Below are 288,358 nucleotides of genomic sequence, written 5' to 3'. Positions count from 1 at the left end.
CGAATGTTTAAACTGGTGATAATAATACATTTAACTGAAAGAGACCTTTCAGCCTAAAATAAATTTTCAATTCCTATTCTTACTCGCATAACATCTTCCAAGTAAAACTGAATTGAGTTTGTAAGCTCCATAAAATGATACTTTAAACTACTAGGTACTTTGTTCCATTTATTGACAGTTCTCTCTGAAGAAATGTTTTCTAACTTTTTCTATGAAATGTACCATTATCCAGCATCAATCTATTCCTTTCTGCTCTCTTTGAAGATTGTAATTTGCAATTAGCACCTGGGGTCTACTATGCTAATTTGCTCACAGTAATAATTTAAAAAAACATATATAGTGTCTTCTTTATTGCTGCTTAACCTGAAATCAGTTAATTGAGTTTCTCTTCATTGCTTAAACTCTGTCATACTGGAGTAAATCCAGTAGATTTTATTGGGATAATTAATACCCACATTGCCTTCTCTCAACTAATTATGGTTTTTATAGTGTGAAGACCAACATAGTATACACTATTCTAGATATGCCCTCATAAGTGCATTATACATTTGAAGAAATCCTTCCTACACAACATGGAATGCTGTATAACCCAGCATTACTTTAGCCTTTTTCTTTGCTTGGTGACCCTTAATAAACACCAATGAGCCTTCAGCGATGCCAAAAAATCATTTAATAAGGTGTTGCATGGAGTACCTACACCCTACTATTTAATTATGTATATGTTTACTGTTACTTGCTACAATAAGAATTATTTTTAATTCAATTTTTTTTCACATGTAAATTATATATATTTTTGTCACACTGAATGTCCTGGGACAAAAGTCCAGACCAGGTTTTATTTTTTCTTTACTTTTCCTTCTTTCAGAAGAAAAGTTCTGCTGTGTTTTTGAATGGAAGTAAAAATTTGTAAACCACTTGAGCTTTGGTAATTGCTGTTAAAACTGAGACAATATCTGCTGAAGCTAGTACAACATAGAATACTGTTGTAAGAATTACATAAACAATAGGGTAATTAGTTCTTTGGTTTCTAATGTGAAGGTTCCCAGAATGAGAATTATGTTACGTTTAGTTTCCATTGTTAAATTTAGCATGTTTGATTAAAGTGTTTCTGCAGAGTTCATATGTATTCACATAGAGTCAAGAAGCAGTGAGAGTCATGTGAATATTTAATTCAGATCATAACTCTGAAAACGGTTGGCCATTTTGTGCTTTGGGGTGCTGTATTATTTATTAATAAGAGTAAAAATATCTTACTGTAAAACAGATTCAATTTACTGGCTATGTGTGTGTGGCTGTGGCTTTGAGCCCATCTTGGGAAATTTTATTGAAACTGAAAGTATACGTGACATTAATAAACTGCTGGGAGACGCAAGCAGCATTGTGACATTATTGGAAGTAGCTGGCTCATTAAGCTGTTCTGAGAAGTGGCAGGCTGGGTTGTTTTACATCTGCTGAGCAACCAATCACTTACCAGTGAAAATAAACATCAAAATGTTTCTGCTGCAGCCAAGGGTACTGCCTAGCTCTCTCCACTTTGCTCATCTACTTTTGGAGAATAAAACAGCCCCTAAATCCTTACAATATTAGAGTATAAATCCATTTTTTTAAAATCTGTGATTGCATAGTTTCCCACACTGTTTGATTAAACTGTTAAAATATAAGCAGTATATGCAATTAAAAACACTGCCAGATACAACTATCAGTATTTTTGGTTATCCTTTTTTGCATTTATTTTTCATTGAAGATTTTTTTTTTAAATACAACAATATACTATGCCATTAATACGTTTGTTTTTTGTTTGAATATTTACAACATTTCATTTTGCTGTTAGTATATAGTGAAACATAAGATGCAATTCAATGGGAAAAATTTGTGACCAGTCCTGTTGTACAGTGTAATGTCCTCAGGTGCTTTGTTCCTGTCAAGTATGACCCAGTACAGTATATACTGTAAATGGGTTACAATACATTAATGCATAAATAAGTAAAAACGGTCAGATTTGGTACTTGAAGTGCTGTAAATTATACTCGGTTTTCAAAGACTAAATGATCATAGAGCACATGGATTATAGTTATGGAAATACATGAGAAAGAATGTATGGCTATATTTAAAAAGACAGAAGTAATGAACCATATTTGAATCATTCTGAATGTTAGGTTTTTGTTAGAATGTTCATTCATGGGTGAGTGAAACCTTTGATTTGAAAATGTTCCATTTTGAGTAACCAAGATTATAACAAAGAGTTTCTACTTTATTATGTAGTACTAGGGTGTTGTACCGTGTTAGCCATTATGAATGTAGAGAAAAGCCAAGCAAAATGACACCTTTTATTGGCTAACTAAAAAGATTACAATATGCAAGCTTTCGAGGCAACTCAGGCCCCTTCTTCAGGCAAGATGTATGAAGAAGGGTCCTGAGTTGCCTCGAAAGCTTGCATATTGTAATCTATTTAGTTAGCCAATAAAAGGTGTCATTTTGCTTGGCTTTTCTCTACTTTATTATGTAAAATATTGCTGCAATGTTTAAAATCCTTGGATACACAAAAGAGCACATCATTATAAGAAATTATTATAGATCCTGCCATCTTACACTACATATTTAAAATGTCAGAATTTGTCAGAATCACCACAATTGTGCAGTGGTTAACCGCTGGTTATTATAGTGACTTAGTGATTTTTACTGTCTTCTCAGTCTTAGAAATAATTCTTCATGAAGACCCCTATCACTGTCTGTCTCCCAGTGTTTCTTCTGAATAACTGGGCTGCCAGTTGCATCACAAGGATGCTCAGCTTGTGGTGTTTGCCACCTTAAATCAGCTCCGTTATGAGTAGGTGTGTTAAGGAGTTTGTTTTTCAATGAACTGGTATTCCATCTAGAATTGCTTTTTAACTTGCATCTCAAGAATATGCAGGGTACAGAGGCTGCTGAATTGAAACTGGATCTGCATAAGTGAATATGGGTGCATATGGGAGTGTGGCTATTCTCTCTGCCTTTTACCCACTGGAGTTTGGATAGGCTCCGGGTCATCAAAATTGTTTAAAAACAAGCATCAGGTCTGGGTGATGAATTTAATAATGGGTAGCATCTATATTAACTACAAATAACCTTATCTTGCACACAGATTTCACAAGATAAAAACCGTTGCATCTTCTACTTGCCACAATTCATTTTATAGGTAGGTTCTAAGTTAACAGTATTTTTTTTTATTAATTTTATTTCAATATAATAACATAGTATACAATCAAGCAGATAACATTTGCAGAACCTATCGAGCAAATAAGTTCAAATTCAGTCTGAAAAGAACACGTTATATTTTAGAATTCCTACTTCAAAAATTTAGCATTTGGAGTTTTCTCTAATCTATTTGTTACTGTGCATTTTCCAACATTGTATGGTGATGGAAAACAAAATGCCAGGAAGGAATGCAGATATGTAAAGAAGAGATACTTAAAGGCCGAAATCCCTGGGCATATAACAATGGATCTGGAAATGTCAGAGGTAAACTGTTTGACCATTATTAAATCTTTTGATTTAAATATGCATATTTGAATATTTCAAAATAATAAATAAAGGGCACTCAGATTATTGCACTTTCCTGAATTTTATACTACACAGATTTTGATACAATGGCATCAGTTTGCTTCAAACATTAATTTCTAATTAGCCTTACCTGACACCAAAGTGAGATCAAAGTCACCTAAAATGAATCAAAAGCAGGAAAAGCAATCTAATCAGAATTCAAAGTTATTATGAACTACATCTGTGTAAGGATAGAGCTTGGGGCTTATTGTTCCTTTTTTAGGACTTTGTGAAATTTTGGCCCAAGCATTACAAAGACAAAAGAAGCCATTTCAGACAGCAGCATTTTCTTAGGTAATATACAGAGGTAAATGTTAGTAATTTACTGCCTATCAGATCTCATTAACTCTTTTTAATGAATATGGAAAAGAATTCTTCTGATTAAGCATTATCTATGTCTGATCAGCTCATACAACTTGATACTAACTCAGTTCTGTGAGTTGCTGATATTGGTAGCATTGTTACTCAACCCAGGCTTTAGTAGACTTCAGTACATCAGCCAGCCTGGCTTAATACTTCTTGACTACCAAAAGAACCTGAAAACCTGAAGCAAAAGTGTGTCTAAGAAAAAAAACAGATAAAAAGCTGTTGGTAAAAAAATAAAATACATTAAATAAATGTATGTTTTAATATGCTATCCTCATTTGTCATATGCTATATTTCTTTCACAGCCATACAATCAATCTGGTATTCCCAGTAGTTTTACAGTGCTTTTAGTGTTACGAATTCCATTAATATTAACATGTCCGATTTTCAATTACAGATGTATATTACGGGTAACACTAACAATAATACTAAGGACACAAAGCACAACATTAACAAAATGGACTTTCTTTGAAAATGGTTTTGTTAGGTTGCATGTTGGTGAGTGCATCCTGGAGACTAATACATTGAACTATATATTACAGGTGGTCCCAACCATCTATACAGTGTGTGACCTTTTTGCAAGTCACTTAATTAATTATTGCTACTATTTTAGAAACATTGTAGCTGTTGTACAGTATGCTTGTAATATTTGGATAAAAGGTTAAACAAACTAGTTATCGATTAAATTCTGTGTTTGTTCTAGTAACTATTCGGCAACAATTGACTGAAAATGAAGGTCAGTTTGAAAAGGGAACTTAGTAATATTAGTGAATATGAACAAAATATAAATTACTATTTGTTTTGCTTTTTAAAAAACTCCAGACCTGTACAAGTTTTCTTCAGGATTTGTGGCTGACTTTCTGTAAGTACTCAATATTAGCTGAAAATATTTCTAAATTCAATTATCTCTCACAATTCAATTTTCTTTTTTTTTTTAGTATGTACTGTAACTCTACCTTAAAAAACAAATATTGTACAACACGTTGGCCACTTTGTCACATTTGCTTCCTTTATTTTTTTTAAATCAAAATTGTTTCTATGGTAACTAATTCTGTTGAGGATGTGGCATACTTGCAGGATTATTCTGTTTATTTGTGCAGTGAATTTATCATTATTAGCATTAGCAAGGTCAGCAGAGTTGACAGAAGGCTACCTAAACAAGTATAGTTTTAAAAGTAATATTGCTTGTTTTGAGAGAGATATCTTAACTCTTCAAGTCTTTTAAAAAAAATACATACTTTTTTTTATACCAGTTTCAAATTGTGGAGAAACAGTAGTAAACCTAAAAAATGTGATTTGAAGTAAAATCAAAGCTGGATATAACCAAACTTGCATCGAAGGAATTGTTGTATATGGGTCTGGAGTGATTCTGTCCCTGTAGTGTATATCACAATTGATGCTACTTTCTTCATTCCTGGACAATGACTGTATTTAATCTAAGATAAATCCTAGGTAACACAGTTGAAATTAAGTAATTACTCTTTACAGTGTAACTCATAACATAATGTTATAAACTGTTTTCTTTAAACATTGCTTTTATGTTTACGAGACTTTCAAATCTCTATTATAAAAGAAAATCTTCAGACGAGATGCGACTATTGCCAAGAGATTTTTTCAAGTCTTGCGAGACCAGACTTTTGTAAATGACAATTAACAAATCACAGGGACAAACATTTTTGAAAAAGTCAGCTTATTTAATAGAGAGAAAGAAATGATATTCACTCATGGGCAGTTATACGTTGCGTTGTCACAATTTAAGCCCAAACACAGAATCAAAATTCAATACGATATTGACGAAAAGTTGATTCCAAATATTTTTTTCTGAAGTTTTACAGTAAAAGTGTAAGTTTAAAAAGTATTTGCGTGTTAATTTAAAAGTCAAACAGAACGAAAACATATAACGCAACAAATACCTCTAATGCAACATGAAACATAATTTTCTTTCAATTTATTACGTTTTACTATTTTTTACTATGGTTAATTACTCACTGTAATGTAAAATAGTTAGTTCTATTATGCATATGCAACAATTCCCATGAAAATAACAATCTGTTTAAATTGTACATCCGCTTCCCCATATGCGAGTGGCAGAGCCGTGGGGTTGGCAAGCAGGGGGCAGAGCCCCCTAGTTTTCATTAAAATAAATAAAACTTGAGTATTGTATGATTCTCTGTGTCCAGCCATTTTCTAATATTGTGTATTAATGGACAATACTGTATTCCATTTAGTGCTGGGCAATATGACCAAAATTCTATATAACGGTATTTTTCAAAATTATACTAGTTTCACGGTATTCAACGGTATTTTTTTCCCATGCATGAGTGGATGTGAACCACATTTTCCACTGCAATTACTGCAGTAGACTGGCTAAAAGTAACCTATTCCACTGTCATGAGAATTGTACAAAAAATACATTTTAATGTGCACACAAGTATTAATACAGGTTTGCATGGCCCCATAAAGTGATAGTTTTCAAGGGGATGGCACTAATGAAGAGAAGGAATCCCATTGCATGACAGTTGCAGTCAAAATATAGAACCTTTTTATTGAACAAATTTAGCAAACAACTTAAACTAAAATTTTGACAACATATTTTCAACCATCCAAAGAGGCATTTAAACTTAGTAAAATATTCAGAGATGCTTGTCAAAAGTTGTATTGCACTGAACATATCTTAGAAAAGGAATAAATAGTAAATATTTTTTGTAAACCAACTACACTTTCTGTTAATGTTAATCTCTGTCCACTGACACGTTAAAGTGACTTTTTAAACAACTTTACCATCGTTAAAACAGGTTTAACATAAATATTGTGTAAATGTTGTGTTTGTGATCTGGTGGTCGGAGACACAAACACAAATTCAATGGATGTTCTTCTGAGTGGGCTTTCCTTATTGCATGCGTGCTGTCTCTGTCTGACGTACCAAATCCTCATCACCTATCCTTCCTTTTTCTTTCTCCACCTAACCAATCACCACACGATAAACGTCTTTGTGAAATTAAAACTAGTTATAAACTTAGACCACGGAGTGGTCAGAACTTTAAAAAAATCTTCGTTATTCATGTTTAGTTATGCCGTCCCAGCAAGCATTATGTGTGAGGCAGGAGCAAATCCTTAATGCCAGCACATCGCAGGGTGAATACGAGCAAAACATACACTAGCAGGGTTAACATAGCGTAACAAAACCCCACATCCTACATGACTTTGAAAGGAAACTGAAGCACGGCGAGTAAACCCACCATGAATGTATTCTTTGCGGCGATCGCTGCTGGCGCCTCCTCAGTACAAGAGGAAGTCAGTTTTAAGAAGCATGTACCGATTTAACATGGCTCGGGGAACACTTAACACAAAACATTTAATGTGCTATATAACTTATGACGGGGTTTGAGAAAATGTGGTAAATTAAATATTCATTTTACGATGAAGTTTAGTTTACGATGTTCTACTTTAATGACAAATTACGAGAATAAAGTCAACATGTCAACTTTAATCTTGACATAAATGGCGAGAATCAAGTAGAAATATCGAGAATAAAGTCAACATGTTGTCACATTATTACACAGTACCCAGGTACATTACACTGTCTCTCTATTTATAAAAGAAAATCCTGGAATGGAAAGTAAATGCAAGGCTACGATAAGTGATAATCTCGAAAGACATTTTAACACTAGAATTACCAGAGCCTACGAAAAAACTCGTATATCCGGCCCACCTTAAATCGCTTCTTAAATCCGTTCACACCTCTCCGCCAGCATCCTTTGTCCTCTAAATGTGCTGATAAAAGACAAGCTGCCAGCAGCCGGCTATTCCATCCCCCCACCGACTTAGAACGTGAGCGAAGTTTTCCCAGCTCACGCCTTGATTGATTATGTGGGAGTGAAGTGGAGTTCTACAGTGGAAATAACAGATCATTATTCTAAAGTAATCTGTGTAAACACATTGTTAAAACAGAAACTTTTTCATATTTTAGTAATAAATGTTACAAAATGTAGTAGGCATAAACTATAGAATATATAAAGCCCGAGTTCCAAAGATCAAATAAACACTTTCACAAAAGCTTCAAGAATGATTCAACAGCTTCTGTCGCGTAGCGCGTTAAGATTTGCCTCTTAGCGCAGAGCAGCTTTTCCTTGCCTCACAGACCTGAGTTCGATTCCCCGCTGGGGATGAAGTGTTGCTTTTTTTTTCTTTTCTTTTAAACCTCAAACGGACATAAAATTTATACATTGGTATGCACTGTCAGTTACTGAGATCGTTATATTTTCATGTGGGAGGCTCCTTTTCAAATATTTTTTTAACAACTGAGACTGCAATTAACAGGAACAACTGTCCTTATAACTTATTTTTAAGATCCATAACACACAGACAGACAGAGCACTGCGTAATAGAGAGACAGACAGGCAGAGAAGTCACTAGATATAGAAATAAACAGGGAAGCCACGTGTACTGAAAGAAAAAAAGAACAACATGTGCGTTGTCCCTGACTCTCTAAGTAAGATCGGGGGAGGGGTGATGTTAGAGCGCCTGCGCTTATTCAGTGCAGCTGGGACAACGCACATGTTGTTCTTTTTTTCTTTCAGTACACGTGGCTTCCCTGTTTATTTCTATATCTAGTGACTTCTCTGCCTGTCTGTCTCTCTATTACGCAGTGCTCTGTCTGTCTGTGTGTTATGGATCTTAAAAATAAGTTATAAGGACAGTTGTTCCTGTTAATTGCAGTCTCAATTGTTAAAAAAAATATTTGAAAAGGAGCCTCCCACATGATAATATAACGATCTCAGTAACTGACAGTGCATACCAATGTATAAATTTTATGTCCGTTTGAGGTTTAAAAGAAAAGAAAAAAAAAAGCAACACTTCATCCCCAGGGGGGAATCGAACTCAGGTCTGTGAGGCAAGGAAAAGCTGCTCTGCGCTAAAAGGCAAATCTTAACGCGCTACGCCACAGAAGCTATTGAATCATTCTTCAAGCTTTTGTGAAAGTGTTTATTTGATCTTTGGAACTCGGGCTTTATATATTCTATAGTTTATGCCTACTACATTTTGTAACATTTATTACTAAAATATGAAAAAGTTTCTGTTTTAACAATGTGTTTACACAGATTACTTTAGAATAATGATCTGTTATTTCCACTGTAGAACTCCACTTCACTCCCACATAATCAATCAAGGCGTGAGCTGGGAAAACTTCGCTCACGTTCTAAGTCGGTGGGGGGGATGGAATAGCCGGCTGCTGGCAGCTTGTCTTTTATCAGCACATTTAGAGGACAAAAGGATGCTGGCGGAGAGGTGTGAACGGATTTAAGAAGCGATTTAAGGTGGGCCGGATATACGAGTTTTTTCGTAGGCTCTGGTAATTCTAGTGTTAAAGACCCGTGAGACCAAAGACACGCCCTACTTACAATCTATCAAATAGGACAATATGCAGCAAAACATTCAGTCTTGTGAAGGATTTGAGCACACACAGATCCAGGGCTCTCAGCACATATAAAGCGTTTAAGGTACGTTATAAATTAAATGTCGACATCTAAGCGAAGAAGAAAGCAGTGCGGAGAAAAGAGACTCAAATGCGTTGGACAGAAAAAAGAGAAAAAAAGAATAATTGAGGTTCAAATTTAGAAAATAAGGAAAGTAATTATCAGCCCGGAACAAGTGGAATTGAAAAAAAAGCACGTCCAATCCGGCTCAGAATTAAAAGACAATGAGTAACAATGAGTAAAAGAAAGTAGAACTTCATAAAGACGTTTACAAACATTGACGCTAAACACATGCAGAGCAGGTTAGACCCTATGAAACCTGTGAAATTAGAAAGGCTCAAAAAAAAAAATGGCGCTACAGTGATCCCTCGCTATATCGCGCTTCGCCTTTCGCAGCTTCACTCTATCGCGGATTTTATATGTAAGCATATTTAAATATATATCGCAGATTTTTTGCTGGTTCGCGGATTTCTGCGGACAGTGGGTCTTTTAATTTCTGGTACATGCTTCCTCAGTTGGTTTGCCCAGTTGATTTCATACAAGGGACGCTATTGGCAGATGGCTGAGAAGCTACCCAACTTACTTTTCTCTGTCTCTCTTGCGCTGACTTTCTCTGATCCTGACGTAGGCGGTGTGAGCAGGGGGGCTGTTCGCACACCTAGACGATACGGACGCTCGTCTAAAAAATGCTGAAAGATTATCTTCACGTTGGCTACCTTCTGTGCAGCTGCTTCGTGAAGCGACATGCTGCACGGTGCTTCGCATACTTAAAAGCTCGAAGGGCACGTATTGATTTTTTTTATCTGTCTCTCTCTCTCTCTCTGCTCCTGACGGAGGGGGTGTGAGCTGCCACCTTCAACAGCTTTGTGCCGCGGTGCTTCGCATACTTAAAAGCCAAACAGCCCTATTGATTTGTTTGCTCCTTTGAAGAGGAAGATATGTTTGCATTCTTTTAATTGTGAGACTGAACTGTCATCTCTGTCTTGTCATGGAGCACGGTTTAAACTTTTGAAAAAGAGACAAATGTTTGTTTGCAGTGTTTGAATAACGTTCCTGTCTCTCTACAACCTCCTGTGTTTCTGCGCAAATCTGTGACCCAAGCATGACAATATAAAAATAACCATATAAACATATGGTTTCTACTTCGCGGATTTTCTTATTTCGCGGGTGGCTCTGGAACGCAACCCCCGCGATGGAGGAGGGATTACTGTATACACATGTGGAGAAAGTTAAAGGATATGAAAGTAGGAAAATTAGAAAATATCTATATTACTAAACGACAGTTTAATTTATGCACGGACGGCGGATGTACCGCATGCACACTGCGCCTCAGAGTCAAACCCAGCGGCTTCCCAGAGTCAGTAGGTGGTGCCCAAACAACACAACCTGTGAACTAAACCTGCTCTAATCCACTGTGCCAGCAGTCAGTGTGTGTAAATTGGAGTATGCTTCCTAACAGTAAACGACTTCTACCTAACGACACAGCCACAGAACAAAGACGAGACCGCATAGAGAAAAACAATAAACGGAGGCTCCTACAACGTGCTTCAAAAACACCAGACGCAAAGAAGTCACGGCTCCACAATGAAAGAGCTCAACTAACAGAAATACAAACACGAGCCCATATGGATAGACACAATGAACGAAGACGCCCACAACGCGCTTCTGCAACAGCAGAGACAGTAATACAAAAACGAGCCCGTATTGCTACGACCTGTAAGCTAAACCTGAGATACAGCGTGCACGCCAGGTTGTACAGTATATATGCACAGATGCCAGAAGCAACAGGCAAGTCGTTCACACTACCACCACTGCCAAAAGCGAGACTGCATAGATAAAAACAATACACAAAGGCGCCTACAACGCGCTTCTGAAACACGCCTCATGACTAGCAGAATCGTACGTCAACGTCACCGCCATACTGTGAGTGGCAGTGCTGTGGAGTAAAGTGGACGCACCCATCCTCCATGATATTTCATCCCTCCAAATATCGGAGGGAACAGAAAGTGATTGCCATTCTTGGATTTGTGATTCTTTCGATATTCGCGGGTTTACTGGTAAAAAAAGAAAGTAAAGATTGCAGTAGCGCAAACAAACAAACTGCCTCATTTAACTATGCACCAGTCTAACTTTGGTTTTGCACAATAATTACTACACTATTGCACCTTAACACTTAATTCTACTTTATTCACATAATTGTACTTATTTATTATGTTCTACTATACTGTTACCTTTCGATCTATGACTTTTTGTTAACCTAACTGATATTCTTCTAACTTTGCACAGTTTTTGAAAAGCAGATCAGGATGCATTTCACTGCGTGTTGTCCTGTATAACTATGTATGTGACAAAGAATCTTGAGAATTTCAAAAACGGAGTTAACCGCACATGCATTTATTGGTTACTTTGTTCATGTATATATATTTATCTGTCTGCTTATTTAAAAAGCTACATTTACCCCAGGAATCAAAAACGTTCTGTCTAGCCCTTGTACAAAAACCTAGACAAAAGCTGGGGTATCACCTTGGTAACCCCATGTACTTTTGGAACTGTGAGAGGAAAATAGCACGACTTTACAGACAGGAGTCCAATGCAGAACTCTACTTACTTTTTTACTTTGTGAAAAAAAAATTATTAACTGCTGATGATGTAGATCGTTTTGTCTGTGCTGAAATTCCAAACAGAGAAACCTATCCTGACCTCATTAAAAAGATTCAGCATATTGGGACTCACAAGTTTACAAATATTGTTTTTACAGAAGTTCTGAAATAAAAGTGAAACTAATGAAATAGCAAAAATTCAAAGAAAAAAAAATCTTTAGTGTGTATCCGGAAAACCAAATACGGGGGTTGGTGAGCGAAGCGAGCAGGGGGGGAAGCCCCCTAGTATTGAAAAAAAATAAAACAAGTACAACTTGGCTTGCAGTATTATCCAGTAGTATAGAAACAGTATTCACAGATTTGAACATAATGGTCCACATCCGACCTTTTAAAACCAAAGTATCTCCAGGCAACGGACGTGACTTTTTGGCAAAAGTTTTTCTATATCATCATGTTCAACTTTATCGTCTGCTACAGCTTCAGTTTCAGAATGTTCTCTGTCCATTTTCACCGTACAATAAATCCACTTCAGCATGTACTCTGTTGCATGCCTATTTAGCGGTGTAGCAGTGAAAAAGAGCTCCCGCGCAACACCTCCACTATCGCACATACTCCATTGTATCTGTTGAGCGGTGTAGCAGTGTAAAAGGTCCCCCCTTAAACAGTTTCCCACTGCACCATGTTCTGAAAGTTGTTTAGGCAATTTAAACCGGTGTTGTGATATAAGAAAAATCCATATCATAACAAATTTAAAAAACGGTTTTCAGTATACTGCCCAGCACTAATCCATTCATTCATTGATTTTCTTTTTTCCACCACAACGTAACAGAGGGCTCAAGACCATCAGTACAAGGTAGGAACCAACCCTGGATGGGGCAATTGTACATCCAGGGAGCTGTCACTCACCCACCCACACTTACTCATAACCTGCCAGGTAAGAGATACAGTACCTGTACATGTATACAGTAATCCCTCACCTATCGCGGGGGTTACGTTCCAGAGCCCCCCGCGATAAGTGAAAATCCGCGAAGTAGCGACCTATATTTATTTTATTATTTATACATATTTTAAGGCTTTATAAACCCTTCCCACACTCTTATAAACCTTTCTCACTCTCTTGTTAACCTTTCCCACGCTCTTATAAACACTTCCTATGCTCTTAAACACTTTCTACATTCTTAAACACCTCAGACCAACACTGCACGCAGCGATCAGATGTCAATGTGTCTGCACTCGCTTTGTGAAGGGGGGCAGCTGAACTCACGCTGAGCAGAAATGGACTTTGTGCTGCTTCTGCCAAAATGCCTGCTTGTCGCTCTGCGTGTTTGGAAGGAGGAGTGTGTGTGTGGGGGTGTGTGAGAGCTGAACGCACCTTCGCTCAAACCCCCCCTTCCCGGAAGCGCAGTACGCTCCTGCCACTTCACATTGTCAAGGGGGTGGGGAGCTGAATGAACGCTAAGGAGAAGTGGACTTTGTGCTGGCTTTGTGCTGCTTGTCGCTCTGCGTGTCAATAATTTTAAGCCTGTACATCACCAATTTTCCTGTCTCACTGTCTTGTCTTGCGTGAAGTTAAAATGTTTTATAATAGTGAGATGTTACTCATATCCTTAGCCCGACATCCACATATCATATGTGTTAACAAAGTGTGTTTTATAAGTTTACATGTGTTTTAAAGCATGTGGGATGGGTATTTTAAGGCTTAAACTATAAAAATGTTTATTTATATGGTCTTTCTATATCGCGGATTTTCTCCTGTTACTGATGGGTCTGGAACATAACTTCCGCGATAGGCGGGCAATCACTTGTATTTAAAAACCCGCGAAGTCATGAATCCGCGAAAAGTGAACCGCGAAGTAGCGAGGGATTACTGTATCTGAAAGATGTGTGAGAAACCTGGAGTACACAAGTAAAACTCAGGCAAACGGGGAAAAACTGCAGATTCTACAAACACCAGGCTGGGATGCTAATCATTGTACAACCATTCACACTTTTTTCATTTTGTCATGAATTTCCAATAATTTGGGGCAGGAGAAAGTAGGGTGAAATTCTTTTGCTATCAATAATTTGGGGTACATGTAGAGTTCAGAATCGAACAAGCTGTCATTAGAGATCCATGAGTGGAAAAAATATTCTCGGAAGAAAAAGATGGCATTCTGAACATTTTAGCTTGGCTCCAAATTTGCCTATATGTTTATTGTCTGCTGGATCTAATATATATAAGTAATCAACGTTTCTGTGTATAGGTATGCCAAAATAGGACATCATGTAATTTACACTTTTAAACACATGTCCTCTGATTATGCATTGTGGTAAATGCTTGCTTATTTTGCTTATTATATATTTTGCAGAGATTAGCTTATCTCTATATTCCATAATGGATCACTGATCTCTTTAAAATTGCTCCTCTAAATACCCTGTATACTAAGAGGTATGTTGCTGAACAATCTAAAAAAAATAAAGTCTTCACTTTTTCAGAAGGCCTCTTTTGGATTATTAATGCGATAGTCCATTACAATTCTGTACATTACCATATTTTAAAGATAAATGGGCAATCATTAGTATTTAACTGTTGTTTTAACTGTTTGGGTTAAAGTGCAGAGAAACTCTGATACGTCATAATAGGTAAATGTAGCAGGTGCAGGAGTGTTAAACAACACCAAAAGTTTTTTTTTTCTTTATACAGGAATAAAACTGTATAGTTTAGGGTCAGAATGAACTTGTCCAGAACAACCAGTCTCAGAGTGCTGTAGTTTTTTTCTATGCCTTGCAGCCCTATATTGGTGCTGAGTCATTTTTGTTGGTAGGGAGGAGGATCCACTTCACAATCCATTGCAACATCTGTTTAATGTATTATTTGAAAAAAATGGATTGATATTTAATACAAAAATGAAATATATAAAAGCCAAATTTCCTCTTAAAATTTGATAATGAGTCAAGCACATTCTCAGATAATATTCTTTTTCAAGTTAAGGAAACAAGGGAAGCAATTCATTAAAGATCTGTACGGTACTAGAATAGATTGCTGCTTTTGTTTTGATTTCAAGTTCAGTTCTTTTACTTTTAATTTTAAAAAGTATCAGAGAAAGACTACTAATGTATAACTTCATGAACAACATTTTGGGGTTGTCATGACACTGACATAATTAAACAAAAATTAATGCTTAGATTCATCCACAATCACTTTACACGCAGTCATGAAACAGTTTATGAACATAAGAGTGTGCTTTCAGTAGTAAATATCTGGGAGTAACAGTTCATTCTTACATAATGTTTTAAAAATATGATAGACATTTATTGCTTTGCTTTGCCTTGTGGGAATTCAAGGGTCATCATGGTATTAAAAAAGGGGTCTTGCATAATATTAACAAGCCTCAAGTTTGATGATGCTGGTCATAAAATTAGAATATCATGACAAAGTTGATTTATTTCAGTAATTCCATTCAAAAAGTGAAACTTGTATATTAGATTCATTCATTACACACAGACTGATGTATTTCAAATGTTTATTTCTTTTAATGTTAATGATTACAACTGACAACTAATGAAAGTCCCAAATTCAGTATCTCGGAAAATTAGAATATCAATTAAGACCAATGCAAAAAAAGGATTTTTAGAAATGTTGGCCAACTGAAAGGTATGAACATGAAAAGTATGAGCATGTACGGCACTCGATATTTAGTTGAGGCTCCTTTGGCCTGGATTACTGCAGCAATGTGGCGTGGCATGGAGTCGATCAGTCTGTGGCACTGCTCAGGTGTTATGAGAGCCCATGTTGCTCTGATAGTGGCCTTCAGTTCTTCTGAATTGTTGTGTCTGGCGTATTGCATCTTCCTCTTCACATTACCCCATAGATTTTCTATGGGGTTAAGGTCAAGCGAGTTTGCTGGCCAATCAAGAACAGGGATACCATGGTCCTTAAACCAGGTACTGGTAGCTTTGGCACTGCGTGCAGGTGCCAGGTCCTGTTGGAAAATGAAATCTGCATCTCCATAAAGTTCGTCAGCAGCAGGATGCATGAAGTGCTCTAAAACTTCCTGGTAGACGGCTGCGTTGACCTTGGACCTCAGAAAACACAATGGACCAACACCAGCAGATGACATGGCACCCCAAACCATCACTGACTGTGGAAACTTTACACTGGACCTCACGCAACGTGGATTCTGTGCCTCTCCTTTCTTCCTCCAGACTCTGGGACCTTGATTTCCAAAGAAAATGCAAAATTTACTTTCATCAGAGAACATAACTTTGGACCACTCAGCAGCAGTCCAGTATTTTTTGTCTTTAGCCCAGGCGAGACGCTTCTGACGCTGTCTCTTTTTCAAGAGTGGCTTGACACAAGGAATGCGACAGCCAAAAACCCATGTCTTGCATACGTCTGTGCGTGGTGGTTCTTGAAGCACTGACTCCAGCTTCAGTCCACTCTTTGTGAATCTCCCCCACATTTTTGAATGGGTTTTGTTTCACAATCCTCTCCAGGGTGCGGTTATCCCTATTGCTTGTACACTTTTTTCTACCACATCTTGTCCTTCCCTTCGCCTCTCTATTAATGTGCTTGGACACAGAGCTCTGTGAACAGCCAGCCTCTTTAGCAATGACCTTTTGTGTCTTGCCCTCCTTGTGCAAGGTGTCAATGGTCGTCTTTTGGACAACTGTCAAGTCAGCAGTCTTCCCCATGATTGTGTAGCCTACAGAACTAGACTGAGAGACCATTTAAAGGCTTTTGAGGTGTTTTGAGTTAATTAGCTGATTAGAGTGTGGCACCTGGTGTCTTCAATATTGAACCTTTTCACAATATTCTAATTTTCCGAGATACTGAATTTGGGACTTTCATTAGTTGTCGGTTATAATCATCAACATTAAAAGAAATAAACATTTGAAATACATCAGTCTGTGTGTAATGAATGAATCTAATATACAAGTTTCACTTTTTGAATGGAATTACTGAAATAAATCAACTTTGTGATGATATTCTAAGTTTATGACCAGCACCTGTATTTGACTATTGGTAGAAAGACACATTATACTACCCCACTTGTATTAGCTACACAGAATTTATTAAAACAGCTAACACTAACAGAAATGGAAAACAGGTTTTAAAATAACTCTACCAAACCCAAGTACAGCTCTAGCCTAAATTATCTTTTGAATGTGTTTCTGTAATCATACTATAAAGTATGTATACTTGAAAGCCTATAAAGCTGTTACATAATCTAATAAATGAACAAGCAAGTGGGTAATCATGAAATAGTTCCATTCTTATTTTTCTGTTTCACGTGCAGAAAAATTTCCAGAATGCTTAACATGCATCATCTTTCCATATTTATTAAAAATAACATAACCTAATATTCTCAAAATTACATAATCTAATCATAATCTTGGTCACAGGAAGCTGGAATCTATCCTGGGAGCAATGTGGAGGCAGGAAGCAATCCAGTTCAGGGTGCCACTCCATCACAGGGCCCAATCAAGCTGACATCTACATTCACTCTCACACAGGATACAATCTGTAATTGCCAAGTAGCTTTTTTGAGAACACTGGGGGAAACACTAGAGTATCCTAAAGGAAACCCACATGGATATGGAGAGAATCTGTAAACTCCACATGGACAACATTTGAACATGGGACTTAGAGTCAGGCTGCTCAATCTATTAGTCAGCAGTACCACTCCTTACACAATCTTGGCACGCTCCATTAAAAATAACCAGTTGCATAATAAAATTAATTAAACATCTTTTTGCTTTTCTGTGAATGACGAACAGATGTGGTTGTATGAATTTACAGTGTGGGGGATTATATTTACTGTAGTATGCCAGTAATGTAGTCTCAAAAAACATTGAAAGGAGTAATTTTAATGATTTTGTTTTATATTAAGAAATGTATTTAATAAACTACAGTTGTGTTTAATGAATGCTGAAAAAAAAAATTAAGGGTCTAATTAGCTTTATTAATAATTCCGAACAGAAATAAATTTAATATAAACAAACAGTGATTAGTAACAAATACAGAACATGTACACAAATTGAAACCTCCAAAAATATGAATGTGGACCGTGATGAATAAATCAATCCTTAATATTTGTAAAATAAATGATATGGTGCCATTTCAGAAGAAAAATTACATTGTGACTTAAGCAGAAGACAGCATTATAAGCCATTGGGTAAAGAAATCAGGAGAAGTTTGGTTTTCTTCTCTGTTTAGATTATTTCACATGCACTGGTATCAAGACTTAATATGCATGAAAGCAACATACCTATTTTATAGGAGACACTATCATAAAAAGACTGTGCAAAGGTTCATGAAAAAGTTTACAATTGAATGATTATTTTATACAAAACCTTACCTAGAACTCTTGTAAAATGTTTAACAAATCAGTTATCAATTTACTATTAATATATTTGCACAAATAAACAAATGAAAAAATAAAGGACATATTCAGTGGATGCAAAAAGCATCCAGACCCATTTATTTTCTGCAGGCTTTATTGTGTGGAGATGTCATTTTTAAATGAATAAATTAACCATTTTTGCTCATCTATCTATGCCTAATAACCCATAGTGAGAAAGTGAAAAATGTTTTCTGAAAGGTTTGCAAATCTATTGAAAATGTGAAGATGGCAATTTACAGACACTTTCCATCCAATCTAACAGAGCTTGAGAGGATCTTCCAGGAAGAGTAGGATAAACTACCCAAACCTATCTGTGCAAAGTTTGTACAGACTTATCCATGAAGACTCAGATATAATTGCTGCTATAGGAGCTTCTATAAAGTGCTGAATTAATGTTCTGAATGTGTATATGAATAAGAGACTTCAGTTTTTGAATTTTAATAAATTTGCAAACTTTTCTGAAAGCATTTTTTCAATTTGTTATTATGGGTAATTGATGTAGATTGATTGAGTAAACATGGCCAGACAATCCGCTGAAAATTAAGTCTGCAACACAATAAAGTGTGCATAAAGTGAATGGGTCTGCATACTTTCTGAATGCACTATTTCTTTACATATCCCACTCCCAAAGTAGATTAAGGGAGTTTTAAAAAAGAAGGACGGATCTGTTTATATGTGGAAGAAATTAGTGCTGGGCGGTACACCGGTTCATACCAAAAACCGTTTTTTTATTTTTGTTATGATATGGATTTTTCTTATACCGGAACACCGGTTTAAATAGCCTAAACAATGTTCGGAACATGGCGCAGCGGGAAACTGTTTAAGAGGGGACCTTTTTCACTGCTGCACTGCTAAACAGGCATCCAATGGAGTACATGCGTTAGTGGAAGTATTGAGCATTGAAAATGGACAGAGAACATTCCTAAATGGAAGCTGTAGCAGACGATAAAGTTGAACATGACGACACAGAAGACCTTTTGACGAAAAAAGGTGCTGTGTCTGTTGTCTGAAGATACTTTGGTTTTAAAAGTTCGGATGTGGACCATTATGTTAAAATGAGTGAATACTGTTTTTATACTACTGGATAATACTGCAAGCCAAGTTGTACTTGTTTTATTTTTTTTTAATACTGTGTAATGTATCTGGTTACTGTGTAATAGTGTGACGATGCCAGTCCCCTACAAACTCCCTCTTCCCACATGGGAGTCTGTTGTAAAACCAACACTGTCGATAGTTATGACAGAGATGAGCTGAGAAATCTCATTGAAGCCAGGGGATGGTGGAAAGTGCTCAAGTGCTTTTGTTAAAAACAGTCAAAAGTAAAACCAAAAGTGTCCATTGTGTAGTGTTCAGAAAAATACAATACCCAAATAAATAGCAAATCCATAAAACCAGTGAAACGTGGAGATAAAATCCATAATATATAAATCCGTTAAAATAGAGGTTAAAATGCAGTCTCTCTCCTCGCCCGATTGCAGCACACCAACTTCTGTCTCCACAGCTCACCTTTTACTGGCTATGCTGGCGGAGCCTTTGCAGCACGAACTGCTTTCTGCCAACCCCTGTCTTGGTTGCCGCCACACTGCACAGCCAGACCGTCTGAGGTCGGCACACCTCCCATCTACCTTCGCGCTCACTCAGTCGCTCCTCAGATCCATTGAGGTCTTAAATTTCGCTCGCCCCACTCTACACGCTTAGTCAGTGGAGTGAACCTGCCCCTAGATCGCCTCAGCCTGCGCTCCCAAATGGAGCCCCAGCTCGTGCTGCCTTCACCTTCCTGGTATCTGGATCGTCTCCCATGACTGTCTTTTCCCTTCTTTAACCACCTTGTGTTCTATCTTTTCTTTTTTACTTCCCCCTATCCTGCCGGCCCATAAATATACATCTCCGTGGGCGCAGCACCTTATTCACACGGTGCAGTAAGCCGATCAAGTAATTGAGAACGATTGGGTGCGACTCGCCCCAATCACCTCATCAACTCCCCGCGGTCGTGCAATCACGCCCACGGAGACGGACACAGCAAGCTGGATTTATAAACTGACCTTTTTTTTTTTTTTTTGAAGCCGCGGACCCACTATACCACAAATAGTATTAATAAATGCAAGTTGCAGTTTATTATTTATGTATATGGCTTAGTTTGAAGCAAGGTCCATATTAATGCAATTTGCCTTAATGACAGTTCAGTTGGTAAAGATGTCCATCACCAAGTTGCACTTGTTTTATTTTATTTTATTTTGGTGAATACTGTGTAATGTACCTGGGCTTGAATTCTTGGAAGTAATAGTATTATTACTGGAAGTTGCACTATTATTTATTTTATTGTTATTGTTTATTAGTTTAAATATTATGCAGTTTAATGATGGTAAAGTTGTTTAAAAAGTCACTTTAACGTGTTAGTGGACAGAGATTGTTAACATTAACAGAAAGTCTAGTTGGTTTTCAAAAAATATTTACTATTTATTCCTTTTCTAAAACATGTTCAGTGCAATACAACTTTTGACATGCACCTCTGGATATTTGACTAAGTCTACATGCCTCTTTGGATGGTTGACAATATGTTGTCAAATTTTTAGTTTGTTGTTTGCAAAATCTGTTCAATAAAAAGGTTCTATATTTTGACTGCAATTGTCATGCAATGTGATTCCTTCTCTTCATTAGTGCCCCCCTCCTTGAAAACTATCACTTTATGGGGCCATGCAAACCTGTACAGTGATCCCTCGCTGTATCGCGCTTCGCCTTTCGCGGCTTCACTCTATCGCGGATTTTATATGTAAGCATATTTAAATATATATCGCAGATTTTTTGCTGGTTCGCGGATTTCTGAGGATAATGGGTCTTTTAATTTCTGGTACATGCTTCCTCAGTTGGTTTGCCCAGTTGATTTCATAAAAGGGACGCTATTGGCAGATGGCTGAGAAGCTGCCCAACTTACTTTTCTCTTTCTCTCTCTTGCGCTGACTCTCTCTGATCCTGACGTAGGGGGTGTGAGCAGGGAGGCTGTTCGCACACCTAGACGATACGGACACTCGTCTAAAAATGCTGAAAGATTATCTTCACGTTGCTACCTTCTGTGCAGCTGCTTAGTTAAGCGACATGCTGCAAAGTGCTTCGCATACTTAAAAGCTCAAAGGGCATGTATTGATTTTTGCTCTCTCTCTCTCTCTCTCTCTCTGCTCCTGACAGAGGGGGTGTGAGCTGCTGCCTTCAACAGCTTTGTGCCGGGGTGCTTCGCATACTTAAAATCCAAACAGTCCTATTGATTTGTTTGCTTTCTCTGTCTTTATGACAGTCTCTGCTCCTGACGCACTCTCCTTTGAAGAGGAAGATATGTTTGCATTCTTTTAATTGTGAGACAGAACTGTCATCTCTGTCTTGTCATGGAGCACAGTTTAAACTTTTGAAAAAGAGACAAATGTTTGTTTGCAGTGTTTGAATAACGTTCCTGTCTCTCTACAACCTCCTGTGTTTCTGTGCAAATCTGTGACCCAAGCATGACAATATAAAAATAACCATATAAACATATGGTTTCTACTTCGCGGATTTTCTTATTTCGCGGGTGGCTCTGGAACGCAACCCCCGCGATGGAGGAGGGATTACTCTATTAATACTTGTGTGCACATTAAAATGTTTTTTGTACAATATACAATTCTCATGACAGTGGAATAGGTTATTCTTAGCCAGTAATTGCAGTGGTTAACATCCACTCATGCATGGGAAAAAAATTCTGTTGAATACCGTGAAACCGGTACAATTTTGAAAAATACCGTGATATAGAATTTTGGTCATACCGCCCAGCACTAGAAGAAATACAGTACATGCAAAATATTTCAGTATTTATTGTCACATCTGAATAGACCTCAAACTTTACTTGTAGGTTAAAAAGCAGTGGCATCAGTAGACATTTCACCTATCTTCTGCCTCTTTTTAAAGCATACTAAAGGAATTGGGAGCACTTGACAGCTAGTTGTTCAAAGGAATGCCATTGACCAGTCCTTTAGAATTTTATGCTGACATGGACCTTTTCTTTCACATTGCAATAAGCACTTTGTTTCTCTCAGCATCTGTGCTGAAGCTTTTATTGTAATGCTCTAGGACTGAAAATGGGTTATGCATTTTCAACAACTGAATAAAAAAAGCAGAATGTTACAAGAATCAAATAAAAAATGACAAGGTTCAATATTAGGATTGTAGTATCCTAAAACTGCCTTTAAGTAATAGTGTAATTTGAAGGCAGTGACAAAAGGGGAATGAATTAGAAAAAAATATTCTTAAACCTGTTGGGAATATACATATTAATTAGTGTAATAACATCAGAGATATATCCTTATCTATTAATCTTGAAATAGTACAATTTGCAGTAGTATGGGACAGATCACTTGGTACATGGCCCTTATATTACATATAAAGTATTAATTAGATACAGTATAGTAACTTCTAAGAGGAGGAAAGGATGGCTAACAGGACAATGTGAAATCATCAACGATATATGAAATTAAAAAGACTTGTTTTTGTGGTAGGCAGATAACACTTTACTGAAGTGCAAACTGTATGCATTTGGGTATTAAATTGGGTATACTTATATAGAAAAAGAGATTTTTAGTGGGATTAACGGTTCTTATTTGATTGAGGAAATGCACATTATATACACAAGGGCTTCCCAACAAATAATACTTTCTGATTGTGAAGTGTAGGCCTAGGTAATATTGAAAGAGTTAAATTTAAGCTGCTCCCAATAAAACCATAATGTATGCATTGTAATTATAATCCAAAGATATAAAATTGAGGTGACTATAATGTAGTTATAAATTGAAACTGAAAGGAAGTACAGTTATGCTGGCTGTTTATATTTTATAAACTTAGGGAACCTGTGGCCATTCCTAAACTTAAACGTAAGACACAGAGAAGCCAATAAAAATACCAGACAACAAGAAACACAAAGGTTTATTTATAATAAAAAAAAATCTTGGGAAGAGAGACTAGACGTGACTTTCTCAGAGAGACACTTTCACGTCCCGTGAGACGAGACTTTGCACCAAGAGATTTAACCATGCTCGGGCTGGAAATAAAAGACAAAGAGTAGATGACAAAGTAGAACATTGTAAAGAATTCAAAAATGCTGTGATACACATGCAGAGCAGGTTAGAGATAAAGGATGTACAAAAATTTGAATGTCTCAAAAAATGATAGTAAAGATTGCATAAGCGCAAACAAACGGAAATTATTACTCGGTGAAATAACAGAACAGCAAAAAGAGATTGAATATATTAGTCGGATTTAAGCTTTAAGTCAGAGACTTGTAGATCATCTAATTCGTGTTGCCATCAGGAAAAAGTAGTGTTTCTTCCCAATGAAGAGGCGTATCCGCGAGAATTAAAAGATTGGTTGTTTGGTGAAAGTGAAATCCCGCAAGAGATAATTTCAAGCCCCGTGAGACAAGACTTTATGCAAAGAGATTTGTTAAAGTCCTGCCCACATCTAAAACATTTACAACCAAACACACTGTTCAATCATTTCTCATTTGTGTGGATGCTATTGTCCGATACAGTTCATGTAGAGAGAAAGAAACGATATTCACTCAAGGGCAGTTATACGTTGCATTGTCACAATGTAATTCCAAACACGGAATCAAAATTCAATGTGATATTGACGAAAAGGTAAAAGCAAAAAGAAATTGAATATATGGACATAGGTGATAAGACAGAAGTATGTAGATAATGTTTCTCTCTATTATAAAAAAAAATCCTGTGGGAGGGAATGACTAGGAGACGATACGTGATCTTCACGTTAAGATCACGGAAGATACTTAAAAGACCCACAAGGACCTTAAACATGAGACATTGTGCCAAGAGATTGACCCAAGACCATCTCGCAATGACGTAGAACATGAGATTCTTGCAAGACTCGCCCTACTTACAATCTATCAAATAAGACAACGGGGCAGCAAAACATTCAGTCTTGTGAAGGATTTGAGCACACAGATCCCGGGTCTCAGCGTATATAAAGCGTATAAGGACAATATGTCATAAATGAAACGTCGATGACTAAGCGAAGAAGAAAGCAGCGCAGAGAAAAGAGACTCAAAAGCGTTGGAGAGAAAAAAGAGCAAAAAAGAAAAAATAATCTAGGTGCAAATTCAGAAAATAAGGCAAGTAATTATCAGCTCGTAACAAGTGGAACTGAAACAAAGCACGTCCAATCAGGCTCAGAATTAAGACAAAGTAAAAGACAAAGTAGAACTTCATAAAGACGTTCACAAACGTTGGCGCTATACACATGCAGAGCAGATTATGAAAGCAGTGGAATTCGAAAGGCTCCCAAAAAAAAAAAAAACCGTATGCGCGATACAAATGTGGAGAAAGTTACAGAATATGAAAATAGGAAAATTAGAAAATATAAAAAGAAAGAAAGTAAAGATCGCAGTAGCGCAAACAAACGGAAATTATTACTCGAAAAAGGGAAAATAATCACCACCGACCAGGTGTCATTGAAAAAAAAGCAGGACAAAGCGAGGTCGGAAATAAAAGACAGAGTGGAAAACAAAGTAAAACATCATAAAGAGGTTACAAAACAAAAGGGCCAAACACATGCAGAGCAGGTTAGAGATGATTAAAACTGGAATTCAAAAGACTCAAAAAAAAAAAAAAAAAAAAAACATGTAGGCGCGAAACACATGCAGAGCAAGATACAGAATATGAAAGCAGAAAAAAACGACAGTGTCAAAAAAAGAAAGTAAACCGCATTAGTGCAAAAAAAAGAGAAATTATTACTTGAAGAAATAGCTAAAAGGCGAATAGAAATCAAATATATGGACACAGGTGATATGTCAGAAGTATGTAAATATTGTAAGGCTTTGAAGTTTAAGTCAGAGAATTTCAAAAAACGTGTTTTACCTCACATGCATTTATTGGTTACTTTGCAAAAAAAATTATTAACTGATGATGATGTAGATCGCTTTGTCTGTGCTGAAATTCCAAACAGAGAAACCTATCCCAAATTATGGTACAAAGTCATTAAACACATGTCTCACTGACCTCATTTAAAAGATTCAGCATATTGGGACTCGAAAGATTCCAAATATTGTTTTTACATAAGTTCTGAAATAAAAGTGAAACTAATGAAATAGCAACAATTCAAAGAAAAAAAAATCTTAGAAGTGTGTATCCGAAAAACCAAACACAGGGGTTGGCGAGCAAAGCCCCCTAGTAGCTTTAAACTTTAAGTCGGAGACTTGTATGTAGATCGTCTAATTTGTGTTGCCATCAGGGAAAAGTAGTGTTTCTTCCCAATGAAGAGGACTATCCATGAGAATTAAAAAGTTTTGTTGTTTGGTGAAAGTGAAATCCACTTACGCAAGCTGCAGAGATGCGAAGTTGCTGACACGTAGTGCAGGCAGGGGGGACGGTGAGTGAAGCGAGCAGGGGGCAGAGCCCCCTAGTACAAATAAAATAATAAACTCAAAATTTCCACTAATTCAGCAACTCACTTCATTCATCTCTACCATATAACCAAATACAACTACCCCGCTGCCATTTAGCCTTTGTCAATCTTTGTTCTCTCAGCTCCAAGCTTCAAAGCCCATGGCCAGAAATGCTTTCAGGTAAGCCTTCAAAAATAATTCTGGGGTACCCTGCAAGCATATGTACCTTGGTGGACCCCTTGAGGATAACCCTGTAGCAGCACCAGATGTGTCTGCATGTTCCCTATACAATAAGCTTTTAGTAGGGAATACCATATTGGTTGTCGTTCCCGGTACTCTTATGAGATCATTCCACCCTCCCTTCTAGCAGCATGGGAACTGCTGCACCATTATATCACATATACCACTACAACACAAACCTTTCATGCATTGTGCATAAGGCTATTAAAATTCTTCACACTAATAAAATGTTCAACTTCAGTCCCACCTTCTTGAACCAGAGGAATGAGCACCTAGTGAAACTGAATACTTAATTTCCCATTTCACTTGAGCTGTTTAGTTTTACAAAGAAAATACATATTATTGTTATCAAACTAATATTTTCAATCATTATTTTTGGCTAGAGACATCTCGGTGAGACAATGTGAAATGACTTTCATTAGTTAATTTAATCAGATATTTAAAGTTAAGATAACAAACTATGCAATGCAAACTAGTCTTTCTCAGTTAAGGATTAATCACCTCATTTGTAACCTACAAAAAAAGTAAACTCAAAGATGTTGAGGCTTCCTCTGACTATAGCATACTGCAACACTTCCTTTCATTTTCTGAAATTTTTATATATTTTTAAATATCTACAAAAAGAGAACCAAACATGATTGAACCTGAATGACTTTTTAACTGTTTCCTTTGAACTTGAGTGACTTTTTAAGTGTTTCCTTTCATTTTTCATTTCTTTTCCCACATGGCACTGCAGGATCAAATAGTAACATATTTGTAGTTTGTGAGGACATGTTTTAAATTGAGTTATAAAATGTCCTTCTCTGTATTTTACACTCTTTGCCACTGTCTGTAATAGAAAGGTTAGCTGTTTGTTGAATTAGTGAACTGTGATAGTAGAGCTGAATTCAGCCAGTGAACCTAAGTATCATTTAAAGTTAATAGTTAGCAAATTAAGGTTTTAGTATAAACTTACTGGGTTCCCCTAATCTTTTGATTTCAGAGTTATTTCTTTGCTACCATTATATTTAAAGTTGCTAGCTTAACTTTATATTTAATTGCTAGCTTAACTTCAAGTATCTGATAAAAGCCACTTGACATTTAAGTTGATAGTTTTTTGTTCTTTAGATTATATTTGATTAGATTCAATAAACTTTATTAATTCCATTGGGAAATTCAAATGCATACAGACCAGAAACATTAAAAACACGAATACAAACTCACAGAACAGATAATACATCCAAGCAAATAAATAAATAAACTTAACAAGTACATTGGGGTGGTTTAAGGAATTTATATTGTTATATGAAACATTCTTGTTGCTTCTCCTACTTTTGTTTCTTGTAATATATTATACCATGTTTGACAAAAGAGAATGGTTATAATGCTGTCTGACAAAACGTAAGGCTTTCAAAAAGTATTTTTCTTGAATTGTATAGAACAGTTTTAAAATAGTTACTGCATTTGTAAGATACCTATTGAAATATGTAATGCAGCAGCACACAAGATTTGTTCTGATTTCTGACTTAAGCATTGCATTTAACATTCTCAAAAGTAAATTGCAAGAAAATGAAAAGATTTCTTAACTCCCAGAACAATATTTTACAAAACTCATCACTATGAAAATTCCCCTGAAGCATTAATTTTTAAATCAGAAGAATTCAATTCATCTTACTTTGAATGGCATTTTAAAGGTAAGAATTAACTGTACATTCACCAAGCAGCTCAGGCATGGATTTCAGTTCAAATTAAGGCCTATTATGAGAAAGAATGAAACTGTTTGAAGTAAATTTCCCATTACTCTTTTTAGCAATGGCAGAAATTATTATTATTATTATTATTTAGGAAATTTAAAGGCCAGCCTTCAGAATATTCTAAAGCCATAGTATGGATTTATGTTTTTAACCTTATTTAGTGTTAATTCTGTTTCTATCAAAATTGCCTGTTTTTGTTTCAGTTGATTGATGGACAGAAATTTAATTACCACCCCTGGAAAATCTAACAGTTTTTAAAATAATATTAGAAAATATAAATGAACTTATTTTTTCTGCAAGTGTCATTTTCTTATTTGTTATGCCTTTTAATACAGTGATAAAAAGATTTATCTATCAGCATATTAAGTAATTTTATATTTGAACAATATTTTTAATTTACAGAAGCTTCAATAGTAGAATTACCACACTTATGTTTCATGCTACTACACACTGAATGGTGTTTCCACTCGACCACTAGTAATTTTTCTGTGGAGTTTCCATGCTCTGTCCACATTCATTTGTGTTAACATGTATAATCCTAGTTTCCATCCTATTTTCCTTCCACAGTCAAAGGTAATGCTGTGCAGAATGTGGATGTTTTTCCTCATGTGGGCTTCTCCTGCGTGTTCCACATTTCAAAAATGCGTGACTTAGTTAACAGGTAACTTTAAATTGTCCCAGTGTGAGTGAATAGGTGTGTGCATGTATGAGTGTGCCCTGCGATGGACTGTTTTCCCATTCAGAGATGATACTATATGCACTGGATCCACGTGACCCTGAAATGAATGGTGGTAGAATTGATGTATTTGTAATGTCATGCATAAAAAATAATGGGCAGATGCATTTATTCGTTATGTTTGCTTCTTTGTCCTGAAATCTGATAGATTGGTACATGTTTGACAGGCGCTTATGTGGCAAAACTGCTCAGTTGACTCGTGTTTCTTGGGGAATAGTGGCTAAGATGAGGTTGTCATTGAAATCAGAGGAAATGTATCATGAGATTAGGTTAAATGTGGACTAAAGTACAAAGTTCATGTATGAATTATTACTCACTCTTATGTTCAAAGTAGAAATTTCCGTCAAAGTTCATATAAAAGATCTAGAATTTTCAGTCTTTCAATATACTTTGCCAGAAGATTGTTGCAAATAAAACAGTGTTGTAATGAACAGTGGAAAAAATCATAAACAAATTTGTACCACATGCCTAAACAGGTCTATAGCAAAAGGTTTCTTGAAGCTCTATTACATTATATGGTCTTCTTCTTGTTGATTCGGCTGCTCCCGTTAGGGGTCGCCACAGCGGATCTTCTTCTTCCATATCTTTCTGTCCTCTGCATCTTGTTCTGTTATACCCATCACCTGCATGTCTTCTCTCACCACATCCATAAACCTTCTCTTGGGCCTTCCTCTTTTTCTCTTGCCTGGCAGCTCTATCCTTAGCATCCTTCTCCCAATATACTCAGCATTAATCCTCTGTACATGTCCAAACCAATGCAATCTCGCCTCTCTGACTTTGTCTCCCAACCGTCAAACTTGAGCTGACCCTCTAATGTACTTGTTTCTAATCCTGTCCATCCTCGTCACCCCCCAATGCAAATCTTAGTATCTTTAACTCTGCCACCTCCAGCTCTGTCTCCTGCTTTCTGGTCAGTGCCACCGTCTCCAACCCATATAACATAGCCGGTATCACTACCGTCCTGTAGACCTTCCCTTTCACTCTTTCTGATATCCGTCTGTCACAAATCACTCCTGACACTCTTCTCCACCCATTCCACCCTGCCTGCACTCTTTTTCACCTCTCTTCCACAATCCCCATTACTCTGTACTGTTGATCCCAAGTATTTAAACTCATCCACCTTCGCCACCTCTACTTCTTGCATCCTCACAATTCCACTGACCTACCTCTCATTAACACACATGTATTCTGTCTTGTTCCTACTGACCTTCATTCCTCTCCTCTCTAGAGCATATCTCCACCTCTCCAGGGTCTCCTCAACCTGCTCACTACTATCGCTACAGATCACAGTGTCATCAGCAAACATCATAGTCCATGGAGACTCTTGTCTAATCTAGTCTGTCAACCTGTCCATCACCATTGCAAATAAGAAAGGGCTCAGAGATGATCCCTGATGTAATCCCACCTCCACCTTGAATGCATCCATCACTCCTACCGCAGACCTCACCACAGTCACACTTCCCTCGTATATATCCTGTACAACTCTTACATACATCTCTGCCACTCCCGACTTCCTCATACAATACCACAGCTCCTCTCGAGGCACCTATGCTTTCACCAGGTCCACAAAGACGCAATGCAACTCCTTCTGGCCTTCTCTATACTTCTTCATCAACACCCTCAGAGCAAACATCGCATCTGTGGTGCTCTTTCTTGGCATGAAACCATACTGCTGCTCACTAATCATCACCTCACTTCTTAACCTAGCTTCCACTATTCTTTACCATAACTTCATGCTGTGGCTCATCAATTTTTTCCTCCTGTAATTACTACAGTCCTGCACATCCCCCTTATTCTTAAATATCGGCACCAGTACACTTCTTCTCCACTCCTCAGGCATACTCTCACTTGCCAAGATTCCATTAAACAATCTGCTTAAAAACTGCACTGTCATCTCTCCTAAACACCTCCATGCTTCCACAGGTATGTCATCTGGACCAACGGCTTTTCCATTCTTCATCCTCTCCATAGCTGTCCTTACTACCTCCTTGGTAATCCGTTGCACTTCCTGATTCACTATCTCCACATCATCCAACCTCTTCTCTCTCTCGTTCTCTTCATTCATAAGCCTTTCAAAGTACTCTTTCCATCTGCTCAACACACTCTCTTCGCTTGTGAGTATAGTTCCATCTTTATCCTTTATCACCCTAACCTGCTGCACATCTTTCCCAGCTCTGTCTAGCCAATCGGTACAGGTCCTTTTTTCCCTCTTTAGTGTCCAACCTCTCATACAACTCAGCATACGCTTTTTCTTTAGCCTTCGCCACCTCTCTCTTCACCTTGCGCCTTATCTCATTGTACTCTTGTCTACTTTCTGCATCTCTCTGACTACCCCACTTCTTCTTTTCCATCCTCTTCCTCTGTATACTCTCCTGTATTTCTGTATTTCCTCATTCCACCACCAGGTTTCCTTTTCCTCCTTCCTCTGTCCAGATGTCACGCCAAGCACCCTTCTTGCTGTCACCCTTACTACATCTGCTGTGTTTTCCCAACTGTCTAGTAACTCTTCACTACCACCCAGTGCCTGTCTCACCTTGCAGTCTTCCTTTTTCAACTTCCACCATTTGATCCTTGCCTCTGCCCTCACTCTCTTCCTCTCCTTGATCTCCAACGTCATCCTACAGACCACCATCCTATGCTGCTTAACTACACTTTCTCCTTCCACTACTTTGCAGTCTTCAGTCTCCTTCAGATTGACTCTTCTGCATAGGATGTAATCTACCTGTGTGCATCTTCCTCCACTCTTGTACGTAACACTATGTTCCTCCCTCTTCTTAAAATACGTATTCACCACAGCCATGTTCATCCTTTTGGCAAAATTCACTATCCTCTGACCTTCTTCATTCCTCTCCTTGACACCATACCTACCCATCACCTCCTCGTCTCCACTGTTTCCTTCACCAACATGCCATTGAAATCCACTCCAATCACCACTTTCTGTCCCTTGGGTACACTGTTCATCACTTCATCCAACTCCAAAAATCTTCTTTCTCATCCATTGCACACCCAACTTGCAGTGCATATGCACTAACAACATTCATCATCACACCTCCAGTTTCCAGCTTCATAATCATTACTCTGTCTAACACTTTTTTCACTTCCAAAACACTCTTGACATACTGTTCCTTCAGAATAACCCCTACTCCATTTTTCCTCCTATCCATACCATGATAGAACAATTTGAATCCACCTCCGATCCACCTGGCCTTACTCCCTTTCCATTTAGTCTCGTGCACGCACAATATATCAAGCTAGGGTGTATTTTTGTGCCATGATTTGTTCCAGGGTTTAGTGCCATGGGTTATTTATGGATATTTGTTTGGTAATGCATCTTCATTTGGACTGTAGTAGAGTCATTCAGGATATCATTTTCCCCACCTATAGTACATGAGCAATCAGTGAATGATTTATGAAGACAGTGATATAAAGCATACATTGTAATTGTTCTAGTCATCAAATCCCAACCCAACTGAGCACTTGTAGAAGAATTCAAATTATGTAATTTCTCACGGAAGAATACTGTTGTATCCCTCCCATACACTCCCAGGCAGTGGTAGAATCTGTTTAGGTTTACAAAAAGTGCCCTTCAAGCACATGATAAATACATTTCTCTTTTAATACAATTTATATAGGAGTTTCTTCTATTTTGTCATACACCTGTGTGCTCAAAATTAGGAATATATCAAAGTTTTTCTTAGATTGAGGGTATAACAGGACTCAGTATTCTATATTTTTGTATAATGTGCACACTGAGGCTTGTTTAACTGTACAGTATAATACAAGAAATGATGTGATCAAGTAGTAAACTGTAGTATGACTCAAATGGCAAGATTTGGCCCATTCGTAATAATTTGACTGAAACAAGCAGTTGCTGGGATATGCCAAAAATATAAAGCTAATAATTACTTGTGTAATAATAATAATTATTATTATTATTGATGTTATTGTGGTTGTTGTTGTTGTTATTGAAAAGATTTGTGTTGCTGCTCAGCATTAGTTTTTTTACTCTTATTGACTTGTGTTCCATTGGTGAAATGCTGTATTTGAAGATGCAGAATTGGAAATGCCATAGATTAATAAGTTCCATTGAGTAATCAGTTACAAAGAATTTTTTGAGCACAGTGAAGTCAAAAGTAAAGATCAAGTGTGTTCACTTGCGTCCACCTTTAATTAATGTGAAACAGCTTGTTAACTGGGACAACTGTGAATGTAATCATCTGTATGAAAGACGGAAAAGTATGAACAGATGTTAATGGTATACTGTGTATGAGATGTATGCTTTCAGTTTGAATCAACATGTACTGGTTTCATTCATTCATTCAAGCTAAAAGAAATTAAAAAGCACAAATCTCATTTTTTGCTTGTAATGGAAGGATAAACTTCATAGGTGACTGTCTTTAGAGTCCAATTGGCCATCTAGCAGTTCTAGCAAATTTAATAATGGCTGGTAAACTTTTGAGTCTGGGAGTTGGTTGAAAGGATATAATAGATTTTTAGTGAAGTTAAAAAATATCCCAATAATAGAATGCGATTTCTAAAAAAACAAGTAAATTCAAAATAAGCAATTCAGAGTTATGTAAGCATATATAGCCACATCAACTTTCACTCCTCACAGATTTTGCACTTTAGTGGAGATAATAAAAATGTGTTGGCTGTAATCAAAAACTTAATTTTAATGGATTCTCAAGTAATATTTATTAAAGATCTAAGACATGCCTTTGTGAATATGCCTGTGAAACCCCAAAGTTCCGCTGAGAAGGGCAAATTTCTGCTTATGTTACAGTCAAGTCTTTTATTTTCACCATCATTAAAAATGCCTGCTTTAATAAATCCAGTCTCTCAGTTAATGTCTAGAAGTGTGACAACTATTGCATTCATTTTTATTTGCCCGTGGATTAGAAGACATACACAGGCTTCCATTATGTTTCTGTTGAGTTTGTGAATTCATGCCGGATGTGGAATTTTATGAAACTGCTTGCATTTCCCCATTTATGTTTATTGCACACTTCAGAGAGCCATATTTAATAAAGAATGTGTGCATTTCTTGGAGATTTACATTTTTGGCTTTCGTCATTCCAGGTTGTTCCTATATGAATGGTGCATTTGTGAAATATAGGAAAAAATAGATTTTTACAGAAATCACATGATGCATGGCTTTCTCAAATGTCTGGAACAAACTCTGATAGTAGTAAGGATGATCCACTAGTCAAATAAAGTAACAATTATTTTATTGTTTGTTAACACAGTTTATTATTATTATTTTGAAAGCTTCAGTCTCGCTAGTGATCAATAGAGATCAGTGATCTTCTTGTTACAGCGCTTTTTGATACGCTTTTACTAGAAGGAATGTTAGCTTTGTTGATTTGACCTCGATTCCCATCACATGCAAGAGTAGCGAAGAGCAAACAGCTTTTAAAATGGCATGTAGAGAGATACCAAAGTGAATACTCAAAGCAAAATAATCCGTGGATGACTTTTTTTGTATTATTGCTCAATCAGACTCTGATTTGTCAGACTCCGATTTTGATGCAAGTGATCTGGAGATGTAGATTAAAATAATAGAAACAATGTTAAAAATGATAAAAGAAAATATTTCTGCTGGTATCTATTCAGATAAAAAAAAAAACAGATTTAGAAACGTTAACTTGCTGTTGCTCGGAAGGTGCCTGTTATAATGTTGTGATCGCGGCTCTGGACTCTAAGGGTAACTTGTTTTTCTGTAACAAACTAGATGAAACGTTAATGCCCTGGCAGTGGCAAATAGCTTTGGTTTTATATTTCATTTGATTACATTAATGTTTAAGTTGAGATTTACAAGAAATATTTTAACTGCTACTATGTAAAGGGAATACTGCTGTTAAATAGCTCCTTATTTGTTTAAAGTGTTTGCAAACCAAATACATGCAATACACTACTTTGGAGTTCATTATTGAATTTTGCACATAATGTGATTGTTGTGATCATGTGATTAATCACACTTAAAAATTTTAATCGCTGCCCAGCACTTAGAGATATATATATATATATCTATCTCTATTATAATAAAAAGTCCTGGAAAGAAAAAAGCTGTGTGACGATACATGATCTTCTCGGAAGACATTTAAAAGACCCGCGAGACAAAAAAGACTGGCCACGGAGCGTCTTGCGGGGACCATAAACATGAGACTTGGTGCCAAGAGATTGTCCCAGGGCCGTCTTGCGGGGTCGTGGAACAGGAGATTCTTGCAAGACACGCCCTACTTTCAAACGATATCAAATAAAAGCACGGCCATCAAAACACTCAGTCGTGGAAAGGCACGTAGCACACACAGATCCTGTGCTCTGAGCACATATAAAGCGTATAAGGACAATGCGCTCTAGATGAAACATCAACGGCTAAAGGCAAAGAAGAAAGAGCAGCGCTGAGAAAAGAGACCCAAAAGTGTTGAAGAGAAAAAAAGGCAGATAAGAGATTATGAAAGCAGTTGAATTCGAAAGGCTCAAACAAACGATGGCGTGATACACATGCAGAGAAAGGTACAGAATATGAAAGCAGCAAAATTCGAAAGTATTGTAGCGTCCCAGCCAGGTTGAAGTATTTTTTGTTTTAAGTGACTGTTAGGTCCGATTGAGGGAGGGTGGAGTACAGCACGGAAGACTGATAGCAGGGTATTGGTTGATGCGGTAAGGGGGAGCGAGACCCGAGGGAGGAGGGATCGGAGAGGGTGCTAGAAAGTTGTTTTTGGGGTTACGAAGTCGGCGATTGTTCAAGTAGAACTTTTGCGACACTTTATTATGTCAGTATCTAAAGTATAAAAAATAAAAAAAAGATAGTAAAGATCGCATTAGCGCAAACAGAAGGTAATTAATCATCAGAACCAGGTGTGATTGAATAAATAGCAGGACAAATCGAGGTCAGAAATAAAAGGCAAGGAGTGGAAAACAAAGTCTTTTCGCCTTCGGAATTTTATAAACACGTTCACAAACGTTGCCGCTATACACATGCAGAGCAGATTATGAAAGCAGTGGAATTCGAAAGGCTCAAAGAAAAAAAAACGTATGCACGATACAAATGTGGAGAAAGTTAAAAAATATGAAAGTAGGAAAATTAGAAAGTAAAAAGAGCAGAGTAGAAAACAAAGTAAAACGTCATAAAGAGGTTAAAAAATAGGGGGCCAAACACATGCAGAGCAGGTTAGAGATAATGAAAACTGGAATTCAAAAGACTCAAAAAAAAAAAAAACCGTAGGTGCGAAACACATGCAGAGCAAGATACAGAATATGAAAGCACAAAAAAAAATGACTGTCAAAAAAAGAAAGTAAACATCGCATTAGCGCAAAGAAAGAGAAATTATTACTTGGAGAAATAACGAAAAGGCGAATAGAGATCGAATATATGGACACAGGTGATATGTCAGAAGTATGTAAATTTTGTAAGGCTTTGAAGTTTATGTCAGAGAATTTCAAACACGGGGTTTACCTCACATGCATTTATTGGTTACTTTGCAAAAAAAATTATTAACTGCTGATGATGTAGATCGCTTTGTCTGTGCTGAAATTCAAAACAGAGAAACCTATCCTGAATTATGGTATAAAGTCATTAAACACATATCTCATGGACCTCATTTAAAAGATTCAGCATATTGGGACTCGAAAGATTCCAAATATTGTTGTTACATAAGTTCTGAAATAAAAGTGAAACTAATGAAATAGCAACAATTCAAAGAAAAAAAAAATCTAAAAAATGTGTATCTGGAAAACCAAACACGGGGGTTGGCGAGCGAAGCCCCCTAGTGTGTGTATGTATATATTGTCACAAACTCGACAAGGTAATAGAAAGGTTTGGGGCAGCCACCCGTATAATTGGTTTCCTGGCTGCAAAAGTTGTTTAAATGAATTCGGCACTGATGTGCACATAACCAAGTCCAAAACAACTGAGGGAATAGGGAAAAGGTACAGGCTTTTAAAGGGGAAGACAGGAAGTGAGATCATAGAGGTCGGGCTCATGAAGGTCTTCAGCCATTGGTTCGAGCCCGGACGTGACATCACAGGGGCCGGAGCCGGCAAGGTCTCCTTCCATAGGCTCGGTCCCAGAAGTGACATCAAGAGAGCCAGGTGGAATTTCCCGGGAATGGTCTACAGGAAAGGGAGAAAAAGAGTCAGTGCACTCTGCCACATCCCAGTATGCCTCGGAACTGCCCTTACTCAAGCCCCCCATGCGCACGTGTGTGACATATATATATATATATATATATATATATATATATATATATTATATATATATACACTTTTTTTTTGGACATATATAACCTTACCACAGACATGCCACTGATGCACACACATACTACTGTAAATGTATTATTCATTTATTTTTTGAAACTTGGTTATTGTTCCACAACAGTTAGAATAATACTTTGTTTTGTCAGACAGAAGGAATGTGTGGCACATCAGTTATCAGTATACTCACAAGTATACACACACTCTCTCACTTAAGCCAGGACAAATTAGAGTCACCCTTCAATCTAATTTGCACATCTTTGTAATGAGGAAGGATACCATGACTTTCCTGAAAATACTTGGGTGGACGAGGAACAAAACACAGAAATATCACATGGACAGAATTTGTAACTAGGGCTTTAGAGCAGTAAACATCAGAACAAATCTGTTACAACATGTTACCTGGAGAATTTATCAGACTGACTGTATGATGTAGTTTTGATGCAAAGTATTAAATTTAGCATGAGGTTTTTTGATGATTTCCTGATTTACAGTAGTCTCAATAGAAATAACAATGCTACATTCAGTTATTTCTTGTATTTTATGAAAGTCTAGGTAAAAAAGGAAAAATAAATAACTTGAATAGGAAATATTTCCATGGGTAGGGGGCTGCCAGAAAAGGGCTAGTCTCTGTCAGTGGCAGTAATAATACCACCTCTGTGCGACAAACCATGTTAGGAAAAACAGTGAGACCATGTGAAAACAGGCCAGCCCTGACAGAGAATAACCCACATACTGTGCTCCAGCGCCTTCAGGAAGTTGTGTAGACTGTCAAAGCTTACCACACTGTAGACAGGCTTTAGTTTAACCTTGCACAAAGCAGTAATGTGGACATTTTCAGAATATTTGGTATAAATAATATTACATTCACTCCCTGTAGTCTAGTGTAGGTTTATAATATGAAACTCAATAAAGCAATGAAATAATCAGTCAAAATAAATAGAGCAGTATACTGATGAACGAATAAATGTTTCACAACAGGAAAAAGGAAACTGTGCAGGAAACAGGATGAGGCAAAGGAAACAGGAGTGAAGAGCAGACAGTAAATGTAACAAAGAAAAGGTCAATTACCAACCAGTTAATCTATTTGTAAGGATTTCCCCCTTCATCTGCCTTCATTGTGACTGGATAGATTTTTCCTTTAAAAACCAGCCTATATAAGACAGATAAAGCATTATTTGGAGTCTCATTTCTTTTACCCTTCCATCATTTATCAAGTTTCCATGTAAAATATTTCCCTGTTCTCAAAATTTTATATTCTCTTAACAACAAACTGTAGAATATGTGCCACTAAATCAGGAGGTAAAAACACACATCATCTGAAATGAATGTAAATCTTGTTAGAAAGTTGCCAGAAAATTTAGAATATTTATCTTACACACTTATGCATGGTTAACACTGCTTGTTTTTCAGCAATATGTGCCACTAAATCAGGAGGTAAAAACACACATCATCTGAAATGAATGTAAATCTTGTTAGAAAGTTGCCAGAAAATTTAGAATATTTATCTTACACACTTATGCATGGTTAACACTGCTTGTTTTTCAGCACAGGTTTTTGGGACTGTTGTCATCTATTTAAAAATTTAACAAAGCGGGACACTGAGACAAATTATTTTGCAAGTCCAGAAATAAAAACGCATGACATGTACATTCATTAAAAGCAAGACGATGTGAGCAAACAACTGTGAGTTGTAATCTTTTTAACACAGAGCACCTTGCAGTGGTCTGATGGTGGAATTAGCAAATATAGAGCAGTGTATCACTGGTTAATAAAACATAAATGAACTCGGTTCATCATTTGAATATAATAGACATAGTTGTCCTCCATCCATTTTCTGACCAATTTATCCAATTATTTGGATTTATTTGTCAATGGGAATATGGTGCCTTTCACAGTAGCAGGAGCCATCCCTAGCCTGGTCAGAATTCCCATTGTAGATCGCATTCACTCCCAAACCCAGAAGCACTTATGGTATGCAATGCAGAGATGTCAGCTAACCTAACCTGAAATTCATTGGGATGTAGGAGGAAAACCAACGAACTTGTGAGTAGAATGGCCAGACAATCATGCGGTTCAGTTCATAACCCCACCCTTATACACGATATTAGCAGTAGCGCAGAATCACAGAGACACACGGTTAGCAGGACTGCTAACAAAACACATACTTCACTGCTGAAAACAATGTTGCAAAATTGAAGGTTCAGTCCATTAGTACATCAATTAAAATGTGATGAACAGAACTAAAGTATATATGACTCATTTAAATGGCAGGGATGTACCTGAGATTCATTCTCCACTTAATACTGTTAAGGCCAGTCTTGTTCAGTGGCTAATTCTGGATGAGTCTACAGGGATAAGCAATAACTATCTTTGAGAAGCCTTGATAACAACACAACACAGATTGCTTTACAGGGATTACTACATAATGGATTAAAATTCATTTTAGAAGTTTGATTTTACAAAGGCAGCCTTGAAGTGAGGGATATGTAAAAAAGACAGATTTGGAAAACTAAGAGTCATTTGTTTATAAATTTTAAATGTTTCTTTCAATTGACTTGTCTGTTAAATATTGCTTTTAAGTAAATACTTTTAATCAGCTAATGATTCCTCCTGTACTGATTCAAATAAAAATCTCACCACAAATGCCATTAATCTGATTTGAAAAACTCTTTAGCGTTTTCAAGCGTTTTTATACATGACTAGCTGTGTAAGCCTGTGCTTTAAAAAGCACAGGGTCCTAGAAACTATTGAAATCGTCAGAAAAAAAATCGAAATGTAGAGATGTCAGGTAATTAATTGAAAGGAACTACTCTGGGCATCTCTCTCCTAGGAGGTTTTGTTTTGCCTAGCTGCTAAGCAACTGTCTGTCTTCTGAGATTTTGTTTTGCCAACGTGCTCACCTCGCTTGTGTATTAGCAGCAGGAGGAAAAGTAAAAGGGATACCGTTTTGCTAATGTGCTCGCCTCGCTTCTGTATTACCCTAAGTTCTTGTCTATAAGCCGCGGCTTATCTAAGGAAAAAAGTTGTGAAAATGAAAAAATAGAATATCGGCTTATACATAAGTCCGGCTTATACATCCATCGCGGGGGTTGCGTTCCAGAGCCACCCGCGAAATAAGAATATCCGCGAAGTAGAAACCATATGTTTATATGGTTATTTTTATATTGTCATGCTTGGGTCACAGATTTGCGCAGAAACACAGGAGGTTGTAGAGAGACAGGAACGTTATTCAAACACTGCAAACAAACATTTGTCTCTTTTTCAAAAGTTTAAACTGTGCTCCATGACAAGACAGAGATGACAGTTCCGTCTCACAATTAAAAGAATTCAAACATATCTTCCTCTTCAAAGGAGTGAAGCAAACAAATCAATATGTCTGTTTGGCTTTTAAGTATGCGAAGCACCGCGGCACAAAGCTGTTGAAGGCGGCAGCTCACACCCCCTCCGTCAGGAGCAGACAAAGAGAGAGAGAGGGAGAGTTTGTTTTTCAGTCAAAAATCAATACGTGCCCTTCGAGCTTTTAAGTATGCGAAGCACTGTGCAGCATGTCTTTTCAGGAATCAGCTTTACAAAAGATAGCAACGTGAAGATAATCTTTCAGCATTTTTAGACGAGCGTCCGTATCGTCTAGGTGTGCAAACAGCCCCCCTGCTCAATCCCCATACGTCAGGATCACAGATAGTCAGCGCAAGAGAGACAGAAAAGTAAGTCGGGTAGCTTCTCAGCCATCTGCCAATAGCGTCCCTTGTATGAAATCAACTGGGCAAACCAACTGAGGAAGCATGTACCCATTGTCCGCAGAAATCCGCGATATATATTTAAATATGCTTACATATAAAATCACAATTTAAATGACCGCTACGCGCTCGTGTTGACTTGGCGACGCCCAGAGCAGAAAGAACGCGCTCTGGCCGCTCCAACCGCACCATGCGGGGAGTGAGAGAGACGCCAATATCTCACACTCTCTCCCCACTTAAAGAAATTAAATGGGCGCGAGTGAGACCACTGACCTCCCTCCCTTCTATTAGTTATAGGTTATAGTACGTTCGGCTTATCCATGAGTCCGGCTTATCTATGATACGATTTTATTTTAAAAATTCGTATGATTTTTGGTCTCCGGCTAATACATGAGTCCGGCTTATAGACAAGAACTTAGGGTAGCCGCTAAGCGAGTGACTCCTTCTTAGGAGGTTTCGTTTTGCTGACGTGCTGGGCTCGCTTGTTTATCCTCAGAAGTAGAGCCCTTACCCCGATTCCACCTCTCACTTCCAGGATGGACAGACACAAACACTTCCACACGTAAACGTTTATATATAAGATATGCTGCACATGAAGTAACTTTCAAGCATTTTTATAAATGACGCGCTGCACATGAAGTAACCTTGGTAATCTTGATATTTACAAATTGTGGTGCTGGCATGACTGAGTTTGTTAATATTGATTTAGGAGTATGTATTTTTCGGTGTCTAAACATAAAATGTCAATGAATAAATCTGGAATACTTGAAAAGATAAATCAGTGTAGTCCATGATGGTCGTATCTCTTGTTATAAAACCCATACTAATACCTGCCCCATCCAAATGTGTTGCTATATGTAACAGTTAACAAAATAACTATCACTGAAAATTCCTCACAATGAAGAGGTAAATCCCCCAAGAAAATTAGTATTTAATACTAAGGGCAGAACCAAAAACTGGTGGAATAATATTGATATTCACAAAGCACCGTTAAGACAAAAATGTGTCCCTACATGAATTGCTTCATGTTGACTCTCTACATATATTTTTTATTGTACCAAAGAGTATCCCAAGAGTAATTGGGCAAAAATCAAGTAAACTATTTACCAATACAAATAATATATTTAACATAAACAAGCATTTATATCATTCTACCAAATCTAGGCACTGCATTATTGTACTGTAGTGTGTTGTACTGACATCTTTATATATAGAGAAGAAAAGTGCTTTTCTGCTTAATGAAAAATGTCACTAGTGTGATCCTCCTTAATATCTCCCTTGGGCTAATTACCAGCATTTATCACCTTGAATAAAAATCCACAGCTCATTTACACCCTGATGTGTTAATAGTACAAGTGTTTAATTATGAATTAAAAATAATATATGCCTCAATTGTGGATATACCAGTGATGTCTTTTTATATCTTAATAAATATACAATTCTTAGGCTGCTTTGCTGGGATGTCTGAATAGACTCGTACAGATTTAAAAATGCACAGCCAAGATTATTATGATGAAGTTTTGCTTTGCGTATTGTAGTGGTACATTTTCATGACATCAGGCGTGAAGCTAAAGCTAAACAGTGCTAAAGACGTGTTCATTATATCGTGTGTACATTAAGTGCCCGCAAGATGAGATTTAACCACGCCCGGGGCCAGAAATACAAGACAGAGTAGATGACAAAGTAGAACATTGTAGAGAGGTTCAAAAAAGTCGCGATACACATGCAGAGCAGGTTAGAGATAATGAAAGTACTAAAATTCGAAAGTCTCAAAAAAATGACAGTAAGATCACATTAGCGCAAACAAACAGAAATTATTACTCGATTAAATAATGAAACAGCAAAAAGCAATCAAATATATTGTTCGGATTTACACTTTTAAGTCGGAGACTTGTAGATCATCTATTTTGTGTTGCCATCAGGGAAAAGTAGTGTTTCTTCCCAATGAAGAAGCGTATCTGTGAGAATTAAAAAATGTGTTGTTTGGTGAAAGTGAAATCCACATACGCGAGCAGCAGAGACACGAAGTGGCTGGTGCATAACGCAGGCAGGGGGGTTGATGAGTGAAGTCCCCTAGTCTTAAAAAAACCTTTTTTTTCTGCTTATAGTGCCCTTTTCAGAATTGGTGCTATTTCAAAATTTTGTGTAATAGTAAAACAAAAGAAAGCCTTCAGAAGTGTACATGAGAAAGGATATGCACAACATGAATCCAGAAACTGAACATCATAGATTACAGCTAAGAATATTAGTGTCTGAGTGCTGTGCCAAAGGGATGCATTTTTAGTTTCTGAATGCTGAGATTAAAGGAGTCCTACACATACATCACTTCAGAGTGATATAAGCACTCACAAAGAGTAGTGTAGCAAGATACCCTGTATCAGAAGCTCTCAGTTGGTTACACTAGGTAAGGAGCAAAAGCAGGTGCTATGATTCCAGTCTTGTACAAGCTTCTGATTTTAATGTGAAGCTAGCATAGCATTCACAGTGAGGAAAAGAAATGATACAGTGCAGAGTAATCAGATAGGCAGAAGCTTAACTTTAGATTATGTTGGAATGGCTTTGAATGACTATCATCCTATCTAGTTGAGGTTCTTGACTTGTGTTTGGTGGTGAGAGGATGAGGCAACTCTGTACTGTAATAATTGGCTTTGAGCTTTTTAATGATTTGAAAGGGGAAAAAACCCAGAAGGATTATGCTGATAACACACAGACCATTGTTGATTTGTCTGTTCTCTGATGCTACTGGGGTGAGCTCCAGCTTCCTATTGCCCTGAAAGGAGGTCAGAAAATGTTTGGGTGGATTAATACATTAGTTTGTATTTGTTAACTTTGTATTTGTTAAAGGACGTAATCCCTATAGTACAAAATAGCTCAAGCATTCTATCATTTACATTTTTTGTGCATTGATGGTATTCTTTACAATTGTTTTAAACTGCTAATGCTGTATCCTTCCTTTTTATAATGCTTTGCTTCTCTTCTTTTCCATCATATTCGTCATATCGGTTAGGAAAAGTACTGTGTGTTTATGTTTAGGTGTATATATATATATATATGTATACTGTATGTGGTGGAATAGCTGGGGCCCTATAAAAGGGGCCACCTCACTCCATTCGAGGGGCCAGAGTCGGGAGGAGGTGGACGAAGCTTGCTGGGACAGGAGTGGTGGTGGCAGAGGAAGAAAAGGACTGTGTTGTACTACTGGTGTACTGTACTGTACTGTGCTGTGTAGTTTTGAGCAAAGGGAAGGAGCTTCCCCACGGGAATAACATGTGTGCTGTACTTGAACTTGTGTCTGCCTGTCTGTCGGGTAGGGTGGCTGGTACGCCCGCTTGGTGATGGGGTGTGATGTACCTGCTAATAAGCTTGGTGATTATGGTTTTTTGAAGGAGCAAATTGTTTTGTGTAAAACCACAACCTTTTTGTCTAAAGGTTTTGCACTTTACGACTGGAGATTGAATATGGACGGTTCCATCCATGCACAAATAAAAGATTTGATTCATAAAGTGCATTGCTTGTTCGAGGGAGATAAGATGGAGCGCATCGTGGAAAAGGTTGTTATGAACATAGTGCTATTCGGGATACCTGCACCTCTTCGAGATGAGTTTCTTCGTCACAATCTTGAATCACTGGCGGTTATATCTCAACGGTTGGAAGGCTCACAGACCGCTTGGAAAACAGGCAGTGGGTACGGTGCTCCGTATGCTGTGTTACAACCTCCGAGGGACCGCCCAGGACATCCTCATCAACATGACCATGGTCCGGAACGTCAGCAACTGATCATCGGATTTCGTTGGGAAGGCCTCCAGAGAACGCAGTTAGTACAGTTACGAATGAGATGCCTGCTTCTGGAGAAAGCAGCCGTGGTCGTGGACGTCGCTGAGGATATTTCGGCAGTGGCGCTGAACGAAGATGTTTCCGGTGCGACCAACCGGGTCACTTGATGAGAGATTGTCGCCTGTCTCCAGCTCAATCAATGGAAGTTGGCGCAGCGGAGGTTTGTTGCTCAAGTATTCCGGATCCGTCAAAAATGAAAGATGGCTTATTTTTCTCGGTGAAGTTCGGGGGCCGCGAGGTGACAGCGTTGTTGGACTCAGGCAGTGACCTTTGTGTTGTCAGACGCAACTGTCTTGACGACAGTTACCATAGTAATACTGAGACTGTAAAAATACTTTGTGTACATGGAGATGTTAAAGACTATGAGACATTGCTTCTTCCTTTAACTTATAAGGGTCGTCACTTTAAAGTTTGGTCTGCTGTTTCTGACTCATCCGCTTGGCCTTTGCTGATAGGCAGAAGGAATGCCCTTTTTCCTAGACCAGGGGTAGGCAACGTCGGTCCTGGTGAGCCGCAGTGGCTACAGGTTTTCATTCCAACCCAATTACTTAATTAGAAACCAATCATTGCCAATCTCAGACTTTATTTAATTTTATGGCTTGTTAGTCTGTGCAATGTAAGGCTCTTATATCGTAGATTTTTTTCCTTTCCAAGGATATCATCCAAATGATATGAAGCTTAAAACAGATCATTTTCAGTCTGTCACATTTTTCTATTAAGTGTTTTATTAAATCAAACAGTGCATGATGAACACACACAGATGTAATTGGAAAAAAGCTAGCTGGAGAACTGCTGGCTGCTTTGTCTTTTACATCTTATTGCTAATAAGGAGCAATTAAAACACTGAATGCAGCAGTTTAAGATTGAAATAAGCAATTAAGGTTGGAGAACCTTAACAAGCGAGACCACTAAAATGAAGCATCAAAATGTCACTTAAGCAATATGTGCTTCATCAGCAATAATTGAGTTCTCGTTAAGGAACTGGGTTGGAACAAAAACCTGCACATACTGCGGCTCACCAGTAAACGATTCGCCTGTTGAACTTAGTCCGGGCAAGGAAGATGGGGAACTGGTGGCGGTTGGGAAAAATCTAGAACCCCAATTAGATATTGAACCTGATCTCTCCAGTGAGTCTGAGGGTGACACCGCCCATAATATCTCAGAATGGCAAGGCCCTTCCACATCCTCTCTGATTGTGAATGCCTCCGAATCCAAACCGAGTACTAGCCAGCAGCCGGATTTTGTGTGCTTGCAGCGTGCTGAAGGCTCATTAGAATATGCATTTAAACAGGCTCACACTGCTAGTGACTCCTATTACCAACAGCACGATACCAGGAGCTTGAAAACACCACATTTTCTAGAGAAAGACGGTTGTCTTTTCAGAGTGATTACAGAGCATTTGATGGGGGAATTTATTGAGCAGCTAGTAGTACCTGAGGTGCATAGGGAAATTCTTTTACAGCTGGCCCACTCTCACATCTTGGGAGGGCGCCTGGGGGCTGATAAGACCAGAGAGCGGTTATCAAAACGATTTTATTGGCTGAATATGGGAAAAGATGTTGAACGATTCTGTACTTCATGTCCTGACTGTCAGATCATCTCCGCTTATAAGCCTCCTCGGGCTCCCCTTTGCCCTATGCCTATTTTGGATGTCCCCTTTCAGAGGGTGGGATTAGATATTGTAGACCCTTTGCCTAAGACTAAAAATGGTTTCCAATATATGCTGGTGTTAGTTGATTATGCAACGCGATATCCAGAAGTAGCTGCTTTGAAAAGGGCCAACTCCTCCGCAGTAGCCAAAACTCTGTGCGTGATTTTTACACGTATTGGCATTCCTAGGGAAATTTTGACTGACCAAGGCACACCTTTTATTTCTCGTGTGATGAAACAATTATGTTAAAGATTCGCTATTAAGAAATTGGGCACCACTGTTTACCATCCTCAGACTAATGGTTTGAACGGTTTAACAAAACCTTAAAACAAATGATCAGAAGAGTTGCTCATAATGATCCCACAACTTGAGACACTGTCCTGCCTTTTGTTTTGTTCGCGGTGCGGGAATCGCCGCAAGCATCCACTGGTTTGAGTCCGTTCGAGCTGTTATTTGGCAGGCGCCCAAGAGGTATCCTAGATGTTGTATGTGAAGAATGGATAGGACATGAAACAACATCTCTCGGATAGGGTTTTGCAGAGCGGGTAGTTTCCTTGCAAGGTAGAATTTCTAGACTTTCTTCTATTGCTGTGGAGCATCAACAACGAGAACAGGAAACACAAAAACGTCTTTACGATAGACGCAGTCAGCTTCGCGAATTCAAACCCGGCGATCGTGTTTTAGTACTGGTACCGTCTGACCTGCACAAATTCCTAGCTAAATGGCAGGGCCCGGCAGTTATCGAGGAGCGTATGGGACCAGTAAATTACAAGGTTAGAATACCAGGCCGGCGAAAACCATTCCAAATTTTACACATTAATCTCTTAAAGAAATGGCACGACCGACAAGGGGTTCACACATCCTTGGCTGCTGTTTCTCAGACTGATGTTACTATTGGTAACAATTTGACTGATTCACAAAAGACAGAGTTATTAACCTTGATAGAACAGAACACTGATGTTTTTTCAGACTTACCAGGCATCACTAGTTTAGCAGAGCATAAAATCACCACTGAACCCGGTGTTCGCGTGCAGATGCGGCCATTTCGAATCCCGGAAGCACGAAGAAATATTGTGCGCGAATAAGTCAAGAAGATGCTGGAGCTAGGTGTAATTCGAGAAAGTAAAAGTGACTGGTGTTGTCCGGTCGTGTTAGTTCCCAAGCCAGACGGTTCGGTTTGCTTCTGTATCGATTTTAGGCACTTGAATAAGGTTTCTGAATTTGATGCTTACCCAGTGCCCCGAGTAGACAAGCTGTTGGAAAAATTGGGTCAGGCGACTTATACCTCCACACTAGACCTCACAAAGGGATATTGGCAGGTGCCTCTAGAGGCTGACAGTTGTGAGAAAACGGCATTTGCGACTCCTTATGGACTTTATGAATTTACAAGACTCCCATTTGGTCTTCATGGGGCCCCTCTAACGTTTCAGCGAATGATGGATCAGATACTGCGTCCACATTCTGAATATTCTGGGGCGTATCTTGATGATGTGGTGATTTTCAGCAATGATTGGCATTCACATTTAAAACGTCTCCAGGCTGTCCTTGATAGCCTAAAACAAGCTGGATTGACTGCTAACCCTAAGAAATGTAAACTAGGTATGTCTGAGACTCATTATCTAGGTTACTCCATGGGCAGGGGTTTACTTCGTCCACAATTAAGGAAAATACAGGAGGTGCTCGCTTACCCACATCCTAAAACGCAGAAACAGGTGCGCGCTTTTCTGGGGCTAGCTGGTTACTACAGAAGATTCATCCCTGACTTCGCAAATAGGGCTGCTCCTCTCTCAGAGCTTACTAAAGGAAAAAAAATCGCCCTATTATTTGGACAGAACCTTGCGAACGTTCCTTCTCAGATTTAAAAAAAGCTTTGTCTTCTTATCCATTGCTGCGACATCCTGATTTCTCTAAAGATTTTATACTACAAACGGATGCTAGTGCATTCGGAGTAGGCGCGGTCCGGTCCCAGGTGTTTGATGGAGAAAAACACCCTATCACATACTTGAGTAGAAAATTACTCCCCAGAGAACGCAATTATTCAACTATTGAGAAAGAGTGTTTGGCGATTAAATGGGCTATAGAAGCGCTACGTTATTACTTATGGGGACGAAAGTTCACATTAGTAACTGATCATGCTCCACTTCAATGGTTATACCGTCAAAAAGATACAAACTCCCATCTCATGAGATGGTTCTTGGGATTGCAACCTTACAGTTTTGTAGTCAGGCATCGACCTGGCTCTGAGCATATTAATGCTGATGTCCTGTCACGTCTGTTTGAACCTGGTCTGGAAGTTCGCTTGATTCACGGAAACGTGAGTAAAGCTGAGGGAGGGGGTGTGAGCTGTGAAGCTGATCGCACCCCTAGAAGATACAGACCCCCCTGGGAAAACCCCTAAGAAACATAGACAGACTACCTTCACATTCCTCCTTTCCCTTCTGTCCGGCTCTGTCGCGTAATATGCCTCTCGCGTGGTGCTCCCCCTTCTTAAAAAGCCTGCACGGGCTTCTTTCAGTTTGTTAAATTGATCTCCTTATCGCTCTCTCAGACATTCTCTGCTCCTAGCGGAACTGTCATCTCTTACTTGTCATGGAGCATGTTTAAACTTTCGAAAAAAGACAAATGTTTGTTTGCAGTGCTTTGAATAAAGTTCCTTTTTTTCTACAACCTCCTGTGTCTCTGAGCAAATCTGTGACCCAAGCGTGACAATATATATATATATATATATATATATATATATATATATATATATATATATATATATATAGTATGCTGCATAGGTGAGCTCAATTAAGATTGTCTGAACTTGTGTTTATGTAATTGAACCATCAACTGTAATTTTAATTTTATCATTTAACTATCTGTATGGGGTAACATGCTAAATGGCATTTATCTGTTGTATGCTACAGTATGTTACAAACTTCATGCTGTTGCAGTCTGTGATGGTATTTCAGTCATTATATGAGAGAGGCAGATAATTCTTAATTAGTTTTACAGTACTAATTATTTTGCATAATGACATTATTTATGGAAAACATCATGGCACGATGGTTAGTGATGATGCCTCACAGGTCCTGGAAACAAGTTTTGCATCTTGGCCCAGTCACTGTCTTGTATGGAGTTTGCCCATTTATTCAGTGCCTACATAAGTTTTTCTTTGGGTACTACAGTTTTTCTTCTTGTATCCCAAAGAAATGTGTGTTAGGTTAACTGGCAACTCTAAACCTGCTTGGTACCTGTGAATAGGACTTGTTTTGGTGATATAGATTCTTGTGACATCAATGTGAAATAAGTGATTTTGAAAATGAACAGATGGAACATTATTCATGCTTTGTGATGAACTCTATCAGTGTAATGGGTTATACTCTAATTACCCATGATCACCTGAAAAAAATCAGATTCAGAAATGAAATGGATTAATAAATATTTGATTTCAGACAGCTGATCAGAGACAATGAATGTGTCTGTAGACTTGATTATTGTGGTATAGTCATGCCTCCATAGTCTAGTGTGTTTCTTAAGTACTTCCCTCCTTTGGTTATTGTTGTTGTGAGAAGTATCTTGTAATTGGTGCAGAGAGGCTGGTGTAGTTGCCTTTTTGTCATTTTTATGTTTTATACAGTTGAGGCCACCTTGGTGGTGGTAGAATGCGTCTGTATAGGACTGGCAAAATGAGTAATGCATATTATAGTATTACAAATCATAAACTATAAAGGAGAGTTCATAAATGTACCATGCAAGACAAATCTCGTGTTTGTTTCACATTATTGATCAAGTCTCAAGCTGCACCAGAACATGAGGATGTTTTTTGTCTGCCAGGTCCTTGTTATGTTTTAGAAGCTTATTTTTGCTCCATACCCTACTAAATAATATGTCCAGATTTACACACAATTCACCTATTCAGATATTTTTCATAATCATTAAATAATATATCATGAATCCAGAGCTATAGTAGGAATACTTGTCTCTTGTGTAATGTTGCACTGCTACATGTAGACACAAAGGCAAATGTCCACTGCCTTCCTTAACTTGTTGGTTATTGGTAGTCATTCAAACTTAAAAATATTATTATAAGTTTGTGTGTTTTTTATATCAAAGATAGGTACTGTAAATGCAAAATTGTATAATTGTCCTGCCATAACCTTTTATTTATATATCTGAAGTACTTTACAATACATTTTAAGTTATTAGGTGCTTTTATTAAAACCTGAATATATGCAGAGTATATGAGAATGAGCATGGCCCTGGCTCTCTGTTAACCTCTTCTCTTGTCAGAGATAATAACAGAAGGTTTGCCTGAACCATATTTAAGGTTTATGCATTTGGTTTGTCAACAGCTTAAAAGTGTTGAGACATGTAATTTCATTTATATACATAAAGCAAGTTCATCTTGTTTAACAAAGAAAAAAACGTTTCAAGTAAAGAAAAAGAAAAAACAAATTAGTTAAAATAGTCTGTTAAGAGAGAATGGAAGCGGCATAAGTATGCGTCAGTCCTAGTCCCCTTAGAAGTGTGAAATCCCCACCCCCCACCAGCACACATATTTCATTGATTGTAAACTCGCTCACGCCATCTCAGCCTGTGGTGGGCTACGTACATAACCAGCCCCTTTTCACTCTTTTGCCTTTCTTCCCCATTTCATACACATACCCTTCCTGTTTTGCATCAGTAATGTGCAGCTGCTTGCTTCATCACTCTCCCTCCTTTATGCTGTTCACAGACAATGTTACCCAAGCCTGATCTCATGGTAGACTCTCTGCAGAGCAAACAAAGATTGTCTGTGTACCAACCCTCCCCCAGCACACACACACACACACACACACACACACACAGGCTATGTCAGCTGTTTGAAATCCCACTGTAAAGCAGCAAACATTCCTCTTTCATTATTGTTGGTTCTTGCACAAGTGTAATGCCCTTTTCTTTATCAGCTATTATCATGTGCTACTTAAACCATCAAACAATGACAATAACATCACAATTTACAGTTAGTTTATAGAACTATAGAACTGCATCAAGGCTGCTATGGAAGCAGTAACCCCAGAGATGTATAAACGGACAGTTTTCTTATCACTTGGTGTAAAAAACAAATATTTTTAAATAGAAATCTACCAGGATTAAAGAACTGTAATTTTAAAACGGGTACATTCTTTTTGAGTAACTATGCATTTTATAGCTGACTAGTATTCTAAAAGACTAAATGGAATAAGTAAGTCAATTCTATCTTCTCACCCGTCTATCCAGTTCACAGCTGCAAGTAGTGCCAGTACCAGATAATATTTGGGTGCTAGGTAGTAACAAAGCCAGGATGGGGCAACAGTTTGTCACAAGATGCACTTGAACAAACCCCAACACTCACTAACCTAACACATACAGACAGCGACCAGGTATGGGATTCAAGCCCAGGACTCTTGAGCTTTAAGGAAGTAATGCTAACAATCATGCCAGTTTGCAAACCCCACAATAAGTAAATTTGTAAGTCGAGATTTTGCAGAGATAGTAATGGCAAGATGTAAATGTATGTGAGGCATGTCTTTGATATCGATTTCTAACTCATTCCCAGAATGGGATAAAACTTCAGGCACATTACCGAACAGCTCAACTTCACAAATGTGTAGTTTGGTTATCTTGTGATACGCTGACAGTGAAAATGATTTATTTTCATGCTAGAACAAGAAATTACTTAATATACTTATATCTGGTCCAGTTGTTCTTAATTTATTAATTTATTTGTGGCTATATGAAAGCTTCTGTTAATACAGAGTGGGTAATTAAACTGTAATAGAAACCTTTTACTTCAAGTATCCATATTACTAACCGAAGGTTATGGACGCAGGGCGCATCGAAGCGCACACGTACTGCAACGAGCCCGCCCATAGCTAACGACACAGCCACAGAAAGGTTAGTAATATGGACGAGAAGGTTGTAAACTGGATGTCACACGCACTGCAACGAGCCCGCCACCTGTAAACTGGACTTGCTCTAATCCACTGTGCCAGTAATGTAGATCACATAACGGTCATTCAATTTGGCGCCCGCCCCAGAGTTCTCAAACGTGGTGGCGTCCCAAAACGAGGTGGCGCCCGCCCCAGAGTCAAATGCAGCGGCTTCCTGGAGTCAGTAGGTGGCGCACAAATAACACAACATAATGAGCCGTGGCGCCCACCCCAGAGTCAAACGCAGCGGCTTCTCAAAACGCAGTGGCTTCCCAGAGTCGGTACGTGGCGCCCAAACAACACAACCTGTGAGCTACACTTGCTCTAATCCACTGTGCCAGTAATATAGATCACATAACGGTCACAGACTCTAACCCAGCGGCTTCCCAGACTCAGTGGCTGGCACACGAACACCACAACCTGTAAACTGAACTTGCTGTGCTCCACTCTGCCAGCAGTCGGTGTCGGCAAAGGCAACGGAATCACGTCTCCACAAAACGAGACCGCTTTACTACAGATATGCTTATGTAATTAAATGACATTTCCCCAGACTCACCCTCCCTCCATGATATGTCATCCATCCAGATATCGGACGGAACAGAAACTGATTGCCATTCTTGGATTTCCGATTCGCTAGCGAATCGCGGGCTTACTTGTATCGCAATGAAGCTGGGAAAATAGATTTTCATATACAGAGTAAATATCTAGAGAGACTAATTAGAAATCTTGGGATGCCATTTACCTGTAAACTAAAAGGTTGCAGGTTTATTGTCTCCTATTGACTATCTGTGGGAATCAGTTACTTTTTCTTCAAGTACACACATTGCCAGAATTTGGAAATTAAGAAACATATAAAGTAAATGAAAAAATGTACCCATCCTTCCATTTACTAGACCCTCTTGTTCCATTTTACTGGTGTGACAGACTGGCACCTATACAAACAGCCCTGGGCAATAGGCAGGGACAAACACTAAACAAAAGTCCAGCTCATCACAAGGAAAATTCCCTCCATCACACCACACCATTTTAGAATGACCAATTAGCCCACCGTGCATGTCTTTTGGCTATTGGAGTAAAGAGGGATACTATGAGAAAGGCAAACCAATACATATAGGGAAATATAAATAAACTCCACACACAATGTGAACCCAGAATTATTTAACTATGAGGCAACTGTACATAATATTTAAACATACTATCAAAGTAAAATTTGGAGTTTAATTGAAAGGATGAGAATGTATTTGGCAGTTGCTCGTTTTTACCTCTAAGTACTCTGCATTCTTTTGTATTTTTTTATTGCCTTTACTATTTTGTGGCCTGAAACAGTTTCACACTCATCAGTGGGGTCTCTCCCACACAACAAAAACCTGCCATTAATGACTGATCAAAAGATTGTAAATTTGTTTTTGTGTGGGGTTTTATATAGGAAGACTACTGCAACTGTACCCCAGATGTGCTGTTGCTTTAATTAGCTAAAATGACATTGCCATGTGAAAAGATGCACCACATTGGCCTGCAATTTCTGTCACCTCAGTTTTAGTAGATTCAAGTTAAAAGAAGAGGGTGAGAGAATCAATAATTTTTTTAATTAGAAACCAGCTGAGATTTGTCAGACAGAGTTGTGTGACATGACAGATCGAGAAGACTATGCTTTGGCTGCTGCACGCTGACCATCCTTCTCGTTTTCATTATCTGCATTGTACAAATCTTGTCTTTCACAACAGAGACCAAGCTGTAAAACTATGATTGCACTCTCAAGACATTTGGCATGCTTATGTATTCTACTGTACTACATTTATCACAAATCCCTATCATATCTGACTAGAACATTTGAAATGCTTTTATGTTTAATGATGGTTAATAAATAGATAAAAATTGCCTTTTCTATTTTAGGTATTCTTTTTATTCATAATGTGTTAGCACTGAATAGAAAACATTCCTAGAGTGGTACACACACTAACTTTGCTCCAGTGGAAAAATATGGTTCCGTAACTATGGGACTTTTAAAGAAAAGTAGGTAACATGCTTTTTGTGTTAAAAATAAATGAGATTAGGTGGATGGCCAAGCAATTGTTAGCTATGAGTTTTAACCTAAGCTTCCTATTTAAAGTGTAGTACCTCTTTTCATGAGTAATTACCATCAGGGATACTAGCGACACACAAATCTGACTCAAAAGACATAGCCAGTTTATTAGAGACATTGTACTTTGCTACTTAGGACCTGCATCAGATGCACACCTTTTCATAAAGTATTGTGGGATGTAAGTATATATTATAACATTTAAAAATCCTGTAGTATTAAATCATTATTATAGGAAAAATGGCTTAGCTTATTAACCTTTGTTTTTGAGTGAAACCAAAACTGGCATTGATTTCTGTCCCAGTCAGTTTCATTGTGTGGTTTGCACATTCTTCTCATGTCTGTGTAGTTTTCTCTAGATACTACAGATTGCCTACCACTTCCCCAAGAGGTGCATGTTGGACAAATTGGAGATTCTAAATGGTTCTGTGTGAGTGAGTGAGTGTGCCCTGTCATTGACAGCCCTCCGACTTCAAGCAATTAAATAGAGCAGATATGAAAATGGATGGATGGATTGGTTTTATATTGAAGAAAGGAGAGAAAAGAGATGGTTATTATCAAAACAGAGATGAAACAAACGTAGCATGGGACACCCGTTTCTTGTAGGTCACACAAATGCACTTCAGCACACATACACATATAATCACTCAGACAAGGTTAGTTTACCTTCACATTTAGCCACTTAGAAGACTGTTTTCTCCAAAGCAACTTACTAGAGATCAGAATTTTTCTAAACTCATCCTGAGGACTGTTTTGAATTTAGAACCTGCAGTTAACCTAATAATGCTTGTTTTGGAAATATGTATGTAAATGGAACTCCCCAGAGAAAACCCTACATGAACATGTCAAAAATGTACATAATCCACATAAAATATAATTGGATTGGTAACTGTACTTGGGCAAGGCAGCAGCACTAATTGTTGTGTCATGTATCACCAGTAAGGTAATATAAAGTGGTTTCTGTAGCACTTAAAATATAATAAATAATAAACATTGTCAGTAGTAGACCACAAGACATAATTCAAAAATGTTTTTTCAAGTAAGAAAGGCAAATATCCTATTTTGCCTCCTCCTTTATGTAGTTTATAAATCGCTGAAGATTTATTGCACTTTGTATTTTATATAAATTTATATAAGTTCATCACTGTTCAAAACTACCAGTATTCTTCTGTCTTCTGAGTGATAACATACACTTTTTTCCAAAAAAAATTACTTTATCTTCCAGCATCTGCCAGCTGCCAATCCTCTTCTGCCTTATTCATGCTGTGCTCTGGCAGTAGCACCATGTCACTGGGGCAGGCACTATGCCATACTGTCTAAGGCGTTGGATTTTAAACCACAAAGTTGTCTGGTCAGTTTGTGCCTTGAACTGACTGTGTCCCTGACTGAATCACTTCACCTTCCTGTAAGGCTGTAAAATTATTTGTTAACAACAATCCCACTGTTTCTTGCTCTTGTAGTCAGATATATTATTATAACTAGGGGGCTTCACTCGCCAACCCCCGTTTTTTGTTTTTCCAGATACACACTTTTAAGATTTTTTTTTTCTTTGAATTGTTGCTATTAGTTTAACTTTTTATTTCCAAACTTCTGTAAAAACAATATTTTGAGTCCCAGTGTGCTGAATCTTTTTAATGAGGTCAGTGAGATATGTGTTTAATGACTTTGTACCATAATTCAGGAAAGGTTTCTCTGTTTGGAATTTCAGCACAGACAAAACGATCTACATCATCAGCAGTTAATAATTATTTTTTGCAAAGTAGTCAATAAATGCATGTGAGGTAAACTCCGTTTTTGAAATTCTCTTGACTTAAACTTCAAAGCCTTACAATATTTACATACTTCTGACATATCACCTATGTCTATATATTCAATTTCTATTCGCCTTTTCGTTATTTCTCCGAGTAATAATTTTTTTTTCTTTTGCGCTAATGCGATGTTTACTTTCTTTGTTTTGCGCCTACGTTTTTTTTTGAGTCTTTTGAATTCCAGTTTTAATTATCTCTAACCTGCTCTGCATGTGTTTGGCCCGCTTGTTTTTTAACCTTTTTATGACGTTTTACTTTGTTTTCTACTCTGTCTTTTATTTCTGACCTCACTTTATCCTGCTTTTGTTTCAATGACACCTGGTCCGTGCTGATTATTTTCCCTTTTTCGAGTAATAATTTCCGTTTGTTTGCACTACCACGATCTTTACTTTCTTTTTTTTTTTATACTTCTAGTTTTCCAAGTTTCATATTCTTTAACTTTCTTCACATGTGTTAATTACTTATCATTACTTTCATAATCTCTAACCTGCTTTCCATGTGTATAGCGCCAACACATAGATTGTTCTTTTTCTTTTTTGTCTCTCCAACGCTTTTGAGTCTCTTTTCTTCATGCTGCTTTCTTCTTCACTTAGTCGTCTACATTTCATTTATAATGTATTGTCCTTGTACGCTTTATACGCGCTGAGAGCCCTGGATCTGTGTGTGCTCAAAGCCAAAACACGACTGAGTGTGTTGCTGCCCCGTGCTCTTATTTGGTTGTAAGTAGGGCGTGTCTTCCAAGAATCTCATGTTCTATGTCATTGCAAGACGGTCCTGGGTCAATCTCTTGGCACAAAGTCTCATGTTTAAGGTCCCCACAAGACGCTCCGTGGCCAATCTCTTTAGTCTCAGGGGTCTTTTAAGTGTCTTCCGTGATCTTAACGTGAAGATCACGTCTTGTCTCCCTACTGTTTCTCTGCAGGATTTTTTTTTTATAATAGAGAGATAATAATTAAGGTGATGTCCCACTATGAAAAAAACAAGACAGTGGACAGAGTCTTTCTTCTTAGATCCATAACCTATTGCAGGAAGCTGAACTTTATGCTGCAGAGTGTGATCATTATAAATTCACATTAATGGTTGTACCCTGTTTGATCTTAACAGTAGTGTGTGGAGGTCTCATGTATTTACAACATCTGCTTTTGAGATTTTTGGGTTATTTTCAGCCATTGGCAATGCTAAAATTCCTCTTTCTCATGGGTGGGGGTTGAATTGAATTTAGTTTTGTCAAGTTTGACTTGCTGGTATGGAATGTTACTTACTTACTTTTAATACATTGAATAAAAAGGAAAACAATGCCTATCTTATTTATGAGTGAATGCAGACACATGCCCAAATGTAGACTGGCACTTTGTCCGGGATTGTTTCCTGCCCTTTACCCAGTGTTTCCTGCATGGGCTGTGGCATCTCATTGTCCTGAACTTGACTAAGCAGGTTTGAAATGTGAACTGCTTTACTTTAAGATCTGATAGATATATGTGAGAAGTGAAGATATTTTTAGAAAGGTTCTTGTCTTGCAGCCTGTTGAATGTAATTTTTGCTGAAGTCCTAATGGTAATGCATCACTGTCAATAAACTGTTATTTGACTGCCAAGTGTTAGAATTATAATATTCCTAATGATAAGTTACTTTTTTCATGTTTGCAATTATTATAGATAATTGTTGGCACTCAATATCATTTTTTATAGGGACCCTGCTTTAATTAGTCCTTAATGACTCTCCTCTGTCTATTCTCTAATGTAAAAGTCATTTGGTCCTGTCTGTGTCATTTAGAAGACTAACATTTTTTAACAAGCATGAGACACTGCAATTTTTTTTAAACATGTAATCAGTAAAGTTAGTTTATTAAACAGTGTGGTTCATGTGGCAGAGTGGTACATTTACCCATTTGGCAAATGCAGTAAATGTAAGAGTAAAACTTGTTCTTGACAGCGAACTACACAGTCGTCACTATATCTATTCTAATGTGCCAGCCAAAGATTTAATTTCACATTTTTCTTCTGTATCTTAAAATTATTAATGGGTTTCTATAAAAAAGAAAACATCCTGTTTTTAAACCTATTACTTCACATCTCATCTTACAAACCACAAGAAACCAAACTTGACATGTACATCTCTTTATACTGGACTCACCAATATTAACTATGCTATACGTCATTGCCTTTAAAACCCTGAGGTGTATCTTGCTTCACTTGGCATTTGTGCATTCACTGGGCTTTGTTAAAATATTGTGCTTTGTGGGCAGACAGGAATTTGATCTTTTGCGGTTTACATGGACACACAACAATGACTGTTATTCTGACTGAAAGTCAACCTGCATTTTTGTGTAGAGAGTCACAGACCTCAGGCCAGACTTAACGAGAACAACCATGTATTACCCAGGAAAGAATTCTCAAGAGCTGACTGCATTTAAAATCTGGATATTGAGCAGGTATTGGAAACTGAGGCATTAGCATAGGACTTCTTAGAAGTAGCCTGCTATATTCTCGTTGAATGAATATTCTTCTAACACTTGCTTAATGTTTGCTGGGAAAATAAATAAAAAATCATCCATCCATCCATCCATTGTCTCCCGCTTATCCGAGTTCGGGTCGCGGGGGCGGCAGCTTGAGCAGAGATGCCCAGACTTCCCTCTCCCCGGCCACTTCTTCTAGCTCTTCCGGGAGAATCCTAAGGCGTTCCCAGGCCAGTCGAGAGACATAGTCCCTCCAACGTGTCCTGGGTCTTCCCCGGGGCCTCCTCCCGGTTAGACGTGCCCGGAACACCTCACCAGGGAGGCGTCCAGGAGGCATCCTGATCAGATGCCCGAGCCACCTCATCTGACTCCTCTCTATGCGGAGGAGCAGCGGCTCTACTCTGAGCCACTGCTCCTAAATAAAAAATCAATCATCCTCCAATTCTCACTAAATCCTTCAAAGTACAGCCATCTCTTTTGTGTGGGCCTGAACATGATGGGACTAAAACAGTTCACCTATCCAGGGTTGACAAGACAACAAGTCAAAACAACTGAGCATGATGAAACACTGATGCATAACCATCAATGGTATAAGTTTTGGATTCTCACACAACATTGACCTGTCCTCTTTTAATTATGTTATCTAGATTCTTTAACATTAAGAAGGCTTTTGGTACATGTAATTCTTTGGGTTAGCAGTGTTGTCCTAATGCCTCATCCAGGCAGTTCTTAGCTCCACTGTAACAGAAGTTTACTTCTTGAATACACCTCCTAAATATTTTCTACCTGTTTCGTCAAGGATGTAGCTGGCTTTATTTATTTATTTATTTTTTTTAAGAATTCCTACAGCATTACTACCATTTTTTAGTAAAAGATGCATTTAGTTTTTCTTGTACTTCTTCGCTGGGATTGTATTCAGTCCTACCCCCTAAAACCAGTTTGTCAGATGAATTGTACTTCTCTCAGTCAGCTAAGTAATCAATTCCGTCACTGAAAACACTAGCACCCTTTTAGGAAGATTAAACTGAGCTTTTGTTCTCAGTCTGAATAAATGAATACTAAAAGCGTGCTGAGTAGCACATGTGTTATAAGCAAGAAAATCTTTAAGTGGTAGCCCAGTTTGAAGGCTATTCTCAAACAGACTTGATTTTTGGATGATACAGGCTATAAGGGATGTTAAAATGATAAAATTGCTAGTTAATATAAAGCATGCTACAGTTATCACTTTAGTTTTTGACTCTTGTCTTTAACTCAGTTATGCTTGTATCTGCTGAATGGTCCTGCTAAAATGACAGTATCCATGGTGTACATTCCAGACTGTTTTTCTTACTTCTTTAACTAAAGTGCCCTGTTTGCCATGCCGTGGCCTTAAAGACATCTGCCTCACAGCTGTCAGATTTTCCAGACCTGAATGTTGCAGATGACCGAGAAATGGAAAACAATATTTGGTCAGTTGAATTCCCCACCTTGGCTTGACAGCCACTTGTAAACTTACACAAAGGAGTTTAAGCTATGAGGCTGTTGCTTTTTATGTTTTTAGGAATGTGCCTATTCCATCACTCCTAAAACACACACACACACCACATGTTGAAGTCGGGTTTTAAAAAGTTACAATTGCTCCCCTATGTCTTTAACTGGTTTCAAACATGCATTTCATTTGAAAGCAGTATGCACTTAGGATTCATTTTTTGCACCTGTAAATGTTGCTTTCTATTGTGTAGAATACATAACACAGCTTGGGCTCTAATAAAATAATTATAGGACTTAATTTTCATGCAAGCACAAGCAAGTCCTCCGGAGAGATCATATCTGCCATTTTATCGCACATTCCTGCCCCTCCACTGCAGGTTTGCTTGTTCAAGCAGATACAAAGATAAATGATGTCACTCACTATTTGTTTACTGCAGCAGGGTCTGTAAGTGATCACTTACCCCTTTTCTTCACAACTGTGCCATTATGGGATTCACAAGTTTTGTCTGATTTGAGGTCCATGTATAAGAGTTAAAACATCTGTTTCAAGGTTTACACAACTGACCCCTCCAAAATGAGAGGCCATTTTTTGTTTAATCATGATATAAAATAACAAAAGTAAGCTTCTCTTGACTTGGTCTTTTTGAAATGTGATGTTGTATTAAACATGTGTGGTTTATTACCAGATACCTGTATTCACTGGAACTGAATTGAGTAATGCTCTAATCTGCTTATCAGCCAAAGAGCAAAAGAGAATTTTATATTGATGACCTTGAATGTATAAACTATGATTTTTATGTGAATAAACTATAATTTTCCATGAAAACTATATATACAGTATGGCACATGTGTCTATATTTCAGGGATCCTGCAATTGTTTGGTTGGGTGGACCTTAGTAATTTCCTTTCCCAGTATTCCTCATAAAGAGTACTGTGTAAATGTATTTACAATATCAGATGAAGTAGAAATAACCTGTTTGACATTTGGTTGCCAGGTGTAAATATGGCATTTTTTTATGTGATTTTTCTTTTGTACACTCCAGTTGTAACGCTGCACACTGGTGATATACTGTCAGGTTAATTTGAGATGTTACTTTTCCATTTGTGTGTGTTGTAACAAAGGCGCTATATAGGCGCCTGACCCGACACAGATGGACACAGGGGCACGTATAAAACAAATAAAGACTTTTATTTTTCTTCACCCGTGGGCGCAAGGCTTCCCCGTGACCCACAGGCAATTCACAGTCCCAAACACCACAAAAGGCCCACAACACAGTTTTCTCTCTTTTACCACCACTTCTCCTCAAGCTTAGTCCTCCCGACTGCCGCCGCGTCCATGAAGCGCCACGGACCGACATGCGCCTGCCACCGACGCGGATCCAGGCAGCCCCTGCCTGCAATACACAAAACACACGTGGCCCCACAGGGCCGGTTGCCGGCAAGCAGGGAGCTTACCTCCCAGATCCCGTCTGTCCAGGGAAACATCCCCGGCATGGCCTTGCTAGGCAACATGCCATCCTGGGCACCTTCTGTGGCAACGTGCTCGTAGGAGCCCGCTACACTCCGGCTATGCCTGTCTTCCTCCCACACCAGGGAAAAACGGCCCTTCTGCGGACCGGCAGCAGTCCGTGGGGTTAATCGCTCCCGCGGGGTTGTGCATGTGCCGCTCCCGCAGCACGTGTGTGGGCCCCGCTGCTGTGCCGGGCCGTCCACAGAATGATTTTTTGAACCAGGTCCCCCGCCTTGAACCAGGCGGAGCATCCTGCCGGCTACACCACTGTGGAACAAGCCCCGGACACAGACAGATGGACATCGTGTTTGCACCCAACGCACGTTTATTTACATTATTTACGATTATTTAAGTTGCACAAACCCCAGTGCCACAGCACCAATCACCCCAGTCCAGACCAACACTACAGTATGCCTTTCTTCTTTAGACCACCTCCTTCTCTTTCCTGTCAGACCTTGTCCTCTTCCACCCGACTCTAGCCCTCGAGTGTTGGTGGCTGGCCCCTTTTATAGCCCACCCGGAAGTGTTCCAGGTGTTTGACCACCTGGTCCCAATTGCACTTCCGGGTGGGGCTGAAGACTCATCCAGCCCGGCTGTTGAATCCAGTTGGATGGGTCCCAACCAGGCTGTGGAGGACTCCATCTCCCATGGAGCCCAGCGGGAGGTTGGGGAATCACCGACCTCCAGGGAGGCTGCCACCAAGCATCTCGGGAGAGGTATTGAGCTGCCCATGGTTGCTCCCCCGGAACATAAGCAGCAGGGGTGTCCCAGCCACTCATCACAGTGTGTATAAATGCTTTAGCGCGAACTACTATTTACAAACTAATTTCAGGGCAGTTAAAGATCATTTCTTCAAAAATCAATTAGAGTGCCAAAATAAACAATGGATACTCTGTGTACTGAATAATATTTGATACAATGTTTATACAGTCAATATTGGTCAAAAGTTTTGAAGTAAACATCATGCTAGGATGAAACCCAGATCACTGAGCATTTATGTAGCAACATGTAAAAGGAGCTTATCTGAAATGTGTGTATGTTAAGTGAAAGGTGCTGTAAAACATCCAAACTTCCCGGGACCTCCCTGCGTAGAGTTTGCATGTTCTCCCCATGTCAGCATGGGTTTCCTCCGGGTACTCCGGTTTCCTCCCACAGTCCAAAGACATGCAGGTTAGGTGCATTGGCGATCCTAAATTGTCCCTAGTGTGTGCTCTGTGTGTGTGTGTGTGTGCGTGTATGTGTGTGTGTGTACGTGTGCGGTGGGCTGGCGCCCTGCCTGGGGAATTGTTCCTGCCTTGCGCCCTGTGTTGGCTGGGATTGGCCCCAGTAGACTCCCGTGACCCTGTGTTAGGGTATAGCAGGTTGGAAAATGATGACTGACTGACTGACCCTAAAAACAGCAAAATTATATATTTTTCTTTTTGTTCCCTTCTGTGTTGATTTAGCTCTCTCTCGATCCAAATTTGAAAATTAACGCACTTATTGAATAAAACAACCCCAACATTCCTCAGATTGGTCAACCTTTCACTCTATCATGAGCACTTTTTCTCAAAGATCTTAGTATCCCTGCGTCAATCAAATTTTCAGTGTCAAAGCAAAATGGAATAAACACAGTCAGCAGATGAAGTATTGAATAGATAAATCATTTCCTACTTGTTTTATTCTTTGCTGTCATATGATCTGGATATAAATGGGTATTTTACGCAATAGTTACTTTTCCTTCCCCCTTACCCATATTAAGCTGTTTCACAACTTGTGCATTATTCTGCAGATATCAGATATTTACAGAAGTAATTTGAATGGCAACGAAACAAACTGGATGGGCTGTATGTTTCACTATCTTATTGCAAAATCCTTCCTAAAACTATTTAAGTGGGGTGTAGTTTTGTGAATTGTGTCTGCAAAGGGTTAATGACCTCTTAAGCTAAGCTTACCTCTTTCTCTTTTTCTTAGTCAACTCTGGAGATGGCATTGACTATAGTCAGCAGAAGCGGGAGAATATCGGGGACCTCATCCAGGAGACACTGGAGGTCTTTGAGCGCTATGGAGGAGAGAACGCCTTCATCAATATCAAATACATGGTTCCAACATATGAGTCTTGTATGCTAAATTGAACAGAAGCGTAAAAAGACAGTGCTGCATTTGCTATTGTATATCTGGTAAAAACAGGATTGTTGTTCACTTTTGTACTCTGAAACTCCTCCTCCCTTTAAAGGCTGTCTTTTTTGGGATACATTTGTTGTTTTTTTTTATTTCCTGTCATTATTTGTATGTTTATTAATATTACTTTTTTGGCATGAGGGTGAATGGAAAGGAGATAAATAAGCCATCTTAATCTGTAAAATACAATTTTTAAGCAGAAGGAAAAAAAAGGTTGTTTTAGAAGCAGGGCTCATGCATTTTTAACTGAAATCAAAATATGAGAGTAGAATAAATCTTCCAATTATTATGTGCATTGAAGAGAGGATCCCTCTGAATCCAACTCGATCATTGTATTTTCAAATTAGTAACCTAAAAGCTGTTTGTTTGACTGTGCATGTGTGTGTAATACATTTCTTTTGTCTGATCACTACCTGCATCTTATTATCTACTAGCATGACAACATCTTCATTCACAATTTAAAATAACTTGCGTACATGTCTTATTGAGTATCTGAAGAATACCTTGGTTAAAAATAAATTAGCATGTTCCAACATACACATATTTAAGCTTTCTTTATAATCAAATAAACTAACAGAATGCTTCCACTGACGGGAAGGTACATTTTTGCTGTCCTCACTAGTAGTATTGCTTTCTGGAAAGTTCTTTAGAAAGATTTCAAATGAAAACCACTTAAAATATAAAGAATAATACCCCTGTGTATCAATCTCATTATATCCAAATTTGTCCTTAAAAATGGAAAAAGTTGTCCTTAACTTGAAATTTGTTAAATAAAACTGTTCCACCAGCTGTTTGTATATAACTTTAATTTTACTCAACACCCTTAAGCAGTACTAAGTAACTGTAAACAGTGTAATTTCTTAAAAACAATTACATGACGGTTTAATTCATTTATAGAAACAGACCTGAAGCTTGTTTGGGCCTGGCTTTGACCTTGCATCTGATGCTGCTGTTGTAGACCCCAGTCTCTTGCAGCACTTTAATTAGATTAAGCAAGTTCATAAAATGGGATCAATTTTAAAGTACTATTTGCTCACATCCTGTAATGACATGGAAAAATATGCCATTTTTGTCATATCTTAATGGTAAATTTAAAACTATGACATAATTTAAAACATGTAACTTTTGAAATTGAATCTAAGAATATTCAAATGCTGAGTCTCATTTGTGCTTATTAATAGTCAAAATGTAAAATTTAATTACTTTTTTTTTTACTATATATATATATATATATATATAATAGATGATACTGATGGTCAGAGGCCACTTATGTGTCTCCTTTAATAGTAAGGTCTGGCTGGAGATTTTATTCTGCACATGTATGAAGATCTCCAAGGATGACTATGTATGAAAGACTTGGAGAACAAAAATGACACAAAAAACAGCGTGTGACCTTGCTTTCCTTTAATCCATTTTAAGTTAGGTTTTTTATTTTTAACTCTAAATGACAGCTGTTAGGTTTTTTTATATTTAACTGTAAATGACATTTGTAAATGACAGCTAACTGTTAAATACATGTTTTCTACCTGATGGGCAGAAGGAAAGCTATAAACACATTTAATATTGTTGTTTTGGTTGACTGTAATAAATTGCTCTTGGCTGTTTTGTGCGAACTGCATAAAATTTAAACATACTTACTTGTTGGATAAATAATGCTGTCAGTTAGAATGGCTCATGTGGGATGTAGAGACAATATCTGCACATGGCAGAGTGCAGATGAGCAGCCAAGGCCACTGGAGAGGACATCACACTATTTTGTCATTTGATGTTTGTGTTTGTTTTTTTTTAAATAGCATCCCTTCGTGCTTTTGTGTTTATTTTACCTGATTTTAAATGAGGTACAAATGATCTGCAAATTTTTACTATTTTAACTGGAAGATTCTAGTCATATTCATGTGATTATATGAGGTAGTAATTGAGGGTAAAATCCAGCTTGGCCTTTAAGTGAACTTTTGAAGGGCTGAATATACTTTATTGTTTAATAATTAAGGATGGAGTAGTGAGGTTTTAATTGAAATGTGGATGTAGATAAATATAGCCAAAGGAGCTGATATGGATGTCATATGTGTAAATATCACATAAATATAAATACAGTAAGGGTGAGTGTCTTTTTTAGTACCAAAGGAAAAAAAAAACAGAAAGCTCACCCTTACTGCCCTCTCCCACTCAACTTCACCCACTTGGGCCTAGCTTCAGCTCCATGTATCAGCTAAAGAGGCCTACAACATGTTCACTTCCTTGTCACATTCAAGGGGTTCTCCCTCCCTTCTCATGTTCTACCTCATTTCTTTCTCTTTCATTCTCTTTCTCCCTGGACTCCTTCTTCCTGCCAGGAAGCCTTCACCTTAAATTATCCTTCCATCTTAAGACTCAACACACACAGCTTTGCCTTCAGGCAGATTTAAAGTCAATCCCACAGTTAGTCCTAGGCACAAAGGCAGACTGTAATTTGGCTTCAGAAACGCCAGGCTAGAACTCTTCTCTGATGGCTGTCACTATCTTTAAACCCCTTTACCCTACTTAGTACTTACTGCTGACTTCTTTCCCCTTTAGACAGCAGAGTTCTCCCTGTGCCATCATTCAGAAGTCTGCAGCCTCTCCTCATCCTGAAGGAACTGAACCGATCTCCTGCTCTGCATATGTTAGAGCCAAGGAGGAGGCCAAAACCTTGAAATCCTTCCCAAGCACTAGCACTACAAATTAATATTTATGTATTTATTTAGCAATAAATAATTAATCAACAACTATTATGAATGAAAAACAAATAAACTAAGGACCAAGCAGCAAAGTAACAGTAAATCATTTGATCAAAAAATATAATGAGATAGTAAAGAAAGCAAACTAACCAAAGGACTAAATTATCCAAAAGAAATTCTTAAATTAGCACAACAAAAAAGCATAACCTCAAAGCATATTTCTTCACATAAGACAGAAGGCAGAACCAGAAAAAACTAAATCCAATACCTAATTATTTCATAATCCATACCCAAAGACAGAAAAATCACAAAACCAAAGGGGCAGCTGAATAACAATAACCACTCAATCCAGCAAAAGTCCAAACCAGAAGTACCTAATAAACTAAGCATTAATAAGAAAGAACCTGTGGAGTGTTTCTTTTCTTAAATGTGGCCAAAGGCAAATGCCATTACATCAAGGGCTTTATATCCCCAGCAATGGCAATAACTAAGGGCCATAGACCAACTAATGCCACCTCCACCCTTTTTTTGGTTCAGACGTAAATTGAAAGTAATTAGCAAGAATGGGTAATGGGAACAGGGATAAAGCTTCAGTGAGAATGTAACATCTGCCAGTCCTCCACAATCTTAACCTCTTGGTTTAAAGTGCAGGCGACTTTATGCACTCTAGGGCTATGAATAGGTAATTTCCACCTTCCTTCCAAGATTCTACTCTTTGGCTGTCCTACTTTTATGCTTCTGGAGGTTACACGTTTGGGGGGCATCACACAGTCACACGCCATACTGTCTGTTGCACCCTTGTGACTCCTGTATTCCTATTTTACCAGTATCATAATTCTGTTTTTCCTTTACTGAGGTTTTCAGCAGGACTTGTGCTTTGTGTCATTTTGGTGGTACTCTTGACAGTTAAGCACACTATCTTAATTCCAGTGTTTATTTATCCAAACAAATTGAATATACACGTTACAGAAAAGGAAACCAGGGCACTATGAAAAGTTATAAAATTGTAGCTATATTTAATAGTAATATTAAGCGGGAAGCTTTATTAGATGTTTACAAATTTGGAAATGTATGAGTTGTGATCCCTTCCCATTCATTCAAGGTATTTCTTCTGGGTGCAATCTTATGCTATGTCATTGCAGGCCCATTCCACGTGGGCTGTTTGCAGAGGGATTGTAATTCCAGATAAAGAATATAATTAGGGAAAGATGTGGTGAACTTGCAGTCCATGTAATGATGTCAGTGGTCTTGAAGAGACAATATTGTGATGTTGGTGGTATATAAATGACATTTACCCTAATGGGACATCAGCATTTATCAAAAAAGAGTTTGTCCTTACTTGCTTGCCACTTTTTGCTGCACATTTGTACAAGTGTTAACCAATGCTACCCAAACATTTGATACAAAGAGGTGAGTGATTCCCTTATATACAGTCAGACCCTCATTCACAGTGAGAACATTTTCACAAATGAGAGGTTCACATACTTCATCCCCAGCCTTGATATGATTGTGATGGCCATAGCAGAAGTCTGAATGTGGGCACAGTGCCTGACCAGTTTAGCATTTTATGAGGTCCAGTCTTTGCTTTTTAACATCACCTATGCTTCTCACCAAATGTTGTGCAACTTTGTGAAATGACATTCTGCTGTATCGTATGCCAACTGTCCTAAATTAGTCTAGGAGTTCAATAAACATAACATTAAGTTCTTAACATTAAATTCATTTAAAAAAAATGTTTCCTCTTACTTGTAATGTGCTTGTCAACTTGCTTAAAATCTGATGACCTTCTGTGGTTTTGATTTCCATTTCCAATACTCCGAGGACAGATGATAGTCAAAATGCAATCTGTAGATTAGTAAGGTAGCTGAAAGGCAAAAACATTGAAACGTTCTATTGTTGTATGTAAAGAAAATTTTTTTAAGTATATGAGCTGAGAAGTGAGTAATGCTGGGTACAACCCATGGCGTTTGTACTCTCTCCCCCACAGTGAAGGGGTGAAGACATCTCCACATAGTGCATATTTATCTTTTAAATATTGAACTCCTTTTTTTAAGTAGAACTGTTCAATTATGTGTATTTTTCTTATATTTTTGAATCCATAAATCAAAAAAGGTATGCTTGTCAAATTTCAGTTTACATTCACACTATTAGAGAATTGTGCTGCCATATTAGTTTAAACAGAAGCCTGATTAACAACACCCTGAGACCTGAACAGGAGGGATGATGGCTAGGAGTGATGGGACTGGTTGGCATTCCCTGACATTAAATAAGAATGGATGTATATATATAGTGGAAAAGAAAGGGGCCTTGTTTAGAACTGCAATTAAACACTCCAACAACAGTGTCTAGAAAAAAAAATGTCATGGCAAAAAGAAACATTACACTACATAGAACTTCTTAATACAATGCACACGGCAAGACACTCCTCTATCTCTCTGCCAGTGTAATGGCTAGTTTCTGGACTCACCCAAAATTGTTTGCTGCCCTCAAATCTTAAAGGTATCGGAGAGGAAATATTTATGAAAACATACTCAAATGTGAACTTAAAATTTAATCATAAATATATCAGAAAGACTTCTTGCTCTGGAAACAATATCAGGAAGTGTTTTCATGCCTTTATTCCAAGGGTGCACAGCCCCTGTGCTTCCCTACTGTTGCTTCAGTTTTTCCTTTGCTTCCCATTCCCTAATCTAATTATATTCAGTGCATGTCTCGTTGTAAAATGTATAGTTGTTAATATACAAATATATATTCTTAATAGAAAAAAAGCTAATATTAAAGCCTGGCATCGCACACACTCGGGCAACAACATGCCTGAGCATGCCGAGTGCTGGTGGGCCTGCTACGTCTCTGTATGATCTGATCAAATGCCAGCTTAACAAAATCACCACTTATGTATGAAAGAGTCCAGACGAAAACGTCAAGAGATCAAGGTGAGCTAGCACAAGCTGTGATTAGCCTCCTCCAAATGATACTGTATATTCAAACGGTGTTTAAACAGGCAGACACTGCAGTCCCACACTTCTAAAGCATTAAAGAGATGAGTCACCTGAATTTTGAGAAGAGTCTTTTGACGTGTGTCATCATGAACTAGGCAAAGCTTGGATGTTCACTGATATGTTGTCGCATTGAGCATGCTGAGGAGCAAACCAGTCTATGGTTTGTTTAGTTCAAATTTCTCAGTCAATCCGTTTCAAACTTACTGTCAGATTTAATATTTGCTTAGATATGAAAAATCCAATTCAGTTTAATTTACTCTTATTGAATGGAATTGAAAATAAATGATTTTGCTTTTCAACTACAACATGTAAAATGACTTAGCGTTTCTGCTACATTGAAAAGCACTTATTGACAAGTACATTTTAACAAAGGAACAAAATGAAGCATTAGACAATGGAATTGTTAATGGTGGAAGTTATAGATAGAGAGGTTATATTTTCATGTGTGGATATGCAGTATACAGTATATACACACATACAACATTATAGATACTATATATATTTATACACTCATGTTACATATATTTTTTTACAAAAGCCGTTAAATTAAGTATTTGTGTCCACCTACTGGCATGCAGGTAGGCAACATGACTGCTATAGATGTAGAATTATGGAAGAACTGGCTTGTTTCACTTAAGTTGTAAATTGTTGTTTTTTTGAGTCATTTTAATTCTGGATTAAAAGAATTCCCCCAACGTGTCACTTTTGTCTTGAGTTTTTTTTTTTTTTTTTTTTTTTTTTTTTTTTTTAACCCGTCATCAGTTTTGAGCACACAATGTTTTGTGTATCATGTGAATCACTTGGGCAGTCCTCAAAATGAGCATCTATCAGAAGAAGCCACAAGGAGCTCGTCCATGGCAAAAATTTGCGCTTTGTATTGACTGATGTTTCACATGAGCTTTTAGTGTGTAATTCAATAAGCACGGGTTTATCTAAAGAAATGATTTGTGAAATGTGAACTTGCAGAATTGTGTTATTGTACAGCCCGACATGTTATTCTCTATGGTCACAGGGGCTAGCGGTGACACCGGTTGCAAGCCTGCACCCACTCAACACACACACTGGGCCAGTTTTAGAATGTCTTTTTGTGAGTAAAACCAGAGTATCCAATGAAAGACCCTCGCAGAATGATTTGAATTCTGTGTGGCCAAAAAAAAGTCTCTTTGAGCACTGCTGCCTCACAGCTCCTGACCCAGTCACTCATCTCTTCATGTTTGTGGGACTTTTCCTCCTATGATTCTGGTTTTCTTTCACATCCCTGCTTAACTCTTTGCTACAAGCTACAGGTGTGTGTGTCCAGCATGACATTTCATGTTGCCACAATAGGCTCCAGCTCTCTCTGACACTACAATGCAGAAAATGAGGATTGAAAAAGAATAAATGTGTCATATGAACTTCACATGTCATTGCTTTAAAGATCATGGTGCTGTAAATTGGGTGGCATGTGGAAATACCTTAATCTCAAAGTCTGGCTGCTGGGCTCTCTGCTTTCATCTTTAAATATGTCAATGTTTTGTTAATTGATTACTCTAAATGGCCAGTGTTCATGAGGGTTGATGAGCACCTGAATGTGCAGTTTAGTGGACTGGAATCCCACCAGATTTTCTTACCATATGTGAGATGCTGCTAGGGCAGGGTTCAGCTTCCCCACCATCCTTTAATTAAGCAGTCTCACCTTCATTTCAAAATAACTACAGTGCTTATAAAAAGTATGCACCTCTTGGACGTTTTCACATATTGTTGTTCTACAACACTGAATCCCAGGGGATTTGATTTGGCTTTGTTGACACTGATCAACGTTGGTCACTTTTATTTTTGTAATTAAACACTTTGCAGAGTTGTTTTCACATTGGCATTAAAAAGTATTTTTCTGTTTATCAAAAAGCCGAATTAAATCCCCTGGGATTCAGTGTTGTATAACAAGAACGTGAAAACTTCCAAAGGGTGAGTACTTTTATTGGCACTGGCGAAACCCCATCAAACAGAAATGTGGATGTTCCAAATTATAAGAATAAGGATGGTTTCTTTTATAATGAACTGTTACATAGGAAGGATGCATTGATGGATGAATAATGATCTGATCTGGTCTAACTGCTTTATGAACATTGCATGTCCAACATTTCTGTACCACACATAGTGAGCTTGTGCTGGCTATCTGTTACGGTCACCCAAGTTCGTACTAATAGCAGAGATGTGAGCACAATGAGGTGAAGCATTGAGACACTCCAGACTGACTATATACAGTATGTAGTATATAACTGCAGACTGACTAATGGAATGACTAGTCATACCTTAAATACAAAGGCAGGCACATTACCAAGGAATTCATATGTTGAAGTTACTGCCCTCCAGTTCACTTCGAAGGGACTGCTTAATTAGAAATCAAAATCCGAGGTAGGTGATATAAGCAGAGCAGACAAGTATCAAGGCAGAGGGCAGCGAGTCCCAAGAAAAGCAAATGAGGGGGCAGGAAAAATGTCATAAGAAAAGGCAGCCAGCTGGACACCACAGTCCATTTCAGTGTGTGTGACACCAGAAGACATTGGGCACCCAGACCAATCCCAGAACGTGTAGTATAGGACTTGACAAATGAGTGGGGTGGGCAGGGCAAGAAACTGCTACCCTGGCTGACAAACAAGGAAGGGCCGAGGAGTCAAGGACAGCCTAACAGCTATGACTTTGGGCTATGCACACCATTGGAATGATAGTTGAGAGTCCACTCTGGACTCCTCAAGTGTCACCTGTAAGTGCAGAAACACGATAATGAGGCCTGGACCACATATGTGTGAGATTAGAGTGTCCTACCTGGAGCTGGATCCTGAACCCTCCCTGAGGTCAATTAAACTGGTATCATAATGGATGTGGGGCTAATTAAAATAAAGATTTGGCTACTTGTGTGGCTTTTTGTGTAGTAGCCAATACTGCAGTCCAAAAACTCCAGCAGTAATTAAGTTCAAATTCTGGCTCAAAAAAAATGGTTATGTGGAGTTATGTTCTACCTGGGTTTCTGTTTTTGTTTTTTGTATTTCTCCAAAGTTCTCTGGGTTTTCTATCACATCCCACCCTCTCTAAACTGAGTGTTGGTGCCTGTCCTTTCATATCCTGACTCCCAATCCAGGGTTTTTCCTACCTTGTACCAGATGATTCTGGGATAGGTAGCATCCCTCCAAATTCCTGAATTGGATTAAATAGGTTTGATGAACCCCTCCTTTAACCGTCACCTTATCGTGGTGGAGGGGTTTGCGTGTCCCAGTGATCCTAGGAGCTCTGTTGTCTGGGGCTTTATGCCCCTGTTAGGGCCACCCAAGGCAAACTGGTCCTAGGTGAGGGATGAGACAAAGAGCGGTTAAACAAACCTCCTATGAAGAAAAACAATTTTGGACGGCGTTTTCCCTTGCCCGGACGCGGGTCACCGGGGCCCCACTCTGGAGCCAGGCCTGGAGGTGGGGCTCGATGGCGAGCGCCTGGTGGCCGGGCCTGCACCCATGGGGCTCGGCCGGGCACAGCCCGAAGAGGCAACGTGGGTCCCCCTTCCCATGGGCTCACCACCTATGGGAGGGGCCAAGGAGGTCGGGTGCAGTGTGAGTTGGGTGGTGGCCGAAGGCGGGGACCTTGGCGGTCCGATCCTCGGCTACAGAAACTGGCTCTTGGGACGTGGAATGTCACCTCTCTGAAGGGGAAGGAGCCTGAGCTAGTGCGCGAAGTTGAGAGGTTCCGGCTAGATATAGTCGGACTCACCTCGACGCACAGCTTGGACTCTGGAACCAATCTCCTTGAGAGGGGCTGGACTCTCTACCACTCTGGAGTTGCCCCCGGTGAGAGGCGCCGAGCAGGTGTGGGTATACTTATTGCCCCCCAACTTGGAGCCTGTACATTGGGGTTTACCCCGGTGGACGAGAGGGTAGCCTCCCTTCGCCTTCGGGTGGGGGGACGGGTCCTAACTGTTGTTTGTGCGTATGCACCGAACAGCAGTTCGGAGTACCCACCCTTTTTGGAGTCCCTGGAGGGGGTGCTAGAGGGCATACCTTCTGGGGACTCCCTCGTTCTGCTGGGAGACTTCAATGCTCACGTGGGCAATGACAGTGAGACCTGGAAGGGCGTGATTGGGAGGAATGGCCCCCCTGATCTGAACCCGAGCGGTGTTTTGTTATTGGACTTCTGTGCTCGTCACGGATTGTCCATAACGAACACCATGTTCAAGCATAGGGGTGTTCATATGTGCACTTGGCACCAGGACACCCTAGGCCTCAGTTCGATGATCGACTTTGTGGTCGTGTCGTCGGACTTGCGGCCACATGTCTTGGACACTCGGGTGAAGAGAGGGGCGGAGCTGTCAACTGATCACCACCTGGTGGTGAGTTGGCTTCGATGGTGGGGGAGGATGCCGGTCAGGCGTGGTAGGCCCAAACGTGTTGTGAGGGTCTGCTGGGAACGTCTGGCAGAGCCCCCTGTCAGAAGTAGCTTCAACTCCCACCTCCGGCAGAACTTCGACCACATCCCGAGGGAGGTGGGGGACATTGAGTCCGAATGGGCCATGTTCCGTGCCTCTATTGTTGAGGCAGCTGACCGGAGCTGTGGCCGTAAGGTGGTCGGTGCCTGTCGTGGCGGCAATCCCCGAACCCGCTGGTGGACACCGGCGGTGAAGGATGCCGTCAAGCTAAAGAAGGAGTCCTACGGGACCCTTTTGTCCTGTGGGACCCCGGAGGCAGCTGATAGGTACTGGCAGGCCAAGCGGAATGCGGCTTTGGTGGTTGCTGAGGCAAAAACTCGGGCGTGGGAGGAGTTTGGGGAGGCCATGGAGAATGACTTTCGGATGGCTTTGAGGAGATTCTGGTCCACCATCCGGCGTCTCAGGAAGGGGAAGCAGTGCAGTGTCAACACTGTATATGGTGGGGATGGTGCGCTGCTGACCTCGACTCTGGGACTGAGGTCACCGAGGTGGTCAAAAAACTCCTTGGTGGCAGGGCCCCGGGGGTGGATGAGATACGCCCGGAGTTCCTCAAGGCTCTGGATGTTGTAGGACTGTCTTGGCTGACACGCCTCTGCAACATCGCATGGACATCAGGGACAGTGCCTCTGGATTGGCAGACCGGGGTGGTGGTCCCCCTCTTTAAGAAGGGGGATCGGAGGGTGTGTTCCAACTACAGAGGGATCACACTCCTCAGCCTCCCTGGAAAAGTCTATTCAGGGGTCCTGGAGAGGAGGGTCCGTCGGATAGTCGAGCCTCGAATTCAGGAGGAACAGTGTGGTTTTCGTCCTGGTCGCGGAACAGTGGACCAGCTCTATACCCTTAGCAGGGTCCTGGAGGGTGCATGGGAGTTTGCCCAACCAGTCTACATGTGTTTTGTGGACTTAGAAAATGCATTCGACCGTGTCCCTCGGGGAATCCTGTGGGGGGTACTCCGAGAGTATGGGGTACCGGCCCCCCTGATAAGGGCTGTTCAGTCCCTGTACGATCGGTGCCAGAGCTTGGTCCGCATTGCCGGCAGTAAGTCGAACCCGTTTCCAGTGAGAGTTGGACTCCGCCAGGGCTGCCCTTTGTCACCGATTCTGTTCATAACTTTTATGGACAGAATTTCTAGGCGCAGCCAGGGTGTTGAGGGGGTCCGGTTTGGTGGGCTCAGGATTGGGTCACTGCTTTTTGCAGATGATGTTGTCCTGTTTGCTTCATCAGGCCGTGATCTTCAGCTCTCTCTGGATCGGTTCGCAGCCGAGTGTGAAGCGGCTGGGATGAGAATCAGCACCTCCAAATCCGAGACCATGGTCCTCAGCCGGAAAAGGGTGGAGTGCCCTCTCAGGGTTGGTAGCGAGATCCTGCCCCAGTGGAGGAGTTCAAGTATCTCGGGGTCTTGTTCACGAGTGAGGGAAGAATGGAGCGTGAGATCGACAGGCGGATCGGTGCGGCATCCGCAGTAATGCGGGCATTGCATCGGTCTGTCGTGGTGAAAAAGGAGCTGAGCCGCAAGGCGAAGCTCTCAATTTACCAGTCGATCTATGTTCCTACCCTCACCTATGGTCATGAGCTATGGGTAGTGACCGAAAGAACGAGATCGCGAATACAAGCGGCTGAAATGAGTTTCCTCCGCAGGGTGTCTGGGCTTTCCCTTAAAGATAGGGTGAGAAGCTCAGTCATCCGGGAGGGGCTCAGAGTAGAGCCGCTGCTCCTCCGCATCGAGAGGAGTCAGATGAGGTGGCTCGGGCATCTGATCAGGATGCCTCCTGGACGCCTCCCTGGTGAGGTGTTCCGGGCACGTCCAACCGGGAGGAGGCCCCGGGGAAGACCCAGGACACGCTGGAGGGACTATGTCTCTCGACTGGCCTGGGAACGCCTTGGGATTCTCCCGGAAGAGCTAGAAGAAGTGGCCGGGGAGAGGGAAGTCTGGGCATCTCTGCTCAAGCTGCTGCCCCCGCGACCCGACCTCGGATAAGCGGGAGACAATGGATGGATGGATGGATGAGGTTTGATGAAGGACGGGTGCCTGTGTGGCCTTTTAAGTTAAGGTCTCCATTTCAGTCTCCACCCTTGACCCCCTCAGTACTCGCTCTGGAGAATCAAAGGAATCATTCCTCTACTAATGAGTGCCAGTGGTGGTGGCCTCACAGCTTCACCAAGTGAGTCCTCAACACACTGAGCAAAAAGGAAACGAAGACGAGGTATCAGAGACATCCCACAAGGGTAGGACTCACAAAATGAAGAATTACTTACAATGACCTGAAACAAAACTGAACCCTATGACTGCTGCTGGGATCTTCCTCTGATATCCCAGCATTGTGCCTGGGATGTCTGACTTAATGCATGTAAATGGGCACAGCAATAGGCTGGAATCCCGTCTCGGGGGCATTCCCACAGTACAAGGCAGTGTCCTTACATGGAGGTTCTCTTCCTTCGCAACACTGTACCAGAAATGCACAAATTGGAGTCTTAAGAAAGATGTTATATAATAGACATACTGTAGCTATGAAAGGCACATAGAAACACAGGAAAGGCAGTATCTTTTAGAACGGCACTATATAACAGATTGACAGATAGATATGAAATGCATAGATACGTAGGAAAGGCACAATATAACAATAGTATAGGCACTGTATGATAAAACACTATGACAGATACATAGATAGTAAAGGAACTATGTACCATAAATATAAAAGGGACTATACTGTATGATAGAGAGGAAAGGCACTATTTGACATATGGAAACTAATTATAGTCTAGCGCTCTATCTACTATGTAACCGGTACATTGGAAATACTGTATACCGTAAGATACCATATAACAGCTTTGAAATGCACCCTGAGATTCTAAAATTTGTCTTAAATGTCACTTAAATCTGTCAAAGAAAAAGAAAATTATCTGAATTTCCATTGGGTGGTCTACAGATAACTAGGTTGATGCACACATATCTGACGACTGAACGGTCATATTCCAGTCGATTTAATTTTCAATGGAAGAAAAAAGGTCCATACAAGAAAATTTTTTAAAATCAGTAGAAATTTAGAGGTTAAGTGTCCATCTTGTCCATGTCCAGTTTACAAGTTCTTCTTGTCTTTGCATGAATCACCTCTGGGGAGGCGATGAAACTCGAGTGAATTCTAAAACGTGCGAATTCTCAGTCTAAAAGAACCCAAAAGACACGCCGGGGTGCCTCCTTTGTTCTGTCGTATTCTCCCGTCGGCGGCTGCTGCTTATCTTACGAGAGACAGGGGCCACTGCGGTGACAAATCACAGTCGGTCGTCGCCTTAGCATCTGATCCGCTGTAAAAATACTAAAGTCGTGTTTGTTCTCGAATTATCACAGCCGCCGTTAATAAGATTAATGGCTGAAATTGGCCTGCGCTGGTAACGTAAGGACCGCGCATAGCCCTGGGGATTACAGCTCGTGAGTCCCAGAGAAGAACAAATTAGCGCACCGACTGGAGGAACGTCTGTGTGAACGCGCGGCTTCGCGCCGTTGAACAACCTGCCTGGAGCCTTTTGTTTTTCTGAGAGGCGATCAAGATGAATGAACAAAGCACACATTCTTCTTCTTCTTCGTCTTCTTCAGCCTTCGGGCACAACGCACTGCCTTGTCTTTTGTGATTGTGAGCCTTGGTGTCTCCTCCTTCTCATTTAACGAACATTTCGGCCGCTTCATGTCCTCGCAAATTTAGACAGAAATCGGACACCCTGCTCGGACAAGAGGCCAGCCCGCTGTGAATACCTTCAGCCTAACGGAGGGCACGTCCACAATGACACCCATCTATCTATCAATTTTCTGAGCCCACATAGTCCATTACAGGCTTTCAGGGTCCTGGAACTCTAAGGTATGGAGTGTGATGTCAGGCGGGAGCAACTGCAGACAGGAGACCAGTCCACACACTGATATTGGGCATTGGCTGACATCAGACCCAGGTTCAGATGAAAATGGTAAGGGGGGCATCATGAGATAACAGTCCTCAAAATCCAACAAGTAATATACCCATAAGCACTGGACCACTCAACAGGATATTTAGAGGGGCTTAGCCCAGCTAAATGACAGCCTCGAGCCGGGCATGGCTGGCATACATGTCATCAATTCATCCATTAATCAGTTCATCCAGTTATTTATCCATTCAGTCTATCTGCCCCCCTATCTGTCCATTCATTTTTCTATAGATCATTCAATCCATTCATTATTTTCTGTATACATCCATCCATCCATCTGCTTATCTGTTTTTCTATCCATCAGTTCTTTTTTCCATTTATCATTCAGTTCTTGTTTTTGTTTCTTCATTCACCCACCCACCCATCCATCCATCAGTCAACATGGTCATCCATCCATTAAAAATCCCATCCATTAATCTGGGCATCCATCCAACCATCTATGCATCTCTTCATACACCTGTCTGTCAACTAATTTTTTCACTGATGAATATACAGTATTTATAATAATAATAATAATAATACATTTTATTTATATGGCACCTTTCCCATGCTCAAGGCTCTTTATATGATGATCCATCCATCCATCCATCCATTGATTTAACCATCAATCCATCTGTCCACCTACCTTTTCATCATTCCATCCTTCCATCCATTTATCTGTTCCTTCAATCATTCTATCAGCCATCCATCTACTTACCTTTCTACCACTCGATTACTCCATCCATCTGCTCTTTCATCCAATCTTTTTCATTTTTCTCTGTAGAAATCTTAGTTAATAGTAAATGACAGGCAGCTACATTCAGAATTAATACATGTAAATGCCTTTCGTCTTGTGTCAATAGTACAAATTTCAGTGGACATAAAACACAATTAATTTTGCAAAACACTGACTTGTGCTACAAATTCAACTTTCAGTGAATTGCTTTTCAATAATTCTGATATAAAGACTCCTATAAATATGGAAACATTGAGATGAATATCCTGGAAGAAGACGCTCAGCTTTTAAGTTTGTGCTTATTTGATGGGCACCCAGAAGTGACCTCTGTACACAGCCGGGGGTCATCTGGATTCAAGTAGAGTTGTGTCTACAAATAAAGTGTTTATGTGTCACCTGAATATTCAAGAGAAGCCGACTATGCACAGAATCTTGAGGGACGCCACAGGACGGAGGCTGCAAGCAATTTGCTTCACTACACAAGTGAACACAAGTGATCGATAAGATTGGAGCCACTGATATAACTAATTGATGTTTAGAGTAAGCTGAGAATCATCTGGCTATGAACGAGGCATGAGGCCACATTCACAACTTAAGTGTCCCCATATCTTCATGTGGATACTGAAGGCAAGAAGCCAAACACCAGACGAGGAGTTCCCTCTGGAGAACAGGCTAAAGAGAACCTGATTCATTTTAAAGTTAACTAACCACATTTGACCAGAAAAACAGGAACAAATCCAAGAGTGATCATCAAATACAACTGGAGATGAGGTCACATTCACCAATCAGGTGTTTTCGTGTCATCATGTGGATATTGGAAAAAAAGTATTTGAGCACAGAACTTCAAGAGATACCACAGAAGGGAGGCTGCAAAGAATTTACTTCTCCACCATACACAAGTGACCATAATTGACCAGAGAGATAGGAGCAACTGACCAAACTATCTGACCTTTAGATTAAGATGAGGATTATCTGAATATAACTGAAACATAAGGTCATGTTTAGAAATGATGTGTCCCCATGATGAGATCATCCAGTGGACATTGAGGGACTCCTCTGGAGAACAGGCTGAAGAGAACCTGATTCACTTTAAAGACAAATAATCCAAGGGTGAAGATGAAGTCACATTCACAAATGAAATGTGTCCATGTCAGCGTGTGGAGATAGAAGAGAAGCGGATGCAAAGAACATACTGTTCAAGAGAAACACTGAGGAGAACTCTGACCATTTGTGCGTGTGTTTCTGCTTGACCCTCATAATTCTTCAGGTGCCTCAGTAGAGTGCTCTGGTCAACATTATCAATGGCAGCATTATGGAATGCAAATGGAGATCCATCATCAGAGATAAGAAAGTGGCGCTTCACTCGCTGTGGAGAGGCTAACCGGAAAGATTCAAAGAGATGGTTGTTGGGAAACAAACTCTTGAAAAAGATTTAGAATGGGGACAGACATTTCTTAGAGAAGAAGAAGAATCAAAGACTGACTTCTTTACAAACAGGTTGACATGCAGAGGCAGAGCAAGAATGGAGGGATGGGGTGGTGAATGAGGGGACATCAGCAGAGTAAGATGGCCAGTCAAAGGACCTAGGGAAGGTGATGGAGCAAGAATGAGGGAAAAGGCCAGGGTCATAAGGTGAGAGAAGGGAGGTCATTAAGAAAGGCCACATCGGAAAGTGCAGAACATGAGCCTGGTGGATGGTTTTCAGTGTGGTAACCATGCCCTTCGTCCATCACCTGAAACAGAAAGATTAAGATTATCACCATTTATGTTCCACAGCGCCTGAGTGGTTGAAGTCCTTAAGTGTACCAGGGACATGTGTGCCTTCTTGTAAAGAAGATAAGTGGTCTTAACTGAGATGGCCACATCTGTGAAATGTATCGGAGTGGACATCAGGTGTGTAAATGAAATGGGAAGTAGGAAGTGGGCAAAAAGACCTAAGACTGGAAAAGAAAAATGAGTGGCATTGGGAAGTCACTTTGGATAGGGATGATGACAGCGTGGGAGAGGATAGGACAAGATGGTTGAATTTAAACAGAATAGATGAGGAAATGATCTGAGATTGTGGTGACAAATGAGGAAATGTTAGCAGTGACAATAAGGTCAGATCAGGTCAGGTTGGGAAGCATGCATTGGTACAGTGCGTTGCCGCACCCACCACACAATGAAACAGCTTAGGATCCCAGTTGGCAACCCTCCCAGGCAGACAGGCAGCCCAGTCCCACCCTCTGGAAATGACCATCTATCTGCCATACCCAGGTGTTACGTGAGCATCCCCTTGGCCTAGTCGAGCCACTCTGGTCCTCAACAATAAGGATCACGTGAGCCAGATCACCCTCAACGAATTGTGCTACATGGCTGTAGTGCCATAACTGACGCTCCCTCACAATGCAGGTAATGTGCCTCATTCAGGATTCTATGAGCAACCGCTCATTCAACACAAAGTCAAACCAGTGGTACCCAAGGATCTCCAGAGAGACACAGTACCGAAGGAGTCCAGTCTTCATCTCAGGTCACTGGATAGCATCCATGTCTCGCAACCATATAGCAAGACAGGAAGCACCAGTATTCTAAGGACTCAGACCTTCATCCTTTTGTAAAGGTATCGGGAGTGCCGCACACCCCTTTCCAGTGACCTCATGACCCCCCCATGCTCTCAAAATCCTTCTGCTGACTTCATAGGAAGAGTCACCAGAAATATGAATGTCACTGCCGAGGTAAGTAAACCTCTCAACAAGATCGACACTCTGTCCGGAGACAGACACACTGCTGATGGCTGTGCCTAAGAGGTCATTAAAGGCCTGCATCTTGGTTTTTATCCAGGACACTTACAAGCCCAGACACTCAGAATCCTCACTCAGTCTCTCGAGAGCCCCGATCAGAGCCTCCATTGACTCTGCGAACGTCACAGCATCGTCTGCAAAGTCAAGATCCATGAATCTCTCTTTACCAACAGATGCCTCACATATGCTGGAACCTACCAAAAATTGACCAACAAAGTTAATAAAAGTGAACTAATTGGGAGGACACCAGAGCAGGATGGTCAACACGAATCAAATCACACAAGATCAGAAGAAACCTCCAATCCCCACCTGATGCTGAGCACTCTCGCTTGGAACTGAAGCAGTCCTCTATTCACATGTGGATAGCATGGTGACACAGTGGTTAAGGACGCTGCCTCCTGGATGCAGAATCCTAGGTTTGACTTCTGCCCATAGTCTGTGTCAAGTGCAATTTGCTCCCTCATGCTCCATTCAGGGTTGTCTCCCACCTTGTACCCCAATGAACTAGGATATTCATTGATTTCCCACAATCCTTAGGAAATTGATGCTTTTGTAGAAAGGCAATCTTCTTCATCAATAGTGGTATATAATGACTTTATTTGGCCCCTTCTTAAGTACAAGTTATCTCTACAGATGGGGAGCAAAGATGAGCAGCTGAGGGGTCGCACGTAGGACCAACCAACCAGTTCTGGAGTCTTTCTCAGCAGGGGTCTGTAGTTTTTCCTCCAAATGGCAGCTGTCTAAATATGGGACTGAGATGTGAATCTGGGAAAATGAGACAAAAAAAAACTTGAAATCCAAGTCATTCTTTTTGAAGCTTTCCTTTAAGTGCATTAGAGCACATACACTGGCTACTCATATTGGAATAAACCAAGCTCCCCCGTGTTGTATTAGCCAAAATGGATGGCTAGGCACTCTTATCACAATGTTCTTCCAGAACTGCTTGGTGCAGCATGCTGGTAGAGCGATTACTGCACCTGACTCCAAGTTCATCAGACTCATTGAGGGGTCAGCACATGCTTCCCAGGTTTGGTGGGGTTTTGTCCTGGAAGTTCCACTTTCCTCTCATGAGCAGCGTGTGTGCTGGCACTTGAACTGGTCATTTATAAATGCATCAGATCTATTATGCCTGCCCATTGACCTTTTTGTTCATCATATACTTGATCTGTTGTGCCAAGCCCCTGATCCTTTTGACCATCTAGCCGTTGAGCCAGTGTATGAACACGCGCGACACCCCAAGGTTTTTTTGCTGGGATCTTCGATTTTATATACTTCTATGAACACCCCAGGTCCAACTGGTTCTTCGATTTTAATGAAATTGTAAGAACGCGCTTGCTGATTTGATAAGCGAATTGCGAAAGCTGTTATTACGGCTCCCCGTTCTTGTGTTCGGCTTAAACGGGAGGAGGACACTGGAAACGTCAATCCGCCACGAAACGTCCTTCATCATCAAAGTAGGGACTTGCTTTACAGCAAACTGAAAGAAAAGGAAAAACGCGATTAGAAAAAAAAAAAAGTTCAAATTGCAGAACTGAAACTTTACGTCGTGTTTATGAATGACCTTCACCTTCTGAGCTGAGGAAAGCCAAGTTGGATTATTTGCACCTCAGTGTCAAAGTATATGCATAGAGCCTTTCATGACACTTATCCTCATTGATGCATGTGGAAGCGATGTAAATAAAAAAGGAACTCTACAATACATGTCGGTCTTCCTTTTTAAGAGGCGAGGCAATTTTTAGAAACTGCTATTGAACTACCAGTGCTTAGAATAGAAAATAGAAAATCACCCGCTCGCTCACTGGCCGGTAATTAGCAGTGTTGGACGAGACGAGTCCTTGCTGGGCACAAAATCAAGCCCGACTTCCTACGTCACTACAGTTTTATATCTGCATTTAATCTGTGAAGGACTCACACTGTGCAGCCACAGGGGGCTTTAATTAATACCGCTCTCTTGACCCGAGGAACTCCTGACTTATAAAATCCAGCTGCTCTCTTAAAAATAACGGCCCATCAATGGCGCTATACTGGGCTATGTAATTGCTGGTAGAACCATTGCTGAACAAAAAACATTTCATTTGAAGGGTTGTTTACATATGAAATACAATTTTTGGGCTTTAAAAGTGTTCTTAATATACGGAAATCTTTAATAGTTGGCTACCTAGCAGGATAAACAGATCAAGAAAAGATTAGTTGAGCCTTTAATATTACGTAAAGCATGAGTTAGAATTTCACAATTTTGTTATCCTCTAAAACCCACCCACCCGCTTATCCAGGGCAGGGTGGCATGGCAGCTGAAGCCTATTACAACAATCATCTGGTAATTAGCAGTGTGGGACGAGTCCTCGCTGGGCACCAGATCAAGCTCGAGTTCTATCTATCTATCTATCTATCTATCTATCTATCTATCTATCTATCTATCTATCTATCTATCTATCTATCTATCTATCTATCTATCTATCTATCTTGACTTGTAATTGACACCACTCATGTGTGGGCAGAATGGGTTCTGATTCCTTACCCTGGAGGAAGGTCAATAGGCTGGAATGACAGGATGAGACAACATGGCAAGGCTACAGATTTGCCCAACACGATAGATCCCCAGGCGACGTTACCAGTATGGATAAGCACGTCGGGAACTGGTTTCTGATACAGCAGCCTGGTCATGTCCTGTGGGTGCCCAGTGCTTGCATCGGAAATACTCCCAGGCCTGAGATAAAAGGAACCGCCCTGCCACATCCGAAGGAGTCGGGAGGAAGTAAGACAAAACTCGCCTGGATGGGTGTAGGAGAGAAGAGCAATACGATTTTGTCTATTGGATACCCATTGTGAAGGATTTTGTGTTAATAAATCACTTTTTTTGAACCTGGGATTTGTGTCTGTGTGGTAGACTCTGAAGTTTGGGAGTATCTATCTATCTATCTATCTATCTATCTATCTATCTATCTATCTATCTATCTATCTATCTATCTATCTATCTATCTATCTATCTATCTATCTATCTATCGAGATAAAAGGTTCTTTATGGAACCTTCATGTGGATGGTTCTTTCATTTCCATTCTTGTTAAGAGTGTGGGTACTGCTATATGGACTCTTTCGGTCAAACACCATTTTCTTAGGCTGGCTTATTAGTGATCCGTGCCTTGCGTTTCAAATTTCACACAATTTGTTCGTGGAGCTGTGGTGGGGAGGTTGTGCTTCCCCATAATTATTGAGCACGCCGATATGCGTATATTTTATCAAGGCGATCGAAGCACCGCGTTTGGGGGGACCTGGGGTGGAACATGGTGGTTAGGCTAGTGTTTTTTTTTTTGGGGGGTGGGGGGGGTTGTCAAAGCGTGACGTGCGCCTGGTACACAGCCGCTAAAACGGAAACAGTGCCGGAAAGACTCAATGGTAGCACTGTTGCCTCGCAACAAGGAGATTGGGGTTCACTTCCCGGGTTCTTCCTGCGTGGATCTTGCTTGTTCTCCTCAAGTGCACGTGGGCTTCCTCTCACAGTCCAAAGGCATGCAGGTTAAGTGTACTGGCGATGCCAAATTGCCCCTTGTATGTGTGTGTGTTCATTATGCGATGGACTGCAGGCGCCCTGTCCGAGAATCGTTCCTGCCTTGTGCCCTATAATTGCTACCCCCACCACCTCCCTGCCCTGGATAAGTGGGAAGATGGCAGTAGAAGAGATCTCCATTGATTACCGCAAAAACGCGAACAGGATTAAAATTGTTTTAAATTATCATTATAATTGAATTGAATTGAATTTCCCCTTGGGATTAATAAAGTATCTATCTATCTATCTATCTATCTATCTATCTATCTATCTATCTATCTATCTATCTATCTATCTATCTAATCGTCACACTTTCATACTTGGGCATTTACACTTTTAGAGGTTCTGGTTATTTAATGGTACTTTACTGGGTTGCGTGGTTCCTCGTAGACCCATTGCTTGACAAAGAACCATCTCATTCTAGTAAGGGTTTTTAACACGTGAATGTTGTTCTTTAGGCTTTGAAAAGGCTATAATGTGAAAATAAACATAAATTATAGGAAGATGCAAACTGATTAAGAAAACGAACTTGGCAGCGTTATTGAATGCAACAAGAGCCCCTTTTACGTCACGAACTCCGTGGTATTTCACAAATCTGTTTTCGTCTTTTCGTGGCTATTCATGGAAACATTTACTGATCTAAATAAGAGGTTCTCTTTCTGGATCCTTCATGTGGATGGTTCTTGCGGCAACCAAAATAATTCTCCTATAGCATCGCCCTGAAGAACCACTCTGGTCCCTTTATTTTTTAGAGTGTTGAAAGCTTTTTTCGAGTGTGTGCCGTGATGAAAGAGCGTCCAGTCCTGGATGAGTCCCTGCCTTACGTTAGACAAAAGCTTACCGGGTACCGTGAGCTCAAAGACTGAGGGTCGATGGCGGACTGACTCTGACACTTAAAACTTCTTTTGATTTCCTGAAAGCCGTGGCCGGTTTACCAACCCGATCACAACCTGCGAGCTCAGTCCTTACAAACCCAACAACAGCATTTATTTCTATTGCACATTTTCATACACAGAATGTGGCACAAACTGCTTTACAAGGTGTCAAAGAAATTGTTACAAGAAAGGAAAAACAAATTAAAATGACATCAGAATAAAAAGTCTGAATTCACGTAAGCCACCCATATTTTGGGTATACATACGAAATGTAAGGTTTTACTTCAAAAGGTAGAAGTACATAATAAACAAAATATTTGAAATAATAACATTTGAGCGCCAATTTAAATAAGTAAAGCCTAAATATTCTCGATTGTAATAGACATTTATCATTTACGTCCTCTGATAGTGGTCCACAGAGGGCTTGACCCCTAAAGGATCAAAAATAACAGCATATTCCGAAAATCACTGACCTTGAAAGTCTAAAACCATATCCGCATGCATATGTTTGAAATTTGTCATTTTTAACCTTCTATCGGTGGCTCTTAGAGGGCTAGAACCATCGGTAAAGAATCAAATCTCTAAAATATTAATCATATTCGTGATCAGCTTCCTCGAAACAATTAACGTCACTCCACGTGCCGATATTACCGATCCACACTTTTTCAAAGTTTTGTGAAAAGTAGTAACTTTGACCCCTCGTATCCTATTACTGGTTAGACCCCTGGGGTCAGCTGATGTGGCATGCACGGCTTCAGGCCCTTCTGATCATTTTTGCTGACGCTTTTGTCTCATAAGGGTGTGATTTCTTCCACAGAATATGGTCTACAAATTCCTGCTCTATAACACCAACAATATTGGGGACCTCAAAACAGCTCGACGTCTTGCATAACTAGACATCAAGACGAGTCGTATGGTGTATCATATGTGGGGGTCTTCTCGTGCCGGTGGGTCAGGAGATGTAGTGATTTCAAAACGCTGATAATAATTCTTATGAGTGCAATAATGAATTAACACGCTCAAATAAAATAGATATACAATTCGTATAAAAGTAGAGTCCTTTACATGTAGCATCGTTTTAGGTCTCTAGAGATAAATTCTTACCAGCCTTTATGCTTGCACTGCCCTACTAACCCGATCTCCGACTGGAGTTTTCAAAGACTGCATGCTGTACATTTTTAATGATGTTTTGATTTGGACTACTTTCCGTTTTGTGCCTATTATATATATGTTCACGTTTTCAAGTTCCAAAATCTTGACCATTTTTTTTATTTTAATTTACAACTATTTCGACTGAACTTTAAATGTCCCACGATTGCTCATTACTAGTCGAAATCAAAGGAACTACACAACAGTTACCGTGCATACCGAATTGAAAGGTTCTCTTGAGATCTCAGCCCCGCCTATTAGCTCCTTAATTTACTAGTTAATCCCCACCCATTTTTATCTAGGCTTCCCCTTGCGCCCAAGTCATTTTTAAAAGCGTCACCTTCATTGGCAGAAATTATGAACGGGAAATCAGTCCTTTAAGGTAAATGGTTACCATTTGTGTCAATCACAGCCCCTTGGCCACACCCCTTAAACTGAAGCTGTCGGCTATGGACTCCGCCTGCCCCACTCTCATTGGCTAAGCGACCTGTCATTTGCTTACACTTCGGACCTATCTAGGAGGATAGAGGCCGAACATTTTCGGTTATTACAGTCTCGCAGTAGCGCTGGAGGATCGGACCGACCCTGTGCTCCGTGAAGAGAGTATCCGTGAGCTAGCGAGTGAGAGCGCACTAGCAGCGACAAACCGGGAATAAACCGTGGGGGCTTTTTCTTTTATTTTTCGGGGGGGTTCTTTTTTTTTTTTTTTTTTTTTTTGGACAACAACATATCATCGTAACCCGGGGACAAAAGTGATCAGGACGACACTAAGATCGGGGGGACTGGAGCAGCAAGTTTTTTTTTTCATTTTTTCTGGGTTTGTTGTGAGCCGGATCGCTTTGTGTTCAGTGGCTGTTTTCTTGATTTGAAGACAACTTCAATTAAAAATGATGGTTGGAGAAATTGAAGTGAAGGAGAGACCGAGGCCGAGTCCTGATTATCTCATGCAGCTCCTCAACGAGAAGAAGCTGATGGCGAGTTTACCCAACCTCTGCGGTATCTTCACGCATCTCGAGCGGCTCTTAGATGAAGGTGAGTACCTTCGGTGGATAGCGGGTGATCAGTAGGGTGGAATGTAAGGCGCCCCCCCTCTCCCCATACACTTCCCCGGTGCGGGCGCATGGGCCTTGTTGGCGACGGGGTGGAGGTGGGGGTTGGGTTCGGTGGGGACGGGTGCGGTGGGGGAGAGAGGCCTCTTGTGAGCAACTTTCCAAACTCTGGATTGGGGGCGGGGTTGGTGCACATAGCTAAAGTAATGTCAACAAGAAGAAAATCCGATCGCGAGCCTCTCACAAACTGAACGGCTAAGAAATTGAGCCCCCTCTTTACCCCGTGACCTGAAAGTCTCCGATCGCCCAGCCGATTTAGTCGGCATTAAGTAGGAGACACAAACAAAGTTCGCTTCCTCCTGCTGCACATTTTTGGGCGAACTTGATGCTTTTTCCGCAGAGGTGACACCACACCGTCGATTTCGCTCAACTTTAGTTCTATTTCCTCATGACGAACTTTTTTTCTTTCTTTTTTTTTCAGGCAGGCGCGTGGGGCGGTGATGTCTAGTCTGTTGGCATTCAGTTGTTGTGTGGAGGAATGTGCGATTCCTTGACTACGGGGTGCCCAGTCACGCTTCGATTTTTACTATGCAGATTTACTCGGGAACAACAAGGAGAGGTTAACCCATGATCGATCACATCAAAACGTTTTATTTAATCAGAACAGCTATTTTGGCTTTGTTTGTTCTATCTCGTGCTCATTTTCGCCTCTTACTGTCGCGTTTCTATCTGTAATTCATTCTTGTGAGAGTGAGCGCGACGGAAAGCGGGATTGCATTCCATGCATAGTAGTGTGTGTATATAGCGCCTTCAGAGGCGTGCTGTCGCATTTGGGGTACAGTTTATTGGGAGCGCCCTTCCAGACAGATTCACGGGATGATTCAGACCTTAGGCAGCATATTATTAACAGTTTTGTGAAAATAATTATATACAACAGGCTGCACGTTGTACCCCTTTAAGAAATACGTACAAAAACATCGAGAAGGGAAAAATCTAGAAAGCCTGTTGCACCTTCCAGATCGAACTTGTGCCCGCTGTTATCCTGAAACAAGGTGGTCATCTTATTTATTTTTTTAATGGGGGCGGTGGAGTTAGGGCATTGCCTCGCTGTAAATCTCTTGCCGATGTCAACTTGGAAGAAAAGAAAAGAAAAAGAAGCTTGGGCGTTGGGAATCTTTCGACCGCTAGAGGGCGCAACTCTATTTCGGTGTTTATTTGGCTGAGATCGCGTTCAGAAACGCCGGGCTATTAAATTCATTTTACTGCATATTATTTGTTATACGAAGAACCGGTCAGTTTCACGCCAGTATCCAGAAAAGTGGTTGCAGAAATTTAGGTCAGTCGTGTAGAGAGATCGGAGACAAATTATTTTAAAACCAAAGTAATATTACAAAAAAAAAAAAGATATCTAGTTCCTATTCAGGATGGAGCTGCAGTGCTCAGCGAGGAAGCCTGATTGAAACCTAGAAGCCTTTAGCCCCCCAGGGAGATTTGGAGAGTGGTACCCTTCTGTCCGTATCATTTGGAGTCTGTGGAGGATGTCCCCAAGTGTCACCAGCATTACAAAACCATAATCGGTGTTTGACCAGACTGTGGGCAGCACAATAGTAGTAATAATAATAATAATTAGTCCAATTTATATAGCGCCTTACATTGACAGTGTGGAGCCACTTTAGCCACCACCAATGTGCAGCAGGATGATGTGATGGCAGCCATTCTTGCACCAGTACACTCCCCACACATTAGCTATTAGGTGGTGAAGAGGTGAGAGAGCTCGTCAGTAAGGGACAAGGGGTGATTAGGGGGCCAGAATGGACATGATTGTGATGGGCAGGACATTGGGGTACACCATACTCTTTTTGGGATGGTTTTTCCACTTCATCTGAAGTATGGCTTCCTTTCACTGCACTGGAGGGGGGGCATTGGGATCCTCACACATTCCAGAGGGTGAGCGCCCTTTGCTGTCCTTGCCAACACCTCTTTCGGCAGCAACCCAAGCTTTTCCCTAAATGGTCTCCAATCCGACTCGACACCACTGGAAACAAAGCAGACAGAAACGGCATACAGTACTCTAACGTTCTCGGACCTTCATTATTTCCATTCCATGGTTGTGAGGGTCCAGACATTGTTTACAAGGCGGGAAATGGCTCTGGATCGGGTGCCAGCCCATCACATGCCCCTCTTCCACCACTTGTCCAAGCTTTTCCTAGATGGTCTCTATTCCTACTCTACACCACTGGAAAGAAAGCAGATAGAAATGGGGTACAGTACCCTAATGTTCTACTCTACTGTTACCCAAGGGCATCCCCCGTCCAGGTTTTCCTTCAGGTGGGTTCCGTTTCCTGCAATGCTGGTGGTAGACCCTTTCTCCACAACTCCTCCAGATGTTCCTTGATTATTCACCACATATATACTTGAACAACCAGTGGAAAAAAAAATGTTCTGGAAGTTGATGGGTGGCGGCGGCCAAATCTCCCTGGGCTTGTGTGTCTCCAGGTGGAGAGACGTTTACATTTGCACATTCGTCCAAGGTGACTTACAACATTCAAGAAGACTTGTCTGCATTTTCGTTGCCTCCTCTGTTGCTGTAACAGTTTGGAAAACAGCCCGGTGGGTTTTGGGTGAGCTGTGGTTTCGGACAAACTGCCTAGTGTTGTGTTAGGTGTTTGTTTGTGTTAAAGTAATGGCAGTGAGTCATGTGATGGGGGTCTTTAGAGGGTTAATGTATCAATCAATCAATCCTCTGATCTTTTCTGCCAATTTTTTTATATATATATATATATATATTAAACCCCCCCCCCAACCTGCAACAACTTGTATATATTTGAGGGGGCCTGGAACCTCCCCCCTGTTGCTCCCCAGCAGACTGCCACAACCCTAATGGGCCCAATTCCAGTGCTGACAGTAATCTTTTTGCACTCCAAGCCCCGATTAGAGGCCATGTCACATTATGCGACTTTTCCAGCGATTTTCAGTCGTAGCCTTCATTTGCATAATCTTGGCGAGTCGGAGGAAGTCGTCTAGTCTGACATACCCGTTCTGATAAAATCAAATGGGGTTGAGCTTGTCTTTGGACTTAGGGTGGGCTCTGTGTACGGGAGAGATGGCTGCCAATGAACCTTGATCCATGGAGTGCAGGGGTACCCCTCGTAAGGAGCGCCTGTGTTTTGGACCTCGCAGACAGATGAGAAGCTTGTCTGTCTGATGTCTCGTGTTTTACGTATCTCGACACAATGGGGGGAAAAAAAGACGCAAGCGCAGAGATTGCAGCTGAACTCGCCGTACCTGTAGACCCTTTGGACACAACAGGCTCCGCACACTGTGGGCCGTCAGAAAAATGGGTGAACACGACTGCGGAGAGGTCGGCACTCACGTGTGTCAGTTGACATAGTCCGGCAACTAAATCGGCAAATGCACTTGGTAAGTCTGACATACCCTACGACTTGAATGTGCGTATGTAGTGTGACGTCTGCGGTTAAATGTGAGAGCAAAAGCTTGGAGAAGGAAGCCCTTAGAGGGAGCTAAGACTCGAATACCATTAAATCTTGAAATGGTCCTGATGGTGGGGAACTCTTCGGTGTTTCAGTCCAAAACCTGAAACCTGAGGGGGCATACTGCCCGCTCGTCACATCATTTCTTCATTTTTACAATGGCCGGGTTGAAGACTCGGTCAGGGTCATGCAGTAAGCCGACACTGGGGATTGAACTGGCAGCCTTGGGGGTTTTTGTTCCAGTGTTTTAATCAGTAGGAGGCGTAGTGCCAGCCCTACCCGCCCAGAACCAGTCCAGCCATATTTCTACAGCGTAGGCAATGGCAAGGTAGGAGATTCTCTGGGTCACGTGGAGTTTTTTTTGGGTTTTTTAGTCAAATGCCAGCTTTACCAGTGGGACACGGTCATCGCCATTGCTGTGGTTGCAGCTTGGGGGCTCAGGCAGGGACACCCGATGAGTCCTTAGAAGGCGCTGAACTTTGTATTTTACAGTCCAGTGGCTTCACGACTCACTGCTTTACTGGTATGGCTGGTCATTGCTGTATGTCTGCAGTGAGTCCGCACTGATGATTGACTTGGTGGCCTTGTGTGGTGCAGCTTTACTCTTGACCTGAACTGGATCGTTTTAAAGAGAGGAACACTCCGACATACATAAAAAAGATAAATTATTAGCCTGACACCTTCATCAGAGGTGACTTGGAACATTTCAGATACAATTGGTTACACTTCTTTTGTTTTTTCCATTTGGCACATAGGCAGGTGAAGTGACTCGTTTGGTGTCAGAGTGGGATTTGAATCCACAACCTCAGAGTTTGAAGAGCACAGCCTTAACATCTACGCCACACCGTCTACCAGTGTTTCTATAATAGACTGAGAGATCTGAAAGGCACTACATAATACTACATGGCTGACGCCTTTATCCAAAGCGACTTCTAACATTTGAGATGAAATTAGTGTTTTACTTTTTCAGTTGGCACACAGGCAGGTGAAGTCACTTGGTGTCAGTAGTGGGATTTGAATCCACAACCTCAGAGTTTGAAGACTACAACCTTATCAACTACACCACACTGCATACAAGTGTTTGTATAATAGACTGAGAGATATGAAAGGCACTATATAATACTACTTGGCTGATGCCTTTATCCAGTGCGACATTTGAAATAGTTTTTTACTTTTTCAGTTGGCACACAGGCAGGTGAAGTGACTTAGAAATGGGCACATGGTGTCTGTAGTGGGGTATGAACCCACAATGTCCTGGTTTGAAGACCACAGCCTTCTCAACTACGCCACACTGCCTGCCAGTGTTTCTATAATAGAATGGCAGATGTGAAAGGCACTATATAATACTACTTGGTTGATGCTTTTATCCAAAGTGGCTTATAATATTTGAAATACAACTGGTTACATTTGTGTTGCTTTTCCATTTGGCACACAGGCAGGTGACATGACTTGCTCGCGGCCATATGGTGTCGGTAGTGGGATTTGAACCCACCGCCTCGGGGTTTGGAATCCAAAGCCTTAATCTCTGCGCCAGCAGTGCCAGCTGTTAAAGAACTGGAATGGCTGCCACACCAAAGGCCCCTTAGTAGAAGCTAAATTTGGCCCGTTCCGGACAAGTCTCAAGATGTCCCCCATGACTTGTTTAACTGTGTGTCTGCTGACAGTGTGAAGTTGTCTTGTGATTCATTCCACACCCGTGTGCAAAACCGCCAGTCGAGTCACGCCATTAAAATAGAGCAGGGCTTCCATTTGGATAACGGCATCTGTCAACAGTTCATCAAGGTGACACTGTAGTGAGCCGGTAGGATTAGCAGCCCAGTGACATCCTGCGCATGCTGTGTGAGGGGACTTGGGGGGGCTTTCCGATCAGCTGCACTAGGCCGCATGTCGCCTGTCTGGAGTTACACTAACACATGGTAGGCTCCATCCTCTGTGCCCGTTTTTCCTCGAGGGATTTGTTGGTCTTTTTCTTCTCTTCTGTAGGGCATCGGTATTTCTATCAGCCATCCACAGAATTCACAGGCGGTACAAGAAGCATTTGTCATCTCCTTGTTATAAAGTATAACTACAGACCCTGTGCCTCCACTCTAATGCCACTGGGGTCACTGCTAGCATGAGATGACCACAAACAGGCCAGTCTGCACCCCACTGGGTGTACGGAGTGATCACCAAAAACGGAGTCTGTTTCTGTGGTGCACATCAGCAATAATGGCATAGCAGCTAACCTCCCCGCATACCACATGTAAGGCACAAAGCTGCCAGGTTAGTCGTCACCACTGACTCGCCTTGAGACCCTGATGGCTGCAACTGCAGGAGTACAAAAGTACTCAAGTGTCTTGAGATTGTGTTGTGCCATGGAAAGACGCTATATACAGTAAAAGTTGGGTTGATGCCCTGTAGTGCTTGTTCCTAAACTGTATCCCGGACTGATGACGTTTACTCGATTTTGTAAGTCGTTTTGGATAAAGGGGTCTGCTGAGCAGATGAATGTAACTGTAAATGTTTACATGGGGCAGCCTAAAGCACTAGGCCGTCCTTTCACTTAACAGCATCCGATTAATTTTGTGTTACTTAACCTGCCTGTGCTCACACTTAGAAACCGTCAGTCAGTCATTTTCAAAACTACTTTGTCCTGAACAGGGTGGCACGGGGTGCTGGAGCCCATACCAGCTAGCATAGGGAGCAAGGCAGGAACAAAGCCTGGACAGGACGCCCGTCCATCAAGAAACACCCCACTTAGTAAGAACCCTGTGATGGACGGGTGTCCTGTCCAAGAATTATTCTTGCCTTGAACCCTGCGCTTACTGGGATGGGCTCCAGCTTCCCCATGACCCTGTTTAGGATAAAGCAGCTTTCCAAGATGAATGGATGGCCTTTATAATAAGGGCCTGAAGTAAAGGCCGATAGATATTTCTGTGACAAGCCTATGCCATAGCCATGCACAGAGGCTGTGCCATCGAAAGCCGTTTACATTTTGGCGCAGCAAGCACAAGCATGGACACTAGCTAGTGGTGTTTGTAAAGCATGCAAGAAAAGTGAATTATCCATTAAAATGCAGCATTTCCACTCCTGCTGCTACACGTTTTCTTCCATAAAGAAATGTGTTTGTCCTTCAGATTTTTCTACTTTTTCATAGGAGAAATATGTAGTTACCTAACTGGCCAATTACAGGCCTAGAGGTCTCTGTTAAGTTTGCGTCGATGTAACTCATAATCACATTTTTGAGGTGGTGTGTGTCAGGCTACGCAGAAATATAAATCCACCTTTGAACAACCATAACACTCTCAGGCCTGCCTTAATCCCATTATGAATCGTGGGGCCTACCCCCGCAGCATCAGCTATAAGGCTGGAAGCCGTCCCATCACTGAGCCCACACACAGTCCCATTGGGCCGATTTGCAGTTGCTAATAACTGACCAGAGGAAAAACTGACACCAAGGTGCCAGTTTTGTGCAAACTCCACGATGATATGGTGATCTGAAACTTAGATATGGCAGTGGCACTAGTCACTGTGCCATCTTGCTGTCCCTGTGAAACTTAGATAAAGCAGTGGCACTAATCACTGTGCCACCTTGCTATCCCTCAGAAACTTAGATAAGGCAGTGGCACTAGTCACTGCACCACCTTGCTGTCCCTCAGAATCTTGGATAAGGCAGTGGCACTAGTCACTGCGGCTATCCCTCAGAAACTTAGATAAGGCAGTGGCACTAATCACTGTGCCACCTTGCTGTCCCTCAGAAACTTAGATAAGGCAGTGGCACTAGTCACTGCGCCACCTTGCTGTCCCTCAGAAACTTAGATAAGGCAGTGGCACTAGTCACTGCGCCACCTTGCTGTCCCTCAGAAACTTAGATAAGGCAGTGGCACTAGTCACTGCGCCACCTTGCTGTCCCTAAATAATTTAAAAATATATGACTTTTTCTTTTAACCTATTTGACGTATGCATTACTAACTGTGTTGATAAAAATCCTCAGCCGATCACACCATTTTTACCTACGTGTTACATACAATATAAACTAAACGGACACTTTCTTTACTGGCGACTGTTGCCGGATCGCGTGGGGCTCACGATTGAGAAGGAGTGGCTTAGCGGTACGTGTGCTTCCTGCATCACACCCAGTGCTGCTGTAATAATAGTAACAGGTATTTTTTTTACTTTAACAAAGATAAAAGCTGCGTTAAGTTACTCGTTACTTTAAAAAGTAATCGGACTAGGTAATGTGTGTTACTTTTAACGTGTTATCCCAACACCGCTTGTAAGATTTTGCTGCAAGATTTAGCACCGTGCGTTCATCACATCAGCCTAAATTTAAAGATTTCTGAAATGTTGGGGCAAATTATTACAGCTAGGATAAGGAATATGGTGATCGCCTGAGCATTTGTCCTTGTGGACGCTTCTACCTGTAGCTCCTGACAAGCTAACCCAGACGCAACGGACAGACTGCAAAATCCTCGTGTGTAACCCGAGTCAGGGTTTACATGGCCACATAATCGGGGGATTGGCGGAGAAATGTACGTCTGTTAACCCGGTTTCTATGACGGGCTGCGGGTTTACAAAACATTTTAGAATCCGGTTTCTGTGAATAACGGGGTTATTAAAGCGCACGCAGACGCAGTGACCCGTGTTGACTAGCGGTAGAACTGACTTCTCTGTATCAGGCTTATTAATATGATTTGTCTCGATGCTTCTTGGCAGATCAGGCATGTGTGCTCTTCTGTTGCCTTTCTCTGATCTTATAAAACACGATCATAGAGTCGGGTTAGCCGTACGGTGGCGATTCTGGGTATCAAAGACACCGAAAAAAAGTTTTAAGAAGAACTGCTCTAAAAGAGCGCAAGCAGTTACTTTTTATTAATATTAGTAGCGGTTGCCAATCGAATCTGATCTACCAGGGCCGCCGAACGAGAGAACAGAGGGCTCTCAGTTAAAAAAATAAAATGCGTTTGTTGGAACGTGGAAAAGGCTTTTTGGGTAGGAAGCTGTGAGGGCCATCTGTTTTATCGAGTTCCTGCAAACCGTAGCCCTGTCGTGCCGCATGATAAGGGTCTCTGCTCTCCGGGCGGCTGCCTTTATCTTTGTCATTTGACTTCACATTGGCGGGGAGGTTATGTGGGCGACCCCTTTGTTGCCAGTGCAGATTGCTGACCTCCATGTCGCCCCTGCAGATCCCCCTACGCGCACACTCGCTCTGTTTTTTTTTAAATTTATTTATTTATTTAATTTGGGAGCAAGCCGCGCAGCTGTTTTTTGTTCAGATATAAAGGAAGTAACGCCCGTTGTGTTCGCTTGCGCAAGCAGAGCGGGATGTTAGATCATTTTTTTTCTTCTCTGACTAAAGGAGCAGCTGCTTGTCTCAAAGTAAACATGGAGAAATTTGAGGAAAAAAGAAAAAAATAAAGTTTTCCAGAAGGCCTGTTTTGCTTTGAAATATTCCAGTTTCAGCTTTTCTCTTCCGCTCCGAGGAGCCTTGTTTGTTTTTTTGGCACATTCCGGAGCCGTGCAGATCTCGCCGCGCCCCGCACATTCTTCAGCTGCTTTGAATGGCTTTGCTTTTTCTCCGAGAGAGACGCACTACTGCGATCTGGCTTAGAAGTCATGCTTTGGGGGGGTGGAGGGGGGCTGGATAGGCTGCAAAGACCCTGGGGACCCACCCTGGCGGGTTTGGGGTTGGGACCCTGTCATGACGCAGCTCCTGTCACGTCTCCGAAGTGAAGCTTCCTGCCGAATTCTGTGAAAGGAGTGGAATGGCGTCTCTGCTTTGAGTTCCTTTTACTGCGCGTGAGTGGCCACCGCAGGGGATTTGTCAAAGTCCAAATGGATCCTGAAGTGTGCTGTGAGGCTCCTGTGGGCAGAACTTTTACAATTGTTCGCTTCTTAGGCTACATCTGCCATCTGCTATGACATTTTCATGTAAAAACAGTGTTTATAAATTAAACTAGCGATGGCACGTGGTCTTCAGGACAAAAAAAAAAACAAAAACACAACAACCCAAAGACTCTGAAGCACTTTTACTGTATAATCGTGAACTTGGAGAGGCGTCAGTCAGCTAACTCTTCAGAATTACCCTGGGCAGAGGACGTGGACCCCCCTGTGCTTACTGCTCCCTTGGCTTTCCTAAAAAACACATTGGCAATGCCATATCTTCTCGTGTCACTGGCAAATGAGTCCTATTAATCTTTGTCTCGAGAAAATACCTCCAAGACAGACAAAGTATTCAGTGAAAACGTTGCTGAGTTTGTTTCACTTGAATGTTGTTGAGGCCACGGTGTTTGTTTCGTTGTCTCGGTGTCTCTTTATTTGTGTCATTAGCACATCGTGTTCTGCACGCAGGTCTTTCCTAGCGAGAACTGAGGCGCATACAAGTGTGAAAAAAGTAAAAGTGCATGTGTGCGCCATCTAGTGGTTGAGCGTGAGCAGAGCGGACCGCTCCATACACAGACAGGTCTTTCATTTACATATGTCTTTAACTAGCTGCGAGTGATCTTCAGGACAAACATCCAACCCAAAGACTCCCTAGCACTTTTACTGTATAGTCGTGAACTCGCAGAGGCGTCAATCGGCTAACTCTCTTAAGAATTATCCCGGGCAGAGGATGTGGACGCACCTGTGCTTGGTGCTACCTTTTGTAAGAAGACACTGGTAATGCCAAAGCTTATCGTGTCACTGGCATGTGAGTCGTATTATTGTGTGTCTCGAGAAAATACCTCCAGGTAGACGATGTTTTTAGTGAAAACGTTGTTGAGGCCCGGTGTTTGCTTAGTTTGCGGTGTTCTGTCTCTTCATCTGTGTCATTAGCACATCGTTTGCTGCACGCAGGTCTTTCGTAGTGAGAAATGAGGTGCATACAAGTGTGAAAAAATATAAAAGTGCATGTGTGCGCCATCTAGTGGTTGAGCGTGAGCAGAGCGGACCGCTCCATACACACATAGGTCTTTCATTTACATATGTGCGTGTGATCTTCAGGACAAACATCCAACCCAAAGACTCCCTAGCACTTTTACTGTATAATCGTGAATTTGGAGAGGCGTCAGTCAGCTAACTCTTCAGAATTACCCTGGGCAGAGGACGTGGACCCCCCTGTGCTTGCTGCTCCCTTGGCTTTCCTAAAAAACACATTGGCAATGCCATATCTTCTCGTGTCACTGGCAAATGAGTCCTATTAATCTTTGTCTCGAGAAAATACCTCCAAGACAGACAAAGTATTCAGTGAAAACGTTGCTGAGTTTGTTTCACTTGAATGTTGTTGAGGCCACGGTGTTTGTTTCGTTGTCTCGGTGTCTCTTTATTTGTGTCATTAGCACATCGTGTTCTGCACGCAGGTCTTTCCTAGCGAGAACTGAGGCGCATACAAGTGTGAAAAAAGTAAAAGTGCATGTGTGCGCCATCTAGTGGTTGAGCGTGAGCAGAGTGGACGGCTCCCTACACAGACAGGTCTTTCATTTACATATGTCTTTAACTAGCTGCGAGTGATCTTCAGGACAAACATCCAACCCAAAGACTCCCTAGCACTTTTACTGTATAATCGTGAACTCGCAGAGGCGTCAGTCAGCTAACTCTTAAGAATTATCCCGGGCAGAGGATGTGGACGCACCTGTGCTTGGTGCTACCTTTTGTAAGAAGACACTGGTAATGCCAAAGCTTATCGTGTCACTGGCATGTGAGTCCTGTTGTTCTTTGTCTCGAGAAAATATCTCCAGGTAGACGATGTTTTTAGTGAAAACGTTGTTAAGTTCGTTTCACATGCACGTTGTTGAGGCCCGGTGTTCTGTCTCTTCATCTGTGTCACTAGCACATCGTTTGCTGCATGCAGGTCTTTGGTAGTGAGAAATGAGGTGCATACAAGTGTGAAAAAATATAAAAGTGCATGTGTGCGCCATCTAGTGGTTGAGCGTGAGCAGAGCGGACTGCTCCACACCCACACAGGTCTTTCATTCATATGTGTTTAACTAGCTGTGCGTGGTCTTCAGGACAAACCTCCAACCCAAAGACTCCGCAGCAGTTTACTCTATTTGTGAACTTGGAGAGGCGTCAGTCAGCTCACTGACCCGGGCAGAGGACGTGAACCCACCTGTGCTTGGTGCCCCACTGGCTTTCGTAAAAACACATTGGCCATAACATATCTTTGCCGTATTGCTGACATATGAGTCCTGTTAATGTTTGTCACAAGAAAATACCTCCAGATAGACGATGGTTTTAGTGAAAGCGTTGCTGAGTTTGTTTCACTTGCACGTTGTTGAGCCACAATGTTTGCTTCATTTTGACGTTGTGTCTCTTCGTCTGTGTCATTAGCACGATGTCGGTGTTGTGCGGTGGCGTTTGCCGCACATGTGTCTTTCGTAGTGAGAAGTGAGGTGCATGCAAGCATTGAAAAAAAAATTCAATTGTGTCTGTGGTTGAGTGTGAGCAGTGCGGGCCGCTCCACACACACAGGTCTTTCGTTTATATGTGTCTAATGATCTCCGTTCCACACTAGCGTCATCCCATCGTTTTGTGAAAGTATTTCTGTCCACGCTAAAACAAACGGAAACGCACGTTCACCCACCCTGACCACGCACACATCGGCGGAAAAATCTGTGCAGGTGTGGCAACACTTCCAGCCACAGGATTTACCATAAAACTGAGGTGACTACTAAATTATTTGCCTTTTGCACGTGTATGCAGAATTCAGATGGTACAAAATCCAATTTAGATGCACAGGGGCCTGTTGGGGCAGTCAACTCTTCTCTCTACTGGAGACCCAGGGCAGGCCTGGAGTGAATCTGCAAGACCACAAAGCTAAAAACTGGCATCATTTGGCCATTAGATGTTGGAGGTTATTCCTGATATCCCATAGAATGGGGAGCTGGGGAAGATCTAGCAGGGGTCCAGCGCTCTTCTGAATAAGTTCGGTAGATGGAGATCTGACTCTTTAAAGGGAACTGAAGACTCCATGAAGATCTAGAGAGAGAATGTCTATCTTGGCATTTAAAGCGGTGTTGGTCTATGTCCACACTGCTATGCTTTCAATTAAAAAGTGATACTTGTAAATGAAGGCCATCACTGTCCACATTAGCGTTTTCATATCGTTTATGAAAGTATCTCCGTCAAAACTAAAACAACTGAAAATGTGTGTGAGGTAACCATTTGACTACGCTGGGCTTGCATGCATTGGTAGAAAAATCCTTGAAGGGTTTGCCAACCCCAGGATTTATCACAAGACTTTAGTGACCGGTAAATTATTTACCTTTTTGTGTTTGTATGCAGCTTTCAAACTGTACAAAACGCAGCTTCGGTAGGTAAGCCACACAACGTGTGCTGTGGAAAGCCACCCTTCTGTGTTAGAAAATCGTAAAGAGTCAGGGAACAAGCAGGATCTAATCGCAGAAGTGTCACATATTAAACACAAACTGATCCAAGTGCGACTAGAGGCTTTGCTTTCAAAAGTCTCCATTTTCACTCGGTCACATTGCTGCAGCGAGGCGACGTTTTCAGAAGTAATCGGCTCTGGAGAGCGTTTTCAAAAGTCTCGGTTTTCAGGGGTTAAAAATGCTGTTGTAACGCAAACGAAAGGTGAAAATGGAGACTCGGTGTCTGTGTTTGTAATCAAAGACATCCTGGTGTAGACGTAGCCTTGGTTTCTGTCTTTGCATCTTTCCTAGTGACCGCCTCATAATTTGCTTTTCAGAGCAGTTGATAGCAGGCGAGTAATCTCGGTAGTGTGTGACCTTTTGTGGCGTACGCTGCGGATTTGTCACTCTGTCTCATCCCCGAAGTGCTCATCGTGGCGGCAGTTTTACACTTGAGGCGCGCACCTTCATTAGAGGGCTCATTTATATGTCATACGGAGCTCATGGCGAAACAAGACTAAATGCTTCTCCGGTCGTGACCCCTAAATGGTTTGATAAATTTTATTTTGTTCAAGAATTTTCATTCAGAAAAACAAATTACACCTCTTTTGACAAATCAGTAGTTCCTGTTTCTGGATGGAGAGTAGCTTCCTCACTTCAAAATCCACCGAGTGAGCCTAAATGACAACCTTCGGCAAAACACTCCAGCCAGTCGCTCGAGTCTCTTCTGATTGGTTCATTCCCAGAAACTTCAAAGTATGTAAATCCGTACGTCGTGACTGTTTGTGTGCCTTTAACAGTGCTTTTAGATAGATAGATTTGAAAGGCACTATATAATAGACAGATAGATTTGAAAGGCAATATATAATAGATCTGAATAGTACTGTATAATGGCTAGAAAGATAGATATGAAAGGCACTATATGATACATAAATATAAAAGACTATATAATAGATAAATATCTGTCTATTATATAGTGCCTTTCATCTGTCTATCTATGAAAGGCACTATATAATAGATAGGTAGAGATTGATATTTATCTATTATATAGTCTTTTATATTTACCTATCATATAGTGCCTTTCGTATCTATCTATCTATCTAGCCATTATACAGTACTATTCAGATCTATCTGTCTATTATATAGTGCCTTTCAAATCTATCTATTATATTACATTCAAATCACACCTAAAAACGCACTTCTTCACATTGGCTTTTAATTCTTAACCTGTCTTATTCCTACTTGCTTTTTGCTATTTCTCTGTTTTATTGGGTCCCCTGACCTGTTTTTTAGTGTCTCTGTTTTAATTCTCTCTTAATGTTTGTTTTTTAATATTTTGCTTTTAGTCTTGCTTGTTTTAACTGTACAGCGCTTCGGTCAGTTGTAATGCTGTGTTTTTAAGTGCTTAACAAATAAAAATGGTATGGTATAGTGCCTTTCATCTGTCTATCTATGAAAGGCACTATATAATAGATAGGTAGAGATTGATATTTATCTATTATATAGTCTTTTATATTTATCTATCATATAGTGCCTTTCGTATCTATCTATCTAGCCATTATACAGTACTATTCAGATCTATCTATCTATGAAAGGCACTATATAATAGACAGATAGATTTGAAAGGCAATATATAATAGATCTGAATAGTACTGTATAATGGCTGGAAAGATAGATATGAAAGGCACTATATGATAGATAAATATAAAAGACTATATAATAGATAAATATTTGTCTATTATATAGTGCCTTTCATCTGTCTATCTATGAAAGGCACTATATAATAGATAGGTAGAGATTGATATTTATCTATTATATAGTCTTTTATATTTATCTATCATATAGTGCCTTTTGTATCTATCTATCTATCTAGCCATTATACAGTACTATTCAGATCTATCTATTATATAGTGCCTTTCAAATCTATCTATTATATAGTGCCTTTCATCTGTCTGTCTATGAAAGGCACTATATAATAGATAGGTAGAGATTGATATTTATCTATTATATAGTCTTTTATATTTATCTATCATATAGTGCCTTTCGTATCTATCTATCTATCTAGCCATTATACAGTACTATTCAGATCTATCTATCTATGAAAGGCACTATATAATAGATAGGTAGAGATAGCTATCTATCTATCACGTCACAACCTGAAAGACCACTCGGCCTGTTTTCCCTTGGATTCTTGTTCACACTTGCTCTTACCTCAGGAATTTAGCACTAAGGTCACGGGATAGCCTGCATTTTTGAGAAGGGTTAATGGTTAACAACTGTTAACTTCTCTTTTCTTTGGCTCCGTCACTGCACCTTTGTGAGTTGAGGCCAAAAAAAAAAAAAACAGAGAAATTCACACGGCGGTGATCATAAGTGAAATCTCAAGAGTTAAGGCTCTGTGCTCCTCCACACGACTATGTTTTTCTTTTAAAAATGCAGACGTTCGTCTCCGTTTTTGGTCACACACACACACACGTGGGGGTCAGCTAATCTCACGTTGGGACTTTGCTGGGTAATTCGATATAATGAATATTAGCTGTCCCACTAAGGGGGTGGGCACACCATTGCTAAAAGGTCGGCCTACAGACAGGAAATGTGACATGCCGAGCGATTTATTTAAAGTCGTGGTCCGGCGATGAGATCGGGTCGGCGAGTCGGACCTCCCCAACGACTAGAAGACGCGTAACGTGACATGGGCTTTGTGGGCTGCTGCTACCTCCTAGACACCACAAGAATTAGCAGGCCAGCCTTCCTGACCAAGTCTCCCAACTTGCTGAATGTCCATTAGCATTTTATTACTCTAACAAGGAACCAAAAGAATGCAAAACCTTTTATGGATACAGAAAAATTTAATTCCAGACAGAATAAGTAAAACAGTAGGTGAAGACCACAGCAAGTTGAAATGTTTTGTTTGGGAAGCATTTTACTATTCTGCACTAAAATTTCTCCGTGTCCAGGTGGATTTGCTCCGGTTTCCTCCCAGAGACCTGCAGGTTAGGTGAAGTGCCGTTCGCTAAGTTGATCTCGCTGTGTGTTCACCTTGTGTGTGGCCTGTCGTTCTGTCCGGGTGTCATTCCTGCTTTGTGCCCTCTGCTTACTCGGATCGGCTTCAGCTACCCTGCAATGCTGCAAGATGGACAGGAGGAAGTTACATTTTCGTTGTTTTCCCCTCTTGCATGCTGATGCAGTCCTCCTGCAGCTTCTTCACGTGTGCAGGATACACAAAACATACAACCCAAGTTTGATTTAAAAGTACGTAGCTTTGAAGCCCGGGCAGGTTCAAGAGTTTGTAACGGGAGCATAAAGCATCAGCACAGCGGAGAAAAAAGCAAATATTCCTATTTAACAAGACCCTGCGGTTTTAGGAAGCGTAGATGTTTAAAAATGCAATCCCATATTTTCTTTGCAAATCTGATCTTTTGTTTGACTTCGGAGTAGTGTAGTAAAAGTACCACAAGGGGATCGGGAATTTTTTATTTTTCCTTCAGAAACGGTTTTATTTCTGAATAACTGATAGGGCTTTGCTTGCACAGAACAAGTATGAATTTAAACATGCCGCCTCCCTGGAGGTCCACTGACCTGTATTATCAAACACTTCATCCATCTTTGTTCGCTTTAGGCACAACTTGAGCACTCTAATCATCTGTGCTGCGTGGAGAGAAAAAAATTGTTTGTATTTGAGACATTCGATCCGAGCGGCCGTCCTCACACACTCGGGTCACAGTTGGAAATTCATACCAGGGTGCCACTGACAAGTAGACTCCGAAATCGACCTGGCACTGGGTCGACTCAAACGAGGGGTGTAAACGCGGTGCATGTTACTCACCGAGCCTAAAGCAGATCCCAGAAATGTTTCACCTAAGGACGCTGCAGGCCTGTGATTAGCAGAACTGTTAAAATTGTCCCATCTCCTCCATGACATACACATAAGATGGCAGCATGGATGGAAGTGTCCCATATGCTTTATGAATGAATTTAGGACTTTTATCATGTTTTTGTATCTTAACTTTCTCAAATTCACCCAATCTGTAAAGGGGGCCGAACCTATCTGAGCAGCATCATGCACACTCACGGCAGACCACACACTCGATGTAATGAATAATATTGAGGTTATATTCTTGTTGAATCTTTCTTCACCAACAGAACCTTTCTTCTCCTGATATCTGTGAAAAAGGATGAAGCATGTAGAGTCCTGGTGCTTCCTGTCTTGTTATATGGTTGCGAGACATGGACTCCATCCATTGACCTGGGATGAAGACTTGACTCCTTCGGGACTGTGACTCTTCAAAAAATCATTGGTTTGACTTTGTGTCGAATGAGCGGTTGCTCATGGAGTCCCGAACGAGGTACATTCCCTGCATGGTGAAGGCGCATCAGTTACGGCACTATGGTCATGTGGCACGATTACCCGAGGGTGATCCAGCTCGCAGGATCCTCATTGTTGAGGACCCGAGCGGTCAAGGAGAGGCCCACGTAACACCAGGCTGTGGCAGATAGAGGGTCATTTATGGAGGGTGGGACCGGGATTCCTAGCTGTTTCGTCATGTGATGGGTGTGGCAACACGCTGTACCAGTGCATGCTCCCTGTCCTGATACTCCTTTAATGTCAACAGGAAAGAGGTCATTCCCACAATACTGTGCGTGCTGTTTGAAGATCTGCCTCTCTTTCTCATTCATTGGTCAAAAGTCCTGTCTTTAGTTGTGGAAAACTGACATTCACAGAGGAGGTTTCAGAAAGTCACCGTGGACATTTTCATATTGTTTGTCCCATTTCTGTTTTACCTTACTTTGAATCAAAATGCAAAAACGGCCGCTTTGCTTTTAGTTCTTTAGAATATTGAACCCAGTGGTATGTATAATAACATCTAAGGTAGAGGTTCCCAAGCCTTTTTGGTTTGTGACCTCATTTTCAAAGTGGAGTTTTTTCGTGACTCCAGCTGTTTGAAATATTGACATTCATTTCCTGTTCAATACATTATCTAATATTTTTTTTTCCCAATTTTTAAATATTTTCTCACAACCCCATTAGCATATTAGGTGACCCCACAGATGGAAAATGCTTAGTTAAGTGATTATGATGGACTTGATATGTGTATGTATGTGGGGTGGGGGGCTATAAATTGATGGATGTAAAGCAAAATTAAAAAATACATTTTTAATGTCTGTATAACGAAAGAGATTTGTGTGTGTGTTTGAGAGAAAGAGAAACAGTAAAGAGGCAGATGTTTACCGATCCCAAACTATTTACATCTACTAGGAGGTGGCAGAGTTGAAGATGTTAAGATTTGCATTGGCTGTGACGAGGATGGACAGGATTAGAATTGAGGACATCAGAGGGTCAGCTCAAGTGGGACGGTGAGGTGAGATTGCGTTGGTTTGGACATGTGCAGAGGAGAGATGCTGGGTATATTGGAAGGAGGATGTTAAAGATAGAGCTGCCAGGTAAGAGGAAAAGAGGAAGGCCTAAGAGGAGGTTTATGGATATGGTGAGAGGACACATGCTCCATTACACTCACCGCCTACAAGATGCAGAGAACAGGGAGATACTGGAAAAGATGACCTCTAGTGGTAAGCCCTAACTGGAGCAGCTAAAAGAAGAAGAAGATCTAATAAAACACTAAAGTCTGTGTGTCCAGTCCCTCTGAGCAATCTGATTGGTCAGGTTGACTTTGGTGACCTGAAGAAAGAGGAAAGAGCAAGTGTGAGACACATAAGGAGGAGTAAAGGAGTAGGAGGCACACTGAGAGTCCCCTTCAAAGATGGCAAGTATAAAAACAGATAGGAGGTGAGGAAAACAATGAGAGTATCGGAGAAGAAGGCTTTATGGGAACGCGCTCGAGGGACGGAGCGCCAGTGAAGAGCCGTTCATACAAACGCAAATACAGAGGAAAGACAATGAAGGTACACGTAGGGTAAGAGATGTTTTTGAACGATTCTATTGGCCGTCTTCGATGGGTACTGTGGCTAGTGCTTTATAATTAATAAGCCATTGGTGTGTTGTGTCTGTGTGTTGTTGGCTCACTGAGAGAAATTTTTAATGTGACAGATAAAAGTGTTGTTCATTCTGACATAGTCCTAACTGTAAATGAAACTTGCACCACCGTATTCTGGAGAAAATAAAACATGGAAAAGTACCGTATATCATCACATGACCTAAAAATATCGAGATGCAGTTTTTAAGTCATATTGCCCAGCTCTTCCTCACGTGTACATCTTTGAGACTTTAGTAAAATACAGTGGTGTGAAAAACTATTTGCCCCCTTCCTGATTTCTTATTCTTTTGCATGTTTGTCACACAAAATGTTTCTGATCATCAAACGCATTTAACCATTAGTCAAATATAACACAAGTAAACACAAAATGCAGTTTTTAAATGATGGTTTTTATTATTTAGGGAGAAAAAAAAATCCATACCTACATGGCCCTGTGTGAAAAAGTAATTGCCCCCTTGTTAAAAAATAACCTAACTGTGGTGTATCACACCGGAGTTCAATTTCCGTAGCCACCCCCAGGCCTGATTACTGCCACACCTGTTTCAATCAAGAAATCACTTAAATAGGAGCTGCCTGACACAGAGAAGTAGACCAAAAGCACCTCAAAAACTAGACATCATGCTAAGATCCAAAGAAATTCAGGAACAAATGAGAACAGAAGTAATTGAGATCTATCAGTCTGGTAAAGGTTATAAAGCCATTTCTAAAGCTTTGGGACTCCAGCGAACCACAGTGAGAGCCATTATCCACAAATGGCAAAAACATGGAACAGTGGTGAACCTTCCCAGGAGTGGCCGGCCAACCAAAATTACCCCAAGAGCGCAGAGACGACTCATCCGAGAGGTCACAAAAGACCCCAGGACAACGTCTAAAGAACTGCAGGCCTCACTTGCCTCAATTAAGGTCAGTGTTCACGACTCCACCATAAGAAAGAGACTGGGCAAAAACGGCCTGCATGGCAGATTTCCAAGACGCAAACCACTGTTAAGCATAAGAACATTAGGGCTCGTCTCAATTTTGCTAAGAAACATCTCAATGATTGCCAAGACTTTTGGGAAAATACCTTGTGGACTGATGAGACAAAAGTTGAACTTTTTGGAAGGCAAATGTCCCGTTACATCTGGTGTAAAAGGAACACAGCATTTCAGAAAAAGAACATCATACCAACAGTAAAATATGGTGGTGGTAGTGTGATGGTCTGGGGTTGTTTTGCTGCTTCAGGACCTGGAAGGCTTGCTGTGATAGATGGAACCATGAATTCTACTGTCTACCAAAAAATCCTGAAGGAGAATGTCCGGCCATCTGTTCGTCAACTCAAGCTGAAGCGATCTTGGGTGCTGCAACAGGACAATGACCCAAAACACACCAGCAAATCCACCTCTGAATGGCGGAAGAAAAACAAACTGAAGACTTTGGAGCGGCCTAGTCAAAGTCCTGACCTGAATCCAATTGAGATGCTATGGCATGACCTTAAAAAGGCAGTTCATGCTAGAAAACCCTCAAATAAAGCTGAATTACAACAATTTTGCAAAGGTGAGTGGGCCAAAATTCCTCCAGAGCGCTGTAAAAGACTCATTGCAAGTTATCGCAAACGCTTGATTGCAGTTATTGCTGCTAAGGGTGGCACAACCAGTTATTAGGTTCAGGGGGCAATTACTTTTTCACACAGGGCATGTAGGTTTGGATTTTTTTTTCTCCCTAAATATTAAAAACCACCATTTACAAACTGCATTTTGTGTTTACTTGTGTTATATTTGACTAATGGTTAAATGTGTTTGATGATCAGAAACATTTTGTGTGACAAACATGCAAAAGAATAAGAAATCAGGAAGGGGGCAAATAGTTTTTCACACCACTGTACATCTGTTACTTGTTTACTCTTGTATGATGATCTGTTAGGGTCTTCATGACCCTTCTAAAACCTCAGTGGATGGGTGCAGTGTGGAGTATTGACATGATGGTAAAATGATTTTGTTAATATGTGGAATTCACAGGTCGTCTATTAAATATGTAAAATCAAGAGGTGTGTGAAGTGTTAGACCACCTCAGACCACTCCAAAGTGACGTTTTCTGAGAAGGTCACATTGTGGAGATGAGTAAGTAATGTAAGAGTTAGGCCGACTTCATCAAATCCTCTCGTATGAAGCCTGGAAATGAAGAACTAATTCCAAACATTTCTGTGAGGTAGAATGCCCAGTGGGGGCTGAGTGGTCTTTTGGCCTTGGAACCCCTACAGATTTTGTATTTTTCTCTCTTATTTTGTTTCTGTCCTCCCGACCATCTGACCTTCTCGCTGGACTCATCTTTAGAGACGTACATCATGACATTGTATATAAGGACATTACTCTTCTACTTGACATTTATCTGGTTTTTAAGATTGTATGGATTTGTTTCTTCTTCGTAACTTTTCTCTCTATTATATAAAAAAATCCTGGGATGAGGCGTGACTTTTTCAGAGAGACACTTTCATGTCCCATGAGACAAGACTTTGTGTCAAGAGATTTAACCACGCATGGGTCTGGAAATAAAAGACAAAGAGTAGATGACAAAATAGAATGTAAAGAATTCAAAAACGTTGGCGTGATACACATGCAGAGCAGGTTAAAGATTATGGAAGTAGGAAAATTCAAAAGTCTCAAAAAACTGATTGTTTGTGCTAATGCGATCTTTACTAACGGAAATTATTTAAGTCGGAGAGTTGTAGATCATCTAATTCGTGTTGCCATCAGGGAAAAGTAGTGTTTCTTCCCAATGAAGAGGCGTATCAACGAGAATTAAGAGACTTTGCACCAAGAGATTTAAACACGCTCGGGGCCGGAAATAAAAGACAAAGAGTAGATGACAAAGTAGAACATTGTAAAGAATTTAAAACCGGCGTGATACACATGCAGAGCAGCTTAGAGATAAAGGATGTATGAAAATTTGAATGTCTCACAAAAATGATTGTTTGCGCTTATGCGATCTTTACTAACGGAAATTATTACTTGGCGAAAAATCTTAACAGCGAAAAGAGATCAAATATATTGGTCGGATTTAAGCTTTAAGTCGGAGACTTGTAGATTGTCTAATTCGTGTTGGGGAAAAGTAGTGTTTCTTCCCAATGAAGAGGTGCATCTGCGAGAATTAAAAGATTTGTTGTTTGGTGAAAGTGAAATCCACATACGTGAGCGGCAGAGACGCGAAGTGGCTGGAGGGTAGTGCAGGCCGGGGAGGTTGGTGAGCGAAGCGCCCTAGTTCTTTAATAGTGTTGCCTAATCGTATATGTTTTAATTTTCTTGTAACTTTCTCTTTGACATCTTGTAAAGCAGTTTGAGCTACTGTATGTTGTTTGTATGAAATAAATGTTTATTGTCATGAAGAAGTGTTTATTAATAAAGTCTTGCTATTTACAGAAGAGTAAAGAGCTCCATTTTCGTACAGCCCAAACTAAAATGTTACCATCTGGCGTACCCCAATGTAAACCAAAACAGACACCAGCCGAGTGTGTGAAGCCGACCCCGCTACTAGCAGGGTTCAAACCCAGGGTCCTGGTGCTGTAAGGTAGCAGCACTGAACAGAGCCCCCCACTGTGCCACCCTGCTCTGTACTGCATTTGAGGGAAGTTCTGTACCTACCGCACGTGTGAGACGTCCCAGCATGCCTTACCCTTGTGTGCACATACTGTAATTCATTTGAAGCCGGGCTCGGAGAGGTTTAACATGCGGCGGAGTGGTGGCTCTGAGGCTAAGGATCTGCGCTGGTATCCCGAAGGTTGCTGGTTCGAATCCCCGTCACTGCCAAAAGAGATCCTGCTCTGCTGGGCCCTTGAGCAAGGCCCTTAACCTGTAATTGCTCCAGGGGCACTGTACAATGGCTGGCCCTGCGCTCTGACCCCAAGGGGTATGCGTAAACTACCAAATTCCTAATACAAGAAATTGTATAAGGCGAAATAAAGAACAAAGAACATGTATTTGGCAGCCGGAGCCTTGTAAAGGGGGAAGACCTTCTTCCATTTTCATCATTTCAAGCTGCAGTGCTTTGCTGATATTGTATTTTATGTGTTCTGTCATTGTGGGCCAAGTGAACTCATTTCTTCACTGCGTTGCTACAGACGAGTCGGAGTTGGTTGCGTAAATCATCTGTTTCGGACTGACTGCGCTGCTTTATTTAAAACCTCCATTAGTTTTATAGAAGCCTATATAGTGTTAAAGGAAATTGGCAGCCTGCTGAGGGACTGATAACAAAATAAAGATACAAAGACTAACCAATTAGTGCAAAGCTTGATGACTGTAATCGTAAGTCATTTCAGCTCAACAAATGTTTTTGTTTTTTTTCCCTTAGAAAAGGCTTCAAGTTGCTTTTGAATTTTTTTTTTTATTTTTATATTTGTAGAGGATCCGCCGTGCAAGCTGCCAAATGCGTAGTGAAATGTTAAGCGGCGCTCTCCTACTCCAAGCAATGCACGCTCTAAAATGGAACATACTAAAATAATCCTTAAAGCGCTTTGCAATGAGCGAGCAAAACCAACAAAAATAAAATACGTGCCTCTGCTCCTCTCCATTTTAAGGTAACCCCTTCACCAAACTGGCATCGGATGCCTGAAAGCCGGGTCTGCTCCCGAGACTGCTGGCCGTACGCGGAGTTTACTCTTTCAGTTACACTTTTGCCGTTTTGCCTTTTATCTTATAGGCCAAGAACACAAACCACGATAACCCTACAAATAAGGCCTGTCTGTGGGCCGAGGTGTGGCTGCGGCAGGACTTGGCAGAGTGTGTTTGAATGTTTGTGTACTGTGACAAAGATAGAGGGCCTAGCAGCCACTCAACCCGACCCAGACACACACAGGAGGCACACTCGTAAAACGCAAATGTTTTATTTCTTTTTTTTCTTCAACTGTGGGCAACGTCTTCCCCGTCTCTCACAGGCACAACACCGTCCCAAAGCACCAACACCACAATACTTTTTCTTCTTCCCCTTTCTTCTCCTCCACTCCTCTTCGGCAAGCTTTGTCCACCCGACTCTGGCTCCCCGAGTAGTCTCTGCTGGCCCCTTTTATATAAGTCTACACTTCTAAACCCCCCCACATGGGCTCAGGAACAGCTGCAGGACCCCCTGGCCGTGCCTCCGGATCCCAACAGAGTTGTGTCCAACGCCGTCTCCCATGAAGCCCTGTGGGAGTCCGAGGCACCGCTGCCATCTAGAGTTCTGGGGGAGGTATTGCTCTGTCCATGTTCGTTCCCCCAGACCATACAAGAAAGAGGCGTCCCGGCCATCCTCCACAGTACATAAGTGACGAATGACTAAAACCAACATACAAACCAATTTTACATTTGCAGAATTCACATTGCTCAGGCTCTGAGGCTACATCCACTTTCCTACATTTTCATTTAAAAACGCTGACTTCATCTCGCCTGTCGTCCGCCATCTTTAACCTCCCAAAAACGGAGACTTTTTCAAAATGCTCTCCAGCGGCGTAAACTTCTAAAAGTGTCGGCTCAGCGTTGCGGCGTGGCTGGGGCACGATGGAGAGTTTGGGGGGAAAAATGCTAACTGTAATCGCGCTCTGATTTGTTTGTGCGTAGTCTCCGGTGGTCCACACTCCCCTGGCGTTTTTAGCACCTGAAGATGGAGACTTTTCAAAACGCTCTTCTGAACACACTGGCTCGGCATTGCAATGTGGCTGGGTAAAAAAAAACTAACTGTGCTCTGATTGGCTTGTGCTTATTATGTGGTCCTTCCCTGATTGGTTTCTGCTCATTACATCATCTCATTCCCTGATTGGTCAGCCAAATTCTAACATAGCGGACGCATGGCGCTTGTTGTGTTGCTCACCTGTATGCATCTGAATTGCATTTTGTACAGTTTGAATGCTGCATTTGTGCATAAAAAAGAGAAAATAATTTTAACAGTTGCTGCAGTTTTTAGATTACAGTAAATCCCATGGCTGCCAGTGTTTCCATCCTGCCAATGAGTTCTTTTCCACCATTGTGCACATGTCCAGTGTAGGCGAATGTCTAGGAGGTCGCAACCAGTGTTGCCATCGCTTCAATAATTTCTTTTTTCACTGCTGTGCGCGTGCCCAGTATAGGCGAATGTCTATGCGTTTTCCAGTCGTGTTAGTCTGGACGGCAATGCCAGTGGACGCCAATGTGGACGGAGATCGTCTTCATTTAAAAACGCCATTATCGATGAAAACGTAATAGTGTGGGTGTAGCCTGTGATGGCTTTAAAGGCCCTGCTTGGATGACTTCTAGTCGAGGCTAAACTTCTCTCTAGCTCTCCATGGGCTTCCCGAACACCTCAGTCTTCAGTTCCCAACAAGTCCGGGATCAAGTCGTTAGAGCGTACTCGGGCAGGGCACTGCAAGTTCTTCCCCCAGCTTGTTTTTATATAGCAAGTTTGTAAAACCTTCACCAGCTAGTGGCCAAAGGCTGGCAGCTTTTATCTACGTGGTCTTCATTCCGGCCCTCCCTGACTTCCATCTCCATCTGTCCTCCTCCTGGTGCCTCCGACTCCTGCCCCTCTGCGATATCTGCGATAGAGAAGAGTAAACTACTGTAGTGTGTGGCCAGGACACCTCCATGCTGGGAGCAAGCGTGGCCAGAGCCTTACCTCCCCCCGGGACGCTAGATGGCAACCCCCCCTGCAGCAGTGCCTCGGGTTCCTGCAGGGCTTCATGGGAGTTGGAGTTTGGTGCAGTCCTGTTGGGATCCGCGGGCACTGCCAGGGGGTGCTGCAGCAGGAGCTGCTGAGCCCTTATGGGCAGTTCTTCTGCCACACCTGGAAGTGCTGCCGGAAATGCGTCATCAAGCACCTGGAGCACTTCCAGAGCCAGCAGCCACCACTCTGAGAGCCAGAGTCTGGAGGAGGAGGACGAAGCTTGACCAGAGTAGTGGAGGAGAAAAGGAAGCGAGAAGGAAGAGAATTGTTTTGTGCTTGTGGGAACGGGGAAGGTGTTGCCCATAAGGTTGGTCAGTCAGTCATTTTCTAACCTGCTATATCCTAACACAGGGTCACAGGGGTCTGCTGGAGCCAATCCCAGCCAGCATCAGGGCACAAGGCAGGAACAAACCCGGGCAGGGTGCCACCCCACCGCAGGGCACACACACCCACACACCAATCACACACTAGGGACAATTTCAGAATCACCAATGCACTGATCCTCCATGTCTTTGGACTGTGGGAGGAAACCCACGCAGACATGGGGAGAACATGCAAACTCCACGCAGGGAGGACCCGGGAAGCGAACCCGGGTCTCCTTACTGCGAGGTAGCAGCATTACCACTGCGCCACCCTGCCCACAAGGTTAAAAGAAAAAATAAAACATGTGTGCCTTGAACTTGTGTCCCACCCTTGTCTGTGTCGGGTTAAGCTGGCATTGCCAGCCTGGGTGGTCCACACTACCCAAAGCAGTCCCAGAGGTTTTCCCACTGGCATGTGTGGGACCTCTCCTGTCCCCAGTGGTGTATTATATTTCATGCATAGGTCTCTAGTTGGCATTTTGGGTGAACCTCTTTGCCAGCATAGAGCACCTTCTTATGATAGGTAAAAAAGAAAATGGACGTCAGGACTGGGTGGCTGTCTGTGGGACCCTTGGATAAGCGCACTGGCTTCCCATCGGCTGCTTGACCAAACCCTCCTGACCATGGCGCCTTGCAGCCTAAAGGTAAAACTCTTTAAACGTCTCGACAAGCTGGTCCTGACTTTAAACAATGCAGACGTCTCTTTTCATTAACCCTGAGCCTGGAATGATGTGCAGGAATTAGAAACGTCCATCAGCAAGAGGATCAAAGGCAGGAGCCATAAACAGCAACGATAAGAAAAAACGATTTACCTCCTCCTCCTCCTCCTCACCCCTGTGGCATCCATGCTTGGAAAATATGTGGGCTTTTATTTTAACTATTCCTTTTATTTTATTTATTTATATTTTTTTTGTTGGCAATGGCCACATTTGTCACATGCGGCAGTGCCAGGCTTTTGAATTAATTTGATTCAGTAAAATGAAGGAAAATAAAATCTAAACAAGCTCCCCAGCGGCGACAGTGAGAGGAGAGAATGTGGCCTGACTTGATTTTCAGACACGCATAAATGGCGCTGTGCCCAGGGGGCGGGGGGTGGTGGTGGTGGTAGTTTTGGGTAGTGTTTTGCTGTAGCGCTGAAGTGTTTAGGCAGCTGAATGAGCAGCTTAACCAAAGCGTGTGGGACTTCCTCAGAATCGTCAAGCATGTTTGTGTGTTGTGCTTTGTGTACGTTCATAATTAAACGAGAAATTCCCTGAAGGAACTTGAAGAGCCAAGCAAATCTGCCTGTGCCACTTGGGGGGGAGGGTTCTGCCTAATGCATGGACCATGCAGAGACACCATCTCCCGCTGTGCCTCCCTGGCACCTTTCTGGAACAAGTCTGTTCAGGCCGCTCCGCTTTTGTGTGCGGCTCTTCCCCGTATTTGTCGATTGTGGAGAACAATAGCATTTCCTTTAGTGTGCTCTGGTCTCCATGTCACTAAACCGAACAGGATTGCTCCTTATAAACTAAAGACTGGAGCAGCCCATGTTGTAGGAGGGTTCTGTTGGCAAGTGATGCCATTCGTTTAGATCTCCGTGGCAGCAGTGGTCAGTGTGGAGCCCCCCTGGTGTGCTTCAAGCAGTAAAAGGACACAATGTGGACCTTTTTACCTTGATGTCTGATTCTGGCATCTTATTGTTGTTGTTGGGGGTTTGGTTTGTCAAATTTTGTCAAAAAGAGGGGTTGACGGTGATAATCAACTGTATACGGTGACAAAACCTGCCGTCATATTTTAGTTGGACTCTCTTTGCTAGAAGGAAAGTTCGCTTTGTTGGTTTGACCGAGATTCCCTGAGTAGTGAGGGGCAAATGACGGCAAAAGTGGCATCGAGATTGTGAAGCAAAGGCGTAAAACAAAATACTCGGTGGATGACGTTTTACATATTATCGTTGAATTGGACCCTAACTTGTCGGGCTCCGATTTTGATACAAGTGATCGAAAATGAGGGCGGCATGGTGGCGCAGTGGGTAGCGCTGCTGCCTCGCAGTTGGGAGATCTGGGGACCTGGGTTCGTTTCCCGGGTCCTCCCTGCGTGGAGTTTGCATGTTCTCCCCGTGTCTGCGTGGGTTTCCTCCCACAGTCCAAAGACATGCAGGTTAGGTGGATTGGCGATTCTAAATTGGCCCTGGTGTGTGCTTGGTGTGTGGGTGTGTTTGTGTGTGTCCTGCGGTGGGTTGGCACCCTGCCCGGGATTGGTTCCCTGCCTTGTGCCCTGTGTTGGCTGGGATTGGCTCCAGCAGACCCCCCGTGACCCTGTGTTCGGATTCAGCGGGTTGGAAAATGGATGGATGGATGATCGAAAACGAATGTGAGATACCAGCATCAGCTGACGGTCGCGCTGAACAGAATTGTGTAGCTGGCGCATCTACAGAAACGTTCACCGGAGAGGACCGCCGCTTAACAATGACCAGACGTACAAAGCACTGCAACCGCCTCTGCCGTCCCTGCCACGCGATCACAGCCTGGCAGCCAACCAGACTGCCACACGTTTCTTCCAAACTGGTGGCCACAGCACACAGCAACAGACATTTTGTGTGTGAAACTTTTGCTTTGTATACTTTTCAGGAAACTGTTTTTGGAAAAAGTATTCAGCCCTCAAAGAGTTAAGGACGACGGAGTTTTTGCAGTGTAACAAGCAATCATAATGATGATGATGACGATGAGCAAGGCAGTTTATTTGCTGATTGTCTCAGGAGCTGAACTGATCAGAGGTTGCAGGTTCGAGTCCAGGTGAAAGCCATCCATTTCTCAACCTACTTAATCCAACTCGGGGTCACAGGGTAGACAATCGCCATCCTGGGAGCAGCCGATGTATTCGCAGAAGTTAACATGGGATGAGACGATGGTTCTCTGCAAGATGCGATTGTTTAAGTAAAAGTCACCAAGCACCTCAGCAGCACCTTTTTGAGATGTGGGAGGAAGACTGGAAGACAGAAGAGTCCCACACAGTCGTACAACATTAACAAAAACGAGAAAATACACAAACCTGTAGTCCTCCCAAGACCAGCGTTGCAGCCCCAGTAGTTCACAAGTCCCAGCAGTTTGCTGCACCACATGTCTTTGACGCTCAGTGAATGCCGGAGCTCTCCTCCTTCCTTCTTCTTCGTAAAAACGTTTTAATAAAGTGCTGTAACTTTACAAAAAAGCAAAAACATTTCCAAATACCACATGGCTGTATGGGTGCCACACATTTTAAACACTTGTTCTAAAAGTTAGGATGATCTGTACTAACGGTTAACAAAGTCAATCGATAAGGTCTGGGGTGTAAAATTCTGGGCACCCAAATGTCGGTGTCTGAATTGGGTCAAAAAAGATCCGAATGACACATAATTGAGTCGGACTTTGTGACGGTTAAGTGCCAACCTCTGAGTGCGGGTGTGCCCATGAGTGTGCCCGTTGGCGGCAGACCGCTTTCTGCTTTGTGTGACACATGCTTCTGCTCTCTGTCACCCCATACTGTAATTTAAGGGCTTGGACCACACTGATCTAAATCCTCCAACCTTTTAAGACATAAACGAAGAAATGGCAAAGATATATATATATTTTTTTGCTTAAAATGTACATGAATTAATTCTTTTGACAGCTTTTGTTTTCCATCCTGTTGTTTTCAGAAATATTACCTTTTGCTGTCAACTAGGTGCTTCATGTGAAGCTGTCTTTTCTTTGGAGCATTTCCAGGAGTCCAGCAGAAGGGAGAGAAATAAAAAATGAGCCGGAGCACGAAGTTCGCGTCGAGAAAACCGTGGAGGGATGGCTGTGATAACATCTGAAAGTCCTCCTTGTTTAATTAACGGCGCCCGTCGTGTGTCGGCTTCTTATAGGCGAGGTGGGAGGGCGACTGAGCGCACTTGGCAGCTTCTCCTTTAACACTTTAAATTCCCTAATACACTTTGGACATATCCCTTTCATATATATATATATATAATATAAATATCCATCCATCCATTATCCAACCTGCTATATCCTAACACAGGGTCACAGGGCACAAGGCAGGAAACAAACCCCCGGGCAGGGCGCCAGCCCACCACAGGGCACACGCGCGCACACACACACAGACCAAGCACACACTAGGGCCAATTTAGGATCACCAATGCACCTAACCTGCATGTCTTTGGACTGTGGGAGGAAACCCACGCAGACACTGGGAGAACATATACTATATATATATATATGAGAGAGAGAAAGATATTATAGATAGGTAGATAATATAAATGTAAATTTTCTTTTAGCATTTCCTAGAGTGTAAATGCATCCTTTTTTTTTTTTTCCTACTCATTGTTTCTTAAATATCCTCCTAAAACAATGAGTTGCATTGCGTGTTGATCTTCGAAGGTTTGTACAAGTAGAAGTGACCGGCAGAAGGACGCCCGTCGAGCTTATCGGTCAGCACAGTCTGGCGGCTGCTCGTTTCCGCGGCCTTCCTGCCATTGTTTTCGCACTTCGAAGTTGGAGTCCCTCGCTGCGTTTCCTGCCTTGTTTGAAGAAGACGGGAGTTGGGTCACATAGACCTCGGCGGATGCGCCCTTTGGTGCTTATTATTATGTCGTCCCCCCCCCCCCCCCCCCCCCCCACAGCCATAGTGTCTTTCCAGTGGTGAGCTCTGTGGGATTATTTGTGTTTGATGATGCCGTCCAGTGAGAGAGGTTTCTGTCAGTTTTGAGGCTGGGGTCCTGCTTTCAGTTTTCGTCACGTTTTTAAAATTTTTTCTTTCGTCTTGTACCAGACATTTATGTTACATATTTGAACATGTATTTGCTTTTGTAAATACACAAGTGAAAATGCAGATTTATAGATCTGTTTAAATGCAAACATGTGCCAGTCACATGCAGAAAAGAGTGACTAAAGAACGAAGGGAGACGGCCAGAGGTTTAAATGTGGTGCACCTCTCTGAGCCTGGCTTATTTCTCTCTCTCTCATTTTTAAACCACATTTATAGGTCGAAGGTGGTCTAAACCTATGGAGGCAGCACTGCGTGTGAGGCGGGACAGCTGTGGGTAGGCGCCTGTTTGTTGTGGTGCCCATTCATGCGCACATCCACACTCAACACAAGGCCAATTTAGAATCGCTAGTTCACGTTACCCGTACTGTATGCGGGCATGTGGTATGAAGGCAGAGTGGTTAACGTTTAGGAGTTCAAACCCTGAGGCTGTGAGTTCAAATCCCACTACTGACCCTGTGTGACCGTGAGCAGGTCACCTCACCTGTCTGTGCTCCAATTGGAAAAACAAAAGAAATGCAACCATCTCCACCACACTTGTTACATTCTGCCTTCATGCCATACTCCTGACTGTTTGACAATAATAAATGCGTCCCTTGACCCTGGCTTTGTGCCAGCCACTTTTAAAATTGATTCTGTAACCCCAGTTTTAAAAAGACTGGTCTTGATGTTTACAATCTGAGCAATTTTTGGCCCATCTCTCTCTTACCTTTTTTTTGTCAAAAGTTCTTGAGCATGTTGTGGCCTCCAAACTCGCCAGTTACTAAACTTCTAATAATTTGATGGAACCCTTTCAGTCTTCTTTCAGGGCACAACACAGCTGTGAAACTGCTCTGCTTCAGGGTAACCAATGATTTGCTTATGGCAGCAGACTCTGGACAAACTGGTATATTAATTCTTTCAGCCGTCAGTGCAGCATTTGACACTATCGGACATGACATTCTACTGTGCAGAGTGGAGAGCATGCTGGGTATCTCTGGCACTGCCGTCCAGTGGTTTAAGTCCCATCTGACTGACAGTCTTGGCAACAGCAGATCCAGCTCAGCGCCGGTCTCACAAGGACTCCCTCAGAGATCTGTCCTCGGTCCTTTGCTCCTCTGTATCTATATGCTTCCTCTTGGACATATCATTTGTAGTTTTGAACTGGGTTACAATTTTTATGCAGAGGATTCTCAACCAATTGTAATGCAAATGTTGTAAGTCACCTTGGAAAAAGGTGTCGGGCAAATCAAAAAGTAAAGGCTTTTTGAATAATACACGATAACTGCAGTAGTCAGAAGCGGACACAATACAACACGTTCCCGGTGGCTTATAATAATAATAATAATAATAATTCATTACATTTATATAGCGCTTTTCTCAGTACTCAAAGCGCTATCCACACAATCTTCCACAGTCTCCTTACTGCAAAGCAGCAGCACTACCACTGTGCCCACCACCTGTGAGGATTTGAACATGCACTGTGCAGCGATCTGCTCTTGGTCTTGTTGAAGCCAAGCTCAAATAACCATGGACGCTCCAGTGCAGGATTGCACCATTGTTGAACAACGTGCCATCGTGAGGTTTCTTTGGGCAGAGGGAGTGAAACCTGCAGAAATTCACCAAAGGATGCTATGAACAAGACGACATCGACATAACGAATGCCGTCATCAGAGAAGCCCGATTCATTATGTTGTCTGCTGTTGCTGCATATTTTGGAGACCAGCTTTGGATCTGCACGGGCCGTAGCGCTTGATGACTTGGGGTACCGTAATGTTGGGTACCCAAAGAGTGTACTGATCTGCACAAGCCAACATCGTTGGGTGAATTTCAGTGGGTAACACTGCTAGAGGCCTCTTTTTGCTCACTAACATGTGACCATGCACATCTTCTAAGAATGTGGGAGGAAACTGAGAGCAACAGGAGTTAGAAATGCTTCAGGACGTGGGAGGAATATGCCGATCTCACACAGAGACACCGGGGGGGTCTGTGAGGTGACCGCATTAACTACTGCCTTAAGTTATACAAGGTGTGAAATGATTAGACTCGGCACACTCGAAAAAAGTTTGGGGCAGCCACCCATATAATTTCCCTGGCTGCAAAAGGGTTTGAAAATAGCACTGATGTGCATGGATTGGAGTCCGTAGCTGAACTGACTATGGTTAGAGAAGATGGCGGTTTTAACTGTCGAGACAGGAAGTGGCGTGGTGACCTGGAAGTGACATGCTTCTGGGGTCAGAACTGGAAGTGACATGTTTCCTGGCACCGGAACTGGAAGTGACATGTTTCCTGGCACCGGAAGTGTCTTGCTTCTGGGCACCAGAACTGGATGTACCGTCTTCAGAGTTGGATCAGACAGGTTTTCCTGGGTTTTTTTTGTCTGCAGAGACAACAGAAGAAAGTTTAGTGCACCCTGGGACTGACGTGGAATTACCCTCACTTGGTCCATACAGCTCCCTCCTATTCACAAGTGTGTGAGAAACGACTCATTTTTATTTTTGCTCTTTTGAGAAGTTGGTAGGGTGGAGTGTAGTGCAACGTTTCGGCTTGAACTCTGGAAATTGTTCTACCTTGCATCATTAATCCATTGCTGTTTTTCTTTATTGTAGTTCAGGGTTGCGGGGCTGTGCTGGAGCCTACCTGGCAGTATCAGGCACAGGATAGGACTGTGGAATCCCAGATTTAAATGTCTAGATGGGCAGCCTTGCCATCCTTGCTTTTTTTTTTTTTGTTTTTCTGGTCCTGCATTATGTTTACTACTTGAACAGAAATGCGCCTTTGTGCCATTTTGATATTTGAGCGGCACAGTGGTTAGCAGTGCTGCTGGACAGCCCATTCTCTTTCCATTTGTTGTACCTTTGCACGTTCCTTGCGTTGCTGTGAGTTTCATCTCAGTGCTCGGTTTCGCTCCCATATCCTAAGGTTTGATGAATTATGTTAATTGGTATTGACAGATTGTCCCCGTGTGAGTGAGTGTGTTTGTGCATATGGGCGTTCGTTTGCGATTTGTGTTCTTTAATAATAATGAATTTAACTGTCAGGCTTAAACCCATTAAGCATCTGCACGATAGAAAGCAGAATATCTACTGTAGAGAGAAGGGCCTTAAGTGACCTCTTTCATCGACTAGATAAATATTTCGAATTTTATTTGTATATGCCCTTTTAGGTTTGTATTGCTGTACCTAATGAGTTGACTCACCAGTCAACCTTTATTTGATGTTCTTTCCAAATTATGCATTACCTCTATAAGGCAAAATTAAAAAAAATAAAAGGTTAAAGAAATCAAAAATGTTAGCATTTTCAACATCGCCTCCTTCTGCTTTGAGAACCTCCAAAGGATTTTGATCTCCCTGGACTTGAAAAGGGAAGCCTACAAGAGTCTAAAGTGAGGGCCTCGGAATTCTCAAAGGCAATGAGGGACGTGATCCAGCCGTATTCTCTCCAGTTCAATAGACACGGGTGGAGTTGAAGGGGAGGCGCATCAGGGACTGAAGTCAGTAAGCACTTCTTCATGTCAATGCCCGTGACTTGTCCACGTTACCTTTGCCATGTCATTCAAGTCAGTTTTGACCCACCATCGATTTAACGGATTTCCCACTGTATTTAGGTTAGCTTGTTCTCCACCCACAAAAACATGTGGAGCGTTCTAGTAAAGGGCCCTAACTTGAGAAAACGTAAAAACGTTTCCAGCTACTGCATTCCTGCACAGCTCCTACACATTTTGAACACTGCCATGTCCTTTGGGGTCAGTTTTGACCCGCCATTGACTTTCATGGATTTTTTTTCAGCTGCATTTACAGTAGTTTGTTTATTCATTACCCATAAAACATCCTAAATGTCATCTGTTCTAAACGTTAAGATGATCTGTATTAACAGTTAAGATCGTCAATCAGTGCGGTGTAAAATTTGGTGTTCAGTGCACCGAAAAGTTGGGTCAAAAAAGATCCAGATGGAAAAGAATTGAGTCCGACATTGTGAGGGTTAAGTACCCTACATCCGAGTACGGGTGTGCCCATTGGTGGCGGATCACTTTCTCCTTTGTGAAACACAGACTTGTGCTCTCTGCGACCCCATAATGTAATGTAAGGGATTGGAAAACATTGACCTGAATCCCCCAGCGTTTTAAGACATGACCTTTTTTGTGCCTAAAATTTGAATCTGTTTGATTTTGACAGCTTTTATTTTCCATCATGTCATGTTCAGAAATATCCTTTAATAATAATGAATTTCCAGATGTCTGTGTTACTTTTATTTTAAAGGAGCAAAAAACAAAATTTAACAAAAAAATACAAAAATGTTATTTTCAGTAACACCTCCTAAAGACGAAAGTGGATGTTCTAACGTGGTGTGTGGTAGGCTTCTGCCAATGTTCTTTCCAGGCATTGTCTGCACTAATTGTCAATATGTTGGCATTGTAAAGCATGAATTTAGTTTATAATGCTAACGTCACCTAACCTGCCGAGTCCTTCAGTCATACAAATTGAGTTTGAACATTTGATGGCACCGTTGACGTGTTAACTGGCCACATGGAGTGTCTTTTCATATACGTATGCTGTGTTCATTTTCACCCCCAGGCAGTTAGCGTCTTTTAAAAGAGGTGTTGTATTTGCACCCAACACAAGTCACAGTTGTCACTTGAAGGGGGCATCTGCGCTGCTTGATCCCAAACATATTTCCCTAGTAGACCTCTTCTCCATTTTTCCCCAGAGTCAATGATTTTCACAATTTTATAAACTGAGCTCAAGTAATTCTTAATAGCAACATGGAAACAGTTGTGCCACTGCAATTTGTAGATGACTTTGGATACATCCATCAGCTGAATGAATAAACCTGAATGTTCTGGAGGCCTCATGAGATCATTGCTGCTGGTTTACAAGATCAGCTAAGATGTGCAGCAGGGGTCCCAGGCTCAGGTCCTAGAGGGCCGCAGTAGCTGCAGGTTTTCATTCTGACCCTTTTCTTAATTGGTGACCAGTTTTTATTGCTAATTAACTCCTTTTCCTTTTTTTAAGATTTGTTCCCCTGAATTTCTTCATCGTTCCTCTCAATTGCTTCATTTCTTTCCTTAAATGGCACCCAAACAGAAATGCAATGTGAAGTGAGTGAGCCAACAGAAGACCAACTAAGTCAGGGCCTCAAAACTCCAACCAGTTGCTTCATTAGGCACCGAGTCCTGTCGTTCATTAAACCCGCTCTTTAATTCCAGGGCTTGTTGCTGCCGTCATTGTGCAACAGCAGACATCTCTCTGATTTTCTCTTTTCTAAGAGCAGCGTTAAAATATTTTGTGGACCTGAGCAGGTCAACATTCCTGAGAGCTTCTTCTTTATTTTCAGATACTGTATGATGGGACACAATTTACTGGTTGTGTTTTGGCTCATTTTGTATCTTATTGTTAAGGGGTTAAGGTGTCTGAGTCTTCAAGAGCAAGTCAATGAAAATGAATTCAAAAGAAGTGAATTAGCAGCAGAAATGGGTCACTAATTAAGAAAAGGGTTTGAATGAAAACCTGCAGCCACTGTGGCCCTCCAGGACGGGAGTTGGGGACCCCGACGTACAGCCTTATTCAAACGGCAAGGCCAATTCATTTGTTTTTGCTGTTCATTGAAGACATTTGAGTATGAGACGAGAGTTCAGAATTTCAGCCTTCATTTCCCGGAATTGACATCAAGATGTGTTAAACAGCATAGAGGAGAAGCCCTTTTTGTGGTAGACCACTCACTTTTTTTAGGTGACTGCCAGGTGTTTCTTGTTCGTTAGCTTAATTGTTTAAACAATAAATAACTCTGAATGTGAACTCCTGGTTTTTAGCCTTGGGGCTTCACCTGTGAAGAACTGCATTTGTTGTTTTTGAAGGGTAAACCAACCTGGAGGCCAGAGAGCTATCAGTGGGGGGATAAAGAGGCAAAATTAATCTGAGGCATCGCACAAATATTGGGAATAACCAGCACAACAATTTGGAATGGTCTACAAAAGAAAGAAACGACTGGTGTACTGAGCAACAGACATCGAACGGCCACGGGAAACTACGACAGCTGATGACAGAAACCTTGTGAGAGCTGTAAAGAACAAAAAATGAAAAGCAGGTCTCAACAACTCTCTAAAAGGCAGGGGTGAAGGTATCACAGTCCACCATTCTAAGACGATTTCAATAGCAGAAATGGAGAGGCCACACCACAAGATGCAGATCACACATCAGTTATCAGTTACTAGGGGGCTTCGCCTCCTGCTCGCTTCGCTCGCCAACCCCCCGTGCCTGCTTTGCTTCCGCAGTTTCAGATGCGCGTTGTAGGCGCCTATGTTCATTGTATTTGTCCGTGCTGGCGCGTTGTTGTAGCTCTGTTAGTCGAGCTGTTTGGTTCTGGAGCCGAGACAGTTTTGCTTCCGCGGTTTCGGACGCGCGTAGTAGGCGCCCATGTTTATTTTCTTTATCCATGCGGGCTCGTGTTTGTAGCTCCGTTAATCGAGCTGGTTTGTACAATCCCAAGCAGCACATTATTCCTAACTTCACTCCGCAGTAGTGCCACTCACAATATGGCGGTGACGCCTGTGCCGTCCGTACTATGTCGGGTTTCACTATGCTGTGTAGGCGCCTTTGCCTTTTGTAATTTCCCGCGCCTTCCGTTCTATCTTTGTGGACCTGTGGGGCCTCCGTAGCCTCTTCCGTTTGAATCTGGGCTGCAGCGCAGAATCCTCTTTTTTGTGTGTCCGTGTCGGTAGTCGTTAGCTATGGGCGCGTTGTTGCTTCATTTCTCATTCATGTCAAGAGCTCTTTCGTTTTTTGAGCGGTGACTCCTTCGTGCGCGGTGGATCACACTTCGCTGGCGGTTTATGAGACGCGCGCTGTCGGTGCCTGCACAGTACGTCTCCTGCGTCCATCGCCGTGTACCTGTGTCCATGCCATCCGGTTTACCATTCTCGGTTAGCAATATGGATAAGATTTTGCAAAAAAAAAAAAAAGTACAGAGATGGACCACAAAGCTCTGAAACAAAGTGTTATGGACTGATGAGAACAACATAAACCTCAGCTAAAGTCCTGGAAAGGCCAAAGTGTGGGAGGAACACGGGGGGTCTGCAGGCTCATCTGTCCAGCAAAGCGGTGGTAGTGTCATGGCTTTGGGCTTGCATATCTGCTTCTGGAACAGGCTCCCACATCTTTATTGTTGACGTAACTCGTGTTGGCAGCAGCAGAAGGAATCCAGAAGTCTCCAGAGACGTTTTGTCTGCCGATTTACAGAGGAATGCATCCAAACTAATTGGGAGGAACTTCATCATGTCGCAAGACAAGGACTTCAGACACCCTGCTAACACTACAAAGGAGTTCATCGGGGCATAAAGTGAAAGGCCAAGCCAAACCCCAGATCGTAACTCAACTGAGCGCATGCCTTTCACCTCCTGAAGGTGGAAACAAACCGGAGCGTAAAGAGGCCGCAGGAAAAGCAGAACAAAATAAGAAAGCAACCATTTGGTGACCTCAATGAGTCGCTGGCTTGATAGGAAATTCAATAAAATCCAGAGTCTTATTCACTTTAAGACAAAAATCGGGTGGTCTGTTTCTAAAGGTTCTGTGTTGTTTAACGCATCTAGATGTCAATACCAGGAAATAGAAGTTGAAATTCGGAACTCTCGTCTCATCTTTTGATCTCAAACCCAATTGTCTTCAGTTTATAGCATAAATAAGTGAATTGGCTTCGCTGTTCCCATCCTTTTTGGAGGGGACCGGTGGCACCCCTGAACAGTTAGCGTGTTTACATGCTCTTCGTCAACCCGATTATTCACAGAAACCTGCTTTCTAAAATGCCTTATTCCAATTTGAGAAATTAGGTGACTGGCCTCTGAGAAACCTGATTAACAGACGTGGATTTCTCCGTGAATAACCCGATTTTATGCGGCCATGTAAACCCTTAACCGGGTTAATGTTCGGGAGTTTGTAGTCTACGCGTGTCCATTGTGCTCTGTCAGTCTACGCATGTGTTGGCTTCTCACACGCTTTTAGCAGCCACATGTAGAATTGTCCACAAAATACATTTCCAGAGGCAAATGTCCAGGTGATCGTGTTGTTTCAACCAGTAGAAGGAATAATCCGTGTCAATATTTCAAAAATCACTAAATTTATACTGATGAGAAGAACATAGAGTGCTAAACCTAGCAACATAATCTCGAACGTCGTAGGGTAACACCTTAAAAGTGACTTGCATTACATATTCTGATTTAAACTATCGAGTAATCGAACACAAATCTTATTGAAATAAAAAGACCCGCATTTTTATTGTTCTCGGTGTGAGACAAGAAGCACACATATTATTAATATGCCGCTGCTATGCCGTACTGAATTGCACAGCCAAGCAGAAGAGCGTTTGCTGCGGGCAACCTGGTCACTGAAACCCATAAATTAACCATCAGTTTGGCTGATCACATTTAGAAAAAACACAAGAACATTCTCACAGGCGTCATGCTTTCGAATTCACAGTGGCTGATGATGGCATTTATCTCTTGTTTTTGTGCAGTTTAATGACGATGGAGCGTTTTGCCAGATTACTTGGCATATAAACATGGATTATCGTTTTTCGTTACCAGGTTTCCGGTTATGTGTGTGTGTGTGTAAACGCAGTGAGTGACTCCTGTACTGTAAACTTGCTGCTCTGTGTTATGTTGCTTCAGTTTGCCACCTCCCCAATGGGACTCGTCCATTAATCGGGCAAGGAATCCCCAATGCCTGGCACACAACAAATACATTTTCCTAAATATTAACTTTTTTGGGGATCTGTTTTGCTTTTGGGCATATGACCTTGTGCATCACTGGACAACAAAGCTCAGCTTGCCGCGGTCTTTGTGCAAACAGCCACGAGCTCTTGGGCACAGTGTGTCTCTGCACTTGAAATGAATCTTGCCCTGCTAATGGGAAATGCTTCAGATTGTGAAAAATGTGGCTATGAGGCCCTGTCTTGCAGTTAATGAAAGCCATTACGAATCACAAGCGTGTTAGAATATATGTATTTATTTTTCCTTACTGCATTTTAGATAATGGCAGAGCTATCTTTAGATGCCCCTAATGGAAATTTGCTCAGTCGCAAATCCAGTTAAATAATGAAGTGTGCCAGGACAATAAAATTAAACCGTGCCTGTTAAATTGAAAAGCCGAAAGCTCAGGCGCCATGTGTGCCCCGGCAGGGTAGATAAGGTAGGGCTGCTTGACTCTGTGATGTCTTTCTGCACCTTCTGTGTCTTTGGATAATTGCAGTTGAAGTGGCTGTCCTTGGCATTTCTGTCCCACGTAATGCCAAGGAGGTCTGCTCTCGGGTTTTCTGCTTCTGATTGGCTTTCCGCATCGCTCGTCTGCTGATGGGTGGTTTTGCCCAGATTGCTGCCGGCATGGCTACATTAACATGGGGCCGTTCCGCTTGTTCTTTTATCCTAATTGTTGGAGTGGTTTACAGAGTGTCTTTTATCTTCTAATATAGTTTTCAAGTCTGTGATAACTACAAACTGCTGACTTTAGCAGAACAAGGCCACATCTCTCTTCTGATCCTCGAGTATCATCTTATGACTCGTATCTTTGTCCGGTTACTGCTCTTTATTATATAACAAGAAAGAAGAAAACTATGGCTATAATGACGACCCCAAAAGGAAGTGCTTGTTTTTGGCGCCGTCTTCTACCAACCGCAGGCACTTTTGTGTGACAAAAGAGCGAGCAAGCAGGGACCCCAGCCTGGAAGATATTTGATAATTATTTGATACCATTTTTAGCTGGCAGAATTAATGAGAGGAGATCTAATCTCACGGGGGGAAAAAGGATGATTAGGAAAGAAGTAAAGTAGGCACTGACTAAAGGTATTAGACCTATAAATGAAAGATATATTTTATAAAATGACATCTCAGAACTTAGGGTCGCAGGATAGCTGGAGCCTTTACTGGGAGCATACGGGGGGAGCACGGTAAGGAAACAGCCCATCACGACCGGGGACGGTTTGGAATCGCCATTTAAAGGATTACTTTGGTAATTTTCTTCACAATCATGGTATATATCAACTTGCCACATGAAATATTTTATAAACTTTAAAAAATAACTAGCCTGCTGTTGTGTTTTATAATGCAGCTAATGGGTACCGGGGTCCCAACATGATAAAAGCATTAAAACTTCCCAAATATGTCAATATTTCAAGCCAAAAATGTTCTTGCGTATTGATCCATGGCTTGAGGTTGCATGCTGTGCCCTTCAGGAGGCGCCCCAGCTCCCTAACCCCGACACAGACGGATGCAGAAACAAGTTCAGCACAACACACGGTTTTTATTTTTCTGTGGGAAACTCTTCCCCCAGCATTTCCCACCTGCACAGCACAGTTTGACAGTCCAAAGCTCACAATGCCCTTTTTCTTCTCTCTCCTCTCTCTATCTCCCTCTGTCTGTCTCTATCCTTTCGCCTCCACTCCTAATCCAGCAAGCTTCGTCCTCTTCTTCCCGACTCAGACTCTTGGATCAGTGGCAGTGGGCTTCTTTTATTTCGCACCCTGGTGGCCCGTTACCGTAATCTGGAAGCACTTGTTACACGCCATGGCAGAGCATAACCCCTGAAGAAACAGAACTGCAGAAGCAAAATGCAGACTACAACGTGGCGAGGAAGGAGTTGGCCAAAACTCCATCCAGAATGCCTGCTGTGAGCAGAGAAGTGAGCAAGAAAGGAATCTTTGAATCAAGAAAATAGGATCAAGAATCTGAATCTTAACCTGATGTCTTTGGGGGACATGGGGAGTGTGGGATAAGGAAAGGAAGGTTGACGTCACTCCACCCAGAATGTGATGTCTTTGGGGGACATGGGGAGTGTGGGATAAGGAAAGGAAGGTTAACGTCACTCCACCCAGAATGCCATCTGAGAGCAGAGAAGCAAGCAAGAAACATCATCTTACTTCAGAAAAATAGGACAAGAATCTATAAATGGTATACCTGCATGTCTTTGGGGACAGGGGGAGTGTGTGATAAGGACACATGAACTGTGTCTGGGTGCGCGTCTTGTACCCAGGATGGTGGATCAAAGAAGTGCTAACCACTGCTCTACAACAGATTATTTTTTAGATTTTTTTTTTTATCATTCTGTCCATTAGCATTTCCTTATGATTTCTGTTCTTGAAAATGAATATCCGCTTCTGATAAGTTTAAACATTAGAGTAAGAAAACAAATCACAATAATCCCTCGCCTCTTGCGCTCTGATGATCACTGATTCATTGTCTGCTTCATTATGCCAAACAAGCAGCTAAAATAATTCTGTGAAACGCCACCGCCGCCGCTGCTGCTCATCAACAAGGTCTTCACTTTCTTTAGTGCTCTTAGCGGTGCCCATCGGTGGACGTGCCAGTGAAGCCCTCGCCCGTAGGCCACACGCATTCTGCACAGTTTAAATTGTTTTCCTTCGATGTTCACCTGCACTGCTGCGGCTTCTTGCTTAACTGTCATTGCTGGTTCCGGGTGCTCGTTACCCAAGGTGCCTCTCTTCGCCTGTTGGCATGAGAGCTGCATTTCTCAGCACCGTTTCTGGACATTTTCTTGGCCGCAGCTGCATGTATAACTGAATGGAAATTCCTGCATTTGCAGAAATACCAAACTTTGTAATATTGATTTTGGGATTGCACAGTATAAAATGGTAAGATTTCATACTGAATTCCCACCGGTGACGCACTGTGTGATCCTGAGGACATCTGGAAATTATTGTACTGTATGTTATGGCTTATTAGCTTCGCCAAGGGTTGGCAGGATGGGTGCATCTTCTAAATTAAATGTTAAGGTATTGCACGGACAATTCAAAAGTGACAAACAACAACAGGGCCGAGGAGTGTGTAGTGATGGCGTTAGTGCATTTATGTATTTGGTCCTTGTGGTGTTTAAAAGTAATTTGATACTTTTAATATTCTTGATTAAAAATGGAAGTCTTTCCTCATGCAATCAATCTGTCGCTTCTTAATATAATTTTATCTCGTGCATGGATCCATCCTGAGTTACTTCTAGCCCCTCAGCCAACACGTATTTCATCTGACCTTTCTAAATTAGAGTTCCGACTACCTCGCGGTAGCTTATATGTCCCAGTTGGACTTGTTTTTGCGCCGTGTATTTGCTTTCACTCCTTTTCTTTGCTCTGATATTTGTGTCCTCCAAAGGGACCCAAGTGGCTGTTTGGAAACATTTTGTCTATTTGTGTTGCTTAATGAATTCAGTCTGGCCTTTAAGCGGCTGCTGAACGCTCTCTCTCTTGTTCGCACGTCTCTCCTTCTCTGTCTGTTTGATGTGTGCATGTAAGCCAAAACCATGAATTTTAAAGGAAGGAAAAAGGAGAGCAAGAAAGAGAATGGGCGGGTGGTGCCAGCGGCAGTGGTGGTAGACGAGTGGAGGTTGCTTAGCTTTTCCACAGGCTGCCATCTATCTACTAAAGTGTGTGGCGAGGTGATCCTCGGAGGCAGGCAGGCAGCCTGTGAGGTGAAGCAGAAGGCTGTTTTTAATTCTTCTCTCTCTCTCTCGTTTTTTTGGGACTGTTACGTAATGGCTGTGAAGAAACTGCAAAGAAAGTGCAATTAAAATCCTCCTTCATATGAGAACTCGGTTTCTCAGAAGTGCTGCAGTTTTAAAGCTGCGATTTGCTTGTGTATTACTTTGGCTGTCCGTCTTGTCGTCTTCGACTTCCTCGTCCACTGCCTGCCTAACTTAACTTCAGGACCTTCACTGTGCCATAATAAAGTGGCGCTGAACGGCGTCCTTTCCCCTGCTGTCATGGGAACTAAGACTTGGAGCGTGCCAGCCAAGATGTCGGTACGGGCTGCACTTTATAAAGCCGCTTTGCACACTGAGGCTGATTTCCTGTTAACATTATGGAGTCTTTTTTCACGCTTGATTATGCACCATTTCAACTTTGACGACTTTGCTAGTTTTGTGCCACTCATATACATGGCTAGTTTTCTAGTGGCAGTGACCGTGTGAGTGTTGTGTGCAGCGTCTATTAGAAGTGAGAATGTGTGTCCACCAGATCATTGGAGGCACAAAGGGTCAAGCCTGTGTTGAAGTGACTTGTCATCTTTGTGTACCCCTTCCAGTAAGCGGCCACATTGTATCCATTGTATACTTCAGGCCACTCCACCCTTTACCTGAAATTCTCCTAATGCATCACGTGTTATGGGACAGACATGAAATCTGGAGTTTGCCAGTGGGAAATTTCATGTGAATGTCCTTCACAGTGGTTGGCTTCCCATGGGGCAATTCAGACAAAACAGTGCTACCTGAATTAGCCGATTTGTGACATAAAGTTGTCCTCTCTTCTAATTCAAGAACATAAAACATAATAACTAGGTCGGCCAATAATGGTGTTGTTGTGGTCATATTGCGTTTGGAGCAACCCTTTACCCGCCTAATGCATTTTGTTTGCTTTTTTCAAATATGAAACCAATTACAACTAATCTTTAGTTGCCTTCTGTGCAGACCAAGCCACAAATCAACAGCGACCTTCCATTTCTACTCCAATGCTGAACAAAAATGAATGTAAACGCAACTGTGAGAGAAGGTGAGATGTCACAAGTAGTATCTAGTTATACTAAAGTGGATGTCACATTACACAAGTTCAAGTCGAGGGTTATGCTGAATTTCTCTAATGTAGTTGCTGATCTCGTTGTCAGCTTTCACTTGTGTTACATTGGGACTTAAATTTTAACTTCGATATCCATACCAGGTTTCAAAACACGGTGTAAGTTCCAAAGCAACACGACCACCATTGTGACAACAGCGACCTTCCATTTCTACTCCAATGATGAATACAAATTAATGTAAATGCTACCGTGGGAGAAGGTGAGATGTCACAAGTAGTATCTCTAGTTATACTAAAGTGGATGTCACATTACACAAGTTCAAGTCGAGGGTTATGCTGAATTTCCTGACTGTAGTTGCTGATCTCGTTGCTTGACACTTGTCAACTTACACTTGTGTTACATTGGGACTAAAATTTTAACTTCGATATCCATACCAGGTTTCGAAGCACGGTGTAAGTTCCAAAGCAACTGATAACGACTCCTTCTACTCCTGCCTCCCCATTGTGGTGCACCATCGTGACAACAGCAACCTTCCATTTCTACTCCAATGCTAAACAAATAATGAATGTAAACGCAACTGTGAGAGAAGGTGAGACGTCACAAGTAGTATATCCAGTTATACTAGTTTCCGAAGCAACTGATAACTATCCCATCTTCTCCTGCCTCCCCAATGTTTGAGGGTTATGCTGAATTTCCTGACCGTTGTGGCTGATGATGTTGTTCAACACATATCAATTTACACTTGTGTTACATCGGTACTAAAATTTTGACCTCGGTATCCATACCAGCTTTCAGATCATGGTGTAGGTTCTGAAGCAACTGATAATGACCTCTTCTACTCCTGCCTCCTAATTGTGGTGCATCGTCGTGGTGTAGTCTGCGTCAATACAAGGTGTGCTTTCATCGTGGAGCATTGAAGCTGGGTGGGGGGAATCCCTTGAAGTGTACTGTGTGTCGAAATAAGGGAGAGGGTTGGGATTGGGTTAGGGTTGTGGAGTCTACATTATGTTGTAACACATCGTGCCCCCCATGTTGCAGCTTTTTTTCCTCCCAATAGTCTATTGTGCATCAACAGAGCAGGCAGGGGAACCAACATTTGCTTTCGGCCCTGGCCCTCCTTCCTCGTCATTCTTTACCTTTGACACAAAAAGAGGTTTGGGGCAGCCTCTCATATTCTTGAAAATGGCTGCAAATTTGAAGAAAGAGGTTGCAAAAAAAATGGTCTTTATAGACGAGAGTCCAAAACAGAACTGAGGTTTCGTACAGACAGGGTGGGTTTTAAAGTCGTAAGGAGAAAGTGACTTCTTCTGGGGTGGAACCGGAAGTGACGTTAAGGGGCCCGGGTGGAATTTCCCGTATTTGGTCTGCGAGGAAAAAAAGAGAAGGGGTCCGTGGACTCTGCCACCCTCTGGTCCGACCGGGAATGACCTTCTTTCGAGCCCTTTAGCTGCCTCCCATATGTGCGTGTGTGACACCTGCTTTTTCGTTTTTAGTTGCACACTATACCCATTTAAAGTTCTTTCCTTTTTAGCACAAGAATAACCTTTAAACCTTTCCTTTCCCTTTGCAGATGAGTGCTGACGCGGCCCTTCACTTACTCGGTTTAATTTAGTGAATTTGACTTTGGACTGTAAACTGCAAGGATACCCTCAGTAAGTTACTTAGCCCACCTGTTGTGCTATAAAGTGTGTGTAAAGTGCCTTTCGGCCATATTGGTTGGCCAAAAGATTTTTTTGGCCTTTTTGTTTTCCTGGCTAGAAGTAACTTTTCCTGAGTAACTAACTTTGTCTGAGGATGTTGAACTGAGGTTCTTACTTTTCCTCTCCACCACTGTGTATTTCTTGATATCTGTTTGTGGATGGACCAGGAAATTAATAAAAAGAAGATACTGACAGCCAGGCGCATGATCCAGGGCCATATTACCATATGGGCACAATGGACAATGGCCAGGGACCAAGGAGCATAGTGGCCCACAAAGTTTCTGATGTTTCTGTTTTGCTATCAAAACGGGGGTCCCAGCGCTCCACTTTGCCCGCTGGCCTATGATGCTGTTAAGATGGCCCTGCGCATGACGCTTCTATGGAGACTGATTTGCTTTTGGAGTAGCGACAGCTGTGCCCATCTGAGGTGGCAGAAGCTCAGCACTTGTGTCTGCGTTCCTCAGATGAACCTTCTTGCTGCTCATGTTGACAAAAAGAGAGAACACTAAAACTGCGCCTGTAGATTAAGCGTTGATGATCTTTCACTGTTGTTCTAAAGTTTTCAAAACGAGATGTCTTGAAGTAGTAGTGATTGGAAGGGAAAGGTGATTATTCCAAATTATTGAAAGTTAAGGTTGACTTGATTTTTTTCTTTATTTTTAATATTTTAGCTCTTGTCTTTTGATGCTTACATTTCTCTGCCATTTTTGGGTTCCTGTTGCCTGGGAACTTCAGTTTTCTTCTGGTATCTGCATGTCCTGTTTGGCGGATTGGCAACACACTGTTGACCGATGTGAGTGAGAGGATGCTAGTGTGAGCGTCTTCCATAATGGACATGTCTTCTCTCCAGGGCTGGTTCACACTTCACCCACTTCCACAGATCTCTGCTCAGTAGGTTCTGAAATGGTTTTTGTTCAACTTCACTCTCCTACCCCCCCAGCTTAGAACAGATTTCACCATTTGTTCTGGCTTTCTGACCCACATGCCTTCTTGTTGGATTCATGATCGCTTAGGCCAGCTGCCTAGGATGAAGGCAAACAAAACACACATCCTCTATTCTCATATGGCTTTATTTTATGAATTCGCTTCTAGTTGTGTTTTTTTGGGATATACAAAACATTTAACACCATAGACAAACAGTCCTTGACTTGGAATTTCTATCTTTAATTTTATTAACCCAAGTCTGAAAGTCCTCGGTGCTGGGGTGTCATGGAGGGGATGTGCAGAATCGTTCATAGTGGAACTCCGTTTTATCTTCATTCTCTTCTTCTCTACTACATCCAGGGGGTCCAGAGTGTGTCCCATAACCAAGCCTCCCCTTTTAGTCAACTTGTTGATTTGGTGGGTCTCTCTTGAAGTGACGTTACCAGTCCCTGCACACAAGTGGGCAGTGTGGTTTACTAGTGGTTAAGGCACTGAGCTGTAAACCAAAAGGTTTCTGTTTCGGACCCCACCGGTGGTGTGCCGTGTATCCTTCTTCAGTAAGTTAGTTGACCTTTTAGTGCACCAACTTGAAAAACCGCAGCGAGCAATCCGGTTATGTTCACACGTGTGGGTAAGGAGTGTCTCCTGTGTATTACTTTTGGTTTTTTGACATGATATTCAGAATACATGGGGGATCACCTGAACCTTTTTAAGTAACAGCTGGAGTCTGGGAGTTGAGGAGCCACCAAAGAGAGTTCTGGGTAAATGTCATCCAGATGTCTTTACAACATTCTGGAGCCTAAAAGTCATTTCTTGGGAACAACCAAGACCCTCCTACCCCAACCCCAACAGAAAGCTACTTAACGGCGATATGTGGAATACTCGAGTGCTTTCTTGGGAAGCTTATGACAGCACTTTATACTTACTAATCAAGCTGTCACGTTTACCGTTATACCCTAGTTCTTTACAAAGCTTTCAGGAGTGAAACCCAATAGAAATCAGTGCAACGTCAAAGAGCGAGTTACAAAATAACTAACAACTGAGATGGGATGCTTACACTTAAACGTCTGTTTCGGCCTTCTCTGGACAAGTAACAGTCATTGAGCTTTTGATGAGGATTTCAGCCACTTGTTGCAACCATTTCTCCAGCATTTCTAAATTCCGACAGTAGTTTCTGTCCACACTACGCCGACACTTTTAAACCCTGAAAACTGAGACTTTTGAAAATGTTCTCCTGAGCCGTATACTTCTGAACGTGCCGGCTTGGTTTTACAGTGTGGATGAGTGAAAACATAGACTTTTGAAAATACAGACATAAATTGATTTTGTGATTCTGAAAATTGAATTTGATTCTCCTCTAATTTTTTTTTTTTTAATTTATTTTGAATTTATATACTTTATTAGTCCCTGAGAAGAAATTGTCATAGCCTTTTTGGGTGGTCAGAGTGCAGGGTGAGCCACTGTGCAGCGCTCCTGGAGACATTTTCAGGTTAAAGGATTTGTTTGTGCTTATTGTGATGCCCTTCCCTGATTGGCTCGTACTCATTACCACTTCCTGATTGGTCACCCTACACAGAAGAAAACCGTATTCCAACACATGGCGGATGGAGAGGAGTCAGTTTTCATGGCGCTTCCCGTGTTGCTTACCTGTATGCATCTAAGTTGCGTTTTGTACAATTTGAATGCTACATTGACACGCAAAAGGCAAATAATTTACTGGTTGCTGTAGTTTTATGACAAGTTCCATGGCTGGTGGCGTTAGCTTCTTTTTTAGGATTTTTCTGTTGTGTTTTCAGCGTGGACAGAGGTAAATGATGTCAAAACGCTAGTGTGCATGGAGATAATTTTTGTTATCAAACACTAATTTTTAAATTAAAACTTAGTAGTGTTGATACGTGTGTCACAGTATACCAATACTAAAAAAATATGGTGCTGTGCCAGCTTTTTGTTAATTTTAGAACTGTTAATGTAAACTGTCTGGAAATGGAAGTGGAAGTAAATGTAATTTTGAAGCACCGTGTGCTGGGTCAGTTATTAGCACAATTAGAACTCCACGGAGGGGCACCATAAGCTCTTCGATGTACATCTCGCTCGAGTGACCCCCTGCTCTTTGATTGTATATATTTATATAATCGCACTGGAGACTCCAAGGGGGGAAACCGTTTGCTCTCTTAATAGTTTGTGGAGTGCGGCCGGAGCAGGGCAGGGAGGCACTCGTGTTTGCAGGCTGAGAGTTACGAAGCAGCAGTGAGACCAGCTCAGGGGTAGGGTGGCATTGTTCCCTATTATTGGCTTCTGTATCAATACCAAAGTCAAATGTTTTAACTAATAATCAGAACACTAGTGTGAACGTAGCCTCCATAACCCCCTTCCCAGTATTTACTTGGGTGGCTCCTTCCCTTATGGGTTGTAATAAGTGACTAGAAGATGTCAAGGTAACTTTTGTAGCTTCACGCTTGAGCTCATTGCAATGAGCCTAAAAGTAATCTGACTAAGTTGTATCCGTTTCCTTTCCAGTTAGCCCTCATTTCAAAATGCCAGATCCAGAGAGTTTTCTAAATTGCCTACAATATATTATTTTTATAACATTTGAATTACAGACAGGTTAAGTGATCTGCTCACCATCATAATAAGCAAACTGTACATCGGTCAAGGAAGAGCATCAGTAAACGTGATTAACAAATACAATGTCATGTTTTGCTCTCTATAAAAAATGTGGTGTGTGTTTTGTTAAGTATGGAACAGAGGCTGTAAAAGCACAGGGCCATTTTTAACAGACAGAAGTCTTAAATCCGAGTCAGCAATAATGATAATAATTGGCAGATATTGAACCGTTTAGCCTCTGGTTTTAAACACCAGGCTTAACAAAAGTGTTAGCCATGACAGGTCCTGTAATGCCAAGTCTTTTGTAATTCCATCTTTGAAGAATCGGTATTTTTACGAACGTAAACCCCACAGTACACTGTTCTTGCTCTTTATTGCTTAACGTAGCCTCAAGGCACCAAACCTGAGTCTTTGTAACTGTTTTGGGAATTATTATTTATGGGAAGCACTTTGTCGCACATACCGATTTGGAGTTTTATCCTTTAATCTATGGGGTCACTTAATGGGCCTGGACTCTCAGGTTCATTTATTCCCAAACACTTCCAAGCAGAAAGTCCTAAATCCCATGTAAGCAGAAGCATTAGAGCAGCTTTCATTTGTTCTCTCTACACAAACACGGCTCCTCTAACGAAAAGAAAAGAAAAAAAAAAAGGTTAAATAGCCGGCTCAAGGTAACGAAGAGACTGAGGCCGAGCTGAGACTTAAATCAGAAAGCTGCTGAAGCTTGCAGAAAATGACGGTGCCATGTTTCAATCGGTTGCATTGACCGGCCCACCTTGTCCCTATTTTTTTTTAGGCAACAGGTTTGGTGTTTCTTTGTAGACGGTGTTTCTAGATTTAACGTTGATGATTTGTTTTTTTTTTTTTAATCTCGAGGGGGCCAAACTCTTGCTGCCGTCCTCGCCACCCTTTTTCAGTGCTTACTTCTGAAACGACAAGACCCCGTTAAGGACTACTTTGTCTTTTTTCAGGAGTAGACTCTTACGAAAGTTCCTGCTGATAGGTTCCGGAACTGGAAACTGTGCCAGTCTGCCCCCACTCTGCCCTCCCTTTCTGGCTTTGCTTGGATGATTTTAACGCATTATAAGCAATTTTGTCCTTGAGAGCTGCATTTGCTACCGAGGACAAAGACAAATGATTTGAAAGAGACTAACACAGGGGGTAATTTTTTGGTAAGCCAAGCATTTAAAAAGACTAGCTGTTGCAGCTTGTGAAGAAAATTAGGGGTTGTCATATGTTATGTGTCTCTGTGGATTGTCTTGACTAGCCTTTTAATGTTAATATGGCGTTTTAGTAGAAGGGGAGAGAAGTGAAGAAGGGGAAAAAAAAAAACACGCTTTAGTTCAGAAAAGAAAAAAGCTTTTCTGACAGATGATCAGTTGGTAGCACAGAAAGAAGGTCGATGTAATCGGAGTGGGATTTTATTTTGTGCCACCGTGAAGGTCCTGACCACATTCACCTTAGCTCGGATGTCACCATTGAGACATCTGTGCCAAGTGTGCCACTAGTATGCTTCAAAAACTGTTTATCCAAATGTAAATTTTGGGCCTGTTTAATCGCACTGTGCTGCAGTCACAAGTGTCGCTTAGTAAGCAGCATTTACGACTAATGAGTTCTGATGTACTTCCTACAATTCTGGAAATGCTAGAATTTCCATACCAGAATCTGTTCCGGTGTCGGGTTGTCCATCAAGACTTAGGCTCATACCAGTAACGGCGCACTGCACGAATCCACCTGACTTGAGCATTCCTAGTTCTCTCTGTACGTTTACCATTCATTTGCTTAGAGGTTGATGCGCTTGCTGCTTCCTGAGCGGCTCTTCGTTTCTCCACCCTAGTGGCTTGCTTCTTCTCTTCTTCTATCGGCATCTTTTCGCGTTAAAACTGGTTTGTGTTGCAATGACTTAGTACGTTTTCCTTAATTTCTCACTTAAGGTGGCACTCCAGTCTTCAATCTGCTTCAAGAATGATTTAAGATATGAAGTGGTAGGGGAAGTGACCGCGAAGGTGGTAGGGATGAGAACGGCAAACATACGCATGGTGCCACATGACCACCCTGCTAGCTGCTGCCAAGAGTTGATTCTACAATAAAATAAAAAGAGGAATAACCTTGGAGGTCAATCATCACCCCAATAGCGGATAGTAGACGTCACGTAGTATATGAGTACCAAATTTCAGGTCAATCGGTCAAATGGTTTGTTAGCTACGGGTGATTTTAAAATCCTGGACAGACGAACAGACAGCCACGGTAGCGTATTATATAAGAAGATGGGTCCAGGTTCAGGCCGTGTCACATTACGTGACATTTCCTGTAAGTGACATTGTAGCCTTCGGAGGTAGTCGGTGGTGCCCCTGTGAAGACGATCCTATAATGCGTCATGCTTAGCAACTCCCTTCCATGCCCTCACTCCGATAAAATCATTTTAATTGTAGTGGTGGGCTTTGCGTGCATGGGAGCTGACAACCAATGACTGCTCATCTGGAAGTACAATGGTTTGACTTCAACTCACAAGTGGAAGAGAAGCTCATCTGTCTGATGTTGCGTGTTTTACGTATCTCAGCAGAATGTGGGGAAACGGAGACGGAGATTTGTGGCTTAAATCCCTGTAGCTTTACACTATTAACCACCACAAAGAAGGGCTACAAGGCCAACACTCGGTCAGTTAATATGACATGAGCAGCAATTTGCAGTTGAAACTGACACGGGTCAGCGACGAGAGCAGCACCAGTGCTCAGTACATCTGACATACCCCTCAACTAGAAGTCTTCATAATGTGACACCGATTTTAGATAAACCTAATCCACACATTTGGAACAAAGGGAAAATAAAAACTGGGTAATTATATTTTTTTTTTCTTACTCCCAGATGGAATACACAGGGTGAGTCAAAATTACGCTAACATTTGGATGGCGGAAACAATTTATTCACAAAACATACTTCATATGTGCAAGATGATTTACTGGAATGTCTCCACCTGTTCGCCGTCATGTTCAACACAGGTACCACATGTGGCACATAAATTGTCCACAGAAAGTGTATATAAGTTTAAACATAGCAGTACCATTAGTGTTAACCTAATTTTGACTCCCCCTGTAAGGGCATAAAGGCAACATCAATGCTCCATACCTTTAGAACAGCCATTTCAGCCCTTGAGTACTCTGTGTCAGGTCCGAAAGTTAAGTTCGAGAATATAAACGTCAGTGGCATACATTTTTTTTACGTTGACCTAAATGGTTGCAGGAAATGGTTTATGGACATGTTGTGAAAGGGTCAGATACAAAGGACAATAACATTTTTAACAATGATAGTAGTTGTGTACAACAACAACAACATTTATATAGCATGTTTTCATACAAATGATGGAGCTCAAAGTGCTTTACAAAATCCATCCATCCATTATCCAACCCGCTATATCCTAATACAGGGTCACGGGGGTCTGCTGGAGCCATGATGAAAGAAAAAAATTAAAATATAAAAATAAGGCAATACTAAGTAACAAAGAATAAGGTATGGTCCGATGGCCAGGACAGCAAAAAAAACTCCAGAGAGCTGGAGAAATAAAAAAAAAAACAAAATCTGCAGGGGTTCCAAGGCCACAAGACCACCCAGCACCCAGTGGACATTCTATCTACCATAAATGATCTCAATCAGGCCTTATGGTTTTCAGGCTTCATTTGGAAGAAATAGATGATGTTGGTCATGTGGACTTCTGGCCTTCAATCCATCAATGGGCGGACTGTCACGGTGCTTTGATCAGGTGGTGGTGGCGCAGATCGAACAGAACAGAAGAGAAAGTAGGGCTTAGTACAGTTTATGGAGCTACCAGGAATGATATTGATAATTAAATGCATATGCAGAGAGTATCAGGAGTAAGCTAAGATGAAGCTATGAGAAAGCCATGTTAACTCTTTCAGGGTTGATGTCGACTTTTGTTAAAATTCAGGGGTAGAGGACAGTAATCAGCTGTAAACTGCGACAAAACTCACCCTTACATTTTAGTTCGACTCTCTTTGCTAGAAGGAAAGTTACATTTCTTTGTTGATTTAACCTCGATTTCCTACGCGTGCCTGAGTAGCGAAGAGTAAACGACCTCTAAAATGGCATCAACATCTGGCGAGAGACCAAAGCGAATGTACTAAGTGAAATACTCCATGGACGTTTTACGTAATTTCCGTTGAATAGGACTCTTACTTGTCGGACTCCGAGTTTGATGCAAGTGATCTAGAGATGGATATTGAAAATGAAAGTGAGGTACCAGCATCATCTGATTGGTTGCCAGCTGATCATGGTGCTGAACACTTTTGTGTAGTTGATGCGCCTACTACAGCAGTGTTCACCTGGGAGGACCACCACTTATAATGACAGGAGGTACAAACCATATTGCGTCTCACTGCGACCGACACCCACCTACTGTGTGAAGACAGGTAGACAGCCGGCTCACCGTGCATTCCTGCTGATTATCGAGACGCCCCCGTGCAGCCACTGCTGCCAGAGATACTGAACATGCGTCAACAGCAGCCACAGCACATAGCAACAGACGTTTTATGTTGATTTATGTGTGAAACCAGTGCACTGTGTGTTTTTCAGAAAACTGATTTTTTTGAAAAAAATATTCAGCCCTCAAAGAGTTAAAGTAATATGTTTTTAGCAGTTTTTTTAAAGTGCTCCACCATATTAGCCTGGCAAATTCCTATCGATAAACTATTCCAGATTTTAGGTGCATAACAGCAGAAGGCCGCCTGCCTCACCACTTCTTTTAAGTTTAGCTCTTGGAATTCTAAGCAGACACTCATCTGAAGATCTAAGGTTACGATTTGGAGTGTAAGGTGAAAGACATTCTGACATATAAGATGGAGCAGATTATTTAAGGCTTTGTAAACCAGAAGAGGTATTTTAAGGTCAGTTCTAAATGGTACGGGTAACCAATGTAATGACGTCAAAACTTATTTATATCATATTCAGAAGTGTGGGGTCATGTTAAGCCAATTATTTCAGCTTCTTCAGTGCTGACACATCGTCATAGATAGAAGAGTACAGAAACTGTTAACTTTGTAGACAAGAACTGTCTCTCCACTAGTGCAATGCAAAGATATCCTTTAGTTATGTGCACCAATGTTTATAAAAAAAAAAAAAAAAATGCGGGACTGGTGCCCTGCCCAGGGATTGTTCCTGCCTTGTGCTCAATGTTTGTGGGACAGGCTCCAGCTTCTCCACAGGATAAGCGGGTTTGGAAAATGGATAAATGGCTGGAAAGGAGCAGTTCTCAAGTTGGCTGATGCTAACTTTGTTTGTTTGTTTGTTTTATGCATATTTTTAATATACTCAGATTTAATAAATATATTCTCAATCCCACTTTATATAATTGCGGTTCAAGGCAGACACTGTCCAGTCCTGCAGCGTCAGCTCTCGCCCGCGCACACTGATGCTAACACTTACATGGAGCCCCTTCAGAGGCACCATCAACCTAAAGCATATCATCAGGACAGAGGAGTGCTTGGATGATAAATGTTTAATGAGAATTCTTCTCCCCACAGAGACGCAGGCTCTAGCTGCCCAGATTTCTTAAAAACTGACTAGTTTGATTGAGAGAGTGGATTTTGAAATTGTCGTTGATGATGCCGGTTAGTTCTATACACTTCCAGACTCTATATAGGGATTTTTAAGCCAAGCTGGATTTATTTATTTTTATAGAATATTTGATTTTACTTCAAAGTATTAAATAGGTGTCATTAAAGTCTTGTAGAAACAATCCAATAAAATGTGCATGCGTGATAAAGGATAAGTTATGTCTTCACAAACTTTGTTTGTCAAATGCACACATAATAAAGTTTGTTATCTAAAGTTAAACGCTTTCTAGAAATTGAAAGGACTCTCTTAATCTGCAAAGGCGCCTTACAATGGAGGGCATGGAGCACAAAAGAAAAGCTTGAAAACTTATCAAATGCATTCACTTTTCAAGCCAAGAAGACGGCTGTCGAGTATTGATCTGCGCCTGCCTTGTTTCCAATGCATGTTTGTGACAACAAAAGAGATCAGTAAATAATCATTTTATTGCATACTAGTCATTAATACAGTTATTGTAACGGGTGCTAGAACAGTAGTGCATAAACATTAGTAGGAACAGTCTATATTAAATGGCAAGTGACTTTGACCTCATTCTTTTTGTTGGTCGTATTTTTCTTTCTTTCAGCCTTTCTTTTGTTGATGTTTACTTGCTGAGCTGACCGTTCTTCGTGGGCTGCCGTCATGTATTGTGTGTCTTTAATTTTCTGTGACAGTAATGCTGTCTTGTACGTCCGCTGGCTTGTACGTCCATAATATACCTTTAATTTTCTCTGGCAGTAAAACAGGCGTGCGCGTCGGTAATATGCCTTTTAACTTTCTCTGACAGTAATATCGCTCACTGCACCGTGCCCCGCGCATGCGCACTTCACCAGAAGACACGCACACAGGGATTTTATTAAAGAGGATTCCTGATGCTGTAGTCCTTGTGGCAGGTATGTGTTTTCTATTCGCTAGTGCAAATTCTCATGTAAATACATTAGTAAATCGAAACAAAAAGATACACATGGCATGAAAAGTTTGTGATTTGTTTTTTTGCGAGGAAACCACACCCCTACAACCCCCAGCCCCTCCCACAACAAGAGGTGAAAGGTTAACACACAGGAAAACAAAGTGCTGAGCTGTGGCGCTCGGCTGGTCTTCTTTTAAAATGGCCGAATCTCATAATATTGTTGTTTATTTGTTTAAAAAAGAAATGAACGATAAACTGTTTTACGATGTGTGTGTGGGTGTAATCACAAGACACAAATCAGTATTCGACAGCTGTCTTGGCTTGACAAGCGGACGTATTTGGTAGGTTTTTAAGCTTTTCCTCTGTGCCCCATAGCCTACAATGTAGAGCTCCAATGCGGGCAACATTTTGTTTTATTCTCTTGTAAGAGCTTAACTTTGCATGACAAATGCATATATACCATCTTTCTGAGAAACTTGAAAAATCCTGATTTGATTTGATTTGATTTTACTTCAAAGTACTAAATAGGTGTCATTAAAGTCTTGTAGAAACAATCTGAAAAAACTTTCTTCCTGTAAGGAGCATATCATGACTTTGCCCTCAGAAGTGGATGCAGGAAATTGGCTGCCATGGCTTCTGTGGGTATTAAGGGACCTCTCCCAATGGTTGACGTGCTTTTTAAAGCTGCAGTTCCCCTTTGGATCCCGGCTATTTAATGTTTGCATCTCAGTTGGTGAAGGCATTTATCATCTTGATGAATCTATTTGACAGCATTAAGAAAAGGCGTGCTGCACTAACAAGCAGTGTGACACATTGACTTGCAGTAAGATGCTAATGATTCATCTTGATGACATGCCTTTCACCGCCTTTTTTTTTTCTTCTTCTTCTTTGCGAGCTATTACTGAAATCGATATTCTTCTTTGCGAGTCTTGTATATAATTAGTATATTATAAAATATTTTAATTTTGCTAAGGTTTGATCATTTTGGGTTCAAGGATGGCCTGACACACCACTGCTTTCTTCTGCTTTTTGGACCACGTCATTAGCTAAGGAGCTAAAGGTGCAACTCCTAAGTCCCACTCTTGTGCGTTTTCTTTCCTGACCTGCCCACCATTTACATATATTAGGTGGTGTGGTTCATGTAAATGTGGCGGGATTGCGTTGACCAGCTGAGCGTGCCTGGTTACTGAACTTCAAACCTCAAGGTTGCTGGTCTTATCCTTGCCTCCATGTCACTTAATGCTCCCCGTGTTCCACCTTTCCATACTGTCAGTCATTTTCTAACCCACTTAGTGCTGACGGGGGGGTCTGCTGGAGGCTATCCCAGCTAGCATAGGGTGCAAGGCCCGAAGAAACCCTGGACAGGGCACCAGTGATATAATTATATAATAATAATAATAATGGATGATAAATTAGACTGGACTGCCAATACCGATTCTCTGTGCAAGAGAGGACAGAGCCGGCTATACTTCCTTAGAAGGCTGGTGTCCTTCAACATCTGCAATAAGATGCTGCAGATGTCCTATCAGACGGTTGTGGCGAGCACCCTCTTCTACGTGGTGGTGTGCTGGGGAGGCAGCATAAAGAAGAAAGACGCCTCATGCCTGGACAAACTGGTGAGAAAAGGCAGGCTCTATTGTAGGCACGGAGCTGGACAGTTTGACATCCGTGGCAGAGTGACGGGCGCTCAGCAGGCTCCTATCAATTATGGAGAATCCACTGCATCCACTTAATAGTATCATCTCCAAACAGAAGAGCAACTTCAGCGACAGACTGCTGTCAATGTCCTGCTCCACTGACAGACTGAGGAGATCGTTCCTCCCCCACACTATGCGACTCGTTTTCTTTCCTGACCTGCCCACCATTTACATATATTTGGTGGTCTGGTTCATGTAAATGTGGCGGGATTGCGTTGACCAGCTGAGCGTGCCTGGTTACTGAACTTCAAACCTCAAGGTTGCTGGTCTTATCCTTGCCTCCATGTCACTTAACGCTCCCCGTGTTCCACCTTTCCATACTGTCAGTCATTTTCTAACCCACTTAGTGCTGATGGGGGGTCTGCTGGAGGTTATCCCAGCAAGCATAGGGTGCAAGGCAGGAAGAAACCCTGGACAGGGCACCAGTGATATAATTATATAATAATAATATATAATGGATGATAAATTGGACTGGACTGCCAATACCGATTCTCTGTGCAAGAGAGGACAGAGCCGGCTATACTTCCTTAGAAGGCTGGCGTCCTTCAACATCTGCAATAAGATGCTGCAGATGTTCTATCAGACGGTTGTGGCGAGCGCCCTCTTCTACGTGGTGGTGTGCTGGGGAGGCAGCATAAAGAAGAAGGACTCCTCATGCCTGGACAAACTGGTGAGGAAGGAAGGCTCTATTGTAGGCATGGAGCTGGACAGTTTGACATCCGTGGCAGAGCGATGGGCACTGAGCAGGCTCCTGTCAATAATGGAGAATCCACTGCATCCACTGAACAGTATCATCTCCAGACAGAGGAGCAGCTTCAGCGGTAGACTGCTGTCACCATCCTGCTCGTGTAAACGTTAACATTATATAAAGTTAATGTCTGTTTTTACCTGCATTTTTATTACTCTTTAATTTAATATTGTTTTTTTGTATCAGTATGCTGCTGCTGGAGTATGTGAATTTCCCCTTGGGATTAATAAAGTATCTATCTAACTATCTATCAGTCCATCGCAGGCAAAGGCACACACACACAGCCCTACCACCCACTAGGAGCACCAGTCCACCTAACCTGCCTGTTTTTGGACTGTGGGAGGAAACCCCTGCAGACACGAGGAGGATAAGCAAACTCCACCAGGGAGGACCCGTGACGTGAACCTTGGTCTCCTTACTGTGATGCACTAACACTGCGTTACCATTACGCCCGCATACAGTTGGGTGAAAGTAAATTAAAAGCATTATAAGCATTCGCTAGAAAGGAAAATGCTAAAATTAATATTTATATGAATGTTGAAATTGTTTTCTTTTCACAATAGTGAAGTTCCTATTTTAAAAAACAGCAGTGAATACTATGCAATGCACGTATATAAGAGTCCATTTGTGCGTGTTGGCAAGTGCTTGTCCAGCAGATTACAGTGGCAAAGAAACCCAATAGGAGTTCTTCAAGTTTTTTGCATGGCATTGTGATGCATTTTTATTTCCTTTTTGCTTATTACTTTTAAATCTGTGTCAACAAATGTAAACCTGAGAACTGTTAATGTTCAGACTCTTCTGTCTCTGGCTTCTGTGTCTAAACTGTGGTGTTCACACTTGGCTTCCTACCATCCACAAGTAAATCATTAATCCCATTCCAGGGACTCTCAGTCGAAATTTGAAATGCAAATTGGGAAAGCAAGTCACCAAAACAAGTATGACTGTTGAAATGTTTTATACTGGCTTAGTTAGCTTCATCAAGAGTTTAGTTTCACTGCAAAGAAAAAAATGAAATTGAAGCAAGAGAAAATTTTTTATAACAAAGCCATTCAACCCTGTTTTCCTACAGACTTACAGTGTCTTGAAATTTATAGTTCGGATTGTTTGCCCTATTGGCAAATTTTTGTTTTTTCGCTAAATAATATCAAAACAAGTGTTGCTTCAAGTATTTTTTTCTCTAGTTTTAACATATGCAATTATTGTTTTAAAAATATGGTCATCCAAGGGAATGACAGGATTGACAAAAATACATTTTGGGGTTCCAACTTGGCTGTCCCCGTTTACTTAAAAGGAAAAAGCAAAATCAAACACACAATGGTATTAGAACAGAACAGCAGCCACCAAATAACACAGGCTAACTAAATATGGATGTTTCCTCCTAACTTACAGAGGAGCTCCTTCTCTCTGGTCTCCAGGTCATGCAGTGACGCCTCCTTCAGGTCCGTCGTGTTTTTATGGCCCAGGGGACTGGAAGGGGCGGAGTCAGTTGCTCTCACTGGGCGGTTTTTCCATACTGTGGAGGAAATGGAAGAGAAGACCATTAGTGGCGGCGCCACCTCTCAGTTTGGGTTGGAACTTCGATACCTGGGAGGCGCGCATGCGTTACAAAGGATACGCTTGGTATTTTTCAAGTCAAAGTTATGTCTTCACAAACTTTATTATGTGTGCATTTGCCAAACAAAGTTATCTAAAGTTACGTGCTTTCTAGAAATTGAAAGGAATATCTTAATCTGCAAAGGCGCCTTACAATGGAGGGTATGGAGCACGAAAGAAAAGCTTAAAAACTTATCAAATGCATTCACTTTTCAAGCCAAGAAGACAGCTGTTGAGTATTGATCTGCACCTGCCTTGTTTCCAATGCATGTTTGTGACAACAAAAGAGATCTGGAAATAATCTTTTTATTGCATATTCCTGATGCTGCTGCTGTTTTGGTAGGGATATGTTTTCTATTCGCTAGTGCAAATTCTCGTGTAAATACATTAGTAAATCGAAACAAAAAGATACACATGGCACGAAAAGTTTATTGTGATTTTTTTTTTTTGGGAGGAAACCACACCCCTATAACCCCCAGCCCCTCCCACAACAAGGGGTGAAAGGTTATTACACAGGAAAACTAAGTGCTGAGCTGTGGTGCTCGGCTGGTCTTCTTTTAAAATGGCTGAATCTCATAATATTGGTGTTTATGTGTTTAAAAAGATATGAACGATTACGATGTGTGTGGGTGTAATCGCAAGACAAAAATCAGTATTTGACAGCTGTCTTGGCTTGACAAACAGACGTATTTGGTAAGTTTTTAAGCTTTTCCTCTGTGCCCTGTAGCCTACAATGTAGAGCCCCAATGTGGGCAAGATGTTATTTTCTTGAAAGAGCTTAACTTTAGAATTTTGTGTGGCAAATGCATATACAGTGGAACCTCGGTTTGTGAGTAACGTGGTTTACGAGTGTTTTACAAGACGAGCTAAAATTTTTAATAAATTTTGACTTGATAAACGAGTGACGTCTTGCAATACGAGTAGTATGTGTACGCTTTGTCTGCTGAGCGTCATGTGATCACAACTGAGCTGATGGTTCGTTCTCTCTCTCTCTGTGGGATTGTGGGCAATCGTCTCCTATTCTCAGTCTGAGTCGGCATGCCTCACTCATATAGTCAACATCCGTACGAGCGTATACTGTTTACTACAGCATTGTGACTGTGTGTGTGTGTGTGTGTGCGCGCGCATGCGTGCGTGTGTGTGCTCTGACGTGCGAGTCCCCGTCTTGCAACACCAGCTTCATTCAGCTTGAAACAGCAACAGTGCGGTTATTTATTGTAGCGGGATCTGCCGCTCTCCTATACACAGACACAGCAGTCAGGCAGGGTCGTGGCCAAGTAGTACTGTGCCCTGCGCATTTATAATGTTCCTTGTTCCTTGTATCACCCATTGACAGCAGGTGCTTATAGCATGTCTGTGTTCTTTTTGGATTCGCTTTTACGCCGAACTGTTACAGTGCTGGGAGACTGCGATTGCTTTGGGACGCTCTTCTGCATGTCGTCCTGTTGGGTGGAATCCCACAAGCGTTTAGAAACTCACTCACACCAGCCATGATTCTTTTCAAAGGTAAAGTGCAGATTAATTTGTTTTATGTATTTTTACTTTATATTTTGTATTAATCATTTTTATATGAATAGTTTTGGGTTGTGGAACGAATCATCGGAGTTTCCATTATTTCTTATGGGGAAATTCACTTTGATATACAGTACGAGTGCTTTGGACTGCGAGCACGTTTCCGGAATGCATTATGCTCGCAAACCGAGGTTCCACTGTATACTATCTTTATGTAGAAATAACTTCAACTTGAAAAATATCGATCTTATCCATTAACGTAAAATCATGCAAAAATAAGTAGATGTCCACTCCTGTGGCTCACACATTTAGAGGTAACAACATGGGAATCCCTACAAGCAGCTGACGAAAGTGTTGGCATTTCAAATGAGAACTTAAATAAATGTGCTAAATGTGTCAATAGTTAACTTATCACAGTCTTTATTTTTCTTTTTCAGAAATCACCAGAGTAAGAAAAGATATGTACAGTGACTCAGTGAACGGCCTTGTAGAGAAGCATCCCTTGGAATTACCTGAGCCTGTAGGACCTATTGTACACCTACAAGAAAAGCTCTTTGTGCCTGTAAAAGAATATCCTGATGTAAGTACCTGCGGTAACGACATTTCTGGAAGCATGGGGACGAGATGAAATAAGAAGGCTATGAAATAATTTCATAAGCTTAACAGATAGCTCAAAAGATTGATGGCCAGTTTCTCTGTCTCTGTATGACGACTCTTTATACCGGTGACTGTGCGGTCGGTCGGCTATTATTTGTCCTTATGTCACACCTCTCTGATGAAAAACACAAAATTAATAGGGGCTGTCAGTAGTAAGAATCGGATCTAGAAAGATACAAAAAATAATTGTATCTTATAAAATTATTATTGTATAATAACTGCTAAAATACTGTGTGTGTGTGTGTGTGTGTGTGTGTGTATGTGTGTGTGTGTGTGTACAGACTGGCTGATACCCGGCAATTACTATTCAAGTTTAAGACTGTTCTGTAGTCACTATCGCATTTTGGTTTGTTCTCATAAAGTTACATATCAAGCATGAAAATGTAAAAATCAATAACATCTATACTTGTACACACACTGCCACAATACACAGGATGTGAGTCGTTGGCTCCGCTATTATCAAAGTAAAGAGAGTCACTTCAGTGTCCATAATGCCTTACATTTTAAGCACCTTTACAAAATGTCTTGCTTAATTATACTTTATACTGTGTGGTTTATATGTGCCATCATCAGCTGCATCCCAAGAGCCCCTCTAAAATCAAGGCTGCGCTTGGGCTAGAAGTTAACATAACGTTTCAACAGAGAGCTTCAAGATGAGGACAGGCGAGCCAAAAAGTCAACATTTGTAACTTGAGTTGAAGGCTTCTTGATCTGTGCTTTACTATGTGGTGTGACGCCACCAAGGGGGCGTATCGCCAACCTAACCCGGACACAGACTGGCAGGGCACAGGTTCAACTCACCACCCGTGTTTATTTATAATAAGAGTGCACAATCACCAGCAATACGACACGACACACCACCACAGTCCCTTCTCGCCGCCAGTCCTTCTGCCTCCACTCCTCCTCAGGCTTTGTCCTCTTCCTCCTAACTCTGGCCACTGAATGGTGGGACTGGCCCCTTTTTATAAAGACTCCAGGTGCCTAACAAGCTTCTTCTAGCCATACTTAAGGGTGTGGCCAAATAAGGCCCTGAAGAGGTCCATGCGCCCCCTGGCAGTGGCCACGGGTTCCAACAGGGTTTAGCTCCCATGCTCATGACCTGTGGCCCTGCTGGAAACCAGGGGGGCTGCCCTCTGTTGGCCGGGGGAGAAACTTTCCCAAAAATACTCTCTCCCCCGGTCCTTCTGGGCGTCCCGGCCGGGCAGGAGTTCCAGCCGCCCACCACACTGGGTTTGTAAAGCAGTTTATTTTAAGATGTTTTTGCTGTTTTCAGTAACGTACTGTATGTGTGTGTTTTTGTCTATTGGTGAATGTATCAAAGTTTATGATGCTGAAGTGATTTTTATCTCTTTAGCAACTAAATTTGAGCAAAGCTTAACGATGAATGACTTTCATATTCTTTTGTTTAGTACCTTATGTGGTGGGCGGCACGGTGGCACAGTGGTAGCGCTGCTGCCTCGCAGTAAGGAGACCTGGGTTTGCTTCCCGGGTCCTCCCTGCGTGGAGTTTGCATGTTCTCCCCGTGTCTGTGTGAGTTTCCTCCCACAATCCAGACATGAAGGTTAGGTGCATTGCCGATCCTAAATTGTCCTTCGTGTGTGCTTGCTGCGTTGTTTTGTGTGTGTGTGTGTGTGTGTGTGTGTGTGTGTGCCCTGCAGTGGGCTGGCGCCCTGTGTTGGCTGGGATTGGATATCCTAACACAAGATCACAGGGTTGCGCAAGGCAGGAACAAACCCCGGGGAGGGAGCCAGCCCACCGCAGGGCACACACACACAAATCACACACCATGCAGACACGGGGAGAACATGCAAACGCCATGTAGGGAGGACCCAGGAAGCGAACCCGGGTCTCCTAACTGCGAGGCAGCAGCGCTACCACTGTGCCACTGTGCCACCCTAATTTTTATTTACGTAATGATAAAAATCGGGTAAAGCTGCAAACATCGGTCATAATTCTGCACTCGCACAGACCCCGATTGTTTTCTCCTTTAGGAGCCGTGATTATTCGTTACCTCCATATTCAAAGCCTGTCTCGGCCCCGTTTTCTGCTTTACGCAGGCCTTTACCATTGCACTCCATTCAGCAGCGTGACCCCTTTTTTTTACGCCCCTGCCCCTTTTCATTTTTGAATACTGTTGTTAACGATGTCTCCCTCTCTTTGAAACACCCTTCACACAGACACGGGTGCGTTTGTTTTACACGCTGGAGTGAGTCCTGCTGAAATGCCTCTGGTGCTGTTCTCCATGTTTTGTTGTCTTTCATCTCTGTCTCTCTGTTCTCGATCCTCTTTACTGACGATCTCCTCTTGACGTCGTGTCTTTCTTCTCCTGGAGCTGCTCCTTTTACCTCTCGTTTCTCTTCTGTGGAAGCTTTTCTCTTTGGGGTTCTTTTAAAGCTTAGTTGGCAGATTCCTCTTCCTAGGAATCCCTCAAGTTGACCCTCTTGTAATTTTTGGAAGGCCTCTTTCGATAATGTGCTATTTCTATAACTCTTTTCTTTATCATTTCGCCTTTTTTCACATCTCCGGTAAAAATAAAACAATATTTACAGGCTTAGTTCCAAACACGGTAATTAAACCTTGCACCAATTGGGCAAATCATATTACCACAATATTTTAATTTTATGCTAATACCCATAAATAATATATTGAATAATGGAGGTTGGTTATTAAACCCAAAAGATCACCTTTTCACTGTGTGACCCTCACTAAGTGAATTAAAGGAATACTCCTGCCTAAAAATTGCATTTTTTTTTTATATGTTACTTGTCCCGTGTCGTTTATAGTGGCAGCCGAGGAAAAAAATTTAATATTTTAATGTTTTTATGCAGAATGGAGAGTAAAAAATCCATCCATCCATCCATTATCCAACCCGCTGAATCCGAACACAGGGTCACGGGGGGTCTGCTGGAGCCAATCCCAGCCAACACAGGGCGAGAGTAAAAAAAGTTTGATATAAAAGAATCCAATAGTGACCAGTGCTGTACAACGGCAATTGACGTGAAAAACATCCGCAGAAAAATAAAGGAGGAAAAATCCTCGATCCGCTCCATCCATCCTGGTGCACATTTAACTCTTCAAAAAGTGTCCATATTTACAATTGATAGTACGCTTTTCTGTAACTTAAAGCACATCGCAACACGTAACACCTTTCATAAGGTATTTTTAATATTTGTTAATATCCTCAAATATCTAAAACTGTGTGCTTTAATCGGAGACTGAAGGATTCTCTGAAGTTCTTGAGCTTATATTTCCAAAATGTGAGCAATCCCTGCTGCCTTTTTTTTAAAAACAGTAGGATGGCTTTATGAACCTTAATCTGAGGTGGACTGAAGTTGTCAGCCTCATTTCTCATCACACTGGCTGAGGGGCTTTAACTGGTTGCCAAGTAATCTTGTGTGGTCAATGCGGATGATATCCATGTCATATTTACAGAGGAAACATTTCTGTTTCTAATCTGGTCATTGGAAAAAGGGCAGCCAGATATTGGACCAGTCAAGCATGAAATGCATTTTCCTCTTGACAAACCCCGTGCAGATAAAGGGCCCTGGTGCTGCCTTCCTTCTTTTGGCTATCTTTTAAACATGGATGAGCACTGCCATAAATAAGATTTTTCAATTCTACTGCCCCTGCGCTTTCTGTAATGCCATGTTGCTGTGTGGAGCTGGAAAGAAAGATTAATATTCACACTGGCCTGACTTGCAGAGTATTCTCAAATACCACTAGTTCACTTGAAAAGGATTTATTCCACATCATTAGCAAGAACTTTCCAGAAGGCACTGGTTTTCTTCTAGTGCTGCCTATCATCAATGAAGACTGAAGAATCAGTGGGTCTTATTAGAAGACCTGCTCTGCTGGCCCACACTTTGGAATTAACAGCCCAGCTCCATGTTCTAGGAGTCTACAAAGACGACCACAAGAGAGCTGCAGTGTTCTCAACCAATGTCATTTTTCACTGCCTTTATTCAGTTACTTTCAATACACATTGATATCTCAGCTAAGCTGGTTTTGTGCTAAAGATTGATTCAGTTTTAAGTTAATTTAATTAGTGCCTTTAAACATCAAGTCACCTTTCTGACCGAATCAGAGCTTTCTGCTAAATCAAAAGACCTAAAATTGTTCCAGCATCTCACTTAATGGATCTCTAGCAGCTTTGGCCTATTCTGAAATGCATCCAATGCCTCATCCTGTGGTTTCTCTTGTGAACTTTACTGGGAAGCTATGTGTGAGCCAGTTTCCTAGGCTGACTGAAATGAGTCACGCGAAATTGAGGTTCATACAAGGAAGGAAGTAATTATGGTCAGGACACCATTCCATCACAGAACACACTTGGACACATACTGACATATAGTCACAGAAAGACAGTTTAGAGCTGCCACTCACGTTAACGTGTATATCTTTGGGATAGATAGCTATGGAAGACACTATATAATAAATAGATAGATATGCAAGGCAATATATAATAGATAGATAAATATGTAAGGCGCTATATAATAGATGGCTATGAAAGGCACTATATAATAAATAGATAGATATGAAAGGCAATATATAATAGATGGCTATGAAAGGCACTATATAATAGAAAGATAAATATGTAAGGCACTATATAATAAATAGATAGCTATGAAAGGCACTATATAATAGAAAAATAAATAGATGGATATGTAAGGCACTATGTAATAGAAAGATAAATATGTTAGGCACTATATAATAGATAGCTATGAAGGGCACTATATAATAAATAGATAGCTATGAAAGGCAATATATAATAGATAGCTATGAAAGGCACTATATAATAGAAAGATAAATATGTAAGGCACTATATAATAGATGGCTATGAAGGGCACTATATAATAAACAGATAGATATGCAAGGCACTATATAATAGATAGATAGTTATGAAAGGCACTATATAATAGAAAGATAAATATGTAAGGCACTATATAATGGATAGATAACTATGAAGGGCACTATATAATAGATATGAAAGTCACTATATAATAGAAAGATAAATATGTAAATATGATAGATAGATGTGAAAGGCACCATATAATAGATAGCTATTAAAGGCATTATGTAATAGAAAGGTAAATATGTAAGGCACTGTATAATAGATAGATAGCTATGAAAGGCACTATATAATAAATAGTTAGCTATGAAAGGCACTATATAATAGAAAGATAGCTATGAATGGCATTATATAATAGATAGCTATGAAAGGCACTATATTTTATAAAGATAGATAAATCTGAAAGGCACTATATAATAAATAGATAGAACTTTATTTGTCCCCAGGGGTAATATTTGGCTTTTTACAGAATCTCTTCAAATAGATCAAAAACGAAAAGAAAACCAGTGAGTAATACAAAGCTTCTATAAGATGTGAGAGAAAAAACAGAGTATGTGAAGAGACCACAAAGCCTGGGCCCTGGATCGTTAAAGCAGAGACATTAAACAGTATAACCCTGCCTCCTCCTCATTCATTGGTCAAGGATCCTGCCTTCAATTCAAAAACATAATGTGTTTTCCTGTTTATGAAGTAACTGCTACTATTATTTTACCAAATAATGCATGCGTTTTGCACATTTTGAGCATTCGACTGGATAACGGACATGCAATACGAGTGATGTGAGAATTTTTTTCTTTTACTCCATTTATGGTTTTCACATCGTTTTCCAATGTAGTGTACTGGTCACCATTGGATTCTATTAAGTCATGAACATTTTTCTTCTGCGTGAAACGTGAGCTTAAATTTTTTTTCCCCACTGCATTACTTGTAAACTGTATGGAAAAGTAACCTATTACAATTTTTGGTTAAGTAAAGGCAAACTGACAGGATATACCAATAAGCGGTCATACCATACAAAGTAACCCATTACACCATTTCCCACCCAACCAAAGCCAAGGGATTTAAAAATGTGCAGAAGGAGACTGGTGAAATCACACATGAACTTGTGAAAGTCCTCAATTAATTAACAAAAGGATATTTGTAACCTTTTGGGCCTTTTTCTAACTAAGGAACTTTCCTATTGGCTTTCGAGTAACTCTCGCCAAAGACATCCATCACCTGAAAACACAAGTGGTTCAACGGGAGATGAAGTCATGAATTGTGTCGGACTGTTTAATCACACCTGAGGCACATTATAATCCATCAGAATGAACACTGAGGTGAAAGCCTGTTGTGTTGCTAGTGAAGGTTAAGCCTGTTTAAAGATGATATCCCAGGTCCATTGCTATGTGGGGAGAAGCAGGATGTCTGTTTTCATTGGTTGGCAGGTGTCGCTCAAATATCTGTGGAACAATATCCTTTAAGGGAATATGGCATCAGTGGCCAGCATCCTTGCAGCAAAACAACTTGTTTAATGATTTAAAAGTGTTGAGCAGTTTTTGGGGGTCCTTATGCATAACTTCAAATATTATGTGCAAATATTCTAATAGATAATTATGTCTTAGAGTGCTTATGTATAATGTGTAGCTTTATGGAGAGCCAAAGCCTATTTAGGTTCCATGTCTTCCAGTTCTGATTTTCGACCTGCACCGCTGACATTAGCCAGTCACTCTGACAGCATATGTTTGAATATTGGCAGCACAAACGCGCAGACACGGTGAATGTAGAACTTGAAGCAATGGAAGTACAGCCTAAAATTTGAATGGTGGTGCAAATGCTGACAAAGAGGATGTGATGAGATAACTCCAATCATTATCAAGCCGTAGTTGAGGGTCACAGAGGGTGGGAAGCAGGAACCAACCCTGGATGAGGTGCTGTTCCATCTTGGAGGCCTTTGACAATAAGACAGTTTAGAGTTGCCGGCACTGACCTACACACCTTTGGGATGTGGAAAGAAAAGCAGAATACTCCGAGGCTTGGGAGGAATGTGCAAAAACCTACACCAGAAATGGAAGTTGAACGCAGAATGTGGAATCCGTAAGGCTGCAGTGCTATACACTCCCACCTCTGTGCTTCATCCAGTGAAACAATGCAAATATTCTGCATGTTGTATGGGTGTGAAAGTATAAGATGTGCATTATATCACTTATGACAATGGTATACTGTTGGGGGGTTTGGAAGGGTAAGAATATTTTCTCCTCCTCTGACTGTGGCGTACATTTATTCTCGGCACATCACAACTAAAATTAAAAATCCTACACCCAATCTGCAAATGGCGATGCCAAGGGGTGAGTGGTCTGAACCCTCTGTCAGAAGACGAGGATGACAGCATGTTAGGTAACGTTGTAAACCCATAAAGTAGATTTTTTTTTTTTTTTTTTTATTAACAGGCCATGCTCATCCGTATGTCCTTTTACATTTTAAATCGATTTTAGATCTTGGCTTCCTCTTGCTCAACCTTTGATGGTAATATGTTATAAAAAATATTAATAATAACTCAATAATCTCCCAGGCAGCTGTGTGGATGCATTCTGACTTGCACACATCAACCCCCTGCCAGCCCTGTACTCATTTCGAAATAGCGATTGAAGCCTTCTGTCGGAGTGTCAGATCCAGGAACCTAGTAATTAGATTTCTTTGGTGCTCATTGGATTAATAATCAGCATAGCAAGACAAATCAAAAATAAATAAATTACCGTTTGCTCACTGTATTTTGCTCAAATTCCTCGTTTATATGCTGCGAGCAGAGGAAATGCAGCTACAGCTGTGGAGACGGAAATGAGAGATTTCAGAGCCTCAGCGTTACAGAAGTGCCCTTTGTGCTCTCACAATTCACAAGGCCTGTTTTTTTTTTTCCATCTTTTCTTTTACTGGACCCTCACAGAACTCTGGTCAGCTTGCTCTTCTAACATATCTGTGGAGCTTTGAGCCCATGGGGTCTTCATTTTTGAGGGAGGATTTCAGGTTTGGTTCCTGCTCAGAGCCTGGTGATGCCGGCATTGGTTCCAGCTCTCCACAACGTGAATTGGATTCAATGGGTTTAAGAATTTTATGCTAATGGCTGTAGTGAGATGGGGCTATTCTCATAATATATGGACCAGGAGCAAAAGGAATCTTAACAGCCTGATGTAGGTGTGTTTTGGAGTCGTCCTCAGTAAATCCAGTTATTCTGTGAAAGCGTGTAATTCAGTAGAAGTTCGTAGGGAATGAGTGCTACTCCCAAGAGCCCGCAAGAAATTGAACCCTGGTCCTTGGAGCTGAAACACCGCACAACCATGAGCCACGAGTCGCAGTTTTGATCTCATAGTTTCTTTCTTTCTTTTTGGCTTACTGATCCATTGCAATTTGAGAGATGCTGGTATGCGACACTTATAGGCTGAAATTGCCCTGCTCCTACTTGATATTTTGTATAAAATGTTAGTGGTTTATATCAGTGTTTGTAAATATGTCCATCACTGGAGTTGCTTCACTGCAAAAAACTCTGATCAGACCCAACCAGGCCACAGCCTGTGCTGCCAGGCTGGGTGATTTTTATTATTTCGCAGTCAGTAATTAAATCCATCCAATGGAAGGAAAGAAGTCTGCTGTGACCGATTGGCGGTATTTGAGGCTTTTTAAATGAGATCGACAACACAGTTGATACGTTTCACTGCCGTATTTGTGTTTCTAGCCAGCCGATCTTTTCAGACAAAATGCGTGGATGTGTTTAAATCACCAGGGAGGACCTGACCACAGCTGCCTTTCCTCCCATTATGTATTGTTAATAGGAAAGGTGACAGAGCTGAAGAGAAAAATAAAATCAAATCGTCAAACCTGCTTAATCGAGATCTGGTCACATGGTCTGATGGCCAATCCTGGCTGCTATGCTTATTAGATAAAGTATCTATCCATCTATCCATCTATCCATCCATCCATCCATCCATCCATGACCCAGCCCTGGTCAGAGCACCAATGGTATACAATCACATGTTTAAGGTGCTAAATTTCAGTAACTGATTAACTTTTTTGTACATCTGGTGGGAAAATAAAGGTTCATCTGTAGGGAGAATGATAACGACACTGGTACATGACATTAGATTGTCATTCCAGCTTAATCAAATTTAGAGATATTGCATGGCATCCTGTTGCCATTGGACACAATGCAAAAAATGTCCCTGGGCAGGTTGTTGGTCCGTTGCAGGGTCCACCCACACACAGAGTTGCCTGTTAAACCTGATGTGCAGGTAACGTGACGGGAAAAGCCACCAACACATGGAGAGAACATACAAAATTCACATAGACAATGACTAGACAAAGGATTTGAACTCTGGACGCTGCATTTGTGAGGCCCCAGTGCTAACCATTTGTGCTACAATGCTGCCCTAAAGTAAAAATAATCAAAATGATAAATTCCACCCATCCATTAGTTTTCTGAACCCACGTCTTACAGTATAGAGTTGCAGGGTGGCTGATGGTAGAATTGACTTCAAGAAAGAAACCAGTCCTACGTGGCAAAAGCACGCAATTACTCGTATCAGGCTGATTTTAGAGTAATGTGACTTGACATGCTGGGAGGAAATCCGAGAAGAGTTTAGCAAAATCCTCACTGACGTGTCCAACCAGCATGCAACAGGTCACCACTCTCTGTGGTGCCATTGTACCCAAAGAATACTATGCCAACTACAAGTCCAGCACTGGCCTTTCTGCCACTAGTCTGTCAAATTTACATCTGTGCAAATTATTAGGAAGACCCAACTAATACTGGGTAGGGGCTCAGTTCTTCATGACATGGATTCTACAAGATGTTGGAAACATTCCTTTCAGATTGTAGTCCACGTTGACATGATTGCTTCACACAGTTTCTGCAGTTTTGTCAGCTGCACATCATCTCCCATTCTGCGACATACAATACAATACAATACAATACAAATCACACAAGAAGTGCCGCAATGGGCTTTAATAGGCCCTGCCTTTTGACAAGAGCCTTGACTCTCTAAGAAGATAAATAAATCCTAGTAGGGGAAAAAATGGAAGAAACCTTGGGAAAGGCGGCTCAAAGAGAGACCCCTCTGCAGGTGGGTTGGGCATGCAGTGCAGGGTGCCAAAAAGAAGGGCGTCAATACAACACAATACACAGAACAGAGCACAAGTAATCCTCAGAGCAGAGTTTAACAGTAGATGATATCACGTAATGTGATTTGGGTTTCCCAAAGGTGTTCTATTGGATTCAAATCCGGTGACTGGGAAGTCCATCGATGAACAGTGAAGTTGTCGTCATGTTCGTGAAACCAGTTTGAGACAACTTATGCTTTGTGATGTCGTGCGTTATTATGCTGGAAATAGCCAATAGAAGATCAGCTGTGAAGGGATGTACGTGGTCAGCAACAATAGTCAAATAGGCCGTGGCATTCAAACGATGATTGATTGGTATTGATGGGACTAAAATATGCCAAGAAGACATTCCCCACACCATTAAAACCACTAGCAGCCTGGACTACCGACACAAAGCAGGTTGGGTGCACTGATTCATATTTTTAGCGCCCAATTCTGGTCCTACCTTCTGTGTGCTTCAGCAAAAATCAGACTGGGCTATGATTTTCCAGTCTTCACCTACCCAGTTTTGGTGACTATGTGCTCACTTCAGCCAGAGCTTCCTGTTCTGAACCCAACACGGTCTTCTGCTGCTGTAGCCCATCCTCCTGAAGATTCAACATGTTGCACATCTCTGAGATGCTTTTCTGCAGACCCTAGTTGTACAGAGTGGTTATCTGAGTTACTGTAGCCTTTCTGTCAACTTGAACCAGTCTGGCCATTCTCCTCGGACCTCTGTCATCAATCGAGGTGTTCCTGTTGGCAGAACTGCTGCTCACTGGATGTTTCTTGTGCTTTGCACTGTTCTGAGTAAACTCTAGAGCCGAGGTAGCCAAAGCAGGCACCCGGTTGCCCACAGGGACCACATGAGTTGCCCACATGTTCTAAAAAGAGCTCTAGGCACCATGGAGCTCTGTTTAAAAATTGCATTTAATTGTGTTGCTATTCTTTTTGAATCAATAACACTTGCATTGATTAGATTGGGGGGGGGTAGTCTGGGGTCAAAGTTCAACATCATGCGCAAGACAACCCTCCATCTCACTCTTTGCCGTTACAAACAAACGGATGCAGCTATGATGGGGAGCTAGACGCAGATTTTATCCCCCAAAAATAAAGAAACATGACAGAAATGCTAAGGAAAATTTCCAAAATATTAATAATATCATTAAAGGTGAACCGTGCAACTTTGTTATTCAGAAAGTTTGTATCAAACAAGTAGCCCTTCGTGTTACTCAGCACCGTTGAAGCAGCTCTCCGTTTCAAAAAGGTTGGTGACCCCCTGCTCTAGAGACTGTTGTGTGTGAAATTATAGAAAGCCGCAAACCAGACTGTTTGGCCCCAACGATCACGTCATGGTTGAAATCACGGAGATGATATTTTTTTCCCCATTCTGGGCTTGAACATTAACTGAAGCTCCTGACGTGACATGTATCTGCATGATTTGATGCCATGTGATTGGCTGATTAGATAACTGGGTGGATAAGCAGGTGTACAGGTGGTCCGAGCATGGGAAAGGCACAATATAATTAATTTTATTATTATTATCACTTGCTCAGTGAGTGTATTAGAATGAGATTCTTACTTATCCATCCATCCATCCATCCATTATCCAACCCGCTATATCCTAACTACAGGGTCACGGGGGTCTGCTGGAGCCAATCCCAGCCAACACAGAGTGCAAGGCAGGAAACAAACCCCAGGCAGGGTGCCAGCCCAGCGCAGATTCTTACTTCTTAAAATGCCATTCATTTTATGGTCACGTGAGGCATAAGACAGACAAACAATAAAAGTGAGTATATTAGGCGTCGTCACTGTCTTTTTAATGGGATTGCATCTTTCAGTGTTCTGTGTGCCTCCACTTCTCTGTCCACTTACATTCCATGTTACTTATGATAAGTTTACATTTAATTCAAGCCAATCGGTCATTGCTTTCTTAATGCAACGCTAAGGCTTGTTTAAAAAAAAAAAGTGATCCGTTGAATCAATGTAGCGATTTGAATAATGCTTCCGTCTGTTTTTGAGGAAAAGTGTAAAGCTTTATTAAATTTGTCTTTCTCTCTGCGGTTCGCCCGTGTGATCTTTGATCTTTAAGCTCCCATGTTTTTTAGATTTCTGCCTCCCTGTTTGCACCATTAAGTTAACGAGAATTTCAGAAGACAAAGCGGCGGCTCAGCCGGGGCCGTGAAGGTCGTGAACCTTCATGTGATCCCTTGACTGTGAAGCGGTGAGCAGGTTTCCATTTTATTTGAATCTTCATGGAGTTGAATGGAAACTCTTCATGGCCTAAAATAAAGGAACCTTTATGTGACTGTGGCGTTCGGGGGCAGTATATGAAGAGGAGGAGGAGGAGAAGAAGTCTCAGTCGATCATGTGCCTGTATATGAATGTGTCTTATAATCTAGCCATTCATGACACTGTGTGTTTATTCTATAAATACTGGGATTGTTTCTTTTTCCAAAAAAAAAAAAAAAGTGAATTTTATAATAAAGTCATAAATGTTAACCTAACAACATTTAACGCTGTGGCTTTCTCAATTTCATCACAGCTGCAGCGCCTTAGTTATTTCAATTTGTGTGACCATCTATTTTCAAGAAGCAAAACCTATAAATAAGCTAATATGTAAATTAATAGGCCGTGCTGCTCAGAATCCGACTAGAAATGAGTTGCTCAGATAAACCAAACCTAATTCAATCTTCGATTTCTCTGAACGCTGCAGCTCTAATTTGCATGCCAAGTCGTTAATGAGCTGTCAGTGAGTTTGAGATTCGTCAGTGCTGTACAGCATTAAACAAAAAAAAAAAAAAGTTAGTTATGCCAAAAATGAAATTGCTGTAATGCCGGGCTTTCATTCTGCGACCACTTGAGTTGTTAGTTGTGTTGGATTCACCGTTGACCCTGATGAATCAGTCCGCTGCTTCGACGTCCCCCCCCCAGTTTCCTTGTTAAGGAAAGGAAAAGGAAAAAAAAAATTACAGACCCGCTACTTGTAGCCAGTCTCGGACCCCCATGCATTCTAATGTATTACTTCGTCTTCGTAATAGACAGAAGAAATAGAAATCCAGATTAGTGTAATTGGGCTCTTTGGGGGTCCGTAGCCTGAGAAGAATTAACTTGCTGGCCTCCTCTCTTGCTTCTCTTTTCCTCCATCACTGTGCTCATTCAGTTATAGTTTCTGCGTGGTGCTGGTTGTTAAATTAGTAGTTCTGCACTCCTGAAATTGATTTGGTCCCCCAGCATCTTGTGAGCAACCAGTGGGTTTTGCAGACTGTCGGTGGAGAGTCTTTCTCTCTACTGTGTCGCCACATTTGAAAGCAAACACCTGCAGGCCAGTGCAGTTCAACACCAGAGATCCTCCAGCTCATTCCCTTTGGTCTCGTTCTGCCCTGTCCCTTGGCGCCTGTGACATGCTGGCTCCCAGCAGAGGGTGATGGTGATGGTTTTAATGCTGCACCAAAGCAGCATAGCCATAATAAAGGTGTTGGCGCAGGGGTTATGAACATTGTCTCGATACTTTATTGGCTGTGTGCTTTTGTAACACTGTCAGGGTAATGCGTCTTGCTGAAGTTCACCTTTGTATCTCTGATTGTTTCTTTAACAACACAAATAGGTTGGAAAGGACAGAGACGCATGCATATTCTACAAGATGTTAGCTCGGATTTCATTTCTGTTTCTCAAGCAATTGTGTAATGTCTGTACTGCATGTTCAAGGGAGCTGAGAAGCCTAATTCAGGATGTTTCACACATGTAGACTAATTTGTAGTCAATAGCAAAAGCATGCTGCTAGGAGATAGGCCTTGTGTGTGTGTGCGTATGTGTGTGTGTGTGTGTGTGTGCTTGCACAGTACGCTTTGAATAGGAGTTACACTCTTCCACGCTGTGACCACAGCATAATGATTAGCATTACATGTGTGGTGGTATTTCAGCTCTAGGAGCTTTTAAATCTCTGACAAAAAATTCTGTCATAACAAATTTCTTAAAAGGACAGCCTGGTAGGTCCAGTTACTGATGGCCATTGACGGCTGCTGTGCCACCTTTTGTGCAGTTTATGTTGTGTCCATGCTTTGGAGTCTGCTTAGCACCCACAGTCCAAAAGAGTTGCTATTATGTGTGATTTCCCGTTGGCGAGTGGGTGGGTGTACTCTATAATGGGTATAAATATATACGTCAGTGTGTGTGTGTGTGTGTGTTTGAGCAATGCTCTACATACAGTCAGTCAGTCATTTTCTAACCCGCTTAGTCCTGAACAGGGTTGTCGGGGTCTGCTGGAGTTTATCCCAGCTAGCATAGTGCACAAGGTATGAACAAACCCTAGACAGGGTGCCAGTCCATCACAGGGTGAACACACACACACACACACACACACACACACACACACACACACACACACACACCCCAATCACACACATTAGGGCCAACTTAGGATCGCCAGTTCGCCTAATCTGCAAGCCTTTGGACTGTGGGAGGAAACATGGTGGTACCTGGAGTAAACCCACACAGACACGGGAAGAACATGCAAACTTCACGCAGGATGGACTCTTGATGTGAACCCTGGTCACCTTGATGCGAGGCATGCTGGGTATATTGGGAGGAGGATGTTAAAGATAGAGCTGCCAGGTAAGAGGAAGGCCTAAAAGGAGGTTTATGGATATGGTGAGAGGACACATGCTCCATTACACTCACTGCCTACAAGATGCAGAGAACAGGGAGATACAGGAAAAGATGAGTGGTGAGCCCTAACTGGAGCAGCTAAAAGAAGTAGAATATATAATAAAACACTAAGGTCTGTGTGTCCTGTCCCTCTGAGCAATCTGATTGGTCAGTTGGGCTTTGGAGACACAATCAAAAGAGTAAGTACAGTAATCCCTCCTCCATCGCGGGGGTTGCGTTCCAGAGCCACCCGCGAAATAAGAAAATCCACGAAGTAGAAACCATATGTTTATATGGTTATTTTTATATTGTCATGCTTGGGTCACAGATTTGCGCAGAAACACAGGAGGTTGTAGAGAGACAGGAACGTTATTCAAACACTGCAAACAAACATTTGTCTCTTTTTCAAAAGTTTAAACTGTGCTCCATGACAAGACAGAGATGACAGTTCTGTCTCACAATTAAAAGAATGCAAACATATCTTCCTCTTCAAAGGAGTGCGCATCAGGAGCAGAGTCTGTCAGAAAGACAGAGGAAAGCAAACAAATCAATAGGGCTGTTTGGCTTTTAAGTATGCGAAGCACCGCGCCACAAAGCTGTTGAAGGCGGCAGCTCACACCCCCTCCCTCAGGAGCAGACAAAGAGAGAGAGAGAGAGACAGAGTTTGTTTTTCAGTCAAAAATCAATACGTGCCCTTCGAGCTTTTAAGTATGCGAAGCACCATGCAGCATGTCGCTTCAGGAAGCAGCTGCACAAAAGATAGCAACGTGAAGATAATCTTTCAGTATTATTAGACGAGCGTCCGTATTGTCTAGGTGTGCGAACAGCCCCCCTGCTCACACCCCCTACGTCAGGATCAGAGAAAGTCAGCGCAAGAGAGAGAGAAAAGTACGTTGGGTAGCTTCTCAGCCATCTGCCAATAGCGTCCCTTGTATGAAATCAACTGGGCAAACCAACTGAGGAAGCATGTACCAGAAATTAAAAGTCCCATTGTCCTCAGAAATCCGCGAACCAGCAAAAAATCTGCGATATATATTTAAATATGCTTACATATAAAATCCACGATAGAGTGAAGCCGCGAAAGGCGAAGCGCGATATAGCGAGGGATCACTGTACGAGTGTGAGATGCACCGGTGTGAGAGGCACACTGAGAGCGTCGCCTTCAAAGACGGCAAGTATAAAACCGGGCAGGAGGCAAGAAAAATAATGACATGGTCAGGGCCGTCTTAACAGTATTATGTCCCCCGAGTAAAGTAGTGCACTGGGGGCCCTACCTATACAACCACTCAGCAAGTCACAACATGCATAGATTAGCACGGCACCCCCGGGCAACTACCCAGTATGCCCATGCGTTAAGACGGCCCAGGACACATTCTGAGAAGCAGGCTTTACAAACACTCGCACAGGGGAGTGCGGGTTGAATAGACGTTTGCACACACAGACATGAATACAGAGAAACAAGAGATAGAAAATATCTTTTTAATCATTCTGTTCCCTGTGGTTAGTAAATAAATAAAATTCCATTTAATTGTTTGACCTGCTTCACCCGTGGCTGAGCCAACATCAGTAGCATTAGGCCGCAACACTTGAACCAGGTTTGGTCATATCAGCAGTCTGTCATAGGCCGCACAATTATATTCACTATTAACTGCTTACATCAGGTATCAGTAGAGTCACCATTTAACCTGGCATGCGTGCATTTTACATGTGGGCAGAAACCAGATTACCTGGCAAAACCCCTTTATGGACAACGGAAAAACTTGTCGACTTTAAACGGGAAATGTTTGAACCCACAAATCTACGCCATGTTTTACCAATAGGTAAGCATTGCTGATAATCTGTGAACAGTTGTGACTTGAAGGATTTTTTAAAAAAAAATTTTCTTGCTTTGTGCCGAAGGGTGGAGTGGTGGCTCTGAGGCTAGGGGTCAGCACTGGTAATCGAAAAGTTGCCGGTTCAAATCCCGTAAACTGCAAAAGTGAATCTGCTTTGTTGAGCCCTTGTGCAAGGCCATTAACCTGCAATAGCTCCGTCCTGGGGATGATGTTAATCTGCAACCAGCCCTGCATGTAGGCCCTCTAACCTGCAGGGAATAAACCTGGGGGTTGGTGGCAAAATTGGCACTCTAGCCACCATAAAAAAACCTCGGTGTTCCACTGCATCTGAACTAGTGTGGTGCTGAGGTGTCACCCATTGCCTGGCCGCACTCGGGTCCTGATCTGGGATCCTGAGTTGGTTTGTCATGTGGTGGGTGCAGCAATGCGCTGTATCAGCGTGTGCTCCTAACTTCTCCTCGTTGGTGCCGATTGTGTGAACAAACATGTAGTTGAAGAATAACTTTTAAAAAAAATAAAAAAGAGGTATTGAGACAGCTTAAGCTGTTAGGTAACCAAATACTCCGAATGGACAGGACAGTCTCTTCTTTAGTCAAATGGACTCTCTCAACAACATTTAAAAAACAATGAAATTAAATAGTGCACGTTTTTGACAGCATCTGGGCTGCTGTTCGACTGTCTGGGTACCGTTACTTGTTCTGCTTTATATTAGTGACATTAATTCCAGTTTAGTTAGTAAATGTGTGACATATTTACAGATAATACTAAAATTGGAGGAATTACAGCCACTGAGGAGACAGCAAAGACAATTCAGAAAGACTCGGACAACTGGATGACCATTTGGAAAATGTATTTTAACGTAGAAAAATGCAAAGTTCTACACATAGGCAATGGGAACATCAATTATAAATACAGGATGGGAGACACTGACCTACAGGAAGCTGGCAACCTCTGTGAAGGCTTTAGGGATGTATGTTGACATTTTCATCATCTAAGCAATGTGCAGAAGTAATGAAAAATACAAAATGTTAGGTTAAATATAAATCAAGAGACGTTATGCAAAGACCATATAAAGCACTAGTGGGACCATATTTGGAATACTGTAGCATGGGAACAAGACAGACCTATCCGCACTTGAAGCTGTACAGAATAGGGCAACCAAGTGCATCATGGGACTTAAGGACATGTCCTACTTTGGCAGGCTCAGAGAGTTAAACCTGTTTAGTCTCAAACTGAGGAGACTGTGTAGGGACCTAATCCAGGTATTTAAATTTCTGTGAGTCAATCCAGCTGTATTCTTTCAACTTAATGGTGAATCGCGTACTCGGGGACACCAGCGGGGAAGTGCATTTAGGAAGCATGTCTTGACGCAGTGAGTTATGGGAATCTGGAACAAACTGCTGACACATGTCATTGACGCAAAAACCTTGAAAAACCCTTAAGAAGCATCTGGATGATGTATTGGGACAGCTTAGCTATTAGCTAAACAAACAAGCCTAATGGACTGAATTGGTTTCTCATTTGTCAAATTTCTTCTATATGATTTAGCCAAGCTTAGCTTCAGGTCATCATCATCATCATCATCAGCATCAGCCAGTCACCCAGTCAGTGTTTGTTACATGGTGCATATTTAACGGTATGCACCATCACGGAGCAAACAAACTGACAAGCTTATGAGTAGAATAAAGTGAAAACAAAGAGAAACGAGACAGACAAGATGACCGCTACAAGGAGTTTGGAAAAGACGCCTCATCAAGGAAAGAGAATAATGTACTGTGGAGATGGCAAAGTTAATTGAAAGGGGGCGACACTTTTTCTTGGTGGAAGCTATTTGAGGGGGCTAATATAGGAAGAATATGCAGTCAAGAAGAGCTGGGACTGCAGCCTTGACTGGAATGTTACCATTGAGGGAGCCTTCCAATCAGATCTAGGAAGACCACACAGATAGGTGAACAAATAAGAAAACACGGAAAAGAAAATTAGGAAGAGTTGCTAGTGTCCAAATGCAAATGTACATTTGCAGATTATAGAGCAAAATGGTATTTTTTGATTGTGATACAGGAAGTTTCTCTGCCACTCACGTATGTGGATCTTTTAATTCTCGTGGATACGCCTCTTCATTGAGAAGAAACACTACTTTTCCCTGATGCAACACAAATTAAATGATCTACAAGTCCCCGACTTAAAGTTTAAAGCCGAACAATATATTTAATCTCTTTTCGCTGTTCCGTTATTTCAGAGTATTAATTTCCATTTGTTTGTTCTAATGTGATCTTTACTATAATTTTTTTTGAGACTTTCGAATTTTAGTACTTCCATTATCTCTAACCTGCTCCGCATGTGTATCACGCCAACGTTTTTGAATTCTTTACGACGTTCTACTTTGTCATCTACTCTTTGTCTTTTATTTCCGGGCCCGGCCGTGGTTAAACCTCTTGGCACAAAGTCTCGTCTCGCGGGACGTGAAAGTATCTCTCTGAGAAAATCACGTCTTGTCCCAGGCTAAAAAGTCTCGTCTCCTCCCAGGATTTTTTTTATAAAATAGAGAGATATTTGAAGTTAGAAAGTAATGATCTTTGTCTTCATTCTCTTGAAGACTTGAGATTTGGCTTCCAAATGTTTAGTCCTACAGCTTTTCTATATATTCTTTATCCAATCGATATTTCATGTAGTGCCTTTCATACTGTAGGAGAACAAACAAGACCATGCTAAAGATTTGGGGTACCACCCTGGAAACCCCATATAATTAAAAGGTTTAAAGCAAAACAGAAAACATACAAATATTGTGGAAATGTCTTCATAGACTGCAGTTCATAACATAACTGACTCAAGATGGTGGATCTTCCGGTTTTAAGTCCTTCTAGGCAGGAACAAGTGGGTCCATGAGGACAGACACCCGAATGGCGTCAGTGGAGTTAGAGATGTCAGACTTAGGGTCTGCAGAGGGAGGAAGTGAGAAGGCATTAGGACACAGCGCCAACCCCTGGAACGAAGGGGAATTGCAGTCACCAGAGCCTTTATGCTGTCCCCTATGTGCACGTGCATGACAATAGCGAGCACTGCTTCAAATAACTTGATGGAAACATTAAATTATAGGTGAGACAGAATAACACTCTGGACTGAATGAATCGGAACGTCCAACATAATGTTCTCTAACCTGCTTAATCCAGTTCAGGGTCACCAGGAACGTGGCCTATCCCTGACTTAGCCTTATTGTAAGAAGCCACTCTGGTAAGTAGGCACTCGGGGGGGATAGTGGCGGGGGGGTGGTGGACGGGTGGACATTCTAACTGAACAGAGAGAGGAGTGTCTTACTTGACAGGGTTAATTGGTACTTGAAAATATTGTCTTCCAATCTCCCAACACATGCAACTTTATTTGGGCAGTGTGGAAAATGGATTAATTGAATGATATGGTGAGGGTATTAAAATTCTGCTGAGATGAATTAATAATAAAATCCAAACAGTCATCTGGGAGATTGGATGAGAAACTGATGGAAACAGCTGCATGTTGATTTATTTTCCAAGTAATCCATTAAATGAGAGGACAGCAAAGCGCTCAGATTGTCAGAGGCGCTCATCGCAGGCTCCTGGGAGCTACTGGTGGGTGACATGTGTGCGAGTGGGAGTGCGGGCCCTTACATGGCTATGGGTGAGTCCCTCTGTGCTTCCTGGGACTTCAAGGTCATTGCTCTGCCACCTGGCTTGTCTCGTTTCTGCTGTGTGATGTGGTGCTTCCTTTAAGGAGGGGTTGTTTGAATTGTGAAGCATTGAGTAAGTGTTTTCTATTCATTTTTCTTGAACATGGAACGAAGGGACTATCCAGGCATTGCCAAACGACTGTATAGACTGCACAGAAAAAGAATAAAGTGGTTTATTTGAGCAGATTGCAAGAAGATTAAATATGTCCCAGGGTTGTACAACTGTCATCAGATTTAAAATGAACAGATTGGTGGACAGGGAGTTTGATAAAAGGTTTTAAAACTGTAAGTACTGTTACAAAAAGGGAACATGGGACCACCTGTAAATAGATCATTTGACACAGTCGCTAGGACATCTCTCTGTTATAAAAAAATCTTGCGACAGTACGAGACTTTTTTTTCCTGCGACGAGACATGATCTTTTGGAGAGAGACAGAGACACTTCCACTTCCCGTGAGACGGACAAATCACGTCATACTTACAACCTTTGGATGCAAGTCCCGTGATGCACATGCAGAGCAGGTTAGAGATCATGGAGGTAGGAAAATTCAAAAGTCTCAAAAAATGAGAGTAAAGATCGCATTAGCGCAAACAACCTGAAAATATTACTCAGTGAAATAAGGGAACAGCGAAAAGAAATCGAATATTCAGGTACTTTACAGGCTTTTAATTATTTGAAGTGCCGCACGAAATACAGATCACGTGGCATGGCAGCAGCAGCAAGCCAGCAGCTGATCGAGCAAAGAGGAGGTAAAAAACCAAATGTTACTTGTTTCCCAATGTATCACCGTATAAGAGGGGTTTCGGAGGAGCAACTGCTTCCCCTTGGGGTGCGTTCAGCCCCCTTTTCACAACGGTGCGTAACACTGGCGGAGGTGGGGGAAAGGGTTGGTGAGCAAAGCCCCCTAGTATTTATTGATCAAAGTCTCAGACTAGCCTATTGTTAGTGATGAATTCAGGTTTAACATGGATGACCAATGCTAATACAACAACTCAAGCCAAACTGTACACTTGCTTCTTTCCCCTTCCATTGGGCATGAACTTCAGCATCGAACCTGTCTTGCTCACTTATTCGGTTAATACTCCCTTGAGCTGACGCTTCTCGTAGCAGGGCCGAGTTCAAGGTAGGCACTCATTTAACATCCTCAGTTGCTATCACTACTTGAGCCCATATAAGAGGAGCAGCTTCTTAATTGAATTCAGTCCTGAGGCCGCCTCCGCTTGCACATAGTTGGTTAAACCATCCATGACGTGCCAGCAGATGAGGGTCATCTACTGTACAATTGTGTCCTTATGCACGGGTGAGCTGAGAGTTTAATGGTAATATATTGGGCCTACATCTGAGCCTTTAGTGCTGGTAGTATTTAACATGCATGTTAGAAGAAAAAGTAAGTGGACCAGCCAGCATGCTGCATCACTCTCCAAGTATATACTTAATGGAACATAACATTTTCAAACCCACTTTATCCAAATCACAGTCGATGCTGGTCACACCTTATCCTGGTAGCGTTGGGCACAAGGCAGGAAGTAGCCAAGACCGTGTGCCAGACTGCCACATGGCCTAATCACACACACATACACACACACACCCCCCCATAACACCGCACTTGCACAAGGCCAATTAAGTGCTATTAGTAGCATTGGATCGGTACTAAACATTTGGCTTTCAGACCTCCGTACTGGCACCAGAACTGTTCAGAAGCAAATAGCAGATGACTCCAAAACACCCAGTCCCCCATTTTATTTTACTCAAACGTCCCTGGTCCACCACACAATTGCGTCGCACCCCATGCCTTCAGACTGCTTCCATCTTGATCACCATAAAGTCCAGATTTTGTGAAAGCAGTGGGCCAGGGCAGCTAGGTGGTTGGTACCCATAAACCTCTGATTGCATCAAAGCATGTAGTTTTCTTTACTAAAGTCTATAAGATATGTTTTTCCACAACTGCAGTACAGAATATTGAAGGTATGTGTGTTAAAAGTTGGGGTATGGGGTTTGGATTGGTATAAAACGGACGTTTATTTGTGGCACTAAGCATTCTGAAATGCTGATAGTGTAATGTTTTAAAAGTAGGGTTTTTCACTCCTTTTCCAGTACCAGTATTGAGCATGAGCATGAGCCTGGGGCAATAAACAGCATGTCGTTGAGAAAGTGGAAGGAAAATCGGATAACTGGGGGAAATTTCACAAAGAAACGACAGGGTTCTGGATCCATAAGGCATCAAGGATAACGACTGCTACTTGTGGTGGCTCTGAGGGTAGGGATCTGCACTGCCAATCGGAAGGGTGCCAGTTTGAATCCCATAAATGCCAATAGAGACTCTGCTCTGTTGGGCCCTTGAGCAAGGCCCTTAACCTGCAATTGCTAAGCGCTTTGAGTAGTGAGAAAAGCGCTATATAAATGTGAAGACTTATATACCCATGTATGAGGAGAAATCAAAAAGTAAGGACAATCTGAAAATTACGCAGTAACCGCCATGGATAGAAGCTGACGCAATACAACACATTCGTGATGGCTTATGGGTAGTTTGAACAGCACAGTGTTCCGCCATTAGTCTAATTGAAGCCAAGGTCAAATGAACATGAGCACCCTGCTGTGAGAATGCTCCATTGTTGAACAACAAGCTGTAGTGAGACTTCATTGAGGGAGGGAATGAAACCTGCTGAAATTCACCAAAGGAGGATGGCTTGTACCCGTCTTGCACAAACTTTACAGTACACCAGGTCATCAACCATAGCATGTACAGATCCATAGCTGATATCCAAATGAGGACAATGTAATCCGTTGATCTTCTCGGATGAAGGCATTTGCCATGTTGATGTGGGATTGTATGCACAATGTTGATGGTCAACCAGATCAGGCTTTGCCGGTTACACTGGTTCTTCCAGCTTTTAACCTTTCTACCCATTCATAAACTATTCATTGAGTCGTGAGGTTTTCACTTCTGTACTGAGCCAACATCCTTTCAGCAGGTCTCACTGCTGTGCCTAACGAAAAATCACTAAGGCACGCTGTTCAACAATGGTGCAATCCTGCAGCAGGGCATCCATGTTCATTTGACCTTGGCTTCAACTAAACTAACGGCAGAGCACTGCGCTGACAATGTTCAAACTACCCATAATCCATTGAGAATGTGTTGTATTGCGTCAGCTTCATCCATTGAGGTTACTGCATAATTTTCAAATTGTCTTTATTTTTTGATTTACCTTCGTATATACAGTTGTGCTCATGAGTTTACATACCCTGGCAGAATTTATGAAATATTGACCATTGTTTGCAAAATATAAGTAATCGTACAAAAGGCTTTCCTTTTAATGAGGGAGTGTTTTCTGGCGAAGCAATTTATTATCATATAATTGTGTGTGCCCCTTTTAAAATATAATGCTAACTGAAATCATCCGAATAGGCCTGATCAGAAGTTTACATACCCTTAAATATTGGGTCTAATAATATACACACAAGATGACAGACATGGGTTCAAGTTAACTCTTTGAGGGCTGAATATTTTTTACAAAAAGCTCGGTTTTCTGAAAAGCACACAATGCACTGGTTTCACACATAAATCAACATAAAACGTCTGTTGCTACGTGCTGTGGCTGCTGTTGGCACCTGTTCGACATCTCTGGCAGCAGTGGCTGCACAGCGGCAGCTCGATGGCCAGCAGGAATGCACGGCAGTGTGACTACCTCTCTGTCTTCACACAGCAGATGGGCGACAGTGGCAGTGTGACGCAATATGGTTTGTACCTCTTGTCATCATAAGTGGTGGTCCTCTCAGGCGAATGCTGCTGTAGGCATATCCGCTACACGAACATGTTCAGCACCACAATCAGCTGGGGACCGATAGGCTGATGCTGGTACCTCACTTTCATTTTCCATCTTCAGATCACTTGCATCAAACTCAGAGTCGGAGTTCGATTCAGCAATAATACGTAAAACGTCCATGGAGTATTTTGCTTTGCACATTTGCTTTAGTCTCTCCAGATGTCGCTGCCATTTTAGAGGCTGTTTGCTCTTCGCTACTCATGCATGTACAGGGAATCGAGGTCAAATCACAAAACTACGTAACTTTCCTTCAAGCAAAGAGAGTCAAACTAAAATATAAGAGCGAGTTTTCTTACAGTTTACAGCCGATCACCATCCTCTACCACTGAATTTTGACAAAAGTCTACATCAGCCCTGAAAGAGTTAAGGGTTATTTAACATTCCGTATGATTTCTATTATATAAAAAAAATCCTGGGACGAGACTTTGTGCCAAGAGATTTAACTACGGTCGGGGCTGGAAATAAAAGACAAAGAGTAGATGACAAAGTAGAACGTCGTAAAGAATTCAAAAAAGTTGGAGTGGTACACATGCAGAGCAGGTTAGAGATAACGGAAGTAGGAAAATTGGAAAGTCTCAAAAAATGATAGTAAAGATCACATTAGTGCAAACAAATGGAAATTATTACTTGGTGAAATAATGGAACAGCGAAAAGAGATCAAGTATATTGTTCAGATTTAAACTTTAAGTCAAAGAGACTTGTAGATCATCTAATTCATGTTGCCATCAGGGAAAAGTAGTGTTTCTTCCCAATGAAGAGGCGTATCCACGAGAATTAAAAGATTTGTTGTTTGTTAAAAGTGAAATCCACATACGCGAGTGGCAGAGACGCAGAGTGGCTCGCGTGTAAGCGCAGGCTGGGAGGTTGATGAGCGAAGTGAGCAGGGGGTGAAGCCCCATATATGGATGTGTGTGTATATAGAAACAGATAGATATATTTATAAATCCAAAATCCAATGTCTGTATGTCTGCCTTTCATGAGAGAATTACATAACGGATTTAGATTGTTTTTTTTTTTTCTATAAATTGTTTGAACATTCCGGTTGATTTTGCGAGTTCTCTCATCTATCATAGTTTGCTTGCAGTACCAATTTGTTTGCACAAATCGGAGAGAGACGCTGCAGGCCAAGGGGAGGTGGGCGGGTTGGGGCCCTCCTCACTCATGCACAAGCCTCCATCCGAGTCGGTCTACCTCTCGCCACGTATTGTCCTGTTTCACTGCTCTACGTGAGCGGAGCCGCAGGGGACAGCTAGTTAAATATATGTATCAGTGTATGCAGGGGGTGTGTTTGGATGTATATACACACATATATATATATATGCAAGTGTGTGTTGTGTATTTATCTATATAAGTATATATAAAATGTATTTATTTTTTTAAATATTTTTCTGAAGCTTATTATTTTCCCCTCAGACTGGAGCAAAAACCATAATGCTAGCTTTTTCTTATCCTTGTGTGCCTGCGTGTCTCAAGCTCATTGACTTGAGTGCTGTGCAGGGATGGTAAATGTGAACTGGTTTTGCAGTTCTGCTCCCTGTTTATTTGAGATAAGAGAATAAACAACAGCACTTTTAACGTAACTATAATCCCGTCCTTTTGGGACCTTCTACGAAATACAGTGTGTGGCAACTCTTGCTTTGCAAAATCATAGATTAAGGAAAGGTCTGGAAAACATTTTTCTAATCTGCTAATGCTTTAAATTAGGGAAGGGAATAATGCATTGGCGGGTCTCTTTAGTGCCAGCAAAATAATTGACTGGTAATCAAATGTAAATTTGACATGGTATTTTTAAAATGACAAAAAATGTCTTGTCATTTCATTTTTTTTTTTACATTTTTTTAAACCCATTTTTTGTTACATGGTTGTGGAGGGCCTAAGATAACCAAGAGCAGGTTAGGATCTATTCTGTCCATCGGTGGACCCTTTAGATAGAGCCACCCATCCAGCACCAGGTATTTCCCATCTCTGCCTCTAAAACAGCCTGAAATCTTAAAGGCATGGATGTCAATGAGGAGCCGGAAACAGTCCTCTGGATTTTCTTCCAAGATCTCTGGACAACATCACGCAAAGCTTGTTGATTTTGACCACACTGTCATACTGTGAACTTTCCATTTTACTTTTTACTGTGAGCAAATCTCAGAAGGGAAGCTTTTTGTAGATACTGAGACCACCAAATCTGACAGCAACAATCACACCAGTCCCTTGGATTATGTGTCATGGCTATTCTACTATTTTGCCGAACATCTGTACCTCTTAAGCAAGTGTGCATGCTATGGGTGTAATGAGCCGAAGCCACAGGATTGACAGATTGGTGGAGCATTGGGGGGCCGACCTAATAAAGCTGCCATCAAGTATAAGGCCATGGTTAGTTACACTTGGGCAGTTTATATTTGCAAGCCATATCAGCTCCTTGAGTTTGGGATTATTTCCCAACATTTTTGTGTTCTGTGCAGAGTTCTGCCTGTGCCCACATGGCTTTTCTCTGGATACTTTAGTTTCCTACCACAGGACAAAGACGTGCTGGTTAAGTGAATTGTCCGTTCTAAGTGAGCGTGACTTACAGGGGACTGGCACTCTATCAGCAGCCGGTAGCTCTGAATGCTACTTGGGTAATGTGTGGCTCCCTGAGGAGACTGGGATACAGCGCATTGCCATAGCCACCACACGACAAACTACCTCAGGATCCCAAATTAGGACCAGAGTGCAGCCGTGCAATGGGCGAGACCTCCGCACCACACTAGTTCAGATGGAATGGAACAGTGTGAGGTTTTTTTATGGTGGCTGGAGTGCCAATCCTGCCACCAACACCCAAGTTCTCCCTGCAAGTTGGGCTGGATGCAGGTTAGCTTCATACCCAGGATGGGGTAATTGCAGGTTAAATGCCTTGATCACAGGCCCAACAGAGTGGAATCACCTTTTACAGGCTTTGAACTGGAGACTTTCCGATTGCCGGTGTAGATCCTTAGCCTCAGAGCCCTACAATGGCTGTTTCCTATGGCTCGCTACAACCCCACAATGGTAAAGGAGTGTTGAAAAATGAATAAACACAAATCCAATCATGCAAAAAAAAAAAAAAAATCTACACCTGATAAAACATTTTGATAAGTAAAATGCTTTTTATTTTGGTTATTTTTTATTTTTATTTTTTTCTCAGATCACTGCTGGCATCCTGAGGCTACCTTCATAGTACTATAAGCTTTGTACCCTCTGACATGAATTATTTGCTTGTTGAATTGCACTTTAGTTTCAGCTCTTCTAGTCCGGTGGAATAACTTTGCTAGCTGTAATGGTGACAGACCACCAGGGACCCTGTGACCAATCTGAAAAGGCTTTTTGTAGTTGGGGTGAGAGATTGCCCAGACTCATGAGTGAAGAAATGTTTGTGTGAAGTATGCGTTTTGCTTTCCATTAGTGTAAAATTCATCCTTCTCGCTTCAACAAGCCCCAGACCAAGTTTTTGAAGTGCTAACTACCAACTTCATACTCTGTAGCATTGCCAGAAATATAATAATTTGTATAATTATACAGTAAGATATGCCACTCTATGATTTATGACCAATGCCAAAATACTCATTTTAATATGTGGTAATTTTGACCTGCCACCATAAACACTTCAATTTCCTAACTGTAATAACGGAAAGCGGCGTAGTCAAGGCTGCGTTCATGACGGAATGCAGTCTGCCATATAACGAAAACAATAGAAGATGGACAGTGACTGTCATCAATCACAGAACAGCCTTCACCTCTCCTTCAATCTCCATTCACAAGTCAAGGTGTCCAAGGCACGCGGCCGAGGTGAGACACCACAGAGTGTGTCCATTAGGCAACTTTTGAACATTTTCTTCAGTCTGTTTATCATTTTACACAAAAACACAAATTTGCATATCCTAACAACCTTGTAGCAGAAATCCATCCCTTCAGAGACGAATGGAGAGAGTGGTGTCTTTTCTCTTGTCCTCTAACCTTTCTGTTTAATTTCCCTTTCAAATTTATATGAGGGGTAGACGAAAATATTTGCGCGTGATGCAGGAGAACCATCAAACAACCAGGCAAGTGTTATTTTCCGACATAATTCCGATGAGCAATATTTGTTGCAAATCACTTTGAGTAACGAGAAAAGTGCTTTATAAATGTAAAGAGTTATTATTACAGTAAAACCTCGATTATCCGTCGGGTATCGGGACCGAGGCCGTGACGGGTAAGAGAAAAGACAGATAACAGAACAGCTAGTTTAAAAGTGATATACACTAGATTAGTTTAGCAAATAGTCATATTTATTTACATAACAAAATATAGTACAGTATTAACAAAATTAATTAATTCATATAATATTGTAACAACCCGCATAATAAGCAAACATAACTCAGAGGTATTGGAGTTTTCTGTTTCTTTGTTCCATAACAAACTGTCCCCTGTCTCATACGCCGTTATCTGGGTTACAGAGCACCCCTCCAAAACAATAAGATAAGCTCTCCCTACCAATCAGTTTTTCTCCTACCACTTACATTCTTTTTTTTTCTCTGTATCGCAAACATTCCTGCTTATTGTCTCCTGACTCCGTACTCAAAACTTCTGCTGTCACTCATCTCTTAACAGACATGTCTGCCCCTTACAGAACAGAAGCCCTTCACCCAGTCCCATCACTTACAGCATTCATTCCACCCTTTCTGCTCCCCAACAACGTATCACAAGCTGCCTGCATGTCACAATTGTGACAGATTGAGGTCTCCGTGACCCCTTGAACCCTCAGTTCAGACGTCAGACACCAGATAAAAGTCCAATATGACTTTATTTTATCAATAAACAGTGCACAAAGCACCCTACACTCCACAATACTCATATAAATACACAATATTCAATCAATAATCAATCCTCCACTCCCAAACTCGTTGCCACCCTTCCACCCAGCTCAGCTCAACGTCTGGGATTTCCCATCGTCCTTTTATATTCCCTGACCTGGAAGTGTTTCGCCCTTTCTGTCCACGTGATTAGGAACACTTCCGGGTCATATAAAAACTCTTCTTCACCCCGGAGGCACGTCGTTTCTTCCTGTCATGTGATCACGACGCACCTCCGGGTTATAGGGCACAAAGGAGTCCGATAGCCTCCCTACAGCGACTCTTGGAGGCCCCCCATGGAACTTGGGGCACGTCTAGTAAAAAGCCGGCAGTCCTTCACACAATATATTAACAAAACATAAGATAACCGAATATAAAAAGAAAATTGCAATACAGGAGAACATTAACATTAATACAGAATGACATTACGTCAGTGATTTCTATTTTCAACACGTTTTTCAATTTTGTTGCCATCACACTTTATATTGTTCACTGTTGTTCTTCCTATTCCGTAAATTGAAGCAGTACCTGAAGCACTTTTGACATTTTGTAAACGTTTAATAATTTCAGTTTTTTGTGACAAGTCCAACACCACACACCCTTAAATGCATATCAGCCATATCAATGTATAGTAATTAATTATAATTAAAAAGAAAAGCTATGAAACGCTATTAAAACTGAAGGTATGTAACTGACACTGTGATTTCAAAATGCGGCCTGACGTGTTACCGGTGAAGAACACTACGCGCTAGCACAAGGGAGAGTTGTTCCAATGTGCTACTGCTCAGCATTAGTAATACAGGAATAGGCAGGCTCGCACATATTTTTACTTATTTGTTTGGCCACTACGGTTAATTCCGTGATGGATAATAAAGGTTTTACTTTATTATTATTATTGCTGTTGTTATTATTATACTTGTTACAATTTTCACACACCTTTTTTTATTCAATTCAAATAAAATGGACCTTGGATTTCATGGTTATTCCCAGAGACCCAGTTTCAAAAATGCTTTTATAACCCTTTGACTAATTAGAGGAACCTGTTTATTGGTCTCTGAGAAACTGGGTTAACACACAAAGCGTCATTCTCTGTGAGTAACTTGGTTACGTGGCCATGTAAACCCATAAGCGGGTTACAGATTTCATCGTCTGCAACATCTCCGTTACACTCTGTTAGCCTGCACTTGTGTTTGCTTCACACACACTTCCTATAGCCACGGGTAGAAAACTATGGAAGCAACCACAAAATTTCCTATGGTAAATGCTCAGGAGATCACATTATTCCTTCTCATGGTTGAAATAATCTGTATCAGTATTGTAGAAATAAAATGTTGATTAGCTGACGTATGGTGCTTAGCTCAGCACCACAATCTCCAGACGTGGGCTCCTTGATTTGTTTTTCGATTCACATCAGCCGGTGATGACGTTTAACTTTTTTTGAGCGGTTAAATGACATTGGAGCGTTTTGCTAAAGGTGAACACCACAAGTGGACTCGTGCATGTAAATGGGGGCTTTTGAGAAAGCAGGTTGCCGTCTTCACCAGGTTATTCATTTTATCTTGGCTTTGTGTGTGAATGTAAGTGTCACTCAGTGTTATTGTTCAGCCGTAGCTTGGGTAATCTTTTAGATTATCTCTTTATTCTGATGTATGAAGTGAAGTGGCCCTGATACGTTCTAACTAGGCGAAAATGAATCTCTGCAGATTTGCTCTTCTGTAGTATTAGTGATTTAATAATATCACAATATTTGATTTATTTATTTATTTTGCAGTTTTTGGTATTGATTTTGATTTGATTCTCAACCTCGTAATAATCACACATGCTCTAAACTTGTAATACTTCTATTTTGGCACACATCAGCTAGCGATCAGCCCCGTACCATAGCCGTCTTCAAATTTATTATTAAAAGTTTTTGATCACTGTGGTAGTAATGGCCGTCACCCCCTGGGTGACCTAAAACTTCTAAGAAAAAACAGGCAGGAGGAACTTTAAATCATATACCAGTTATTCTATTCGAAGAGGGAGCGCTCCTATCACAGGATGCTGTTACTAGACACAAACAGCATTCTGTTACAAGATGCCCACCGTTTCTGCTAGTTGAGGTCTTTTTATACACAAGTAAATAACTACCACGTTATATGTATTATTTATACAATATGATGGGCTTATAAATGGAGGTGTGCTGTATAAAAAAAATAAGCCTTCTGGCTATCAAAACACCTTAAAGATCTCTAAATACGCTCGGCAGCTGTAACTCTTAAATTTAGGAGGTTCAAGGCAGCAACATCTGGCTGTAAAGAGCTGCAGTGTGGACTCAGCCACCCGGCAACTTCTGGAGTGTCAAGCTTCTTGCAGGACTCCAAATGCCACCTGTTCTCTCTTTATCACTGTTCTAAAAATAAAAGACCAAGCAAGTGAGGTGAAGCATCATTTGTGTGAAATGGTGGGTGTTTTGTTCTGTGCTAGCCTTAGTGTAATTTGTGAAACGGACAGTCTGTTAAGCACTGGGAGATGAGGTGGCACTGGGCACATAAGGACCAAACTTGGATGAATAAAAACCCGAACCATGTCGCCCAGCCAGCCAAATCCTGAACAAAGAGGGTGCGACAGACAGAACTTTTCAGCTGCTTTGCTTTCAGTTGCCCTCCTAATAAATACAGCAACCTTCACACTTCCACCCTCTGCCTCATCACTAAATGTTCCCTTTATCACTTAATTTCACTGCTTGGTCTGCAATCGGGGGTTTCTGTTTTAGAGAATCCGATTAGGATTCCTTTGCAGGCGGGCCAACGGTTGCCTTGGCACCTTTGCCAAATTGGTAGCAGGCAGAATTGGCAATGATAAAATGTGCATACCCGTGCTGGTGTAAAATTTGAAGAACGCCCATGCGGCACTGCCAGTCATTCCACGCAAAGTGTCACTGTTGTCACTACAGTGGCCCCTGCCCATGAAAGGACTTTTTAGACTTGCTAGTGGAGGGCGGATTGTTTGCTGGCAGAGTGACTGGACAGCCGTCTTCTCTATGAAAGTGCGATTTCAAGTCGCCACAGGGCCAGCTGCAGCTGCGATTTTAATCTGCTGCTTTGTAGGGATGCTCCTCTCACAAATGTCACTATTTGCATATTGAATGGTATTTTATATTTTAATTTTTTGGTTGTATGCTCATACCAGGAGGAAGAGGATATATTAACATAACGGAGCGTGTTAAAGCCACTGGTAAATTAAAATCAGGCCTGATGGCTGCCGGTGTCAGCCGTGTGTTGTCTGCCAACCCTGCTGTGATCGTTTTTTCTTCTAGGAAATGTACGAAGTGGGGTTTGTTATCCAAATGGTGCATTCCTTGTAGAGGCCGAGGCAAGAAGCTACAAACTCGAGTACTTTGCCTTTCCTGGCAGTTTTCTGCTATTAAGAATGAGTATCTTCAAATATGAAGCGCATGTCGAGCCACCCTGGGTGGGTGGTATTCAGCCTGAAGTGCACTATATAAAAAAAAAGAAATAGAGCATTCACTTTTATTTTATGATGGTGTCCCAAACACACATTAATATTGATCAAGTGTGTCTTTGACGGATAATGACATTTCATTTGTATTCATTTTCTCTTCCAAATTTTGGACATTTATTTTCTTTCTTCTTTAGAAATTGCAGCAAAAACTAAAACACACTGGTCACACGTGTCAGATTACAGATAAGATGCTAGCAGTTATGGGTTTTTCTTTTCTTACAAATCTGATTGTGGTTTTAATGGCATTGATTTAGTTTTCTTTTTATTTATTTTGTTTGTTTTGTTTTTTTTTGGTTTGCCCTAGATCTACAGCCTGAAAATCAATACCGCTTGTTACTATCTATCTACTGTTCACTTACAACATTCATTTTGGGCAACACTTTAAATAGATTATTTATCAGTTGGCAAAATCGAAGTTGCTGGATACACTGAGAAAGCTATCTGTATAGTGTCAGGTTCCTGTTTACTTCTAAAACAAGATATGGCTTCAACGTAAAGCTGCATGCAACTCTTGAGGAGATTTCTAAGCATCACACAGTTCTGGCAGATTTTATGTCCATACAATCATGGACAATCATGTTCCACCTCATCTTAAATACAGGGGGGGACTGTGTAGGCCTCTGGAGTAAACTGAAATTGTATTTTGTGTCAAAGTACATTATCCTGCGGAGCTTATTATCCATTTGACAATAGATGCAGTAGAGCCATAAACAGAAGGATCGGTTATTGAAAACCAACAAAACCTGCTCTACACCATTAAATTGTGACCACCAGCCTGCAGTTTTGACACAAGGCAGAATCAATTCATTGATCTTGCCATCTACGCCAAATTCTGACCCGACCATCTGCACATCACATTAGAAATCGGGTTTTGGTTGATGGGGTGACACGCTTCTGGTCTTTATTCATCCAGCTTTGGTCCTTATGTGCCCACTATCACCACACCTTCCTGTGCTTAACAGACTGAAATTGAATCCAGCATGGTCTTCTGCTGCTGTAGCCCATTTGTTTCATGGTCTTATATGCTGTGCATTCAGAAATGGCCTTCTGTACACCCCATGCAAAGAGCTATCTGTTACCTTTTCTAGCTAAGGGGCTGTGCAACAAACAGAGCCTGTTGAAGCCTGTTATGACATTCCTTGTGTGATTTTTGGGCTATACAAGAAATAAATGATCATTTTTTCGTTAGCTTGGATGTGTCTTGGCCGTCTCCTGCCCGTTCTTATTTAAAAGGCTTTTTTGCCCACAGAGTTAACACTCACTGGATGTTTTTGGTAATTCTGTAAACTCTGAAGACTGTAGTGTTTGAAAATCCCAGGAGGGAGCGGCTGTTTCCGAGATGCAAGAACCAATGAGATGTGGCACCAGCATTCCTGCCATGGTCAGTCATACCACAGATCACATGTCTTACCCATACTCATGTTTGACTGGACAATAAGTTGGCCGTTTGGAGGGATAATAATAATAATAAATCTTTACATTTATATAGCGCTTTTCTACCTACTCAAAGCACTCAGCAATTGCAGGTTAAGGGCCTTGCTCAAGGGCCCAACAGAGCTGAGTCCCAATTGGCATTTACGGGATTTGAACCGGCAACCTTCAGATTGCCAGTGCAGATCCCTAGCCTCAGAGCCACCATTCCGAGTAGACAGTGTAGTGCGCCTAATAAAGTAGCCACTGGGTGTATATTTATTTATGCACACATAAATGTTTCTTTAACTGTCAAGTGCCATACTAATTGGCGTGTGTAAGCAGATCATATAGTTAATACGGATACGTGCCTACCAAATTTGTAGGCCATCGTCACAGTGTGTATTTTCATTGTCAGTTTTTGAAGGTTTTCCTCTTAAGTGCCTTACCTCTCCATGACCTGAACGTTGGTGGCTGTAATCATTGCCAGATAATTCTCCCAACTATCTTGTGCTAAAAAGTGACAGTTGTTGAGCAACAAAAATCACATTTCCACTTTCTCTAAGATATACATTCCGGATCCTCCAGTTGATAACATTTATGAATAAAATCATTTTTTTATGCATGGCTTTTTCTGTCTCTTCTTCCTTTCACAATGAACTGTTAACGGAAACCTAAAGCAAATTTTGTATTTTTGTTTTGAACTTTACCAACATTCTCTTCTGCTTTTGCCAAAAGACTGTTCTGGTCTGCTAATCATTGGACTCCTCACCACAAGCAGCAAAAAGCATATGGAACCCTAAATAAATCTGGGATAGATTAGTTTAGAGTTATGTTGTTGTTGGATTTTTTCCCTTCTGTTATATTTTAGTATGCTTTATTTGGTATTTGGTACATTTAACACCCGAGAGAAAAGTTTCATTTTTCCATGACCATTGGGGGTCAGAGCACAGGGTCAGCCATTGTACAAGCAGTTTTCAGGTTAAGGGTCTTACAAGGGCAGAGTTTTAATTCGGACTCTTCATACGCAACTTTTTCATAATGCCGCTCTCTTTCCTTCATAGTGGGTTTCCATTTTTCAACTTCTTAATTGTTTGTCAGTCAGACAGTCATTTTCCAACCAGCTATATCCTAACACAGGGTCACCAGGGTTCTGCTGGAGCCAATCCCAGCCAGCACTGAGTGCAAATCCCGGGCAGGGCGCCAGCCCACCGCATAGATGGCCAATGCACCTAACCTGCATGTCTTTGGACTGTGGGATGAAACCTACGCAGACACAGGGAGAACATGCAAACTCCATGCAGGGAGGACCCAGGAAGCGAACCCGGGTCTCCTAACTGCTAGGCAGCAGCGCTACCCACTGCGCCACGTGCCACCCTAATTCTTTGTTGTTTGAATTATTATAAGTGAACATTATCCATCCATTATCCAACCTGCTATATCCTAACTACAGGGTCACAGGGGTCTGCTGGAAACAATCCCAGCCAACACAGGTAAATGAACATTAGTTTTAACATTTTCAGATTTTTTTTCTAATGATATTTTCTGTAGGTTTTCTTTAGGATGGCCCAGTCGCTAGCACTGCACAGCTAAACATTCCCAGGTTCAAATCCCAACGTGGTCCATATTTGTTTGGAGTCCACCCTGGCTTTCTCCATGTGTTCCGGTCTGCTGCTGCACCCTAAAGAAGAGCAGCCCCTGCTTATCGGCCCGCTGTGACTGACTGAGGGTGTGTGTGTGCGAGTCTACCCAGTGACGCACTCAACGCGATGAAGGCTCCTGCTTCACACTCAGTGGTGCCGTAATAGATTTTTATTGGACTAAGTAGGTCTGAAAAATGTATGGAAAAAATGAACAAATTTCCCTTTTTTATATTGTCAGGCTACAGATGTTTAGAAAAGTCCAAATGTAGTCATCAAATGTTTATTTTAGGGTGGAGACTCTTTTTGTATGCTTTACAGGAAATGGCTTCTGAGTCATATCTTTAGCACCATGCCTTCTATTTTCCTCTTTATGAGAATAATTCATCATTTTATACATCCAGCCCACATCCCATTTCCCAGTTTCTGCTTTTATTTTGTTTTTTGCATTCTTGACACTTTGTATCCAAGTAACTTTTGATGCTGTGGTGTAATCCGTCTCATGAGCGTTTGCCATGTAATCTACTTTGATTTGTTTTGGTTTTTTTTTTTGCAAAAGTACTGTTCTAATCTGTAAGAAGAGCGCAAGTCCATTGTGACCAAAAGCATGTAGTTATGCTAAACTCAACTCCCATTACTTTTGTATAGTGCTGTTCATTGATTAAAAACATATTGTAACATACATTTGTATATATAAACATATACTGTAAGTGACAATAAACCCACGGTAAAACACAGAAACGTCAACTAATGTGACCAAATAAATGTGGTTTGTGAAGCATAACTAAATAGAACACTGGTTTTATATGCATTACACATCTTACACATTATAGAAGCTCTACTGATAAAATTAATTGTGATATTTATTTTTTTCTTTTCTAGTACAACTTTGTTGGAAGGATTTTGGGTCCCCGAGGTCTCACAGCCAAACAGCTGGAAGCAGAAACTGGATGTAAAATTATGGTGCGAGGAAAGAGTTCAATGAGAGACAAAAAGAAGGTAAGATGAACATTTTATGTGACTTGCTTTTACCTGGATGCTAAAAGCAATTTCTGCCCCCATACTACAGATATATTTATTGTGTGTGTGTGCGTGTGTGTGCGTGTGTGTGCGTGTGTGTGTGCACATGTATATCCACAGCCACATTCAAAGATCATCACGATCTGCCAACTTTTCGTCCTGATAAGAAAGTCAGCCTCGGGTCCATAAGTGAACAACCATTTCTGTTGTCAACTGATTTATAAGCTGAGAGGCCCAAAACAGGGGGGTTTGGGAGGGCATCCTGGGACGGGTTGACATCTGTCAGCTTCCTGGTGTTCTTCCAGACTGAGAAGGAAATTGGAGACAGTGTTAATAAAACCGTAGCCGCTCATGGACTGGAAAGGTATTTCTTACCTTCTTGGAGCTCTAAAGACTCCCCTAAGCGTTTGTGTCTGACTGTAATAAATTGTGTGTGTGTGTGTGTATTTATACAAAACAATTCTCTGATTTTCCTGAACAACAAATCCTATACTGTAGTTTTGTTCTCTGAGTTTCATTGCAACAAAATATCACAAAGTGAAAAACTTACTATGCTTCTGACATAGGTTTCCCATCCTAAGTTACACAGGTGGTGCAGTGGTAGCGCTGCTGCTTTGCAGTAAGGAGACTGTGGAAGATTGTGGGTTCACTTCCCGGTTCCTCCCTGTGTGCATAGCGCTTTGAGTACTGAGACAAGCGCTATTTAAATGTAATGAATTATTATTATTATTATTTAAGTTAGCCGATGGCCTCCATCTTGTTTTTTTTCCCCTCCATGATTAAATCATTAAAACAATCTAGACGAATGCAGATAGTTCAGCCCAATAAAGCTCACAAGTCTTATCCATTTACATCTTCTAAAATAACATCAAGTCAAGTTCTAAAGGTCCCTAAACTGTCTCCACCACACTACCTGGTCACTTATTCCAACTGTATGTAGTTTTCTCTGTGGGAAGAAAAACGTCTTAATGTTTATGTGAAATTTAGCCTTGACAGGTTTGCAACTGTGCCTCCTGTGTTCTTGATGAACAAAATTTTAAAATATCCACTGGACTAATTCCCTTCATAATTTTAAACACTTCAGTCATGTCTCCTCTTCATCTTCTTTTGCTTAAACTGGAAAGGCTCAGCTCTTTTAATCTTTCCTCATAACTCATCCCCTGTAGCCCTGAATCAGCCTAGTCGCTCTTCTCTGGACTTTTTCTAGTGCTGCTTTGTCCTTTTTGTAGCCTGGAGACCAGAACTGCACACAGCACTCCAGATGAGGCCTCACTAGTGTGTTATAAAGCTTGAGCTGAACCTCCTTGGACTTGTACTCCGCACATCAGGGCGCTATATAACCTGACACTTGGTTAGCCTTCTTTTACATTCCCTGGCTTGGCCTCCAGCAATGTCTTCTCTTTCCCTGTCTGAGCCCCATTTTGGTGCGCCTTTTCACCCTGTCATCCTCTGCCTTTTGCTTCACATGTCCAGACCACTTTACATGCCCCCCAACATCACCTATTTCTCTTATCTTGAAATTCATCTTCTTCTTATGCCTTGGCTCTCCAAATATCCACCTGATTATTCCAATCCCCACTGTTTCCAGCTTTGCATCATGTTCATCTTTCATCGGCCACATGTCACTCACACAAAGGCTACTACTCTCCACTCCCCAGCTTTCATAAATCTTTCCATTATGCATTAGAGAAACTCCTTTAGAATTCATTTAGAAAGTATAAAATGATAAACCTCCCCATGGTTGTTGTTACCCTTTACAAATTAAGACTTCGGGGTTCCAGTCCTATGCCTGAATGTCGTCCATATGGAGCTTGCATCATCTCCCATTCAAGCAGGAGACTCCCCCACATATTCACACTCTGCACCACATAAGGTCCAATTAATTTAACATGCACGTCTTTAGGGATGTGGTGGTAAAATGGAAGAATCCCAAGGAAAACCCTGTCAGACATGGGAGAAATTAGAAAAGCCATAACAAATGGGTATGGAATCTGAACCCAGCATGCTGTATGCCGCCACACTGTGCCATCTGCCATTGATGATCTATTTCGCTGTTCAAAATTATTGCTAAAATATCCACTTTTTATGTAATGACACAAATGCTTTAGATTGAGAAATAAAAACAACACCCCCAAAATTCTATAAATGTACTTGTCTGGCATACCTGTAAGAATATTACGGATGTGGTAGCTTTAACTCTCAAAATAATTGAAATCTTTAGCCGCTTCACTAGCAGGGTCTCCAGCTATCCAGACGGGAACGGTCCGTTCTGTTTAACGAATGTATACTCTATTTGAAGCGTTCGTCTTATTCAATCTATTTTAAACTGATAAATCATCAGATGGATTGGCTCAGCGGGGGATGTGTTATGTTTTTCTTTCCTAATTTTTACAAAGGATTACATTTGTCAAAACATGCTTTATGTGGGAGGATGTAAAAGCACTCCAGCTTAGTATGCAAAGATGGGGCATTAAACCCCATCAAACTGTGCATATGTGTGTGTTTGTATGGTTTTCTGTACATATATATGTGTACCAAAAACGTTTTTCAACTGTTTGAATCTGTGTGTGTGTGCGCGTGCGTGTGTGTGTGTAAAAATCAAAGTGGATGGTAAACGTTGAAAACTCCACTCATATTTTTAAAAACCTGAAATGATCATCCTGGTGACGTAGTGGTTAGCACCGCTATCTTTGTAAGCTTGAGTTCTATTTCTGGCCTGTTCGCTGTGTCTGTGAGGTTTGTATGCTCTCTCGTTCTTCTGGGTATTGTGGGTTCCCTCCACATCCGAAAGATGTCTGTAAGAAGAGTGTGGGCCATGCAGCGGACTAGCATTCTGGTTACTGCTTTATGCTGAAGGCTACTAGGAGAGGTTTTGGTTCCCTGTGATGTTGTATTGAGATTGGGGTTATGGAGAGGCTAAAAAAGATGGATGAATAGCCAAAAATATTATTAGCCATAGCAATCAAAAAGAAAGAACTGAAGACAGTCACCAATTAAAAAAAAAAATCCAAGAAAAATCCTTTCATGTGTTAAATTTGGCCTGCGTATAGTCATGATTCATTTCTGTAAATAGCATTTGGCTTCTTTACAATACAAATGCAAACAATCTGGCCAAGATATCGAGAGACCAGTGTATCCAACAGGTTCCTAATGCCTGGGGATTTGGGACACTATAGTCACTATGGTGGCACTAATTGATCAGAAAGAGCAAAAGTCCTGGCAAGCCTTTCTAGTATTTCTTGCCTCAGTTTTCAGCATGCTTTTTATTTAAGCTGTGTTATCATAAAAAGACATTTCTGAACACACAGTGCCTGCGGCAGTTGACTCTGAATTTCCTATGTCTGCTCAGTGCTCTTTGCTTAAATGCTGTTCAGAGTCGAGCTGAAATGATGTCAGCAGTTCACACATGAGACTCTCGTGGCCGCGCACTCAGTCACAAAGGCATGCAAACAACAAAGCCTGCCTCTGAAGGGTAGAGATTAACAGACAGGAGGGGAGAAAGGTGACCTCTAAAATCGGCACCACAAGGCCGAGAAGCTATTTTAAGGCTGAGCTCTGCAACTGGATAAAGGTAGAAATTCCTGAAGGGGCACCACAAGAGGAGTTCGAGCATAGCATACACATTGGAGGGGCACACCAGGCACCCTCTTACTAAATTATGAAGCAGACCGAGCCCACACAGTGAAATATACACAGCGGTTTGCTAAATTGCCAGGACGTAGTTGAAAGACTTCATTACTGATGAGTTTGCTCAAGTTGTGAAAGAGGAAACTTCGAAATCCCAACCAATCCTTCCTTGTGCTTGCTGTGGTGTTACGAAATGCTGTCTGTGCCTCTTAAATTACAAGCAAACATCTCTATTTCTGTCTACTATAAATATGTCTGTACAGATATAATATGGAATGCCCTTTGGCATTTGTTAAAAAAAGGAGTATGTTGGTCTTTAAAATGTTTATAGTACAAATTAACAAGTGTGAAATTTGAATGTGCAAAAAAACTGAAAGCAGAAGTAAAGTCAAAGCTCTGTAACCAAATTTTTCAAATAATTTCGAGTACAGATGGGTAGTGGGGGTGCTCTGGACAAGTCGCTTAACCTTCCTGTGCTACATATTAAGAATGATCAGGTATCCTGATCTTATATTTGCACCTTGGTAGGGCTTGTTGTTTTTGCCAATTACATCTTCTAAATCAGGGGTGGGCAAAGTCATTCCTGGAGGGCTGCAGTGGCTGCAGGTTTTTGTTCCAACCCAATTGCTTAATAAGAAGCACTTACTGCTCTAGAAACACTTCTGCTTCATTTTAGTTATCTCCCTCATTAAGATTTTGAGCCCTTATTGCTTATTTAAGTCTTAAACAGCTGCATTCTTGGTTTTTAATTGCTCCTTATTAGCAATAAGATGCAAATGACAAAAGAAACCAGCAGTTATCCATTTTGCTTGTTACCCTTTACACCGGTGTGTATTTATCGTGCACTATTTGGTTTAATTAAATACTTGGAAGGAAAGAGAAGAGAAAAAAGTGAAGGATTGAGAATTACCCATCCGTTTTACACTTAAAAGTATTTGGATGTTATCCCTGGGGACCTGGGTTCGCTTCCCGGGTCCTCCCTGCGTGGAGTTTGCATGTTCTCCCCGTGTCTGCGTGGGTTTCCTCCGGGCGCTCCGGTTTCCTCCCACAGTCCAAAGACATGCAGGTTAGGTGGATTGGCGATTCTAAATTGGCCCTAGTGTGTGCTTGGTGTGTGGGTGTGTTTGTGTGTGTCCTGCGGTGGGTTGGCACCCTGCCCGGGATTGGTTCCCTGCCTTGTGCCCTGTTTTGGCTGGGATTGGCTCCAGCAGACCCCCGTGACCCTGTGTTCGGATTCAGCGGGTTGGAAAATGGATGGATGGATGGATGAATGTTATCCTTAGAATGGAAAAAAAAATCTAGGATATGAGATTGACTTGACATAGCAGAGTTAAAGCACTAACAAGCCATGAAAAGTAATTATTGGAAAGGATTGTTTTCTAATTAAGCAACTGGGTTGGAACAAAAACCTGCGGCCACTGCGGCCCTCCAGGAATGACTTTGCCCACCCCTGTTCTAAATCAAGTTAATGTTTGATGGTGATAGTCACACATGAAAATTGCATTTTTACTTTGTCATATACGAAGTACAGGGAAAGTACTGTAATCGTCCAAAAAATTCAATATCGAGATTTTGATGAATCTCGAAATTTTAGACCTCCCCGACTTTCTCACGTACGAAGTATTGGGAAAGTATTGGAATCCTCCAAAAATTCTGTTTTGAGATTTTGATGAATCCCGACGTTTTAGACCTTCCCGAGTCCGAAAATACCATTTTTGGAATTATGTCTGAGTATGCTGATAACTTGAGTACGCTTTCACTTAAATCAACCAAATTTTGCATACAAGTATTAGGTGCAAAACGTAGATTCTATCAACTTTTGGTCTATTTCCGCTAACCGGATATGGTACTTTACCTTTTATTCATGCAGCTGCAGAGTCTGATTTTTTTCATGTTTCAGCGTGTGCTCTTAACCTCCTCCTTCTCCTCATCCTATATTCAAATCCCACCCAATTTCCCTGACGGTGAAAATTCAGTAAGTAACACAAAAACCAAAGAATATATATTAAACAAGTAATGAAGGTTAAAAAAAAAGCAATTAACAATGTGCATGCAGATCCCCTCCAGTTTCCCTGATGGTCTTAATTTGGTAAGTAACACAAAAGCCCAACAAAACATCAAGCACAAACATTCGTAATACAATCCACAGACAGTCCGGTTCCACAGATGCAAATGATGATGATCAAGTGAGCCTCCTGACTGTTATGACAGGTATTATCCTACAAAATTCTAGCTGTTAACGTAAAGATTTAAAGTGATGAGGAGCGCTTCACAGGTGAAAACATATCCAGCCAAGACAAAATCACGTGAACAAGCAGGCACAGGACAAGAACATAAATTCAGGGTGGTTTTATTTGTAATCTGATTGAGGGAGAAGCTTTGAAACAGATAGGCGGATGATCGGGACTCTGCCAGCTTCTTTTGGCCTTTAAAGTTTGTACCATGCCTTATATCCCACAGCAACCCCCGTGGAAACACCTGAAGCTGCGGAATGACAAAGTACTTTTGGGGCTGCTGGGATTTGTGGTCCATTTAAGTAGTGCTGCTACAAACATGCAACATATTGACACTCTCCAGCACTATGATTAATAAGAATGAATAGATAAAAGCATGAGCTAAATAATAAAGTTAAATGGAGTTCTTGACCACTGAGTGATCTTCCACACCTGCAAATATTTGATTTCTCAGTCTCTTCATGGAGAATACACAGTTCTTATTGTTAACAGACCTGTTTGCATAATTTAGTGTATTTTGCGGAGGACAGTGATTAGGGTTCTTTTATCTCTCATCCTATTGCTAGCCCAAGATCGCAAACACGCATATTAGAACAAATGAGAAGTGCAGGGCATTTAAAAATTGGAGTAAAAAAAATAGCACTTAGCTTGACATTTAATGCTGATTCAACTTCTTGAAACATACAGCTGTTAAGGGACAGAAAGATAGCACATCATTCCCTGGGTATCTTATTCTAAAAGTATTTTCAAAAATTAGGCCAGTTTGACACTGTTCATCTCTTCCAGATCTTCCCTCTCTCTCGCTCTCTTTTTTTTTTTTAATAAATATTCTGTCACGATTACGGCTGCCTGAAAGATTTTGTGCTTCATAGGCAAGTGAATGCTGTTTAAACTAAGACCAGCATCTTAATGGATCATGAATGACTTATAAGATATTTTATATTTAAATTTGTTACACTGGTACATAACAGTAGAAATGGGTTAATGGCTAGACTGATTTTGGCTCCCAATGCCCGTGACCTTTATAGCCAAGTAAGAAGAAGAATCAATGGCCACAACCTTCCATCCACTTTCTCAGCCTTTCCTTCATCTAGCTGGTTTTACAGTGAAGAACCTTATGGTGTGGTGCCTTGTGATTTTTCATACATTTATTTATTAGGTCTTGTGAACAGTGATCCTGTCTCTGATAACATAAAGCCAGTGTGGTGGTGTTCGCTGGCTGTTTCCTTGTGACAGCAGTTTTCTGTATGTGCCGTATGACAAGGAGCTGCAGTTTAACACTAACAGGAAAAGGTCACAACTGCTTTGTTTTAGATAAGGGAAGCTTTATTAGTTCCCATTTGACGTCTGCATTGAGGAAGGCACACAAGCTGCCCTCGGGTTAGTGCATGCGTTGTTTCTGCATGGGTAGGGTAGGTGATTCTAAAATGAGAGCTGCGAAGGACTGGTGAAGGCGACGACACTTGTCTGTTTAATTCATTTGTCTTTAAAGAGTACGTCAAGTTGAAAATACTGCTGTTAGAATCATTTTAGGAATTGAGACCAACATACATTTAACAGTTTGGAATTCCTAATATTTTAATTGAGCTTAACCACACTTTTAACTTGAGGACACTAGAAAATAATTACTCCATGTATAGTATGAAAATGAAAATAAATACAAAACATAACATTGATACATAAATGGAGAAACATTCTGCAATGTAAACAAAACTGACCATGCCCTCCGTAATGTTTGGGACAAAGTCACCTTTTTCCCTGATTTCACCACACCCAAGTTTAAAATTAAAAATCAAACATTGTGATTAAAGTGCACATCGCAGACTTTCATTTAAGGGGATTTGCAGTCATTTCAGTCACATCATGTAGATATGACAACACTTTTTCTATACGGTCTCCCCATTTCAGGGCACCATTAATGTTTGGGACACAGCTGTGGCAGGTCAGTTAAAGCCATCATATTTTGGACTTTGTCGCATATCCCATGTAAGTCTGCGATTCACAGACATCATCAGGTGCTGAGGGTCTTCTCTAGTAATGCTCTCTGCCAGACTGACCAATCACAGCAAAGCCAAACTAACCAATCAGATTGTTTAGAGTAAATGGACACACAGTTTTCTCGTATAGTAGATATGACATACACTAGCTGTCCCGCTCCACAATTAAATCATTGACTACTAGTCTTGAGTTACAACAGGCTTCTCATTTGCAAAGTTTATGAGAGTGTTTTCACAAAAGAGTTCCATGGAACCACAGTAATGCTTTGAAATCATTTCATTTGCTAATGTAAATTCTTGTAGATTTTTCAGGGGCACTGATCTTTTTTGAATGAGATTTGTGTTTGCAGTTGGTGACGATTAGCCTCTTGTTGTAACTGCTTTGAACACTGATGTAGAGTTTCATTGGCCTTTTGTTTCTTTTTCTTGAGGCATCTGGCTCAGGTCTGTGAATTTTCGCTTTGTCCTCTTCATTTGCTTGTTGTAATTCCTTACACACTTCTTCATCATTTACATTTGTTCTGCCTGTACACTTTGCTGCAGCTTCCCTTTCTGATCTTGTCTTCTGTTTTTCGTTTTGTTGAGCTCGACTTACTCTCTCTGCAGTGCTGCTTTGCGTACCTTTATTCATATTTAACATCACTGATTGCTTAAACATGCTTGATGAATTAGTTGGAGTGCTAATTTGAAAGCTCTTTTGCTTGGATTTCGACAAAGCTGCTTTCACATAGCCCTGCGGTGGACTGGCGCCCTGCCCGGGGTTTGTTTCCTGCCTTGCGCCCTGTGTTGGCTGGGATTGGCTCCAGCAGACCCCCGTGACCCTGTAGTTAGGATATAGCGGGTTGGACAATGGATGGATGGGTGCTTTCACCTAGAAGTAAGCTTGCTTTAGTTGTATCTAATTTTTGTCAAATTTGAATTTTCCTTTATTAAGTTATAGTGTTGGTTTGTCTGTTGCCTTATTGATATTATTATGGGATTCCCAATAGCACTACTAATGTTTGTAATATATATTGGGTGGGTTTACGTCCAAATTCCAAATTTGCTAGAGGATCATTCCATAGGCAAGCAGCAAGAATTTAATTTAAGTAGAAGGCCTCTGAAAACGGCCTCATTATAATGAATGTGACGATGCATAACATAACAGATTATCACAGACACCTACAAGATAAAGAAAATGGAAGTCTCAATAATGTAAAATCAAAAACAATTACTACAACTTATGTAAAAATTATTAAACATTATTAATGTTTTAAAAAGTGCAAAAAAATGCAGAATCAGTGAGCATTTTTCTCTTAGTGATAGCTGTTGGAGTTCAAGAAGTAAAGCTAATAAAAATATGAGGACGAATAAGAAGAAGAAGAAGAATGCGTTTTATTTAAGGCACCATTCGTGACAATCCATTTCACCTCAGAGTAAAATCCATGGTAATAAAACAACTAGTGAACTTTAAAATGAATGAACATTAATCAATAGTCAAAGTATGGAATGAGCAGCACAGGAGCCATGTGAATTGTGCTAAAGTTGGACCACTTTTTTTTTCCCTATTAGGAAAATTTAAATTGTACATTTAAAAATTAAAATGTGAGTGGAATACTAAATGTGTCCAAATAACATGGAAGGTTAAAACACAATAGCAAATGTCTTTAAAGTTGTTACCAAAGGATGTGAGAGATAGTAGGACATTGGAGACCCCCAAAAGTCACGCGATATCATTTTGGATGGATTCGGTGAATTTTGCTAAACTTGAGTACAATTGTTAGGAATTTCTCCTGGTGGAATAAATAAACATAACATGACGCCATCACAATATCATATACAGTAGTAGTGAAAAACAAATTGCACAAATATATGAAACGATATAGTAATGTAGAATTGCAGTCCAGTCCAGTAATATATCTAAGTAAGTCCTTATAAATTAACACAAAATAAACTTCATTTAGATTGGATGGTGGAGTTTAGAGATCAGGAAGAGCCAAGGGTGAATCTGAGACGTGCCTGCAGTAGGACAAACACTCTTTCTGCGTCTGGCACTTCTTGCCTTTTGTGACCAGTGACGTGTCCTTCATGGTTGTCCCAGGTGAGTGTAGTCTCTTATTAGAGTTCCAGCATATTTTCTGACCCAGGATGTATTCAGGACCTCAATGGAGTCCAGTTTAAGGCCTAGAGTTGTTTCAGCTGTCCAAACAGCACACTGCAGTTTATATTTGGAACGAGCAGATGCATTGCCATACCAGACTGTTATGGAGAAACTGACGATGCTTTCCATGACAGCTCTGTAAAACAGGACCACCACTGTCTAGGACAGGTGACACTTTTTAAGCAGATGGTGGGAAAAAAAACATTGCTGCTGAGCTTTTTTGATTAGAGCAGTTATGCTTTCTTCTCAGCTCATACTGTGAGTCGTATGAAGAAATGTAAATGATTCCATCCTGTTCATAGTGACACCATTTAGAACTAGGGGTGTAGGAGGCGAGGGGTGTCTCCTAACATCTACAGTCTTTTCCACTGTTTTCAAGGAATTCAAGTTAAGGGGGTGCATAATTTGGCCAGCCAGTCCAGCTGACATGGCACCACGTCTCTGTCTGTGATCAGGTCAGCTAGGGTGTTGTCATCAGAAAATGTCAGCAATTTAACAGATGGGTCACTAGAGGGGCAGCCATTGGTGTGTAGAAAGAGAAGAGCAGAGGAGAAAGAACAGCCCTGTGAGGACCCGAACTGATATTTGCCCATCTTCACTGTCTGGTGTCAGTTCCTTAGAATGTCAGAGATCCAGAGACATGTGGCACATACTGAACAAATTGCTATCAAGAATCTCATGTATGATTTGTGGTAAATGCAGAACTGAAATCCCCAAATACAAGTCTTGCACAATGGTATGTTCTCCATAATTCGGCATTAAGTAAAATCAGTGATGTCGGGTGAGTAGTGGTGGATATGGCAGCCCTAGTGATGATGACTATAAACTGTTGATTGTAGTAATAGATGAGAAGTTTACAGCTCCTTATTGGATAACAATGAGCCACACACCATGGATGCTTACCTGCTATATCAGATGTCACAATTTTCTAGGGGTCTACGTGTCCTTATAGCCTAATATGGCATTATAGAGATTTGAAATCTGAACCTTTTGCTTGTGTGTAGAGTCTTGCCATCATGTAGGTCAGGGACTTTGCATGGGCTGAAATGACCTGAAGACAGAATCATGGGAGTTTCCCCAAGTACAGTTTCTGACTAATGGATGGCTATTGAGTTGACCTGAAGCTGTTAAAACATGTACAGGTGCTGGCAGATTTGCACAGAAGAGCATGCATGGAAATGTTGGTCCATGAGATCAGTAGCCAAAACCAATGAGGGTTTGCTGCTGTGTGGTCAGCTATTGATAATGTACAGGTCACTTGAAGGTGTTAGACTCATGATGGTGTGGGCTTAGACCTTACAGCGCAATTCCATACTTTAATAACTATTCTTTACTGTTATGGAGGATTCTGTGTTTCTTTTTTATTTTTTCAGTCATTGGCATTGGTTTTTTGAAGTGAGGTTTACGGCCTAGCTTGGTTGTGGCACAGGATTAATGTCACAGAAGAGCTTCTTTCATATCTGACTTCACTAATGCACAGTGTGAATTTTAAATGTGCTCTCTGTGCATGATCAGCATGAGGCAGGCTTACAGCCTTGCAATGCCATAAATTTGCCATTTTGTGTACTAATAATAATTTCTATTTTTAGTTGCAGAGTGGCAGTTTGTTGGTGGCAAACAATCAGAGACAGATCTGCCATTGGCTGCACACCACATCCAGCTGTGTGTGCGCTAGCAGGGAGCAGGGAGCTAGTTAAACCCATACCAGCAGCGACAGGATGAGCTTGTGAATATGCAGCAACAAGCAGGAGCGTACAGACTCTTTTTGAAGTTTATTTACTTACCTGCTGAACAAGAAAGCTACTGCTTGCATGTGAGGCTGCTGAGGGCTTTGTTATTGTTTTCAGGGATTGCGGAGGCAGGCTGGTTTTTAAGATGTGCTGCTCTCTGGTTGCAGCCTGCCTGCTTGCGGGTACTGTGATCTAATCATTCAATCATAATTAGTGTTTGTCTGGCATCTTCACAGGTTAGACATCAATCCCGGAAGAGCAGTTGATTATTATGTTTACGAGGGTCCCATTGAGTGCTTTTGTTAGGAAAAATGCGGAATAAGAATATGCCAATAGATTTAGTTTCCCTGCTTTGTGGTGCTCCTCCCCTGCCACTGCCAATCTTCTTTCTTTGAATTTAACTTAACCTGATAAATGTAAGAGGAAGGAATGATCAGAAATAAGAATATGATGGACTGTAGCAGAGCTTGTCTGTCTGTCTGACTGTCTGTCTGTCTGTCTGTCTGTCTGTCTGTCTGTCTGTCTATACTGTATAGTGCCAATCATGTCTGTCTGTCTGTCTTCCAGCTGCTCCCATTAGGGGTTGCCACAGCGGATCATCTTCTTCCATATCTTTCTGTCCTCTGCATCTTGCTCTGTCACACCCATCACCTGCATGTCCTCTCACACCACATCCATAAACCTTCTCTTAGGCCTTCCTCTTCCCTGGCAGCTCTATCCTGAACATCCTTCTCCCAATGTACCCAGCATCTCTTATCTTCCCATAAAGCCTTCTTCTCTGACTCTCTCACTGTTTTCCTGTCCGCTGTTTTACTTGCCATCTTTGAAGGGGACTTTCAATGTGCCTCCTACTCCTTTACTCCTCCTTGTGTGTCTCACACTTGCTCTTCCTCTTTCTTCACGTCACCAAAGCCAAACTGACCAATCAGATTGGTCAAAGGGACTGGACACACAGTCCTTAGTGTTTTATTATATCTTATTCTTTTAGGTGCTACCAGTTTAGGGGTCACCCCAGCGGATAATCTTTTCCCATATCTCCCTGTCCTCTGCATCTTGCAGGTGGTGGGTATAATGGAGCATGTGTCCTCTCACCACATCCATAAACCTTCTCTTAGGCCTTCCTCTTCCCTGGCAGCTCTATCCTGAACATCCTTCTCCCAATGTACCCAGCATCTCTTATCTTCCCATAAAGCCTTCTTCTCCGACTCTCTCACTGTTTTCCTGTCCGCTGTTTTACTTGCCATCTTTGAAGGGGACTCTCAATGTGCCTCCTACTCCTTTACTCCTCCTTGTGTGTCTCACACTTGCTCTTCCTCTTTCTTCACATCACCAAAGCCAAACTGACCAATCAGATTGGTCAAAGGGACTGGACACACAGTCCTTAGTGTTTTATTATATCTTATTCTTTTAGGTGCTACCAGTTTAGGGGTCACCCCAGTGGATAATCTTTTCCCATATCTCCCTGTCCTCTGCATCTTGCAGGTGGTGGGTATAATGGAGCATGTGTCCTCTCACCACATCCATAAACCTCCTCTTAGGCCTTCCTCTTGCCTGGCAGCTCTATCCTTAACATCCTTTTCCCAGTATACCCAGCATCTCTCCTCTGCACATGTCCAAACCAACGCAATCTCGCCTCTCTGATTTTGTCTTCCAACCGTCCAACCTGAGCTGACCCTCTAATGTACTCGTTTCTAATCCTGTCCATCCTTGTCACACGCAATGCAAATCTTTGCATCTTTATCTCCTGCTCTGTCTCCTGCTTTCTTCAAGGTTTCCAACCCATATAAACATAAAGGCTTTCTATTAACACAATTGCCTTTACAAGTCTTCTTTCTTCACCATTACATAGTACAATAAACTTCTCCTTAATCATTCCCCTTCAATCCATCCTGATGAACTTTGTCACTACTTTACATGTGACTCCAGCTCTCCTGAGTGAAGCAGTACAAACTCCTTTATACTGTTGACACCACTGTGCATCCAGGCAGCACTTCCAGGTAAGGTGGAACCTCCTTAAATTGGGGACATCTTCTCAGCCTAGCTTTGGCGTGTCCTACGAAACCCTGTAGGGCTGCCCCTCTGAACTACAACTCCCTTGAAGCCTTGTGGGTGTGTGCATGAAAGACCTGCCAGAGAATTGTTGCCACCTGTTGAGCTGGAGAAACCCATGGCCCCTGGAGGCAGACTCGTTCCACCCTTCCATTATTATCAAGGCCTCCCAGCCAACCCTTGTCTTCTGTGACAGTAATATAAGAGGAAAACTGGGTTACCTGGAGGACAAAAAAAATTCAGTCATGGGGAGAAGGTTGCACACTCCACACAGTCTAGGATGGGATTTGAGCCCAGTAGCCTGGTGTTGTGAAGCACTGCAGCACCATGCTGCCCAGTTGTAAACCATACAGGCATCTTCAGCACAGCTACAGCAAGTCAGGATGTCTCTTTAAGACTTTCTTCAGTCTTTTTTGGTCCATGTTCGTGCTTGTGTTCTGCATTCATGTGATTTTTAGGCGGTGGAAAGAAAACATGACTGTGTATCTGCTGGGGAGAAATTAATTTTAGTAACACATTCACCACCAACAGCAGATTGTTCAGTTTTGAGGAAGTCTTATTGCATGAATGCTTTCTGTCTTCTGTTTTGGATACTTTGTTTGGTAAGACAAAAGGCTGTGCAGTGGGATCTGCACTTTTTAAAAGAATTCAGGAACACGATAATTAGGGTACCAGATTGGAGTTGGGGTCCCAATCTGTTTATTTTTGCTTTAAGAATTGAGAGTGAATATCATTACACTGGCAAACATGACTGTGTTGTGTACCATGTGTCATTCTCTGTTGTTGGGGTGATGAGTGAGATTTCATGTTGCAATAAAAGAACATACCGATGTGTACCATCCCAAAAAATACACTGTATATACAAGACATGTATCAAAAAAAAAATATAATGAGCCTACTTATGAAGACATTGACACCCAAGAATAAGCATATTGGATTTGTCGTGTAACACACTTGTGCCATCACGCTACACCACTCGGACCACTCCAAATCAGCGCATATGACTGTGTTGTTTCTGGCTCAATGTATTGGACCTGGCAGATTTAACTTTGTGTCACAGATCAAGCCAGAAGTGTCTCTTAGCCAACTCACTGGCAATGCCAGTGTAGTTCTGACAAGTGCACTGTGCTTCTGGTCTTGTAATGAGACCACTTCCTTCCAAAAACAGCACAGTCATATGTGCAGTTCCCAAGTCTTATGAAGACCAAGAATTTATTTTTTTTTTTTTGAGTGGGCATCCAAGCACAAATAATTATGATACGAATGTGTTATATTATATTGAAAGGGGGTGGAAAACACTAGATGAGTGATTACCGTTGAGCTGTGTCAATTGGTAATTGAATACACTACCAGTCAACAGTCTAGACACACTACGACATTTTCATGTTTTTAAAAGAAATGAATACCTTTTTCTATCGAGATAGCCAGGGCTGTGGAGTCGGAGTCGGAAGTAGTTATTAGGTGACTGGAGTCGGAGGCACATGACCAGCATTGTGAGGGAGCGTCAGTTACAGCTCTACGGCCATGTGGCGCGATTCCCTGAGGAAGGAATGGCTGGACCAGGCCAAGGGGACGCCCATGTAACACCTAGATGTGGTCATTTCCGGAGGGGTGAGACTGGACCAGGATCCCGAGCTGTTTTGTTGTGTGGTGGGTGCGGCAACAGTGCATGCCCCCAAACCTGACCTGACCTGGTGTCAAGAGTCAATAAAATTGTACCAACTCTGACTCTGGCTAAATTTTAAATTGTAATATAATGTATTCAAATTTTCAATTTCACATGTACTGATTCAATTAATCTATTTCTTCTTCTAGACTTTTGATAATTATATTGCTTCTCTTTTAAATTTTGTTAGTTTAATCTTAGGCTTGTTAAACTCATTGTTTGTAAGCCACAACAATATTGCTACAGCCTTCAAACTTGAATTTAACAGGTTAGAGTGCTCAAAGGTAGCCTGATGATTTACACTGGCAGTGATGAAGTGCCTTATATCTTGTATGTTGAGTGCTTTCAGTCAACATAACAAACATATACAGACGACCCCCGAAATTTGTGGGGGTTACATTCCTAGAGCACCTACTAATTGTGAAAAACCACGAATTTTGGATGTGGTCAAAAAATGCCTATAAATGCCTGTTTTTATAGTTTAAACCCTAAATATGCCCCCAAAACACTTTAATTTCATTTCAAACTCAGCTTAATACATTACGCTAAAAAAACTAATGTAAAGGTAAACCCTTATACTGTACAGTACTGTACTGCAATGTCTCCCGCAGTGCTAGAATGTAAAATACCGATGTGACCCCTATATGTACTGTAATTCATGCAAGTGCGTTTTCTTTGGTATGCTCTGTCATTTTCTTTGGTATAAGTAGGGTAAATACATAATCATTTAATTTAATAAAAATACAGTAAAATGTATGGGCACTCACCAATAATGCATGATATTGATTGAAGATGATGATGAAGTAGCTGTAACAGTACGATAAAGGTATGTAATGAAGATAATGACTGCACTGCAAAGCAGAGGATTTACAGCTCATTGGGTGTCACCTCTTCTTCAGGCGCTTCAGAAGGAGTTGTATCTTCTGATGGGTCTTCTTCTGGTGGGGTTTCATGCTGGCTTTTCTTGATAGGTTTGAGGAAACATTGTGATGGAAAGTTGCAGCATAACTTTTTAGTTCCCAGAGCAAATCCAGTAGTTCAACTTTCTCCTGGAGTGTCTTAAACTTCTCCTGGCGCTTAGGTTCATTGCCAGAAGCCTTAAAATGTGCAGGGTGTTTGGGTGACATCTTAGGGCTTTAAGAAGAGCAAAATGAAAAACACAAGAACACTCAGCGAAACACTCGAGATAGTTACAGGCGGTAAACTGTTATGATGTGGGAATGCTGGGCAGCATCTGCCGGAGATGCGTCACAAGGCAGCAGGCAATCAGCAGCAAGGAGAAATGAATAACACTCTCAGATTGGTTACTTTCACCATCCCAAGCCGCGTTTCCCTCTACGGTTGCTTTGTGTTCTCTCTACTGTACAGTATTGCCACGAAAAAAGGCATAAAGAATATCAGAGGATATTTGCGGTTTCCACTAACAATTATTAGTTGAGTTCTAAGGAAAAATCTGCGAACAACTGAGGCCGCAAACTCTGAACCACAACTTCGCAGGGGGTCTACTGTATTAGTCTAATTACAAACGGAGGAGTCGGAGTTGGAGTTGGTGGTAGTGGAAATTGAGGAGTCAGAGTTGGAGTTAGTTTTTAAAATACTGCCAAAATATTTCTAGTGTTGCTAAAGGCTATTACATCTTGAATTGACTGATGTTTCATTTATCATTCATTCAGGACTGTAAAGCCTCATTTTCAGCAGCCATTCCTTCAGTGTCCTAATGGTGAACTCCCATAGCTTATCCTTAATTAGTCAAGTCTAAATGGTAATTGGTGATTAGAGAAACCTCTGCAATTGCATTAGCACCACTGAAATCTGTTATTCCATTCACTTGGGTTGTAAGGTTCTGACATTCCTAAAGTTCACTTCTGGGTTCCAAAATGGCCAAAATGAAACAGCTAAACCAAGATCAAGGTTATTTCATGTAACTGAAACAGAGGATTTCATACAAAGGTGTCTATTACTGTTGTGGCGGAAGACAGCAAACTGAATCTAACAAAAGACCGAAAAGAAAGGGGAAGGCCCAGAAGTATAACTTGCGCAAGAGGAGAAGGCCATTACAATCTTTAGTTTTAGAAACAAACACCTTACAGGTCCTCAGTTGGCTTCTTTCTTAAATACACACCAAATCTCACCAGCATATAAATGTCGTCTGCAAAAAATGTGAAAAAATGACTGCAGGATACCGGCCTAAAAGATAGAAAAAAGAAAATTCCGTGTGTGAAACTGGAAAATGAAAAAGATAAGATTAAAATGGGCAAAAGAAACAGAGACTTTGTATGGAGGAGATTGGAAATGTGTTTTATGGGGCAGACCCAGGACACGCTGGAGGGATTATATCTCCTGGCTGGCCTGGGAACACCTCGGGGTCCTCCCAGAGGAGCTGGAGGAGGTGGCAGGGGAGAGGAAGGTCTGGGCTTCCCTGTTTAGGCTGCTGTCCCCACGACCTGACCTCGGATAAGCGGTGGATAATGGATGAATGGACTATTTTCTGTTTTGGCCCCAAGTTGCTCCTGGTAGGGCCATATTGTCTCTGGAGTTATTTATTTCAATTGGATGTTATATCTCAATGTACTATCTCATCCTGCGTGTATTTCTGTATACGTATATGTTTTACATTCTCAGTTCTGAATCGCAATCTGATTATTTATGCAGTTACCTACCAGGTAACGCTTGTTATTGGTTGGCCAGTCAGCAAACATCTGCCACATCCTCTGAGTTGTAAAAAGAAGCTCATAGATATGCGATACAGTGCCTGCCAAACAGTACAAAGAGTACACGACACGTGTTTCGCCATTATTGGGGCTCGTTCAGCGTACACACTTTTGCATCCCCTTACAGGATTCTAACCTTGGACATCAGCGCCTGAGGTGAAGCCTCTGACATTGCTCCACGGTGGAATGTAATACTGACTCCGATCTTCACCCTGTCAAAAAAGCAAACCAGCCACCATGGTGCAACATCAGCGGCTTTGCCTCACATGCTGACGGCTGTGGTTCGATCCCCATGGGGGGATGTAACTGTACGAGCCCCAATAAGGGCAAAACACGTGTTGTGTACTCTTTGTACTGTTTTGCAGATACGGTATCAAGTATATGTTTCCATCTAGCTGTGATGTATTCATTCATTCTGTGAAACCACTTGTTCTGATGTTGGGTTATCTGCTGAATGTCCACAGCATTAAGTACATGTAGGATTCAGCCATTAACAGGGCATCATACCTTTGCTTACACCCTTTTACACAAGGCATATATGAAGGCCCCAATTAACCAAAACTTCATGTCATCAGCATTTGCGAGGAGGACACAGAGGAAAATCTACATGTTATAGATAGATAGATACTTTATTAATCCCAATGGGAAATTCACATTCTTCAGCAGCAGCATACTGATACAATAAATAATATTAAAGAATGATAATAATGCAGGTGAAAAACAGAAAAACAGACAATAACTATATATAATGTTAAATGTTAACGTTTACCCCCCCCTGATGGAATTAAACAGTCGCATAGTTTGGGGGAGGAACGATCTCCTCAATCTGTCAGTGGAGTCAGTCTGTCGCTGAAGCTGCTCTTCTGTCTGGAGATGATACTATTATTATATGGAGAACATGAGAGTTCCTGACAAAGTGCTTAGGCTAGGAATCAAACCCAGGTGGTTTAATTGGGAGACATCATAATTTACCACTAAATTGCGTAGCTCCCTATTCATTTATCTACGCTAGAAGAGTCTTTAGGATTTCTGGCGTACTTTGGATCCAGGTTTGTTCTACTACTGGATCATAGGCCGACTCAGCCTACCCTGCTCCTCATTGTCTGTTTTGAGGTGCACAGTCTGCCGCAGTAGACATCTACATGTTTACTGGGCTGCTCCTTTTCCAGCTCTTGATCAGACCCCCCCCCCCTTCCCCTCACCCCCCCCATTTTCTAATAGAGGTTATTCAGTCATGAAGCTGAAGTTACAAGATAAATATGCAAAAGAGTTCAGTTCATTGTGTTGCTCTACAGCTGTGGGGCTGGGAATCTACATCTGTTTTTTATTACTGATGAATGCATTTAACTCCTGTGGGCTTTGTATGGAGTTCGGGGGGGCAGAGGGGCCGCTTGTGAACTCGCTGCATGCTGGTATTTGTAGCTGCAGTCCGGTCTTGTTCATTCAGATCATAGTAACAAAATTGATGATGCAATTAGAGGCCTGACTAGCACCAGCTCCCAAGACTGTGTGTGCAGAGTGAACTCGCAGAGCCCTTGAATGTTATTAGAGCTGATCAATGACAAACAAGTTACGAGTGAGCCCTGAGTTGATGACTTCTCTTTTTTTTTTTCTTTCTTTCTTTTTTTGAACAGGAGGAGCAGAACCGAGGCAAGCCAAACTGGGAGCATTTAAACGAAGACTTGCATGTGCTGATCACTGTGGAAGACACACAGTGCCGGGCAGAAATTAAGATGAGGAGAGCGGTGGAAGAAGTGAGAAAACTTCTTGTGCCAGCAGTAAGTAGAAAGTCCCCCGCCTGTGCCCGACTGAGCTGTACATTGTTAGATAGACCCTGTAACTGTGAATTCGATTGAGGGGGAATGTTGTATTATGTTATAGAAAAGTGGGTTGACGCAGGGGTGTCTTCACTTTCTTTTTGTTCTGATTTATTTGCGCACCGCTTCCTTGGGTAGCTTTGAATGAAATATTTCTTTATCTTCCCAGCCTTTGGCTACTAAGACTTATCCGCGGCAAATACGACGAAAAGCCGATTGTGTGCCGCTTTGTTTTTGTTTCACTCGTGTTTTGAGACTCGCCATTCCTGTTTGAAATGTCAGAGAGCATTACTCTTGGAACGAGTGCCAGAGTGGCCAGCAAAGTCATATGTCATAGATAGCAGCCTAAATGATTCCTGACATTTATAAATCTGCCTTCCCAACAGAACAGAAAGATAGGGCAGTGACCTGGAGAAATCTAGGCAGCTAGCGAATAATTTTGTTTACGGAAGCTGACAGATTTTTTTTTTTTTTTTTACTCCATTATAGCATAGCTTTGCTTTTTTTTGCTCCTTTCTTTCTTTTTTACCCATAAATTGAGTCCAGCTGAAGTTTGCCTAGCATTTTAACTTAGTTCAAATGTGTGCCTCGTGTGCATTTCTTTATTGCTGGCATTTTGCAATGTAAGTTAAGTTTCTGTATTGGGTCGTGGTGTTGAATTGATTGAATTTAACATAGCAAGAATTATTCTAAGAAAATTTAGGGAAATTATTGCCAAAAAGTATTACAAAGGATTTTATATATTATTTATTATAAAGGAGGCTCACTAGTTGTTACTTCCTTAAATGTCTCTATTAAGCTACCAAATAGTGTGGTAGACAGTAAGACTTTAGGGACTTTCAAAACTCGATTTGATGTTTTTTTGGAAGAAATAAGTGGAAGGAATAGGACTGGCGAGGTTTGTTGGGCTGAATGGCCTGTTCTCGTCTAAATTGTTCTAATGTATGCTCTCCAACTTCAGCAGGTGCACAGCAGAATCCATAATGCCTGTAATATATCCTCGTGAATTTAATATATAATCGTGAAATGTGAATTTCCCCTTGGGATTAATAAAGTATCTATCTATCTATTGATCGATCGATCGTGTGGAATCTGCCCAGGTCAGAACTACAAAGCACTACAGAATTTATTATTCTTGTGTGGTATACCGGTTCTGAAAAACCCCACTTTTTAAAATGCACGAGACCAGCCTGATGCTAACTTCAGTACTGAAAGAACTGGTTACGTACAAGCACCTCTTGGTCCGTCACAAATCTTTGCGATCAGAACTCCAAAACACTTTGATATGATATATGTATTCATCTTGGATGAAACACCAAGGGGGATCACACCACCCACATCACAACCCCCCTCGCTCTTCGAAATAGTATCTTAATGTTATCCCGTGGAATACTCCGCCATGGGAGTGTGTGTGTGGGCTAAGGGATGAGGCAGCTGGGAGCCATTGGGATTATCTGGGATTGTTTGAAAGTTGGTATCAGTACCAAAGTCATAATTTTAGTTCCGATCCAACACTGCAATAGATTGTGGTGAAGTAGGCTCACAATATCATTGGCACCCTTCTCTTGAGAACATATGTTACACATTTCTCTCCACAATCCGTTTCTCCCTAACTTCACACCACTTGCTTCAGGTATAGTTTGTACTCATTGTATGGCTACTCAACAGCCAGTTATTGTGACAACTTGATGAAGACTTCCTGCTCCTATTTGGCTGATGTTGTACTTAATGTATGGTTTTGAATTTATTGTCTGGTTGTGTACTGCTGTTGTTAAACTGGGAAACATGCAAATAAGAATTTGATTGTACTGTGTACACTTGACGATACGTTTTGAATTTGATGTTTTATTGCTACATCCGCATTTGATTTTTAGTCCTACCAGGTAAAATTAAGAAGAATGGCACAGTTTTTATGAATAGTGGGCTATTTTGTCCAGAGTACAAACCAGATGCAAATTAACAATGTGCAGTACTTTCTCCCAGTCATCCTCCTGGACATCTGATCTCCAGGCCACTAACTTCATCTCTAAACTTTTTAGCTCTTATTATTTCTTTTCCTTTACTCTCCGGGTTGAATATTTTTCTAAAAAAGCTCACAAAGCAATGGTTTCACACATGAATAAACATAAAATACTTATTTATGACAAAATATCACTCTCTTATGTTCCATGAGCCTCTACGGTATGTAAATTTGCATATTTATTACACACTTATTACATACCTGTTTGTCTCATCATTCATAAGCTGAAACGTATGTTTCATTTTTGAATACCAGATTGCTTGTATCCAAATTGGAGTTCGATAAGTCAGAGTCCGATTCAGCAATAATTTACAAAAAACACAAAAATAAATAAATAATGCACACCGAGTATTTTGCTTTGTGTATTTACTTCACTCTCTTCCCCGATGTCGATGCCATTCAAGATGTAGTTTACTCTCCGCTACTCAAGCACACACAGGGATTTGACATGAAGTCAACGAGTCTAACAGTCCTCCTAGCAAAGAGGGTCGACATTTTTATTGACATTTACAGTTGATTGTTTCTCTGCCCCGGGTGAGTCGACATCTGCCCTCAACCCCCGCTGTTGACAAAACTTGACATCCACCCTAAAAGAGTTTGTTAATTCATTTCAATTGTTTGAATTTTAAAGGCTAGAGGAGAGCATGCAGCCCCTGTGGACTTAGTCGGTAGTTATCCTGTTCCACAAAGCACTGAGTTTAAGCCTAACTAGTCCTAGTTTGTACCGATGGTCCTTATTACTCAGTAAACTTTAATTAAAACCAGGGAAAGTGAGATACGTATTCATCCTATTTTACATAATGCAGTTCTTAGCATTGTGAGTCACATCAGATTCAAAGCAGAAACCAACTGAGCAGCGCACCGCAAGCCAACTCATTTGTGTACTGCTGTCAACCTCACTTGCACGTTTCTGATACCGGAGAGGAAATCCAATGCAGTCAAAGGTAAAGGTTGCAACCTCATCATAGGCAGTGAATGGGCCAATGCCTGGAGTATAACACAAATAGCTCTTCCTCAGACTAATCTTTTGATTTTTTTTAAATATAATATAGTTTAACATTGTCAAACCAAACCAAGTCCAATTCAGGGCTGTTGGAGTGCTGGTACCTATACCAACATTATCAGGTTCAAGTGAGGAACCACATCTGTACAGAATGCCGTCTATTATTATAGGGCCCACTCCCACACTCACCCATTAGGCTAATTTGTAGTCCTAACCTTTATGCCTTTGGGGATTTGAGAAGAAAACCTGAATAGTTGGATGAGATCCCACATGGACATGCAAACTCCACATGGACAACTTCTGGATGCAGGATTTGAAACCAGCACATATAATCCATGATACAGTAGCACTAGCTGCTACACAATCTCCCCGCTGTTTGTGTGTTTATTTTTTTATTATTTTCTTAATTTTCATTTGGTAATTGAATTCCATTTAACAGAAGGTTTTATATCTAATAACTAGTGATGATTGCAGCAGCTTTGGATAACCTTCTGCCTAGATCCACATTTGCAAATGAAAATAAAGGAGTCCGAGTATACTTTAGTTGGTATGTCTAGATAGATAGATAGATACTTTATTAATCCCAATGGGAAATTCACAGTCTTCAGGATGTCTGTTGGGTCTCACCAATACCTTGCCTTTAATCTCCAAAAAAAAAAATTAAAAAGGCACCTAGCGCTTCTGTACTCAAGTGCACTAAAGAAAACAGACCAACTGACAGGACCTCTTATAATTAGGCAGCTTGCTTTATCTCTGTGGCAGAGGGTGCTTCTACAGTAGTGTCTTAAGTCTTGGCATTTTCCAGCATATTGTGTCTAGATTCTTTAAAGGATTCCTGGGAAATATTTGGAGAAACCTCACCTCAGGCTATCAATTCCCATCTTCCTAATTACGGCCGTATAGTAAGACTCTCCTTTTGCAAGGTCACTTGAAGCAGCTGTTCTGTCTTTTCATCTCTCGTACAGACGGCCTAGTAGCTAACAAGATGCCACGATACGTAAATATTGCAAATTTATTTCAAGTGTAGTTCTACCTACTCATTATGGTTGGGAATCATCATTCTGTCTGGCAGTCCAGCGGTCTAGTGTCACAGTCGGAGAGATTTACTTTGATTGTAGTCCCCATTTTGCCATTAGTTTTGCTCCTTACATTGTGATATTCAGGGGTGCTTGTGTTGCTCTTATTTCAGAATTTGTTCAGTGTCCATTCCTTGATGTTCTCCTAGTCCTGGGTGACTACTTTTTTTAGATGTGCCTATCTCAGGAATTTGTTTTTTTGTTTGTTTTGATGATCTGTGTTCCTAGTTGACTCTACCAAGCATGTCTTCCACTTAACGTTGATTTCATAGAGTGAACGACAATAGAAATAGTGGAACACATATAATGGGGAGCTAAACCAAAGAAGGAGGAGAAAATTGTAAAGGAAGGCGTGCGATCTTGATGCTCTGTCATGAGTCTGAAAAACCGGAACTGCAGTATATGTGAGGGTCATCCAAACTGGAAGACCTTTTTTTGTGAATAGTCATAGTGATGGGTCACAATTACTCACCCCCTAAGTTATCAATACATTGATAATGCCCAACTACAGCTTTGTATATAGTTCATTGCTGGGCAGCACAAATAAAACTAACTCAAAAGTGTATCACTTTGTATAAAATGTGTCTTGGGCTGTACTGACTTTTTTTTGGCAGTTCCTCTAGTTCAGAGGAGCACATTTTAATTAGAACTATCTAGACACGAACAGGCCATTCAGCCCAATAAAGCTCACCAGTCCTATCCACTTAACTCTTCTAAAATAACATCAAGTTAGGTTTTGAAGGTCCCTAAAGTCCTATTGTCGTCCATGCTACTTGATAGCTTATTCCAAGTGTCTGCGGCTCTCTGTGTAAAGAAAAACTTCCTAATGTTTGTGCCAAATTTACCCAGAACAAGTTTCCAACTGTGTCCACGTGTGACTGTGAGTGACTAATGGCGTTCTGATTCTTTGAAACTGCATACATGCGCTTGTGTGTAGAATGCCAAGGAGCTTTTTCTCGTGCCTCTTCTCCCTCTCCCTCTCCCTCTCATCACCCTTTTTTTGTTTTTTAACCAATAAATATTGTTTCTTTCCTAGGAGTCGATCGTTTTGTCAACTGTTCGGTTGAGCAGTGTGCAATACCTGCTTCCTGTTTCTCTGATTATGTTCATCTTTCCATTAGTGGGATGCAGTAATTGTTTCTGTAACCCGCTGAGCAAATGACACGGGTTGTTGCATATGAAACAGCTGTCGTTGAAATTTTGCCAAGAGAAATACTCAAAAGAAAAAAGGTGTGATCAGTGGAGGTGCGATGCTTGGGACTGAACCTGCAAAGTTGTGGTTTCCAATCCAGTGCTTTAGTAGCTGCTGTGCCACAAAGAAGCAAAGCAAAGTGAGGAAAGTAAAGCAAAGACAAATCTATTTATTATTACAAGGTACTGCAAAGACGCATGGTGTTTCCAGCAAACTGGAATGAGGACATTTTTTTTTTTTTTTTAGATGTTATGTTGTGCCAGAAGCCAAATGTCAGGACGCTTCACATTGTTAAGAAAATTGCTTGTAAAACAGTCATCCTGACTTTGATTCCTAAACGTTTTCACTTTCATCCCTCTTAAACACACCTCAGAATATCTTTCAATTTCTTACTTGTAGTTCCAGTCCTAGAATCATTTTTCCCCAAATTGTATTTTTTATCCCCATGGTTGGGGAGTAACAAAAGGCAGATGAATAGCTTACTTGGCCTGCTCAATCTCGGAATTACCACAGCTGCTGCCTACTGACTTTCCTTCCATAAAGCTATTAACACGAGCTCAGTCCCGTTACAAGACCTTGAAAAACTTCTGGATTGTCAGTTTTCATCACTACCACCGTGAGCCTGGGAGTGAGTAATCTGCACATCTGTTGCCTTCGTCGGATGTCAAAACTGTTTCCCAGGCTCCTACCCTGTAATCTAACCCTGATCCTTCATCGCCTGTGGTCACTCATCATGGTGGCCAATAAAAGCACAATTGAAAATTGATAGGGCCAACAGTAAGCAGCCTAGCCAGGTGTTTGATCTGAAAAGATGTACATTTGTCCCAGTTTTAGAAGAGATGGTCATCTTATGCTTTGCCTTTTCTTACATTTGTCCAGAAGTTTCACATGTAAGCATATAATGTGTATGCCACCCACACAAGCACTGAAGGTGGATGTAATTGGTCAAAGAAATCTTAATCATTTAGTTTTAAACCACTTAGATTGCTTCAAGAGTCCACCCAGTAATCCAAGAATTTCTATTTGTTGGTAGTGCTGCCTCATAACACCAGGAAATTGGACTCAAATCCTAGCCGGGTCACTATCTGACTGTGGTGGGGGTTCAAACCATGATATTGGAGATACATACACACTATCTGAATATAATTAGAATTTATTTATAAAAGGTCTGGCTCAAAGGCAATTGTTAAAGCTTTGGTTGTTTGTTGGCATCGAGTTACTCCAGACACGCTATACAAAGCTACAGGGTTTTACAAATCTGTTTTCTGGATTGTACTTCCACAATCAGCTTTTTTGCAATTTTGGATGGTTAGTTTGTTATCTTTATTAGCGAAAAGTCAAGCAAAATGACACCTTTTATTGGCTAACTAAAAAGATTACAATATGCGAGCTTTCAATTACATTACATCTTGCCCTGAAGAAGGGGCCTGAGTGGTCTTGAAAGCTTGCATATTGTAATCTTTTTAGTTAGCCAATAAAAGGGTGTCATTTTGCTTGACTTTTCACTACATTCATAATGGCTAACACGGTACAACACCCTAGTACTACTATCTTTATTAGTAAAACTTACAGCCAGACCACTTCACAATGTAGCTTGCGACACGTGTTTCCTTTTTTGTTTTTTTGAATATCCCACTGCTCTGCACTTTGATCTACAAGTTTACAGTTTTTCAAAATGTTTCACTGGTCTCTCCACACCATCCCTAGTACATCAACAACTCCTTCCACGTCAATTGAAGTGGCCAGTGACCGGTTCACCTCTACCCATCAGTGTGGTTGTCCATAACGGAATACCAACTAAGGAGGCGGTTGAGGAAGCTCCACACAGGAAAAGCTGTGGGACCAGATGGAGTCAATCCTCGAGTTCTTAAGGCCTGAGCTGACCCACCTTGCAGTGTCCTCTGTCCCTAAGGCTCCAGAAAGTGTCACTGCTGTAGAAAACATCCTGCATTGTTCCTGTTTCAAAGAAAGCAGGTTCCTCTTCACCTAATAACCACAGACCAGTGGCACTAATGTCTCGCATCATGAAGACCTTTGAGAGGCTGCTGCTAAACTATACGAGTCCTGCTGTGGTAGACCACCTGGACCAACTGCAGTGGGACAAAGATTTGAGTGGAGGATACAATTATCTATCTGCTCCACAAGACTTATTCTCACATGGACAGAGCTGGCAGCACTGTGGAGATTATGTTTTGTGATTTCTCCAACTCCTTCAGTAACATCCAGCCATCCCTGTTAAAGGACCAACTCAGAGATATGCAAGTGGATGAGACAGTGGTGTCCTGGATAATGGACTATCTGTCAGGCTGACCGCAATTGATGAGACTCAAATACTGTGTGAGCAACACTAGAGCACAGAAGGAACAGTCCTGTGTCCTTCTCTCTTCACTCTCTATACCTCTGACTTAATTACACCAATTCTCAGCTGCAGCTGCACTTATAGGATGTATTGATGAAGGGAATGAGTAGAGGAGTCCGGTGGAGAACTTGTGAAGAAAGAATTGACTGCATCTTAACATCTTCAAAACCAAAGAACTGAAGATTGACTTTCGCCGCACCAAAGAGCCTCTATGCCCAGTCACTGCTCAGGGAGTGGTTCTAGTGGTGGTGGTCCACTTCTGCAAGTACCTGGGGGTCCACATCAATGACAGGCTGTATTGGCCTCATTACAAAGAAGAACTATAGAAGAAAGGGCAGAGCAGGCTCTTTTTCTTAGATTGCGTGGACAATGTGACATCCTTCACATCTTCTCTAATTCATTTTTGTGCACTGTGGTGTGCTGGGCTGGTGTCATTACTTAAAACAAATAAAAGTTCTATCCATCCATGCAACCATCTGCAACATTCTGCATCTGATTTACTCATAATCATGAGATCCTAAACTTTTGTGTAATGCTAAGACCTTCTCATTGAAACAAATCAAAAATAACTCCTAATTCCGATTTTCCTTTTCTTTCAACACTTTAAAATCCCCACTTAGAAAGCTTCGCTTGTCCCACAGTTAGTCTCTGTCGTATGTGGCTGTTAGTTTGATACATAACAATAAGGTGTCAATAGAAATATTTAGGCCCACTTTATTAAAATATTACTGCATCTCTGAAAGAGAAGAAAATAGACAGATTGTGCAAACCCTGACTTGATACTGCGACGATCCCACTGAATAAGCTAAAAAGGAGGTGGTTCAATATGCAGAATTCTCTTGAAATTGGCAGAAAAATATAAATAATGGAATAAAAACATGAGAGTTTTATTATTTAGAGAGATTTAGCATAACCTTGTTTAATAAAAATATCTCACATTGGTATGCTGGTGGAGTCTCCTGACTATGGGCAAGATTTTTAAGAGATGTGAAATTTATTAAGTGTGCACGGGTGATTTGGGAGCCACTTTGGATCAAACGGATAACTAAATGAGTAAAGTTTGAACGCAGCACACCAGAGGCCAGTAAGACTTGACTGGATGTTGCTTTGGAAACACTCGGCCGGTAGGAATTGACGAGCTGTAGTCAGGTCTTCAAATAGTTGAGTGTATGTTGCAATCTTGGTCTTGTGGTGGGATTCTGCTGCAAGAGGACAGAAGCGTGTGACACACTCACTAATGGGTTATGGGCTCGTTTATGGCAATCTACACCCACACACTGTTCTCAGAGGTTGTGTCTTTGCATTTCCGTGGCAGAAATTCTCAGCTCAACGTTGATTACTGTTGTACAAGTTACACTCGATGGCACTGTGGACATTATCTTGCTTTCTTTTATTGGCCAAAGACTTGTGTGTGACTGAGTTTAGGCTTCTTGATCCATTGTTTGACTTAGTGTTTACATGCTCACCTCTTAAATAAAGTACAGCGTATGGACATTTTCACAACCGGAACTTAATTTTCACTTGTCTTCAACCTGAAAGCAAAAAAGAAAAAGTAAAACTTGCATATTAAAGTAAATATAAAGAATGGAAAGTCAGTCCTATCATACAAAACATACAGCATAGCTACAATAAAAACATTTCTGTCACATGCCAAACAGACGTAAGCAGTGTTATGAAGGGTATACTCTGTGGATGGGTCAGGAAGTGCAGCCTTTGAATTTGAGGTCATGTATTTATGGTATAATGCCAAAAACACCTCACCTCACGAGAAGTCTTTGCTATCCATTTTGCTTTTGTCTGGTGCCATGATGGCACTGGGCACTTTCTGAATGTCAGGATCCACCAACAGAATACCATCGGCATGCTAGAGACCCATAGAGCCAGTATCAGGCAGGTCTCTGGTGAGTTTATGGTCACCACGTGGAGTCTGTGGTGCTCAGCAGACTGCGTTGGACGACTTAGCGTCACCATCTTAATGCTGCCAACTGCCTGTGGGGATGTGATTGCTCAATGGCGTGGGTTGCACAGCAGGTACCAGGAGTGATGTGTTCAGTAGTGTGTTATCTCTTGCTCACTCTTTCGTTCTCTCTCAGTATAAATGTTAAACCTTCAGATTGAATGCCGTGTGTATTGCAGCAGTATTAATGCCGCTTCAGAGGAGTTGTCTTGAGCCTCTGCTCCCTAGATCAGCGGGTGGCACATGTTTCGCTGATGAATTTTCTCTTGCTGCTAATTATGTACTTACATTTTTTTTTTTTTTTAGGTGTTGTGTTTTCCCGTCATTGCTTCCAGCGACAAAGAAAAATATAGCTGCTAACACCCCACGTAACAGCACACTTGTAGTCTGTGTACCAGCGAGCTCCTGTGCGAATGGAGACACTGACACATGTAGAGAGCAATTGTATTTACAGGCTCGACCTCGCTCACAGTGGGATGCTCAGATCATGGCCGTTGATCAGCCATGCAGTAAATGAAGTGACATGCCGCCTGTCCTTAGCCTTGGCTTAGAGAAATAGGGGTCAAATATTCAGAGAGAGGGCATCATTGCACTAAATGAAGCTGCTGTGTCAACTTAACTGCGGCAACAAGACGTGTTCACAGAAACCTTGTTGACTAATTTATTTTCTTCTGCTAGCCATCTTACACTGAGGGAAGTGCGACAGTTGGCTTAACATGACTACAAATGTTTAAAGACCTACTTGTTTGTGCGGTCGATTCATGGCCAGGTTCGCGTTTCAGGTTTTTTGAGGCCATGTCACATTTCTTAACTTTGCTAGCGATTTTCACTCGTAGCCTGAATAATCTTAGCAAGTCCGAGGCAGTCAGTGGGGTCCTCCCGTGACACCAATCACATAATGTGACATGCCCAGCAACTCACTCTGACAAAATCAAACAGTTCTGATTTTGTTTCTTTAGTCATTGGCATGGACTCTGTGCACAACCAGTGAGCGCTCATCTAAAACTGCAATTCCTATAATGCAGCGGCAAGGAATAAAGAACCTAGGTGTTTTGGACCTTGCAGAAGTGAAGTTTGTCTGTCTGATGTCTCGTGTTTTACGTACTATAACAGAATGGACTGGGGGAGCAGGGGCAGGAAACGGCTAAGATTGGAGTTGAGTATGTCATATCTGTTAACTGTTCATCTAGGGCCGGCTCCATCAAGCAGCACAATATTGGGGGTCACAAAAAGCGGTGAGCACAACTCCACTAGAAGGTCGGCATGCAGTCGGTAAACATGACATGCCCAGTGATTTTCAGTCATGTAAATTAACATGGCCTGGTAACGAGATCGACAACTGCAGTCGTCTAGTCTGACAAACCCAATGACCAGAAGTTGTGTAATGTGACGTTGTCTTTAGATCCATTTCATGAATTACTTCTTATTTCTGTACTATTCTGTCGTTTCATTTTTTTTAGTTTTTAGTGCTTCATAGGGAAGTTGTGTAATGTGACGTTGTCTTTAGATCCATTTCATTAATTACTTCTTATTTCTGTACTATTCTGTCGTTTCATTTTGTTTTTAGTTCTGTTTTATGAGATTTTTTTTCTATTTCTGTTTTCATTTTTGGTAATCTTCCTCGCTTACCGTATGTACTCGCATATAAGTCTCGTCTTAAAAGCCAAAAAGTCGATCATAAAATCAGACCCCGACTTATACGCCCGCTCAAAAATGCAACACTTAGTTATTATTATTTTTTTTTTTTCACATCTTCTTGCCTCCTCCAATCTCGCACCAGTTTCTCAGACGCATTAAATTTTGTTGCAGCAGCGCAGTTACCAATTTCTTTCGCCACTTCAACGACTTTTAATTTAAAACCAGTTTCATATTTTCTTCTGATTGATCGCTCCATCCATGATAAAAGTATATGAGGGTGTGAGATACAAAAAACACAAATCAGTGCAAACATCGCTTTGGAATCGTTCGGATATTACCGTGTTGTCATGTAGGCACAATGCATAGAAATAAAAGGCAGTGTGCGCCATGGTTACTGTCTTAGGTGGGAGTTAGCATAGTATGATCTCTTGGACCAATAGCGTGCGCTTATTGACTTACACAACCAACATTATAAAATGCCAGAAATTATACGGTAAAATCACACCCCGACTTATCCATGGGAGAACTTAAACGTGAGTATACAGTATACGGTAGTTTGAGAGAATTTATTTCAAAGTAGTTTTTGTTTTGCTTAACAAGTGGCTATTGATGGAGATTAAGAAAGGAACCTTGTACCTACATAGGACTGAAAAAGCAACCCATGAAAGACTGGGTGAGGCACCAGCCATCAGTTTACAGAGTTATTGTCTGAACGCTTTATAAAGTGTGTTACTCACATTAAAGGAGTGCCCATACGTTCGAGGAGTAGGCACTTTACTTTGGCATGCCTTGGCATTTTTAACTTTTGGATCAAATACTTGATGAATTTACCTGATGAAGGCAGGTGACTGACACACAACCTCCTAGACATTCAAAACCATCTGAGGCAGCTCGCATTCTCTCTTTTGTGTCCAGCAGGTTTCAGCAGGGACAAAGTTTCAAACTTGTTGACCATCCTAAATTGTCGCTTTCAATCCTTTGATAGGTTTTCATTTTTATGGCATGTCCTGATCCTCATCTTCTAAGCAGGCATCTTTATGAAAGCAGATTTTTTTATTTTGTCAGGTTTTTTCATTATAATTGATTTCCACAAACCAGACAGCCACATCATTGATTATACACTTGTTCTTGTTACTGTAAGTGTCGTGCTTCAGGTATTCCCAAACAGGACCTTGCAATATTTAACCAATTCTGTGCTAGATGGCATTGTTTAAAAAAAAAAAAATCATGTTAAGTCTAGAGAGCGGTCGTGCTCATTAGGCTACACAGCAACTTAGTGACAAAGAGAGAAAAGTCAATGGTAGTGTTCCCTTAAAGGAAATTTTCGTTTTTGAGCAAACAGTTTCAGTTACACTGTCTCTCTTGAGCGCTACTTACTATTATGCAATATGATTATCTATTCATGTGGAATAATCGGAAATGTTTGTGCATTACTGAACACACTCAAACTGTATTTATTTAAGTGGCATGTTTATTTAAGCTATTCAGGCACACACCATTCATCATACTAAACAGATCTACTGAATGTTGTTCATGGCCAGAAGTTTAATAAAAAAAAATGTGTAGGAATATTAACAGTGTATCTTTTTAATTGTGCAATACATGCAATTAGATTATTAAAAAAATCATTAAAAGGTGATTCAAGTGGTTACAAATGGTGATAGTCTAAGAGCAGAGTCACTCTGGACTTGCAAAAATTACTTCCAGCCAGAAACACATTTCATTTTTCAACAAACCATATTTCCCATCCATCTGTTTATCAACGATTGAATCTGTCAGATCCACCAGAGCCTAACCCGACAAACAGCATCAGGTTCATAACAGAAATCAAAACTAAACATAAAAGCTAGTTCTTGAAGGAAAAAAAAATAGAAAAGTAATATAAGAAACTGGGTAAAAAACAAAAAAAAAAAAAGAAAATTCTACATCAGCATTTCTAAAGCCAGCCACCTCCATAAAAGCTTATGACTGACCAAGAAGAAGAAGAAAAAGAAAATGTTTTTAGGCTTACCGTCTGATTTTTGGGAAGCCTGGTGGTACGGTCGTTGGCATTTTCACCTCACACGCTGCATTCCATTTGAACGGGGAAATCAGAATTTCCGAGTTCCTAGCTGGAATTTTCAACTGGAACACCCCCCTTTAAGTCAGATTTCCAACTCTGAAACTGGGGCCTGGTCTGTCAAGTGTGAGTTTGTCCGACTTTCCATTATGACATCAATCCAAAATGGCGACTTACACGGCAAACCTTATTAGCACTTCTGTCTATTTGTGTCTTGTTCAATCAGTTGTACACACCGTACTGTCCAGCCTCTATCTGTAGACGTGTTGCTACAGTGTTCAGATGCACAAAATTTGGCGTAATGTGTTGTTCAGTAGTTACCTGTTCTCTGAAAGAGCAAGCTCAGCAAAAGTTTTCCTGGAAGTGTCCATATTGATTTTTTCCAAACATTATACTGGAATGCAGTGAACTCCGGTATGATGTCATTCCTAGCTCTGACATCTGACTTCTGAGGAAAATGGAACGCATAAACACATCCAATGTCTTGGGTTCAAACGCTACGCCCGGTTGTTGCTGTTTACACGTTCTCCCTGTACCTCAGTGGGTTTTCTTCTGAGTACTCTGATTGTCTTTCCACAGGCTTCCTGCAACTGTGAGCTGGATCTCACAGGGTTTTAGAATGTTATATTACTATTGAGGGATATTTTTATTCACCATAATTTCCAAATTGCAGGCACAGTACAGGTGGTCCTCTGGTTTATGAGACTCCCTCATGGTTATAGATGTTTAAAGTTTTTAATTGTTTCCTCACTTAAAAAAGGCTCCCAAAAACTGGACTGCGTCTATATCAGCACAAGCTTTCTGCTGTGCAAGTGTTGCTTCCCAAAGCAATGATCCTTGGCAATATTGAAATAATCCTATGACAGTCATAATAGTACATATTTAGTCCTGGGGTTTGTGGGAAAACCATATTCCTGGGCGGAATTGTAGGTAAACTGATCTTGGGGATCTTTCAGTGGAAATCCAGGGAGTTATTATCACGCTTCCAAGAGTATTGTTAATTTATGGCATAATGGGTTGCAGGCTAATACAATGAGCGCTGCCAGCTGAGAAGCACTGTGTAGTGTCAATGTCGAACACAATTATCATTACGGCAGCTGCTTAGCTAAGTGTGCACAAGGCTCTTGATGTCAGTTGTGATTGTAACAAAGCACACTGAGCTGCTTTAAAAGAAATATGGAGGGTCCCAGAACTTTCTTAAAGGATAAGTAGGCTCTTCCTTTACAAGAAGTGGCAACTTGAAAGCTAAGTAACTGGGCTCGTTTGATTATTAGCAAGGGGTAAATGGTGTATTTTCTTATTCTAAATGCCATTAAACATGCATCAGCAATCTTGGGCACCAGCCCTACCATGGGCATGGTGTGTCTGGGATCAGAAGGACACGGTGCTTCATAGGGTTGTCTGCAATGGAAACCACAGGAGGCAAACAGGCCGCCCTCTTGCCACAATGAGATGAGATCAGAAGTGGAAGGAAGTAAACCTCGGGTCTCTGTGGGAAGGTTCCTGGAGAAGGATGTTTTTTTAAAGAGGAAACCAGTTGCAGAAGAATGATTTGTGGTAGCTTTCTGGCAATGTGGGAATCTTCACACCTCTTTGGTAGGCCCACACAGCTCTTCTTAGGTGGTAATTATTTTTGCTTGGTGCTTTGCCTGCTGTTTGGCCCAGCAACTGCAGAAGTGAATTGCAACCTCAGAGGCTCCTGGTTCAGTCCCACTGTGGAACCCTAAAGAAGAAACTTAACCTACCAGTGATCTAATGGCAGCTGTATAGAAACAATTGTTATGAGATGGCTGGTAGGCAAAAGAATAAAATACAGGTGGTTACTTCTTAAAGTTCTATTCCAATGTATTTACTGTAATGGTAAAATGTCATGTTATAATAAATATATGGTAAAGCGCTATATAAATAAAGTTATTAACTGCAACTCAAGGTGCATTCCACAGATTAATCAACAAAAACAAAGATATAACACATTTACTTGGATTGTTATCATTAATTAACACTACAATCATTTCTAATAAATGTCCATCCATCCATCCATTGTCTCCCGCTTATCCGAGGTCGGGTCGCGGGGGCAGCAGCTTGAGCAGAGATGCCCAGACTTCCCTCTCCCCGGCCACTTCTTCTAGCTCTTCCAGGAGAATCCCAAGGCGTTCCCAGGCCAGTCGAGAGACATAGTCCCTCCAGCGTGTCCTGGGTCTTCCCCGGGGCCTCCTCCCGGTTAGACGTGCCCGGAACACCTCACCAGGGAGGCGTCCAGGAGGCATCCTGATCAGATGCCCGAGCCACCTCATCTGACTCCTCTCGATGCGGAGGAGCAGCGGCTCTACTCTGAGCCCCCTCCCGGATGACTGAGCTTCTCACCCTATCTTTAAGGGAAAGCCCAGACACCCTGTGGAGGAAACTCATTTCAGCCGCTTGTATTCGCGATCTCGTTCTTTCGGTCACTACCCATAGCTCATGACCATAGGTGAGGGTAGGAACATAGATCGACTGGTAAATTGAGAGCTTCGCCTTGCGGCTCAGCTCCTTTTTCACCACGACAGACCGATGCAGCGCCCGCATTACTGCGGATGCCGCACTGATCCGCCTGTCGATCTCACGCTCCATTCTTCCCTCACTCGTGAACAAGACCCCGAGATACTTGAACTCCTCCACTTGAGGCAGGATCTCGCTACCAACCCTGAGAGGGCACTCCACCCTTTTCCGGCTGAGGACCATGGTCTCGGATTTGGAGGTGCTGATTCTCATCCCAGCCGCTTCACACTCGGCTGCGAACCGATCCAGAGAGAGCTGAAGATCACGGCCTGATGAAGCAAACAGGACAACATCATCTGCAAAAAGCAGTGACCCAATCCTGAGCCCACCAAACCGGACCCTCTCAATGCCCTGGCTGCGCCTAGAAATTCTGTCCATAAAAGTTATGAACAGAATCGGTGACAAAGGGCAGCCCTGGCGGAGTCCAACTCTCACTGGAAATGGGTTCGACTTACTGCCGGCAATGCGGACCAAGCTCTGGCACCGATCGTACAGGGACTGAACAGCCCTTATCAGGGGGGCCGGTACCCCATACTCTCGGAGTACCCCCCACAGGATTCCCCGAGGGACACGGTCGAATGCCTTTTCCAAGTCCACAAAACACATGTAGACTGGTTGGGCAAACTCCCATGCACCCTCCAGGACCCTGCTAATAAATGTAAGTATACTAAATACAAATTCAACCAGGTATTGTTAAGCAAAGATTAAGCTATTGTTATCGTCTAACCCTCTTAATCCAGACCAGGGTTGTGGGGGTGCTGGACCCTATCGGAGCTAGCATAGGGCACAAACACACATGAGGGTCAATTTAGCGTCCCCAGTTCACCTAACCTGCATGTTTTTGGACAGCCAGAGGAAACCCACACAGACGTGGAGAACTTGCAAACTCCACACCGGGTAGACTAGGCTGCAAACCCTGGTCTCCTTACTGCAAGGCAGCAGTGCTACCACTGTGTCACCCCAAACAATAAAATGTCTACCTTTTATATAAATTTACTAGGGGATTTCGCTCGCCAACCCCCCGGCCTGCGCTACGCACCAGCCACTTCGTGTCTCTGTTGCTCTTGTATGTGGATTTCACTTTCACCAAACAAATCTTTTAATTCTCGTGGATACGCCTCTTCATTGGGAAGAAACACTACTTTTCCCTGATACCAACATGAATTAGACGATGTACAAGTCCCTGACTTAAAGTTTAAATCTGAACAATATATTTGATCTCTTTTCGCTGTTCCGTTATTTCACCAAGTAATAATTTCCATTTGTTTGCGCTAAAGCGATCTTTACTGTCATTTTTTTTTTTTAAGATTTTCAAATGTTAGTACTTTGATTATCTCTAACCTGCTCTGCAAGTGTATCACGCCAATGTTTTTGAACCTCTTTATGACGTTCTACTTTGTCATCTACTCTTTGTCTTTTATTTCCGGCCCTGGGCGTGGCTCAATCTCTTGGCACAAAGTCTCATCTCGCAGAACTTGAAAGTATCTCTCTGAAAAAGTCACGTCTCATCCCAGGCTAAAAAGTCTCGTCTCGTCCCAAGATTTTTTTATATAATAGAGAGATTATGTCTGTCAAGTCCAATTCTTGAGGAAGAGCCATAATGTTATCTTGTCAGATGACATTTTTTGGATGGATTTGTCTAATGTGACCACAGCTAGAAAGTAATCTAAAACAATGTCTCCAACTTTAAAAAAAAAATCCTCCTCTCCACAGATTGCATATCCGCAGGCTACCCGAGTTTCCAGCGCATGTCTTTTCTTGCTCCAGCGTTTCTAAATTCTTTTGTTTCTCTGTCATCGCGTGGCTCACGATCTGCTAATGATGATCCTCGTAATGATGTAACACCACATTATTTTATCTGCCACCCCTCCTAAAAGCCACATCATTTATCCTGGTGTCTCGTAGTTCATACCAAAGTGAGCCAAGTTCCTTCAGCCTGCTTGAAACACTTGAGTGAAGAACACATCCCTGACTCTGGTTTGTAGCCAGCATGATGGTGTGTTTTAGGTCGATGACTCAACTAAAGTGCGGAGTCAACACTTGAAGTCAGAACAACTTGGTAGTGGGGGTGTATGCATCATCTGTGGAAGAAACGTGTGTCAGTTTGTTGTAGAAGCCTTCGGATAAATTGTACGGGCAGACGAAAACGTTCAAGCAGCTTCCCTGATTTGTTTAATATAAATAGGAAGGAAGGTGACACGTTCTTTTCGGGAGCCAGAGTGTTATTCATTTCACGGCTCGGCTGCGAGCGATTCCGATTGCGGCACCCAAGAGGCCTTTCCTCCTATAGCTGATTATTTTTGAACTCTGAGCTAAAAGCAATTAGTGGCCCGGTCTGCTCTGCGCAGCTGCATGCCGCTTCCAGTTTTGCAGCCGTCTCTCTCACCTGCTGCCCGTGCATTCTTTCTATATATATATGTATTCAGCAGATCTGTTTCCTTCACCTCGTGAAGTTGATTGGCAGAGCGGGTGCTCACAGACGTTCATCCCCAGCCTGCTACACGTCCAGGCTCTGCTAAGTCTGGGATGCGCGCAGCTTTACATCAAAATGCGGATCTGATGTAAATCCAGTATTATTTAAAACCTGCATCAGCCTGGAAATCCCTTAAAGATATTCTCTGCTAGATTTCTGGGAATTAAGGGATCAAAGTAACAGAACAATGTATTATCTGGCAGCAGGGGATGTGGAGAAAATCTTTCCAGACAACTGTCTCCGTAGGATTTACAGCATGTACACTGGAGGAGAGACACAGATTGTTTTAGCACTTGTCGGCAGTTAAACTGTAATTCTGTGTGTTCGTCAATCTGACACCAGCTAATGTACTTGGGTTTATGTGCTACGAAAGAAGCCTTGAAGGCCGCCTCTCCTTTCAAACAAAGAAAGGCCTTCTACGCTAGCCAGGGGCTTCTCCGCTCTCACAATGTAAGGATGCATTCATCTTCTGGTCCTGTTATGCTTTCAAAGGTGGACATGAAATGAACACTTGTGATGTATGTCCACATTAATTTAATGCAATATGGTGCACATCAGGGCTCTTACATGTGCTTGTGACAGACCGTGCCGAGCAGGAAAGTGTAAAACGTCAAAGAATTGAGGTGCACTGCGTGGGTCCATTACAAAGCATTGTTTTCATAATGCCAGAGTCACCTTTTTGTTTTTATAGCATCTTTCATACCATCATAAAATAGTTTAGAATTCTGTGTTTAATTTTAGAATGCATTTAATGATGAAAGCAAGTGCTTTCTTTCTAGGTGTTAAAAAAAAAAAAAAAAATATCAAGAGTTCTCGGGATTAATGCTACAAATTATCATTTTGCATAATCTGCAGCTGTTACCAGGTTTAGATGGCAATGTAAGATGCAAATATTAAGCAAGCAGTGTTCACTGTGTAGCCTATTTTGCTCTAATTAAGTCACACGAGAAGGCTAATTAGAAATTATGTTTTACTATACGTCAAATTGCTATAATTAAGGCAGTGTACTTAATCTGCCGATTGTTACTCGGTAAAGGAATGCATGCCCTAACCGGAAAAATGCCCCCAACAGAAAGCATGCTGTTTAACTGTCTTAGAAGTATTCCACCTAAAAAAGCAAATCTTTTACCCATTTTTTTATTGTTTCCCTATTTTAACTGTTTAACCTCCGCCTCACTTATGCCTGTTTTCTGCTGCTTTGATTTAACTGACCATAACGTCATCATGGTTGACTCAGTATTCATGTTCCACCCCTCAAACTAAAGCCCAGACATTTCTCTTTCAGAATTTCTACACATAGTTTTGTTGAACACACATATTGAAGCAGAATAAAGTTGCAAAATTCAGTAATCTTTTTACCAAAAAATGCACTTTGAATGTTATTCTTATTTCTATAGGTGTTGGAACTATTAACGGTATCAGTGGGATGCACAGGAAAAATTGTTATGAAATATCTAAGTAATATTCATAGTTTTACTGTTATGAAGCAGCACAAAACAACACCATTTTTTTCTGTTATCAAATAAGTATCCATAACATTCATATTCATTATTGAAGACCAATGGTTCGTATATTATTTTTGAAGGGCAGATCTTACTCTGTCACTATATGCAGTATATAAAATTTATATGTCTATTATAAAAGGAAATCCTCAGTCAAGACATTCTCTGAGATAATTTTAAGTCCCGCGAGACAAGATGTTTTGCCACAATATTTAACCACGTCCCCGGTCCAATCACCTCTCATTCGTGTGAATGCTATTGTCAGACACAGTTCCTGTGCTCTCAGCTCTTATAAATTTTTATGTTTTCAGAGTAGAAGATAAAGTTGAATGTCGTAAAAAGGTTCAAAAACGTTGGTGCGATACACGTGCAGAGCAGGTTAGAGATTAGGAATGTACTAAAATTCTAAAGTCTCAAAAAATTCATAGTAAAGATCGCATTAGCACTAACAAACGGAAATTATTAAATCGGTGAAATAACAGAACAGCGAAAAGAGATTGAATATATAGACATAGGTGATATAACAGAAGTGTGAAGATATTGTTTGGCTTAAAAGTTTAAGTCGGAGACTTGTTGATCGTCTAATTCATGTTGCCATCAGGGAAAGGTAGTGTTTATTCCCAATGAAGATGCGTATCCGCGAGAAATAAAAGATTTGTTATTTGGCGAAAGTGAAATCCACAAACACTACAGGCAAAATATCTGAATCTACAATAATCTGTTCGCATCATATAAAGCTCAAAATGTAGATTTACACGATTCAGGGCCATAGAATCTGTGGTCCTGCAAGCATTAAAGCTACTACAAGTTTAATTTCAAAGAAACCACAATTCAGTCAGGTTTATATTTATGATCACGGGGAAGAGATGCAACATAGAATCGAAAGAGTTAAACGATCAGACGTATTAGAAATTCTACAGCCAATAATGGATACAAATCCATCCATCCAAAAGTATCGCACTTTATACGAAATTTATCTGAAAAACACGGAAAACTACATTTTCTTGGATTTCTATAAGAATCCGAAAGGTCATGCTCGCATATATAATAAACTAACATGTGACGAATTGTCAGCGATAATAGTTTCTAAAGCCAGAGATATCAAAGACAGAGTTGATTTTCGTGTTTATCCAAAAGCAGAGCACAATTCGTTGCACACGGAAGATGTCTAGTGCGTAGGGCCTGCACCGGGGTTGGCGAGCGAGGGAAGCAGGGAGCAGAGCCCCCTAGTGGTTGATAAAGAAATAATATTATGTATCCAAATTACAACACCAGTAATTTCATCCATCCATCCATTTTCCAACCCGCTGAATCCGAACACAGGGTCACGGGGGTCTGCTGGAGCCAATCCCAGCCAACACAGGGCACAAGGCAGGGAACCAATCCCGGACAGGGTGCCAACCCACCGCAGGACACACACAAACACACCCACACACCAAGCACACACTAGGGCCAATTTAGAATCACCAATCCACCTAACCTGCATGTCTTTGGACTGTGGGAGGAAACCGGAGTGCCCGGAGGAAACCCACGCAGACACGGGGAGAACATGCAAACTCCACGCAGGGAGGACCTGGGAAGCCAACCCGGGTCTCCTAACTGCAAGGCAGCAGCGCTACCCACTGCGCCACCGTGCCGCCAACCAGTAATTTTAAGATTCAAAACATCTTTACAAAAAAAAAAAAAAAGCTGAAACATAAAAACTGGAATATAGTGTAATGTGAAAATTATAAATCGTTTAGTAGGTGATTGTCTTTCTGTCAAATTGCTCACAATCGAATTAGGACGTTTATAAAAAAAAAAAAAGTGTGGCAAGTGTTGTTGTGATACAGCAATTTGGCCATCTTTGAGGGAAGAAAGAAAACATTGCAGCATGGTATTGGGGTATGCAATGTGCCATTTTAACTGCAAAACACTGTACTTTAATTATAGGAATGAGGAAATAAATGACTTCAAACATTTTGCATTATTGTTCGATCCCAACCAAAGGCCTAACGCAATTGGGCCGAGCTTAAAGGGTTAAATAAGCAAACTAACTCTGCCACTTGTATTACTACTTATGTCGCTGTGTACTGCTACAGGTTCACACTTTAATAATAATAATAATAATAATAATTCATTACATTTATATAGCACTTTTCTCAGTTCCTAAGTGCCATGTCACATTATGTGAATTTTCCAGTGATTTTTCAGACATAGCCTACATTTATTTACATCATTTTAGCAAGTCGGAGTAAGTCTGCAACACACTCCCGTGAGGACTACCCATGTAATGTGACATGTCCAGCGGTTCACTCCAACTAATCCACAACTCGCTTTGACAAAACCAAGGTTTGATTTTGTCTTTAGTAGTGGGGACAGGCACTGTGTGCATGAGAGCTGTCCACCAATGAATGCTCATCCTTTAGCACAATGTATAGAATGCAGCAATGAGGAATTAGGAACCAGGGGTGTTGTGGGCCTCACAAACAGAAGGGAAGCTTGTCTGTCCGATATCTTTTTTGTTTTACATACAACAACAGAATGGAAAAAAGAGGAAAAAAAAAGTGCAGAGATTGCGACTAAACTCATCATCTCTATTTACCCTTTGTACAACACTAGCTCTGACAGGCAGCACTTTATTTGGCGGTCAGGAAAAAGAGCGAGCAGGACTGCGCTGGAAAGTCTTCACGCAGTCACTAAGTTTGACTTGCCCAGCAATTTTTAGTTGTTTAAATTGACACGGTCCGGCAATGAGATCAGCAACTGCACCTGGCTAGCCTGACATACCCGTGACCCACGAATAAGAAGTAGCATTATGTGACATTTGGCTTTAGAGGCTACATTGTTCACTAAGGAGCTGCACAAAACACAAAGACAACAGCCAAACCAGAAACACAACCCAAGTTGCTTGTTTACCTGGGTGCTAGTCCTCTGGCTGAGTTTTATGTTTCATTTCATAATGTTAGGATGCTGTTCAATGGACATGGGCCTTCTTGTATAGTTTGACTGCCATGACTTCTCACAACCTGTTCCTAAATACAACACACCACATCTGTGGAGCCGATATGGTGAATATATAGTGGGATCCAGAATGTTATTGAAATAGACAAACGCTTATCTTATAGTCATATTTTTTTGATAATTTATCAACATATTCTGGTTGTTTCAGTAGCACAGAAGAAGCCATAGGTATGGAAATAAATTAATTTGCAATTTCCAGCAATAGAGGAAGAGACTTTCGAAATGAAAGCCCACAAACATTACAGCCATAATGGCATGCATTCCACACTATCAAGGTTAAATGGTGGCTTGTGCTTGTCCACTTAGCGTATCTGGAGTGGTTCAGTTTCTGACTTTAACAGACACCCTATTTAAAAAAAACAAAACAAAAAACTGTACCTACCTTGCCAGCGTGTGGCAACATGTTGCATGTTGATTGACAATGACATGATAATAATGACCATATAATCCTATATTAGCAGTGATAAAAATCATATTCTTGACAACGAATGCTGTAATAGTTAAGAATATCTTGTTAGGATAAAAAGCCTTGTAATTTTCTGCTTAATGAATGGCTCCTTGTAACAACTCCTTGCCAGCGGGAATTTGTTCAAAATTCTTTATGTGCCTGTATAGAAAAATCAAAACTTATGGCTCAACGTTCTTCTGAAATGGGCATCTCATGGCACTTTTGTATTATCCCAGGAATGTTCCTTTGGAAGCTTTGTTATGATCGAGGATGCCGATGTTAATTCTTGAAATGGGAAGCTCATCATGGAAAAACTGCTCAATAATCTGCTTTTCTGCCCTCGACTGCTTAGAAATGTACGGAGGAACATTGTGCTTCAACAAAGTCCGTTCTTGTCATGACAACGAGGTGAAATATAAGCAAATGGAATTGTATTTAAGCTTTTCCCTGCACTTTCCAATTTAATTATTTGTGCTGCACAGAGTGTACAGTTAGGAAAATAGAACAGAGGTGGAACACAAATGCTTCTGCTTGTGCTCCAGTGGGCAACCTTTCAGCTGCTGGTGGGTAAAACTTCTGAATTAACAAGTAAGAGATGGAATGAATCTTGTGGACATTTCTGCTAATGAGCCTTCCTTGAATAAATGGTGCAACTGGCTAGGAAACAGCAGCCAGCAACTTTCAGTACATTTTAAGACGGGTCCAAAGCTGTGTGGTTTGATGTTTATTTAAGAAAATATTTAGTTAAACTTTGGAGTGCTAATGTGAAATTGGGTGGAAGATGTCTTTTCATCTTCTTACCCGCTTAATTCAGCTCAGGGTGGCAGGGTTGGTGCCAGAGCCTGTCCTGGCTAGCACAGGGCACAAGGCAGGAGCAAACCCTGGATAGGGCTAGGCCATTGCAGGGTGAACACACACTCTAGTTTGATGCCAGTCCATTTCTATATTCAATATATCGTGGATATCAGCCCAAGTCATATGTGAATTTTGTTCATTACAATTAAGACCCTGTAAAGATAACACTTTGTAACTTTTTGTCTAGCTCCTTTCTATAGCAAACGCAAAGCCTTAGGTGAGCGTTCTTTATTAAAACTCCGTTTCCACACAGGCCGACTTTCTTGGCGTTATCGCTGCAGGCACTGACCCATGGCATTTTATATGAACATTGCAGTTGTTTCCATCTTTTGGCAGCTCAAGCAGTCACAGGTTAAGTGATATTTTTGCTCAGAATGACAGTGGTGGGGGGATTGCAGTGTGCACCCTAATAACTTAGCCATTATGAGACCTCTTCAAGTGTCTGACACAACTCTTTACAGATTTTAGTTCCACATTTTTTTTTTCTCCTGAACAGAAAACCCTTAACAGACCCCACAGTACTTTGACAAAATTATTCCCTTTAACCTCTGTTAGATGTTGCTCTGTGGGTCTCCACTTGATGGAGCTGCTGCTCAATCCAAAACTCTACATTGCTTTTCTTCATCGATTTCTGCTCATCCCTATATAATATACTATATCATTTAAGGTTTCTTGCGATCTTACACAGCGTTCTCACAGCGTTTAGGCTGTTTTCTAAAAAATGAATCGGTAATCTGATAAGTGCATCTCCGAACCAGTGCACATCCTTGAATGAAGCTTGGTCCATTTCCCAGCTTTCCTTTCATCCATACTTACGCTACACAAATATATTTTAATTGTCAAAGGGTGTTTGAACTTCGTTAAGTACCCCTCCTGGAAACCATAACGACTGATTTTTTTGCGTTTTATTTAGAGACCCGTTTTTAAATCAAGGAAAAGAAATCAACTTTTTTAAATAAAAAGTGTCAATGGCTTCATCTTACCAGGTGTGTTGAATCTCTACCTAAATGTAACTTGTGCTCTCTGACTGGTGAGAGTTGGTTCATTTTATATGAAAGAATGTTCAGTTGCCTAATCTGAGCACTGCTCAATTTTTTGACCAGCTGAGGGTCATTTTATTTTATTAAGTTGAGGCCCGAAGCTGTGACTTTGAGCAAGGAAAGTTCCGGGTTCCTTAGGTAGTGTAGAGAGCTTCACCGGGGTATTTATGTTCCAGTAATGGAGCATTCTAGGAATGAACCATCCATCCATTCATTCATTTTCTGAGTCGTTTATTCAGATCAGGTTCAACTAGGGCTGCTGTTCTCGAGTACACACTGGAGACATGTTCTTCAATTGTCTCAGACTTGAGGTTTTTCACACTTGGACTTGTCTTGGACTTTGCGCTGGTGAAATATGTTTTAGGTCTCGATCGAGACCCACTGGCCTTCTTTGAAGCTCGCTGTGCTAAATTTCAATGTGCACTTTCATTGCAACTGTTTGTGGTGTTACTGGTAGCTGTTAGAATCCTGTTTTGGGAATATCCTGATTAGATGTATTTCATTTGTGGCATGATGACTTCTGTCCTGTTCTTCGTAACTAGCTGGGCTAACTGTCTAGGATGGATTGAAATCCTAAGTAATCAATGGCGTTAATCTCCTTGGTGTTAGAGCTGAGGGTCACTCAGGCTATGAAAAAAGCATTAGTCTTGAGTATTACTTGGGCAGCTGTATAGACGTGTCTCGTGTAAGCATTAGACCGGAGGATCACTCGGGCTATAAAAGTGCTAACAGCGTTAGTCCCGAGCATTACTCAGGCAATGGTGCAGAAACGTCTTGTCCTAGCCTCGTAAGAAACATTTTTCAGCAGCCCAGGTGTTGCATACTCTTGACGGGAATACAAGCAGTGATGTTGAGGAGCCTCTTATTGTGGAGCTTGTGTGTAAATATGGCGTCATCCTTTGAATGAGGCGTACTGTAAAACTGAGGTCCTGACGCTCTGTGGTCATTCAAGATCTCTGAGCATCTTTCAAAAAGAGTAGGGTGTATGGCTAAATTGCCCATGCTGGCCCCTTAATCATCCCCCGTCTCTAATTGGTTAAGTATCTGTCACCCCTTCACTACCTAACGGCTAATTTGTGGTGAGCGTACTGGCACAAGAATGTCTGTCGTTGTATCATCCAGGTGGATTCTACACATTAGTGGTGGTTGAAATGGTTCCCATCTGTCTATGTGAAGCCAAACATAAATGTAAAGCGTTATTATTATAACTATATATGACTCTGATTTTTACTTAGCATCTCGGTCTGATTTAAAGCTGTTGAGAATCCACTGTACCAACCCATGCACACGAGAAGACTGCTCTCTTGATCTGTTGGTAAGAGGACAACAGCTTGATCAGTTCCTCCATTGCTTCAATTATTTTGGTTTCAATCAAACGTAGCCAATGCAGCTTGGGTTACGTTTGAGTGAAAACACTTTTTTTTTCTTAGGATTTGCATATTACAAATACTTATAAGCAAACATTAGGTGGATACAAAGGACGTTTTGGCTAACTAGGTGTGAAGTACAGTATAGTGTCCGTTGCTGTGCAGATTATTTGGTCCTACACTTTGGTGTGATTTTATAAGAATGCAATGATCCATAACTTCTCTCACACACGCAGACTTGAGTTGGCAGACAGTTGCAAGGACTGCATTTGGAAGCTTGTGTGTGCTATGATGCGACAAATCGTTTGATCCTATACTGCCGTGTTTGATTTATTACAATTACAAGTGCAATGTGATCATCAAAAAATGCACATGTTTAGTCTCGCATGTCATGCTATAAAAATACTTTAAAGTCATTAACTCTTAAGAATATTTGTATGTATTAGTCTCTGTAATTTGAAGTACAATCAAAATTTTTTATGTTTGGAATTAGAGCTGTATGTTCACCATCACATTTGTTTCGGTGTCCCCTTGTGTATGGTCCCCCACCCAACTCCACAAATTACGAAATTGTTTTCCATGCCTTCAAATTTAGAAGGCGCACCAGTGATTCACTGAGCACACACCCACACTGTCTCATGCAGGGTGAATTTAAAGACGCCATTTAGCTTAACATGCACATCTTGGGGATACTTGAGGAAACCCGAAATGCTCAAAGCAACACCCCCCCACACACACACACACCATGGGGAGAACAGAAACATTCCACGTAGCCTGTTGTATATTATGCACCTGTGGGATTTCTAGTTTAATCTTCGCTACGCTACTGACGGGCCACTTAGCCTGCTGTTTACTAGTGTTGTTAGAAATCTGGAAACCTTTGCTCTGTGTCTTGTGATATCCGTAAAGCACTTTGGATGGACCCAGCTTAAGCACAGTAAGTAAATGTTAAATCTAATTAAGTCACTTTTTGTTGCTGTTTTAAATGTGGTAAATTTAGGGCGAAGTGGTGGCTCTGAGGCTAAGGATCTGCGCTGGTATCCAAAAGGTTGCCGGTTCGAATCCCCGTCACTGCCAAAAGAGATCCTACTCTGCTGGGCCCTTAAGCAAGGCCCTTAACCTGTAATTGCTCCAGGGGCGCTGTACAATGGCTGACCCTGCGCTCTGACCCCAAGGGGTATGCGAAAACTTAACAAATTCCTAATACAAGAAATTGTATAAGGCGAAATAAAGAACAAAAACAAACAAAAAAACAAACAAAAACTTCTAGATGTGTTTGGGTTAGTATCCACTTCTGCAAAGAATGCTACGCCTCTGACAAGCCAACTGTCCATTGTCACATTTCATCTCTCACTTTGTGTGAAACATAGCAGAGACCACAGAGTCTGACCACTTTATCTGGTTTTGCTCTCTCTGTCCCTCACACACACACACACACACATACACAAGGGGTCTTCTTGTTCCAGGTACCTGGCTCCAACCCATACTGCTTTTTATTTCTCTAGTCTGCTCCACACACACACACACACACACACACACACACAGCTGCTGTCTCCCCAGACGGCCTACATTTGAGCCTCCCTCTTCCCCCTTGCTGGCAGCCCTGTGAACATTAGATAAGCACTGGAGACGGCTCGGCTCTGTGTGTATTTAAAATAATCACACTTCACCAGATGTCACTGACAAAACAGCTGCTCGGTGAATTCCACCCTTCTGTTTTGTAGTACACCGTAGAGCCATCCGTGCTGTGCTTTTTTAGGGTTGGGGGTTAGGTCACTAAGCAATCAGCTTGAAGAGCCCCATCTGTATAACATGGTCCCCTGTTGGGTAGATGAGATGTTTTTTGCTTCCTTATTTATAGCTGTAACGGGACTCTCTCTGTGACTTTGGACTGTAATCCAACTCCATCCTTGTTCCTCCAGGGTTACTGTCACCACCATGTTTGGTAACTCGAGGAGGAAAAAGGACAATTTGGAGCCAGGAATATAAATGTGGAGAGAATAATGGAATGAGAGAGCACTGACTGATGTTGGCTTGACATTATCCAGATCTGACATCTCTGGGAGTTTGTCAAAGATTGTAGACGAAGCTCTCCACTTGGTCATTCAGCCACGAGAATATGTTTCAAGTTTTTTCACTTCAGGTTGATGGGGAGGTGTAGCCAACTTGTAAATATTTCATTCCTGATCATCTTAACTTGTTGATCAACTAGTAAAAATGTTCAGAGCTTCAGAATGGTTTTAAGCTATGCTTCTCTTTTGTAATGTGGAACCCACCTTGGTAAATGAGTTTGGCACTTGAAATTAATAATAAAGAGCTTGTGATGTCCTATATTCTCTGTGCAAGATGAGTGTTATTGTACATTTGTTGCAAGAGCAACTTAGCCCACGGCTGGCATCTGTCACAGTGAAGGCCTTTAATGATCTACCTGCATTTCTGTTTAAATCAGAGAAACCGACTAAAGGTCACTCTGCACCATGTTTAGTGGGGCTCAAAGGTGGGTCAGCTTAGTGTAATTTTCTGCTTCTTACCCACAATGCACTGAAACTAAATAACAGTCTACTTGTCTATAATGCCTATTTAGTAAAGCCGATTTTCTTACTGTTCCTAAGCATCATTCACCCTCCTCTGCAAATGTCCCTTGAGCTGTGTACAGTAAATGCCTTTTGTGAAGTGCACTTGACAGCTGTGGGTGAAGCATCTTCCATTTCAGATCTGGACAGAAAAGCCCTTTTCTTTCTTGTCTTTTAATCTCAGTGCTTTTCTTGGTGCCATACACCACACCACACCACCACATGAATCCTGCTCCTCACCACAACACAATACATCATGTTCTACTTGGCACAACAGCCCACCACATCCATCCACAATCCCACTATTGTTTCACTTCCATATTTTCTTTGTCAGTCTGAGGTACTATCCTTTGGAATACTGTATACTTTTCATATATATGTTGTATTTTGTTTTTATTATTATTCTGGGTATTATCCCATTTTAATGCATGGAAAGTTAACACAGCAACATAAAGTCCTTGATATACACACACACACACACACACACACACACACACACACACACACACACACACACACACACATAGATATATATATATATATATATATATATATATATATATATATATATATATATATATATATATATATATATATATATATATATATATATACATACATACACTTCCACATTCTCAAATCCTTTCCATCCAGTTTAGGGTTATGGATGGGCAAAGCCTGTCCCAGCAGCACTCATGCCATCTGAGTTATTATTGACTACAGGAAAGTTTTGTTATTATTACATTCAATGTGGATGCCATTCTTCTGTGCAACTTTGTCCGTGTTTGAAATGTATACATATAATAATAATAATGACATGGCACACACATACATGTTGCAACCTGCTTAACCCTTGAAACTCTGCATCATTTTTTATCTTTGTTCTGCTACTTTGATTTAACTGGATATAACATCCTCACGCTTCACTCAGTATTCATGTTCTACCCATCCAAATAAAGATCAGACATTTCTTTTTCAGAATTTTTTACGCCTCAAACAATATAGTTATGTTGTACACATCAGTTACGAAATTCAGTAATGTTTTCACCAAAAAATGCACTTTGAATGTTACTGTTATTTTCATACAGCTTCCGAACACTACTGTATGAAAGTGTCAGTGAATGTGTCAGGAACACCCAGATGAAGTATCTGCTTGTCATAGTATATGCACATAAAACTCCAGTTTTACTGTTTTTAAGTGAGTATCCATAGCATACATGCAGTATCCATTACTGAAGACCCCAGGCTTGTATATCATTTTGGAGGGCAGATCCTACTCTCTCAGAATATATATAATTGGTAAAGAAGTGATAATGTGTATCCAAATTACAGCACCAGTAGTTGCAAGATTCAAAAACATCTTTACAAAACAAATCTGCAATATAGAAAGTGGAATGTGGTGTCATTTGAAATTTGAAACGCCCCACTCATTTAGTAGATAATAGACTGTCCATCAAATTGTTCGCATTTGTATCTGGATGTTCAAGAAAGCTATTGTATTGAGACGTGAGGAGTGAGATTCAGCTGTGATACAGCAATTCGGCCATCTTTAAGGGAAAAAAAGAAAAACATTGCAATTGTGATATGGGACTATGAAATATGCCACGGTTTGCGGCAAAACATTGAACTTTAATTATAGCAATGAAGAAATTAATGATTTTATGCAGTTTTCAAAAAACATTTGCATCCTCGGCACGGTGGCGCAGTGGTAGCGCTGCTGCCTTGCAGTTAGGAGACCTGGGTTCGCTTCCTGGGTCCTCCCTGCGTGGAGTTTGCATGTTCTCCCCGTGTCTGCGTGAGTTTCTACCGGGCACTCCGGTTTCCTCCCACAGTCCAAAGACATGCAGGTTAGGTGGATTGGTGATTTTAAATTGGCGCTAGTGTGTGCTTGGTGTGTGGGTGTGTGTCCTACAGTGGGTTGGCACCCTGTCTGGGATTGGTTCCTGCCTTGTGCCCTGTGTTGGCTGGGATTGGCTCCAGCAGACCCCCGTGACCCTGTGTTCGGATTCAGCGGGTTGGAAAATGGATGGATGGATCCTTGCTCGGTGTTGTTGGCGGGTCTAAAACAATGGGGCTAAGTTTTAAGGGTTACTTTAATTCCATGTTGAGGGCAGAAAATATCCCTGGATGATGTGATACACGGCCACACTCACCCAGGGCAGACTACAACTGCCAATTTATTTAATTGCCACGTTTTTGGAGCTGTGGGTGGGACAGTGAGGTGTCGACAGGAAAATTACCAGACAATGGCCACGTATAGTATTAAAGCATAGCGTAGCAGGGTGAGGGACGACTCTAGGCGAGAGCGAACACGATTGGGGCGTAAACTTGGGAATACACCATTTAACCACAAAAAGTAAATGAAATTGTTAACTGAAAGGAACGCACAATGGTGCTTGTAATGGTCTGCAAGTTGCTGTCGTGGTGTCTGTATGACCATCCTCATGGTTTGTCATGTCTGTATCAAGACGCCATCACCTAGGAGCATCCATCCTTCAAACCAGCTAGACCAGAAGGGGCTTCTTTGGCTCGGTTGCCCTCAAGGAGCAGATTTCTCAAAACTGGGGTTGGTAGAGGGTGGACATGACTGCTAGCAACAGCAACCCCTCTCATCTGTGACTCGAGGATCCATGAGGCAGCAGGGTTAACTTTTGCATCATCGTGCCACCCATTTAGAATGGTTTCAAGTAAAATTTAAAATGTAATCACTGACTACAACCTGAACATCAAGTATTAATGCCGTGTTTGATTCCACTGCTATTTTTGATAAAACGCTGATCTCTCTTATTAGTCTTTTTCTTCATATTAAACTCTGATTTAAATGGACATTTTTTTTCCTAATCCACATGTTTGCCTCTCCGTGTGTTTGTTTAGCCCCCACTGCTGATTCCCCTGCACAGAAAGCAGAAAAAAAGATGAAGTCAAAAGACTGAGTGGCATCCCCATCCCTGGAGTCTCTTTAACTCTCTGACCTAAAAATTTATCAACTGTTGTACAGCTTTGCCAGTTGCCTGTGTACTGCAGCAGAACCACACTGAACAGCCGTTTTATCTCTTCGTCCCAACCCCCCTTCACTTCCCTCTACCCCCACACAGTGCTGCAATTTTTTATCTATGCCAGCCACTGGTGAACAAACAAAGCGTCCAGCATTAGTGGCACTACCTACAGACTACAAGGTCACTAACCCATATCCCTTCACATTTTAAAATATCTGCTGGATTACTTCATAATTTGAAAGGGAACAGTTACTCTAAAGAGTGCAGCAAAGCTGAGTCGCCATTTAAAAGCTTAGGCTAGCCTCCCCTTAGCTGCCGCCAACATTTTATCTGGCCCATTTAGCATAATGGCGCGGCTCCTTGTCATCTTAGATCATCAGTGGGATGCAGTGTGCTCAACGTCCACCTTGGAGCAGATGATAACGCTGACACTGTTTGTTTGCTTGAAAGCTCAAGGTGAAGTTTTTTTCATTCTTGAATTTTTCCTTTAACACCCTTAGGTTTCTAGACAGGGGCGTGAGGTGACATGATAGTTGTTGCCCCCTAGCCTTGTGGATCATGGTTCAGCTTCAGCTTGCACGTCCCTCCAATGTTCTTGAGGGGCTTATCTCGTTAGCTCCCACACCCAAGTTGTTACCCAGTATTACTCAAACACTTTAGGAACCGTTGGCAATCTAGATATGACTCACTTGGCCTAATGGTGCTGCTCTGTCATATTTTAGTTCATCAGTTGGGTGCCATACATCCAGTATTTGCACTGAAGTAATTGATAAGATTTTTGTTGTTGATTTGCCAGGTTTCGAATGTATTCTTGAATTGTGTTTTTCAACATTTATATTTTAAACAGGGTGGTTAGCTTTCCCATCGCAGGATTGTTTTTCAGGAAGGAACCAGGAACTGTTGTAGCATTCCTACTGCAAGAACTCCATCCATGTTTAGTTCATTGTAGATAGTTCATGGTAGTATTTTAGCACTTGCTCCAGGGTATTTACTCTTTGTTCAATTAGGAATCTATTAGATAGATAAATAGATACTTTATTAATCCCAAGGGGAAATTCACATACTCCAGCAGCAGCATACTGATACAAAAAACAATATTAAATTAAAGAGTAATAACAATGCAGGTAAAAACAGACAATAACTTTGTATAATGTTAACGTTTACCCCTCCGGGTGGAATTGAAGAGTCGCATAGTGTGGGGGAGGAACGATCTCCTCAGTCTGTCAGTGGAGCAGGACATTGACAGCAGTCTGTTGCTGAAGCTGCTCTTCTGTCTGGAGATGACACTGTTTAGTGGATGCAGTGGATTCTCCATAATTGATAGGAGCCTGCTGAGCGCATGTCGCTCTGCCACAGATGTCAAACTGTCCAGCTCCATGCCAACAATAGAGCCTGCTTTCCTCACCAGTTTGTCCAGGCGTGAGGTGTCCTTCTTCTTAATGCTGCCTCCCCAGCACACCACCACGTAGAAGAGGGCGCTCGCCACAACCGTCTGATAGAACATCTGCAGCATCTTATTGCAGATGTTGAAGGACGCCAGCCTTCTAAGGAAGTATAGCCGGCTCTGTCCTTTCTTGCACAGAGCATCAGTATTGGCAGTTCAGTCCAATTTGTCATCCAGCTGCACTCCCAGGTATTTATAGGTGTGTACACTCTGCACACAGTCACCTAAGATGATCACGGGGTCCAGGAGGGGCCTGGGCCTCCTAAAATCCACCACCAGCTCTTTGGTTTTGCTGTTGTTCAGGTGTAGGTGGTTTGAGTCACACCATTTAACAAAGTCCTTGATGAGGTTCCTATACTCCTGATGCAGCCCACGATAGCAGTGTTGTCAGCGAACCTTTGCACGTGGCAGGACTCTGAGTTGTATTGGAAGTCTAATGTATATAGGCTGAACAGGACCGGAGGTGTGGAAGTAACCCCCAGGGAAGACAGAAATAGTTCAATCAATCAGTCTTTATTCAGTTACAGATGAGTACATGGATGCCACATTGCAAGGCAATTTTCTTTCACAGGGGGTTTGGGCTCGGGTGATGAATTGTGCTGATCGGTTGAACACAAGAACTGGTGCCATCTTACAAATCTATTAGGAGTTTGGATTTAGGAGATCTGTCGGTGAAGATGGAGCACCACACTTCTCACCACATCACTCTTAATAGCCTTTTCTCTGGTGTGCTGCACATTGCACTTCAGTAAGCAATAATCTGTGATCACTTCAAAGCAAAAAGGGGGCAAGGGTGTGTTCCTCATGAACTATGACACTAATCATTAATCATGATACACTTCGCACCACATCAGTCTACATAGCCACCTCCTGGATATATGCCACGCCAGTCACCTCTTCGAAGCAACAAAGTTTGGGTCCCCTTTAAACTCCAGAATGCACTGCACTTGGCATCACATTACTCTTCATATCTATCACCCTGGTGCACTGTGCCACGCACCACTTGGAAGCAATGAGGTGTGGGTCCCCACAGAACTCTAGAACGTACGGCACTTCTCACATATAGTGTATTAAGGTTACAGTTCCTGTTTTGCGGTGGGAACACATAAAAGTGGCCAGGGACCAGAAGTGGCCCAGGGCCTACAATGTATAGGAACTTGATGGTTCCTGAAAACAAAGTTCTTGAGGTAGGAAAACACCTGTTGTTGTCTCACAACCCACATGTAGCACTCACCGAATCAGAAGCAGTGTTTAGATACCCTGTGGCCTTTAAATGTTGCTGCCCTCTATTTTGGGGCCCATCATTGCCACTTAAACCTATGCCACAGAATAACATGGCCACTGTTATTTCTTAGGGCGGCATGGTGGCACAGTGGTAGCGCTGCTGGCTCGCAGTTAGGAGACCCGGGTTCGCTTCCTGGGTCCACCCTGCGTGGAGTTTGCATGTTCTCCCCGTGTCTGCGTGGGTTTCCTCCGGGCGCTCCGGTTTCCTCCCACAGTCCAAAGACATGCTGGTTAGATGGATTGGCGATTCTAAATTGGCCCTAGTGTGTGCTTGGTGTGTGGGTGTGTTTGTGTGTGTCCTGCGGTGGGTTGGCACCCTGCCCGGGATTGGTTCCTGCCTTGTGCCCTATGTTGGCTGGGACTGGCTCCAGCAGACCCCCGTAACCCTGTGTTCGGATTCAGCGAGTTGGAAAATGGATGGATGGATGTTCTTTCTTACTTCTGCTCCACCCATTACGATTAATGAGCCCGGTTCTTCAGCCCGGTGTTTTATGTTTTGTTCTTACACTGTTTGGATAGATGGAACTTTATTTTTCTCCACAGAGAAATTATGGATCTTATGACTGCTGCCATACTAACACACAGAAAACCAGTCTGTGTTGATGCAATTTTTCCTAGCTGTAGTATGTAAGCCAACAAGTTGTGCATTTCACTTTATGTATTATGGCACCTGTGGTGTAATGTGTGTCTGAGTGTCAATAGCCCATCTCTTACTCTGATTAAGATGTGTCCATCTCTCCTTTCCATTGATGATCTGATTCTTAATGGACAATCTATGTTATCTGGATTTGTATTTTTGCAGTCATCCATTCTTAATACACCCGTGACCTCCAAGCATAAAAACCTCTCGGATATAGCACACTAGCTTGCTGCATTTGTAAGCAATAAAATTTCTCAGAAGAACATAAGGAATTGGACAAATGAGGGGAGACTGTTCAGTCCATCAAGTACATTTGTTTAGATAATAGCTAAGTGGTCCTAATATCTCATCCAGATACTTCTTAAAGGTTGTCAAGGTTTCTGCATTAACTCCATGACTTGGAAGTTTGTCCTAGAGTCCCACAACTCTTTGCATAAAGAAGTGCTTCCTGGCTCCAGTGCTAAATGCACTTCCCCTTCATTTCCACTGGTGTCCTGGAGTATGTGATTTGCTGTTAAGCTGGAAGAATTCTGCTGGATCAGCTTAGTTAATGCCTTTGAGGATTTTGCTGACCTGGATTAGATTCCCATGGAGTCTTCTCTGCTCAAAACGAAACAGGTTTAATGAGGCTGTCACAGTAGGAGATGCCCTCAAGTCCTGAGCTGCTACTTGTTTGCTTTCCTTTGCACAGTTTCACTCAGAGCGTGGCGACCGAAACTGCACACTATACTTCAGATGTGTATTATTCTGTGTAGTCTGAACATTACGTCCCTTGATTTATATTCAACAGTTGTTGTGATGGATCCTAACTCGACTTTTCTTGCTTCTTCACATTGCTGAGATGATGAAAACGCAGTGTCAACATGAACCCCTAAATGCTTTTCGGTGGTGGTTTCCTGTAGGACATTGTCTCCCATCTTGTATTTATAATTGCTGTTCTGCATTGCATACACATAACCCCTGGAGGCTGCCCACCTACTATCAATAACATTGACAATCTATACATATAATGCAGTCCCCAATAACAAAGGAAAGGGATTTGAACCTAATAAAGCAGATCCTCCCATGATCATTTTTGCTTTGCACCCTTCCCCGCCATAAACTATCGTCTATGAGGGAAGAGCGAAATCTTTAGATTCGTCAAAAATTCTGATCTCCGGTTTTCAGCGTATCTCAATATATTATGGTCCCCTGATACAGAAAACATTGATATCTCGATGATGGGTGTGTGTCTGTCTGATTTAGTGTGTGTGTGTCTTTATGTCGTAGTTTCTAGAGCTAAAACGGCTGGACGGAAAAATACCAAACTCAAAACTTAAGCCTGTTATGAGATGACAATGTGCTGATTAGTTTTTGAGCCAAATGGCGCAAGAGAAAGAGGCCCTCTAGAACGGGGGTTCTAAACCTGAGGTCCATGGACCCCTAGGGGATCCATGGATGGGTTTCAGGGTGTCTGTGAGGGTCAGATAAAAATTAATTATTTATATTCACTATACAGCTGGGTACTGTTGATTTAGAGTTGATGATGATGTAGTAGTAGTAGTAGTAGTACATCTGTTTTAATTTGCACAAGAGGATTGTATTTCATAATTGTACTGAGTGGCCATTACTTTTTGCATAAAAAAAGGAGGGTTTTTTTTAGATTGTTAAAAGTTTAATAATATTTTGTGTATGTCATATCAAATCTCGATAAATAAAGAACATTATATTCATTGCATGCAAAGTTGTGTTTATGTGAATATTTCTGGGGAAGGAGGTCCATAGCTTTCATCAGATTTTTAAAGGGGTCCGTGACTCAAAAAAAGTTAAGAATCACTTCTCTAGAAGAACCCTCAAATACTGTAATTCTACAATTAATTATGAATTCTTCTCATCAATTACTATCGTAATGACCTATTTTATGATAAGAAAGATCAGCATCAGAGCAGTAAATAATTACTGACATGTTATAGAATAGTCCGGGTAACTTGGCTGCTAGGCCGCAAAGCCTACTGACCCTCGCATCTAAGTTTTTTTTTTTTTTTTGTTGTTGTTGTTGCATTTGTACTTATTGCTGTAGACTTAAACTCTCTTTTCTTCTTAATTTGTTAAAAAAAAATTCAGCTAAATTATGTGTCCAGTTCTTGCTTTGAGGAGTTTGCATGTTCTCCCTGTGGCTATATGGGCTCCCCAAAAAAGTGCATGCCGGGTTGGCCTGCTGTTCTAAACTGGCGTGTCTGTCAAAGTAAGAGTGGATCCTTCAGTGGACAGGCAGACAGATCAGATGGCTGTTTCCAGCCTTGAATCTGGTATTGCTGGGATCGGTTCTGTCCCCCCATGACCCAAATTTGGATTCAGTGGGTTGTTGTTTTATATTACATTTCAACTGATGTTAATGTTATTGTTTTTAATCTTCTCTTTCAGGCAGATGGAGAGGACAACCTGAAGAAGATGCAGTTAATGGAGCTGGCCATCCTTAATGGCACCTACAGAGACACAAACATTAAAACACGTAAGCCTGCTAGTAAACTGTATGTCTGATGCTGCTGTGGGAGGACCCCATGCTAGCAAGTGTGCACTTGTTGTTTCATATGTTTTGATTTTTTTGAGGTTTAATGTTGTTTGGTGGAGATGCTGCATTTAACAACCTAGTGATTTACCTTGAGGCCAAAACAGCTAAATTATGATAGAATGTAAGGCCACAGAGAACTGAATGAACTGCTTTCTCTTTAGAGGAACTAAAGCCTTCCTTATGTGCTTGTGTATGAATTTCCATACATGTACAAGATCAAAAGCATTTGGCTATTTGAAGATTGATGTGTTATCCATGGTCACCCTGGGGTATTCTGTTCGACATTTGAACTGACCCGCTTGACTCGAATATGAATCACCCAATTCAAATGAAACTTGGCCTGATTGTTGCATTTTAAAAGCTGGCAGCCTGTTGATTTTTAAACAAAATTGCCCAAGTAAATTTTTTTTCTACAGAGATAACTATTTATGCTGTAGGTGTCTACGTATGACAGACTCAAAATTTGGACCTCAAGTTTTTCGGTGGATTTACATCTTCTAAGCATCGCTGAACCCAATTTCACTACTTTTGCAGTTGTGTGCATCAGGATGCAAGTCTGTCGACATGATGACTCAAAAATGAATCTGAATAAGCCTTGGCACGGTTGCTTTATCTGTGTAAATACATTTCCAGAATTTTACCTTCATTAAAAAATATGAATTATTTTAATGGGCCCCAACTGCAACACAATTAAGGAAGGACAATAAACCTTTTTCAAGAAGATGTTCTTCTGTTTCTTTCCGCTTTACATAATTTTGGCTTACAAAATGCAGTGTTCCAGTTAAAATCAGGGAAATTATGTGCTGGACAGATCAGACATATATTATTTTTTTTAGTTTTGTTATGTGAAAATTTTAACTTAATGGCTTACTTATTAACACAATGACATGCAGCATGTCTGGTGAACTAGGCGTACCTTGTAAAAGAGGCTCTGGCACTTCCTTTTTGATAGCCACCATTATACAGGGCGAGTCAAACTTATGTTAACACTAATGGATTATTTTTATCTCAACTACACCTTTCCAGGTCGATGGATAGGTCATGGTGGACCTTTGCCATGGCCTCCACACTCCCCTGATTTGACACTGTGTGATTTCTAGTTATGGGGTATGGGGAAGGAGTGCGTGTATAGCAGGAAAGTTCGTGATATCAATGACCTGAATGACAGAATACAGACTGTGAGAACATCTGTTCCCCTCAAAATGTGTATCTGGGCTTTAAATGGTACTGTTGCTCGTTGATTTTTGTGTGTTAAATATGATGGCAAACAGGTTGAAATATTTCAGTAATTCATCTTGCACCTATGAAGTATGTATTGTGAATAAATTGTTTCCGCCATTCAAATGTTAACGTAATTTTGACTCACCCTGTATATTGGATCATTTGGGTTCACAGCCTCGGTATGAAAGCAGCTCATGGAGACTTTGATGATTAATTCTTAATGAGGCTTTATGTGCTGTGGGATTGTATTGTTTTGAGGATTGGGGCCTTTTTATTTAAGAATAAGTATGACATTTTTCAAGTCAAAGTTATTTCTTCACAAAAATGGTACAGTATGTATGCATTTGTCACGCGAAATTGTGTTCTAAAGTTAAGCGTTTTCTATTGTAAAATAGAGAGACAACAAGCATAAAGAGTTGAGGTTTCCACCCTATATAATTGCCAAAATTTGAGCAGAAAAAGAGGCAATATGTCTTTACAGACGAATCCAAAAAAGAACCGTAAGTTAACAAAAACATGGCTGTTATATATTTGGTAGGAAGAGGAGGGCTCTACGGGATCGGAAGCAGAAGTGATGTCTCTAGGAGGCGACTTCTCCTGGTGGTCTCCTGGTTCCTTTAAAATGGCTGAATGTTATAATACTCACTTTTTGTTTTCCCTGTTCAAAGACAACATGTACAGTGCATCCGGAAAGTATTCACAGCACATCACTTTTTCCACCTTTTGTTATGTTACAGCCTTATTCCAAAATGGATTAAATTCATTTTTTTTCCTCAGAATTTTACACACAACAACCCATAATGACAATGTGAAAAAAAGTTTATTTGAAGTTTTTGCAAATTTATTAAAAATAAAAAAACTGAGAAATCACATGTACATAAGTATTCACAGCATTTGCTCAATACTTTGTCGATGCACCTTTGGGAAGCGTCGGTGCACAGCCATTTTAAGATCTCTCCAGAGATGTTCAATCGGATTCAAGTCTGGGCTCTGGCTGGACCACTCAAGGACATTCACAGAGTTGTCCTGAAGCCACTCCTTTGATATCTTGCCTGCTGAAAGATGAACCGTCGCCCCAGTCTGAGGTCAAGAGCGCTCTGGAGTAGGTTTTCATCCAGGATGTCTCTGTACATTGCTGCAGTCATCTTTCCCTTTATCCTGACTGGTCTCCCAGTTCCTGCCGCTGAAAAACATCCCCACAGCATGATGCCGCCACCATCATGCTTCACTGTAGGGATGGTATTGGCCTGGTGATGAGCGGTGCCTGGTTTCCTCCAAACGTGACGCCTGGCATTCACACCAAAGAGTTCAATCTTTGTCTCATCAGACCAGAGAATTTTCTTTCTCATGGTCCAAGAGTCCTTCAGGTGCCTTTTGGCAAACTCCAGGCCTTTTATTAAGGAGTGGCTTCCTTCTGGCCACTCTACCATACAGGCCTGATTGGTGGATTGCTGGAGAGATGGTAGTCCTTCTGGAAGGTTCTCCTCTCTCCACAGAAGACCTCTGGAGCTCTGACAGAGTGACCATCGGGTTCTTGGTCACCTCCCTGACTAAGGCCCTTCTCCCCCGATCGCTCAGTTTAGATGGCCGGCCAGCTCTAGGAAGAGTCTTGGTGGTTTTGAATTTCTTCCACTTACGGATGATGGAGGCCACTGCTCATTGGGACCTTCAAAGCAGCAGAAATTGTTCTGTAACCTTCCCCAGATTTGTGCCTCGAGACAATCCTGTGTCGGAGGTCTACAGACAATTCCTTTAACTTCATGCTTGGTTTGTGCTCTGACATGAACTGTCAACTGTGGGACCTTATATAGACAGGTGTGTGCCTTTCCAAATCATGTCCAATCAAGTGAATTTACCACAGGTGGACTCCCAATAAAGCTGTAGAAACATCTCAAGGATGATCAGGGGAAACAGGATGCACCTGAGCTTAATTTCGAGCTTCACGGCAAAGGCTGTGAATACTTATGTACATGTGCTTTCTCAATTTTTTTATTTTTAATAAATTTGCAAAAACCTCAAGTAAACTTTTTTCACGTTGTCATTATGGGGTGTTGTGTGTAGAATTCTGAGGAATAAAATGAATTTAATCCATTTTGGAATAAGGCTGTAACATCACAAAATGTGGAAAAAGTGATGCGCTGTGAATACTTTCCGGCTGCACTGTATAAACTGTTTTTTACAGTGTGTTTGCAATTGCAAGACACGGATCAATTTTTTAAACTATGCTACCTTGAAAAATGGACATATTCATTTTTTTATGCTTTTATTTGCTGGTGGTACTACATTCCCCATTACTTCCATTGTAAAACACCAGTGTAGGCAAGTTATTTTTTTTAATTTATACAAAACACTTACCATTTTGTGTGGCAAATGCATATATACCATGTGGTGTGCCTCAGTGGTCAGTGCCAGGGCCGCTGCTATTTTTTATATATATATATAAATGTTATATATTTTAAATATATATATGTAACAAGCTGGTTAAGTTTGCAGATGATACCCAGCTAAGAAGATTGCTGGCAGCTAATCTGGAATCTGTTAAATCATTGCAGAAGTACTTGGATAGCATACAGGCTTGAGCAGATTTGTGGCAGATGAAATTTAATGTCACTCAATGTAAAGTATTACACATAGGAAATAAAAATGTTAGGTTTGAATACACAACGGGCGGTCAGAAAATCGAGAGTACACCTTATGAGAAGGATTTAGGAGTCATAGTGGACTCTAAGCTATCGACTTCCCGACAGTGTTCAGAAGCCATTAAGAAGGCTAACAGAATGTGAAGTTATATAGCGCCCTGATGTGTGGAGTCCAAGGAGGTTCTGCTCAAGCTTTGTAACACACTGGTGAGACCTCATCTGGACTACTGTGTACAGTTTTGGCTACAAAAAACAGAAAGCAGCACTGGAAAAAATTTAAGAGAAGAGTAACCAGGCTGATTCCAGGGCTACAGGGGATGAGTTATGAGGAAAGATTAAAAGAGCTGAGCCTTTATAGTTTAAGCAAAAGAAGATGAAGAAGTGACATGACTGAAGTGTTTAAAATTATGAAGGGAATTAGTCCAGTGGATCGAGAGGGTTATTTTAAAATGAGTTCAGGGGCATAGTTGGAAACTTTTTATGGGTAAATTTCGCACAAACATTAGGAGGATTTTCTTTACACAGAGAACCACAGACACATGGAGTAAGCTGCCAAGTAGTGTGGTAGACAGTAGGACTTTAGGGACTTTCAAAACTTGACTTGATGTTATTTTGGAAGAATTAAGTGGATAAGACTGGCGGGCTTTGTTGGGCTGAATGGCCTGTTCTCGTCTGGATTGCTGTAATGCTTGTGAAGAAACAACTTTGATTTGAAAAATTCCAAACGTATCCTTTGAGTATTACAAACTGTGGATTCTGGGTATCCACATGTATTTCTCAAAGTAAGAAGACGATTGTGTCATTTTGTGTTTTGAGTGAAATATTTCTTCAATGTACAGTTGGAAGGCATCTTTCTTTTACTGGAACAGTCCCAGGTTCTATTTATATGTCCTGAAGGTTGTCCGAGAATGACAAAATGTCTTTATTTTCATCCTGGGTCTTCTGGTTTCTTTCAGAGAGTCTTTTTTTCCCCAAAGCCTCAGTCCTGTGCATAGTTTATTGAAATTAGTCTCCTTTTTCTCTACATTGTCATAGAGGATCCCCAACTCCCATGCCTCCTTGCTACCTCTCTTTTCCTTGTTTGGTATAATAAAGACAACAGCAGATGAGCTTAGTAACTCTTGAATTACATATACAAGTAGTTGTTGTGTTTTGTATGTCTTGAAAAATACTAGGAGGTGTGTCGTGTTCAGGGCACAGTTTTATATGGTCTTGATCTAAAGGGAGACATAAAAAATAGCTAATTGCTTTGATCCATCATGGCTTGTTTGAAGCAGCCATAATCAAGTTTAAGTCTGCTGTCATGGCATGCAGTACTATAAGATTAATAATTATGTGTCATCCACAGACTAGTGACAGTAACTTATTACAAGCAAGAGTCTGTGAATGTAACACCATACTTTAAATGCAGCACTGATGACAAATATCAGAGCACACATCAAGTCAGCTCATGCAGTTGAGAAGAAGAGGCTGTTAAGTAGCCGTGTGCCCCGAGGATGGTGGGAGTGCTAGCGGTCCTGAGTGGAGGAGGGAGAAATCTGTACCACCCTCATCATCCTCTGTATTGCTTTGAGATCCTGAGCTGATTGGTGCCATACCAGGATGTGTATGCAGCCAGTGAGAACGGACTCTACTGAGCCACTGTACAATTTAGAAAGAAAGACTGACTGACTTTGACTGCAGTGGGAAATCACATTACAATCAAAACGTTAGAGAGCACAAGTGCAGATAATCCAGGCTTTGTTGATGCGCCCTTTGCCACTTCAGGTCATCGATGACAGGTAATCTAAGAAGTTGAAAACTGCTGACCTTCTCCATTGCATCCCTCCTTATGTCGATGGAAACATAATCTGTGCATTGACCAAAGTATCTGATCATCAGTCAAAATTGAATTTGAATTGCACCTGGCCTCTGTGTTATAATAAATGCAGCAAAATACGGTGTACCATTTAACTTCTATTATACAATTATCTCATGAAGTTGACCCTGTTGTGTTCTACTACCACTATTATTATGATCATTTTTATTTTTATTGTTGATTGCTTTATGATGTTTTTGTGTCAACGCCTTGTTTTCTGATCACTGGCTTGAAAGCAGGCTTTCTACTTAATGGCTTTTGGGTGATATGATTGGGGTCTCAATGGCTGCTACAATAGCACATTAGTTCATTTCAATATGAATTCTTCTGCACTACGTGATTTATTAACTCTTAGCATTATGTTTAATTTTATTTTCTTTTTGGTGATTTGCAACTTTTGTTTTTTTTTGCTGCACTATAAAATGATGCTTGCGTGTGGTTCAGTGTGATCATTGCATGGACTAATGTTCCTTTTTTTGTTTTTTTTTTTTCTTTCCTTTCTTCATTTACATTCTTTCTTTCTGCTTTTCTGCCTGTTTTCCACTTTCTTCTTTCATCCCCTTTGCTTACTGCAGCCACACTTGCTTTTTCTCTTGCAGCTGCTGCGGCAGCAGCACAGGGGCCCAGGCTCATAGCTGCCCCGGCAGGGCAAGTTTTGCCACCCACAGCTTTGAGACCTCCAACACCGGCTGGCACCCCTATCATGAATATCATCAGGCCAATCCAGGCAGCTGCCATGTTGCCAAATGGGACACCTACTTTGGTGCCCCCCACGCCAGAGGCTGGCATCATCTACGCAACACCATATGACTATCCATATGCACTGGCTCCAACATCCCTGCTGGAATACCCCATTGAGACCAGTGGGGTACTAGGTAAGTTGCTGTAAGGAGATAATCCGGTGCACGGTATAGCCTTGACAAAACCTGCAGTCAAAACCTAGAGAGCAATGAAGGATTTGTAAGGGTAATAAGCATTAAATGACTGCAAAAGGGCATGTGGTTTATTTGTTTCAAAAAAATGTGTATAATGTCCTGGCCATAGTGAGAAGAATTGATGTAACTATTAACTGAGGCTACACATCAAAATAACCGCACCCAATTAGGTTGAGCACATGTCCATGTCAGTGCAGAATTTATTTGTATTAGATAAGTGAAGAACAATTGTACTTACCCCAATATTTTATGTTATACTTTTTGAAAGTATCAATTTTTTTGTAACGTTTTCTCCTTTTAGCATATGCGTCGCCATGTGCATTCTGGTGTGTGCGCCGTCCATCTTTGTGGAATATGGGCCGTGCGACACTTGTGTGGCCACATGGTGGTTCAACAGATGAAATAAATTGAGAGAGTGCAAATTCCATTTTCCAATGCTGTTATCCCTACAGCTTGAGCCATTCCTGCCTCATGCAGTTTTTAATTTCCACGTTTCTGATCTGCCTGAGACAAAAGTGAGAGTAAATATTGATAAATCAGTCAATGCCTTTTTCTTTGACTTTTTAGATAATGCAGTCGACTCTCCGTATCCGTGGGTTCTGCATCTATTGATTCAACCAACCACAGATTGAAAATATTAAAAAAAAAATCCAGAAAGTTCCAAGCAGCAAAACCTTGAATTTCCCTTACGCCAAGTACAATGCTGAATCCACACAAATTAAGTTATGTTTAGGCATAACCTGCTGCAGTCTCCCACCAGGGGAATTGACCAAAATGACTCGGAGGGTCAACTTCCAGCTCTTATTTGGCAGCCACCACACTGCTCTTCAGTTGGCCAGGTCTACTCTGGTGACCAATCGACCCCATTCTCTGGTAATCGCCACCTTTATAAAATGAAAGCTCTTTCTTGCTCACCAATCCTACCTCAGCTTCTGAGTGCTACCAGTTGTCATAGTAAGACACGGTTTCCATCTTTACAGTTCCTGCAGTACTGCTGCTTTTTAAACAAAACACAAAAGACCTACAAATATCCATCCATTTTCCAACCCGCTGAATCCAAACACAGGGTCACGGGGGTCAGCTGGAGCCAATCCCAGCCAACACAGGGCACAAGGCAGGAACCAATCCCGGGCAGGGTGCCAACCCACCGCAGGACACACACAAACACACCCACACACCAAGCACACACTAGGGCCAATTTAGAATCACCAATCCACCTAACCTGCATGTCTTTGGACTGTGGGAGGAAACCCACGCAGACATGGGGAGAACATGCAAACTCCACGCAGGGAGGACCCGGGAAGCGAACCCAGGTCCCCAGATCTCCCAACTGCGAGGCAGCAGCGCTACCCACTGCGCCACTGTGCCGCCCACCTACAAATATGCCCAAAAATAAAGACACTCAAACAAAGAAGACTAAACAATCACAAACCAAAACATTTCATGGAAAGCAGACTTTCTTAAACTGTTTCCCCCCTCCCCACCAAGCCATCAGCCCATGGACAGCTGGCCAGTACGCCGTCTTTAAACTTAGGTTAAGGTGTGTAGACTAGAAACGGCTTGACACACGCAGACTGTCTGCATGTAATCGGTGTACTAAAGCAGTACTTAACCAGTGAACCTGTTATTATTGACAGAGACACACACATGAGCACAGAGACCAGTGCCATCTCATGTTTCTTTAAACAAACGCCATTAAGTCAGCAATCCTAAATGGACGGTGCTATGAGGACCTCGGTGTCCCATTGTATGCTCTTTGCTTTCTTTGAGTAAATGGTGACTTAATGGCAAGTAAATAGTCAAAGAGCCTAAGAGGGAGCATGAAGTGCTATGTCTGGATGAAAAGTGGCACGTCACTTGCCAAAGTCATTTGTTTTTTAATAGCAACTACTGTATATACTCGTGGATAAGTCGGGACTTGATTTTACCGTATAATTTTTTGGTATTTTATAATGTTGGTCGTATAAGTCGAATATGGAAAACTCACGCTATTAGTCCAAGAGATTACAATATGCTAACGGCCACTTGAGAGAGTCACCACGGAGCACACGGCCTTTTTTTTCTATGTGGGTGCGGCAATGCGCTGTATCAGCGTGTGCTCCTCTCTATCGTGCCTACATGACCACACGGTGATACCTGAACTATTCCAAAGTGACATTTGCACTGATTTGTGTTTTTTGTATCTCACACCCTCATACACCTTTATCGTAAGAGCCTTCCTTATCTACGACGGAGCGTTCGATCGCAATAAAATATGTAGCTGGTTTTAAATTGAAACGTCTTTGAAGTAGCAAAATAAATTGGTAACTGTGCTGCTTCAACAAAATGTGATGCATCTGAGAAACTGAGAGAGATTGGAGGAGGCAAGAAAAAAAACATAAGTGTCGGGGTCTGATTTTATGATTGATTTTTCGTGTTTCAAGACCCGACTTATACGTGAGTATATACATAGCATTTACATTGTGAATAATCTAGAGACGATCTAAAGCAGCGCTTCTTAACCTTTTTATTTTTTCTTTTTTTTCTCGAGACCCAATCTTGCCCTTCTTAGTGTCTTTGAGACCCAGTCCATGACAACCATCAGATAGGGGGCTGGGGAGTCACCACTGACCATCAATAATAGCATGCCCGCCTTGGAGAATCACCGTTGGCAGTCATAGAGGGGCTGGATTGCGTTTTTCCTTGTAGAATTGATGGCGACAGCCATAGTTCCCTCTTTCACAATTGCACATGTCATTATAGCGGAGCACTGTCGATTACTGTGGTGACTTACCGCGAGTTACATGCAAACCATATGCGACCTATTCCCATGAAATACAACAGTGAATCACGGCGGCAACCCACAACCTATTTTGAGTCATGACCCATAGTGTAACAAACTGTGATTTAAAGTATACAGGAGAAAGTGCGTAGGTTATTTGCAAGCATTATCCTTTTTTTTTTTTTTATAATGAACTTCAGCATCCACCGGCGGTCCTGAGTCCAATTTCCCTTGGATATGGAGGGCCGACTATACATGGAAGCAATCTGCTGCACTCATCGTCTTTTCAAATGTCTTGTCTTTAGCCTCGCTGACATGCAGATAAACGTGCCTTTCTTTAGGCCATTACTCTCCATGCCTGTTTTTGCCAGAAATCCTGAAGGACAGCCCACCCCGTTGTTAAATTCATCTGATCTTGTGGGTTGCTTTTGCCCTTGCTGCCAAGCAGTTGAAGTCTTTTGAAAGCCACTGGCAATGTAATCCACCCCGTTTACAGAAAGTACTCACATTCATTTATTCAATTTAGGAAATTTGGACAGCATGAGCAAATTTTTCATGAAAGAACTACATATAGTCGAAGTTATTTTATTTCCCTGTTATCCAGGAGTAATTCTGCTCTGGTTTCCATCCTCGTTGCACATACAGTTCTGTACATGATGTTGGGTTACTCATTTTTTCTTGTAAATGTGATCCCATGCGTATAACATAAATACATGAATACATATGCGCTTAAGAAAACTGGAGGCCATTTCCAAATCCATTTGTGTATCTCGGTGCCTTACTCTTCAAAATGATGCCATCAAGAGTTTTAGGTAAAGGAGGAACACAATTTAACATCATAGCCGGGGAGTTTTAGCATCATAACTTAATATTCCAAATTGTTCCCACAAATTCAATTTCAATTTAGCTTTCTTTTTTTTTTTTTAATCACCTTCTACTGTAAGTCTCGGCTCAGAGTATTTCCCTAAATTTAAACTTAAGACACTTTTGCAGTAAAGTACTAAATCATGTAACGTTTACTCATAGAAACTCACAAATTATGTCAGATACAGTAAAATAGATTAGCACTGATGACAGCAGTAACTGAAATGTGGCCAGTTGACAATGGAGCAGATACTTTTAGCATTCCTGGAGAAATTAAACCTGTGGGGGTCTATGGTCTATGACTTATTCAAAGAGTTGATGACTTAAGCCGACTGACTGCACTCCTTGTCAGTACAATTTTCTAAAAACGTGATGGACGGTCATTTTTATTGTTGAATCCCAAGGCTTTGTGACAGTGAAGCAGCGACATAAATCAAAAATAGTTTCATTTAAACTGGATTTTTATGGCTATTTTGGGTCAGTTTTCTGAATTCTGTTTGAAAACCTCCCACCTGCTTCAACCAAACTTAACTTCTCTTAAAGTTCCTTTCTATGAGGTAAAGGTTTTCGTAATCCATCCCTTTCTCCAATCCAATGAGCTTTCTCCTTCATTTATAACTCCATGTTAATACCATGTGAATTAGGACTTGAAGACTTGTATTTAAATAACCACATGGATTCAGGTGCTCTGGAACAGGTAAACTAAAAAGACCCCTACTTTCCACAGTGCTTTTCTGTCTTAAAGGTACAGAGCAGGAGCTGGAGCATGGTCTTTGATAATATTTATTTAGGCAGAAAAATTGCTAGCATGTAAATAGAGCTGCAGATTGTGAGTAAGGAACATAATTGGGCGGAGTGGTGGCTCTGAGGCTAAGGATCTGCACTGGTATCCAGAAGGTTGCCGGTTCGAATCCCCGTCACAGCCAAAAGAGATCCTACTCTGCTGGGCCCTTGAGCAAGACCCTTAACCTGTAATTGCTCCAGGGGTGCTGTACAATGGCTGACCCTGCGTTCTGACCGCAAGGGGTATGCGAAAACGAACAAATTCCTATTACAAGAAATTGTATAAGGCGAAATAAAGAACATAAAAATAACATAATTAATCCGATTCTGCTTCCTAATTCATTGATTAGTGTACTGCTGGTTTCCAGTATATTTTTTTTAATTGATGCAAAAGAATGACAAATATCTAAAAACCTGATTCTGCATTGATGAATAACAACCCCAAGTCTTCAGAGCAAGCCTCCTGCAATGGCTGCTGCTCAGGTCTAGTCATTAGTCTTAATTGGCGTAATTCACCAAAGCGTTTTTTTGCAGCGAATATGTTGTGTTCACCGGTAGCCTTGTTTGCCAAATATTTTCTTGGAAATTCATCCACTGGCTAGCTTAGGCAAGCATTTTTTTCTAAGTGCTCCGTGATGCTTTGTGAGGCCAATGTGACATCACAGAGCTTTAGCGGCCATGTGTAAAACTTTCATGTAAGTTTGTTGCTGAGTTGGCCTTAGCACATGAGGACAAAAATAAATAAATAAATACTGTTTCAGCTACTGAGATGCACTGAGACCACCCGCTCCTACTGAGCAGTGGTGCTGAATATTTCCCCCCCCCCCTCTCTCTAAACTTACTAGTTTTTTCGACCTGTGGTCATTTCAACCTCCTGGGCAATTCAATTGCAGTATGGGGGTCGTCAATACACTTATAAAGGTAAAAATGTCTCCTGAACCCTCAAAGATTGAGAAACACAGCCAGACTTCCATCCCGCATGCGTTCAAAAAAAAATAAAATAAGCAAAACAACTTGTAGTATTATTAGAAGTGCTAAGATGGATATGTAACACTGATCCCTTTGCTATGGCGAAATGGCAACGCGTGGCTAATACGCAAGTGAATTAGTCATGTGCTCAGCAACATCTTAAAGGAACCCTCCCTACTCCCCTTGTCAGAAAACACAGGACACGCTGTTAAATAATAAAACCAACAGATCTATAATTAATTACAAAGCGTTTATTCTTGATGGAAGAAGAATGCTCAAAGCATCTGCACAGATACCTGGAAAACAAAAAAGGCATTCCCACTATGCCCGGAGCTGCGACTTCAAGCACTTGAATGAGCCAGTCCTGTGCCGCTGCTTCAGGGCATGGCTAATGTGTGCCCTAAGACGGGCCTTCTCTCTGCGCAGTGATCTATATTCTATTTACTTGTTTCTAGTTTGTGGCCATTTGCTGTGTTTTATTTGTGGCATTCATTCCTTCTGCGTCTTTTGTAGTTTGAGGTACGGTGGTGCAGTGGTTAGCTGCCTCACAGCTCGAATCACATATTTGGCTACCTTTTCCGTAGTCCTCATGGACACTTACAGTAAGAGAGACCATTGCACCATTATAACTAGTGCAGTTGCTCCTTCCCCTTTGACTTCAATGCATTTTGTGGAGTACAGTGAAGTCTGCAAACATTTCTGTGATTTCGCCAAACTTGAGACAAAATTAATTTGGTGGGGTTCGCTCCTCACTAGCAGTCATTTGCACAGTTTCGTAGATATGCCCATCTAACCTATCTGATAGTGCCCACTTAGGAAAAATTTAATGTGCCCTTTATATGGGGGACACCACATTTATGTGACTCTTTAGCTACAAACTCACTTCAGCTCAATTGTTTGTTTTTTTTTTCCACACTCGTATGCGACACAGGTCTGATCTTTTTGGAGAAGTGAGGACCGCAAAATAAAATAGTTGGAATCAAAATGTCTCAGGTCGGATTTAAACCACATCTGCATGTGGTACTAAATCTGATAAAGACGTACGCAATTTGAATGTGACCTGTGCCAGAATGGCTGAATCGGAATTGTCTAGAAATTTACTCTCCATGCCAGTTTTTATCCAATCTTCGCCTTATCTGTGCATTGAATGTAAAGATGGACAACATCTGAATGAAAAAAAAAATACAAGTTGGTAGACTTGAGCATCAGCGGTGACGATCACCCACTAATACAGCCCAGTTTCTACAGGCTTTCTAATGGAGATGGCGTGCCTCAAGTCTTGCAGTTGACATAAGTAATCCAATGTTCCGTTGAGTATTTTGCAATTGTCAGACCACCGTTTCACACCAACACTGTCCATGCTATGTCTTTGCCAGTTGTCACTTGCTGCTTTTTTATCCACGAGATTCTACAAACAGATGTGGCAGTATTAATTGTCCTCAAAGCAGCCACCATGATCATTAGTTTTCTGTTTCACTTCCATAGCAGACAAAGTAGCAGAAATTCTGGACTGAAAGAAAAGCATGGCCATTGCTGTTCATGGTGGTCTATTACCTCACATCTATTTGTTTTTATTAATTTTGCACATGCAGGGCACACATCCAGAATAGATATCTGCACAAACTCATTGGAATGTTTGCAAAATTGATATGAACACTCCAGCCAAAAAATTAAATTGGAGTCACTTTTAGATGCAGAGTGAACGCAACCTTTTTATTCTTTCAAGTGTACTTTGCAAGATGCATTTTGGCACACAATACTTCTACATAACCAGTCTGTGTGTTTATGCACTTGAGAAGCTTTGCAGCTGAGCAGAGTGTGTATCCTTTTGATGCCACAATTATTTCCTTTTGGCCATTTGTATTGGGTCAGACTTCTGTACCTGTTAATATTACAAGTAGTTTGTTTATATTTTTTCTGTTTTTGGTTAAATGAATGCAATTTGATATGCCTAATATGCTAGATGTGAACAGCGTGGTGATGCCGTGGTTGGTGCTATAATCACACAAATCCAGAGTCCTGGTTTGAAATTTCACACATAGTCATTATCCATGTGGAGCTGATGTGTTCTCCCCTCATCTGTGTGGCTTTTCCTTTGTTGGGCCAGTTGATCCCAGACCGACACTGTAAGTGTAGGTGTGCATGTGAATGAGCCCCATGACGGACTGGCGCTTGGCCACATACCTGATGTTGTCAGAATAGGCTTCAATCCCCCTTCGCTCAAACATTACCAAAGGTTCCAAAATGATTATACAGAGTGTGGTTTTATTATAAAAATGTATTTTCCAAGTCGAGGTTCATGCCTCATTCAAGTGCTCTCGGACTAATCTGAGCTCCGAGTTGCGGTATTTCACCTTCACACCTTCAGTGCATTCATGTGGGCTTCTGGTCATACTATTCAGAAAAATGCAAGGTTGCTGCTGATTTGTTATTTGATCTACCTAAAAAAGAAGAAATTAAAGATAAATTGCATAGATAACAAAATAAACATATTAAATGTGTTCATCACTTCACTCCAAATGAATTTCAACCAAAAAACAGGATTTTGGGCTGAGCAGGTTATGTATTTTATTTTAAGCCATCCCCGGTACCTATCGAAGACAAGTCATAGCAAATATTTTTAAATTATTTCAATATGTTGCCCCATGTGTACCTTCAGTGCCTTTCCTCAGTATTTGTGTGTGGCTCCCTTCTCTCGCGCGCATTCCCGTATAGCCAACTTTTCAGACTCTTCCGTTATTTTCGAGACGCCTTTCTCACTTCCTGTCCGGTTTGATACTAGATGTTTTTGAGGGCAACTCTTTCAGCGTACCTCTTATGCCTTTACTGCTCCTCGTGTGTCTTGCACTTCCTCTTTTGTCGCGTCACCGAAGCCAAACACAAACCAATCGCAGCAAAAACTGACCAATCAGATTGCTCAGAGGGTCTGGAAACATCAACTTTAGTGTTTTATCATACAGTAGATAGACAATTGACTAAAGTGAATGGTCAGTGTTGCGTCACAAGTTGGTCAGTTTGGGTTCTTTAATTTTCTCCAAGTTGGTAGGGCGTTCACATCGTATTTCTAACTCAACAACTTGGATCTACCACTTGTCCGAGAGTAGGTGAACACAGCATAACTCGACACAGAAAACAAATTCAAACTAAATAAGAATAAGAGTAATTCTGGAGACCTTCCCAAACAGATCTTCCTCTGCTCTCCAGTGAGGTGCCCGTAGTAGTCGTCTGCAGCGTACTCCTCAGCCTCACTGCTTTACACATCCTGAACTCTGGTGTACAGCTGCTCCCTGACATCGAGCTCTCACTCCTCTCTAGACCCTTTAAAACAACAACTCATAGGCCCTTCTAGGGTCTCCACTGGTCTCACAGGAGCTATATCAATGTCAGCAACGTTTTCTTTTTTAATTAAAAATACCAGGTTTAGCGATCCAATAGTGATGTCTGGGATTCTTGCAGTCCCTGCTGTCTCCAGCTGGGCTGTACTGCAAGTTTAGTTTGGGTCAACTTAAGTTTAATATCAAGCACAGCCTCAATATGACTGTGTAGTGTTTTTATTTATTTATTTGTTTATTTATTTATTTATTTTGTTCTACACTCATATTTTTTGTGTAGTGTTGTCATAATTTTCTATTTTCATAAGGTGGGTTCAGTTTGATGAGAGATGCTTTCTTTTCACCCCCAGTTTTGCTTGTCATCTTTAAATTTGTACACAGTCTTTGCCTTTAACAATTACAAAAATGACCTTGGGTAGAGTAGCCATTCCATATCTAGCTGGAGCTTTCCTTGCAGTTCTGTTCCAATCTGCTCACTAACAGCAGCTCTGTTCCTTTCATTCATAGGTCTGGCATTCCCAACTAAAGGCTAACTAAAAATGCAGAAGCTGCGTTAAAGAAGCTGTTGGATATTTTTCCTTAAACAAAACTAGCTACTGAGGAGCACTTCAGTGATCTCTTCCGAAACACTGGGGGCATGCATTCTGTTCTGCTGGTTGACTTTTAGGCACAGGGTTTAAAAAAGACTTGTGTTAAGGGGTCTCATTTCACGTATTCATTTCAGTTCTAATGACGCTGTGACTGCTAGGATCAGTAAGCAGACATTTATGCAATAGACTCTTTTCTGTCAAGACATCACTTTAGTTGCCTTGTGGTTTGGTTTCCACTCAGATCCTGAGCTAAGGCCAGCGTTTTTCAGGAAGTGGGTGGCAGAGTTTGTTCCTACATAACTGTGGAAGAGATGTTGTTTGGGTGGTGGGATATGGGAATGCTGACAAAACTGGAGGGGGCAGAGAACACTAAAGTGTGCCAGCCCCGGTTACTAAAACTGTATAGCTGGGTCTCTTATGTGAATATTAGGGGCTTTTTGTAAGGGGACCTATATAAATATAATGTGATTGTTTAACAACTTGGATTGGTGCTTTATTAGATTTAGCCCATCTTGAATGACAAGAACTGAAATGAATTAAAGAAATAATTATTAGTGAATAGCACCAGAAGGTTATTTAACAGCATCTTGTTGCATCCCATATGCCTTGTCACCTAAGCAATCTTATCTGTCAGATCCAGTCAGTACATGTAAATAGTGATTATGTTTTTAAAGTCTGCACTTCATTATTTACACATCTCCCAGTTTTTGTATAGTATTTTAAAAGTGAACAAATTGTGAAATATATGCAATTTACTATATGGTTTACTATGATGTAAGTTATACACAGATGTAAGTTATAAGGTTAAATATTTTTTATTTTAAAAATGTCTTTATGTATTCTCTGGTTGATTTTCTAATACTGTTGTAATCTTAGGTGCAATGGCAACTAAAGTTCGGAGACATGACACGCGCGTCCATCCTTACCAAAGGATTGTGACCGCAGACAGAGGTCAGTTTAGTTCTTAAGACCACTTTTTCTCCCCCCACCTTCCAACATCCTCCCTCTCCCTCAACCTTCACCCCAATCCACCCCCTCCAACCCCCCCCCCCCCTTTTTTTACCCCCTCCCCTTCTTACTTTTGCAATGTCTTAATCTGTGATAAACTGTGTCTGGGAAGACCAGCGTGCTCAGGAGCGGATGAAATTTACACATTGAAGCTATTTTGGGGTTTATTCCACTTGTGAATCGCTGGCCACTAAAGGTTCAGTGTGCACTGAGGGTCGCTGTGAAGAGTGTCTCCTGACCGACACGTGCTGCATTACTGTCCGTAAAGTGCCCGTACAGTGGAGGTGTACTTGACTGTTACTTAGCCACTTTATAGATCTATCAGATTTTCTTCAGTTGCTGCGAAGGCAGGGGACGCTTATGACTGTTCTCTGCCTGCGTTCTGAATTGTAAGCTTTGAGAAGGGAGTAACCACTAGAATGTACCCATGATATACTGAGCTTCACCTGCTCGTCCCACTCAAAGATGCCGAGACAAAATTTTTTTTAATAAAATTTGACGTCTCGTTCCATTTTATATGTACTGTATACATACAGTACACTATACAGCGACTATATAAGACAGCGTGGCATTGGCCACATCCTGATTGGTTCCTTGTCTTGCACCCTTTTGCCAGTAAAGTGAGCCTCAATTACTCACAACCCCGACTGGCACAGAAGGAACTGTACCATGTAGGCAATCCCCGACTGTACCACCGAATGAATAGTAAGTCCTGGAACGTTTTCCCCTATTTTTCGTGTCATTTCTCTTTATTAGCACACTAGAATTAGCCTTGTGTGGGCAGATCCATCGGCCTGCGTGTGTTCCCTCTGCCCAAATGTTTGACACATCGCAGGAGGTTTACTTTGTATTCTGTTAATAATTGTGAAGTGGACATTTGTTTTCTAAATTGGATGCACGTGCATTGAAATGTACTTTTGTTTTGAGTGTATCAGTGGTACTGTCCTTTTGTGTTTTTGTTTTTATATTCATGCATTTTATACCAGAAAATGTATTTATGACACATGTGTGTATATATATATATATATATATATAAATATATATATATATATATTGGTAAATAAATAAACAAGACCAAAACATTTGTTTGCCTAAATGATTTTAGTGGATGTCTTCTAACACTAATACTGCTTTACGTAACTGCACTTCCACTCCGTCTCAGGACTAAACTCACATTTGGTCCTTCTTGCTTTTGTTGCTGGACAGTTGGGTGTGTGGGCTCTTATTTCTGCCTCCTAATTTGAACAAAGTGGGCACAGGTGAATTCATTTATTGCAAGTCGTGATTAACCCAGAATGCTAAGTGTGTCCTCCTGGGATTTTTTCTGGAATATATTTTTTTTTGGAAAGGGTGGGGGGGCGGGGTTGAAGGTGGGGAATGCTGGGAGGAGTTTGGGGGCGGGCGGGGGTTTTAGCTCATTCTGTTGTTAAAATGATGTCATTCCTGCCTCTTGCTGCGGTCACTAATATCCTTTTCTATCTTTTGTTGTTTTTTTTTTTTCTTTGTTTCTAACCACCTAGCCGCCACCGGCAACTAACACATGACCTTCTGACCTCTGAAATCTTCACCCAATGATGAGCTGACCATGCCTGCCTGCTGATCAGTTAACTGGTAATCACCTTTGCTTGCCTGTCTCGGATGCAGCGAGCTGAGGCACTTTGTCTGTATTGTAGCCTAACAACTTGTTTAAAACAACTACAAGCAACATCAAAAAAAACAAACTACTCTTCTTCCCTCCCCTCCCTTTTTTTTGATTTGATTCTTATTTTGTCTTTTCGGGGAGGGGGGGCGTCTCAGCTTGTATTCAGGTTTGGGTGAATGTGTTATTCCAGAAACTGCACTGAATAACTAAAAGCAATAAGGTGAACCCTCTCCCACTGTTCTTCAGTGACTGTGTTTTCAAAGAGAAAAATAAAAACAAAGCAAAATCCTTTATATTTGTATGTGTGCGAAATGTGCACTTGATTTGTGCACTCCACTCAGCGGCTTGATGATTTCTATCCGCTGCCAGTTTTGGAGGCAGTGCCATGCTTGTTTCGTTTTTTTTTTTTTTATATGTAGCCCCTCGTTCCCTTAACCCCGAAAGATACCTTTTAAGGAGAAAACAGACTCACTGAATACCTTGAAGGCGTCTATTTTGTCCTTTCACCTAAAGTCTCGTCCCAAAGCTCTGAACTGTTTGCGTTGACACATTATGGATGTGCCCGGGTAGTTGCCCATAATTGTGGACTGAGCTGTAGCCTCTAAACTGTGCCATCTGTAATTGGAGCTCAGTGTGACAAGTCACCCTCTTGTCTCAAGTGTGAGGGCTCACGTGTGCCATTTTGTGCTCTGTATGGTTAGCTAACAAAACCGCTTGAGCCAAATACTGCTGGTCTTCAAGGATGGCAGCCACCGGAGTGGGTAGTAGAAGTAATGAGCCTTGGCACAGCTGTTTCTTCCTTTTCCTGTGCCTCTCTTGTTTCCTTTACTGTTGAAAACTTCAGTTGCCTTAAACTACAAGTTTTGATTAAGTGTCTAACCTTCATCCTGACCCTCCAAAACACCCCGATGCGGTGGTCATCCATAATGTGTCTCCATGTGTTTTTAGATACAGAGGTATGCCGGTGTTTGTTAATTTTACCAATTTTAAGAAAAACAAAAAAGAAAAGAAAAAAAAGGATGTGAAAGCCATGCTTGCCTGTTCTTATTGCTCTTTATCTGTTCTATAAAGTGTAGATAAGTCGTTGCATATAAATTACAGAGGATACCTAGATACTTTTACAGGGTGCTGGTGAAGAAAATATATTTTTGCCAATTTTAGCTTTTTATACTTAACTTGCAGTTACATACTAAATGCTTAAAGTTAAAAAAAAATAATAATAATAAAAAAGTGACATTGGAAAGTAGTGGCTGGGACAATTAAGACCAAAATAGTAAACCTAGGAATGTTGCAGGAAACAGAAGTAGAGATTCAAAGTGCCTTATTATTGCTGATTCCTTTCTAAACGCATCTACCAGTTGGATAATATTGGGAAATGGAATTTATAGCTCCTGCCAACCAGGGCTAAACTTGTCAGGTTTTTTATTTTTTTTTTGTCCCCCCCCCACCCCACCCCCCACCTCTCTGTCCCTCTCTGTCTCTCTCTCTCTGAACAATAGGGGCTTAGATTAGACATGAAGTTACTGATCGTATTGACAGTCGACGCTAATATTATTCTATGCAACAGAAAAGCAGTAACAAGGCCAGCTAAATATTTGTGCCATGGTTTGTCTTCCTGAGCTCTGAGGGGGTTCTTTAGTGTGTGTACAGACAGTATGTGTGCCATTTGAACAATAAAGTTCAGCTTGAGTGTTGTTTCATTTTTATTCTTTTTTAGATTGGTTTTTCATTGTTATATATATATGCTTTTTTTTTTTTTTTTTTTATATATAAACGTGAAGCGAACAAATACCAGACTGCCTGTTACAGAGCAAAGGCAACTGCTGCTTTTTCTCTGATAACTAGCAAAGACAACAGACTTGGCACTTAGTTGTAAACCAGACTTCTGAATAACCTGCAGCACTGCCTGCCTCATACACAACCATCTCCCCCCTGGCTGGTGGAACAACATTATATGAACCGGATACTTGATTCTGGCACTGTTAGAAAGAGACATTTTGGCGTAGTTGGCAGGATTATGCCAGCGGAGGTACGTACATGCGCATATCAGGTAGAAAGTTATCTCTTAATTGGCTGTACGGCAGAGTAGCTTTGACCAGAATGTCATCACCTAAATTGCCGGCAAGTGTCTTGGTTATTCAGAGGACATGGGAATATTTGGCCAAATGGAAAGAACAAAATTGGAACTCTGTAATTTCAGTATTGTTACAACTAATTTTTACAAAGGTCAATCTTTTTTTTTTTTTTTATATTATTATTATAATTTGTTTGTTTATTTTTCCAGTGTTATTTCTTCAATGCAATATTAGAGAGGACAGTCGAATATTTTTGACAGTATTATATATTCCCTCAGCAATGTTACAGAAGCTGTTATGTAATGAATGGTTGGATGATCATAAGTACAAATCTTGTACCATATTCTGTCTTTGGCCTGCCAATATGTATGATAATGTAATTACAGCCATTGTTACAAGTTTATAATGTATTTTTCTATCTTCTTTTTGTATGTATATTATAAAAAAAACAAAAAAAAGACTTGTTTTTCTGACGGACGCCCTGCAAAATTTTAATAGCCCCTTGCCTCCCATTGCTGCTGCTTATTTTCTTGGCCTGTCACTGGGAGTGTTGCCTTTCCTAGAAATCCAGTTCCTAGCTTTGTCAACTCATTAGCCTCATTATTAGTTCTCTTGTATTTTTTACATGCTTGCATTTAGTTTCATGGTGATTTATTTTTTCCTGTTTGTTTGTTTTTGATTTTTTTTCCCTATTAACCTCCTGCAAATTATTTTAATAAACATTCTAGTATGGATTTTACTAACTTGCTGATTTTAATTTTTTTTTTTTTTTATTTTGTTGTCGTTTTTGTCTTGTGTTTATAACCTGTTACTGAATGTATGGTCTGGTTCACTGGACTAACACATTAAAATGTTGGTGTTTGTTTAGCCATAAACACGCCATCCTACGTACCTTCACTCATCCACACACACACACACACACACACACACACACACACAGCAGTGACCTATTCCATGAAACTCTCTGACACAGTTACAACAAACGCTGTTTTGTCCTCTTGGCCTACTTTGCACTGAGAGCTGCTTCACATTTGGTATAATCATGTAAACCCGGAGAGGTTGATGTATACCAACAAGACCATTTGGGATCAATTGTTCTCCATTTAAGAATCTTTTTTAGCTTCTCTGTCGCCTTCAAGCTACAGCACATCTCTATGTACTAATTTTAAACCAATTCTAGTGCTTCTCTCTTTCACTAATGTAAAGTGTAATAAACTCAAAGGTGCACAAGCAATGATTAACTTATTAATCACTTCTTCTTTAACCCCTTGAGTGCTGACTACATTTTTGTGCCATAAAATATTTTAAATTTCCTCCCATCTGGGGGCTTTATTTTCTTTATGTGCTGCCCTCAGAGATACTGAATGCATATCCCCCTTGGAAGTGTTGTTAGAAAACAGTTCTGAGCAGACGCCAGTGCTAGTCCAGTTCTGCTTCTAGACATGACATGGATCATATAGCCAAAACAGGACCTTTCTTTGTTGTATTTCATTGTATTTTTTTTTTTTTTTTGCATATTTTGCATTCACTGAAGCATGTTCAGTCCTGATCCTCAAAAATCTATGATCTGTTAGAATTTATTGAACACCTCAACTGGTGGATTTTAATCTTTTAAAGAGTTCATCTTTTCTAGCATTTTGTCGTGATCAGGACACACAATGCTTCTGTCGAATCTGGTCAGGCACTAGTAATAAGGCAAAAAAAAAAAAAAAAAATGGAGCAATCCACATGCCATTACAAAGCTATGCATACTCCTCACATAGGTGCCCATTTTGAGACTGGACTTCTAAATAGAAATGAAAGCTCCAAAAGCCTTTCAGACATTCCTGATTATGAAAATGGGAGGTGAACAATTTGGGAGTGAAAAGAGGGGAAATCCAGCACTTAGAGGGTTAAAGACGCCGCTATTAAATGGAGAGGCAAAAAACTAAATTCCTACTGTGTATTATCAGTACCAATGTGCTTTACAAGTGAACTGCTTTATTACTTTTTATAATTAATGAATGATATGTAAGAGTTGACATTCTGTACGACAGAACCTGTTTTTGAAAGTTTTGTTTTGAGAATAATTAGGGAAACACACTAAATGTGAGATTTAATACATTAATTATTTTGAACTATACTTATATATAAAGTTTTATTTATGTATAGTACAGGGATTTTTTTATTTTGATTGTTTGTAGGAAACCGAAAAAAAAATTCCATTGTAACGGCAAAAATGTTGATCACACCAAAATCAGATGTGTGCAATAAAGTCAAATGTTACAAGTGGAACAAGCCTCTATGCGTTGAGCCCTGGGTTCATTTACACTTTTCTCCATTGGATCTCTCAGTCTCTGAGTTGCAGATTCATAACACTTGTCAGGAGTGAAAAGGATTTTCAGAGTCTTTTGGCTTTTATAGTGAATTAATAACAACAAAACACCGAAAATTTACTGAGCCATTTTAGTACAACCAGAAAGTCTGGTCCTCTCCTACAGAGCAGCCATCAGCGATGAGCTTAGTCACAGGACTGCTCTGTCCCTTGTTGACGCGGCTACAGAATGCGAGGGGGGACTCAAAAATAACCGGAAATATTTTTAAAACGTGTTTAATTTAATTTTCTGTACAAACTACAATTAGTCTCCTTCAAAGTACTCTCCATTGGCGGAAATACACTTATCTAACCGTTTGTTCCATTGTTCGAAACATTTTTTAAATTCGTCTGAATTAATGCCCATTAATGCTCTGGTCGTTTCTTGTTTTACCTCTTCGACGTCAGTAAAACGCCTTCCTTTCAAGTCTTTTTTTCATCCGAGGGAACAAAAAGAAATGACACGGAGCTAAATCCGGTGAGTAGGGTGGGTGGTTCAGGGTTGTCATACCGTTTCAATAACAATAGTTTCTGTAACACTTTTTTCAAGAAGAAAACAAAATTTCACTGCTGTGCGTTGCTCACGATAATCTGCCATCGTAAAAAAACGACGCTTGCACAAAACTACTTTTACAAAAAAATTCACTGAACACAAGCACAACCTTCCAGACTGATGGCACTTGGCAGACTGACTTGTGAGGAGTGTAACTAGATCACCCTAGCAGCCAAACCACATACTACAAGTACCAACCTAACAACAACAAAATTCCGGTTATTTTTGGGTCCTCCCTCGTATGTAAGCTCTTTGGCAATTTCAGATCATGACCTCACAAAATTATAAAAATGGTATTATTTCTGCAGCTACAGTAATTAAAACAGTGATTTTTTCAAAAGATAGCTTATTATAACAATGTGCAAGACTGAGCCTCAAGGATCTCATTGTCCAGGTAAGCACACGAGTCGGCCACTGTTGCTCAATATCGTTGTAATGGCTCTCTGTTAAGCTGCTTTCTTTTAGTTATTAAAAAAAAGTTTATGCATTTTCACATTGGGTTTATAAAGAGTATGTCATTCATAAAATGCCTTTCATATCTATCTATTTATTGTGATCCGTAGGGGTCCTAGTCAGATGACCCTCACCTCCAAATAACAGAAAAGAGTTGGGGGAGAAAGGAATCACAGGTGATTAAGAACTTAGAGGTGGAAAAAAACGCACAATAACATACAACATAACAAATTTAATGTCTCTGTGAGGTTTACTAGACAAAATAAAGATGATTATTATTATTATTCCTTCAAAATTCTCTTCACTTCATCTCCCTCACATTCCTCTTGGATGACACTGGGCTCTCTTCTTCCCTGCCAGGTGAGTCTTTGCCTCCATTTCACTTCCATCACTCGGCTGACTGAAAAGAAGCCTTTCATTCTCCTGCTGAGATCACTCTGCATCTCTCAGTCCTTGAATCACTTTTGGTTTAAGGAATTCACTCCCATGATCAAGAAGTCAACCTCCGGCAGCCCTGTAGTTCTGTAATATGACGGCTAGCTAACCCCACAGAGAACTGATGACCTGAAACGGAAGGCTGTGTGTGAGCCATAAGGTCTCCCCTCCGCCAGCTGTCATCTCCCAGAATATTCATTTCCAGGGGTTCTTGCCATTTCTGTATTTCTGCCAGGTTTTTCTATGACACGGTAACTTTGTCATCCAGTCCAGGAGAATTCCTAAATAGCTGCTGCGATTGCGCCAAGCTCTGTCGACAGATGTGGACTATTTTATGGTACCCCATGCACAAAAAAAGAGCCCACAATTGTCTCTGAAACAACTTGAAACTAACAAAAGTAATTGGCACCCATCATTGTTTAATTCATTTTTAACAAAAATCAGGTGTAGTTTTTAGAGGTTTGATTCAACAGAATATCATATCAAAAAAAAAAAATCAAAACTGAATATTTCAAAGAATAGTGCAAATGGAAATGGCCTGGGCAAAAATTATGGGACAATCTAATATTTTTGTTGCACAACCTTGCCATCACTGCAAATAAGTGATTCCTGGAGGTCTCAATGAGATGCCTGCACCTGTCCACAGGTCATTCGGCCCACTTGTCCTGAGCAAACTGCTCCAGCTGGGTCAGGTTTGAAGGGGGGCCTTCTCCAGACTGCAGGTTTCAGTTCTTTCCATAGATGTTTGATGGAATTCAAATCAGGGCTCACAGAAGGCCACTTCAGAATAGTCCAATGTTTTATTGTTAGCTATTCTTGGGTGCTCTTAATTGTGTATTTTGGGCCATTGAGAATCCATGACCTGTGACTGAGATAGAGCTTTCTGACACTGGGTGGTACGTTTCACTCTGGCATGTCCTGATAGTCTTTGGATTTCATTGCACAAACTCGGGGCACCCCATACCAGAAGCAGCCAATCCACCCCAAAACCTAACTGAGCCTCCTCCATGTTTCACAGTAAGTGTGATATTCCTTGAATGTTTCTTTTTTTTTAGTCCTTGGACATAGAGCTGATGTGACTTGCCAGAAATTTCCAGTTTTGTCTCATCTGTCCAAAGGACATCGGCTTATCAACATGCATTTTAGCAAATTCCAGTCTGGATTTTTTTTTATGTTTTTCTTCCAGCAGTGGAGTCCTCCTGGGTCTTCTTCCATGGAGCCCACTGTCCCTCAACAAGCAATGGATGATGTGATCAAAAACTGATGGACCCTGACCTTGGCATTCAGCTTGTATACAATACAATACAATTCATTTTTGTATAGCCCAAAATCTCACAAGGAGTGCCACAGTGGGCTTTAACAGGCCCTGCCTTTTGACAGCCCCCCAGATTTGACTCTCTAAGAGGACATGGTAAAACTCCCTGAACAAACCCTTGTAGGGAAAAAATGGAAGAAACCTTGGGACATGCAGGTTGAAAGAGAGACCCCTTTCCAGGTAAGGGTAAGGGGTAAATACAATATACAGAACAGGACACAAGTAATCCTCACTACAATACAATAGTGTAATAGAAATATTACAAGGACAGAGCAGAATTCAACAGTAGATAATATTACTTAACACAATTTTTGTATCTCTTTGGAAGTTGTCCTTGGCTTTTTGTCCACCACTTTCACTATCCTTCTGCCCATTCTGGGGTCGAGTTACCTGTTGTGGCTACATGCAGGGAGGCTGACTACAGTTCAATGGACTTTAAATTTCTTAATATTTGCGCCTGTTGTCACAGGATCATCAAGCTGCTTGTAGATGGTCTTCTAGCCTTTGTCTTTATCGTGCTCGTCTATCATCTTCTTTCTGATCTCCTCTGCTTTCTCTGGTCCATGTTCAGTGTGAGACACACGATGATACCAAACAGCAGGGTGACGACTTTTCTCCTTTTAAAGTGGCTGAATGACTTGACTACACAATTGGGAACATGTGTCATACTAATTAAAGAACACAGCTAGTTTCAAAAATCGCCTGAATCCAATTGTTTAGAATCCCAAGAAATGTGTCCAGGCCATATTAGAATCTCTTTGTAAAATAAGCAACACTTGATCTTTTTCACGCTTGCCTTGCTTTATTTGGTGACGTATCAAAGGCATGCATTGTAGACAGGAGACAATTGCTTTTCATTTCATCACTTTTCAGGGGGCATACATCACGTTTTTCAATGATAAGTAATGGGATCAATTTATTTGTCCACGTATCTATCTTTCCATTTATCTTCAGTGGTCGATTTATTAGGCCTCCTGTCTGCCTTCTGGGAAAATTTGATTCAGTAATTCCCTTAACCAATCAATGTGTTAAGATTGACTAACTGTTGTGTTTATATATACATGACAACCGGCCAACCAACCACAAGCGTTACCTGATAGGCAACCACCCAAATATCAGATTGTGATCAGACCTATGCATGTAATACTCCAATTTACACTGTCAAGTAAGTAAACCAGCCTCTGACGATGATATCTGAGGTTCAATGGCCACAAGCAAAAGTGTACACACATGATGAGCCCCGATTAGGGTGAAACACATGTTGTGTACTCTTTGTTTCATTTAGCAGGTACTATATATACTGATGTGTGTGTGTGTATATATAATATATAGGGTGGTCCATATCTAATTATGCAATTATTGCATTGCATTAAAAGTTGCATAGTTCGATCTGGACCACCCTATATAATATATATATATATATAAAATCCTAAGCCTAAAAGTGCAATGATTATATGTCACGTTTTTTGTCGCACTTTAAATCGGGATTATTTTAAAACCTACATATATATGCTTGGTATAATTCTTTTCAGAATTTATCGAACTTTAATGTGATTTTGTTAGATTTTCAGATTCTTTTTCCGTTTTGAAATTATATCTAAAAAATATCAAGAACTCGCATCCAGCTAGACGAGACTTTGTGCCAAAAGATTTAACCACACCCGGAGCCAGAAATAAAAGACAAAGAGTAGGACAGCTACTGTACAGGCTTTTAAATGTTCAAAGTGCTGCACGAGATGCAGATCATACGAAAGCAGCAGCAGTAAGCCAGCAGGTGATCGAGCAAAGAGGACGTAAAAAAAAAAACCTATTTGTTTTCAAACAATTTATCACCGTTTAAGAGGGGATTTCGGAGGAGTGACTGCATCTCTTTGGGGTGTGTTCAGTCCCCATCTTCACAACGCGAATGGCAGAGACGCAAAGTGGCTGGCGCATAGCATAGGCCGGGGGGGTTGGTGAGCAAAGCGAGCAGGAGGAACCCCCTAGTGTATATGTGTGTGTATATATATATATATATATATATATATATATATATATACACACGGTATATATAAATATATATATATATATATTTATACACACACGGTATATATAAATACTGTGTGTGTGTGTATATATGTAGTAGTAGTAGTAGTAGTAGTAGAGCTTTATTGTCATCCTAACAATATACTTACAGTACACAGTGGGATAAAATATTGTCCTCCAGAGTCAAAAGGTGCAGTACATATATAACTAAAAAACATATACAGTATTACGTAGTATTATTTATTCCAGAGAGTGTGTGGAGTAAAGAGTCCAGTGTGGAGGAGGGCAGCATGGTGTTCAGGAGCCGGACTGCTTGGGGAAAGAAACTATTGCACAATCTCGCAGACCTGCTCCTGATGCTGCAGAGTCGTCTTCCAGATGGAAGAGGAGTAAACAGTTGGTGGGAGGGGTGGTGGGGGTCAGCCATGATGCTAGTGGCTTTATGAAGGCAGCGTGAGGTGTAGATCTCCTGCAGACTGGGTAGAGAGCTGCCAATGATGCACTCAGCAGTCCGCACAATCCTCTGAAGGGCTTTGCGGTCGGAGGCATGGCAGTTTCCATACCAGACTGTAATACAGCTGGTCAGGACGCTCTCTATGGTGCCTCTGTAGAAGGTGGTAAGTATGGGTTTAGGGAGGTGCACCTCTTCAGTCGTCGCAGGAAGTAAAGACGCTGCTGGGCTCTTTTTGTAAGATAGTTGGTGTTTTTTGGTCCAGGACAGGTCCTCTGTGATATGAACACCTAGGAACTTGGTGGCCTTCACTCTCTCTACTGTGACGCCATCAATGTTGAGTGGGAGATGGACAGCCTTTGTCTTCCTGAAGTCAACAATCAACTCTTTTGTCTTTTCAACATTAAGAGACAGATTATTGTCTTTACACCAAAGTGCCAACCGTTCCACCTCTTCTCTGTACGCCGCATCATCGTCGTTCTCAATGAGACCCACTACTGTAGTGTCCTCGGCGAACTTGATAATGTGGTTTGTGTCAGAGTTGGAGGTGCAATCATGGGTCAACAGCGTGAAGAGTAGCGGGCTCAACACACAACCCTGGGGGGCACCTGTGCTCAGTGTGATGGTGTTAGATCTTTTATTCCCAATCTGTACTGTTTGAGGTCTTTCAGTGAGAAAGTCCAGAATCCAGTTGCAGGTGGAGGTGTTGAGTCCGAGCAGATCCAGCTTACTGATCAGCTGCCTGGGAATGATAGTATTGAATGCTGAGCTGAAATCAATGAACAGCATCCTTACATGTGCATTGCGGTGATCCAGATGTGACAGGATCAGGTGGAATACCATTGAAATTGCATCGTCAGTTGATTGATTTGATTGATATGCAAACTCTAGAGGGTCCAGTTTGGGGGGCAGCTGATTCTTTATGTGACTCAAAACTAACTGCTCAAAGCACTTCATAATGATTGGAGTGAGTGCCACTGGGCGGTAGTCATTGAGTTCTGAGGCTATAGCTGTCTTTGGGACAGGTCTGATGGTGGTGTTTTTAAAACATTGTGGCACAACAGCTTGGCTCAGGGAGATGTTGAAGATGTCCACTAGGACATCAGTCAGCTGGTCAGCACAAGCTCTGAGCACATGTCCAGGTATGTTATGTGGTCCAGCAGCTTTGTGTGGGTTGACCCTGATGAGAGTCCTTCTCACACTAGCTGCAGACAGGGACAAAACTTGATTGTCTGACGAGGGGATGGTCTTCCATGCTGGTTTATTGTTCTGTGTCTCAAACCTGGCATAGAAGGTGTTAAGAGTGTCTGGAAGAGAGGTGTCGTTAACACACATATGCGGTGGGGCCTTATAATCCGTGATGGTTTGGATGCCCTGCCACATTCGACGAGAATCTCTTGAGCAGGCGAAGTGATCACTAATTTTCTTTGAGTACTTCTGCTTTGCTAACTTAATGCCTAGCCATGTGCGCCCAACTACGTTGCGCGTGTTAAAGTTGTCTGTGAAGGGCTCCCTGTTTAAACGCGGCTGCCAGTCGTAAACTGAGCACTTTGTCGTACAGCATTATGATTTTTTATAAGGGAAACAAAATTACAAAACAAAACCCTTGGACATTGATTTGATAGGAACGGCCTACTCGGAATCACTGTCCGAATAGTAATTATGTGGTGGTGGAGAAGCATTTCTGCTTCTCTCCGTTCACAGTCCGACTCGTTTTCATGACGCTGTTGTTTCCTCTCACAATCTCTTCTCAACCTTTCTCCAATCTCGCAGGTTGCTTTGTGGCAATCCAAAGAGTAAGGAAGAACCAATGCTTCTTTCTTGAACTCCAAACGCGACTGATGGAAAATCACAGAAGTGTGTCCGACTTATATATTTTGATTGCCGACTCCAAGAAGTGGGTGAACATTCGATTTGGACGAAGTGCTGCCAACGACAGTCGATAGAAACACAAAAAACCACAGTCTCGACAACGAAGCAGGTGTTGACACCAGATCTAAACACAAAGAGTGGTATCGACAGTGTTTGTAAACAAAAGTAACAACCAAGGTGTTGTGTATTCAGCCAGTACAAACAGCACGTAGTCTCCTTTAGTTCAATCCTCTTTAACCCTTTAACCGCCAACTCCCTAAATATTCCCCACGCCAGGCGAAATCTGAACAATTTTCGTTTTTTTACTTTTTTACATTTTTTTTACATTTTTTACATTTATTCAAGCAGTATTGACCACTAAATGTTGTGCAAGTTGCCAGTGTATACACGAAATCTATAAATGTAACCTGAATTCTCAGCTAAGCAAAACATCTTGATACCAAACCGTGCCCTTTTCAATGGTAGATACTGTCGAAACTGTAAGCGGCCCTTCCACGACAATAAACTTTCATCAACTGCAACTGACAGTCCTGGCATGTAGGGCAACTGAAATGCTTCAAATAAATGATCAATCAAAGGACGTAGCTTGAACAAGTGGTCGCGGTTTGGATCTTTCTTATCTGGCTCGTTTCTGTTGTCATTCAAATGAAAGAATTTCAGCAGCAAAGAGAATCGGTTACGTGTCATGACAGCTGCAAAAATAGGTGTTGCATACATAGGATCTGTAGACCAGTACATCTCAATATCTGGTTTTCTGATTATTCCCATCAACATCAAAATCCCAATGAATTTTTTCATTTCGTTTTCATCAGTGTCAAACCAAGCACGAACACGGGAATGTGGAGGTAAATTGGGATTTTTCTCAATAAACTGTGCTGCATACAGATTTGTCTGATGAACAAAATGTCTGATCAAATCAGGTGACACAAACAGCTCATAAAACTGCTCAGCAGTGTAATTGTTTACATCAACAATAAAGCCACACGTTGCCTCAAACGGATGCAGAAAAGGTAGTTCACCTCGGGCAGCAGCCCAGCTGAGATGCTGGGGATACACCCACTCAGCGCCGTCATCCGATGCGTCTTCATTCACAATATCATGCAGCGCACGTTGCTGCTCATCACTGTCACTAAAATCTTCTTCAGAACTGCTACAATCATGATCAGAACTGTCCAAAATCGCCTGCAAAGCCTCACTTGAAGTCAGTTTACGTTTCGCCATATTCACAGCTGTTACATGCGAATCACATCACATGACCGGCCAAAACAACCACAGACTTGTCGAAATACAACGTAGTAATAATACCCACGCCAAACCGTCAGTTATACTACTTGCCAGGCATTCATATAACCACAGGCAAATGTGCCGGATAATTCCGGCAGTATGGCGTTAGCTTTAAAACAACGGTGCCGGATATATCCGGCAGAGGGCGGTTAAGGGGTTAATCACCACACTCCAACCTCATCCAACAATCCTCCCCCTCACTTCCTCTCCTCCTCCATCACTACTGCCCTCTACTGAACACAGCAGGAACACCACACAAGGCAGTGTCAGGGGAACATGAATTCACGGACAAACAAAGATCAAGATCCAAATGAAGATTATATATAAAGATATATATAATATATACACACACACACACAGTATATATAAATATATATATAATATATATATATATATATATATGCTAGCCTATTATACAGTTTATACTGCCATCTGAAGAGGGGCAAAGTGGTCTGCACATTCCGAGCACACACCACATAAACCCGCCATCTCTGTTTTTTCTGCAGTGTTTTGTTACATTTCAAGTTCTTAGATTTCACCTTTCCATTTTGTATACCTTGGTCTGGATGCTGGCCTTCATGGTCACTTTAATAACTGCTGGCTCCCTTTAACTTTGGTATAAATTACTATGTGGCAAATTTAATACAAAATAATTTTCCAGGGTTTGTATTATTATTTTTTTTAAATCCAACTTTGTGTAAATGTGTATTTAAAGAGCTCCATTGTCATCAGCCCCATTTTGTTTGAAGAGTGATAAAGCCTGTCAGAATTTAAAAAGGAGACAAAAACATGGCTTTCAGAGAGGTGTTCTTATGGGATTCAAACCCTGCTGAATCTGGCGCCCGTATTTTATGCTGAAGTAGAATGTTCCTTTATGTGTACTGGCCTCAACATTTTGTTTTCGACAATTTTATTTACTGTAAATCTCCAAGTGTGATTGCTAGCAAACATTTAAAATGAAATCCTTTCTTTGCTTTTGCTGGACAGGGTCAGTGTCTGCTCTACTGTTTACACTGCCTGTACATGGTAGGTCCCACAAGTGTTTTCTGTTCTCTTTTTAAGGCTCTCTTTGTACCTCATAACGTTGGAGGAGTTTTAATAAAACAGGCCATTAAACCCAACGTACCAACGTGAATGTTTTACAAAAGTCAGCAAGTCAAGTGCTTGGAGATGTATTGCTGCTGACTTGTTCCATAAGAACATAAGAAATCTCACAAACGAGAGCAGACCATTCAGCCCACCATGTCCGTTTGTTTAAATAATAGCTTACATGTCCCAATATCTCATCCAGATTCTCCTTAAAGGTTCTGCTTCAATTCCATGTCTCAGTAGTTTGTTCCAAAATCCCACAACTCTTTGTGTATAGAAGTGCTTCCTGACTTCCTTCCACTTAATTTGCACTGGTGTCCAATTAATATGGAAGTATTCTGCTGGATCTGCTTCATCTATCCCTTTTAGAATTTTGAAGACCTGGACCACACAGTCTCCTCTGCTCAAGACTAATCAGGTTTTATTCTCTGTCATAGTAGGACGTGTCCTTAAGTTCCATGATACACTTGGTTGCTCTCCTCTGCACAGCTTTATGTGCTGCTATGTCTTTCTTGTAGTGTGGTGACCAGAACTGCACACAACACCCCAGTCTCACTAGTGTGTTATACAGTCTAAGCATCTCATCCCTTGACTTAAATTCAACAGTTTTTATGATATAACCTAACATTTTATTTGCCTTTTTGGCCACTGTTATGCTTTTCTAACATGATGAAATTATGTCAACATAAACCCCTAAGCCCTTTCTGGAAGTTGCTTCCTGTATGACAGTGTCTCCCATCCTGTATTTATAATCGACATTCTTGTTGCCCACAGGTAGCACTTTGCACGTGTTCACCAAGTTCTGAAGCTTGTCCAAGTCATTCTGAGTTGTTCTTGCTGCCTCCTCAATGTCTGTCATTTTTCCAGTTTTACTATCATCTGTGACATTTACTAAATATACAGAAATCTCTCAGAAACAAAAATCAGAACAAAGCAACAGACCGACACCAGACCTTTGAGGGACTCTGCTGATGATCTCACTCCGCATGGAGCATTCTCCTCTGATCTGTACTTTTTCCTGCTGTCCTGTCAGCAAATATTCTTCCATATTTCTGCAAAATGGATGCTTAGCCATCATCCATTCATCCATGCCCTTGTTTTCCTGTTTTTAGAACTTATTATAAAATAACTTCAAGTGGCCAGCCGGATGTGGTGGTGCATCTGTCTTGGGGACCCAGACTCCTGGGCTCATACACTGCACCTGGTTATTGTCTGTGTGGAATTTGCTTCTTCTCCCTGATTTCTCAATTGGTTTTCTTGCAGGTTCTCTGGTTTAACCTATTACCATCATAATTTAAAACATTTTTGTTGTGTCTTAAGATTTTGTTTGATACACATACATGCACATCCCTCAAACACTGTAGTCTTGGACTTGGCAAGTGGACCATGTCTGGTTTTGTTATGTCCATCCTTGTTAAACTGAACCTAAAATGACATACGGCTAAGCAAATGTGGCCTCAAGGCACCCTTGGCTTTGTGCTTCATACAGTTTGGTTGACACGTAACCCAGCAGTCTTCACTTCCATTTTCATGTCTTCTCGGTTCAATTCAGGGCTGTGAGACTGCTGAATACCAGGAAGTCACCCTGAAGTTGAACAGAGTCCATTTCAAGGCACAAATGTTCACATCTGAACATGTAGGGGCTGTTTACAGTGTCCATTTAAACTAGGGGGTCATCTGCGTGACGTGGATGTGAGGCCAATGTGCAGACTCCACAGAAACATATCCAGGCTGACTGCAGAGCTGATCATTTTCAGGCTGCTTCTTGCTTGCTGTTACTATTCTGTATTGGAACAAATATGGAGAAGCAGTTTGGCAATTTGAAATTATGAAGTGTCCTTCAAATAAAATGACATAATAAAGTGACATAAAATGGTGATGATCATTATTACAAAATATAACATTGATTTCAATTATTATTAAAACCTATGGATGTACCATTCTACAAAGTTGTATTTCCAGGCCGTCATTATACAGATTACTTGCTCCATATAAAACTTCACCTTCATTTAATTTTAAACTTCATTTGCCAAATGTGTGTCTAAATCTGAATTTTATGCGGCAACTCTGTGGGGATTTTGCTAACGACCAGGTATCCGCTAATCCCACATAGCTTTAACATTAAGCAGATTTGTGCATTTCATGTTGACGTTTGATAGCATGAAGCGCCACTGTTCCACTTTTTGAGGGAATAGCTTGAATTATACACTCACCAGACACTTTATTAGATACACTTTGCTAATGTCGGGTTGGACCCCCTTTTGTCTTCGGAGCTGCTCTTAAAGGTACTCTTAAAAATTCCTGATTATTGATTACTGAGGAGCAGAGTCATCCGCTTCCTTCCAAACACCTTCCGTACAAGGCCTGAGCTGTGTCCAGTGGGACAATAAGTCATTGTTCAAGAGGAGACGGATAATGGAGGTGGAGTTTTACTGTGCACTCTGCTTCTGGGCCCCCCATGTTTAGATATGGCAACTGAGGAAACTATGGATGGTGTCTGAGGTCGTCCTGGTCATCATGGATACACTCTTGAATCAAATTATAAGGGAGTAGTGTGTGTTCTACAGGGTGCACCTTATCCTGTAAAGTGGTTTCATGCTCCTTGGTCATTCTATAACCATGCAAAGCAATCATCAGAACAATTAACTGTGATGAGATGGCTGTCCATGCCATTACAGGTCCCATTCCATGTTTACATTTTTATATCTGACATTGTTGGTTTCATTCGAGCTTCATTCTAGCTTTGTAAAGTTCACAATGTACAGTTTTTGCTGAGACTACTGTATATGACAGAGGTGCCATTTCCATTTTTTAATCCTTTGTGAGACCGTACTTTCCTGACATTTAACTACTGTCCTGTGAGGTGTCCGTCTATCGCTGTTGTAATCCATTTCTTTTATGCAAATGCAGCTTATCCATGTTGGGCTTTTGCTGTCATTATTTTTGAAATTGTTCCCCTTGACACTAAAATTGTTTCGTAGTTTTTATGACCAATGCACCACAATTCCAGCACTGACTGGCTAGTTGTGCTTCAAGGAGCTCAACCAGTTCCCTCATGTTCTTCTAAAATCTCGAAGTGCACCTAGGCAGACCACTTTTATAGCTGACCCATATGGAGAATTAGCAATTGACCTAACAGAACTTCCTTCTGGAGCTGGGATTTCAATACTTAAGTGCTAGTCTCACAGAGCCAGACATATACAGTAATAGGAGACAACCAGGAGTGGCTTGTGATTAAAAGAGTGTGGGAACAATTCAACAAGTCACTGAGTGTCACAATTCTAAACCATTCCACTGCCTCATGAAGATCCTCACTCAAAGTAGAGGTGGTGATTTTGAACCTCAAAGAGAGATGGTGGAGCTGGGAGTGACATCACACCCGAGTTGACTGCATCCCCATAAAACATTCCTAAAACCAATATGGACGCATCTGGGAAAACCTTTCTTGTGCTTTCTCCCTTGGAAAAATTACCAGCTATAACAAAGCATTATGCGGTGTATATTGCAAATCCAGACACTGGAGCAACATGTCCATGGATAGAAGTTGGACAATACTGTGTGTACAACTGATTTAACAAGGCACAAATAGACAGAATCGCTAATAAAGTGTATAATACTACAGCTTTCACTAAAGTTTGTGGTGATGTCGTGATCTGAAGTTGGACAAACTCGGACTTGACAGACCAAACATAAGTTTCCTGTTGGAAACCCGACTTAATAATAATAATACATTTTATTTATATAGAGCCTTTCCCATGCTCAAGGCACTTACTTAAGGGAGTGTTCCAGTTGAAAAGTTTGACTAGGAACTTGGAAATTCCAACTTCCTACCTGGAATACAGCATTACTAACCTGTTCAGTCAGAGAGCAAGCATCTAATTAAATGAAACTGTCTATCGCTGAAAAATCTCCTAAAAAGACTCTTATTAAACACGTAAATGTGTGTCAGGTGTGCGGGGAGCACATTGCATGTGTTCAAAATAAGCGGAACTCGTTGCAAGGGGTGAACCTTTCTATAAAATCGCATTATTCATTGGCATACAAAGACATCAATGGACTGATGGTAAAAGTGACAGATACGTTGTCGCGGTTCACAGTTATGCCACTAGTGTTGGATGTAAACTTGAAAGAACTGGCAGCTACGTTTGTGAAAATATCAATTATGAAATATGCATTCAAAGAAACGGAGTGCGTCATACCACATCTAAAGGAGGTGAAAAGGACTGCCATTGTAAGAAAGCTGACAACAAGAAGTCTCAAGAGGTAGAGATTTCAGTATCAGAAACCCCAACTCAGTAAATGTGCCTAGCGGCCCTGGCACGACTTCAGCAGGACCACTGATGAGGCTGTGCAGCACCCACCTTCTGACTGCACGTTGTGACAAGAAATACTCTCCAGACATTAGACAGTCAGCACACCCTGCTGCCCCCTGGTCTGATATGGCATTATCACTACTCAAGCCCTTTAGCTGTCTCCTATTCACACGTGTGTGACAACGACTAAACGAATAACTAAAAGAAGTTGACTTTGCTATCTAATTGAAATTGCAAATATGGCCGCAACATTTTAACACCCGGACATTTTCATGTTTTTTGATAGAAATTTATAAGCAAAAATATAGTTTACATTATAGATTACATCTTGCCTGAAGAAGGGGCATGAGTTGCCTCGAAAGCTTGCATATTGTAATCTTTTTAGTTAGCCAATAAAATGTGTCATTCTGCTAGACTTTTCTCTCTAAGCAAAAATATCAAATTAAAAGATTTGTTGTTTGGTGAAAGTGAAATCCACAAACACTACAGGTAAAACATCCAAATCTACAATAATCTGTTCGCGATCGTATCATTCAATGCTCAAAATGTATATTTACACGATTCTGGACCATACGCTATGAGCATATGTGGTCCCGCAACAATTAAAGCTACTGCAAGTTTAATTTTGAAGAAATCACAATTCGGTCAGGTGTATATTTATGATCACAGAGAGGCGATGCAACATAGAATCAAAAGAGTTAAACGATCAGCCGTATTAGAAATTCTTACCTTGAAAATAACAATCTGTTAAAATTGTACATCCGCTTATCCATATGCAAGCCGCAAAGACGCGAAGTGGCTGGCGTATAGCGCCCATCCGGGGGTTGGCAAGCGAAGCGAACAGGGGGCAGAGCCCCCTAGTATGTCAATAAAAATATCCATTTATATACAGAATGTCATGGGCAGCATGGTGCCTCGCACTAAGGAAACCAGGGTTCATATCCTGGGTCCTCCCTGCGTGGAGTTAGCATGTTCTCCTGGTGTCTGCATGGGTTTCCTCCCACAGTACGATTTCATGCAGGTTAGGTGGATTGGCGATCCTAAACTGGCCCTACTGTGTGTGTGTGTGTCTTCACCCAGTGAAGGACTGGCACCCTGTCCAGGATTTGTTCCTCCCTTGTGCCCTATGCTAGCTGGCACAGGTGGCAGTAGACCCCGCCCCCTCCCCCCGACCCTGTTCAGGACTAAGTAGGTTAGAAGTGTCTTAAATTGGTTTGAATCCTACCTGGCAGGGAGAAAATTCTTTGTTAGTTGTGGTAATTACAACTCAAAGACACATGATATTCTATATGGTGTTCCACAAGGCTCTATCCTGGGTCTGCTGCTCTTCTCAATCTAAATGCTTCCATTAGGTCAGATTATCTCAGGGTACAATGTGCGCTACCACAGCTATGCTGATGACACACAGCTGTATTTATCAATTGCACCTGATGACCCCAAATCTCTTGATTCACTAACACAATGTCTGACTTGTATTTCAGAATATGCACCTAAAATCTGGAATAGCCTGCCAATAGGAATTCGCCGGGCTAATACAGTGGAGCACTTTAAAAAACTGCTGAAAACACATTACTTTAACATGGCCTTTTCATAACTTCACTGTAATTTAATCCTGTTACTCTGTATATCCAATTCATTATAATAACTATTCATGGTGGCTCTAAAATCTGTACTAACCCCTACTCTCTCTTCTGTTTCCTTTTCCGGTGTCCTTTTGGTGGTGGCACAAGCCACCACCATCTACTCTAAGTACCATGATGTTCCAAAAATGATGGATGGATTAAAAGCCAGAAGTCTGTATGACCATCAGCATCAAGTGACTCCGTGAGAACCCTAACTACAAAGAGGACTACTGTATTTCATTTATGTTAGGTAGAATGCCCAGAGGGGACTGGGTGGTCTCGTGGCCTGGAACCCCTACAGATTTTATTTTTTTCTCCAGCTTTCTGGAGTTTTTTTTTTTTTTTTTTTTCTGTCCACCCTGGCCATTGGACCTTACTCCTTTTCTATGTTAACTAATCGCGACCTTGGAATTACAGGGTTCTAACTGACAATTTTTAATTTTTTTGACTGCGATGATTTCCGGGTTCTATCTGACATGAAGCTAATGTAAGAATAACGCTGATTCATTGATGCTTAACTTTCGCTCGGTTATCAATGGAATTACATGGTTCTATCTACAGAAATTTGCATAGACGTCAGATTACAAGGTTCTAACTGCGAACGAATAGCAGTCCGTTGTTTACTCACGTGATCGGTCATTTAAATGTCCACAGGCCATAGGCGCTGACGGCTGTAGCTAATGGGAGAGTGCCATTTCGTGGCACGTGAGCATAATAATAATTAAATAGCCAAGATGGCTGCACGCCGAGCTTTGTTGCTTAAACGAAAATCAGTTAAACCTGCAGAAATAGGGAGACTTTTGGAGGAGTTGAGCGACGATAGTGACAAGGATGCAGATTATGTGAAGGAGTCTTCATCTTCATCTGAGACTGAAAGTGACAGCGGCCATGAACGTCGCAAGTCAGGCAGAAGACGCCGCATGCGGAAGTCCAAGCAATCTAGGTACCGCGTTCTAAAGTTTTGTTTGAAAAGTAGGTCATTATTGATGTAGACTTAATAGAATAGGTTGCACGGCACATGTTTATATAAACTATATTTTAATAGGTCTACACTGAGAAATGCGGAAACTACGCATAGCACAGACCTTTAGATATTGCAGGAGATCATGGAGCACGCTTGTTATTAACTACCCTACTATCCGATTGTGTATTTTGAGTAACTGACCCTACCCCTACCCCTAATCTTATTAAACCCCAAACCCGGTTGTCACTGTCCATTCGTTTCATTTGGTCTGTTGCCGTTCTGGCTTGTTGCCTTATGACGGTATACATAATATTATACGGTACCTTAACAAATTTCTGTAAAGTCTTATGGAACCAAGGTTCTATTGCTGAGTTTTGTACATAGTTGTTTTCAATTTAATACTTAGCCAGTTTGTTGTTTCATTTCTGTTAAATGCTTAGATCTCAAAAGAAAGTTGTCACAAAGAAAAAAAATACAGAGCCACTACCGCAGTCAAATCCAAAAGCAGTCGACGATGAACAAGCATCTGAGAGAATAAAACACGTCATAACTCAACATGGACTGCCCATCACTAATTCACTGAGGTCCACTGATCCTTGCACACCAGGCCCTGCTGAAATTGAAGGAGTGTTGGAGTTGATTTCACCCCAGCTGGACTTGTCTACTAACCTGGAGTCTATTTTATGCACACCAGCTGAGAAGGAGATTGTGTTGTCTAACATGGAGTCATCTAGTCTTCGTCCAGTAGCTGAATTGCAGACTGGTACAGTTCCAGAGTTGGCTTCTGAACAAAGAGAGACAGTTGTGAATGAAGGGCAATCGGTGTTATGTAATAGTGGAAACAGAACAAGAAAACGAAAGAGAGACCCAGAAACATGGCTAGTGAATACACGCAAGACAAAATGTCAGTCTGGTTTGGAATACGTAAACAGGAGGGGGAAACTGGTTCCAGCCAAAGAAATTAGAAACAGAAAGGAATGTCAGACAGCCTGCAAGTTTGAGTGTGCCAAGAAAATAAATGAATTTGAGCGACAGCAGATCTTTGCTGACTTCTATAAACAAACTCAGAATGAGAAGTATCATTTTTATGGAAAAACTACTGAGCGAATACAGACATTAAGACCAGCGAAGAAAGGTTCTGTTTCACGTAGACATCACTCGTTTCGTTATTTCTTCTTTACTGGAAACATAAAGCATCGAGTTTGTAAACAATTCTACCTCAGCACTTTGTGTATCAGTCAGAAACCGATCTACAATTTTCATTCCAAGAAGAGTCAAGTAACAGGTACGCCAAAACCAGATAACAGAGGCAAGCATGTCAAGAAGGCGATATCGCAGGACAGAAAGCAGGAGGTTCTTGACCATATAGATTCTTTTCCTCGAGTGGAATCGCACTACACCAGAGCTAATTCAAAACGACAATACCTGGAACCTGAATTAAGAAGCGTCACTAAACTCTATGAGCTGTACTGTGAGCGATGTGCAGAAAGTGGTCATGAACCAGTCAAGCTGTCATATTATCAACACTTGTTTGTAACGAAGCGTAACTTGGATTTTCACATGCCCAAATCTGATCGTTGTGACCTTTGTGAAGAATTCAGAATTATGAAACTGAATGGAAATATCGACCAGACATTAAAGGCAAAGTATGAACATCATCTTGCTGAAAATAAGGCTATGAGAGAACAGCGTAACGCAGACAGAGATGACAAAACAAAGTTTATCGTTTCTTTCGATCTTGAAAACGTTATCAACCTTCCAAAGGCTGGCACTGGTAATTTCTTTTACAAAAGGAAGTTGAATCTTTACAATTTGACTGCTCATGTTTCAACAACTGGACAAGGCTACTGTGCCATTTGGGTCGAGACACTTTCTGGTCGTGCTGGTACTGACATTGCCAGTGCCCTTGTGAAATTGTTGTCAAAAATAGCTGAAGATAACCCAAATGTTAAGGAGATCATCACTTGGAGTGACAGCTGCGTACCCCAGAACAGAAACTCTATAATGGCTTTTGCTATGGCTGATTTCTTACGTTCACACACCAACATTGAAGTGATTGACATGAAGTACTCAGTTCCTGGCCATTCCTGCGTACAAGAAGTTGATGGAATGCACAGCCAAATTGAGCAGGCAATGGAGGTTGCCGAATTCTACTCTCCGTTGTCTTTCATAAGACTGTTGCTGAAAGCCAAAAGGAGGCAACCATTCAAGGTGTTGCAAATGCGGAAGGAAGACTTTAAGGATTTCCAGACACCTTCAAAATTATATGCCTATCAGAAGATTCCCTTTTCTCAAGTCGTCAGTCTGAAAATAACTCAAGGACTTCCCTATGATGTGCAGTACAGAACAGCTTGGATGCAGGCTGCATATCATACAGTGAACATTAGAACAAGGATTCCCCAAAAGGCTGAATCAAAGAATACATTTCCGTCTGTGAAAGCCTTGACACGGAAGCAGATTAATGAATTGTCGAAAGAAAAGAAGAAGGATTTGCAGAGCATGCTGAAATTTATGCCCAAAGAAGACAAGGAATACTTTGAGAAGACAGTTTTGAAATAAAATACATAGTTCTAGGAGATTCCTAGATACTGTGCCCATGATGGCATAAGAATTAGTCTGGACTTCACGTGCATCATTTTATTGCTCATTTTGTATGACATAGTAATAATAATAATTATTATTATTATTATAACAATAGTAATAATAATTATTATTATTATTATAACAATAGTAATAATAATTCTTGCTTCATTTTATTGCTCATTATTGTTGTAAAGCAATAATAATTCAAGATCAATTCAACAGAAACTTCTGACTTCCATTAGAACTGTGTAATTCCAGTGAAATCTTCTGCACTCAGAATAACAAGGTTCTATGTAACATTGTTGACCTGTTGATTAAGTACACCAGACCTGCTCAATTGGGCTAACAATATCAACATGTATGCTTTAGGCAATTACTATTATGGTGGTAAATTAATCAATATATGTGTATCTGTCGTTGGGCACCAAATTGCTTAACAACATTCAATTTCAAATTCCCGAAAATGACTCTCGGTGCTGTTAGAACCCTGTAATTCCAAGGTCGCGTAATGTTGTCTTATTTTAATTTCTTATTTTGTCTTTTATTTTTCTTTTCTTCATTATGTAAAGCACTTTGAGCTACTTTTTATATAAAAATGTGTTATATAAATAAATGTTGTTGTTGTTGTTGTTAGAAAATGACTGACATATATGTCATATGTGAATAATAAATTAAAAAACAGTCATATCAAACGCTAATAGCTATTAGAAAAACTGGCAATGTCTTGGCTGAATTTTAAAAGCAGTTTAATAGTATCTTGATAAAAAAATAAAAAGATTAATTTCTATCAAAAATATGAAATATTTCTGGGTGTACCCAGACCTTTGACTGGTAATTTATACTGTATAGACCACAATGCTTCTCGAAATTCTATTTGCATTTGTTGTTTTATATGTTGCTACAGTAGTCAAAAATGGCAGAAAGATATCATAGGCGAGAGAAGCACTTCTGAAACACGTGTGGCCGAGTACCTGCAGCAGTCTATGTGTGAGTCTGTCTGTCTCTTCTGCCGCAGCACTCTTCACAACATACAAATTCGTTATTAAGCTTCCAGTACTGAGCTTCTGAATTAATAGCAGTGGATTTAGCTTTTCATTTGCTCTCAGTGTCCATTCTTCTGTTCAGTTTCTTCTTCTCTCTCCCTGTTTTTCCATAGTTATTTTGTGTACATTTTACAAAACTAAATTTGTCTAATAAATTACTAAAAACAGAACACTGCAACCCCAAACGTTTAAAGTGCATGGACTGGAGGAAATTGGAGAGGGGGTTTATAAGACAAACCCCCTATGGGTGTAGCCTTTGCTATTCACTTCAAATGTTGTAGCGAGTTGTCCCCAGATGTATGTTCTCATTTGATGATCACATCAGCCCCCCTCCACCCAAGACTATTTAGGCGTTAGACTCCTTTTTTTTCATGTGCTCTTTGTGTTACTTGTCCACCCCTGTTATTTAGCAATTCTAATTTGGCCCTGTGCGAATGCCAAATCAGACCTGTGAGTGGGGCCTGGGCAGGTCTGCACAAAAGCACCTTGATTGCCAGCCATTTTCTTCGTCTCTTGGTGGCACAGTGGTTAGCTCTCTTACCTGACAGATCTGACATCATAAGCATGAATCCTGTGCAGTGGCATCACTAGGGGTTGTGGAATGCACTTATACCCAAGTGACTGTCGATAAATTTTTTGTGCAATGTTTCAGGCTGGAAACACAAAGGCGGACACCCTCTTCAAAACCAAAGAAGCAATTTAGTCTCACACTCGATGAAATGATCTAGACCAGGGGTCCCCAACTCCAGTCCCAATTATGCATGCTGTACTTTAATTGGCGACCTTAAATCGTTTCATTGTGAACGTTTTCATGAGTCCCTACTGTGATGTTCGCTCTCTCCATCATGGGTTGCGTTTTACCGGAATTGGCTCCATCTCCCTTCAGTTTGGTGAAGGTTATGTTTTGTATTTTTTCTGCCAAAAATGCTTATTTACAAAGTGCCTTAAAATACCCAGAAAACCTCATTGATTTACCACCCTGTTAACAGCATTTTAAATGTCAACATTACATTTATAAAAAATAAAATTTAAAAATGTCAACATTTTCGAAAAAAAAAAGAAAAAAATGACTTTGCAGCACACGACTGCCGACTCCTCTTGAGTGCAGAAGGCTGGACTCAGCAGCAAGAATGAAGATCACTGGCGTGTGTACTGACGTAAAGAGTCAGGCACCGGAGTCGTCCTCACCGCCATCCATTCATTTTCTCCAGCCTGCTGATACAGTTCAGGGTTGAAGAGATCTGCTGGCTGTCCTGGCGTGAGGA

General features: G+C 41.2%; 3 protein-coding genes across 6 annotated transcripts in view; all 3 read left to right on the top strand.

The window, feature by feature from the left end:
- Window positions 1-69,828, top strand: part of pacrg (PARK2 co-regulated) — a 259,663-nt gene extending 189,835 nt beyond the window's left edge. Inside the window, exon 5 of the mRNA XM_028818836.2 lies at window positions 63,228-69,828. Coding sequence (XP_028674669.1) covers window positions 63,228-63,388 — 161 coding nt within the window. The 3' untranslated portion in view covers window positions 63,389-69,828. The remainder of the gene's footprint in view (window positions 1-63,227) is intronic.
- A 17,308-nt stretch (window positions 69,829-87,136) lies between these two features.
- qkia (QKI, KH domain containing, RNA binding a) lies at window positions 87,137-266,605 on the top strand. 4 transcript variants are annotated; one of them, XR_003718265.2, is made up of 8 exons: window positions 87,137-87,626; window positions 149,479-149,621; window positions 185,935-186,051; window positions 205,861-206,004; window positions 243,914-244,001; window positions 250,355-250,654; window positions 259,931-260,964; window positions 262,542-266,605. XR_003718265.2 is itself a non-coding variant. In XM_028818700.2 (8 exons), the coding sequence occupies exons 1-8, from the start codon at window positions 87,482-87,484 to the stop codon at window positions 262,556-262,558; spliced, it is 1,005 nt and encodes a 334-aa protein (XP_028674533.1). In that variant the 5' UTR covers window positions 87,137-87,481; the 3' UTR covers window positions 262,559-266,605. The 4 variants fall into 4 exon arrangements, 3 of the variants coding, with proteins under 3 accessions (XP_028674533.1, XP_028674532.1, XP_028674535.1); XM_028818700.2 differs by having other exon boundaries at window positions 250,379-250,654; window positions 260,890-260,964; XM_028818699.2 differs by having other exon boundaries at window positions 260,890-260,964.
- A 16,333-nt stretch (window positions 266,606-282,938) lies between these two features.
- LOC114652351 (uncharacterized) lies at window positions 282,939-286,140 on the top strand. Its single transcript, XM_028802715.2, has 2 exons — window positions 282,939-283,446; window positions 283,908-286,140. Exons 1-2 carry the CDS (start codon window positions 283,238-283,240, stop codon window positions 286,024-286,026), a joined length of 2,328 nt encoding a protein of 775 aa, XP_028658548.2. The 5' UTR covers window positions 282,939-283,237; the 3' UTR covers window positions 286,027-286,140.
- Window positions 286,141-288,358: the final 2,218 nt, after the last annotated feature.

The sequence above is a fragment of the Erpetoichthys calabaricus genome, chromosome 14 (assembly GCF_900747795.2).
Source record: "Erpetoichthys calabaricus chromosome 14, fErpCal1.3, whole genome shotgun sequence".
Classification (NCBI taxonomy): Eukaryota; Metazoa; Chordata; class Cladistia; order Polypteriformes; family Polypteridae; genus Erpetoichthys; species Erpetoichthys calabaricus.
This window is presented reverse-complemented; position numbering and strand designations above follow the sequence as displayed.

What these genes read in the sequence shown, in the direction of transcription:
- qkia (XM_028818699.2), top strand. Translation starts at nt 87,482, where the DNA reads ATGATGGTTGGAGAAATTGAAGTGAAGGAGAGACCGAGGCCGAGTCCT. An exon ending in CGAGCGGCTCTTAGATGAAG is followed by an intron (nt 87,627 to 149,478) that starts GTGAGTACCTTC and finishes TTTCTTTTTCAG; the next exon opens with AAATCACCAGAGTAAGAAAA. An exon ending in TGAGACCAGTGGGGTACTAG is followed by an intron (nt 250,655 to 260,889) that starts GTAAGTTGCTGT and finishes TTGTAATCTTAG; the next exon opens with GTGCAATGGCAACTAAAGTT.
- LOC114652351 (XM_028802715.2), top strand. Translation starts at nt 283,238, where the DNA reads ATGGCTGCACGCCGAGCTTTGTTGCTTAAACGAAAATCAGTTAAACCT. An exon ending in CGGAAGTCCAAGCAATCTAG is followed by an intron (nt 283,447 to 283,907) that starts GTACCGCGTTCT and finishes TTAAATGCTTAG; the next exon opens with ATCTCAAAAGAAAGTTGTCA.